Source organism: Zalophus californianus, chromosome 10 (assembly GCF_009762305.2).
Source record: "Zalophus californianus isolate mZalCal1 chromosome 10, mZalCal1.pri.v2, whole genome shotgun sequence".
Classification (NCBI taxonomy): domain Eukaryota; kingdom Metazoa; phylum Chordata; class Mammalia; order Carnivora; family Otariidae; genus Zalophus; species Zalophus californianus.
In genome coordinates this window covers 33,197,875-33,472,403 of record NC_045604.1, presented here as the reverse complement: position 1 = coordinate 33,472,403, position 274,529 = coordinate 33,197,875, and the positions used below count along the sequence as shown (strand labels likewise).

At 45.9% G+C, this 274,529-nt stretch overlaps 8 protein-coding genes, 1 non-coding gene and 1 pseudogene across 20 annotated transcripts; 6 read left to right on the top strand and 4 right to left on the bottom strand.

The window, feature by feature from the left end:
* Positions 1-10,899: 10,899 nt before the first annotated feature.
* Positions 10,900-23,304, top strand: C10H1orf116 (chromosome 10 C1orf116 homolog). Its single transcript, XM_027614106.2, is given in 5 exon segments — positions 10,900-11,025; positions 16,224-16,362; positions 16,364-16,414; positions 18,828-19,005; positions 20,471-23,304. Coding segments are annotated over 4 exon segments (1,812 nt in total). The 5' UTR covers positions 10,900-11,025; positions 16,224-16,305; the 3' UTR covers positions 21,997-23,304.
* Positions 23,305-70,649: 47,345 nt separating this feature from the next.
* FCAMR (Fc fragment of IgA and IgM receptor) lies at positions 70,650-83,432 on the top strand. The gene is made up of 6 exons (XM_027614107.1): positions 70,650-70,719; positions 73,766-73,826; positions 78,081-78,422; positions 79,573-80,329; positions 80,984-81,102; positions 81,740-83,432. Exons 1-6 carry the CDS (start codon positions 70,684-70,686, stop codon positions 81,922-81,924), a joined length of 1,500 nt encoding a protein of 499 aa, XP_027469908.1. The 5' UTR covers positions 70,650-70,683; the 3' UTR covers positions 81,925-83,432.
* Positions 83,433-92,388: 8,956 nt separating this feature from the next.
* PIGR (polymeric immunoglobulin receptor) lies at positions 92,389-110,733 on the top strand. Of its 7 annotated transcripts, none has more exons than XM_027613279.2 (13): positions 92,405-92,545; positions 92,633-92,809; positions 98,264-98,356; positions 99,705-99,800; positions 100,553-100,897; positions 102,275-102,928; positions 104,203-104,535; positions 105,108-105,425; positions 106,310-106,475; positions 106,845-106,966; positions 108,068-108,199; positions 108,325-108,383; positions 109,443-110,733. In XM_027613279.2, the coding sequence occupies exons 4-13, from the start codon at positions 99,758-99,760 to the stop codon at positions 109,536-109,538; spliced, it is 2,268 nt and encodes a 755-aa protein (XP_027469080.1). In that variant the 5' UTR covers positions 92,405-92,545; positions 92,633-92,809; positions 98,264-98,356; positions 99,705-99,757; the 3' UTR covers positions 109,539-110,733. The 7 variants fall into 7 exon arrangements, with proteins under 7 accessions (XP_027469079.1, XP_027469080.1, XP_027469078.1 ...); XM_027613277.2 differs by lacking the exon at positions 98,264-98,356 and adding an exon at positions 93,863-93,959; XM_027613281.2 differs by lacking the exon at positions 92,633-92,809 and adding an exon at positions 93,863-93,959 and having other exon boundaries at positions 92,408-92,545.
* Positions 110,734-116,427: 5,694 nt separating this feature from the next.
* FCMR (Fc fragment of IgM receptor) lies at positions 116,428-133,164 on the top strand. 2 transcript variants are annotated; one of them, XM_027613591.1, is made up of 9 exons: positions 116,428-116,611; positions 123,750-124,085; positions 124,817-124,948; positions 125,930-126,152; positions 127,968-128,098; positions 128,445-128,600; positions 128,884-128,942; positions 131,218-131,271; positions 133,036-133,164. In XM_027613591.1, exons 1-9 carry the CDS (start codon positions 116,575-116,577, stop codon positions 133,066-133,068), a joined length of 1,161 nt encoding a protein of 386 aa, XP_027469392.1. In that variant the 5' UTR covers positions 116,428-116,574; the 3' UTR covers positions 133,069-133,164. The 2 variants fall into 2 exon arrangements, with proteins under 2 accessions (XP_027469392.1, XP_027469391.1); XM_027613590.2 differs by lacking the exon at positions 133,036-133,164 and having other exon boundaries at positions 131,218-131,425.
* A 65-nt stretch (positions 133,165-133,229) lies between these two features.
* IL24 (interleukin 24) lies at positions 133,230-138,770 on the bottom strand. The gene is made up of 6 exons (XM_027613592.1): positions 138,634-138,770; positions 137,182-137,380; positions 135,972-136,034; positions 134,944-135,102; positions 134,412-134,486; positions 133,230-133,313 (listed from the first exon to the last, which is right to left on the bottom strand). Exons 2-6 carry the CDS (start codon positions 137,350-137,352, stop codon positions 133,230-133,232), a joined length of 552 nt encoding a protein of 183 aa, XP_027469393.1. The 5' UTR covers positions 137,353-137,380; positions 138,634-138,770.
* An 18,658-nt stretch (positions 138,771-157,428) lies between these two features.
* On the bottom strand, positions 157,429-159,985 carry IL20 (interleukin 20). Of its 2 annotated transcripts, XM_027609768.1 has the most exons (5): positions 159,827-159,985; positions 159,466-159,531; positions 159,198-159,350; positions 158,526-158,600; positions 157,429-157,506 (listed from the first exon to the last, which is right to left on the bottom strand). In XM_027609768.1, the coding sequence occupies exons 1-5, from the start codon at positions 159,983-159,985 to the stop codon at positions 157,429-157,431; spliced, it is 531 nt and encodes a 176-aa protein (XP_027465569.1). The 2 variants fall into 2 exon arrangements, with proteins under 2 accessions (XP_027465569.1, XP_035578480.1); XM_035722587.1 differs by lacking the exon at positions 158,526-158,600.
* Positions 159,986-171,871: 11,886 nt separating this feature from the next.
* On the bottom strand, positions 171,872-261,387 carry IL19 (interleukin 19). 4 transcript variants are annotated; one of them, XM_027613594.1, is made up of 6 exons: positions 177,223-177,290; positions 176,954-177,100; positions 176,752-176,817; positions 174,349-174,501; positions 173,321-173,395; positions 171,872-172,347 (listed from the first exon to the last, which is right to left on the bottom strand). In XM_027613594.1, the coding sequence occupies exons 2-6, from the start codon at positions 177,095-177,097 to the stop codon at positions 172,252-172,254; spliced, it is 534 nt and encodes a 177-aa protein (XP_027469395.1). In that variant the 5' UTR covers positions 177,098-177,100; positions 177,223-177,290; the 3' UTR covers positions 171,872-172,251. The 4 variants fall into 4 exon arrangements, 1 of the variants encoding a protein (XP_027469395.1); XR_003523350.2 differs by lacking the exons at positions 171,872-172,347; positions 173,321-173,395; positions 174,349-174,501; ... (1 more) ...; positions 176,954-177,100; positions 177,223-177,290 and adding exons at positions 237,789-237,918; positions 242,047-242,176; positions 261,299-261,387; XR_003523351.2 differs by lacking the exons at positions 171,872-172,347; positions 173,321-173,395; positions 174,349-174,501; ... (1 more) ...; positions 176,954-177,100; positions 177,223-177,290 and adding exons at positions 237,824-237,883; positions 242,047-242,176; positions 261,299-261,387.
* On the bottom strand, positions 196,108-196,212 carry LOC113933754. The gene has a single exon (XR_003523458.1). It is a non-coding gene; the product is annotated as a U6 spliceosomal RNA (small nuclear RNA).
* LOC113933461 lies at positions 217,151-218,952 on the top strand (annotated as a pseudogene).
* Positions 248,589-253,041, top strand: IL10 (interleukin 10). The gene is made up of 5 exons (XM_027613593.2): positions 248,589-248,806; positions 249,620-249,679; positions 249,945-250,097; positions 251,088-251,153; positions 252,221-253,041. The coding sequence occupies exons 1-5, from the start codon at positions 248,642-248,644 to the stop codon at positions 252,311-252,313; spliced, it is 537 nt and encodes a 178-aa protein (XP_027469394.1). The 5' UTR covers positions 248,589-248,641; the 3' UTR covers positions 252,314-253,041.
* Positions 261,388-274,529: the final 13,142 nt, after the last annotated feature.

The following is a 274,529-nucleotide window of genomic DNA, read 5'->3' as shown; positions in this document are numbered from 1 at the left end:
TATAATAGACTAAGATCTACATGATCTTAGATCTGTTTGGATACCCCAACATCTCTGTGGAAGAATTCTAATCTTACTTGAAACAACACTGGAGTTAGAATTGACCGGAATTTAGACTCTTAACTTGAACTACTTATCCTTTCCTTCTCATTGAAGCTTAAAAATTCTGGAAGTGGAACCATGATGTAATCTAATCAGTTTGTGCACCAGGACAAAATACATTTGGGGGAGGGAGGTGGTCAGCATAAATCTAACCTAAGAATAAGACAAGCCAAACCTCATTAAAAGGTGTGTAAGGAGTCTCATGGGCTGTGTGATGGCAGCTTGTTGAACAATTAGCTGTACCTGTAAAGCAGTGCTTCTTAAAGTGTGCTCATCATATTACCTGGGAACTTGTTAGAAATGCAAATTCTCAGAAATCCGAAATAAATGAGGCCAACAATCTGTTCTGATTCTGATGCAGGTTAAGTTTGAGAACTACCATTATAACCACGGTTTAAATGAGTCCATATCAACTTCCAGAGACCACTGATGGTTTAGGTCAGTCCCATGGCCTTGGCCTCATGCAATCCCTTTTAATCTACTACTTAAAGACAGTTATTAATTTTACAGATAATATATAAATTCTCTCATAAAGAAATAATGTAAAACTCATATATCCAGAAGAAACTGATAGTACGATGAATGACAATTCAAAACTCTCAACAGGCTGAAAAACCCCAGGATTGAATATTCATAAATGTGAAGCCCTGCCCTGAAGTTCTAAAATAGTCTATTATGTGAGTCCAACATAGGTAAAACCTGGCTCTGTAGCTGATTTGATGAAGAAATAGCAATGATATTTTAACTCAAAGTCTATCCCAACAGGGTGATGTGACTTGGGCCACAGAAACAGTGGCATTTTAATAGTTAAAAAATCTAGGGGGAAAAAAGGAAGCAATAGTATTAATGTAAACTGCTTTAGTCACATTGCATTGGGGGTTTAGATGAGGGTTTTACATGTAAAACAATGAAAAACTAAAGTTTGGCAGCTGTCATACGTGATAGCTGAAGGAACTGGAGAAGAGAAACGAGATAGGTCAATGTGACAACTTCACATTCTGGGAAGCATTGTGTGAAAGATGAAGTAGATTTATTCTCTAGAGGAAAGAACAGACCAATAAGGGGTGAATATTGCAAAATAAAATTTACCATGAAAACCTAATACAAATACTTGAAGCTCAAGTATTGTGATAAGCCCCCTGCGTTGTGAGAAATAGAGCTAAAAGTAATTAGGTCCCTGACATCTTGAAAATTTTGTTTTCAAGGGCTAGTTATGAAATAAATACTTACAAAAAGAACTTCTTCTCTAGGGGAAAAACAATTTTTCTCTGATTTGTTTTTTCCTCTCTACCATCCCATTAGCGTTTAGAAAGGAGTGCTTTGTGCTGATTTAGTAATCCAGCAGAGGCTACAGAGAGGACTTACATATTCGGCAGTAGTATACACTATCCTTGTCTTACTATATCTCTAAGTCAAAAATGAGAGGTTCAGGAATAGAAATATAGGCATCCCAAATACTTTTCCTATTTAAAAAATTGGTTCTAATGTGGATTGCCTTTATCTGTATTGTTTATAGATAATTTTGAGGGTATTTATCTGATGGAATCAAGTGCCAGAGTATCATGAACATACTTCCCTAAGCTCACTAAAGTTATGATTTCCCTATGTGTGAGTTTAAAAAAAAAAAAAAGTGAAGAATTCGTGAGCAACAAGCTCTGAACAAATCCTTTCTCTGCTTTTGTGACTGCCTCTTACCTGCTTCTCTGCCTTTCTGTCCTCTAAAATTCCTTCTGTACACCAAGAAGAGTTTTCTGATCTTATTGATGGCATTTCTCTGTATTCAATTGATGGGCTTCATTAGTGAATCTTTAGACATTAGAGCAGGTGTCACAGTGACTCAGCCATGTTCTAAAGCCCTGCAATTGAATAATTGCCGTGGGTTGAAAGCTATGAATTTGAAGTTTGAAGCTTACTGAAGCTTACTTCAGTCAATGCTGAAGTTAAATACAAAGTATGGACAAAATTATTCCTGATAATCCCTAAATTGGCTCATAAAGTAGAGCATATAGATATCAGCATAACAGTAATGACACAGCTTGTGTTGAAAGAGTTCATGCTCACTCCTCCAGGGCAGCTCTTTGAGTTCCCAACCTACAGCAAGGGCCGTTCACTAGATCCCATCCATTGGTGGATCCTGGACTCCAATCCCTGATCCCCTGCTTACATGAAGCTGTCAGAAGCACCCCTCAGGATCTCAGCCACCCATTCTGGAATAGAGAAGTATCTCCAGGGGAAAAGTCCCAAATATTGGGTGCCCCACACCTGACCTCTATCTTCACCCTGTTCCAAGACTGGAAATTCTTCAAATTCTGCACTATATTTTTAGATCCCCACTGCTTCAGCAAGGGAAGTTTGTTTGAATTACCTAGTACAATGTTACATGATATGGAAGTCCTCAGCAGCACCTTTCACGTGATAAACAAGAAACAGCTGCCATAAAATCTGTATTTAAAAAAAAAAAGAAGGAGGAGGAGAAATAATCTTGGAAATATCAGGTATGAAGCAAATGATGTGATAATATGATTTTTCTGTCATCAATGGTGGAGGGATATCGTAAGAATTTGTCTGTTTTTTTTTTTAAGTCCAGACTTTTTTCAAGTAACCATGAATATTTCTAGCACAATTCATTTCAATTCTGTTGGATATTTATATTGAATTAAGTAGAAAATATGTCCCTTATGGAATAAGAATAATTGTCTATAGCCATACCACCCTGAATGTGCCCGATCTCATCTGGGATAAGAATAGTTTTTTAGAGTCTATTATATAGGATATTTCACAAAATTATTCATCCTAATTGTGCATGGGACATTACACCTATTAGAATTCCAAACTTTCTTCTACTGTGACTTAACTCTTTTGCATTGGAATTGAGAAGTCTTTTTCTTAGGAATTTTATTGGCTTGAATTACTTCTCTTGGAGCTTGAATATTATGGAATAAACTGATCAAACCAAGGTTTTAAACCAACGAAACTATGGAACAGACTCTGAATTATGTTGACTTCTGCCAAAGTGACCCTTCCCATTAGATCCATCCTTTATGATCCAGCCTTATTTTTCTTACTCTTAATCTATAACAATGAAAACTGAGAAAATGATCTTGGATTTGGCTATAAGCAGCTAAAGTCATAGTTCATCTGTGATAAATTGTTAAGCAGTTTAATTTAACAAGCCCTTATTGAGCTATTTCTTGTACATTGTCAAATACCTTAGGATTTGAGAAGGGTAGTCATTTATTCAATAAGCATTTTTGAAAGCTAAGTTTCAGGAACTGCCCTAGGTGCTGGGTATACATGGGTTGGGGGGACACAAACAATGCTATAAAGAATTAGAAATACAGGTGTTATGAGGAGAATAATGGGGGGGAGATTATAATTAAAAGTGGTGAATCTGGGAAAGTCTTTTTGAGAAAGTGACTAAGTTGAAACCTGAAGCATGAATAGGAGTTAGTCATTTGAAGAGTAAGAAGAGCGTTCCAAGTAAGGCGTATAGCACTTGCAAACCCTATATTGCAGGAGAAAATGAAACATTTTCCAGGCCAGTCTGGCCATAGTGTGATACACAGGAAAAGAGGGACATTAGATGAAGTTTTTAGAAGCAAGCAAGGATCCAGATTTGCATCATCAATAAGCTATAATAAGTTTCATTGGTTTAAAACCTTGGTTTGATCAGTTTACTCCATAATATTCAAGCTCCAAGAATACTTGCCACATTTTACTTGCTTGTTCATTTTATATGTGTGTCCCCAAATAGTTTGTCCACAAGGGCAGGGACCAGTTCTCCCTTACTACGATTGTATTCTCAGTACCTAACAATGTACTGGCACATAGTAGATATTCATTACATATTTGGATGAATGAACATGTGAATGAATGGAATCAATGTATAACTTAAGATAAATTTATCCTAGGGTTCCTGGGTGGCACAGTTGTTTAAGCATCCAACTCTTGATTTCGGCTCAGGTCATGACCTCTGGATTGTGAGACTGAGCCCTGTGTCGGGCTCTGTGCTGGACATGGAGTCAGCTTAAGATTCTCTCCCTCTGTCCCTCCCCACCCAGCTCACGCTTTCTCTCTCTCTCTAAAAAATAAAAAATTAAATAAAAATAAAAAAATAAAGTTATCCTAAGATAACTGGGAGGACATTATAGCATATTAAGGAAAGCATCAGATTTATGTTTCTCCCAAGTTCTTTCAACTGCTCTATAGAGAATGGATTGAAGGGGGCAAGAATGGAAGTGGAGGACCAGTTAGGAGGAGGCTGTTGTAGTAACCTTTTTAAGTGATGATGGCAATAATTATAATAGCACTTGTTGAGTGCTTACAATGTTGTGAGCATTTTTCATGTATTATCTCATGTAATCTTCACAGTAACTCTATGAGATTTATTGAAAGGCATAAATTCTGAAGGACAAAGAGATGGCGGGATTAAAAAACAGCAACAAAATTTTGGAAGCTAGCCAGCAGTTAACTGACCTAGCAGATTTGAAAAAGCTGATCCTATGCCAGCAACCCTACTTTTTCCATGGAGATCCCCCTCAAAAATTCAAGAATTGGTGGCATTAGTACCCCTGAAAACAGAGGTGGGGGAAAAAATCAGGAAGATGGGTGAAGAGTCTGGTTAAGGAACACTAAGACCTCTCCGATCTTCTCTTCCACACAGAGCAACTGAGAGCTTGCTTGCTACATCCCCTTTCAGGGTAAGTAGGGTCTCTGTACTAAAACTAAGGGGATGAAGTGATGTTTTTATACGCTAGATGCTGAGAGCAATAACCTTCCTCTGCCACTAGGCTCCAAGAACGCGAGCTGCCAGAATTATGCCCTTCAAGAAGGATATTGGAAAACTCTTCTCTGAGGATTCCAAACAGGCCATTTTGATACTAAAGATATTGGCATCAAAGATTTTCCAACCAAATTGTCCTATGAGATCACTCTCTAGCAACGTCTACAGTCAACCAGCCCCAGCTGTGCCTCAAAATTTAATTAGCTTTTTGTTGGCAAATTCTTAAATTTGAGTGGATAGCCAAGAATCATAAGTACATCTGAATACATTCTTTGATAAGAAACACAGAAGCCAAAACAAACAGGAAAAAAAAAGTAACTTGGAGAAAATAGAGACTATAGAGGCAGAAAAACGCTAACATATTTACATATATGTTCTTAAAATAATAAGAGAAAATTTTGCATCAATGAAACTGGAGAAAATGTAATAAAAATTCAGAGAACAAACAATAATTCTTAGAAATTGAAAATGCAATAGAAAGTTTTAGATAAATTTTAAGAAATTGCTTAGTAGCAAAACAAAGAGGTTGAGGTCCAGGAGATTGTACAATAACATCCAAATAATAGAAGTTCCCAAAAGAAACAACAACAAAAAGAGACAGAGAGAGGGGAAATGGATAGTAGGAATTCATCAAAGAAATAATTCAAGAAAATACGGAATGTCATGAATTTCCAGACTGGATATACTGAGTATCCAGAATATAGACTTACTCCAAAACACATCATTATGAAAACTCATAATACTGAAAACAAAGAGAAAGTCTTAAACTTAGAATCATAGATACTTTGGGCTTTGCAATAACAGCCCCGAAAGCTAGCAGGTATTAATCTAAAATTCTGTATCCTGACAAGCTATCAGTCAAATGTGTGGCTAGAATATCAATACTTCAGACATGTACGATCTTATGCACTTTCTCGGGAAACTACCGGAAAATATGTTTTACCAAACTGAGAGAGCTAACTCAGGAAAGAGGGAGATATGAGATCCAGTTACTCCAACAAAAGAAAGAAGTGAAAGGATTTTTTCCAGTAGGATGATGAAGACAGATATGAAAATGACAGCCATGCAACAGGCTAGAGAAAAACCTATCCAGATGGAAGTAAATCAGAATGCTCTGGAAAATGTTTCTTCACGATGAAACTAATGGTATACTGCATTTGAAAGTATTGAGAGGAGACCTACACAGTGGGCAAGAATGGAAGGACAAAAAAGATAAATAGAAAAGGAAAAGTACACATAGTATCTCAGAGCCCACCTGTCATAGCATTTATTTACATGAAGAAGCAGAGAATCAAACCAGACAGTGGCTCCAGAAACACTACACCTAAGTGTTGTATATTTGAATGCTGATAGGCATTATTATTTTTTAAACTCTTTTTTAAAAGATTTTATTTATTTGATAGAGAGAGAGAGAGCACAAGCAAGGGAGAGGGGCAGAGGGAGAGGGAGAGGCAGGGTCCCTGCTGAGCAGGGGACCCAACAGAGGGCTTGATGATCCCAGGACCCTGAGATCATGACCTGAGCTGAAGACAGACACTTAACCGACTGAGCGACCTGGGCACCACCTGATGGGCATTACTTTAGTAGAAAGGTCAAAAAGATGATGTAAGAGAGAGGAATGCAAGGATAGAGTTTGTGAGATGAGATCCAGAGCACACATGGATGATGCGGTTTTATCGGAAAAACATTTTCTTTGTTGTACCAAAAGAGAAGAAGAAAATGGGTGCAAAGGAAAGCAGTTTTGTAAAAGTGATGGGAATGGGAAGGCACAGGGTAATAGTATGTCAAAAGACAAGATTTAGAAAAAAATAATAAGCAAATCTGTGGCAGTAGATGGCTTGTCTACCAACACGATCTCCAAAAATGAAGTTTTTAGGGCAATTTTCTTAAGTAAAGGATTTCAGTTGCTAAAATGTTCATCATCAGTTTTGGCATTAATATATAACTACTATAATACAATAGAGGAGTTATACTCAGAAATATCTGATGTTCTTCATGAATTCAAATTTTACAGGGAGAAAAAGAGGACAGTTGCATCCTAGTGGATTAAATTCAGAGATGTATATGCTGTGTTAGGAGATTACAGTGAAACAGCACCTAACATTCCTGTCCAAAAGAGGGTGGAACTTGAGTTGAAACTTGAAAGAAGGATAAGACTAAGCCAGGAGGGCATCATAGGAATGGGTGCAAGCAGAGGGTACGGCATGTGCAAAGGCCCAGAAACATGAAAGCATGGCAGTTTCAGAAATATTAGATGGGACGGTAATAAACAATATGGATGAATATGTGAGAGGAGAAGCATGTAAGGCCTGCTCATGAAGGTCTTTCTGTGTCACATGGGGACTTCGAATTTAGTCCTGAATGCTATGAAAATGCATCCAAGTATTGAGAGGATCAACAACTCAGATAATCTATAGATCCATCTATAAATGGAAGATGTGAAACAAGACCTTTGTGTAGTCTCTTCACATCTTCAGTGGTCCACGGCCAGATAACTAGTGCAATCCTGAAGCAGACTAGAAAGCACGAAGAGCTGGAATGATCTCACAGGAGATAGGGGAGGACTCTACGAAGCACGGAGTCTGGGTGAGAATACGGCGATGCAATTAGCTGGCATGGGGAAAGGGGACAAGTTTGGGGTCGGGGGCAGGGGGACAAGATCATCTCAATTTTGAACACATTAAGATTTGGCATTACTTACAAAACTCTCTGATCCTAATAGATGACCTCAGATCTCAAACTTTCATTAGCGCTAGAAGGTAAAGGATTACTGAATCCTCCAAATTTCCATGGTAGGAGGGCTGAAGAGATACTGACCTCAAAAAAGAAAGAAAAAAAAAAGCTACTCCCAAGAACTACTTAATGATTAATTTCAGAATTTCTTCATCCAAACCCACCTAATTACACCCATTAGTTCCCCTTTAATTATTTTAGGCTTAACACTAATACCACTTTGGTAAGAAAACTTGGTGATCTATTTGATGTCTTAATATGGCCAATCAATTCCATGGCTTATAGCCAAATTATAATCACCTTCATCTGAACCCTTCCCTCGTTGTCTTCTCTTTAAAGCCAGCTCTTAGTACTACTTGAGGAATAAAATCTCTTCTTCCCCTGATAGGTTGGAAAAACACTCAGACCCAGCATACAGTATCACTGTGAACTTGGTGGGCACCTTTGTTTCTTAAGGATGGTGATAAAACATGTTCAAAGTCCCTTCATTTTTCCTTTGGAGAGGAAAGGGAGAAGAAAGGCACTGATAGGATGTGACTATAATGTGAATGAATAAGTATCATGAATGGTTAGAATGGAGGTCTACAGCTATTTTGCAGAGAACTCAATTTTATAAGGGACCCAAAGAGGAAAGATTAACCAACGATTATGGTACATTTTGATTTTGAAGTTGTGTGTGTGTGTGTGTGTGTGAAATGCACTTGGGTAGGGGAAATGAGATGCCTCAGTAGGAGATCATACTGAGGAAGGAAACCATACACTAGCCTCTGTCTGTCAAGATGACCATACCACAACAACATACAGGATGGAGAAGGCAGGAGGACATAGGTGAGTCAGGTGAACTGGGCCATAATTAGTTTTCACAGAGTCAGGTCATCAAACAGGAATTCATATACAAAAAGCAATGACACTTTCCTCCTCAAATGATGACCTACATCAACTGTGGAGCCTTAGTCCTTCAAGCGTTTCTGATTTTGGAAGGCCTGTCTTTCCCCTGGTCCAGGTCTCCTTTCTAGTTCTCTTGGAACCTTTAGAGACTTGGTATTTTTCCAAGCAAAAACAAAAAAAGCAAAGCAAAAAAGATTCCAGGGTAAAACATCTAAAGATATGGAGAAGGAAGAACATTCAAATTCAGGATAGTGGTTCAATTCAGTGGGGCCATATGTGTGTTTTGAGGAGGTAGGAGGGAAGGGAGGGCAAAACTTGGAAGTAACTTCAGCTGTAATGTTCTATTTCTTGAACTGGGTGTTGGTACAGTGGTGTTTGTCATGCCAGGGCATCTGAAGTATTTCCTAATTTTCAATAAGAGATGTATGTCTAAAAGGAAAGAACAGAACAATCATTTTGTCTATGTCCCTCATTCTACCTGTGCAAAGAAAGGAGCCCTTCCTGATTATACTAATTTTATTATAAACTGAAAAACTGTGTTTGTTTGCAAATACGACTATGCTATCATCTTTGAAGTTAATGCTCATGAGTCAAATTCATTTTTCTAGCAAATGTTCAAATCGCACACCTGTGAAGCTAGATCAACTTCAGTGATTCCATCCATGGGTGTAACTCTAGTTGCACTGAACTCCTGCGGATGTGGATGGAGGCGCCTTTCCTGTTTTGTTACTACTATGACATCATACATGTTTGAGTGACACACCATGAAGAGAAGTCGCCACCCTTCAATGCTCAGTCAGCTCGTTACCCATATGCTGCTGATAGGGTACTTGGTTATCTCAGGCTTCCACCTTCCTCCTCACTAGTCCTTCCCCATTTCTTCTCTGTCTTGGCCCCAGCATCATTGCACTTCCTATTTCCTACCCAACCGTGATCACAGGAAAAGAAAAGATTGAAAGGCATGTGTCATCTTGTTAATAGAGATATGAATGACTACAAGACGGCAATGAGATGGGAAAGGATTAATCTAATCGTTAGAATTAGGCCTGCAAATTACATTTCCTACATTTGGAATTTACATTTGGAATTTCTCCAAAACAGAGGCGGACTGGCATCATACTGACGCACGGCAAGCTGGACATTGTACTGCCTGAATTGAAATCCCTGCTCTGCTACCTCCTAGCTAGTGATCTTATCCAAGTTATTTCATCACCCTGTAAAATTTGTATATTAATAGTGCCTGCCTTTTGAAGTTGAAATAAAGATTAAATGAAATGATGCATGAAAATGCTTAGCACAACATAATACCTGGTACATAGCAAGAGCTCAATAAATGTTGGCGATTATTATATGCTTTGATTTTAATTTTTCTTCCTGCCCTTTTGGTATCAAGGATAACCTCTATGTAGGAAAATCGAGCTTCCAGGCAAAAGTGCTACCTGGTAAAAGTGGCCTCCATACCTGGAGGGAGGTGTTTTCCTGAAAGCAGTGGTTTCTTCCACCTACTTCCTTCTCCCTACTCTCATCAGGTCGTTTTAACAACAGATGCAAAGAGTCTGCCTTTGGAAGGAGACAGGTCACTACACTGGTTGGAAGCTTATTTTGTTTTTAGGTCTTCAGATTCATTGCTACCTTCCAGGAACAGCTAAAAGAGACCAGAGACCCAAATGACAGCATGCATGTTCCCTCCTTTGAGGCTGTCCAGCCACTTTTTCATCAGCACAGGGGCCTCTTGGGGGAGAAAACAGTTTCATGACCCCCAGAACTAAATGAGGTTAAGAAGGTCATTGCCAAGCAGTGGGGGCAAGGGTGTCTCAGCTCCAGCAGGCTTACACCCCTTTTCCAGCAGTCCTGAGTGGAGGTGCTAGTAGTAAGAGCCGCTAAGAAGAGGCTTGACGGTGAAAGTGCTTCTGCACAGCTAGAAAAGCTACTGACAAAACTGGCCCTAGTGGATTTTAACTTGGAGAATTCCGGGGAAAACCTACCTCCAAGAAAAGGAAAGCAGTTCTAGATAGAAAATCCCGTTTCAAACAGACACAAAGAAAAGCATACTGCCTGTCTGTGTTTCTTCATATTAAAAATTTAAAATAATATCTTTTACCTGCTCCCTCCCTGCCAACTCTCCTCTTCCAGTCTGAGCCCAAACGTGTCTCTTCTCCTTCCAGCCTTCCTATTTCTTTTCTTTTTTTTTTTTTCTTTATTGGCTTTAACCAGGGGAAGGGGAGGGCAAGAGATGATTGGCTCCATGAGAGCAGCCTGGCCCTGCCCATCCCCCTCCCACGCCCTCCCCATGGAAACAGCTGGAATGAGAAGTAGGGAGGGAAGGCTGGGATTGGCTGTGAGTCAGTGGCAGGGTGGGGTGGGGCAGCACGGATGAAACATTTACCTGTCCAGGTAAGTCTGGAGGAGGTCAAAAGAAGAAAACAGTGGAAGGCAGGGGAAGCAGTCTCTGTCTCCGTCTCTGCCCTTGGCAATAAAAGGGTATTTCTCTCCTTTCTTCAGCTCCTCATCCAGTGAAGGTGAGTTAATCACTAACCAACTATTGCTTATTCTGCAACAAGAAGGGGTGCTTCGTGGGAAGTCAGAACCACAGGGTTGTGGGGAGCCCTGTGCACCCCAGCCAAGGGGCTTTCCTCTCTGTTCCTCAACTCTGTTAGGCCAGTCTGGGAGCAGAGTAGACTGATAGCTTCTTAAGTTTGGAATGTTTTTGTGAAGACCAGGGCTGAGATGCATATTTTTTTCATCTGCCTATTTCGGTTGGATAAGCATATTTTGCAGACAACAAGAAAAATAAAATAGGTTTGTTTTGGAAATTTCCATCTCTGAGCAATTGAAACTGAGTTGTGATTTTGAAAAGGAAGAGTTAGAGTACAGGGAGTTAAAAATGGGGGATCACCCAGGGGAGAAAATTGCCTTAGTTTCTCCATTGCATTTCCAAAAGGAAATTTTCCCCTGGCTTTATCAACTCAACGGCTATCTTTATTTAAATAAAGGGTGCAGTGTGTGTGTGTGTGTGTGTGTGTGTGTGTGTGTGTGTGTGTGTGTGTGTGTTCAACAATGGTACCGTGATAATGGAACTCTCTGTGGACAAGCGTGTAAGGTATGAGGTGTGCTAGGTTGTTGTAAGGGAATGTGAGGCTCAGAAAACTCCAACTCAGACTACCAGTTCATCTTTGGAAAACCCACGGATAATCTAGTTAAAAGGTTGAGTTTATTTGGATTCAACTCAGTTAATGTTCCAACTTTGCCTGCTATTAAACACAGAGACTGGCAAACAGAAAGCCGCTCACTGGGCTGTGCCAGGACCCCACCCACATTAACATTGCACGGTAGTACCTTGAAACTGATAGGAGTTCTCAGTGGGGCTCGGGCCAAAGTAGGGTGGCGGAGTCCACAGACAGAAGAACCAGACCACTGTGGTGGCTTGGCTTTGTCTTCCTCCAGGTGTCCCACCTGACAGAATGTGTGGCAGGTTTACCTGCACAAGGAAGCTGGATGTCAAAGTCAATTCAGAGTAGCAAGTCAGCTCTCCATTATCCACCTTGCGCAGGGAGGTGTTAACATTCTGGTCCCTAACTTCGCCTCTTTTCCTCCTGCTGCAGGAAAGAGCGAAGTGGGAAGACCCCCGTGCCAGGCTCCCAGGGCCTGGCACCTGCAAGCCCTGAGCAAATGTGGGTTTCCAGTCCTGGCGACTGGAGCTTTCAGTTTTAGCTGAGCCCACACCACAGAACCAGGCCACCAAACTTACTGACTAAGGGCTGCCATCAGGGGTGAACTTGTCAGTGATAAGATAACCTGCAGTGTCAAACAAAGCTCTTCTGTGCAGAAGATAGGTTGACCCACCCTTTGCCTCAAACCCACCTGTGAAATAGGAGATTATAACGTTGACTAAACACACTCAGAAACTTGGCCATGTGCTCATAGAGAAGCATACACACGCAGTGCAACTTTTAGTCCTCTTGGCATTTTGCTTAGGATGTTCCCCAGCCCGAGGCATATTTCTGGGTAGTCAGCAAGAAGGAGAGACACATGGTCTGAGAGAAATAGGAAATCTCTGATTAGTGGGGAGAGAAGTTGAGCTCTTGAAAGATGTGGGGGTGGGGTCACGGGAGGAGGGTGACAAGGGGGATTTGGGCCTGTTTAGAAGGTACAGAGAGGCCAAAGAGGAATGGGGCTGGAGCCCTGCGCACCCCCGCTCGCCCACCCATGCCAGGACTCCTCATGCTCTTTATTTACTTTCCTCCAAGACTTGGCTGGTTTCAGTGGAGTAGTTAATGTTTAATGTCTTTTGCACAGGTGGCCCTGACTATAGGCTGTGCGGATTTCATAACCCATTTCCTCCTCCCCTCAAATCCTCCAAAGAGGTCAAGGGTTAAAAGATACCAAACTCTCACCTTGAGAGTTTTGCTTGTTTCTCAGGCTTCTTATCAGGTAGGAATACCTCAGGTTTCGATGGCTGACCTGAAATAGTCCCCAAGTTTCAAGGTTGTAAAGTTGGTGGAAGGAAATGCAGCATCCAGGTCAGGCCAAAGTGGTGAAGGAGAGTGGAAGGGTGGGACAAAGAGAGGAGACTCTTTTTTTTTTTTTTTTTAGATTTTATTTATTTGAGAAAGAGAGAGTACAAGCAGGGGGAGCGGCAGAGGGAGAGGGAGAAGCAGGCTCCCTGAGGACTCCAGGATCATGACCTGAGCTGACGGCAGACGCTTAACCGACTGAGCCACCCAGGCGCCCCAAGAGAGGAGACTCTTAATGGTTCTGGCTCTTTGGATCAGAAAATGAGGCCTGGAGACAAGATGCAAGCGCCTTAGAGCTCATTTGGACTTGGTTTCGGGTTCAAATTCAGCTCTGCAAGGATTCCCTAGTGCCTGATGACACGATCTTCCGTGACATTTGGTGTCATTTGTTTACTCTGGAAATATCTGTCGTGGGGGCAAAAAGCTGGCCTGGAATCATAAAGCGGAATCAGATGATTTCGAGGGTTTAAGGTGTGAAGTAGAAGGAGAAGGGTGATCTTAGGGCTTTTAGTGTATAGTTAGGGGTGGCTGATGACCCTTCTTTAGGTCCATGGCCCTCTTGCTTCCCTGGAAGGGCTGCAATCCACATGCTTTTATAGGTCATCCCCTGTTTCCCTTTGGAAGGGGAAGTGGAAAGAGCCCCAGATTTCCCATCTGTCAAAGGAGAAAATATTGCATCTTGCCTTAATTATCAGGCTATTTTGAAGATCTCATTAGCATATCGAAAGCACTCTGTAAGCTATACAGTGCTATGTGGTTTTGAAGCAGTGCAATTCATACTGTTTCTCTCTCTTCCAGCTACTTTAGTTACTTCCAGCTACTTAGTTCCAAAATGGGAGTGTGGTAGGTTGCCCCGGGAGGAAGGAGAGGCTAGCTAGCTACCATACAGTCCGAAGAGTACTTAGAAGGACAAAGGTAGTAAATGTTTTTGAAAAGAAGAGGCAACATCTGGTCACCCATTCACAGAGAATATTATATTAACTACAGTGATTAATACAGTATTAATAATTACTGTATTAATTACAGTATTAATAATTAATAATTATGATTTTACAGAAATATTTTAAGAAAACTAGAGCCAAAAACTAGACCCTTGGATTTACAATGACTACTTGGAAACCATGCCTTTGCCTTATAAGTTTTGTTTGCACCATGCCTCTTAGGTGCTCATAAATGTTAGTTTAACTGAAGCATTGCCTCAATTCCATTGAGCCATATATCCTCAGGGAAATAAAATACGTAGGAAAGAGTTTATAGTAATAGGGTAAAAGCCAACAAAAAAGAGGTCTTCCAACAGCTTAACTCAATAGTTACTAGAACAGATGACAAGTTTATTTGTCCAGCATTTTTTGAGTGTCTTCTGTGTGCCTAGGCTTATGAGCAATGGATCTCTTTGACTGGAATGGCCTCAACCCTACAGAATGTTAAGAATGAGTTAGTACCTTCTGGATCTAAACAGTCATGAATGGAATGGATGGCTGAGGTGACTGATTTCCATCCATATGATTTCTCATGTTTCTGTTTCTTTGGAGTTCTGGGGATTGGGAAAGTAACCTCATGAAGAAACCTGAAGGACTACTTTACCCGATGTTGATTTATTGCTGGGCTTCTTTGGCGTCTCTGTCCCCTCTGGTCCTGTCTCTATCTCCTGAGAGGGTCTGGACACTTACGAACTCCGTGTGTCTGGCTCACTGGGATTTTTTCCTCTTCTTTCCCCATTGTTCTGCCCCTCCCTACCTGCCCCACTTGCAGGCCTCCCCCAAAGCAGGAGAGGAGCTCCATGAGGCCGCGTGGGTTATCGGCTCTGCAGGGTTGGCAGGCTGACTCACCCAGCACAGCCCAAACCTGACTTGGCTCTGGAAGGAGTTATTAGCAGAGGCCGAAGGGACAACCTCTCTGGGATCCAAACCCCAGGTCCCAGGATCTATTTCTATTTATAGAAAGTTTTCCTAGGACATTTTATCTAGTATTGGGAGGGTAGGAAAGGTGGTTAAAAATATAGCATGGTGTCACAGGAAAAAGAGGGATTCAGAACCGGACAAACTGGATTCTGATTTTACTCTCCCCAAATTCTCAATTTGACCTTGCAACTGTCTTTTAAACTAAATTCTTCCAGGATTTCATTTTAACATAAGAGTGTCACCTCTGGCCTTTTCAGACCTTGACTGAGATTTTCAGAAGGAAGATAGTACTGCCTTCCTTTGCTATAACTGTTGGTACAGTGAACTGGAAACTTTTTTTTTCCCTAAGAGTTGGAGGCCGGGGGGGAAGCTACGTAGGCGATTTCTCTTGTTCGTTTGACAAAGTTTAGGGAACTTCACTGGAAATAAACACAACATCGAGGGGTGGTGCTCAAGAGGGAAACTGGGTTTGTGTCAGCCTCTGGGCTCATGTGCGTGCCTCCCAGACTGGGGAGGTGATTGATGGTGGCTGTGGGGGTGGGCGTGGGGTGATGGTGATGGTGTTGGCTCGGCTGGCAGCTAACTGATACTGCACAATATGTTTTATGTGCAGTATATCAGTATTTGTTCCCGACAACCCTATGTGGTTGGTACTATTGAGGACCCTGTTCCTTCTCTCCCATTTAACCCAAACCCTTCTTTTCTAAACTCTTGTTGCCTTACTTCAGTTTGTTTTGATCCTAGATGGATCTTGCCTTTTTCTTATTACAAGAACAGTAGCAGTTCTTACCTTATTCATTAAGTATTTACTACCAACTAAGCTGTGCTAACTGTTCTCATTTAACACCACATTCACCCGATTTAATGAGAAAAACGGAGTCGAAGAGTAACTTGCCTCAAGTCACATAACTGGAAATGGTGGAAGTGGGATTTGAATCCAGATCTGACTGCCTCCAGAACCCCTGTACTGTTTGGAGTGATGGAAATGTAGGTTAAGCCCCCTGATTCAGAGAAAGAAGGCCACTAGGAGCGATGGAATCTCCTTTCTGACTAGACTGCTCCCGCCCCCACCCCCTGCCAGGCCCTCCCCACCTGCGCTAAGTCCACCCTTCTGCACGTGCCCGAGCCCGCTTCTGTGTCCTTCCACGCAGGCTGGGAGGTTTGGGTGACGGCTGTTCACGGCCCCGTCCAGCTCTCTGCTTGCTGGGCGTCCCTGCCGCCACGCTGCTCCAGGGCTTGGGCAGAGCCTTGCCAGAGAGCCTCAGCTCGGCTCACACGTGGCTTTGATTATTCTCTTTTCAGGCCGGCTTGGGACACTCTCCACCTCCCTCCACTTCCCCTCTGGGAGCCCTTTTCACCGTATCCCCGCACCTTGCTTCGGGCGATGCCCCAGAGGGAGCTGTGGCCAGCGGGGCCTGGCTCGGAACCCGTGACCCGCCTGCATCGGCAGCTGTGACAGCATCATGAGCACCACGTCCACCCGCTCTGGATCTGTACGTACTCCTGGTCCTGCCGCCTGGCCGGCTCTCTGCACGCCCACCCCGCCCCACCGCTGCCCGGCCGGGCCCACCACCGGCCCCACTGCTCCTCCGCTTTCATCTTCCTCCTCAGGGAGTGAATCACACCAGTTGGTATTTCTCCTCTGATTCACCCTGGTTTTCTAGAGAATAAGGTGGGACCGCCCCAAAGAGCAGGAGGACAGATGAGACTTGCTCCCGGTTTTCATTGATTGGGGACTAAGTTGAGGTGAGAGCGAGGGCCAGTGATCTGAGCTCCTGGTGGAAAGGATGGATGGTAGATCCCTGGAGCACAGGTATTCCCGAAGTCTCCTGCAGCAAGCTACATTCCTTTTAGGAAGATCAAAGAGAAAAGAGTGATTAGGAGCCTGGGTTCTGGAGCCAAGCAGGTCTGAATTCTCTACCTATAAGCCGAATGGCCTTGGGCAAATTACTTAATTTCTGTAAGCTTCAGCCTCCTCAATTTTTGGGTGGGGATAATGTAAACACTGAATTCATAAGGTCTTCTGGGAGAGTACAAGACATGCATATAAACCACTTAGCACATGCCTCTATGTAGAAAAGAAATAGTCTATCTCTATGAGCAGCGATTCAGAATCTTCCAAAGTCATTGTGTTTAACAGTGAGTGTGGCATGTAGTAAATTGTAATTTTTCTGGGAATGAATGTAAATCTCAGTTGCCGTAGGCTGATGTGAAAGAGTGAAGCCTGCCGTATGTCCAAATGTAAGCATGCCTTTGTTCTTGCTGTTCATCACGTACATAATAACCCTTGAGAATTTATACTTTATTGCTTTATATCCTATAGAGGTACTTGGAAATTTAAGGATTATAAGGATCTCTACCAAATGTCAAAGATGTTTAATATAGTCCGTGAGTTTTGATATGTAAAAATTGAGTAGAGAAAGCAGTGCACACACACACACACACACACACACACGCACTCCAAAGCGCCCACAATCTGCATATCATTTCTTTTTGATCTGAGATGATGGGACCCCAGAGACATCTTTCTGTTTCTGTTAGGCTGAGGCCAATATGAGCAGTTACATACTACTGGACACAGAATGTGGCAGGGATTAAAGGTTTTCAAAGTGCATCCTCCACAAAGGAGAAATTCAAAGTTAGATTATCTTTGGCAAGGCTATTTTAGGAAGAAAAGGGCAGTACAGAAGATTTTGTTCAGGGAACCCCTGGAATTGACTTCAGGACTTCCAAGGGCTATATGTGGGGCTTCCTTTGACATGTAAGCCTCACTTTTGTCAACTGACAGATGGCTCTTTAGGAGCCAGGGGAACTGGTAGGGTTATTCCGAAAACCATCTCCCAGGATATATTTAGGGCTGTCTCAAAATCTTCCCTGGCCATCTGAGCGGGTCTGGAGAATATATAACTCTGAAGTATCTCAAATATCAGGAAGAGGGTTGAGATACACGCCAGGAAGGGACTCAAGCCAAATTTCTTAGATTTCCATTTGCCCTTTTGGTTTTCCCTTCAACCTTCAATTTTAGAGAGTGACTATTCTCTGGATCTTGCTGGCCTTGTAGAACATAGGCAATAACCATTTAAAATGGCCATAACACTTTTTCCCAAATATCCCTATATGCTTTTTCATCATGACAATCATTTATCTAATATCTACTTGATATTTCACACGAAGTTGCTTTCTCCTCCTCCCACACCCATCCAGTTTCTCTCCCCTCCCCCCTTCAAGTTAATATTTGCTTAAGAAATGCACACTTATTTGAATGTTAGCCAGAGCCAAATGCCATCAAGAAAGTAAATACACAAAGGAAAAAATCCTGTATGGAATGCATTTCAAAGTCAAGTATAAATTATTTAGTAAATGTATCTGTGGCTAGTCATGCCACTGTTCCCATTGGCCTGACAGCCAGTGGTTGGCGGCAGTTTCTTGTTTGTCCTCATACTGTCCTTGACATAGCAGATTACGGATGCAAAAGTCCTTTGAAAAGTTAAAAACAATACCATTCAAGTTTAAGGTCAAATCATGATGTTGTCCATGTCACTTAGGGCTAAATCAGAGACACACAAAGTGAAGCGCTTGACACAGGTCACACAGAGGAACTGGAATTAGAACCTGGGACTGCTTCTGATCTGTTCCCCTAAGCCTTCCAGCCAGGACTGGGCAAAAAAGGTCAGTTGCCATCTGGCTGCCTGGCGCTGGGTGCTAGCGGGCCAACAGCCCGGCAGTGTCTGCCCTGTCCATGCCTGCAGTTTCAGGAGGCAATCCCTGCAGTGCACATTTGCAGAGAAGCCTCTCGGAAAGGTTTCCAGCTCTTCAGCATTCCTTCATGTTCTCAGCCCCACCAGTTTCTGTGGAGCTCCCTCTCACAGCTCCCTCTCCCTCTCTGTCCTCCACGCCTCATTCCAGAGTGATAGCAGCTACGACTTCCTGTCCGCTGAAGAGAAAGAGTGTCTGCTCTTCCTGGAGGAGACCATCGGCTCACTGGACACTGAGGCTGACAGTGGACTGTCCACTGACGAGTCTGAGCAAGACACAGCTCCGCAAGGCCCCCGAGCTCTGCCCATAACCCAGCCTGCTCCCCAGGGTAAGAGAGACTGTCTGGGGTGGCACCTCTCGCAAACCCAGGAAACCAGTACATCTTTATGGCGGCTTTGCACCTCGCTTGCCCTGTGCTCTAAGGGTCATGGGCAGAAGGAACAACAGCATTCCTCCCACGCTCCTGGCTAGAATTAAGGTCTTGTCCTGGAGAGGAGGAGGGACTGCTGACAAGCCAGCTTCCTCTGTCTTTCTATGAAGTATCAGAGAAGGCCTGGAGGGAAAAGCGTTTGACCAGCTCCCATTCTTTCACAGAGTGAGTCTGAAGAGACATGACCACAGAGGTGGGGGAGGCATTCGGGGAGCAGCGGGTGGTTGCTCTGGGGACACTGAGTGAGTCTGGAGAGCTAATCTGGATGATCCAGGAGGATCAGGTTGCAAGAGATAAGAGGGAAGCGCTCCTTTAACTTCAGTGGGTGGCAACTCGAGGCTCCTGTGAGAGAGTGTGGAAAGCCAGTAGTAGTGAGGCTCCATAGAAGGGGGACAGGGTGACACACAAGTGTGGCCATGACTGTGGGGCCATATATCCTAGAGTGAGAGGGCACTTGTCTCCCGAGGACAGCCCCACTGGTATCGGGACTGCAACCATGTATTCATTCATTTAGCGAATCTTAATTGACAATGTGTTAGACCCTCTGTGGAGATAGAGCAGTAAATGGGGGCAAGGACTGCACTGCTCCCTGAGACTGAGTCCGTGGCCCAGTGGGCCCGATACACCTGCCTAGCTTGCTGGAAGGAAGGAGCCCATGTCACTCTCTGGTGTGGGGACAGCTGGAGCATCAGGAATCATTCAGGTGCTTATAGAAAGTGAAGGTGGGGGGCACGTGGGTGGCTCAGACAGTTAAGTGTCTGCCTTCGGCTCAGGTCATGATCTCAGGTCCTGGATCAAGCCCTGCTCAGTGGGGACTCTGCTTCTCCCTCTCCTTCTGCCCCTCCCCCTGGCTCATGCTCTCCACCTCCTCTCAAATAAATAAATAAAATCTTAAAAAAAAAAGAGAGAGAGAGAGTGAAGGTGGAAGAAGGCAGAAGTCTGGTCAAATCAAGAGCACATCGGCTATTGATGCTATTCATGTTCAGTGCTTCCCTGGACTCCGTTACCTGGGCGCCCACCCCAGGGTAGCTGGAGGGCCTGTCCTGAATCTCTCCCCAATGCCAGTGTTTCTGTAGATGGTTAGGAAGAGCTCGAGGCAAGGACATGGAGTTATGTGAGGCTGCTCTTGCCCCAACCCTCATGAAAAATTAATCCTCGGCTGTCGGGAATCTGCTTAGTGTCCATCTGTCAGTCTAAATGATATCCAGGCTACAGTGTGGCCCCTTTAAGAGCAAATAATCAACAAAAAACAAAACCCATTGCTAGGTGGAGATCAGAGTTCAGGAATTATTTGCTTTGCCCTGGGCAGCAGGGTTCTCACCTCTGTCTACTCTTCTTTGCCTGTTCTCCGGGACCCTCACAGGATATCCAGGGGAGAAGATCGTTCAGCAAGGACCAGAGCCAAGGAGAGGGACTCAGCCCAGCTCAACCCATCTGCCTGAGCCCCAAGGCCTGGGCCTCAGGTCTGGCTCCTATAGCCTCCCCAGAAATATCCACATTGGCAACAACCAGAACCTCAGGAAAAGCACCACCCAGACTAATAGCCACCGCCCAGGGGAACCAGAGGGGCTCGTCTCCGAGCCTAAGAAAGAGCAGATCAGCCAAAGCTGTGAGGCCAACCAGGCTCCGGCCGGCCCCCAGCCGCCTGCCCGGCAGTTGGACACGGTGCCCATCCCTCCGCCAGAGGCCTTCCAGGACGGCCAGCACGAGCCACGTGAGCAAGACCACCTGCCCCTGGGGCCCCGGCAGCAGAGCCGCGCATCACTCCGCCCCCAGGAGAGAAAGGAGACTTCCTCAGAGGCCATGTCCCAGAGGGCCAATAAGAAAGGCTCGTCGGGGGAACTAGGGCAGCCTCGGCCTCCTCCCACCACGTCGTCTCAGAATGTGAGAGCCAAAGACGCTCCCGTCCCACCAGGGGGGGACCCCAGTGCCCGGCTTGCGCCCCTCACAGCCTCTAAGCCCCGGAAGCTGCCCCCCAACATCGTTCTAAAGAGCAGTAGAAGCAGTTTCCACAGCGAGCCCCAGAACTGGCTGTCCCGCCACTCAGAGGCCGGCCCCGGAGACTCGGGCCTGGCCTCGTCCTCGCTGCAGGAGCAGAAGAAGGCGCGCCGAGAAGCCCTGGAGAAGCTGGGGCTACCCCAGGACCAGGATGAGCCCAGCGCCCACTTAAGTAAACACGCCAGCTCCACCCGACTCCAGGGCCCCCTCCAGGCTCGGGCTCCGGTTCAGCCTGCAGTTCCAGCTCAGGGCACAGCCGCCGTGCCCACTGGAGGAAAGGCTCCAGCCCCAGCTCCAACACGGGGACCTTCTCCGGGGAAGGCCCCGACTCCCACTCCTGCTCAGGGGTCTTCTCCAGACAAGGGTTCAATTCCTGCCCAGGAACCCGCTCCAGGGAAGGCACCAGCTGCCAAATCCATGCCAATTCCTATCCCTATGGCCCCCGGGGTAAGTAGGCCCCTGACCCAGCCAAGGCCAGACCCAGGGCTGACTCTCCAGGAGAGCAACATCCCTGGCCTGAGACAGATGAACTTCAAGTCCAACACTCTGGAGCGCTCAGGCGTGGGGCTGAGCAGCTACCTCTCGGCTGAGAAAGACCCCAGCCCCAAAACCAGCACCTCTCTGGGCAAAGACAAGATGTCTCCTAATGTCTTGCGTAACTCGCGGCCCCGCCCTGCCTCCTTGGGCACGGGGAAGGACTTTGCAGGGATCCAGGGGGGCCAGTTGGCTGACCTGGAGCGGGAGCAGAGCACCAAGCGCCTGTCCTACCAAGGACAGAGCCGTGACAAGCTGCCTCGACCCCCCTTCGTCAGTGTCAAGATCTCCCCAAAAGGCATCCCTGATGAGCACAGAAGGGAAGCTCTGAAAAAGCTGGGACTGTTGAAGGAGTAGTCACTGGCCCCCAGCATAGCCCCACACAGCCCCTGCCTCAGCCCCTGCCATACAAGAGGAGGCTCGGGGTCTTTCCCACCCAACAGCTCACAGCTTGGGCACGAGCGCGCTTCTCTCCAGGGCTTTCCTCTCTCTGAGGCGAAGGGGAGGGAGAGGTAGGTCTCCAGGCATACGCATACGTTTATATTCAGAGTGGTTGTGTCAATGAGTGCCTCCCCAAATCATCCTGAAGGTGATTTCCACAAGACAGTGTGTGTGTGTGTGTGTGTGTGTGTGTGTGTGTGTGTGTGTGTGTGTGTTTACTATAGGCTGTATATTTCACTGAAGCTATTTATATGACGCAAGGAGTCATTGCTCAGAGTTCTGCTTGTGTTGGAGATTTTCTTACCCTGGGTAGAATTCAGCCCAGCCAGAACTGAGGGGACAGGGGTGGCTAAGCCTGAGAAAAAAAGTCAGATGAGACGATGGATGTGCCAGGGGCATTAGGCAGATGCCGGGTCGTATGAAATGTGGGCCTCCCAGAATCCCCGCATGGAAGGAGACTGGCTCCTACCTTGTAGGATCCCTCTCTCAGTTCTGAACTTCCGGACGGGGCCCAGGAGGAGTAGCTTTGTCATCTCCTCCCCCACTCTACCTTCTCACTGTCCCCAGCCCTGAGGACAGGACACATCCCTGTAACTAAAACTCTGTTAACTGGGGGTGGGAGGGCTCTGGGTGGCCTGAGGAGGCAGGGTAAGTGACCACCCAGCACGCTTCCACTGGGGAAGATCCCGGCCCGGGGGCCTGGCGAATTTATCATCGCAAACGGTGCAGTGATCCCTGACGCTGCTGTCCCTAACCTCCTGCTGCCTACCTCAGCCTGCACATGACTGACCCCAGGGCTGGGCCAACCCTGAGATGGAAGTCTAAGCCCTGAGGCTTTAGAAATACGGAAGAACTATTTGAGGCCTTTGTCTCGGCTACTGCATGTAGTTTTGTCTGTTTCTATGGGAAGGCAACCCAGTACATTCTCTGCTAGTTATTCACAGAATATCTGAGCTGGGAAGAATCTTAGACAGGAAGGAGACTCTCATGTCCCACACTGTTGGGGAAGGGAAGCGACTCATCCGTGGTCATTCTGCCATCCTGTAACAGAGCAGGGACCCTGGCTTCTCATTCCATGCTGTCTGCCGCGTCCCTCACACGGCACCCTCAGGATCAGCAGTCACAGTCAAAGGTTCAACCCTCAGGCCCTTCAAGATCCTAAGGTGTCTTCTGAAACATCAGAGATTAAATGTTGCTCAAGACCATATTGAGTGTTGTTTTTCCTACTATGTCTTTGGAAAGTAGCACTATAATAACTCATTGTGAACCCCAATTTCCTGACCATGTTGTGCAACTTGACGAAATGCCAAGAGAGGGTAATAGGAGTGGGGGGTATCGGTTTGTGGATACACGCTTGGAAATGAGGCACAGCTAGACATGACCCCTGTTTCCCCTAAGGAAATAAATATCGTTCACAGCCGTGGTTGGTGCAGAATCCCCAGATGTGAGGGGCAGATAAGGGGAACTGTAGTTGGAAAGGTGCTCGTGAGGTCGGCTGAGCATTTCTGGGCTGCATCCTTAGGGAACCAGCACTGTCAAAGCATAGTATTTCTGAAAATGTTGAAAAAATTAAGGTACGGACAACAAATGGCTGCACCCTGTCATGGTATGTGGGGTGTGGGTGTGACAGTTTCTGTATACACTCTCACACACACACCCAAAATCCTGTGGCCTTCCTCGCCCTGGGTCAGGACCTGGTCTGTCAGAGCTGATAGGGACTCGCACAGCTAGCCAAGCCATTCCTTAATACAGACTCCCCCAAAGAGAGAAGGCCCCCTCCTGGAGGACTGGTTTGACACATGCTGTGTTTGGTTGAACTGCTTCATGTGTGTATTTCAGGAGAACCTAGGAATGATCACTTAATTTTTTTTAATTGCCCTGATTAATAGGGAAACTTGGTGCTACCCATAAAGTAAGACTTGGGAGGAAACCAGGGCCCTCGCATCAACACAGGTGGGTGAGGAGTACCTCCTCTTAAATCCTCACTCCCAGGTAAAGGTAATTATTTCTCCAACAAAACATACTACATACAGCTTGCCTTCTCACTCTGCATCCTCAGCCGGTGACATGCCCATTCCCCCAGCAACTCCCTTCCTACTTCCCCAGGTCTTTGCCCTCCAGAGGGCATGTTTTACTCTTAGGATGGTCTTTGGGATTCAAGAATAGGATAATAAACCCAAACCCAGCTGTTCTCATTTTGAAGAGGGGCAAGGGAACCCAACTAGGGACATTTGCCATCCTGAAGGTGAGGCTAGACCGACAGAAGGAGTTTTATCTATCCTCTTTTAGCCATATAGGATTGCTCTTCATTGGATGGAGGCGAGAGTGGGGTCACTGCTGTGTTTGTCCCTTTTTGAAAGATTTTGGATGGAAGTTGTCAAGGCCATTCACTTGATTTTAAAAAACCCGTGTGACAACTCTACTTCCACTCGGCCTTGTAACTCGGCTCTAGCCTGCTATAGTCTTGCTGCTACTGGGAACAAACTATCTGCCAAACAGAGGAGCTGGCTTCTCCTCAGCCTGACACGGTGGGATCTGTGCCCTCAAGTGTGTTGACAGCTGCTTCTCTAAATCACCCCTCATGTGTTATCCTGGGAGTTCTGTACCCCTACTTGGTGTGGTAGGGCCAAGTGCTATCCTATACAGAAGTCGGGGGATGGGCCTGGTCACCTCTCAGGTGCCTCCCTCCATCATGGGAAGTATGGTCTGGCAGAGGCCATCCTGAAACCTGGCTTTGCACAGGCTTGCAAAAGTAAGTATTGATTCCATGGAAGAAAGGGCAGGTGGAGGAGTGGAGAGCAGGCCCTACTTGATGTTATGGGTTAAAGCTGGAGGTGAAGATTTAAGAGTCTACAATACGTATAAGCGTGCGAGATGAACCACTCCATCCCTGATTCGTGATCACATGTGTAGGAAGAGGAGGATCATACTGTCAAAACGTGAAACTCATAGGCTAGAGAAGGTGGAGACCAGTGGGATGGGCAGGAGAAATCATGTCCATCTCAGAATCTAAGGAGGAATGGGGCTGTAAGGTTCCCATGCTCTTTTCCTCATGTGAATGACTATAGAGCATATAGAGCTGGGCTCAATTTGACCTCCATCACTTACCAACATGGGAACCCTAGGGCTGTCACTCTAACTTTCCAGACCTTAGATAATAATACCATCCTTTCAATATCATTGAGGTGAACAAGTGATATAAAATATATAAAGCTCAGTGCTTGACATAGTGTAGATACTCAATACATGATAGTATTGTCTTCTGCATCTTATTTCTTTCTTCTCAAAGGGACCAAATGGAGACAGGGTTGGAAGCCAAGAGCTCACCCAATTCAGCTCTGAGAGGAAATAGGAGAGATCTTGCTGCAAGTAAAAGTCCAAAGTACCAACTAGGCTTTGCCACACCCTCCAGGTGACTCAACTTCACCCACGCCAGGATTCCTGGAATTGGAGAAGAAAGGGATCAGTGTGAATATGGTGTTTGTGTCTCAGTGAAGCCAGCTTCTCTATTTCTAAACCCGGCTTTTGATTTATCATCAATGTCTTGTTGCCCATGACCATGTAGTTTACTTTTTTTTGCTTCCTTCAACTTCCTTTTGCTGTGTGGTTCAGGAAACTATATGTTGTTCTATAGTTACTCATTTTTAAAATGGAGAAAAAGAATAAGCACACATAACAAGGGGGACTGATGGCTCAAATCAGGAAGAGATAGAGACTAGAAAAGTTTTCAAGCTTCCTGGGGCATTTTCTAAATAAGGTAGGCATCTTTCAGGAATGAATCAGGCGTTAGTTGGCAGGAAGCAAGAAGGTGTGTTGGATGACTCTGCACATCCCTTGGGATATCAGGGCCCGGGGAATCACGGGAGACATTGCCATCATCACTGCCACCATCTGCCACCACCATCATCATCATTGTCATCATTGACCCTTGGCATGTAAGTGAGGTAAGAACAGGTGACGTTCTAATTCCAGGCTGCCATTCCCTCTTGCTCATGGTCTATCTGGATCGTTGTCCTTATTTAGCACTTGCCATGTATCCAGGTTTCAAAATAATCTGAAACAGAATGGTATCCTGGCAAAGCTCTGGACCAGATGAGCTTTAGTGAGTCACTTCATCTCACTCATAAAATGGGGAACTTGGACTGGACTACCGCCTAGATCCATGCCAGCTCTGAAACCTATGTTAAAACGAGTACAAGCAACTTAATTAGAAACACAAACACTCTGCCAAAAATAATCACAATTTAGTCTAAGGTAAAATATACCTCATAGAACCTAAGACCTGGAAGAAAAGTTTTAGATTATCTAATTCAACCTCCCACTCAAAAAGGAATTACATCTATAAGTGGATAAGGATATAGTCAGAAAGATGTATGTCTGAATGGTTGGGTAGATGGATGGATGGATGAATGGACGGATGGATGGATGGATGGATGGATGGATGGATGGATGGATGGACGGACGGACGGATGGATGGATGGATGGATGGATGGATAGATGAGAGAGAGGAGGGGAGAGGATTGAGAACATGGCCAAGAGTGCAAGCTTAGGAGTCAAGCTGCCAGCTACTCTGCACCTCAGTTTCCTTTTCAGTTTATTTTTGACTCCTTTAACTTCCTTGGGAAGTTCAGGGAACTATATGCTATTTTACAGTTATTTAGTATGACCATGGAGTATAAAAAAAAAGGAACTTATAATAGGAATGAACCCTGTAGAAGCAGTAATAATACTTACAGTTGCAGTTGTTATGAAAACAGAATCCAAATGAGATAATACATATGAAAAACATATAGCACATTGCTCAATAAATGGAATCTATTGGGCACCTGGGTGGCTCAGTGGGTTAAGCATCTACCTTCAACTCAGATCATGATCTCAGGGTCCTGGGATCGAGTTCTACATTGAACTTCCTGCTCAATGGGGAGTCTGCTTCTCCCTCTACCCCTCCCCACTGCTTATGATCTCTCTCTCTCTAGAATAAATAAATAAAATATTAAAAAAATAAAATAAATGGAACCTATTAATATTAGTATCGTATACATATGTAAGTCAGATGCCAATGGGTGCCCTTGAGGACTGGATGAATATTAGCCCACCCTTGAATTCCTCAGCCTGGAATAGTCAAAAGCCCTCCTCCAATTTCCAGAACCTGCAGCCAACCTCCTCACGATGCTGTGTTCTCTGTGTCTGGGTGTGCTGTGCCAGGGCCTCCCCACCCTGCCTGCCCTCCTGCTCCATGCACTGCTGCCCCATTTCACTCTCACTGTCCCCACTCCCAGCAAGTTCATCAGACCCACGCCAGGCCAGACTCAAAGCCCAGGCCTTTCATTGACTGGCATGGGAAATCAAGTTACTTTAAGGGGGTTTATTGTTTTCTGAGTTTTTAGCTAAAGACTGGGGTAGGAGATATCGAGAGAACCAACGCAAGGCACACACCTGCCACCACCTCCCAAGCCACCTTTTCCATCTTCTTTTTCCCTCCTGCCGTGCTCCTGGTGGAAGTTCTCCCCATCACCCACCCACCCTCAGAGCCCCTCATGATCTGAGCTTCTGCCCCTAGAGACTTTTCAAAAAATGTCTTATCCATGAGTGGGGCTATCTTCTTGAAATGAGCTCTGGAATGTTCTCTACCTCCTTACCTTCAGGCCTGAAAACAGGGAGGAGGAAACCCCATAAGATCACTTTTGGCATCTATACCTCCAACTGATACCGACCGCCACTACACTCTTCCTAAGGAATTCAAAGGGGCTCCTTTCAATTCCTCCCTGCTGTGTCCATCTGCTTGGATATGGGGAGAAGTCTGGTCCCCTTCTCCTCCAACCCCAATCCCTCGGCAGGGGCTCTATAATAGCCAAGGTCCCATGGAGGTCTTGTGAGCTGCGGGGATATGGTTTAGTTGAAGTTAGCTCAAATACAGCATCATTAGCATTTTAGGGTGACTTGAAATCGGGCACAATTGCAGCCCTGATCTTCTGTCATTCCACTTCCACCTAGAGGGGCAGGGACAGCCCTGTGCCTCTGACCTCACCCACTGGGAAGGCACAGTCTTCTGATAGGCACACTGCCCTGAGCAGCCAGCCTCCTGTAAGAAGAGATTGGGGCGACTACCAAGGCTTTGGTTTGGGTTTTGTTCTTCTGCATGGGACTGGAATATCTTCCTGCAATATTCTGATTTGTAATAAGAAATACACATCTGGTCTTCATTTCTGTCCCTATTTCTGGCACTGAGCTCTTAAAAACCCTTGGGATTTCCTGTGATGAGAGAGATAAGGGTATCTTTTGTTATATTAATGAGGTGACTTTGGGAAAGCCCCTAGAGGGGTACCTGGGTGGCTCAGTTGGTTAAGCGTCTGCCTTCAGCTCAGCTCATGATCCCAGGGTCCTGGGATTGAGGCTTTGTCGGGCTCCCTGCTCCATGCGGAGTCTCCTTCTCCCTCTCCCTCTTCCCCTCTCCCAGCCCATGGCCCTCTCTCTCTCTCCCTCACCTGTGCTCTCTCTCTCACTCACTCTCGTTCTATCTCAAATAAATAAATAAAACCCTAAAAAAAAAAAAAAGGGAAAACCCCTAGATCACCTAAAGTGGGGGCTGGTTCCCAGGGGAACGAACCAATCCAGAGATTAGAGTTTGGAACTTTCAGTCCCACCCCCACCCTATCCCCCAGCTCTGGGGAGGGGAGAGCGGCGAGAGGGTAAGTTCAATTGCCATTGGCCAATGATTTAATTAGTCATACCTATGTAATGAAACCACCTTAAAACCCCGAAGGACAGGGTTTGGAAAGCGTCCAGGTTGGTGAACCAGAGCACATCCACCACAAGGATAAAGCCTCCTTGTTTGGGACCTTGCCCTGTGTATCTCTTCATCAGGTTGTTGATTCGTATCCTTTAATATCTTCTGTAATAAACTGGTAATCTCGGGAGTAAAAAGGCTTCCTGAGTTCTGTGAGCCACTCTAGCAAATTAGTCAGACCCAAGGAGGGGCCGTGGAAGCCTCTAATGTGCAGCCAGATGCTCGGGAACACCAAGGACGAGCTGGACTTGACACTGGCGTCTGCAGTGGGGAGCCGTCTTGTGGGACTGGGCCCTCCATCCGACTGGAGTCTGCTGGTGACCCTGGGTAGTAGTGTCAGAGTTAGATTGAATTATAGTTCACCCAGCTGATGTCGCAGATTTGCTTGGTGGTGTGGGAAGCCCCCCTTACTGGAACTGGGTGCAGATCATACTCACTACGCTGCTGCCCTCTTATTTTCTGACCTAAGTGTCCGGAAAACCAGGGCAGAATCTGTGCAGCTTGGGACATTTCTCTTCAGACCTCCCCTCCCCTCTGTGCTGTGTGCCTCAAGGGCCTAACTCTGCTTCCACTTCAAATTCAACACATCCAAACAGACACAGGTGGGGGACCCCTCCAACCAAATCTGATCCTTTTACAGTGTCCTATATCTCAGTGAGCGGCACTAGCATCCATCCAATCCGTAAGCCAGAAACTAAAACCTCATCTGACAGGGCCGTCTCCCTGACCCTCAGTAATCAGTTACCAAATCAGGGCAATGTCACCTCCAAACACTCAAACCTGTCCTCCTTTCCTCTTTTCCGCTACCACCACAGCTGCGCTGGGGCCCCAGCATCCCTCTCTTGGACCTGGGTGGCAGCTTTCTAGTTGTTCCTTTACATCCATTCAAGCCCCCTCCAGCCCCCTCTCTACCCAGGAGCCACACTTTTCGTCTGTCATGCACTACTTCTCATGTAAAGAATAAAGTTCTAAGAAAATGCGCATGTATCTGCACATTCGTGCAAGAAGAAATACAGCAGGGTTAAACCAAAAACGAATGGGATTGATTACCTACTGGGAGGAGGTGGGAAAGCTGTGAAAAGGGGCAATGGGAACAGGGTAGGAGGGAGGAGGAGGACGGTCCTTCTCTGAGTATACCTTTTCGCATAGCTCAGATTTTAGAACTGTGGTAATGTCTCACATATCCAGGAAATAAATATGTAAATGATAAATAAATAAGCAGGATGTGTGTGTTTGGAGGAGGAGGGTGGAAGGATCCCAAATGAAATACAAACAACATCAAATAAGCCTAATCATATTAAAGATGAATGTCCCACCACACTAAAGGGAACGAAGAAGAAAAGAACTGGTCTAACTTTGAAAAAAAAAAGTACTTTGACTATGTGATTGCTTCATGAAAGGGACGTACATGCAAAACCACCTCCAAAGACCAAAGGAGCTCTAAGACCTGCTGACATGCCCAGCTTGACGAGAAATGGTTCAGTAAGGGGACTGAGGGGCAGAAGCATGTCTTGGACAGCTGCAAGACCCAAGACACGTAGGTCTCTGCAACCTCGACTCCGTAAGACCTGCTTTTATTACTCTAGAGCTGGGAAGTATGTGCTGGTAGACCACCAGACAGGAAATGTTGTATCTTCAGAGCAGATAAAGGCTATAATACCCCAAGGGTGCACGTAAGGGTGTGGTTAGACAAAAATGGAAGAATGTGGAAGCGGGGGCTGTACTGGAGAAGGCTTCAGGTCACAAAGCAGTCATCATGGCACATTGGTCCAAGACGGTGCGAGTCCGGTTCACACAATGATGTCAAAGGCTGAAGACAGGTTCTCGTTGATGAAGGTGTGTTTCACATTTATGGGTTAGCTTTCTGAATTTACTTTATGTGTATTATAGGATCGGGCAAATAAGTAACTTTATTATGGATGAAAGCACTGGGTTTCTCACTGTTGGAGAAGAGAGATAAAAATAAGAAAACGAGGAAGACTAGAATAAACCTTGTGATTTTGGATTAGATTTGGATTAGATTCTCTTCTGGAGAATCTCCAAGAAGAAAGCAAGGTGGGAGGCTGGGTTGGTGTGCTGCCCTGTCCTTTCCCGGTGCTGACCTCTCCCCATCTCGGCCTGACGGCAGACAAGGATGAGGGTGACCACCCCAACAACAGCTTCAGTCCCTGCAGTGCCCATGACCGTAGGTGCCTGCAGAAGCACTTCGCCAAAATTCGAGACCACAGCACCAGCGGAGGTATCAATAAGAATTCATAAGTTTTTAATATATATATACAGACAGGGGCGCCTGGGTGCTATGGTTAGTTAAGCATCCAACTCTTGGTTTTGGCTCAGGTCATGCTCTTGGGGTCATGGATAGAGCCCCAGGACGGGCTCCCCACTCAGCACAGAGTCCACCTGGAACTCTCCCTCCCTCTCCCTCTGCCCCTCCCCCCTTCCTCCACCCCCACATACTCTCTCTCTCTCAAATAAAATAAATAGATCTTAATATATATATACAGACAGACAGGTAAGTATAGACAAAGATATAGATGTGTGTGTATATTTGCACATATATTTCCTGGTTCTGTTCATTGAAAGGGCTTAGAAACAATGATACCCCAGTCCCAATGAACATGTCTAGCACCCTGATCTCAGCTTCTTAATATAATTCCAAAAAAGGATCCAGGGGTCCTTAAAAAACTCCAGGGTGTGGGACACCTGGGTGGCTCAGTTGTTAGGCGTCTGCCTTCAGCTCAGGTCATGATCCCAGGGTCCTGGGATTGAGCCCCACATCGGGCTCCCTGCTCGGCGAGAAGCCTGTTTCCCCCTCTCCCACTCCCCCTGCTTGTGTTCCCTCTCTCACTGTCTCTCTCTCTCTGTCAAATAAATAAATAATATCTCAAAAAAAAAAGAATTGAAAAAAATTTTTAAAAGCCCAAAAAACTCCAGGGTGAGAACATAGAAAGAGCAAGAGGGGCCCCAACCATCTTGTGATGTCAAAAGTAAGGAAGTACTCAAACAATGGTGGGAGCTTGTCAGGACAGAATAGCCAATGTAAAGGGTCCTTCTGTAGCCAAATATGGAATAAGTTGAGCAACAAAAGAAATGATAATCATGAGCTATAACTCACAGAATAAAATAAATATACATGATTCCATACTGATATAAATAAATCATTGGATAAATAATTAAATGGGAGTTAAGAAACAACTCTTTGTTTTAGTAGCTTTCCAATCAATATGTTGAAGGAATGATGGAAATAGAAAAATTACAGTTTGGCAGACACCATAGTAATAATTGTTGCAGGCAAAAATCATTGATATATGTTAAAATTAGTGGAAGAAAGTATGATGGGAAATAGGATTTTTGCGTAGTCGCAAGGTATCCTCCTGCAACTTATGTATTAATTGAAAAGGGAAAAACAGTAACTTTGCAATGAAAACACTTGGTAGACACAAGATGAATCAGTGATCAAAGCTAACATCACCAATTATGATGCATATTGATACCAAAGGCCTCCTATTACACCGCACGGAGAAGGACACAATGTCACGGTATTCTTGCCAGCAATGCACAACCTGAACTTAAACGTGAGAAAGCATCAAATACCAATTGAGAGACATTCTACAAAAATAATCGGCCAGGATTCTTGAAGAGCACCCTGATGTTGAAAGACAGACTGAGGAACTGTCACACATTGGAGAAGATAAAAAGACATGACAAATGCATGCCATCTAAGATTCTGGGTTGGATCTTGCATTAGAAAAGGACATCCTGATTCACTTTTAATAAGTGTACTTATGTAACATGCTCACATTTGGGGAAGCTGAGTGAAGAGTATGTGGGAACTCTCTGAACTATTTTTGGAAATTTTCTAAAGTTGGAAAGTATTTAAAATTAAAAAGTTTTGAGAAAGATTTTTTTTTTTTTTTTTAATAAAAACCTGAAGCAGTCATGACCTGGCTTCCCCACTGCTCTTAGGACAAGTCCAAAATTTTAAACATGGACTCCAGCCCCAGGCCATCCCTCCAGCCTCCCCTTTCCCCTCTCTGAGCTCCAGTCACTCCTGTAGTTCACGGAAATAGTCATTCTCTTCCCCAAGAGCATTTGCTAATAACTGTTTCATTAATGTCCACTCCTTCATTAGCCTAAGCCCCGTAAGACCAAAGACCACTTCTCTTTTTGGTCATCATTGTATACCCAGCACACAGTATGTACTCAATGAATATTTATTGAATGGATAAAGGAATATGTGGTGGAATTGGGTGCAGGGTGCCACAAAGGCACATCGTTCCTACAGGTTAAAACAAAGATGAGACAATTCTGATTTACTATGTCTCAGGTGAACCGTTTAAATTTTTCTGGCTCTGCCCCATTCATATTGGGACTTGCAGGGTGGTAGGTAACCAGGTGTTTCGTCCTCTTGGTAGTCAGCCTTGAGAAGCAAATGTGTGGACATTGTCTTCACCGAGAGCCTGGGAATTTACTGAGGAACCCCCTAACCAAAGATGAAGAACTTCATCCTAATTTCCCAGGAACACACTCATGTCCCTGAAAGGTAGTAGAGAACAGGGTAAAAGGGTAGACTCTGGAGTCAGATCCCAGAGCTCATCTTGAGAATTGTAAGGATCGGCAACTTCTACTGAAGTTAAATATATACAAGACACAGAGGTAGGCACTTCACCCACACTATCCTGTTCAATCCGTACAACAGCCCTAGTAGAGGTGGAAACTGAGGCATAAACAGGTTAAGAGACTTGCCCCAAGTCACACAGCTAACAAGTGGTGTCAGGTCTTGAAGTCTGGCTGTTATACAAACTTCCTAAAATTGTCTTTTCTTTGCCATCTTCTCAAGGAGGTGAAAACTGTCCAGCCTCAGGAGATGTTCCAGTGCGAAAGGTCTCTTAAGAGCCCACTCCTGTGGCCTCTCTGCTCTGCTCGCCTGTCACATCAGGATAGGATCCTGCCCTTTTAACAGCATCTGGAGGGATCATCTCCACTGTTGAGCTTAACTGGTGAGTGACTACATCCAGGAATTTGGGCCCAGGAAGATTGGGCACATGGTCAATAAAGAACCTTCTGGGTGGGCACCTGAGTTGCTTAGGAGGCAGGCAGACAGTCCACCCCATCTCTGGGTCTAGTTCCTTTCCTGGGGTTCATCTCAAAGAAGCGACTATCAGCTTATAGAAGGCTTGGGGCTGGTTTTGGCTTCCTGCTCATCCATGTTAGTGATCCTTTTCATGAGCATCCAATGACCTGTCTTCCTCCCTTCATCCCCCTTCTCATGCTCCTGGTAGCATAGGTTGACCATGAACAAGTCTTCCTCATTCCTCAGCTCAAACCTTTGGTTTCTTCTCCTTCAGCCTTGAAGAGGGGAAGCAGGGAAAGGTTCCAGCATATGGAGTGGAAGACCTGATTCTTCCATCACGTGGCTGCTGTGTGCTCTTGAGCAAGTCACGTCACATCTCTCCTACCTTCTTGATTCACAGAGTTGTTGTGAGACTTACATGAGATACATATTAGGGAAGCACCAGGAGGTCTTTTCAAGGCTGTGCAGATGTTAGTAACTCTCCTTACCCCTCCGTGCTAGAACAGAGACCCAGAGTACTTCTGCACAGAGTTGCTGGCATAGCAGCTGCAGCCTGCCCAGTGAGAGGAAGCAGAGTTCTGTGGCTTCGGCTACCCAGCAGCATTTAGACTACAGCTTGTCTCCAGGCCGCTGGCATCCCTGCTGGATCCCACCGAGGCTGAAGACCTCCTTCCCTCCCATCCACTTCAACTAACATTTCAGATCTTCAGAGAGGCCTTTGTTGATGCTCCATCTAAAAATGACCCTCAATCTTTTCCTTCGTCATACCACACTTTAGTGCTCTGCCTAGTTCTCACCACTATCTCCTATTTTCTTACTCATTTGCTTTCTCTTTCCCTCACCCTCAACCAAAATTAAACTCTGTGAAAGCAGGGGCTTTGCCCATCTTGTAGAATAATTCTTGGCCCATAATAAGCATTTGACATTATGCCCCAAAACAAGCATTTAATAAACATATGGAAGGTGTACTCTGAAAGACAGGAGAGAGAGAGAGCGGGAGAGAGAGAGAGAGAGATTCTGGAAGCTAAAATAAAAAAAAGAGTTTTTAGAAGGAGACATGGTCAACAGTATCAAATGCCCCAGATACATCAAATATGACAATAACTAAAACATTTCTATTGGATTTGGAAATTTGGAGGTCACCAACAATCTCAGCAAAAGCAATTCTGGTGGAGAGTTGAGTACGGAAAGCTAACTTGAGAGTTGAGTAAATGGAAGTGAGACAGTGAGCGTAGATTTAAGCTTAGCTTTAAAGGTGGAAGAAAGCTAGGGAAATTGACAGGTCATCAGGCTCAAGGAGGGTTGTTTTGTTTTGTTTTGCTTTTGCTTTGAGATGAAATAAATTGAGCATGATCATACGCTAGGAGGAAAAATTCAACAGAGGAAAAAATTAACTATGTAGGAAAGGTGATCATTATAGAACAAGGTTCTTGAAAGAAAGGGGGGTTGCAATCTAGTGAACAAGAATGAATTCTTCTTGGGGAGAAAGGTCAGCACCTTCTCCTCCAGGTCAGGGGAGGAGAAGGAAAGCATGGAGAGATGTAAAAAAAAAAAACAAAAACACCGAACTTTATGGGCAGAGGCTGAGAAATGGAAGGAGTTCCCTCTTCATGGATTATATTTTCCCTTTTAATGTCAGTCGGTGATAGCAAGAGAAGTAGGGGAAGGGTAAGACACTTGATAAGAGAAAAGGTATAGAATGGCCATTGTAAGTAAGGATGAGAAATACAGTGCATTTGGAACGAAGACAGACAAGAATGTGTGGTGACACTGAGGTCTCAAATGAGGTCAGAGACTACCCATGTACTCTTCAGGAAAGTGTGAGTGTGCAGAGAAAGGAAGGTGGTGTGGGGTCAATCCAGGCTGGAGGGAGTACATGGTTGTCCTCAACCCTGGTGCTTTGACTGAGGCCCCCTGCCTCACCATTACACAGCTACCACATAAAAACACCCTAACAAAACACAACTGTTGTGCAGAAACAACTGCCCCAGTTTTCCACTCGGTTAAACTACATCCCCAGCTCTTCTCCCACCCTTGCCCATTCCCAGAACTTGTGCGGACCACTCCAGCATCCCGACAGTACCTGAAGTTGCTGTCAGTACCTGCAGGCTGCTGAAAGGGAACTTTAAGATATACCCTCGAAGCACTGAGGAGTTGGTACTATACTTCAGAGGGCAGAGAAGGCACATTCTGGAAATGGTCTGGGGTAAGCAGAACACTAACGCTGCCTTCCAGGGTCATCTCAGCCCCTTGACATAAGTGGGGGAGGGATGAAAAGTGGGGAAGCATGTTTCAACTGGGGCAGGAAGTAGGAGTGCTCTGTGAAATACTGAGAGTTTTACAGCTCATAGAAGATGCAGGGGCATGGAACAAGGAACTGACTGGAATGCTCGCATCCAGGGCCTCCGTTTGGGCACAGGCTGAGGGCCTTCCTAGGTGGTGTTCGTGTTCAAGGAGTTGGGATCTGCACATCATAACACAGGCTGGGGGGAAATTCTTCCCTCTCAAGTTTTCACTTCTCATTCCAGGTGGAGAGGAGGTGATTAACCCCTTCCTGAGACACGCAATTGCCTTCAAGGCTTGGAAGAATCTAACAAAACTCATTTTGTATCGTTTACTGTAGTCAATGCCTTAACTTGTTGATGGGTGGATGGTTGATCTACATGAAATAACATGCAGTTTATGTCCAAACCTGAGAGAGAGAAAGAGACTTTCCACACAGACCTTTCAAACACTGTCTATGGGAGAGCTGAGGCTAGAATCAATATTTAACAAACATCTAAAGAACTTGACTTCTCATATTCAGGCTTTGAGTTGCAAGGAAGGGAGTTCCCAGTCTAATGGGGGAGACATAGATTGTGCCCTCAGAAAGCATTCCAATGTGAGAGCCATGCATGCAGATGAAAAGCACCACAGAAAGAGGGCAAATGAGCTCGATTTGGGTGAGGTACATAACCACTGAGGGAATGGGGAAGAGTGTTGATAGACGAAAGGGAGCTAACCGGAAGCAAAGGATGTTGAGCTCCATCTTTAAAGGATAAAGTACTTCATCTGAGAAGCAAGCAGAAAAGAATTCTTTAACAGGCTTGAGTTTAGAAGGCGGGAAGGAAAAGATGTAAGAATCCTTTGTCCCGAAGAAAGGTAACTGTGTGTAGTCATTCATCGAATCCGTGTCATCCCTGGACGGGAAGCCCTGAGCAAAGACGTCATCATGTCAGCCCGTCCTCGGGTGTTCTCCCTCCCAGAGCAGGGCTGCTCTCTTTCTCCTGCACCATTGCATTCAGAGCCACCCACAGACCGGAGGCTCTGGGCCGCCTCCCACCTCCGGAAGGGGCCAGAAAGAAAGGTAACAATGAGCCAATGTTTAGCTCAGGAGACAAAAGGCCCTTTGATAAGACCCTGGCCTTGGCGGACTCCTCAGCTCTGCAAATAAGCTTGGACTGCGTTCAGGAAAAACAGGAGCAGGAAGCCGTGGTCAGTGAGCAACCCCCTGTCCCTTCAGAGGCTCTGGCTGTGGTATGGACCCTACCGTTTCGGCCCTGGCCTGGAAGTCCTACTGTTCATCCCCTCTGATCAGGCCCTCCTCACACCCAGAAATTCCGTACTTGCTCTGATAATGATGGGAGCGGGGCCAGGTAGCCATGTGGAGAGAACCGGGACTTGCATCCACTCTGGACGGCCTGATGCTTGATGCTGGGATCAAGACCTGTCCTCGAGTTAGTCCCTGAGCCTGCATTTCTAGAGGCCCATCTCCTTGGCGAATCTGGTATTTCAGCTAATCACCTTTCCAAGGCAAAACGTGGAAAAGAAAACTAAGCAGATGTGCAGTTCTGCAGGGAAACAGAGGTCCTGAGCAGGGGCAGTTGGCTTGAGAGGCCAGTGGGCTGGGGGCCATGAGGAGCCCCTCAGGGGGGGTTGGTGGGGAGGGCAGCCAGGCAAGGGCTCTTGGCCCAGACCCCAGGAGTGGTGCTGGCTACACCTGCCTCACTATTCCCCAATCATCCTTTCTGACACATGCTTTCAAGTCCCTCCTCAAGCTGCGAGATGATCCTCCCTTCCTCCCCCGCCATGTTGCTTATCCTTCCAGACTTTTCTTGGGATAAATAGAAGACCCTCTCCCAGATTGGGCCATTTTATCCCAAGGAGTGCATTGTGAAATCAAATCTTCCAGCGCACCATTAGCATAAGCCTTTCTTCCCTTCTAAGTTGGGAAAGAGAGTGGAATGTTTTATAAGGCTTTAGGAGGAGAGGGGAGAGCCGAAGTTCATCTGGTTTCAGGAATAGTTGGTCAGGACTGGACTGTGCTTACACATTAGCAACCATTGTTTGGGCCATATGAGTTTTTTCAAGGACATGGAGAGAAAGAGCTAGGGGCTTGTGATATTGTGATATGTAAGAAATATATATTTGGTCTTCACACAGAGCTCCTAAAGCCCTTGGAATTTCCTAAATGGTGAGAATAATAAAGGGGTTTTTGTTATGTTAATGAGGTGAGACTGGGGAGGTGAGGGGACTGTGGCCTGCTCAGAGAGGACAAGGAAACTCCCTGCCCTTCCCCATACCTTGCCTTCCACATCTCTTGCACTTGACTGCTCCTGATTTATATAGCCTTTGATAATAAACTGGTAATCTAGGAAGTAAAGTGCTCCTCTGAGTTCTGTGGGCTGTTCTAGCATATTTATGGAACCCAGAGAGGAGGTTGTTAGAACCTCTGATTTACAGTTGATTGGTCAGAAGCACAGGTGACAAACTGGCCTAGTGATTAGCCTTGGACGTGGAGGAGCCTTGGGGACTGAGCCCTTAACCTGTGGGATCAGATGCTATTGATGTAGAAATGTTGGGGTTCAGAGCCGATGGCCAAGAAAGAATTCTTGAGATGTCTTCGGTGCAAAAAGGTGGTTTTATTAGGCACGGGGACAGGACCTGTAGGCAGAAAGAGCCGCACTGGAGTTGTGAGGAGTGACTGGTTATATACTTTCAAGTTGGGATGGGGTTAGGGATAGAATAAGTCTCTAAGGAATTTGGAAGCAAGGTTTCCAGGACCTCAAGGGGCTAGCTATTGTTAGGAAAAAGTCATTTACTACAGTCTAGTAAAACCTGAATCATGAGACCCTTCAGATGTAGATCAGTGGGTCATATGCTTGGAGGTTGATTGCTAACATGTATCTTGAGGGGTAGAGATAAAGGAAGTTTCCAGAGGAATTTTTATATGTCAAAGAAGACTTACAAGATCCTGGAGGTCAGGATAATGTCAAGCTAAGGTTGCCTTTTGCCCTTAGCCAAGTATTAACATGGAGGCATCTGAGTTCCTAAGAGGAAGTTCACCCTGCCTGTTTCAAGAACTTGTCAATAGACTCTAGGCAGTAAGGAAATATAATCTTTCCCTTTTGCCTTTGTTCCCCACAATACTATCTCCAGGGAGTCAGTGTCAGAATTGAGTTGAATTGTAGGACAGCCAGCAGGTGTCCACAAATTGCTTGGTAGTGGGGGACCTCGCCCCCCCAAAATTGGAATTGGATCTAGAAAAAGAGGGTTAAAGTCATGTGTGTGCAGGAGGGGCTGGGGGGGACAAGCTGCGGGGGACAAGCACAGGAGAGAGCCAGCATGGAAAATTCAGTCTGCTAAATGTGAAGTCTTTTCTGAACAAATAAATGCATACCCCTCTTTGTCCTTTAGCATCAGTGCCTGCCCTCCTTTGCTCCAGCCTGCCCTATGCACCCACCCCTCCTCACTGCCCCCCCTTCCCCTCCCCCGCCCAACACACAGACGGAAGAATCAGGGATTAATGAGACCTGGGCTCTGGGGAGGGGAGAAGAAAGTAGAGAAACCGGCTTAACAAGGACAAAGGATTCTTGCCATTCTCTTCCCAGGCTGAGGGGGGAAAGGAGTAGGGGAGCAAGTGAGGTGAGCTAGTGGAAGAAGAAGGCAGGGCCTCCAGAGGCTGGGTGCTCTCCCATCAAGAGCAGAAATGGGGGCTGTGTTGTCTCCTCCATGCTTGCAGTGGGATCTGAAGAAGGCAGGCTGCTGACCGGCCCCGTCTTGCAGGTCCAGGCAGGAGGAGAGGGCATGGTAAGTTGCCTGAAGGAGGATGGAATTGGGTGGGGAGGGGAGAAAAAGCAGAGCGTAGACAGATTGAGCTGGGTGCCATGCAGAGCCATGCTGATCCCAGATGCAAGATGGGAGCACCCGGTGCCGCCTGCACGAGGGCTGGCTTCTCTGAAGGCTGAGAGGGTCTGAGGGTCTTGGATGTCCTTGAGCATTCTCTCCTGCCCAGTTCCACGCCTCTGGGCGGCTCTCAGCCATTGAACAAAGCATCCGCCAATCACTCAGAGGTACAAAACCCAGGAGAAAGGAAGATCCCCAGGCTAACGAGGGCCAGCAGTGCCATCCCCTCATTTGACCCCTGTCCCAGCCTGATTGGATGGCCACCACACCCCCATGCCTGGCTTCTGCCCCTCCTGCCCTCCAGGGGCCCCCCGGCCAGATGGAGACTCTCCTCATTTCCTGCTTGGTTTAGCTGAACCAAGGCTGGAATTGTTTCCAAAGAATTTGATAGGAAAGTGTAAGAAAGGCAAACCCCTTAAATAAGAAAATCCGAGAGCCGTCACAGCTCAGACCCCTTACTGAAGTGTGACCACATGCTGATGTGGCTGGCGGGGGTCCTGGTTCTGGGGCTTCATCACAGAACACTGGGGGACCAGGTGCCGTTCTTGTCTTTCCCCCCAGCTCCCGGCACGGAGCCTGCCATCTTACAGGGATTGGGCGAGTGTGCATTGGGTGAATCAATGAATGGATTCCCAGCATACAGGAGTAAAGTGTGGCTTTACTCAAAGGCCACTTGCCCAAACACCTGGGGGCCCCCAACCTCTCTGCAGCCCTGTCCTAGGAAAGCAGAGCATATCCCAAACCAATTGACCACACAGATGAGGCTAGTGTGGTGGGACAAAGTCCAGGGTGTCTAGGATGCTTCCCTGTAGCAGGCTTCATTCTCAGTAAAGCAAAACACTCCTCGTTGGGCTCTGGGTAATGCCCCTCTTGATCTTCCTTTGGGCCTGTCTTTCTGTGGGTGCTGCTGTTCCCCTGTCTCTCTATACCTGCTCCGTGTTTCAGCCTCTCTGCCTCCCTTCTCTGTGTCTCTCTGGATTGGAGGCCTGAGTCTGAAACTGGGATCCTCCCAGGCTGGCCTCTCCGACCCTGATCTTCAAAGGAGCCCACCGCACCTTCGGGGTGTTCGGGGCTGAGCAGATATGCACAGACAAAAAGATAGCAAGCATGCCTGTCAACACATACAGCCCCAAAGACACACGACATTTCCTTAGGCTACGGGGACGGGTGCATCCAGATATTTTACAGTCGTCTTGTTTTGTAAGAATTATGCACACTTGAGTAAGACGTTGGCATTTTATTTTTCTTTGGAGGTTCTGGCACAAATAAATGAAAATACCTATCCCCACTGCAGTGTATTTTCTGTGAAAAATAAATTTGCAAGGCATTGTGTCAGCCAGTCCTAGGCTCCCTCATCCACACATGTAAAGTGTCTCATGTTTTACAGTTAACCAGCAATAAAAACAAGTAAGCATTTTTCCCCCTTTTTCTTCATTCTCTGACTGAAGCTCGTGAGCTATACCTGTAATTTATAACACAAATGTGTCACAGATGGTGGATTTACTGGAGTAGGGAGACAGGCTGAGGAAAAAGCGAGAAAAGCACTTCACTAGGTCTTGATAGTAGGGTGTAGGTAACTCGCTACGTGCCAACAGTGCAATGGATTTATCTGACTACCTCCTTTGATAAACAGCAAGAGGAAAAGTAAAAGATGGATGTGCAAGAGGGCTGAACAATACTTGCCCCGCACAGTGATGTCGATAGGGTGCATGCTTGATAAACGAGCAATGGCTGGATTGGAAGCGGTAAGTCAGAGGGAGAAGTGGTTCGTGACAAACCAGTTCAGAGCACCAGCTCTGAGATGGTCCTCGGAGCCCCGGGTCAGCCTGCCCGTCGCCCCTGATCTCTGACACTAGCGATCTCTCCCACCAGCCCGGCATTCCTCCGGGGACAGAACATGCCCACAGTTACAAGATCATTTGGATCTCAAAACACAGAAGAGGAAGCTGAGATTTGTAATGCTATTTTACAGATGAGGAAGCTCGTCTGTTGGAGAAAAAGATTATGTCACTGACCCAGAGTCCCAAGGGGCTGCTTCCACGGACCAGAACCCCAGGCAGTTAACCCTGACTCCCGGGCCAGGTGGACTGTCAGGCTCTAACTGCATCCCCCCGAGACTTTACTTTGGATTCAACTGGCCACGTGGCTCCACCCCGGATGCTTCCCCGGGGACTGACCTCGTGCTGCTCCTACCCCGGGACTGATGTGGCAGGGCACACCTGCCATGAGGCTTTTAGAGCCAGGTCCCTGCCATCGTTGTGCTCATGTTAGCTCGGGAAAGTTTCTCTATACCCAAAACCACCGGCCTGTGACATCCCCGGCGGAACGGTCTCCTCGACTCTTAAATGGGCTGGCAGATCACATCCACTGGCCTGCCATGCGATGCGGAGGAAAGGTTGCTTGCCTGGGAGGCAAACACCCAAGCATTAGTTCTGGGACCTCTCTGGCTAAGTAACGCTAGGCTGGTTATTTCACCTCTTTATCTGCAAAACACAAGAGAGCAATACACAGCATTCGGGGCTGTCCACAGGATTAAAAGAGGGCTCTTTTATGAAGGGCCTACTAGGTGCTCAGCAAAGGCTACCTCTTTCCCTCCTCCTCCATCTGTCCATCCCTCCTCCCTGCCTTTTCTTCTTTCCCCTTTGCTGAAGTTCAGCTTACATAACACTCCCAGATGATCTTTCTGGAACTCCACTAGCATCAGGCTGCCCTCTGCATCACAAATCTCAAATGCCTTCCCATTGCCTGTGCCGCCAGCCGCCTCTCTGTCTGCCATGCAGGACCCTCAGCTCCAGACACGACCTGTCCTCTCCACGCTTCCTGTCTTACTACTCGGGGAACGTGCGCTGTCTGGTTGTGGGGCAGGCATTCGTGCCGACTTGTTCCTCTCTGCCCTTCCTTCTGCTGCCTCACCCTCCTGGAATGCTCTTTCCCGCCTCTCCATCGCTGCAGGCATCCCTCGTGACCATGTGGATCTCTCCCTTCTCTGATTTCCAATTTCATTTACTTTCGTATCAGTTTCTTCGGTACCAAATCACGGAGGCAAATATGTCTTCAGGTTGTTTCCTGTGTCTGTACCTTTTTCTTAACAACTTTACTATCTGTTTCTCCAGGGCAGACCGAGGTCATGTACCTCTCGGATTCCACACTGGCCAGCAGAGCCAAGTGGGGACATGGGATGAGCTCTGGACTTGTGCCTCCAGGCCTGGGTCCAAATCCTGTCTAGCACTTACTAGCGATGTGATTTAGGGAAACTTGTTTTTGTTTTGTTTTGTTTTCAGCTGTAAAATGTGTAACTTATCTTCATCAAAAGGTTGCTTTATTTCAAATGTATTTGTCCATTGAATAATATTTATTGAGCATCTACTATGTGCCAGGCCTGTGCTTTCAACACACATAAGCTCGTCTAACACTCATTATTTCAGTGTGGTAACCTCAGCTCTGGAACCCCAAATCTTAGCATAGAGTTCCTAGGGATTAAATAAATTAAAATTGTAAATGAATTTGCATGATGTTTGATACAGAGTAGATGCTCAGCCAGTCTTTGCTGAATCTGTTAGGTCCTCAATAAATTGAATGTAACTGACTCACTCAAAGACAGTGCTGAAGATACAGTAGTGAGTAGGACAGGTTCCCTGTCCTCATGGAATGTTCAAGTCAGTCTAGCAAAGGATGAGATGGACATTAAATAAACAGCGACAACTGTCATAAGGAGTATTTTTGGAGCATTTAATGGGACCGACTGTACTGTAAGGGGTAGAGTATTGGGGTAGACGTCTCTGAAGAAGATGATCAACTCACATCTGAGGGATCTGAAGTAAATAAGTGGGAAGAGAAAGAGAAAAGAGTTAAGAGGTGGAGACGGTGGGCCTTCCAGGCAGCGGAAATAGCAGGTGCAAAGAAAAGAAACCACAGAGCCTTCTCCAGGAACTTGGGCTTAGCTTGGGGAGCAGTGAGGAGAGAGGGGCAAGGGGGGGCTGAAGGTGGGCTCTTCTAGAGCAGAGCCTGGCTGGCCATGCTGAGGAGTCTGGACTCGATGCACGAGATGGAGGACCCCCGGGGGGAGTCTTAGGCCAGGGGGAGTCACATGGTTAGGTCTGCGTTTCGAAAGCTCACTCTGGTGCTGTGTGAAGAATGCGTAAAAGGGTGACAGTAGGATTCAGGAGAGCAGAACTGAGTGAAAGAGACACCAATGCCTGGAACTCTCCCAGTAAAGACTCCAGAGTGTCTGTGGGTCTAATATCTGACTTCAGGGGCCAGTGCGCAGAAGAGCAGAAGTGGCCTCCAGTCCTGAGCACTGTCATCTTCCTGAAGCACATTTGTCCCAACCCCACCACCTCTTGCCTTGTCCACACTCTTTCTGGATGGACTGCTTTAGGGTAGGGGTTAAACTCCCCCCCCCAAAAAAAACCAGCACCACCCCATTCTGAAGTGTGGGCTAAGCCACAAACTGGTTTGAACCTGTCAGTTCAGGGCTGGCTGCAAGGCAAAGACCTAGCTGGCCTGGCTCTGGGCCGCCTGTCTGCATTCCTGTGCCCACACTCGCCCTTGGGAGGTCAGGGCAGAGGCAGGGCCCTCCTGCACCCGTCCCTAGCCTGGCGGCTGGCAGTAGCCCAGCCTCCGATTACATAATCTGGGCCCAGGGCGTGGCTCCACCCTCTCGTCTGGGCTGGGTGGCTTCTGAAGGTGGGGTTAATAGGTAGGTTCTGGGTCAGAGATGGGGAAATAGAAACGAATTTCTGGTCTCCGTAGTTCTGCCCACTAAGAAATGACGGTCTAGGCTTTGGGCATAGCCACAGCTCCCACACCCCAGGCTCAGGTGCTTCTCCCAACCCCCACTGTTTAGCGTTCTTCTGTTCTGTTGAGAGAAATCGGAGTGACCTTTGACTGGGTCAGGGGAATGTGGTCTTCGACCTCTCCTCTGTCACCAACCCGGTCAAAGAGCCTTGACTTCCCTGGGCTTTGGTTTCTTCAACCGTAAAATGCGGGATTGATCACTTGTGCAGTGTATGCTTGACTGGGAGAAAGAAGACCAATGTGAAGGTACTCAGAACAATACAGTGCAATGCAATACCAATTAAAAATCCAATACCGGTGTAAAAAGTATCAATAATAACAACAACAATAATGATAACCTTATGTCCACGGGCACTCATCCATGGCCATCAAAGTCCTGAGTACCCTTTAACTGGATCTCCAAAAGTAGTGATGTTTCCCATCCCCATTTCCCTCCTGGCCCTCAGCCTATCGTGGTCAAGGCTGCGACGGGACGCTCCGCCCTTCTCAAAAGTTACGCTGCCCTGGATCCCGGATTAGGGAAGCTTCATCAGGGCACTGGGCTTGAGTGCTAGACATGCCATCTCTCAGCTAAGACTCTTATCATGAAGCTCCATCTGACTAAAGTAGGTACTTCCTAGGGAAGGGGTGGATCTGAAGGGGCAGTTGCAAGGTGCCCCAGGCAGGATTGAAATTGACAGGGAGAACAGGATTCCTGGAAGGAGTCAGTGCCAGAGGCCAGGAAAGACAGGAGTACTAAGCCAACCAGAGGGCAAACTACAAAGTAGCTAATGTGCCTTCCAAGTCCCAACCTCTCTTCTCCCAAGGGCGCTCCTCTTTCCCCAGGTTTTCATGAGGTTTTCCATGTCTGACCTCCCCTGGGACTCTGACACTGTAGAAAGCTGGTGCATTTAAGCCAAAAGAATGAATCCCTACGCACATACCTGTATTGAAACCTAATCAGCCAAGGCCACCAGGCACAAATCTGTCATCTGACAAAATCACATTTATTGACTCAATGCCATGAGGGAGGGTATTTCAGAGGAACTGTAGAATGAAGCTCAATAAGAGGAAAGAGGGGAAGCATCTTTGTACGGTTTGGGTTCCTGCTGAAGAATTTTGAGGGGAGTTTCAAGGAAGTGAGGTTCAGTTCTGAACCGATTACTGTTTCCAACGCAGGATTAGGATATGCGGAAATGACTTAGGGATTGGATACTGTCATGAGTTGAGGGCCATTTAGCAACTGGGTATCCCCAGCAAAGTGAGTCTGTGAGCATCTCTGGGTAAGAGAATAGTGGTCACTCAGATGGGGGGGTAGGGGACTCTATTCTTTATGCCATTTCACATCTGCTGCATGACTTTGGGAGAAACAATGTTTCTTGTTAACTTTGTAGCTAGTTTTTTATCTATGTCTGTCCTGCAAACGTGATTAAGGGAGGGTTGCTTTTTATTTTTCATTCACTCTTTCAGTTTAGGACATGGATTTTACCCTTTCACCTACCACCCCTGATTATAGGACCTTCAGGTTGGATGACTATCTACATATCAACCTATCTATCTATCTACCTATCATCTATCATCATCTATCTAAAGTCATGACGATTTGGGACAGTGCTCCGGGAGTCAGACTGTCTGCGTTTATATCCTGCTTCCACTACTGGCTTATCCCCAAGATCTTTGACAGTGATTTATTGTCTCCATCTCTCAGCCTTCTCATCTGTAAAGTAGGAAAAAAATAAGAGCACTTACCTCATAAGGTTGTTGTGAAGATTAGCAAAATAGTACATGTGAAGTTCTTAGACCAGTGTCTGGCCCTTAGTTAGGGCTCAATAAACATTAGTGCTCTTCTTCTTATTATTTTTATTTTATTTATTTTTTAAAATATTCAATTAATTAATTTATTTAGAGACACAGCAAGAGAGGGAACACAAGCAGGGGGAGTGGGAGAGGGAGAAGCAGGCTTCCTGCAGAGCAGGGAGCCCGATGCGGGGCTCGATCCCAGGACCCTGGGATCATGGCCTGAGCCGAAGGCAGACGCTTAACTGACTGAGCCACCCAGGAGTCCTGGTTAGGGAGTATTTTGTTTTGGCGGCTACATTATAATCACAGAAAATGACCAGACCTCAAAGAGGTAAGCCATTAAGGATGGTATCAGTATTCCGTCCTCAAACCAAGACAGCATGAAAATTTCAAGGCCACAAGCTTTCCAGTCGGTTCTCAATAAAAGACTGCCATACAACAACCAACAACCACACACAAACAAAACTCCCAAACAAAAACCAACAGAGGGCTTTTTCTCTTGAGACACTGAATGGTTCCAGAGAAAAAATACCCCCCAAATGGCATTTAGATGTCGGGGTAACTGCTGGCTCGCACCCCACCTGTGTGAAGCAATGCACGTACATGGACACGGAACTCCCAATCTGATGTTTTATAAAACACGAATAGACAACCAAGGATAACCAGATATCTTAAGAGAGGCTTTACTGAGAAAGAGGGAGAAACAATTGTAAACAAGTGGATAATTTAAAGAAGGGAATTTTAAAAATATTCAAGTTAATATTCTCAGAGATACTTATCACATCATAAAGAAGGGCAGACCACAAACTTAACATCCAGGGTAAGGATAGAAAATAAGGATTTAATTTTTAGAAGTCAGGAAATAGACACATGAGTATGCATATATCTAGATAGATAAATAGATGTAAACTTAATGAACAGATACATAGAGATAGTTGAACCTCACTTTAAAGGATAATCTATACTATTCAGATAATACCACCCACCACCTCAGGTATACCTACCACCTCACTTCAGAAAGAGAATATTACCGGTTCCTTTGACATCTCTGTGGCCCTCCCTGATCAGATCTTTCCCTCCCTCTGCCCCAATTTTATGGTGATCATTCCCTTGCTTTTCTTTATAGTTATTCACATCAGTATCTATTCCTAAGCAGTGCATTGCTTAGTTTTCCTTATTTTTGATCTTTATATAAATGAAACACACTTACTGTGTTCTTCTGGTTTTTTTTCACTCAACCTTATATTTACTTTTAAATAAGTTTTATTAAGATATAATTGACATAATGTAGAATTTACCCTTTTAAAGTGTACAACTCAATGGTATCTAGTATGTTTAGTATTGTATTCACAAAGCTATGCAACCACCTCCACTATTTGACTCCAGAACATTTCCATCGCCCCCAGAAAGAAACCCTACACTCCTCAGAAGTCACTCTCCATCCTGCCTCCCCCCGTCCCGGGAACCACTGACCTACTTTCTGTATCTACGGACTTACCAATTCTGTACATTTCGTGTAAATGGAATCATATAATATGTAATCTTTTGCAACTGGCTTCTTTCACTTAGCATAATGTCTCCAAGGTTCCTCCATCCATGTGGTAGCACGTTATCAGTACTTCCTTCCTTCTAAGACTGAGTAATGCTCCGTGGTGTGGATGTGCTACATTTTTGTTTATCCATCCATTGCTGATGGGCAATTTGGGTTTTTTCCACTTTTGAACTATTATGGATAATGCTGCTGTGAATATTTGTGCAGTTTTTTGGGGGGGTTAGTTTGTTTTGTCTGCATCTGGGGTTTTATTTTGTTTTTTGCTTTTGTTTTTCATGGATCTATGTTTCGATTTTCTTTGAGAACACTAAGAGTGGAATTGCTGGTCATATGGGTAAGGCTCTCCTTAACTTTTTGAGGAATTGACACACTGTTTTCCAAAGTGGCTACACCATTTTACATTCCTACCAGCAATGTATGATGGTTAAGATGATGTTTTGAGATGCATTCACGATGCCTGTGACTATAGTTCATCCACTTTATGTCCTTACCACCTTTATGCATTCTATTGTTGAAGTCATTTGGGTTATTTCCAGTTTCTTGCTGTTACACACAACACTTGGATGAATGCTCTCCTACAGGCCACCTGGTGGACATGTGCAAGAGCTTCTTCAGAGTCTATGCCCAGCAGTGGAATTGCTGGATCATACTGTATGCACATTTTCAACCTTCTTAGACAATTCTGAATTGTTTTCCAGTCTCATTCTAATAAGCACTTAATCCACACTGTTTAAGAGCTTCTGTTTCTTTCTCTACATCACCTCCAACTCTTTTTTTTTTTAAGATTTTATTTATTTATTTGACAGAGAGAGAGAGAGACACAGAGGGAGAGGGAGAAGCAGGCTTCCCGCCGAGCAAGGAGCCTGATGTGGGGCTCAATCTCAGGACCCCGGAATCATGACCTGAGCCAAAAGCAGACTCTTAACGACTGAGCCACCCAGGCGCCCCAATCATCTTCAACTCTTGACATCACATTTTTAAAATCTTAGCTAACCTGTTGAGTATGCAATGTTGTTTCATTGTGGTTTTTTTAATTGGCATTTTCCTGATTGCTCATCTTACTGAACATCTTTTTGTACGTTTTTGGACCATTTTACGTCTCTGCTCCAGTGAAAAGTGAGATGTCTTTTGTCAGCCTTCCCCCTGATTTATTTTTATTTTTCTTATGATTTGTGGGTTTTTTTCCTATATTCTAGATACAAATTCCTTTGTCACTTAGGTGTGTGTTGCAATTATATTCTCTGACCTTGTGGTTTTTCTTCTCTTTCTCTTTAGCACCATAAACAGTATCAAAGTCAACTATATACAGTATATTAATGTATTCAAGCATATCCACTTTTCGTTTGGTTTGTGATTTATATCTTGTTACAAAATAAAACCCTTCTTTTCCTTGAAGTCATGATATTCTTCTGCTATATTCTTCTAAACCTGTCATTAATTTGTCTTTTACATTTAAATTTTTAATCCATCTGGAATTTAGTTTTGTATATGGTGTAACGAGCAATTTGATTTGCTTTTCCCAGACTCTGAAATCATGACCTGAGCCAAAAGCAGACCCTCAACTGACTGAGCCACCCAGGTGCCCCCAAATTAATTAATTTTTGTATATTTATTTTAAACTTGGAAATTTTGCTAACCTGCCAGTAATTCTAATAATAAATCTAGATTATTTGGAGTTTCCCATGTGAGTATTCATATCATTGGCAAATAATAAGAATCTTATTTTATCCTTTGCTCATTCTTATATTTTTTTCTCTTTTTTTCCTTGCCTTTACCAGCTGACTAAAATCTTTACTGCCATCTTAATTTTGTCCCTGAATTTAAAAGCACTACTTTTAATGTTTCACTAATGATTTACCATGTTAATCCTGTAGTTGTTTTTTTTTAAATAGATTTCTTTGATCAGGTCAAGAAAATTACTGTTTCTAGTTTACTAAGAGGTTGGTTTTGATTTTTTTTAATGGATAAATGTTGAATGTCATCTCATATTTTTTCTACACCTATTGGGATGACTATCTCTTTAAATCTCTAATGGGATGAATTATATTAAGATATTTTCCAATATAACTTCTTGGAATATACTTATATTATTTGGGAAAAAAACATAGTTAGATCATGTTTGGAATATTTAACTTAGGTTTTTAAAAAAATCTGTATTCATAAGTATGACTGATCTTTTTTTCCTTTTTCATACTTTCTCTGTACAGCTTGGGGATCCAGCTTCCAATAATCTCATAAAATAAATTTGGGACGATTGCCTCTCCCATTACCTTCTTTAAGAGTTTAGTAAATTTGGGTTATCTACCTCTATCTCTTGAATATATGACAGAACTCACCTTTATAATTGTTTGGGCCCAGCGTTTTCTTTGAGATTCAATTTCTTTAAGAGTTATAAATCTGTTAGAGGCAGTTGCTACCAGTTACATTTTTCATGCAGAAGTGATTGTTACCAGTTATGTTTTTCTAGGAGTTTGTCCATTTCACCTAAGAATACAAGTTTATTGATTTAAAGTTATGTATAACATTCCTCTATTATCTTGAATGTTGTTAGTTACTCTTTTTTCATTCCTGGTGTTGTTTGTGAGTGTCTTTGCTTTCCTTACTTGAATCATCTTTCCAGAGCTTGGTTAATCCCTTTGATCTTGTTGTCTCTCTGTATTTTATATTTCTATTTCAAGTGTTGCTCTTGTCTTACATTTTCCCTCTTCACCTTTACTTGGTTTTCTTCTGTGGGTCTTTTTCTGACATCTCTAGTTGGATTTTTGATCCAGTTTAATTATTTAGTGTTCAGCCATTCTTCTCTTCTAATACAATAGAAGTTTATAAATTTCCCTCAAATGGTTATTTTAGTTTTGAAATTTAGTCTTTTTTATCATTTATATTGAAATATTTTTCTAATTCATATTATTTCTATTTTAATACTTCCAATATTTAGAGATCTGTTTTAAAATTTCCAAATACATGGCTCCTAAAACATGGTATGTTTTTGTTACTGAATTTTAATGTAATTCTTTTGTCATCAGATGATAAGATCTGTTTATACTAACTCTTTGAAATTTGTTGAAAACTGATTTACGGTTTACCATGGTGGTCAATTTTTGAAATTTTTTTAAAGTCTAATTTTAAAAGAGCATGTTTTCTTTCATTAGTACATTTAATATGTGTCCATTAGATCAACCTCGTGGTCTTATTCATAATGATATTTTTAGAAATGCAAAGACTGGAGAAATTTACCTGTTGAACTTCCTTTGTTAATAAATGATTAGCAACATGCTTCAGCAAATAAAGGAGTCTGCTAAGATTGAGGAAAACAAGGGACCCAAGAAACAGTGGCTCTCAGGAATGCAGTGACACCCCAGAATGCCAACTACGCAGCGAGTCTCCAAGCTCTAGGAGGAAGGTGTTCTGCAAGCAGAGGCTTGTATCCCCCTCCCCCATTCCAAGCAAAGAATTGAGAAATTGTAAATATTTTGGATGGCAATTTTTCAATATGCTATCAAAATCTTTAGAGGTTTCATTTGATAAAATCACTGGAAGGTGTACAAAGATGAATGAATAAGGATATTCACTGAATCATTATTTATGTTAAAAAAGTGATTATTAACCAATAAAGGATTGGTTGATGAACTTATAGTCTCTGTATATGATGTAATGCTCTGTAACCATCTGAAATGATGTTATAGAAGATGAAATGACATCAGTAAATAAGTCTGGGTATACTGGCAAATGAAAAAACATGACTCGTAAAAAAAGTGTTTACAGAATAGTTTAATTTTGTGGGAAAATACACATGAGAGATAAGCACTCAGATGTTAAAATTGGTTATCTTTATCTGGTGGAGTTATGGGTAAATTTTAATTTTCTTCTTTAGCTTCCTGTATTTTTTTAGTATAAAACTATGAAACTGTATTATAACTATTATAATAAAATCCATTTTTTTAAAAGATTTTATTCATTCATTTGACAGAAAGGGAGAGCACAAGCAGGGGAGGCAGCAGGCAGAGGGAGAAGGAGAAGCAGGCTCCTGGCCGAAGGCAGACACTCAACCGACTGAGCCACCCAGGAGGCCATAAAATCCATTTTTGAAATAGTAAATAGTTTGTTCCTGTCTCCTCAGCACAACTGTCTTTGGGAACTGGTTTTGATGTAAGTCAAGCCTGTTGGGAGTGGTCTTGGGAGGCTCTCTTACTGTAAAAGGGAAGCAGGAACATGGAAAATGGACCAGCAAGGACAGGGTGAGAGAGACTTTGCACATCAGGACTCGTAAGGGCGGGGAGAGCAGCCGGACCACACAAGTGTCTCTAGCCTGTGCGCTATTAATCCATGGTACACCTGCCCCTCGGGGGGCCCCAGTCAGCGAACACTGGTTGTTCTGTGCCGTGAAGGAGGAGAGAGAGCATAGTCTCTTTGAGCCTCAAAGGGCTGGTTAAAGGGGAGGCAGGGAGTGAAACAACTACAGAGGTATGCAGTAGAAAATTCAAAATAATCTAGTATTATTTTGATATACTGGCTGAATCATGTAAGAGATAGTGGTACAGAGTAAATAATCAGAGTTCTGAGAATTTGTGAAGGAAAGGTAGGTGAAATGCATGGAATATAGACTGGTTCTAGCCAAAAAAATCTTTTTAAAGAGTGCGTCATGCCTACTATGCATGTTAGTTTCTCATTAAGTGTTTGGGGAAGGAAAGAAGGTAGAAAGGGAGGAAGAAATGGAAGGGAAGGGAAGGAGGGAGGGATGAAAAAAGAGACTTTTCAGGAGGAGGGTGTGGCTAAGGCAGTGTTTCTCAAAGTGTGGTCCTGGGGCACCTGGGTGGCTCAGCCCATCAAGTATCTGACTCTTGGTTTCAGCTCAGGTGACGATCTCAGGGTCTTGAGATTGAGCCCTGCATTGGGCTCCATGCTGAGCGTGGAGCCTGCTTAAAATTCTCTTTCTCCCTCACCCTCCCCCCCTCCCCCCCACTTGCACGCCCTCTCTCTAAAATAAATAGATAAATAAATAAATAAAAAGTGTGGTCCCTAGACCACCACGATCAACACCAACTGGGAATTTGTTAAAAATGCAAATTCTCAGGCTCCAGCCCCTAGCCCTGTGGTACTGAATCAGAAACCCTAGGGTGGGGCACGGCAATGTGTGTTTTAACAAGTCCTCCAGGTGATTCTGATATAACTAAAGTTTGAGAACCACTGGGCTAAGGAAAATCGTTGAAGCTGGCGGGAGCCCGTGGTATGGAGATTCGCTTTGCCCGAGCAATGAAGCCATGTCAGGGGTTGATGGGAGACCAGCAGGGAAATATACAGGAACTCTGTATTATTGGAGGTAAAACGAATTGATTTTTTTCACAAACAACATGGCTGATATTTATATCCAACTGATATGAAGGAAATGTGTTAAAGAAAAATAATCACCCCTACTCTCTCCTCGCCAGCATATCAATTAGCTTAATATTTTCCCTGTTCCTTTATAGTGTTTGGACATATGCGTAGATAATGTTTACACAATTATAATGAAGTCCTACAGGCAATTTTGGGGATGTGTTTGCTTGTTTTAGTATTTTGTAGAGGACCAGCGTTTTGATACATTCATCAATGAGTTTAAACTTTATTCTGGTTTATGCTGTTGTATTTTATATCTTTGCTCTTCCCAGGCCATCTCTGGAAGGTTGTTAGGACAGGAACAAAGAATAAAATAACCAATTATTGGGTTTAAAATTTCAAAAGCTGAGTTCCAGGCCAAAGACAAAAGCATTTGGAAGTACATAAACCGCCCAAGTCAGTTTTTCTCACCTCGGAGACGTGATGAAGTCCACTGGGCTCGGGCAGGGCTGCGGAGAATCCGGAGGAACATGTGTGTCTTGGGCCCGTTCCCCACACTGTCCGCTCCCCCAGGACCTCGTGGATGAGACCTGAACCACCTTCCTGAAAAGAGCCTGGAGAAGTGCTAAGTGTGGCAGAGGTCCTTCCACTTAGCGCCCCGTAAGAGCGGCAATGGCTCTATGACCCAGAGAAGACGTGAGGACCCTACACAGCCTCTCAGGACTCAGGAACCCAGAGTCATCTGATGAAACAGACCGAATGTGGCTAAAACGGAGGCTGGCCTGAGGAACCTCCGCATTAGGAACACAGAACAATCCAAGTCCGGCACGGATCCGTGACCAGAGAAGACAGAAGTTGGTGAACATCCTGGTGGGTGCCAGCAAGGGCAGGTAATGACAAAGTACCAGGTACAACTCCAGGGGAAACAAACAGTTGGGAGGAAAGGTGGTAACAGGACAGAATTGCCCAAGAGTCTCCAGATGCAGCCAACCAGAAACATAACCCTTCGCACAATGGGGGCTTGAAGGAGAAAGTAAGTCTTCCTATAGAAAATTAAACAAAGGTACATTTTTGGCACAACTGAGCATGTAGTCTAAGATTTGTACTCGCTGTGATGACGTAAGATTTTTTTTCATGTCTTGTAACAATAGTTATGAAATTGACTATATCCACATCAAGTATACTGTATTTTATTTAATCATTTCCCTATTATTGAAAATTAAGATTGTTTCCATTTCTAATATGATAAAAATACAATAAAATAGTTATTCTGCACCATTTATTTGCCACCTACAATGTGCTAGACCCTGGTGTCCAGAGGGGAGAGGAACACAATCTCCTTAGTGTCTGGTGGGAAAGTCCAATGTATAAAATGATCATCGGTATAACATAAATAGGATTATAAAAAGCGTGCGTAACTTGAGTCTTCTTTTCCTTAAGGTAGATTCCAAATAGTGAGATTCCTGGGTTATACAGTATTGACAAGTTGCTTTCTAAAAGGCATCAATTTACACTGCAATGAAGCAATGATTGTTCCTATTATACTCCCCATTCCCTTGATTCTTATGTGTTCTAGAAATGTTTTCCAAATTTTGTTTACCTTTTTGACTTATTTAAATTGCTGTTGGGGGGCAGGGCAGATTTTTAAAAGTATTTTAATTTCTCTTTTCCTATTTTATTTCTTCCATGACTTTAAAGCTTAGAAAATTACTCCTTAAGAGATAGGATACTCGTTTCTATTTTCTGTGAGTTTTAAAACATGATTTGATTTTTCTTCAGTTGTTCAATTAATTAATCCATCTAGAATTTATTTCAACAATTAATTGGAACAATCTCTCTAAACTGCTAGCTAAGACTATTCTTCCTGTACTTATTATTTGAAGACACTTATCAAATGCAAAATTCTCACTGTTCTAGGACAATATTTTTTGAGATATTATGCCTGGTACTGCCTAGAGTCTGATTAGCCTGTGGCTCCCGTATGTTGGATTAATGGCGTCTGCAGCTTCATGGGGAGGGAAGAACCATCAGGAATGGGAGAGCTACTGTTCCAGGCTCGGTTGAGAAAGTTTTTTTTTTAAAAAAAGAAAAGCTGGAGGAGTTTCAGAGAGCCCAAGCTTAGCGAGATGATCCCAGGACAGATCACTGATGAGAGAGGAACACGGAATAAGATGGTAGTGAAGTTCCCACCACAGAGGAAGGGCAAAGGTCTCCCTGGTGCTGAAAGTGGGAGCAGGGTGTGAGAGGGAGGAGAGAGGGTGAAGGGTTGCCTGAAATGCTTGACTCCCTTCCTCACTCCAGGATGGAGCAGTGACAAAAGGTGGGGTTGGAGGAGGTGGGGAGACAAAATGACAACCAGATAGATTTGGAGAATCTGAGAATTTCAGGAGGCTGGTGTTCTGTACAAGCTGGGTGGAGCGTGGGGAAACTACAGGCCGCGCAGAGAAAGGCTTCGCTGGTGGGATGCCTCACTGACGTGATCCAAGATGGGGGACGTAGTAGTGGCTGAGCCAAGCTCCCTCCCCGCCCCCGCCCCCCCCCCCCACAGCTTGTTGGAGAGAACACAATCTACAGGTTTCTGGCACTCATGAAGAGTGGGATAGCTGACAGACCAGAAGAGACCTAGTCACCAGAGGCAATAGCAAGGGCCAGGGTGTGAGTGGCAGATGCCACTATGTGGCCTATGGACCAGATCAGGCCGGCTGCACCTTTGGCATCAAGCGGGATGAGGCTCTCAGTGGAAGCTGTTGGGGAGTAGGGGATAGCTGAGCAAGAATCACTGCACCCAATATCACTTCCCAGCAACCCGGGAAGGGGTGACCCTTCTAAGCTGTTAGGACTTGACTGCTTTACCCACAGAAGGTCTGAAGATGAGAGAGGTTGAGCTACCATTAGTCACTGGTTGAAGTATCTTGCCAGGGTCACCTGGTCCCTGCTATCAACAGAAGATAGCACCCACTGTGGAGAAAGGGGACCCCTCCTACAGTGTTGGTGGGAATGCAAGCTGGTGCAGCCACTCTGGAAAACAGTGTGGAGGTGCCTCAAACAGTTGAAAATAGAGCTACTCTACGACCCAGCAATTGCACTACTAGGTATTTATCCAAAGGATACAAACATAGTGATTCGAAGGTACACGTGCACCCCAATGTTCATAGCAGCAATGTCCACAATAGCCAAACTGTGGAAAGAGTGCAGATGTTCATTGACAGATGAATGGATAAAGAAGATGTGGTCCATATTTACAATGGAATTGTATTACTCAGGCATCAAAAAGAATGGAATCTTGTCATTTGCAACGATGGAACAAGAGGGTGTTATGCGAAGCAAAATGAGTCAGTCAGAGAAAGACAAATACTGTATGATTTCATTTATATGTGGAATTTAAGAAACAAAACAGATGAACATAGGGTAAGGAAAGGAAAAATAAAATAAGATGAAAACGGAGAAAGAGACAAACCATAAGAGACTTTTAACTATAGGAAATAAACTGGGGGCTGCTGGAGGGCAGGTGGGTGGGGGGAAGGAGTAACTGGGTGATGGGCATTAAGGAGGGCACGTGATGTAATGAGCACTGGGTGTTATGTGCAACTGATAAATCACTAAATTCTACCCCTGAAACTAATAATACACCATATGTTAACTAAATTGAATTTAAATAAAACATTTTTAAAAAAGAAGTTAGCATCCAGAATAGAATGCAATTGTAAAACAAATATTTCACTTCTATGTTTCTGAATAATATATATATATTTTGAAATTACCTCCACCACCACACACACATACACACAGGAGGCCTTTCCTGGGCTTTTTGTTCCTTTATTGATTTAAAACATTTATTTATTTATTTGTTTGTTTGACAGAGAGAAACACAGCGAGAGAGGGGACATAAGAGGGGGAGTGGGAGAGGGAGAAGCAGGCTTCCCCGCGGAGCAGGGAGCCCGATACAGGACTCGATCCCAGGACCTTGGGATCATGACCTGAGCCGAAGGCAGACGCTTAACGACTGAACCACCCAGGCATCCCTAAAACGTATCTTTAAAGTCAGAACAGAACGTTAAGTGTGTTTGGGGCATGTTGTGTCCATAGGCAATGGAGAAGGAGATTTCTTTTCTTTTTTTTTTTTTCCTTTTAATAGGTACAGTTGGGAATTCTTTATACTTTGTGTCAGAGGAACTCAAAACTCTTTCGTGTATCGTCAGCCTTGTATGCGGTGAGTGGTACCCAGCGTGGGTAGTAGAGGAAGCTTCGTGGGGGGAGTCAATGCTGGAAAGCGGGACATTTGGGAAACTCTGCCAGATTTGCCTCTAGAGAACCCCGCACGGCCTCTCGTTCCCTCGCATTCCATATGTCCCGGGTTGCCTGGGACAGTCCCCACTTACACTGCTGTCCCAACGCAATAACTAAAAATGCCCCCTTTCACTTTCCAAAGTGTCCTTGTCGGAGTAGTAAATCACACGGCCATCCCGGCCGTGGAGCCTTCCTGCCACAAGGGGGCAGCATCTGCCCAGACTTGGCAAAGTACTGCAGCTTGCGGGCAGTTCCAGTGGCTGAGGCAAAGAAAACGGCCCCTTCCTTCACCCTGTACAGGGCTGGAGATACAGCACCGAACCCTGAAATGAGGGCACCGTAGAAGGACATGTAAGTCCTTGTCCATCCCCTGCCACGGGGCAGACGGCACAGGCATAGCTGGTAGCGGGGAGAGAAGTGGTCCTGGGGCTGGGGCGCTCTGAGCATGTGGGATTGACCTTGCTCCAAGCATTTCCGGTGAGAAGCTCAGGGGAGGGTCCTCTCCACCAGCACTTTCTGAGATCCTCACCTACAGAGACACTAGTCTTTGCGTGGAAGGTGCAGACGCTTTGATAGGTCTAACAGGCTCATGAAGAAGATGTTGGCTTTCCAGATGATATGTCCATTAGTTGTCAACCCTTTTCTTTTTTTCTGCCTGTGAATGGGTTGAATTTTGCAAAAAAAAAAAAAAAAAGATAGGTTGAAGCCCTAACTCCCAGTACCTCAGAATGGCCTTATTTGAACATAGGGTCATTAAAGATGCATTTAGTTGAGATGAAGCCAGACAAGTAGAGGGAGCCCTCCGTCCAACAATGCCGCCCTAGAAGAGAAGAGGTATAGATTGGAGGCATGCTACCACAGGTCGAGGGACTCCTGGGGATACCAGTAGCTGAGAAAAGCAAGGCTGAATTCTCGCTTAAAGGCTTCGAAGGCATCGTGGCCCAGCCCGCACCTGGATCTTGGACTTCCAGCCTCCAGAACTGTGAGACAGTGTATTTCGGCTATTTTCAGCCGCACAGTCTGTGGTGCTTTGTAACAGCTGCCCTAGGAAACTGATGCTCCCCTCTAACACTTTCGCTGATCCCAAAGTAGTATTAGTATCTACTGCTGCGTAGCAATCTTGTCATACACTTAGCAGTCTAAAACAGCACATATTTATTATCTCATGGTTTCCTTGGGTCAAGTGTTCCAGCAGGACTTAGCTGAGTTCTCTGCAAGGGTGCAGTCGAGGTGTTGGCCATGGCTGGGTTCTCACTGAGAGCTTGATTGGGGAAGCATCCACTTTCAAGTTCATACGATTATTGGTAGGATTCAGGTCCTTGTGGGTTGCTGGATTGAGAGCCTCAGTTTCTTGCTGGCCGTAGGTTGGAGGCTTGCCACATGTCTCTCTCCACAGAGCAGCTCACAACATGGCATCTGGCCTCAGCAGAGCCAGCAAGGAAAAGAGTGTCCTTGTAAGACGGTGTTATGATCTGATGCATCTTCATCGTGGAAGTGACCCCTCATCACCTTTGCTGTGTTCTGTGGGTTAAAAGTAAGTCACAGCTCACCTCACACTTGAGGGAAAGGCATGAACATCCTGAGGTAGGAGTCTGGGGGGCCATGTTCTATAAGGAGGATGGACAACACATTCCTGTGTTGGGTTTCCAGACTGAACTTTCAGGGGCTCAAGTTTCTGTGGTTCTCCCTGGTCAATGCCTCCCCATACACCCAAAAAATAAAGAAATATTTTTTCCTCCCCATTCCCAAATGGGGAGCAATTTCCCACTGGGCTGTGGGGTGACCCCCTTCCCAATTTTCCCCGTTTCTCCCTGCTGCCAGTTGGACCATGACGTAGAAGGAAGCCCCTAACACCTGGGGCAGGAGCAGAGCATGAAAGCTGAAAACAGGCTGGTCCGAGGCAAGGACAGGCCGTGTTTGTCCAGAATTTGATGGGTATTATCTTCCTTTGGGGATGAAATGAGCCACTGCTCATGCTCATCACCTTTTCCCTTGACTCTGCTTCTGGGTTCAGGGTCATTCCACTTTATGGCAGGGACAAGGGACAGTGTTGTCCTGATTGTCCATGTCTTTACATTTTCCCCACCCTCCTTTACAGTTAGGCTGGAGCCTAACTTAGCCTAAACAGAGCAGTTTAGGCTAAGTACATTTGGTGTGGTGCTCCTGGGATGACTAAACGAAAAGCCAGTGTGTCTTGTCCATCCCTTTTTCCCCTGAGTCAGCAGGCATGGAGGCGAAGTGCTGAGAGGGCAATGCCACCAGATGGAGGGAGCTTGGTTCCTGAGAGGGGGCTGTCCTGGAGAGAGAGCCCTCTGCCAACCTACATGGGATGTCACTTCCATGACAAATAAAGTTTGGGTTGCTTTATCAGCCCTCAGGCAAAACATTGCAAAGAGCAGCTCAGCCAAGCACATTTGAAACATCCAGAACCTGCCTTGGGATCAAGAGACCTACTGGGGCCCCTCAGATAATAACATGGACTATTGATCCTGCTCTATGCGATTTATAAGCCTTGTGACCTTGGGCAAGTTATTTCACCTCCTTGCCTCAGTTGCCATACCTGTAAAATAGGGTCCTCCCAGGACCTTCTCATATGGCTTTTGTGAAGCATAAATGAGTAAAACATACAGAGCAGAGGAAGTTTCCAGCCCACTATCTTTGTTATTGGCTGACAAGCACGCATATACTCTGGACACCAAGGGGGTGCTCCCTTTAACCTTTTCCCCAACCTGTCAGCACAGGTCCCTGGGGGCTTTTCCTTGACCCAGGTAAAGGACTTGGCCACCCACCTCCAAAACAAGTCCATACTTAACATTCTTCCTTGTTACCCAATTCCCTTCCTTGCAGGCATTCCCTTCCTTTGCTTAACGCTAGAGGGCACTTCATGCCTGGCACCATCCAGCACTCCAGCTAGGGTTCTCACTCCCTCCACTTGGCAGCCACAGGGGCCCAGCAGGTGGTTGAACTTGAACCTGGAACATATCTGAAGGAGATGGGCTTTTCACCCATCACAACCGCCAACCAACCAGCTCACACACTCTCCAGACCTGGCCTGGACCACTTTCATACAGCCCTATTCTTTTCCTTCTGAATAGTTACCAACATTTGTAATTATGTACTTGTTTCTATGCTGATCAGGTTAATATCCTTCTCCCCCACCACACTGGAAGCTCCGTGAAGGGAGGCACATATCTGTTTTGTTCACTATCCATTTCTGACACCTAGCATTGTGTCTGGTGTATTTCTTCTTCTTCTTCTTCTTCTTTTTTAAGATTTATTTATTTATTTGAGAGAGAGAGAGAGAGAGTGCATGAGCAGGAGGAGGGGCAGAGGGAAAGGGAGAGAGAGAGAATCCTTGAGCAGACTCCCCGCTGAGCAAGGAGCCCAATGGGGCTTGATCCCAGGCCCCTAAGATCATGACCTGAATTGAAATCAAGAGTCGGCCATTCAACCAACTGAGCCACCCAGGCACCCCTGGTGTATTTATTCTTGATAAATACTTGAGGACTCATTAAAATCATCCCTCTATCTCTTCTCATGCCCCCCTCCACCCACCAACCCCCATACCCCCAGACTACTCATCACTACCATCCCAACCTCATCACCTTTGGTAATAGTCACATTTTCCTAACAGGTTTTCATTTTTTCCAAATGTTTACGCTCCAATACATTTTGTCCACTCCACTGCCCTGCTCAAAAAACAACTGTTTTAAAGACATTCTGACACACAAAAATTTATCTAGAAGGGAGAAACTTAGGAGGAGAGGGTGAACTTCCTTGAGGCCCCAAGATTCTTATTTATGCAGTGAGGATAGTAATACTGGCTTGAGGGGTCGTTGCAATGCTTAAATGAGATCATGGCAGGCATGGAGACTGCGAGAGATAAACATTCAATAAAGGATAAATATTTGCATCAGTAATATTCTATGATTTTAACCCAAAGAAATGGGGACTATTTAGATAAGCAAACAGAAGACCTCAGTGGACTAGTTCAAAGGCTCATGAAAGAAGTAGATTTAATTTTATATTTTTCTTTCTAGAAGGCTTAAGTATTACCAATAGGTAGGTATTAAAAGTAGTTAGATTTTTCTCAGCGAGGATTTCCTAAAAATTGGAAATATGTGAAAATGGAATTGGCTTTGTGTGAGCTCCCAGGCACTGGAGGTAATACCACCTTAGTTATGCCTCTCTTTTAAAGATGTCTTTGAAGATTTTGCACATCAAGTAGAGACTTGAGTTAGGTCATTTCTAAGTTTCCCTTACACTTTATAATCCTATTATGATTTATGATTCTATGAGAATCCATTCCTAACTTTTCTGGTCCATCGAATTCTCTCACTTTTTTGAGGTTTCATTTTTTGGAATATATGTTTATATTGATATTTGAGTTTTCAAGTTCCTTCCACAATGAGGTAGTAAGTTTCTGGAGGATGTAACTTATATTTGTGCCTTTCTGCCCTCTCCCTAATGCACACAGCATTATGCTGGATAGTCACTGAATGCTCAATAAAGAGAGGTCAGAGGGGAATGGGGGATCCAGACAGGTCTTGCTTTTAGAGAGAAAAGCTCCCATGCTGAAGTAGGTGGGGCTGCGGGATTCCATCCCCTTCTCTCCTTCAAGATAAACCTCTGCTGCATAAATGGAACATTTAGGAAGGAGATAACCCCAGGAATATTGGGGATCCTATACATCACTTTTTGAAATGCAAAGTGAGGCTTCATCATTTCTTTAGGTATCTTTCGTGTAGAAGTTATTTAAAAAAAACCTCATGTGAATAAAAGATTAAGGTTAATGATCTCTGAAGAAAATTTACCTTCTCAAATTAAGTAATTTTTTCACTGTAGAGCTTGAAAGATGATAGTGTGAACAAACAGGCTTTATTTAGAATTTAAATAGGAATGAAATCCCCCATCATTATGGAGCTTGTCCCGTTGTCGTAAATCTGGAGGCTAAATACATCCATTTATTTCAATATAAATTGCCCTTGAAAACCCCCTTGTTATCAATTCCTGTGGGATTTCAGGCAGGTTGGGCACGTCCCATAATCTCTCTGTAGAGGAAAGCTGAACCTGTCCTTTCTATTTCATACACACGAACAGGCTTGAGTCCAAGGGGAATGGAGACATTTGTAGAGGAGATGGAGCCCCAGAACTTGGGATGGGACATCTACGTGGATGATTCCCCCCAAATGTTTAACTCCCAGATTCTTCTAAACTCCCTGAGCCTGCAGAATTAGGCTGCCTTTCTCTCTATTAAGAGCTAACTCTACTGTTTCTCTTCCTACTCCCACCTTGCTCGAAGATACTTCAAAACCTCTCCTCTCCATCTCCCCTCCTAGTAAATAGGCTTATAACTAGGGTTAAGTCACAGCATAACCCAGCTGGGATGTTTTGGCCCTGGTATTGGAAGAAGGGTGTTAAAAAGCAAAAATCAACTGAGTAAATTGAAAGATCTAATTGGCTTTATTTAATGATCTATGAAGCAGGCAGCATCCTATCCTAGCACATAGAAAGGCACGCTGAAGAGTTGTACAAAATGGAAGACTTTATAGGCAGGAGGCAGGGCAATGAAGTTATTCTAGCAAAGAGTGAATTGTTTCAGGCAAGGTCACCTTCCTTTGGGGGAAGGCAGGGGTCTATCCGGCAGGTTACCTCACTAGTGCTAACCAAGTAATTCTAGATTAACTGATTAAAGGTTGCATTCCTGGGAGAGACTGAAACTACATTTGTTAGGTATTAAGTCTTGGTTTGTTGATGTGGGGTTTAGCACAAGTGACTCCATGTTAGGCCTTTTTTTTTTTTTTTTTTTTTTTTTAATAAAAGGACTAGACCTCACATGAGCTGTAAGTCCTACTCAGCAGGTACAAGCAAGAGTCAGAGGAGTTCATATGGTACTGGATTCTGAAAATGCTAGATCAAGGGAGCTGAAGCACAAGATAAGATGGGGAAGAGTATATTGATTTGGAGGGAAATCCAGGGATACAAGTTTTAATGCCTGGCAGGGACTTCAGGAGGTATATGACCATGCTATTCAAATGGCTCCTAGAAGTATGGAAAAAGTGATGACCCAAGCTGTATGAACTTGAAATGCCAGGACTGCCCCAGGAGGCAGTGGAGGAAGAAATAAGGGGGCTCAGGAAGTGAGCATGCTAGAGTGGATATACTGGAAGACTGGAAGACCTACCAGATGATTCTGTTCTATGGGAAGGCCTAGGCAATACATCATTCACAAAGCTAGAAGAAATAAGCTAGTGAGAAGGACACCAGCATCATCAAAAACTCAGTCAAGACTCTCTTCTGTGAGCCAGGGCTGAAGGTAGAAGTAGGTAGAGAATTTGGCTTAGTGATACTAATGGTGACGATAAGTCCAGAGCCAAAAAGGCCAGATGGATGCAGTTATTATGATGAGCATTAGGGTTGGTGTGGTGGCCAAAGGGGCCCGACTCACAGACAGTAATGGAGATGATTAAAAGAACATGATATTCCTAGAGGCAAAATAGACACTCAGCTAACAAAGCTATTTCTTAGCTTGTACCATTAGAAGAAGTTAAGGATGGATGACAAGGAGTCTAAAAGGCAGTGGCCCCAATAACATGTCATGATCTCTTTCCCATTTTCTGGACCTGAGCTAATTTTCAGACTCAGACTCAGCTAGATTCTCAGGAGACAAAACCCTGCAACACCACAGCAAACATACACAGTAATGATTCCATAAGTCCTTTCCAAAGGGACGTGCAGTCATTTATTTGGGGAAATGTATACTGGGGAAGAGGGATTCCCAAATGTTTGATCTTAGAACATAAAGTCCAAGCTGACGTGATACCCAGAGAACCAAAGCATCATCATGGCCCCCTATTCTAAGTAGTGGGGCATATAGGGGCCACGTAATAAATAAAATCCTGGCCATGGTCTGGCTTACAGTGTGCCCACTGGGTCTGCAGATACATCTAATGGTCTAAAGGTAATCTCTCCAGTCCCTGAGTGAATAATTGGGGTTGACATCCTTGTTAGTTGGATCATTAGATCTTAGGCTTGTGCAGTAAGAACTGTTGTAGTGAGGAAGGTCAAGTGGAAGCCTCTGAAATGGCCCCACCCGCCAACCAAGATAACAAATCAGAAACAATATCACATGATGGGGGGATTGTTGATATTAGCATCACACTTAAGGATCTAAGGGATGCAGAATAGTAGTTCCCATGATGTCTCATTCAATTCAATAGTTGGCCTCTGCAGAAACCTAGCGGACTCTGGAGGATGACTATAACTTACTGCAAACCCAATCAGATATTGGCCCCAATTCCAGCCACTGTGTCCATTTATCTATTACAGCAGAATTGACATGGCCTTGGGCCCATAGTATGTAGCCTTGATTTGGTGAATGCATCCTTTGCTATTCCCTTCAGAGAAGAGGATGAAAGACCATTTGCATTTATATGGGTAAATAACCCATATATTGACAATTTCCCAAGGCTATGTTAAGTCCCTTGCCCTCTGTCATAATATAGTCCAAAGGAATCTGGACCATCTGGGCATCCTGAAGGATGTCAGCTCAATCCATTATTTATTGATGATATTACGCTAATTAGGCCATGTAAGCAAGAAGTGGCTAACATGTTGGAGGCCTTAGGCGCACATGCCTCAGGGGATGGGAGGTAAAACTTATGAAGATCAGGGGACTGTCACATTGGTAATATTTTTAGGGGTCTAATGATCAGGGTCCTGCCAGGAAACCTCCTCCCAAGTAAAAGACAAGATTCCATCTTGCACCTCCCACCACAAGGAAGGAAGCCCATACTTGGTGGGCATCTTTGGTTCTGGAGGCAGCATATACCACACCCACAGATACTGCTCTAGCCCATACACTAAGTGGCAGGAAATGCTTGGTCAACCTTAAAAAGAAAATGGCACGTTATTTTACCAGCAAAATCAGTTTATTTGGAAATAGGAGAGAAATTGCAATTCAGGACAAGCAAACTCTGGTGAACCATAGGCAAGTTCAGAGACAAAGGGCAGGTCAGCTTTTATTAGGTCTTAGGAGGAAACTGGGGAGGGTTGTTTTAAACCGAAGTTCACTGGAGAAGAAGTGTTGGAGGTTGTGGCAGGTTCTCATTGCCATACGGGGTGGTTGGTGCATTGTTGCTGGGGCGGGGAGAGATCTTCCTTCTTTTTCTTAAAAGTAAGAGAGAAATTCCTATGTGAAACATGCCCTCTCTTGTACAGATAATTCTTACCACCCCCCACCCCCGCAAGCAGGCTGCAGTGTAGTTCGTGCACAACAGCGCCCCCTTCAGGGCTTCCTGGCCCCATTTCAAATGAGTATTTCACAGTTTCTACCTTTGAGTGGGGTCCGGAGCAGGGAAGGCCTCTGCCGCAGGTCCAGGCTGACGTGTCAGCAGCCCTGCCTTTTCATATCAGAGGTATAGGTGTTGGGGAAAGATGCTGTATGGCACTTATGGCAAGTCCCAGGGGGTGGGAGAATCGCAGTGTAGAGTCACATAGTCCCCGGGGGTCCTTTGGCAAAGCCATGCTGTGTGCAAGGGAGATTAATGTGTCTTTTGAAAAATGACTCCTGGTGTGATACTGAGTCCCGGCAGAGACGTAATCCCTGAACACAGGACCCCAGATGAGCATGCATCTGCAACTGTCCATCATGAGCTGAGAGCTGTTACCTGCATGAAGTCTTAAGGTCAGGCAGGCCAGCAGTGGTTCATCGTAAATTGGAAGTGGTACAGCTGGGTCTGGGCAGTGGAAGGCACGAGCAAGCAGCATGAGTAAGTAGCCCAGCCCCTCGCTTCAGCTACACCGTTGTATGAGTGTCCCCCCTCCCTCCGAAGGAAGGGCCACATAGGCGCATCCCTGATAAACCACATGGCAGCGGAAGACACAACCCAAGCTTCAGTTATAGATGAGTTTGTTCGGTATGTGGGTTCAAGGTGAAGTGAACAGTAAGTGTGTTATAAGGAGTGGCCTTGAGAAACAGCGGCAAGAGAAAGTCCTTCCAATAGGCAGAAATTTGAGTTGATGTTCTACTTTGTGTGGAAGGAAAAACGGATGTTAGAACAGATACAGAGGCCTGGATGGAGGGAGATTGAAAGAACGGTTGGAGACACATGGGTGGACGTGGGAGTGGCGTGAAATGTGAAACTCTTTGCATCACATGCTAATGCCCAGCAGAGAGCACCCACCTTGGAAGAAGCCGTAGATTACCGAGCAGACAGAATGACTTGGCCACCTGACAGATCAGCCAACTGCAGGCACTGGCCCCCGAGGTGCTGGCACGAGGGACACGTGAGGGATGCAGGCCCAGTCAGAGGCATGGGGCTGTGCACGGGCTCCCACAGGCAGCATAGCCTCCTATGAACCCAGGCTGAGTTCAGCCTTGTTGCTCATGACCATCCAACCTGCCAGCAATAGAGCAGAACACCCAGCCCCCCCATCTAACACCATCCCTCGGTGGCAAGTTAATTACTGGGGGCCCCTTCCATCCTGCAAGGACTCAGGATTCATTATCACAGGACAATGTCTATTCCAAATAGCATCATCATGAAATGATTCCAACCAGTAAGAAATGTATTTGTTTCAGTCTCCAAACTTGTCACTCCAGAAAGATTGTGCTGAAAGCTGTTGATCATGATTTCCTGCAGCCATCTATGCCAAGGCCTTAGGCGATACTCCTATGAACTAGGAAATGATCTCCCGGGATTCTTTCCTCTGTGCTTTTACCAGTGGTCTGTCGATTAACTTAAACCATCTCAGCGCTTGCCCAACTGCCTTTGGGATGTCTTCTGTATTTGGAGGGCTGTGAATGTCGCTGGATTGCAATCTTTGCTATCAGCTAAATGATGTGGAGGTTGTAAAAGCCTGCTAAATGTCATTATAGAATGATTACTTGTGCTATACAAATACTTTCTTCTCTCTTATCCTTTGGAGGAGTGACAAGTCTCATAGTTCACCTTCCTCTATGAATTTCTAAGTGATCAAGGCTTTGTAGTGGTAATCCAGGTGTTTCTAAGCAATGCTTTCTTCAGCATCCGGTATTCTCACCAGAACTTGAGTTAGGGAGGGGGAGAAGGGCTGTGTCTCTCTTGCTAATAACTAGGATAGAATAAAGCTTGCAGGGGTGCCTGGGCGGCTCAGTGAGTTAAGCCTCCAACTCTTGGTTTCGGCTCAGGTTGTGATCTCAGGGTTGTGAGATCCAGCCCCAAGTTGGGCTCCATGCTCAGCATGGAGTCTGCCTGAGATTCCCCCTCTCCCCCTGCCCCTCCTCCCACTCTCTCTTTCTCTCTCTCTCAAATAAATAAATAAGATCTTTAAAAAGAAGAAAAAAGCTTGCATACATAGGTAGAGCAGCAGAAAACTTTGCAGTGATGTATAAGGAGGAATGTAGGCTTTGACTATGGCCATGTGGGTGCATAAAACATCTCTATATATTGCTCTTAATTTATTCATTAGAAAACATGTTTTGGAGAGGGAAGAGATCAATAGAGATTGTGTTGTAGCACAAAAGGCTTTCCTTGCCTTGGTTAGCTGGTTTCTGATTTTTACTTCATTGTGTCTGTTTAGCAAATAAAGTCCTTTGCTAAAATTGGGATTGGGGGATTGGAGGTGGGGGGCAGGGAGTGGGCAAAACTCTTCCCAGATCTGACATTTGGTCTCAGTATTATTTAGTTTTTCCTGGAGTCTGGGACCTGGAATCAGAAGGTCACAGTGTCATAAACCTACGTAAAGATGCTTCCCATGGCTTTGCATTAAGCAAAGCAATTCAGTTACACTCTCAAGAGGAGTAGCCAGGACAGAGTTTTCTCCCCCATAAAGCTTTGGAGAGGGAGCCACCGTGGCTCCAGGTCAGTGCTCTGAAAACTGGCCCAGGACTTTACAACTAATTGAACTTTACTATGGCTTATGTCTTTAGTAATCAAGAAGTCTCCAAAATGTTCAAAAAGTGATAAACTAGAAAAAATATCCTTAAGGATGTAAAATAGCTGCGTGGTTTATACAATACAATTTGACAAATATTTATTTTAAGATACAAAATCAATCCAGACATGTCCTTAGACAAATTGATTTATTTTTAATCTTTCAAATGCCAAAATGATCAAACGGCAAAAGAAAAAAAAAAGGGAAAGAAAGAAAAAAGAACGAAGGAAGGAAAAAAGAAAGTAACAGACCACTGAATAGATGAAAACCTTCAAAAAGGACACTTTTTGAGGCTTTGATCATTAAAAGACACCTGCTTTCTGTTGCTGTAAGCCAAACTATTAATATTATCGGCTGACGTTTACTGAGAATTTGCAACATGCAGGGAACTTAAGTTATATGGATTGTCACACTTAATCCACAAAATAACTTTATGAGATAGGTGCTATTATTTCCCGTTTTCAGATGAGGAGAACAAGGAGTAAAGCGGTTAAGTAATCTGACTCATATCACTTTTCCAGTAAAAAGTAGGGCTGGGATATTAACTTGGAAGGAGTCTTAACTCCAAAGTCTATGTGATCAAACCACAATGCTGTACTGCTCCCAGAGGAGCTGGGAATGGAGAATGTAGCCAGGCATTAACCCTCTCTACCACCATTCAGTTCTGGGGATAAGCAGGGCCACCATGTACAGTTCTTCAGGTTGTGCACTGCTTAAGCATGCCACAGCTAAGGGAATGCATTTCCATTGTAGATGTCTTCGAACTTATATGAGAGGCTGCAGGTGTTTGTGAAGATCTGGACCTTCTAACCAAGTCCTGGGATAGTGACACACACTACTGTGCACTCAGAAACTGGCACACACACGAGACCACCTTGTCCCAGCCACACTCCAGGCAGCCCATGGTATTGTTTCTTTTCCTCTTTTATTGCTTTCAGTGACACAGTTCCTACCCACAGCCTGTCTTCAGACCTGGAAGGGGGAATGCATAGACAGTACGTGTTGCTATCTATGGTTATTGTACAACAATACATCAACTGCCTTGATTTTTCTAAAGAAGAAGTGCCCTTTCTAATTGGCCCAAGGGTGCTACAGTGTCCCTCAGGGGCCTGGTGAGCATCCTTCACTAGAGTCTGCAGTACCTCCGCCCCTTGGAGCTCCTTAATTGTCATTTTGATGTCAGTTTAAAACCAACAGAGGTAGGCATTACATCTTTTACAAGGAAGAGAACCCACCCATGATATATTTTCCAAAGCAAAATGTTGGGGTATTTTTAAGCATGTTGTTATCCTCCGGGATGAGCCATGCTGGTCAGTGCTCTCTTTCCATGGAAATCATCTCATTTCCTGTATTGTGCTTTGTCTGGAGCATGAATTAGGGACTACCAGACGTGCAGTTGACCTGGAGTCTGTGACCCAAACTGGCTCTCCTGGGAGCCGATGGGGCCAGGCCAGCAGAAGGCACCAGCTGCCCAGCCAGACTACTGGGGAATTCCTCTCCTGAATTTTCTCTCCTCCCCAGATTGCTGCATCACTTATCCTGAAAGGGCAAGCTAAACTGGGGCATCCTGAAAAATCTGGGGCCCTGGACTGGAGGGGAAATGAGAGATGGAAGGATGTGGATCCTTGACGTCACTGTCACCACCCCTGGAAAAGTTCTGCAAGAGTAAGTGACAGTGAGGACCACAAGGAACCAGGACCAGCTCCTTCCTAGAACCAGTAGGCAGGGTGCAGTGACTTGCTGCAGCCGTGGAGAGGCGAGGTGCAGAGCTCCATCTTGTACTTGGAGCTTCTTGGAGCTCCAGCTGTTTCCAGCTCTCCAGGGCTGATTCTCAGTCTCAAGGTTAAAGAAAAGAAGCTAGAAGGTGTTCAGCAGCTCAAAAAGAGAGAGAGTAAAAAGAAAAGTCCGGGTGGATTTTATCTCTGGACTGAGATGGCCGGAGAAGCCTCAGCTAAGCCAGGAGGACAGGTGAGACTCGGCTTTCTCCCCAGCGGCTGGGGTCTTGTCTCTCCCCCAGGGGGAGGGGTGGTGGTGGTGACTTGCAGCAGCAACTCTCAAGTGTGCATTCAGGGGCCTTTCCTGGAGCAGGCTGGGCTCATGCCCAGGAGGCCAGGGAAGGACCATGGGGTTCAGCCCACAGCATCTCCCTCCTGCCTCCCCACTCTCCTGCGCACCCTGACTCTCCCTCCCACCAGAGTGCATGATTCCTTTGAGGCCCTGAGTCATGTGGAACCAACAAATGTCAGAAAGAGAAGGAGACATGGAGATCACACAAAGTTCTTCTGCTGTAGTGGAGACAAGGATGCATTTGCTCTAGGTTATTCTATAAGCCGTGAGCAAAGCGAAGGCTCCAGAGTCCTGGTTCTATGCACTTCCCTCTACATCACATGGGCTCTTTTGCTTTCTTGTCTGCTGCCCCAGGGGTAGGGAATAGGAGGGAAGTGTGTGGGGGGAGGCAGTAGGGATTTGGGGAGTCATACACCAGCCTGTGCTGGAGATGTAGATGCCCTTCCCAGCAGGACAGAGGGATGAGAGCCCCCCACCACGTGGCCCTCATCCCCTAAAATGCTGTGCATTATTACAGAGGACTGTAGCCCCAGGCTGCTGAGTTGGGGCTCTCTGTATCCTGGAGAAAGGTTTTCTGAAGGTCACTGGCAGGGTGGTTGGCTTGGAGACATTTCCTCAAATATAGTCCTTTCAGCCTCCAATCAAGGCTGATAACTCCCCAGAGACCTTTTATCTCACACTCCGAGCTTCCTCATTGCCCCTCAGGGGCGAGGTGGCTTTTGCTCCCAAGCCTAGAGATTGCTGCGCGGGTGGACTTGGGAGGAACTAGGTGGTGTGGTGCGGAGACTTTGACCTCAACCTGTGCCATGTCAGCACCTAGTGTGTTAGAAAAACAAGCCCCGAGGAACCTGGGCTTGGTGGACATTAATCAAACAACAGATTAGGCGCAGGCACACCTGGGAGAGCCTCCAGGTGAAGGCAGGCAGCCAGAAGCTCTGGACGGCGAGTAGGGCCTAGGCTGCCATGGCGGCGCCCAAGGCAGGGGCATCGCTAAGAGGGCACGAAGGGGGCGCGAGGAGCCTGAGGACCCTTGTAGCTTCCTCCGCTCTCAGGGCTCTACCTGGATAGAGCAGGCCAAGGCTTTAGGGGAGACGGCTGGGCAGAGCCAAGCTGAGGTGACAGTTTGCAGCTGCAGTGCCAACCTATGGGTCCTACCATTCTCCTGCCCCCTACTCTCTTCCTTTGCCCTTCCTTTCCTCTCCCGCTTCTCCTTGCCTCCCGCGTTCCCTTTCCTCCTCCTTTAGCCTATGTCCCAGCCTGGCCACTGGCCTTGTGTGGCTTAGTCTCATTGGGCAAGGGTGGGCGGTAAGGGTCTCCTGCGCTCGGGCCAGACCGCGATGGTCTGCACCTGTTCTCAACATTAGTGAGGCAGGGATTAGAGGGGAGAGGAGACTGTGATCGCTAACTTAACGTTCTTTCTTTCTTTCTTTCTTTCTTTCTTTCTTTCTTTCTTTCTTTCTTTCTTTCTTTCTCTCTTTCTTTCTTTCTTTCTTTCTTTCTTTCCTTTCTCTTTGTTTCTTTCTCTTTGTTTCTTTCTTTCTTTTCTTTCTTTTCTTTCTTTCTTTTCTTTCTTTCTTTCTTTCTTTCTTTTCCTTTCCTTTCCTTTCCTTTCCTTTCCTTTCCTTTCCTTTCCTTTCCTTTCCTTTCCTTTCCTTTCCTTTCCTTTCCTTTCCTTTCCTTTCCTTTTCTTTTCTTTTCTTTCTTTCTAAATGTATAGGTCCTAAGAACTGCAGGCAGTAGATAGATTTAAAGCACAGATTTTGAATCAACCCAAAAGCATCCATGAAAACCCTGGCGGGGGGGGCGCCTGGGTGGCTCAGTCGTTAAGCATCTGCCTTCGGCTCAGATCATGATCCCAGGGTCCTGGGATCGAGCCCCACATCGGGTTCCCTGCTCGGCGGGAAGCCTGCTTCTCCCTCTCCCACTCCCGCTGCTTGTGTTCCCTCTCTCGCTGTCTCTCTCTGTCAAATAAATAAAATCTTAAAAAAAAAAAAAAGAAAACCCTAGGGGGAATACAAATGAAGTATAATGTACAATCTCTGTCTTTATAATCAGCAAGCAATAAAAGACTACTGAGTGGGGATCAGTATGGTGTCTCTTCCGAGAGTGGTCCATTCTTGCTCCTGCGCCATGCTACATCCAGCCCAGAGCCTGGGGTAGAGTGATGGCACATAGAGTCCCACCTGGCCAGCAGGAGAGACCAGAGTAAGGGGAGAGCAGTGTGGACCGGAGGACAGGGAGGGCTTTCTAGAAGTTGTGGAGAAGAAAGAGAATAGGACCCTTGTGCCGACAATTTCACGTCCTGAGAGCTAATTTCTAAGTCCTTGTTACCACCCGGTGGCACCCCACCAGCAAAACAGAAAGCTTCTCTTGAAGGAACCAATTCTCTTTCTGCAAAAAAGAAGGGGTGAGAAGGGAAGGGGGAGGGAGCTACTCTGTACCCAGCACACTGCCAGCACTTCTAACACAATCTAGTTTCAGTTGTGCAACAACTCCCTGACGCATGTGCTCATTCTCCCGGGGAGGAAGCTGACCCCTGAAGGCCCCACAACTCCCGCCTACGTTTCAACTTCAAGGGTGTCATCTTTCCACGACACAAGGCTCCCCCACATTCAGAGCTCCGCGCTGGCAAGTGGGTGCGGGGGCTGGGATCCTACAGGGGGAGTTCCAACTCTTCTGAACACAGAAACCCCAAGGGTGGGGACCTTTTAGCCTTGGTAGTGGTGACTGGGCCAAACACACATGCTTAGGAGTGGGTGATGGAGTCATGCTTCTCTCAGGGAGGGCAGTTCCCGTCCTGCCCTTGGTGACATATACCCCATCCAGCCACAACACTGAGCACACTGAGGTCCTCCAGTGAGAAAGGGCCCGCCCAGGTCTCCCTGCTGCTCACCCTAGCTTCTCACCTGCCCCCCTCAGGCTTCTTCAACTACAGTGTTTTTTGCAGGTTGCCAACCAGAGGGCAGGTTGGAAAATGCCCGTCCTCCTCACGTTGTGCCTCTTGCAAGGTGAGTCCCAAACACAGCCCAGAATCGGAGCTTGCAAAACCAGCCCTGTGCCTTCCAGGCTGCGGAGATTCCTGGCAGGCGTTTCGGTGGTGGCGTTGACCGCTGCCCCGGCACTTTGGCCATACCCTTGGCTCTCTCTCCCGGCATCCCAGACCATGCAGTGCATCCAGGGAGGGGTCAGGTCTGGGCCTGGAGGGAGTGAGAGGCGCAAGAGCTCACAAGAGAGAGCCGATGCCTGCTTTGCTCATTTCTAGAATATTCACTGTTAGGATATTCCCAATGTTTCTGCTCTCTTCCCTTCAAGTTGATGACTGAAAGTTGGCGGCATTTGCAAGATGAGGGTTCCAGAGCATACACACAAGAGACAGAAGGGGTACTGCTCATTCCCACTCATTCCAAAAACACTCAGTGCCAGGCCCAGGACTAGGGACTTAAAGATGCAGACCTGCCCTCCTCAAAAGTGTTCAGAGTCTACGAGAAACTGGTGGGTAAATAAAATTTGCATCTCTGCATCTACTGATTTAGTCAGCACACATTTATGGAGGGCCAAGCACGTGCCAGTCACAAGGGACAGCTGGATGGAGGACAGAGTCTTTGCCCCAGTAGGTCCTGGCAGGCTGGTATGGTGAGGCTGGCCAGGTATGGATCAGGCTCAAATGATGCATGGCCCTGTCTCCGTGCTGTGGTGTCTAGATTTTATTTTGATGGAAATGGGGAACCATTGAGAAATGTGGTGAATATGTGCCCAGAGTGTCTGGTACCTAGAACTTAGTCCCGTGTAGATACTGAACAAATAATCATTAAATGAATGAATGAAAATGCTCTGGTAATACCAAAAAAAAAGGATGAATAATTGGGTTTGGCTTATAAACAAATCAGAATTTTAGTGAACCAAACGTTCATTTTGAGCAAGAGCTCTCTGTCATATAATCACACCATCTCTTGATTTGAATCTCCCACTAGCTGCCTTTGAAAAATTTTCAGTAGAAGCAGGTGTCCCCTGCCCCCAGATGAAAACTCAGGCAGGCCCATGATTTTTCTGCTAACATATTAATGTAGGTAAGAGTCCTGACTCAATTCCCTTAAGTCTCAAATGCTGAATTTGATACTTTTAAGGGTGCAGTTAAGTATTTTGGACAGCATTTCAGTCTTCCTTCAAAGAAATGCCCCCTCAGCCCCCCAAGGCCTGCGGTCAAGAAGGCAGCACAGGGGATGGGGTGGCCCCTCTCCGCTGTCCGTCTCCTCCTTCTCCTCCCCATGTTGGCAGCTGACACGTGGGACTCCAGCAGTGTCACAGGAGCCAAAGGGAGGCAAGGCAGAAGGCAGGGAACTCTTACTTGATGGGGTGGCAAGGAGTTTACAGCCGGCTCTTCCTCTCATGGCTGCATTTGTGAGCTTAGAGGGTCCCCTGATGGTTCATCTCCTCCCTTTGTCCCAGGTTCTGCTTTGACCCATCCACACAGAAGACCCCATCTCAGATGCCAGTGGAAGGGCTCTCTGCCCTCCGGGCCCCACCTCTGGGCCAAGGAAACACTCACTCCTTTCCCACCCCCATGCCGGATGGAGGAGACAGCCACTGCAGGTGCAACCATTCTCCCCCTGTCCTGCCTCAGACCTCTTGTGCTCTCTCAGACCGAGTTGGTCTCTAGTCCCTGGGCTCCCTCCATCCACAGGACCCCCCCTCACTCCTCCCCGGGGGAAGCCAGAGCCACAGACAACTGCAGGGAAGTGATGGTGGAATGAGTGCAGGGCCCCTGCCTCCACCAAAGGGCTGAGAATCTGCAGCAGGGAGCCCAGGCGGGCACCACATGGATCCTAAAATGCTAGCCCACAGGTGACCAATAAAACATTCCAAAGTATTTATAATACATACCAAATATATTCCCAATTATATAATATATATACACCTTAATTATATATAACTAAGAGCTACTGATCAGTAATTCACCAAACGAGTTCTCAAGGGCAAGTAAAACTTGGTATTAACAAAAGAAAAAATGTTCACTGCAAGAGCTCATTAAGGGTTCTTAATCAGCCTTCTCCTGCGAGGTCAGACTGCCCCCATCCTGCTGATGAATGGGGCAGAGAGCCTCTTGTATGTGCCATGTGTAGATTGCAAGAATTCATGAGAACTAGGGTATGAACACTTTATCAGGGCACCCCATCACTGTTGTCCCGAGACGGTCCTTGTTTGTAGTTGTGAATATTCTTGACTTTTAAAGATAAGTTGCCATTTAGCTTTACTAATAATGGCATAGTTGGTGGCATGTCATTTAATTAAACTTACGGTGAGTACTGCCACAGTCATAGCACCGTGGCCTCGAGTCTTCCTATAATTAGACCTCAAGACATATGTAGCAGGCAGGCCGGCTTCATGAGCATGGGCCCTGGGCAGTCATAGGGCCCCAGACTCAGAAGGTGCTTGGTTTAATGCTCTGCTATCACCATAGTGAACAGGGGTTAATAAACTCCGAACAAGGGGTTCTGCATTTTCATTTTGCACTGGGCTTTGCAATTCTGTAGCCAGTTCTGGCAACAGGATATTAAACTGAACCTTCTTGGGGCTCCTGGGTGACTCGGTACATTGAGTGTCTGCCTTCGGCTCAGGTCATGATCTTGGGGTCCTGGGATCGAGTCCTGCATCAGGCTCCTTGCTCAGCGAGAGCCTGCTTCTCCCTCTCCCTCTGCAGCTCCCCCTGCTTGTGCTCTCTCTCTCTCTTTCTCAAATAAATAAATATCTTTAAAAACAAGCAAAAAAACCTGAGCCTTCTTGGCTTCAGAGGGCCCTAAAGACATAGAACAAATTGATAGATGCCAGGCACCCACATCCTAAAGCAGGATGTTGAAGCGCCTGCGCCGGACTGTGGCGAGGACCACAGAGGGGGTTGTGCCAGCCACAGCCCCCCATGTAGCCATCTGAAGAATCAGCAGAGGGTAGCCGAGCTCACCGGAAGAGCTGTTTTGGAGAGAGATGCCGGGGTGTTGGGCTCGCCTTCACCTGCGCCCTCACGTTCAGTCAAGTAAGAGAAGGAACTTGTAGAAAGCCACTCACCAAGCTGTCCCATGTCCCAGCTTCTCCTGATGGCAGGGCCAAAGTGTGCTTCCCGTGACCAAATGTGGGACCTACAGAAAGGAGCTGGCCTGGGGGCTCCACCACAAAGGCCACCCAGAAAGGATGGGGACCACCCAAAGAAGGGCAGGTGGCCCGAAGTCATAGGTGTGGTGGTGTTGGAGGAGGGGCAAGAGGCCAGCAGGAGAGGCGGTTCTTACAAGGAAGGAGCTGCGGCCAGAGGGCCGGTCTGGGAGGCAAAAGTTCTAGGAAGATCTCTGGCCATCCCTTGTTGCCCCTCATCTTCCCCTCTGTCCCTCCAGATACAATCCCCGAGGGGCCTAAACAGCAGTTTGGAATAGAGGGAAGAGAACAAAGAGACAAGAGTTGCAACCAGTCACCGGACGGGACTGGATAGATATATTGCTCTTGACCAGATTGGACTTTTTCCTCCCCATGTAAGACTATGAAAGTTACTGTACCTGAAGTTATGCCTGAGATTTATCAAGGAGCAGAGCCAGTATGAAGAGACAGTGTAAGAACAAGCTTTGTTTCTGTTCGCACCAGGTCAAGTTCATGTCACTCAGTGAACAGGCCATAGACGTGTTCGAGCATGATTTATGCCTATGGCCAAAGCAGGCATATTTACAGTATTGTTCATCTGTGCTTGGATGGTGGTACGTGTTTCTATTTCTACAGAAAAGCACGGTGTGAACCGGTGTGAACATTTTTCAACCACCGGTCTGGGGATGGACCCACTGAGTGGGCCAGGATTCTTGTGTTCAGGGCCCCCTTCCCTCTCAAGGGAAAGCACACTAATCTGTCCTCACCTCCTTACCATCTCTCTTGGGTTTTCCATCAAACAAACCATAGTCCTCCCATCAGATGTTGACCCAGGCTCTGGACGGACTTGTATGAGAACGTCCGGCACATGATAGGCGCTAGCTAAATAGTTGGTAAGAGTACTCTTGCATTTCTGTCTCTCAGATGGGGCCTTAGACACAGCTCCATTCCACGGCTGGGGTACTCCTGATCCAGGGCACTGAGCTCCGACGTGCCCATATTGATTCTTCTTCGCTTCACTTTCATGAAGGCATTTTCTGACCTGTTCCCTAAATCTGGCAGAGTTTGGAGCTTGTAACTCCCCACACAGTGACTCTACCCAACACTCCCTTTCCTTTGACTCTCCCCCCTCACCCCTCCAGCAGCTGCAAATGCACTGAAGGGCCCGAGGCTGGTGTCTGGGGAACCTGGGGGAGCTGTCACCATCCGGTGCCATTACACCCCCTTGTCCATCAACAAGCATGTGAGGAAGTACTGGTGCCGCCTAAGCCCCGTGACGTGGATCTGCCACACCATCGTGTCCACCACCAACTACACTCACCTCGGCTACCGCGGCCGTGTGGCTCTAGCAGACTTCCCGCAGAGAGGCTTGTTTGTGGTGAGGCTGTCCCAGCTCTCCCCGAATGACGTGGGGCGCTATCGCTGTGGCATTGGAAACACAAACAGCATGTTCTTCTTCAGCATGAAGCTGACCGTCTCTGCAGGTATGGGCTGATGGCTGCTGGGTCAAGTCTGGTGACGTGAATGCTGGGAAGGAGAAGGGGCAGGCGCTGACCGACAGGTCCAAGAGGGCTTCAAGCCTGAGGGGGGTGGGGAGTGATGAGGAAAACCTGGGGGTAAAGCAAGGACTTTAGGAAGTAGCCTTTCATTTCAGAAAGAAATTACCTTCAGAAGGAAGGTAGATATTTGGAAAAACTGCCTAAATGGATGCATGCAAGCTGTCCCACCCACATTTCCCCAAATTTTGTGGCCTGAATATTTGGTTTTCTTTTGTTTTTTTTTTTAATTTTTTAAAAGATTTTATTTATTTATTTGAGAGAGAGAATGAGATAGAGAGAGAGCATGAGACGGGGGAGGGTCCGAGGGAGAAGCAGACTCCCTGCCGAGCAGGGAGCCTGATGCGGGACTCGATCCCGGGACTCCAGGATCATGACCTGAGCCGAAGGCAGTCGCTTAACCAACTGAGCCACTCAGGCTCCCCTGTGGCCTGAATATTTGAGAGGACTCCAAGAAGGGAGTGAATTGAAAAATGTGGCTTCTTCGGCTCACGATGTCTCTTTGTTCAGATAAGCAGAGCAGGTAAGATACTCAGGACAGAAGAGGCTTTTCCTGAGACCGAGCCCCTCAGCAGACATCTGAGAAGCTGCCAGGTCCATGCTCTGCATGGTAGGTTCCAGAGACGCGACCTGGAGGTGGGCACCCAGAGTCCATGGAAGGGGGCCCAGGCAGTGGCTGGCCAGGAGAAGTGGCATGTCAGAGGACAGGCAGAGCCTGGCATTGCACTTGTCCAGTTAGATGTTGCCCTGACCATCTGCGGAGATTGCCTGCTCCGTCTGAGGAGCAGTATGTGGTGGGCTGTGGGAAAGGGGCCAGCATGGGAGTGCAGGACAGCTCTCAGAGTGTACGTGGGCATTAAACAAGGAGAAAGGACCACAGAATGTCAATATTTGCGACAGGCTAGAGAATACACCTGGTTTTCCCTCATTTTTATTTTATCCATCATACTGACTGAAGACTGTGTTGCTTAGTGAGGTCGCATTCCTTGGAGCAAGCACCTTAAGCCTGGCATCCTTTGCTAAATGCTGCAGGCAGCTGGGGTAGCCTTTCCACATGGTCTCCCTCTGCCGTTCACAGATCCTTCCAGAACCATCCCCATGGCCACTCCAGCTGCCGGTGAGCTCGTCATGGGATCCTTCGGAGCAGTGTCACCAGCGGCCAGCAGACGGACCTTAGGAACGGCTCAGACTGTAGAAAGCCAGGGGACAGGATGGGATAGAGTTGCTCTGACTCCAGGGACCAACAGAACAACAGCGTCAGCTGAGGGAAGGCAGACTCCAGGAACAACTGAGGCAGTGGCTCTAGGGACGGCCAGCCAGGTAGAGGGTTCTGTCTGGGCAACAGTCCCCACTCCAGAGAGTCCGGCTTCAACAACTGGAGGCGTGTCTAGTACGACAAAAGGTGTTTGGGTGTGGGACACCAGAAGCTCAGTAGCGAATAGGGCGAGGCCCCGCCAGGAAGGGAGGGAGACAACGACAGAGGCCGATGGGCCACCTGAAGAAACAGAGGGAGTCGGAACAGCTCCGGATGTCACTGGGAAGGTCATAGGGACCAGTAGGCCATCAACTCTGGTCTCAGAAAAATGGGTGCAGGAAATCCTGCAAGAAGCAACAACCGTTTCTAAGCCATATGACCTGGGCTCCATTGAAGGAACTACCCCAGCTGCAGGTGTGTGGATCCTGGGGCCCACCAGCATAGAGATGGCGTCTGAGGAGGGAGCCACCGAAGAGGACCTAGACATGCCTGTTGGAGACAGTGATCCCCAAGCCACACAGAGCCAGGCCCCAGCTGCTGGGTCCGTGAGCCTCTTGGGCAAGGTGTCCTCCATGATGAGGTAAACTCCCAGACCTTCACCTTGGCCCGGGCTCCATATCTGCCCCACTCCCGGCATGCTCCTCCGTGGGCTGACCACTGTACCCCACTCCATCTGCTCACTTCTCTCTTTATAACCCCACGACAGCGAAGGGCAAGGACCATAAAAATCGCAGACCCTCCCTTGTTCAAGAGTCCTTGCTAAGGAGCCCTGAGTATTTTCATGTGGTTTTCAAGTAAAAATCTAAACATTAGGAAAAGAGAATATTTAGGTGGAAACTTTGGGACTTTTTTTTAAAAGATGAGGAACAAAAGCTTTAGAGAGGGAGAGGTACTTGCTGAAGCCACAGGGAAAGATTGTGGCAGAGCCAAATGGCCAGGGTAGATTCCCTGACTCGCTCCGTCCTGTTTCCCACTGTGCCACGCAGTGGGGCCCACACACACGGGCAGTGCAGGAGGGACTGGGATTCAGGGCATGGGAACCTGCAGACAGGGCTCCTGGTCCCAGCTCCGCTACTCACCCGCCGGGGGAATGAAGGCAGCCAACTTCCCTCACCTCAGCTTCTCACCTGTAAAGTGAGGGGCGAGGGCCAAATGCCCTTCAGCCTCCTGTCCAGCTCCAACCTTCCCTCCCCTGTGCTCTTCCTCCTCCCCCCACCGGCTCCTTCCTCTCCAGCGTTTCTCCAGGAGAGAAAAACATCTCTCGGATCCTGATTCTCGCCTCCACGGTGCTGTGCCCCCTTACACTTGTGGTTCTTGGCCTGTTGCAAAAGAAGCTCTGGAGAAACAAGATGAGTGAGTTCAGTTGAAGTAGTCCCAAGGCTGGGGAGGGAGTTTTCGTTCCAATCAGACACCCTCAGGACTGGGTGGCGTCAGAGTTGGTGCCAGGACCTGGGATATAGAAATGCTAAGTTCTCGTCGGAGCCATTTAACCACTCCTGGCCTTGGTTTATCAATGAAATGGGAGAATCATCTCTATACTTAGGCCTTGGTGACATCCCAGAACTGAAGGAGAAGCTCCTCAGAGGATGGTAAGACAGATGCTAACTGTAGGCATGTGAACCACAGGAGCAATCCCAGACGTGGATGGCAGGAGTGCTGGGACCAGATGTGGGGGCAAACTACACTTGCACCCTCTGCATGCCCTGGCTGAAAGTCTCTTCCAGCCCAGGTTTAAATACTCCTAAAATGAGTGCTCCGTGGTGGTTAGCTCTGATGAAGAGAGGGTGAGATTTGTGGGAGCAAGTGGAAGAGGCTAAGATGATCACCCCAGAACCCCAAAGGCCTGGCCCAATCCTTTTCAATCAAAGGGGTCAATTGCAATTCTTCTGTGTCAGGAAGTTCCCAATGTCTTGTGGGGGTTGGGGTTGGGGTCCTCAGGGAATCAAATTCAGTTCCCAGTCCCTTCACAGCATCCTCTGTGTCTGTGCAGCTCAGGAGGCAAAAAGAACAGCAGCAGTCACCTTGATTCAGATGACATATTTCCTGGAACTGAGCCTCCAGCCAGACCAGCTGCCCCCCCACATGGAAAGGAATATGCTCCGGGATGACTGTCGTCCCCAGGCCAGTCTGACTGTCCCGGAGATGCACCCTGGACCCCGAGAAATGGAAGCATAAGCTGCTCAGTCACCATGGAAAGAGAACCAGGACCAAACACCACAACTTCAGTCTTTTCTCATCCTCCCTCCACCTGTACGAAGGGGAGCTAATGGAGCTGGGGCTCCATCTGGGAAAGCAGAGGTTGGCCATCCTTGGACCCAGGAAGGTCAAACATTTCCCACAGCCAAAGGTGATGCATGACTCAAAGAAGGCTTCAAGAAAGGATTGATTGAACCCTGATGGAGGTCACCTAGGAAAGTGTGGAATTTCCCTTCCTGGGGGTTTGAAAAGCTAAGAGGCTTCCAATTACTATAACTTCTTAGCCATCATTCCTAGCCCTTGCTAGCTGCCCCCCTTTCTGAAGTCTGTTAGCACTCAGCCTGCTGCACACATTTCATCGTATTCACGTATACGAGGCTTGCCTTCTCAAGTACATTCTAAGCTCCTTTAGGGCAGTTATCATGTTGGATCCACCTCACTAAGTCCCCAGAGACCTTCCAACTCAGTGGGGCCCCAGTAAATATTTGTGACCGAAAGGCTGACTGGAGGGCATGGGTTCAGTGGCCTCTGAGATGCTCTGAGTCCCCTTCACTTGGGAGTTCCCCTGGTTGACTCCACCGGCAGGTGCTTTCTCCATAGAAACCAAAAAGAACAACCCCCATCCCTCAAATCATCCCTCCCCATTTGAGCCCACACTCATCATGCCATAGACTTTTTGACCCAGGCAAGATTTTCTGGGATTTTCCTAAACTCATGGATGAGGAGGGTATTTTTCAGTAGATTCTCACCTTCTTCATAAAGCTCCTCTTGTTCAACTGCTTATAAGTCCTTGATATCAAGGACTGTTGATGAAGCTGGGAAATGGTCATTTTAAGGGGAGGGCGGTGTTAACAGACAAGGTGGCCAGAAGGAATTTTATGTGGACTCTGCTTTATGAACACTTCATTCCATGCCTATCGGGGAACTTTCACACCACCCTTGGTCCCACTGTCTTTTCAGGGGTCACATCTGCTCTTTTATTTTGCCAAATCTGTTAACCAGCTGTCTGAACTTCATGTTTGGGCAAAGCAGCCTTTGAGCAATGGGAGAGAAAGAAAGGAAACACTCCGATATCAAGTTGAGAATTGTCAGGTTGACAATTCCAGAAGGGTCAGCCCTGCCTCCTTATGCAGTCAGCAACACTAGAAACCCTCCATTAATACCTCCTCACAGCTGGTGCTGAGCACAGACACTGTCTCCAGAAAATCATGGTGAGTTAGTGGTCAAAGTTGGTGAGAGAGACCCCATTGTTTTGGATAAGTAGGGAAGTTGAATGGATCTAGCCAAATGGAATCATAGACTTTCAGAGCTAATAGATCTTTAGAGTCTAGGGTGAAGTAACTGAGGCCCTGTGGGGAGAAGTTATTTGGTTAAACCCAGTTAGTAATAGAGTAAGGATCACAAAAGGGAACTCCCAACCTTGATCTAGTGCTTTCTCCACTTCGCCATTGCTAAATAATCAATATATCAAAGCAAAACTAATAAAAAAAATCAATAACACCGCAGTCATCTTGCTCCAGACCATTTTTGTGAACACTCTCTCAAGTGTGAGTGACCAGCCTGAAAAGCTTTTAAGAGTGATAGAGGAGGTAGGACAGCCATATTTCCCCATTCTACCAATGAGGAAGCAGGCCCCGGGGGTGGGGGTGGGGGTCGGCCCAAGTGTAATACAGCCAAGGTCACTTGGCCCATTAGACGAGAGCTCAGGCAGTAGAGGAGAATTCCACCTGACTAGTGTTTACGGGGCATCCACAGAACGTGAGCTTTTTTACGAGGTGTTCTGAGGGGGAAAAAAAAGTTGCGGTAGATCAAACAAGTTGGGAAATGTCGGTTAAACAATAAACGGGTTCTTATGCGTACAATATTTTGGAGCCTTTGATACAATAAGGGGCATTGTGAATAGCCTTAGGGTGTGGGGATATGTTTCCCCTGCGTTTTGGACTCTAGTGTCTTGGTGAAGCAATCTGGCTGGCCTGGGTTCCTCAGATCGCTCTTTGTTGGGGAAAGCTGGAGGCACAAAAGCAAGGGCTTGTGAACCCTTTCATGGCAAAGGCCTGCTAGTAAATACTTTAGACTTTGTAGGACACATAGCCTCTGTCGCAACTACACAGCGCTGCCGTTGTAGCACCAGATTGACCAAGGACAATACGTAAACGAATGATGCTGGCTGTGAGCCAACACAATTTTATTTTACAGAAACAGGTGTCAAGCTGGATCTGGCTCTAGAGCCATGATTTGCCAATCCCTGAGCTAAGCCATAAAAGCACACAAGACTCTGATGTCAAGGACCAGACCCCACTCTTCCTCATGAGTTTCCCTGCCTCCCCCTGCCTCCCCCTGACTACCCCTCTCAGGGACCTCTCCTTCCTCCGAACTCCTGTAACACTTTCTGCTTGGGGTTCAGCAAGGAGGATGCCCAGCCTGACGACTCCATCTTGGGGAAAGAGGGGCCCAGCCTGGTAAGGGTGTTGGCCAAGTGGCTGGAGGCAGGAGTGACTTCTGGAAGTAGAACCGGCTGCCATGTCAGGGTGCATGAGGGGAAGCTGAGGTCTGCCAAGGGGAGGGGCCAGTACAAGTTCAAAGGGTCAGAGCAGAGTCAAGATTAGAGTCTCGGGGCCTACACTTTGGAGCTGGGCAGAGATAAGATCTGAGGGAAACTCTCACCGGGAAGGAAATGGGGCAGCCCCAAATCTTTACAGCTCTCCTTTATGGGCTAACCGATGCCTGGAGTGGGGCAGAAGTCAGACACCGCAGGCCAACTCCACCACTTGGGATGCGTCAGTGATTCGTTTTTCATCTTCTATCCCCAGCTAGCATGGTAGTCACATCACTGGGACGAGGGGCAGGGAAAGATCCATCACCAGGCTGGAATCGGGGAAGTCTCCCTGGAGATTTGAATGCAAGATGCAGTGAGCCCAGACTTTCCCATGATGGACAGGTCCTCCCCGAGAGCGCACAGCTCTTAATGCAGCTGCTCCTTGCTTTAGTATCTCTATGTAGCAGGCACCACCCTCGGGTCTCACATTGCATTTGATGCAATGCTCCTGTAAGGCAGACATGAGAATTCTCACTTTCCAGACGCAAAAGCTGAGGTCAGAGAAATGAAGTAGTTAGACTCTTAGGGAAAGGGCAAGCGGAGAATTGAACACAAGCAGTCTACCTCCAAGGTTAAATCCTCGATCGGTACCCCACGCTGCCTTCCTCCACACTTGGGTTTATGCCCTGGCATCTGATCAGGTCTTTTCTTGTTTAACCTTTGAGAGCCTTCTTTGTTTTCCTCTTTAAGCCCATGCATAGAAGGTTTTATAATCATTTCCAGTAATTTGTTTTCTTTGGTCACCTATCAGGCTGATTCCAACCTGGCTAAGCAAAGTATACAAGTTCACAGAGCTGGAACGGAGAGCTAAAAAACCAGTCACTCTGTCGAGGTCCTTACTGGCATCATAGAGCTCAGATCTTTCATTCCCTGCAGGGTTGTCCGTCCATCTCAGGTAACCTAGGGCAAAGGCTTGACTCCCACCCCCCAGCAACTTGTCATTATTCTCCACTAAGATTTTGGGGGTTTCTTCCTCTCTTCCAGCAGCAGGTGTGGTCTGGGAAATATAGAATCAGCTTAAACACAGCTTCAGTCAGACACAAAAACGAAGGTATTTCCATGGAATGATCTGTAATGCACTTAAGCCAAGTAGACATGAATTGTGTGACTATTTTCCACGGGTACAGATCCTCTAAGGCTAAGAACTTGACAGATGTTGAATGGAAATGGAGATTCTACACAAAAGGCAACGGACCCTCTGGCAGGGTCCAGCACCACCAAGCTCTCCACTTCCCATTAAGGGATGCCACTTGGCTCGTGGGCATTGACCACCCCCCCCCACCCTGGGCCAGCCTGCTCCCTTCACTATAAGCAGGAGGATGAATTGTCACCACCCCCACCTGCTCCCCAAGGGGTCAGCAGAAACCAGAAAGGCAGCAGAGAGGCAGGGGAGGACACTATGCCACCCTTCTGGAGGCACATAGAAATCATGAACGCTGGGGCACTGGGCCAGTAAGCCACTATTTGTCCCCTGGTCCCATTTTGTTGAAGACGCACATTCCCTTGTTAGCATCCAGAGTCTTCTCTGTTCCTCCTTTTCCAACCTCTGGCCGAGTTCCCAACTTTTGCTTATTTGCTGACTTGGTCTAGATCTACCAGTTCTGCTCTGAGAATAAAAGGTCAAAGAAGGGCCACTTCTTTCCCTAATGTTACAAATCCCTGACTCCCCCGAGTATCTTAGCTAAGAGGGGAAGAGCTAGGACTACCATGACCAAAGATGTTTTCCACGTTGCCCCGCAAGTGCAGATGTTGCACTTGAAACAAGAGTTCAGGAAAAGGCCATCAGCGAGTTTTGCTTCTGTAGAGCCTGGCATGGTAAAGGGCAGACTGGTTAGTGAATGCAACTGGCCTAAACTCTTCATTTTGCCAACACATGACACCACCCGTGTAGTGCAGACAACTAAAAATTAATTACAGTATATGTCACCAGAAAAAAAAGTGGATTGTACACCATTGCACTGATGGGAATGTTGAAGCTCAGAGGGGCATGGGTTGCAGGGGATCACAGAGGATATTTTTCCAGTGGCTGTCTGACAGGTGAACCGTGGGCTGAAGGCCAGGCTCAGACCAGGAACAAGGAAATGGCACATCTGCAGAAGGACCCCAGTGGCTTATGAGAGGGGCTGGGCCCTGTTACCTGACACTCTGCCTATTGACTTTGGATGTCTGCTCTAAAAATCTTCCTCCTTCCGCCCCTCCCTGGCCAGAGTATGGAGGTAGGAGAGGGCAAGAGAGCAGTTTGGTAACCTCAGAAAAGGCTGGTTCATTTGTTCTTGCCTCTCAGAATGAAAGAATAAAAGTCTCTGGGGCTCCTTGATTGGCCCCGGGAAATTGAAAGAGCCTTTGGACCAAGACCAATTTTCCGATCCAGCTTCACTATTCCTTGTTCTTTGCAACAGGCTCCTCGGGGCTCCCACCGCAGTCTCTGCCTTCACTGCTCCACCACCCAAATGACGAAGACAAACTCCCTTACCCCAGGAGCCCCCGAGGAAATGTTGTTTTCACTCCCTGATTGAGAGTGAATAGAACTAGGAAAACAGGTGAGGGGTGGGCCATGTGGGCAGTGACACAAGGAGGCAGGTAATCAGGGAGAAGGAGGAGGCTCAGCGAGTTCATGTGGAGAAAGGAGAGTCCTTAGGCTCTCATGTGTACTTGGTGGGGTAAGCTGCCCTCCCTGACACTCTCCGGTGACCAGAACCAACTTCTTCCCCACCCTCCACGCATCTACCACCCAGCTGGCCAGCCTCCGATTTCTCCCTCATTCAGGTTGTTCTTGACATTGACGTGATGCCAGTCCCAGTCCCAGATGTCAGGCTCCGAGCTCCTTAAGAAGGGCCTGGGGAGCCAGGCAAATGCAGAGTATTTATAGCTAATCCCCCCCCCACCCTACTCCCTAACAGGGAGGCTCACCTGGGAAAAGGCTCAGGCCTCCAAATATATGTCTGGGCTCAGGAGCTCCCCAAAAGCCTCCCTGAGCTCAGCCAACTAGACTATTGCAGGGTCCACTTTCATGGTGGGATTCCAGGCAGCGGCCCACGAGGGACTGTCTTCCAGCCCGCAGCACCCAGCTGGGCACCAATGGCAGTAGTCCCCATCCCGTGGCCTCTCTCCAGCCCAGGACGGAGAGAGCACATGCTGTGTTCCTTCCAGTGGAAGACAGCTAGGGGCAGGAATTACTAGAATATTACCTACTGATGGCGAGGGTAGGGCTGCTTGGACATGATAATCCCACATAGTCAATATCCTTAAAAGGGGGTGGGGAGGGGCTTGATATTTAGCATCGGTAGATTCACGGTCATAATTCTATTTTCCAGTGATTGACACTGACATGACCATATGGTTGCTTTGCTGAGGAATGCTGGATTTCGGGGCTGGCTGGCCTGGGATTAAACATTGACTCTACATGGGGTTAAACATTGACTCAGCCAAAGATCTGCCCATGGGAGCCGAGAACTGGCAGTAAACAGCAGCAATAGCCTGTTTCATCTGTCCGCTGTTATCTCCCTTGGCTGGGGAAAGCCGCATTTATAAGCACCATCTGCAGGGAGGGATGCCAGAATGTCAGAAGGGCAGGGGCGGTCTGGGGAAGGACCCTCCAGCTAAGGCCTCCCCTTCTCTATGGGTGGCTGGGTCAACCCATGGTCTTGGAGCATCCACCTGACAATGCCAGCCTGTAGCGTCAGACCTGCATAGGCCTGCATGTTTGGTCCTCTCCAGTCTTCCCTGAATCAGTTGAAGGTGCAAATTGCAGTCTGTTGCTGCCCAGAGAAGTCATTCCACTTCTCTGCCCTTGGTTCCTCATCGATCAGTGGAAATCACTCTTTGTTCTGAAAGCCTGTGTTGCCCCATTCATTTGAAGCTGAATCATAAGCTCCTGTAAGATACCAGCCACTGCACATATTATACTTAATATTTGTAACAAACACACAAGCTAAGTATAATTAGCCCCATATTATAAATGAGAAAATTGAGGTCCAGAGACCCTAAGAAACTTGTCAAGGGTCCCCTGGGCCAGCAGATGACAGGGTTTGGATGTGAACCGGGTATTCTGGGTCTGGAGCCTGTGAGCTTTCCCCAAGACTGCACTGCCTCACTGCGAGGGCTACCGCCCAGCTGGGGTTGCTCCTTGGCAGTGGTGTATGGGGTGATGGCTCCTCAATTAGACCAGATGCCCTTGGGGAACAGAGAGGCACACTGGTGATATCTGTAATCTCCCTGGACCTCATTCAAACTGATCATGGGCATAGTAGATGCTTGCAATAGGCTAGAAAGTGGCCTCCCTTCCCCAAAGACATGTTCACCTCCTGATCCCTGGAATCTGTAATGTTACCTTATTTGGGAAAAGGGTCTTTGCAGATGTGATTCAGCCCAGGCACTTGAGATGAAGACATCATCCTGGATTACTCGAATGGACCCTAAAGGCCATCACAAATGTCTTTGTAAGAGAGAGCCGAGAAACATTTGAGGCACACACGGAAGGCAATATGAGCACAGGGGCAAGACGGGCATGATGTAGCCACAAGCCAAAGAATGCCCAGGGATCCAGCAGCAGCTGGAAGCCAGGAGAGATGACGAACGGATTCCCCCCCCTAGAGCCTCCAGCAGGAGCATGACTCTGTCCACTCCTGATTCAGACTCTTGGCCTCCAGAACTGAGAACACATTTCTGTTGTTTCAAGCCAGCAAAATTACAGTAATGTGTTACATCAGCAAACGCAGCGCTCACTCAAAACACAGAATCCTAGGACTGGAAAAGCCTTAGACACCGCATGGCCCAGTCCTCCCATTTAACAGAAGAAATAATCGCAGCCCTAAAGGAGGAATCGATTTGGCAAAGGTCACTCAGCAAGTTAGAGACAGAGCCAGGACCAGGGCACGTGTCCCGAGTCCAGACTGGTGCTCATGTTGAGTCCCAGGGTCATGAAAGTCAAATGAGAAGCCCTAGTTCTTATTATTAGTATATTCTTCTCATATAATTATTTCAAGAGGGAGGGGGGAACTTGAAAGCCTAAGATGGGACGTAAGTTTCAGAAGGTATGATTATTGCTGACTTGGGCAGTTGGACCCTCTTGGCCAGTCCCTCCCCACTCAGGACAGGGAGGCAGGGGTTATGCTTCAGGGCCACTGAGTTCGCAATGGGGAAGCCACAGTGAGAGAGGTGAAGTTGGGTGGCTCCAATCTCACCACTAGCATGTGGCTGAGCCCAAAATAAGATGCAGGGTTTTGACTTCCCCACTCTTCCCTACATTCTGCTTCCCGTTTTCCCTTTCCCCTAGGCTCGGTCAGTAGGCCCGGCGGGCTGTGCCTATGTGCGTGTCTGCTAAGATAGTTTTGAGGACTCCTGGGAGCACACACCAGGATGGAATCTAGGAAATTCTCCCCAGTACAGAATAAGGAAACGGAGTGGGAGATTTCGGGCCCCTGAGGCAGCCTGAGAAGCAACCATTTCGTGGATGTGCTTTCCTCCCTCCCTGCAAACGTTTATCAAGTTTCTGGCCTAGTAGTCAGTGGGCCTCCCTTAAGCCCTCCTCTAGCCCAGACAATTGGATCCAAGTTATCCCCTGCCATGGGGCAAACGAGTTAACACAAAACAAGAGAACAAAACCGACAGATATCTGGCGATTGTGTCTGAAAGGAGAGAAGCGTAAGAAGGAAAACCTTTGAAAGGAGCTGTAACCTGGCAGAACCAGGCTTGTCCTATCCCCGTCCGCATGCCGTCTTCACCTCCCATGGATAGCCACCCTGAACCCGGGCAGGAGAACGACTGCTTAGCTACTGATGCACCCATTGCCCTCCCACTCACCACAGTGGGGCTTATTCTTTTTTTTTTTTTTTAAAGATTTTATTTATTTGACAGTGAGAGACACAGCGAGAGAGGGAACACAAGCAAGGGGAGAGGGAGAGGGAGAAGCAGACTCCCCGCGGAGCAGGGAGCCTGATGTGGGGCTCGATCCCAGGACCCTGGGATCATGACCTGAGCCGAAGGCAGACGCTTAACGACTGAGCCACCCAGGTGCCCCAGTGGGGCTTATTCTAGGGTTAGAGGTGGGGAGAGGAGATGGACAATGATGGAGCTGTCCAGAGCGGTTTGGGGGTGCCAGAGCCAGGGGCAACTGCACCTTGCTTGTCCTGTACAGCCCTTCAGTGGTCCACAGTCTTGTTGACATTCACTGCAACTCCAGTTACACAGGAACGATGGGGCCCAGAAGGCTACAAGGGGCGTTAGGAGAGAATGAGGCTCTGCCGCACAGGCTCTCCCAAAGGCATCGGGAGGATGCAAACGAGCCCGACTTACCCTGCCTCCATAAGAAAGGCAACGCAGGGCTAATAGATTGCAAAAGTCCTACCTGAAGGAGCCCAGAAGTAGGGACAAGGAGAACATAGAGTGGGCCATAGATAGTCTCCAGATGAGCAGAGACAAGGGCCACCGACCAGCAGGACAAGTCACATCTCAGAAGACAAGGCTATTTCCTGCCCCGGGATGAAGCCAACATAGAACCACGACAAAGCAAGGTCAAAAAAGTAGGGCATTCCTTCTTACTGCCTCGACAGTAAGGTTGACATAAGCCACCCCCTTGTCCATGCCCCACTTCCCCCAGATTTAACATAAAACCAGAGGAGAGAAGGGAGACAAAAAGGAAAGAAGTCCCAAATAAGACTGAGTTTTAAATCGGGAGTGAAGTGACGGAGAGCTCGTTGAATTGCACCGAGCTTGCCCGGAAGCGACTAGGTAATTTTATTTTCTAATATTAATCAGATTGTGCATTTAGGGTCTGAAATTAAGTTCCATGCTAGAAAATACAATTTCTTTTCTTGCCATCCAAACCAATAGTTGCAGGCTGATATCCACTCCTGAGTGAGTGGTGAGCTAAAATAAGACTTGGGGCTTTGACCGCCTTGCGTTTTCTGGGATTCTATTTCTCCTTTCCTCCTTCCCCTTCTGGGCTTGGCCGGCAGGATGCCGTAGGGAGAGCCTGGGTCAGTCCCGCACAGGTAGGATGGGGCAGGATTCTGTGGGAGGGGTGTGTGTTGAGGGGTAGGGGGACATATGAGTGTGTGTTGGGGAGTGGGCTTCACTTGTGTGACACGGGACTACTAAGATCATTTGGGGCACCTCTGGGAGTCCTAACGGGATCATCTCCAGGAGACCACCAAGGACGACCTGAGGTAGGGAAGGATGTTCCCCACCCAGCTCGGCAGATAAGCGCCGACTTTGCTCTGGTGCAGAGCCCGGGTCCCAACATGGCTCCGAGGTCCGCCATTTTCCGGGGAGCCCAGAAGCAGCCCGTCTTTAATCCTTGTAGGGAGTAAAATCGAATGAGCCACGGTTCCCCAAGTTCCTGGAAGCACTGGGGCTGGTAAAAGGGGACTCTTCAGAAGATGTGTAAAGAGCGGACTTCATCCAGGCTAAGTATCCTAGAAAGTGGGGGGTTCTCGAGAGAGTGGGGAGATGAGGCCAAAGGAGCGTGAGCCGTTCCTGCCACCTGTGCTCCATCAAATGCATATGAACCTCATACCATACCTGGACCAGGGTTTTACGTCTAATATCTGTTATACCCTCAACCTGTAGGTTTGGGATTACTAGCCCTATTTGTCAGATGAAAAGAAATATAAAGATGACTTGCCTAGGATCTTGCAGCTAGAAAAAGGCAGAGTTGGCTCTTCATGCTTGTACTCTGTCTCTCATCCTGCTGCTGTAATGATGGAGGGTTCCCTGGTAACAGTCTCCCCAAGGTCAAGGGGAGCAAATGGAACCAGTCAGAAAAGCTGAAAGGAAAGGAAAGCAAGGGATCTGTGAGAGTCACGTGCCCCTGGCTGGCCGCCAGGCCTATGGGAAAGTGTCCCTTTAAGAGCCCAGGTGTGGGTCAAGCACTGCACACAGTTTCAGTTTTGGCAGCACCATCCAGTGTCCTGCTGGCAACTTTTGGAAAGCCCCAGGCTGTGGACCAGCCAGCAGGCTGTGCCCCCGAATCTGAGTTGCCGGGAGAGAAGAAAGTGGCTTAAAGTAAGTGTGGCTGCTCTGGGAGCTGCAACGGGATGCCATCTGGGAAGGGCCTGGGATGGTGGCTCAGGCAACCTTCTATATTCACAGCTCCCAGCCTGCAGACGGTGGGGTGAGGAGGACAAGGGCCACAGCCTGCGAGGCTGCGTATGTGGTCGGGGAGCAGAGGTCCATGGCCCAGAGAGATGAGCAAGGGTGCACGTGTGTGTGGAAACCCCCACCCCTTTTCTGTGAAATATCAGCCGGTGGGAAGAAGGAATGTCTGTGGTCAGCATATGTACTTTTTCTATAAGTTCGTCCCCTGAATTCCCGACTAACTCCTCCATAGTTTAACTGTGTGACCTTAGGCAAGTCATCTCATGGCTCTCTGAGCCTCCGTTTCTTAATCTGTATAATGGGGATCCAAATAATACCTATCACTCAGGTATGTGGGGTTCAAATGAGAAAATAGGTGTGAAGTTGCTTTGTAACCTCCAGAGGAACATGAAGATCGTTTGGTGAGTCTCAATTTCGTTCAGTTACTCAAGGAGTTAACTGAATACCAGACAGACCTGGGTAAGATAATGCATAGCAAGTCCTCTAGTCTTGGAAGCTTTCCACTTCTGGCTTTCTGGTGAGGGCACCTACAGCCCCTTTTCAGGGCTTCAGAGAGGCTCTGGGATCCTTTCCTGTTTGAACCTAGTTTTGATCCAGTTGATTCCTGCCGTGCAGAGGCATAATATGTGTGATCTTATCACCCTGCCCTCACTAAGGTGGGGAAAATGAGGTCCTCCCCGGGTGAGTAAGTAGGGCAGAGCCCCCTCCCAGGCACAGACAGCATTCTGAGTCCTGATGCTCCCCCTGGCTCTGCAGCCAGGAGGCCCCCTTCCCTCCATGCTCTCCCTTTGCCCATCCTGACAGCATCGCTAGCCAGCCACGGGACCCTCGTCCATAAGCACAGCGGCTGCACAAGCTCCATTCCTGGGCCCCCAGCTCCGTTTGCGCAACTGTCCCAGGCCTGGGGCCAGCCGACCTGCTGGTGGCTTTGCACCAAAGCCTCCACCACTGCTCTCCCCCTTCACTAGGGGGATTACAGTTTCCTGAACATCTCGGGTGGGGAATACACCCGTTCATGGGTTAGGGTAGAAGGCAGTTATCTGCCCCCACCCCCGCCCAGAGCCAGCTCTGGAAGTCTTCATCCAACCATGCTTCTCCTTGGCCTTGGATGTAGTGATGTAGCAGAAAGAACAGGGCAGCAGAAGTCAGGAGAGCCACTAGCTCTCTGGTCATTAGCTGTCTCTTAGCGCCTCTAGAACCTCTGTGGCTTTATTTTATCAATAGTGTGAAGACAGCAAATTCCATGTCGTGAATTCACTTACCCTGGGCTTTCACAGCATCATCGCATTCCCGCCTGAACTAAATCTAGGAAGTAGGCAAGGTAGGTATCATAATCCCATCTATAGGTGAGGAAATGACTCCTCCGTGAGTTCCTGTGAGTGGTATAAAGTCACCCAGCAAGTGTGAACGATGACATTTTGGTACAGCCATTTTGACAAGGTCATGGGGACCTTTCGACATCGCCTAAAAAACAAACTACCCAACTTAAAAAAAAGGTAACTTTATCCATGCTTGTGCTCGGCAGGGGCCCTCCTCAACTGTGTCTTGCCCTCTGTCTGGGTGGGCTGTGGCTGGGATCCCAAAGTCCCTGGCATTGACCATGTAGAAAGAAGCTTTGGAGGCAATGTGTCCAGTTACAGGAATCAAACATAATATGCCTTACACATGGTATGGGCTACATAAATAGCAGCTATTATTATTTTTCAGGAAGAAATTTCTCTGTTGGCACCTACCTGTGGGTTCAGGTGTCTCTTTACAGGAACTATCTTTCCTGTGAAAAGTGAAGAGGAGGAAACTGGAGTAACTTCTCTAAGAGTGGCTTTCCTGCTCCCTCCTCTACTGACCGCTTCCTCGCCATTTCAAGACCCACCTAGTACAGCGTAGCCTCTGCTCTTGGTCCTGAGTACCTGAATTTGAATCCCATAGCAGTCACTTACCAGCTTTGTAACCCTGGGCAGATTTCTTATTCCTCTGTGCCTCAATTGTCTCATCAGTGAAATGAGTTTGCCCATTTTATTCTCTCTTAGGGTGGCTGCGAAGATTAAGTGAGGTAAACACATGCAAAGCACTTGAAAATAATTCCATATGTGCTAGCTATAATTATGTCTCCCACTTCCAACCTACTCTTTTCTTCCAGACCATGCTGGTCTAATCTGAGTAGCTCACCCCCAGTCCTCAAAGGATGCCCAGTAAACAGACTTCTATTCTCCTCTCACTATAGGACAGGAAAAAGAGAAGACTGTGCTCATTTTAGAAAGGAGATGGGAAAGGAACTAACATTTTTTAAGCCGCCAACATACTAAGGACTTTACATACGTTGTTTCATTTAATCGTTTATAGCAATTCTCTATACTAGGTACAATTGACGACTTGAGGCTCAAAGAGTTTAAATATCCTGCCCCCAAATGACACAGCCCCCAAGTGAGAGACCTGATAACCAAGCGGTGGAGCCCACACTCTGTGCCACTCTCCAAGTGCACGGCAACCATGAAAGTCAAGTGCACAGAACCCCACTCCCTTGTGCTTAAGAGTGATTGTAACCTCCTACATTGGAAGGGCACTTTATACTATTTAAGTACTTCCATATGCATACCCCATTTCCCCCTCCATAGTCCCCATCCCACAGAAGCCCTTCTCTCTAGAAGACTCAGGGACTATGATGCCCATTTTACAGATGAAGTTGTTGAGCCAGTGTATTTTGCCCAAGTGATAGAGCTCTTCTGCTAGCCTGTAGCAGAGAAGGACTCAGGACCTCTGGGTTCTCTTCCATCCTCTGGGCTCCTCTTCATGCAACTGTCCCTGGCATGCCCAAAACCGAGAAGGCATTTGGCAAAGTGAAAGGAATCAGCCCTGACTTTGCCCTTCCCACAGAGAGGGTAGAGATAGAACCATTTCCAATCCCATTTGACTTTGCTGAGCAGCTGGTCCTTGCCAGATGCTCTCATGCAAGCCCCTCTGGGCTGTAGAGACTGATCTCAGTTGGCCTCTGCCTTCCAGGAGCGAGCCATTTGGTTGAGTGGACGAGATAAGTATCTACATATCAAGGTAGAATGGGATGGAATCAATAACAAGGTTCTAAGTTTTTGCAGAAAGGTCATCTGGAAATCCACGAAGCTTATTCCCAGAGCTTCATGGAGCTGGTATTTCAAATGCATACTTTCTACTTAAATTTTGCATTAATGCAGGCCATTTTTGACAGGGATAGGATTAGAAAGTCTTGGATCTTTTTAAGTCATGCATTCTTCAGACCCCTTGACTGTTCTTTCTCCATCTTCTTGCCCTCTAGAATTCTTAATCCCTTGCTCCAACATTGCCTTTACTTGGAGACTCTCCCACACTCCAGGACTTACATAAATTACATAAACCCTCCTAAGCTTCCACTTGTCATTTCAAGTCTGCGGCCCTTCCAAACCACACAGCCTGCTCTCCCTCCCTTAGTGATAATGCAATTTCCAGGATCACTCTAGTACGTGCTCTGCTCCTGTGGACTCGGGCGGTGCCTTTCTCTCAGGAGAAAGCCCCGACCCCAGCCAGGCAAGTTGCTTCCCACTCCTCTGAGCTCCAAACTTCTTTCTCCTCCAAGTTCACACTCACAGGAAGATGTCAGAAACTGCCAACTTGGCTTCAAGTCCCCGTAGTGCGTGCTCTCTGTCCTCTCTGAAGCCCCTGGGGCTGTGAGGCCCTGACCGACCCTCTGCTAGGTACCAAACATATGACGAGCTTAGAGGGGCTAAAGGCCACATGGTTCACCAGCAGCCATGCTAGGACCTGGTCCAGGAGATCCCTCTCCCTCTGAATAAAAAAGGAAACTATAGATTCGATGGACAAAGGTTTGGATTCCACCCTAGTAGAGCTGAAGTTCAGTCACTCTAACCGAAGGGGAGCCAGGTGGATAAATTTTATAAGGTGATAAACTCTATTCTCCAGCACAGCCTAAACCTGTCCCAATCCTCAATTGTGTGGACATGCTGTGAATGTGTCAGAGACAGTAACTTGGTAACATGAGAGTGATTTAGAATATCCCAGCCTAGCTGGAAAAAAGAACAAGTCCTGTTTTAAGGACAAGAAAAAGTGCCTTCATGCATGTTATCTTAGCCTATGTAGATTCCAAAAAGACAGGTTCCTCTGCTCTTCTAAGGAGTGATAATAAGGTAGTGCTCTGATTCTGCTGTGGATTCTTGGGGCCAAGAATTTCTCTAACCTTTAGCTCTCTCATCTACAACATGAAGATAATTATATCTACCTCTCCGGGTTGCTGTGATGATGGATGAAGTCATGTAAGAAAAGCATTTAGCAAAGCATCTGGTGCCCTGGTAGGTGCCCAATAAATATTATGTTCTTTCCTTAAGCAAATTGTTTAAACCAGCTCCAACCACCATGGACTGGGTCCTCCCTGAGACCTGAATTTCCCAGGTTTGGGAGAAAAGTCTGGTTTTGAGAGGAAAGATCTCTATTGATTTTCAAAGCCCAGCGTTCTTTCAGCTGCTAGCAGAGAAATTGTGCTTCAAGTTTAGCTTTGGACAAAGAAGATTTCCTGCTTCCGAGAGTGGTGGTGCTCTTGCCCTCCCACCATCTCCCTTGTGATTAGAGTCTGTGCTCCTCACCAAGGTCACTCCCTACCAGGTTTGCCTTCCAGCTGTGCACGCCTGATGCTCTCATTCCTGGCCCGAGGCTGTGCCAAGGCTAACAGGTCCATGTGCATGTCTTCTCCCCAGGTGGACACTCACGGCCATGTAAGCATGTCACAAATGAGAGGAAGCCTGAGCCAGAAGTTGGGACCCCCACTTGGGAAAAGCAGGCATCTGCTTCTCTGTAACCCAGAGCAAATCACTTTTATCAATCCCGAGGAGGCACCCATTCCTGTCACACAGAAATATTAGGGAGCTTGTCTATCTAAAGGTGAGAATAGGAACCAGAACTGCTGGCTTGGTTCTTAAAAGCATGTGGCATTTTGTCCCTGCCCCCAAGGCCCAATTTACCCAGGGTAATTTCCTTGGGACTCTGCAGCCAGCCCATCCCAAGTCTTCCGGAGGAGACAGACTTCCCAGCCTTCTGATGCCTAGTCCCACCTGGAAGTCTCTCTCATGGTGACCCGTAGTGACCACTCAGGTGGTTCCTCTAGCCAGCATCTCCTAACTGCATCCAGTTTGGGGCTGATGTTGGCATTTGGCTAAGAACCTACCCCAGAAGTTAATCATTGGCCTGGTGTGAATGGTCTGGGGCAATTAACTGGAATCAAGAGAACCTCAAGCTGCCACCGAACACCCATATCTGTCCTCCCCTTTCCTAACCCACTTCCCTTACTCTTCCAAAGAACTGAAGAAACAGAATACCTTTATCTGCACAAGGAAATGAAAAGGTTCCTTGCTGGGGAATTCCCCCCGCCCCCCACCCCGGAAAAGAAATAACCAAGATAAACAGCTCTATTGCCTTTGGCTCAAGCTAATGAAGGGAGTCTCTGGGAGCAGAAACAGGGGCCAAGGTGGTTAAGAGGAGCCTGGGAGATCCCTCTCTGGTCTCCCTAGTGCTTAGAGCTTCCTTATCTTTATAGGTGCTCATTACTGCCTTGTGCTTATTGACATGGTTTTCTCCCTTAACGCTCTCATTGTCAAATCCACTCCAAAGGTTAAAGCCTACAGAAGTTCGTGGGAAAGTGGGGCTCCTCTGTCCACCTCTTTCATCCTCTGGGCTGCAGTTTGGATCTTAAGGACAGCAGTGGTAAGGCTGAGCCCTGGGACCCTCAAACTTCAACACCCCCCACCCCACCCCAGCCTAGGACTATATCCACAGGTGTGACAAGGTTTACCAGCAGCGGACCCTCCAAGGGACCTTATTTTAGATTCTCCAGCTTCCTCTGCCCTGAATCATAAGGCAGGATAATAAGTCACAATACCTACATTTTATTTTATTTTTTTAAAGATTTTATTTATTTGACAGAGAGAGACACAGCGAGAGAGGGAACACAAGCAAGGGGGAGTGGGAGAGGGAGAAGCAGGTTTCCCGCGGAGCAGGGAGCCCGATGTGGGGCTCGATCCCAGGGTCCTGAGACCATGACCTGAACCAAAGGCAGACGCTTAACGACTGAGCCACCCAGGCACCCCGTCACAATACCTGCATTTTAAACCCTGACCCCATAACCAAGTCTCTGGGAAATCTTGGGCCTATCACTCAGCATCTCAAGATCTTGATTTTCTTAACCATAAGATGGTTGTAATTATATCCACTTTGTCTTAGTTAAAGGGAAGTTATAAAGCTCCAGTAAAGCATAAATGACAATGCTTTGCTAAGCAGTGACAAGAATGAGCGCAGGGCTAAGCCTGCGGCTGGGTGTGAGGTGTGACCCAGTGCATTGGGAGAAGGCAAAGAGCTTGGACTGTGGAGTCAGACAAGTTTGGGTTCCAGTCTTGCCCATCTCCCGCACCTCACCCTGCTCACCGAGACACTTCATTCCTATATGACCTTGAAGAAAGCACTTAGCTTTAAGCTTTTGTTTATTCCTATGTAAAATGTGGGGAAGAACAACCACTTCAGAGGGGGATATTAAGTTTAAATAATACATGTACATTATTTAACACAGTGCCTGGAAGGAGATCATGGTAAGAGATTATCATTGTGACATTTACAACTTTAATCCTTATCAGACCTTCTCTATGGGTCTCAGTTTGCTCATATGAACAAACCATAAAGTATGCCAGGGATATAGGGAGGGCAGCTGAAACAGAGATGGGGCCACTTGTTGGTATAACCCGTCATCCAGTAAGCTGTTCCTGAGATCTTACAGACCATGCCGCCCAGAGGGGACACAGGAAAAATGGCACCCGTGTCCTTACCCCAAGGAATGTGCAGCTTAGTTGAGAAGACAAATATCTACTTACAACTATTAAGGAATAAAAAGCACTGTGAAATAGTGGGACTTTGAACTATAATGGGAAAGGTGGAGCCATTCATTCTTTCAACAGACTTTTTGTCAGTTACTGGAGCTACAAAACCAAACAGGTGGTACAGGAACTCTAAGGCCAGCTAGCCTTGGAAAACACAAAGCTTCATCCTTTCTATTGTCTTTCAGCCTCCTGCAAAGAAGTTGGCCTGGGTGGAACAGCCCCTCGAGAGCTACTAGCGATGGGGCTCCTCTTCCTCACCTACCTGCTGGCTGTCTTTCCAGGTGCGTCTGTCAGGACCCAGCCCACCCCTCCAGGACCCAGTTCCTTGGGAACACTGAAATCAGGCCTATCCCCAGGGATGCCACTCTCAAAACTTGCACTGCCTCAAGGAGGAGTCACAAAGATGATGCTGAAAGGTCACATCTGAAAAAAAAACAAAACAAAACATGGTGACCTAGTGTTGGGGGTCAGGAACAGGAATGGCAATTCCTCTTTTCAAGACCAGGAGTCTGGTTAAAGGTCTTCACCAGGAAGAAAAAAAAAAAAAGACCTTGACCTCAAACCAGACATCCCTATGAGTTGCTATGGGGTTTTGGGGAAATGACTTATCCTTCCTGGCTCTCAATATTTTTATCTGGAAAAAAAACAAACAAAAGAATCTACAAAGAGTTTTTAAAAATATAAGAAAATACTAGATAACAAATGCAATGGTGTAGCACTCCACAAAGTGACTTTTTTTTAATGGACAAGGATATCATGAAATAAGTTTGACGTTCCATTGTCCTTAAAATGGTGATCTTTAATGAGTCACAGTTAGAATGTAATAATGATTAATCAATCATTTTACCCAATCGCAGCAAATCATGCAGCATTGTCCAGCAGCAATTGTCCCGCTGTAGTACATAACAAATAATCCACAGAAGGCACATGTGTCAGGCGCAAGATTTCATCTCCTCGGGGGAGGCCCTCGGGATCCTTTCAGCAGGCTTTACCTGCCAGGGCCTCCGAAAACCTCTGTCTTTTGTCCCCACAGTGGTCTCCATGAAGAGTCCCATATTCGGTCCCCAGGAAGTGAGCAGTGTGGAAGGTGGCTCAACATCCATCACATGCTACTATCCAGACTCCTCCGTCAACCGGCATACCCGGAAGTACTGGTGCCGGCAGGATGCCAAGGGCCGCTGCACGACACTCATCTCTTCGGAGGGCTACGTCTCCAAGGATTATGAGGGCAGAGCCAACCTCACCAACTTCCCAGAGAACAACACATTTGTGGTGAACATTGGCCGTCTCACCCAGGCTGACTCTGGGCGCTACAAGTGTGGTCTGGGCATTAGTAGCCGAGGCCTGTCCTTTGATGTGAGCCTGGTGGTCAGCCGTGGTAAGAATCCAGGCTCCCTGGGCTCCTTTGGGAAAGTGAGAGGGACTCATCACAGCTGTCATGGGAGGGCCTGAGGAAGAATTTCCTGAGAGGGAAGAGTGTTTGGGCATGGGGTGGGGAAGGCTGTGAGTTCTCTTTCCAGAGGCAAGGACTTTTCATAATAGAATGTGGAAGTGAGACAGATGGGACCCCCTTGGGGGTGGTGGGCACTCTTTCTAGGTCTTCAGGGCCTATGACATTTGAAGGTTTTACTAAGGCAGTAGCTTAGAAGAGCATCAGGAGGAGGAGTTCTCTCACTGTGTGTGTGTTGCTGGTGAGGAGAGAAGTCTTTGAGCTGAGAGAGACAGAAAAGGCAAGGAGAGATTTATAGGGACCCTTAAATCCCTTCAGATCAAGACCTTAAGGTCACCAGAAGGCTTCTTTCAAAATGCATTTTTGACCTGGGATCCATTAGTCCTCAACATAAATGAAATGATCAGTTCTTGCCCCAAGACCAGGGCCCTGGAAGAGTAGGCCACTGAATAAGCCTGTTCTAGTTAAGAGAAGAGAAAAATAGGAAAGATCTTTCTGACAAGGGTTCAACAACAAAGGGCATTTCAGTTAATCAAAGGAAATTAAGAGAGAAAGAGGTCTTCAGGGAGGAAAACCGGAGGGGTTCTCAAAGATATGTCTCAAAAACATTCCCTTGGGATATGCCTGGGTGCTATCTATGGACTGAATAAAGAGTTCATTTGGGTGGTCATGGAGAGTCAGAAAAGGGAAGAACTTTAAGAGCGGAGGAGAACTTGGAGTTGACCCTATACGGGATGTCTGAAAGAACACTGGCAACATTGGGTATACAGCCTCTGATTAAACACTTGAAATGGCAGAAATTTGTTGCTTTACAAAGCAGGTCCTTCCATATTTGGACTGTTGTAAATTTTAGAAACTTCTATCACAATGCACTGAAATCCATCACCCTATACTTATATTCATTCTGCTTATTTCGACACACATTAATTTGGGTGCCTACTATGTGTAGGCCTCGTGCTAGGCACAACATGGGGGGTCAAACATGTGTAAAGCATGTCTTTGCTCTCAAGGGACTTCCAGGCTGTGGGGAACATAATTAACTCTAGGCAAGATCAGATATAATAAGAGATACAGATGTAAGTGTCAAGAGAGCAGAGGAGGAAGAGATTAGTGCCGGCTGGGGGAGAGCTTCACGGAGGAGACAGCAGTAAGACTGGTCCTTGGAAGACATATTCTGACAGTGTCCTTTTTGGAAGGAGGGCAATGAAGGTGATAGGCACAGCCAGACCCTCACTGGGAATACTGAACATCCCTCTGTTGCAAGAAAGTGAAATCACAACTTGCCACCTGCCCATTATCCTGCAGGTCCTGGGCTCCAAAACGACACTAAAGTCTACGTTGCTGACTTGGGCGGAAGAGTGACCATGAATTGCCCCTTCAAGCTTGAGAATTCTGAGAAGAAGAAGTCTGTGTGCAAGAAGGAAGGCCAGAACTGTGTTCTAGTCATTGACTCCACAGAGAATGTGAACCCCAACTATAAGGACAGGGCAGAGATCGTTATTCAGGATACCATCCAATCAGAATTCAGTTTCATTATCACGCGACTCCAGCTCAGCGATGCTGGGATGTACATCTGCCAGATCGGGGATGATTCCAGTGGTGAGAAGAGCAACATGGACCTCCAAGTGCTGAAGCCTGAGCCTGAACTGCTTTATGGAGATCTGAGGGGCTCTGTGACCTTTGATTGTGCCCTGGGCGCCGAGGTGAAAGATACAGCCAAATTTCTGTGCCGGATAAGCAATGGGAAAGACTGTGATGTGGTCATCAACACCCTGGGGAAGAAGGCTCAGGCTTTTGAGGGCAGAATCCTGCTCACTCCCATGAATAAGGGCTTCTTCAGTGTGCATATCACCAACCTGAGGAAAGAGGATTCAGGGTACTACCTGTGTGGAGCCGACTCTGATGGCCAGCCTCAGAAAGGCTGGCCCATCCAGGCCTGGCAACTCTTTGTCAATGAAGGTGAGACCTGAGATGGGGAGGGGAAGAGGTGTGTCAGCCCAGCAGGTGGGTGACTGGCTCATACCCTACGAGCCTATCCAATATCCATCAGTCAGTCAGCGTCATCTGCTCCCCATCGAGCCCTGAGCTGCCTGCTATGTGGGCAGCTGGACAGGAGAGCTAGAAAACACAGCCTCAGCCTTGTGTTATCTACTAATTCTTCTCTGTCAAAGGCCTTTTGATGGCTGTCCCTGTTTAATAAGAAGGAGAGTGAAGCTCCTCATTGAGGCAAGACCCGCAGATTGTTTGGGTCTCAGAGAGCCATGGTGAAGACTTAGCATGGAATCCCAGTGCCATGGCGGGGCTTGCAAGGGCCATCTGTCCCTTCTCCCTGTCTTTCAAGCAGGATGGCACTTCATCCCTCATACTGAAATGGGAGAAATGTTGACTTATCTTGGTGTCAGCACTCTCCCAGGAAAACAATGCCCCAGCCTCTAACTTTCCCCCTCAACATCTCGTAGGGTTATTTGTTATTCTGCCATCTGGCCTACTCAACTCTAGTTTGGCAAGTCAGCAAGGTGATGAAATCATTAAATCCCCGCCCCCCCCCAACCTGGGAGCACCCTGCAGAGAGTTACCCTCATGAGAAACAGCAAACCAGTACTTGCAGTTCAATGTCACCTGTGACGTTTCCTTAAGGGGCTCACATTCCCTGCGCATCACTTTTATATCCCGCTCAGTCCTCACCACATTCCTTAGCATCTTCAGTCGTCCAGTGTTCCCAGTGGACGTCAGCTTTAGTTTTTTGGAGAATGGCCATCTTTTTTTTTTTTTTCCTGAGATGGCCCTCAGAGTTGTCAACAAGTAAACCTTCTGTGCTACATAGTTCATATTTTAAATCATACCATCTATACCAAATATATTTTCTTAATTTGGAGAAAAACTATCTGGCCATTTTTATGAGATGAGCTAATAAATAGACAAAAACTTTTTATAGAGAGATTTTATAAGAAGCCCAAGGAGAAGAACTGATAGTGTCTCCTTAAACTCCTTCCATTCTCTGCCCAGAATAAGATGTGGAAAGGAAACAAGATGCCCAGACTAGCGGTGAGGGTCACTGGAGTCTGGTTGGACGTCTCCAGCTACAGGCTCTGTGACATTAGGAAAGTCTTTCTCATTCTCTAAGGGGAATGAGGTAAATAGTCTAAACCTCACTCTCTGCCCTAGCTGAGACCATGGGTAAGAGGTTGCCCAGACCATGTTGCTGAAGTTCCATTCCATCTCTGTACTTCTAGAGACCATAATTCCCAAGAGTCCCTCTGTGGTGAAAGGTGTGGTTGGTGGCTCTGTGGCAGTGTTCTGCCCCTACAACCCTAAGGAAGCAAACAGCCTAAAGTACTGGTGTCGCTGGGAAGACACTCAAAATGGACACTGCCAACCACTGGTGGAGAGTGACAGGCTGGTTAAGGAGCAGTACAAAGGGAGGCTCACACTGCACGAAGAGCCAGGCAATGGCACCTACACGGTAATACTCAACCAGCTCACCACCGAGGATGCTGGCTTCTACTGGTGTGTGACCAATGGTGATCATCGCTGGAGGTCCATGGTGGAGCTCAAGATTGTCGAAGGTAAGAGCTGAACTGGGACAAGAGGGAGGGGAGGCAGCCCCAGGACCCATCAGTCAGCAGTGACATCCCCCTCAGGCCCTCTTCCTCTTATCTCATCCCATGCTGATGGGACAAACCTCAGGAGAGAGCCGACCTACCGAGACATCATGTTTTCATAACTGTAACAAGCACCCTTTCGTGTGCATACCCCACACTCTCCAAACTACCACGTGTAGCACCTTTTATTATCAAGAATATTGGCCTCTTTTACAGTATATATGCCATCAGCTGAAGTAGAGTGCAGCTCTTTGTATTGCATCTAGAAGAGAAGAGAAGATCAAGGAAAGCAAACTGAGGTCAATGTGTAAGAGTCTATGTTTTATGATAGACTAGATTAATGCAGGAGGATCATCAATAATAATTATTACATAGGCATGTAATTACATTCTTTATGTATTCAGTATAATGTATTTACTTATAATGCTATCCAGAGAGGAAATGCGCCATGGATAAAGGTCCCCACCACAGTCACTTCCCCGCAGTATCACCAATGTCAACTTCTGTGCCCATCTCTCCCTCCCTCCCTGCTCTAGGAGAACCAGGCCTCAAGGCACCCAAGAATGCCACTGCTTGGGTGGGAAAGACCTTCAATCTCTCCTGCCAATTCCCATGCAAATACTACTCCTATGAGAAATACTGGTGCAAGTGGAGTAACAAAGGTTGCAAAACTCTGCCCAGCCAAGGGTCCAGCCAGGCCGTCGTGAACTGTGACCAGAAGAGCCAGATCATTTCCATGACCCTGAACCCAGTCTCCAAGGCGGATGAAGGCTGGTACTGGTGCGGGGTGAAGAATGGCCTCCGATACGGAGAGACCACAGCTGTCTATGTGGCAGTCGAGGAGAGGGTAAAAGGTAAGTCTCTGAGGTCTATGTCCCCCGGGGACACCAGAGAAGGATCCTGCATACCAGCTCCTCCATCAGAGGTGGCCCCCAGGTTTGGCTCTAAGAGACTGGAGGCAGGGGAGATTTAGCCTCTATCTAGTCTCATTGAGCCCTCTACAAGGAACATCTGAAATAAACATGCAAACCGGAAAAAAAAAAAAAAAGTGAGTTTGCCATATAACCATAGCTTCAAGACAAGTCCTATAGTTGCCCCTTCAGGCTATTTTGAAGCCCTTTCTGTAAGTGAGATCTTCTACATAGTGAAATTTCAAAATCACTATCCCATGCAATATACTCTGCCAAAGCCTGCTCTCAAAAGAGGGCCAGATATCTTCATGTATAAGATCTGATAAAGAAAATTAAGGCAAATTCTTCTAGCTTGTTTGCATTTTAAGTCTCTCTTTAAAATGTCACAGGAAGTGTTTTATCCCTAGTAAGGGTATTATTAGTCCCTTTAGAAATCCTACTGTGCCATGGTCCCACTTGGTCTGGTTCACTGAGGGACCCATTGCCAAGCTACCACCAGGGCGCAGCATGATTGCACCCAGCCCTTCGGTCAGGAGACCTGGGGCAGGGTTTCAAAAGCTGAGAAAAATCCCCCTATCTCCAAATGATGCGTCAGCCCCTATGCAGAGCTGGATCTATGCCATGGAGCCTTGTAGGTGGAAATGAATTTGGTATGAACGGGACAGAGATCATCTATTCCTAGTGTTATCCTGGACTGTCCTCCAACAGCCTTGAGATCTCACCCTGACCCTATGATTGCTAATGAAGTCCCACTCTTCTAATTCCCTAATCTCAAGGGGTGAAAACATAGAAAGAACAATAATCCAGACCCACTTGTCTTTCTCCAGGGTCCCAAGATGTCAGCCAAGTGGATGCTGCTCCTGCTGAAGAGTCAAGTGTCAGGGAGGTTGAGAGCAAAGTTGTTCAGAATCCCAGGCTTTTTGTGGCTGACAATCCAGTGAAGGATACCGGAGACCCCGCAGATGGGAGCAGAGCATCCGCAGACACCAGCAGGTGAGGGAAAATATCCCAGAGGACAAGGACCTGAGCTTGGGCGGTGGGGAGCCCAGAGGAAAGCCCGTCCTCCTCTCGCTAGTGGGGCAGCCCTCACTGCCTTGGCTTGTGCTCAGGAGGGGCCAGTGGCGCTCTCGGCCCTTCTCCTGCGGCTGGGGTGGTGTCCACCATTCAGTTCAATTTCCCAGGCCTGGGATGCAGAAACGGCCCAGTCTTTGCCTTTGCCATGTCTGGGAAGTCTCCTCAGAAGAGTAGAGCTAGGGGCCTGTATCAAGAAGAGGGAAAGAAAGAACTAATAGGAGCCAGCCTGCTGGCACATCCTGGGGCCCCAGGCTTCCCTTCCAGTGACTAACTCAGTCCTTCTTCCAGCTCTGAGGGACCAAGTGGGAGCTCCAATGTGCTTGTCTCCACCCTGGTGCCCCTGGGCCTGGTGCTGGCAGTGGGGGCCGTGGTCGTGGCAGTGCTTAGAGCACGGCACAGGAAGAATGTTGGTGAGTGCCTGGGATGCCCCTGCCCCCCCAACCCTGAGCCCTTGGACCTCAGTGGGGGGCTTAGCTGCCCTTAGTGTGGGGTTGCCATGGTCCCTTCTCTTTCATAGGCTCTTTGAGAAAGGGTTCTGGGAAACCCAAAACTCATATTAAGTGCTCCTGTCTCTGGAAGGCCACCTGTGATGGCTCAGGGTCCACGTCCAGAGGCAGGACTGCCTGGACGAGGAGCTCAGGATGCAAGCCTACTTTGAGAACTGGCTGGCTGTGTGACTTTGGGTGTCCCCATTTCATGCCTCAGGTTCCTCAGGGCTCAAGGCTGGGATAATAATAAACGCCTCACAGGGCTGATGTGAGAAGAGAATGAGGCGCTGTGCCTTGAAAGGTCAGAGGTTGTTGGGGCGCCTGGGTGGCACAGTCGGTTGAGCATCTGACTCTTGGTTTTGGCTCAGGTCATGATCTCAGGGTCGTGAGATTGAGCCCCGTATCGGGCTCTGCTCTCAGTGGGGAATCGGCTTCTCTCCCTCTCTCTCCCTCTCCCTGTGTCCCTTCCCCTGCTCTCTCTCTCTCTGTCAAATAAATAAATCAAAAGAAAGAAAGAAGAAAGAAAGAAAGAAAGAAAGAAAGAAAGAAAGAAAGAACGAGAGAGAGAGAGAGAGAGAAAGAAAGAAAGAAAGAAAGAAAGAAAGAAAGAAAGAAAGAAAGAAAGAAAGAAAGAAAGAAAGAAAGAAAGAAAGAAAGAAAGAAAGAAAGAAAGAAAGAAAGAAGAAAGAAAGAAAGAAAGAAAGAAAGAAAGAAAGAAAGAAAGAAAGAAAGAAAGAAAGAAAGAAAGAAAAAGAAAGAAAGAAAGAAAGAGAGAGAGAGAGAAAGAGAAAGAAAGAAAAGAAAAGAAAAGAAAGAAATCAGGGGTTGTTGAGTATTGATTCCCTGCAAGAAGGGACAGGAAAGGAGACTCTGATCATTTCCATTCTGCTCTGGGTCAGAGTCAGAGATGAGCGACATGCCATGCTGCCCCCTCCAGCTCTCCTGAGGGGTTCCCTCAGAGGCAGCATGTCCTGCTTGCATGTGTCCTCTGTCCCTACACCAACTCGCCTTTCTCCTGGACAGACCGGATTTCGATTAGAAGCTACAGGACAGACATTAGCATGTCAGACTTTGAGAACTCCAGAGATTTTGGTGCCAATGACAACATGGGAGTCTCGCCAGTCACTCAGGAGACAACTCTCGGAGGAAAAGATGGTATGTCCCTCACTCAAGGGAATGCCCAATGCCCCTGGGAGAGCAAGAATTAGACCTGCCTCTGCCTCTGGGGTGGGAATATAAGGCCAGTGAAGGCTAATCCCCCCATCTTGCTCCTCCCACAGAGTGCAGCACCACCACCGAGAACACCGTGGAGACTGAGGAACCCAAGAAGGCAAAACGGGTAAGAGTGAGGAGGGAGAGGGAGGCCTCACTCGTGTGACAGGAAGTGCAGCACGAGGGACTGCAGTTAAACCTCAGGAGAAACCACCTCGGTGTGGGAGCTGATGTCAGAATAGGGAAGTAATGAAAATAGTATTCAGAACTTTTTGAGGGCAAGGTGTGTTTTACTGGTTGTGGCGTTGATGTGGCTGAGGCAGAGGCAGGAGGTAAGCTGAGAACATGCCAGAGGGAGGGAGGCCGAGAGATGAGAAGGAAGTGCATAAAAGCTGCAGACACAGTGTGGGAAAGGTCAAATGTCAAATGCCAGTGATTAGGTGGATCCTTTTCCTGGGCTGTGGAACCTGTGGACATCAGGCCACCCAGCCTCCCCGGAGAGTTGGCTCAGGACCAGCCTTCTGCTTGGGTCTGAAAGACATTTGCTGACAGTGGGCACTTTGGTAGTCACCAGAAGCCAATCCCCACCCCAACCAAGTGCCACATTGCTTACAATCCTACCAGAGGTGACTCCTGACTCTGCGTCACATATTACCCTTCTCCCATGCCCTGTGCCTCCTTAAGCCAGGGTTTTAATGCTTGCTATCCTATCTACTCTCCCCGGAAGCAGCAGAGACCCCGAATCTGGAACAAGTAGGGGAGGAAGCTTGTTCTGGAGACGGCCTTCCCCTCTAGCTCTGTGTCGTGGCTGAGCTCCATCTCTGAGCAGGTAGCGAAAGAAAAATGTGAACCACTGTGCCTGACACCAGTCTAGACCACCTTGCCCTTGGACTGTGTGGGCAGCTCTTCCGGGGACGGGCCCAAGCAACAGAGCTGGTTCCACTCCACCTGTCAGAAGGCGGTAGTGAGACAGAGGGAGATATTTTTAGAAACTGCAACTTTCCGCTTCTCAAAATTAGTCCTTGGTGAGAGCATGGGGAGCTAGAATAAGAGCAGCAGGTCAACACAGGCTTGGGTTGCTTAGGCCAAGATTATGAATTCAGGATATTAGTGCCTACCCTCCCTCCACCCCCCACCCGCTGAGCCAGTGCCCCAAACACTGATTCCTGTCGTATTGCCCCCTTAGTCCTCCAAGGAGGAAGCCGACATGGCCTACACCGCCTTCTTGCTCCAGACCAACAACATGGCTGCCGAAGTCCAGGAGGGCCCTGGGGAAGCCTAGGTGCCAGGCGCTCTCTCCTCTCCCACCACTCATGACAATCGCCTTCAGAATCATATTGATCCTCAGGGGACCTCAGCTCCAGGGGGCTTTACTGCGTGCACTCACACCCCACTTTCCTACCTGTGCTCAGAGGGTTTATTGGTCCCTCCTCGGTGGTATCCAAGCCCGGCCTAACTGTTCCTGGTGGGGTTGAGGGGCCAAGAGGTGTTCTGTCTGCAGCTTATTTTAATGAGAGAGCCCAACATGTAGAAGGAGAATTAAAATCTTGGAGGCACCTCTCAGAAAGAAGAGAGATCACGTGGGTGGGAAGATAATTTCAGAAAGAAGGCTTTTCCACACCCTTCTAATGGGACCCTCACTGGGGTTCTCCCCTCCACTCCACCCTTCCTTCTCTGCATCCCTCCCTTACATCTCCTCTTCTTTCCTTCATTGAAAATACGTATTTGGATACTCACTAGCACCAAGGCATTCTTCTAGACACAGACAGAGAGGCTGCAGACCCAGCCAGCAGCCTTTTTGTAAACATCCCTCAATCCTTGGAAGCTGCAGCTCCTCTCGGTATAGTTACACTCGCCAAGACCTGAAATCCTCATCAGGGACACTTACCTCCACCCACAGTGGGAGAAATCATAAACTGTCTGGAGTCCTAGGGCCTGAGGGATCATGTAACATGGGCATATATACAAGGAATCATAAACACACATGCTAACCATTTCGCAGGAGAGAAAATTGAGGTCCTGAGAGGCAAAGAGGTTTGCTCAAGGGTACCACGTAGCATAAACTAGTGTCAAGATGAGGGGTGGCCAGGAATCTCTCTATAAAAGCCCCTGCACTCCTGATGGAGGCAGAGTTCTAGAATAAGGAGGAGGAGGAAGAAGAGAAAAACATAATGGGGACCGGTCTTTCACAAGTCCCACCTCAGGGAAGAGGACTCTTTCCCTTTCTGTCACTCAGAGGGACACAAGGGGATAAAAGAGTGGTCAAACACTGGTAAGCCATTTACTTGAAGAGTTCCCAACCAAAGGGAAGTAAAGATGGTGTTTGATGATGCCAGGGAGGGGCTGATCTCCAAAGAGCTAAGGTTTAAGGTCATTTTCCCTCTGAGCTCTACTTCAACCAGCACCTACCAGCTGACACTCGCTTACAAATCAAAAATGTGACTTCATTAATAATTAAAGACCGTGATTGCCACCAACGAGGCTCAGACTGCATTTGTACCCATACCTTCTGTTTCCCAGACAGCCCTTTCAGAGTGTTTTGCTTTGGTCCCACTCTCAGGTACTCCAGGCTGTGGGCCCAAGCCAAAGTACCCCCGCCCCCACCTCCAATGCTGGGCTGAGAGGGGGCTAGCAGACTGCCTACAAGTGAGACCAAGGTGATCTTCAGTAAAAGAATAGTTAGAGGTCTACACCAATGGTCAAGATCCCAAAGCTCTCTGTTACAGAACATAATTAGGACTATTTGTAATGGAATAAACTGAAAGCAAGTATAACTGCAATCCTCTTTGGCATTAAAAAAAAATCTTGGTTATGCATCCTTGGAATACTTGACCTTGAATCTCATACCTTCCTGGGGCATCCTCCCAGATGGAGAGGCTATTAATCAAAAATCAAGTAAGGAAATGAGTAAACTCCCTCCATAGAAATATCAACCAGAAGCTCATTAAATGATAACTTAGCTTTTAGAATAGTTGACCCAAAGTGTCCTGGGGGACAGCAATTAGATAAAGGACCTCCTTGTCTGCCAAGGCCATTTCAAGGTTCTGGCACTAAACCTTGTCATGGCCTATAAGCCCCCAGCCCACGCCAGACTCATCCTCGCGGCCTCTGTCTATGAGAGTTCTCTCTGGGAGAAAGTTCTTCCCAGGTTTCTATCCTGCCTGATATGGGGCAGAACCTTTGCTTCCATATGGACCTTGAACATACAGCTTCCGTTACTTCGTGCTTCTAAGTCTGCCCCTGACAAGACTTAGATTTCAGTCCTCCTTGATCTCCCCTCCTGCTTTACCAACTGCAGTGTCCAGGCTTGATTCCCAGACCATGAACTAGGTCAGAGCCTTGGGCTTCACCCTGGTCCAGAGAGGTGGTCATCAGGAATGTTTATTTCCCTGTTCTCTGTAATGGGGATGCATATCTAGCTTCTTCTGGAATGATGGCCCATCATTCCAGAAGAACCCAAACTACAAGATCCATCACAACCTGTCACTGTTTTCCCCCTGGAAGCTGATCCCTGACCTCCAAAGCATTATTTGTAGGTCAGAAGGATTAAGATGCAGCTTCTATATTAATGCCAATAACCCACAAGCCAATCCTGACCTCAGACAGCCTGTCTTGGTCCCTAGAATCAAAGGCCAAGAAATGCCACTAAACAATTGCCATAGACAACCTTACATTATTCTTAATTGATATTATAAATAAGTGATACCAGGTATAATAATGTACTACCCAAAGTCCACCTTAAATCTTTATATGAGTAAGGAAGCTGGGCTGTAGCTGAAATGGGATATCTAATAAGTTAAAGACTCACCAGTTTGGGGGAGTATATTAATTTCCTAGGGCCACTGTAACAAAAGTACCATAAACTGCGTGGCTTAAAATAACCATAATTTAGTCTCTCACCATTCTGGAGGTTTGAAGTCTGAAATCAAGATGTCCACAGGGTTGGTTCCTTGGGGAGGCTGTGAGGGGGAATCTCTGAGGGGGTTGTGCCTCTCCCCTCGCTGCCAGGGGCTGCCAGTAATCCTCGGTGGTCTCTGGCTCATAGCTGCACCACTCCAACCTCTGCGCTATCCCCCCTTGACCTTCTCCCGCTGTGTCTCTCTGTCTTCACATGGCCTTCCTACAAGGACACTTACCATTGGATTTAGGGTCCACCCAGATCCAGTGTGGCCTCATCTTAATGAATTCCATACAGCAAAGTGCTCGTTTCTAAATAAGGTCATATTCTGAGGTTTCAGGTGGACATAAATTTTGGAGGGACACTAGTCAGCCCAGTACTGGGGAGTAACAATCAACTGTGGGGTTAATGATAAACCAAATAGCAATGATCAGTGTCCAGCAGTCACTCAGAGAACTACTTAAATATTTCCAATGACAAAAGAATCTTGTCAAGTCCTTGAATTATCTTGATTTTTTTCTTTTAAACAATCTATTATGTAATAACGATTACATATTACTAAGGCCCAATAGTAGCTGAGAATCTGCTTATAGCAGTTGATTTTGGTGTGTAAAGATATATATCTATATTTATATCATCTATTCTCTATCTATCTATCATTTATAGATATACAGTTTGTCCAAGACTTTCCCAAGAGTCAGGACAGAACATTTCTCCTAAGAACAGTAGACCCCAGAGAGGAGCTGACTGTGGTAAGGTCTTGAAGCTGGTCCCCAAGGCAGAGAAACAAGGACTGTCCCCCTGACCCCACAAGCTTCTCTGAAATGATGAACTCTACCAGGGAGTCTATACAATAAAAATAATAAGAGATCACCTCAGAAAGACCACATATCTAAGTAGACAGGGGGTACACCATGAGAGGAGATGTAAAACTGAGACTGATGGCCCCCAGTTGGCCAGGGAGCTGAAACAGGAGGGGAAGGAAGATGGTCTTGTAAGACTCCAGGAGTTTCATGGGCTTGGTAAGCCCCTCCTAACTCTGATAAAGAAATGGGCAGCCAATCCAACCTCTCTAGAGTCAAAGTGTGTGGAGGTGAATACTCTAAATTCCAGATTTTTGCTCATAAGCTATATTAAAATTCGTGAAAAATTCTACGTATTCGGGTTCTAATCTTAGAATGCCAATAAAAGTATAGCCCTATTCAGGTAAGACGTCTTACCATTTCTTGTAGCAGAAAGCCACGAGTAGGCTTATAGTAAAGGTTGACCTTCCCAAAGCCCCGTTCCTGTGGAGTGGCTCACTCCAGGATAGGCAAGCCTGTGGCCCAAGTTCTTAGAAAGTCGGAACCTCAGGATACCTGAGCCAGGTATCTCTACCTGAAGTGGGCTCCCCAGTGAGTCCAGCAGGTGGGGGGATTCTCATGGTCTGTCTTTGGGGAGAGCAGTGCTGGGTCATGGGGAGGGCCACCTAGGATCTTAGCTCTTGGTCTGGAAAGGCCCAGGAGATGGCTGTTTGGAGACGGGTGACATGGGAGGTCAAAGTAGGGTGATGGATGCTATAACCAAGCACAACCCATAAGGACTTCCACCTTAATGGCAAAGGCTAATCTCCACTGCCCTTATATTATATTCCAGGCATCTTGCTAAATCCTTTGTAATGCTTACCTCGGGCAATCCTCAAAATCACCTTATGAGAAATATCTCTCTTATCACATCTGTAATTTAGGGAGGATAATATAAACCTAAGTTATTATGGGGACTAAGTGAATTTTCCCGAAGACTTAGAGCAGTTCCCGGTGTACTTGGTATTATTTATTCTGTCCACCTGCCTGTCATGAGACTCAGAATTTTTTCCTGGGGTTCATCCCTCTGGTCAAGCACTGGCGCCAGAGGATGTTAGGCCATGGAGTCCCCTGCACATCAAGTGGGCTTCAGCTTCTCACCCTTGCTCCCAGGAGTGGGAGCTCCAGGACACTGCGCTGCCCTTAGAGGCAGAAAGGAGAGAGAAAATGTAGATGGGGAAAACAAGAGAGGGAGAAGAGCATGAAGACAGTAAACTTCTCCCACTTTGAGTTTAGCCAGGGTTCGGCCTTCCCCCGCGACCCTGGGGCAACATCTGGAAGTAGAGACCTGATGGCCCAGGTCTGGGAGCTTTGATTTCTCAGGCTCCAAACATTCCCTTCCTGCCCGGCCGTCGTGAGACACCTAGTTCTTGCTCTTAACAACCCCAACGTGATGTCTCTAAGGGTTTTATCTGGGCCACACATGATGTGAAAATCTCTCATCCCACACATGCCCAGGCCTTGGGCCCCAGCACAGCACATCCAACCTGCATCTTCCTAGACACATACATTCACACAGGCAGCATGTTCACACCCACCCACCACACACCCTGCACTCATTTGCACACTCACAGCCATATGCCACACATTCACACATCACATCACACACATTCACACACTCAGCCACACATCACATAATCGCACCTCACATGCCACACACATCCTACACTCACACACTAACATGTCACACATGACACGTTCCCGTGCCATTCCTCACACTGTCCCACATGGCGCGTACTTCACACACAGTCACGCATCACAGTCATCTATCACTCATCACTCATACGCTGCACACCCACATTTACACACTCACCACCACTCACACACTACACATTCACACACACACACTCTCATGCCCACTGTCACACACACATGTCACATTCACTCATTTATTCTCTCTCTCGCCAAGCCAGTCCCAGGCGTTGAGCCCAGCAAATGGCCGAGCCCCAGAGTGGGACAGCTGTGGGGAATTGGGAAGAGCCCTCCAAGTAGGGAAGGGTGGCAGCTGGCCAGAACCAAGACCTCTGGTGGTCACTCACTCTAACCACAGGCCTCAGGCCTGTCCTCTGCCACCTTGGCCCAGTTCGCGGTTGGAGGAAATCAGAACCACAGCAGTTCGGTGCTGGTGGAAACCCAGGCAGGGGTGGGGAGGGCAGGCTGCCCGCCCACACACATTTCCCCTGCACCTGCTCTGGGCCTGCGTGCGACTTCCAGTGCGGATGTTGTCTTTTTGTGTTTTGCAGAGCATGTGACAAACCTGGTGTGTGGGGGCCAGGGGGAGCAGTGTGCACAGGATCACTGACAAGCCTTCCCAGGAAGGGGGTGGACGTAGCCTCAGGCCTCTGTGGGCTCAAGAGCCTGCAGTGCCTGGAGGTGGGGATGCTGGGAAGCCACCTAAAATGTAACCATCAGGAATGAAGCCCTGGGGATCCCCTCCTAAGGAACAGCCCCTGGCATCTCCACAACAAAATGCTCTTCAACCACCTCTATGACCATGGCTTCTGCTGGGCCTCATGAAAAACCTGTGACGCACACAGGGCAGGAACTATTCCTATTTATCAATGAGAAAACTGAGGCCCTAGGCAAGCACCAAGCCAGGACCAGAACCCACATCTTCTGACTGGATCCCAAAGCTCTTTCTGTGATACCTCGTGACTGAGGGCCTCAGGCATTTCTCTATTCTCCATCAGTCACTGGACCTCCCCCCATGGTCCCTTGGGGGCTTGAAGGCTAGCTCTGCCAGGCTGTGTGACTTAGACACTGTCATATCTTCTTCTGGCATGCACCTGTGGTCACTGGGTGGTGGCCTGGGCCTCCGCCAGAAGGCAACACCTTTAGGGGCATAGCTGGGGGATATGAGGAATGGTGGATATGAGGTGCTGGGTAAACTGGGGTTAATTAAGACTCCAGGAACAATGACCTGCAGGAGGGAATGCCAGGCTCATCTAGTCCCACCTTCATTTTCTAGATAAAGAGATCTAGGCTTAGAGAAAGGGAGTGAATTCCTCAAAACCCGTAGTTAGTAGTCCCACATAGTAGGTGCTCAAAATTATTTGTCAAATAAATTCAAGGGCTACAACCAGCATCTTCTGACTTCAGGCCTAAGCTTCTGTCCATATGGTCTTCCCCAGATGGAGAAAATTGGCGGTAAGTCTCTTTTGTCCTGAAGGCAGGGATAAAGCAAGTGACTCTGGCTCAGAAGTTAACGAACATACATAAAGCATGGAGGACCCTCCAAGAAAAGGTGCCTAAGGCAAAGAAATATCATGCCTGAGAGTTTCTAATAGTTTTTAGGAGCTGCCTAGAAGCCCTTTGAACCCTGGTGACCCATTCATACTCAACATAACATGTTTTCTTAATTCCTAACTTCCGCTGTGGTTTGCTGGTATTTTCTTTTTTCGTCTAAGACTAGTTAGCAAACAAGACAAGTTGTCATTTCCTCATTTTCAAGCCTTGCTCCCTGTGGGGCCAGAAATCTCTTTCAAGCTCCAGATTGTGAAGGTTTCCTGGGTGAGCAGTGGGTCTCTCTGCTCCCGTCTCCAGGGGCTCGTGGATGGGACCTTGCTCTGGAAGGAAACATGGACCTCTGGCTTTGGTCACTTTGCTTCCTGCCAGGTAAGTGCCATAAGAAAACACCCCGCACATCTTACGAGGTTCGAAATGGCCACAGGTAGGGGAGTTGCGGACCATCTCTAGGTCTGCTGTTCCTGGATGGATTTAGTTGCAGACCGGTACCTAGGGCAGGATAAGGATGGAGACCATGTGAGGTTTGGGAGGCCCTCCCCACTCTCTGCTAGTGCCCCTCTCTCCACTCCAGACACATCTCCTATGGGGGGCTCAGGTGGTGACTCATGAGGGCTGAAGGTGTCACCTCTCCTAGACATATTAGCCTGGTAATGGGGGAATCTTAAAGCAAGTGCCTCCAAATTCCTTTCTTCCTACCTCTACATTCTCTTCTCTTTCTTTGGGTCTCTTTCACTGCTGATTTTCAACTTCAATTTTAAATGAAGACTCCCTCATCCATTCAGTAACCCCAATCCATTTCCCAAGTTCCACATCTCAATTTACAGCTGTCTTCTGGGAACCCCCGCTTCAATATCCCACCAAGATCTGAAGTGCAACATGCCTAATACCTTACTTCAATGTCCTCATTGGTTCCCATCAAATCAGGTACTCCATCCATCTTAACTATCTCTGATATCAGCTGCAGAATGCAGAATGTTTTCTTTTTTTTTTTACCACCTCTTCCCATTTATCCCCATCCAGACTTTCACCCAATCAATGGCCAATTCTTGTAGTTTCTGGGTTAGTATTACCAGAACGAACAACAGTGGCAGTCTCTGCTAGAGAGGCTAACAGAGGGAATGGAAAGGAAGAGAACACACAGTCATCCCATAACTATCGTTCCCGCTTCCTCCAACCTGACCCACCTGCAGCTCCAGATTACTCTTTCTAAGGCTTGACTCTCACCATAGGATCGCCCTTCCCAGCAAACTTCAAAGGCTCCCACTGCCTACCAACTCGTCCCTTGTGCTCCCCTTTTATTCTCTGAGCTTACGACACTCCCCTGAACTTCCCTAACCTCCAGCCAAAGAGGACTCCTGCTTGAACATGTGCTACACCTTTTTGCCACCATGTTCTCCCTCATGCCATTCTTTCTGCTAGGATCATCCTTCCTCTCACCTCCACCTTTTATCCTTCAAAGTCCACCTCGGCCTCCACCTCCTTCTTATAACACTTTCCAGAGCCCATCTTCTGCATCCCCATAGGTGACCTCATTCTGCTTTATATTGTGACTTGGCATATATTCCCTTCATTTTGTTGATTAAATGATAAGCTCCTTGAGGGTCAAAATTATTTTTTAATTCATATTTGCTTTCTTCCTGATAGCCTGAATACGGAAGAAAGTCAAATATTTGTTGAGTTGAAGATTAAAAAGTCATAAAAGTCCAAGGAAATGCAGCTTTAATGAAATGTCAGACTCTGTAAGAGGTAACTGAAATGTCAGACTCGGTGAGAGGTAGTAGGACTTATGTGAACACAGTGGATGGGTAACTAAACTTAGGCCTGAGAGGAGAGAGGGGTTAGGTGGGGGTAGAAGATCTCTAGGAGTGAGGGGTACTTAAATTGTACCGCTGAAGTCTGTCCTGAGCAATACCACCCTTCCAGCTGGGCCAGAGGAATCCCTGCTCTGGGTCCCATCCTTCTCCGTTTGTGACCTTCCCCACAGGGTGAGGAGTTCACAGACCCAAGGAGATTGTCCACCTCAAGCCCCCACACAAGTCCCCTCTTCTAGACCTCAAGTTCCCTGTCCAAATGACTCTGGGCCCACTTTTAATGACTGTGTGAACCTCTATCCTGGGTCTTGTATCCTAGTATTGTAATTCTATAGAAGAGTGGCCACAGGTGACCGTCTGGAATGATATGAGCGGAGCTAATACATAGAAGCTGGGTTATCTGTCATGGACATACCAGGACTCTTGTGGTGTGGGCAGGAGACAGGGATGAGGAAAGAAGGGAGATGGGACAGAGACTAGGGATGTGGGGAACATTCTTTCCACATAGAAATGATTTAGAGTGGACATCTAAGGAGTATGTGAATTTGCCAAGACAGTTCATTCGTTTGATTTATAACTTTAAAATACTTAGACATATGATATTTGGGCCTTTATTTGTATTTCTGCCTCAGGTTGTAAAAATGTTGGGGTGGTCCTGGTTCCCAGTAACCAGTGCATGGGGCGCCAGCCATAGACCACGTTGCCTGGAGCCCTAGATGAAGTTCCATAATAAAGCAAGGCAGTATTACATGGTATAGGCTTTCAAATCTTTTTTTTATCTTGACCCCCAAAATAATAATACATACACTTGTTGTTGTGACCCAGCCCATGCATGCGCGTGCACGCACACACACGCGCACACACACACTTAAAATTTATTCTTGATTTTTTAATATAATATGGGAGTGAGTTTTGGACTTCAGCAGTTGGATAGATGCTGGTGTAATCTGAAGCAGGAAGAGCTTAGAAGGAATAAGTTTTGGAAGAGAAATCAAGAATTCTTTTGTTGTTGTTGTTTGTCTATTTTTTTTTTGCTATTGTAAGTTTGAAATACATCTTAGACATTCAAGTAGAGTCCAAGTGGAGATAGCAGAAAGGCGATTCTAGAGCTCAGAGGTACAGACAAGACTGGCGATAAAAGTCCTGGTGAAATCTACATAGAGTTGGCATTACAAGCCATGGGCGTAAATGAGCTAGTGTGGGGAGAGTAAGGGAAGACCAAGAAGAGAACCGGTCCAAGTTCCAGGCCCTGGGGCAGCCCAACATTGCGAGTTGGACAGAGAAGGAGAAGAAAGTAAGGAAATTGAAAAGAAGCAGTCATTGAGAGTGTGGTGTCAGGGAAAACCACAGGACATTAGCGTTTCAAGGTGGGAGGGCTCAGTTCCCTCAAATGCTGCCAAGAGGCAAATAAATGAAGACAAAGACACCAAATGTAAGGAAGATTTGGGGAAAAAAGGAAATTTGGGGAAAAAAAAGGAAACTTTTGCTGACCTGGACCAACAGTTCTAGTTGAATGTTGGAGACAAAATTCTGACAGGTGTAGGTGGAAGAGGAAGTGGGAGGTGTGGAAGTGGATTCCATGATCATGATGACTCCTTTGAGAAAGAGAACGGAAGAGGGGTGGCAGCTGAAGGGGAGGCAAAAAGTAAACAGAGGGCTTTTTCAACACGGGCAATATCAGAGCAGGTGTGTAAAACCACGGCAATGCCAGCAAGGAAGAGACCAATTGCACAGGGAGGAGAAAGGGACAGCTGTACCAGGACGGACTCGGGACACAGGAGGAGGGACTGGCTTTTGGGAGGAGAAGGGACTCTCCATTCCTTTTTTTTTTTTTTTTTTAATTATGTTATGTTAGTCACCATACATTACATCATTAGTTTTTGATGTGGTGTTCCATGATTCATTGTTTGGGTATAACACCCAGTGCTCATGACAACACGTGCCCTCCTTAATACCCATCACCAGGCTAACCCATCCCCCTACCCACCTCCCCTCCGAAACCCTCAGTGTGTTTCCCAGAGTCCACAGTCTGTCATGGTTCGTCTCCCCCTCCGATTCCCCCCTTCAGCTTTCCCTTCCTTCCCCTAGTGTCCTCTGTGCTCTTCCTTATGGTCCACATATGGGGACACTCCATTCCTTGTGACAGGACAAAGAGCAGATGGCCAGCCCACACACACCTGTTGGCATATGTGGGGGTGGGAAGTTGAGTTGGACGTTTCTCATCCTTTTTTAAAAAGTCACACTCCATCTGACAAACATAAAAATCTCAGGCCAACTTCCTCTTCCAGACATAATTCTGCTGCAACTTGAGTTGACAGGGCTCTCATCACCTGGAAAACCATGGCTACACAAAATCCAAAGTCTATCTCCAGAGCACGGCTCCAGCCAAGGCCTTGTGGGCATTTACCATATTTTTCATCATGGAAATTATGTGTTTTTTTCCCCCATGCTGCAAAAATATATTTTTATATTTATTTATAATTTATATATATAATTTATATCTATTTCTAATATTATATGCTTGTATCCAATTATATGTTGAGAGTGACTTTTTAAAGCACATATATCCCTGTCCCCTACTATCACCACTAACAAGCAAGTCACCAACTTAGAGATCAATGTCGCTTACTGAGTAGTCTCTCTAAAATACCAATTTTAAGCAGGGGGGGGTCCTTTAGTCACCTCTTCCACCCCTCCCGTTAGTTCCCAGAATCATTTGGAAATATAGCTATATAGTTCAGAATTGCAAAAATTCAAGGGCACCTAGGATGTTTATTTTAAAATCCAACTCCACAGGCCCCACCCTAGATAGATGTAACCACCATGACAAAAGGGAAGATCGGGTCATCTGCAGCCGAGTAAGTTCCTCCAAAATGAATCTTATGCACACTGTGCATAAGCTCTATTTTTTTAAAGATTTTATTGACTGATTGATTCATTCATTCATTCATTCATTTATGAGAGAGGAAGAGAGAGAACGAGCGGGGGGGGGGGTGCGGTGTAGGTGCAGAGGGAGAAGCAGACTCCCCACTGAGCAGGGAGCCTGATGCAGGGCTCAATCCCAGGACCCTGAGATGATGACCCAAGCCGAAGGCAGATGCTTAATCGACTGAGCCACCCAGGTGCCCCTGTGCATAAGTTCGAAACCAGGAGATTATGTCTGTCTTTTCTCTCTTTGGGAAATCTGCTTTTCTAGGCTTTGGGTGTGGGTTAGAAGCTACTATGAACTCCAAGGAGAGCTGGGGTCTGGTCATTTCACATCTCACCAACTCGTGCTTCCCTGGGACCAGCGCTCAGTGTATCCAGCAGTTTTTCTTGCGTTTCATCCATTCAGAGTTTGCACAGTAAGGATGCCTTAGTCTGTTCTGGCTGTTTCAATAAAAAACCATAGACAGTGTGACTTAAACAATAGATATTCATTTTTCACAGTCCTGGAAACTAGAAGCCCAAGATCAAGGTGCCAGCAAATATTGCCCTTGGTCAAGGTCCTCTTCCTGGCAGACAGACAGCTGCCATCTCCTTGGGTGCTCACACGGCCTCTTCTTGTGTCCACGGAGGGAATGAGGACACTGATCCCATTATGAGAGCTCCACTAACCTCATCTAACCCTGATTACTTCCCAAAGGCCCCACCTCCTACTACCATCACATTAAAGGTTAGGGCTTCAAACCATGAATTCTAGCGGGACACAAACATGCAGCCCATAACAGAGGATCTGGGTAAGCCAAGGCTTTTCCAGAAGCTCATCCCTGAGCAGAGTGAGGTCACTGGAGGTGTCTGAATAGGTGATGGCCCCCCTCTGCTCTTTCTTGCCGCCGCCCACATTGTAGCATCTCGCTCTTGGGAAAGCAGCATTCGCTCTCCTTTCTGGCTGGGTTGGTCCAAAAATACATGTTCACTGGCAGGTGCTGGGCCTCACACACAGGTGTGGGATGTCTGGTCACACAGGGTAATTCCCCCACCCCCTTGATCAGGTCTTTCTCTTTGGAATGGGTCGCCCTTCCATTGCCATGTTCTAGTCATGAGGCTGTCTCACACACCTCAGTTTCCAACAGCTTAGATTACTTGTGTGAGGGTCCTCATGGCAGATATTATGGGTCTGGCTGGCCCCCCTGCTTCTCCTTGCCATTTAACACCAGCTACGCTCTTAGATTCGAACACACTCCTGTAACTGCTTCCGTTCCTGCCCCTCTTCCCCACCTCACACTCCAGGGTTGCTTCAACCTCTTCACTGTTATCCACACTCCCCCCTCTCTCCGGAATGTCCTCCCCAGCTCTCTCTGCTCATCCAGAAACCTCAAGCCCTGCTTCTTTCCTTGACTCTCCTCATCCTACTAAACTCTTTGGAGCTATTCTTAATGTGTGGCCAGTGAATGAATTTCAAGAAATTCGTCAACTCCTCTCTGCCCCACGAACATTCCATGTTCTCTCTCCTCTGCTGGCCTCTTTGGGGGCTGTACTCACTGCCTGGAAGAGTCTTTCCTCCGGCATCCAAGTGCCCTGGCCCCACTCCAACACACACATTTCACCCTATGCCCCTCTTCCCAGAAAAAGTGGACACTTATTGGGACCCACTTAGTTGATATTTAATCTTACTTAGACTTACCCTCTCTTCCAGCTGACTCAACTGCATTAGACCTGTCTTCTCTCAGCCAAAACATAAGCTTTTTGATTTCAGGGACTCATGAACGATGTATTCCCCCATGCTTCACACCCTCCCCCACATACACACAATGTGCACACACCTGTGCATACATGTACGCACACTCACACACACCCTTGGCTTCCATCTGTGTTCCCTACTCCAGTGAAGACGATCATCATTCTCTCAGCTGCCTTCCACGCCCAGTCTTTCAGGTCACAACTGAGACATCATTTCTTCCAGAAACCCTTCTTCAAACTACACCATCCCTCTGCAACAACATGGACCTGGTGTCTCCGCTCACTGCTTCCAAGGAACGCTGTGTATCTCCGTGGTGGGGCTCATTACACTGTGCTGGGGCTATAGTGACTGGCCATTTGTACAGCCCACTAAATGATTCACTCTGTGCATGGAGGGATGCCAGCTACCTTCCTGCCACATGAAAGGCATTCAATAGATGCTTGAGTTTTGCTGTTGTTGTTGTTGTTTAATGATTTAGCAAATGAAACCAAGGGTGAACAGTCGATTTGGCTGAGTGGATCTGAGGAAAACAAAGCTAGACAGAAAACCTCTTGCAGCAGAATCGCACTGTGCCTCCCAACACCACACTGAAGTCACTTGGGCGGCATGTGCTGTTTGGAGTCACTATGGCATAACATCTCTCCTTGGCATGGGGCAGTAGTTTGGCTATATTCTTAGGGGGTTGGTGTCTGGGATCTTATAGGTTTGGGTTTGAATGAGGTTGAAGGTTATGTTAAGGCTTAGGCTGGGAGAGGTCTGGCTGGGAGCCAGGCTCCGGCCAAAGGGACCAGGGCATAGAGTGGGCTGAGGACATATATAGGGTTAGGGATGAGAACAGGCGGAGGATGAGGCCAGCTCTAGAGAGCAGGAGAGAGAAGCTGAGGGCCGGCTGAGGCTTGGTCTGATGATGGAGATGGGTCTGGAGCTAGGAATGGGTGTGAGGCTGGGCTGGGGCCTGGGCTGGAAATAGGGCTGGAGTGGGGGATGTGGTTGGGAATGGGGCTTCCTCTATATTAACTCCCTCTCCCTGCAGTGGCTGGGGCTCTGAGGATCCTCCCCGAAGTAAAGATGGAGGGAATGCTGGGTGGATCCGTTACCATTGAGTGTCCGCTTCCTCAAATGCATATGAGGCTCTATCTGTGCCGGGAAATGGCCGAATCTGGAGGATGTGCCACCGTGGTGTCCAACAAGAACTTTGTCAGGGAAGAATACAAGCACCGCGTCACCCTGAAGCCTTGTCCAGATAAGAATTTGTTCCTAGTAGAGGTGACAGAGCTGGCCAAGGGTGACAGTGGAGTCTATGCCTGTGGGAGAGGCATGAAGACAGACCGAGGCAAGACCCGGCTAGTCACGCTGACTGTCTACAATGGTAGGTGCCCCAAGCTCAGTGCACCCAGCAAATGTCTCCACCCCAGAAGGCTGGGACAACCACTGAACTATAGCAGTCCTGCAGACTCTCATGCCATTGCCATGTTAGCCAGTCCAAAGATCAGTGGGATTTACATAGTTGAAACCTCACAGTCCCCCAAATTTCCTGTCCAAACCATTTGAAAGGAACAAGATAAGCACTCTTCTTGTGTTGTACTGTGTCCATCCTACCCAAGGCCTGAGGGGAGTGGGGGTTTAAGATTGAGGAGAGGCTCTGAGACAGGCGGAAATTAGAAGCAAAGGGACATAATTGTCCTACATAGTTGTCCCATGAGAAATAGCAGGGATAACTTTAAAGGAAAGACAGTCATTTTTCAAGCCACGTCTGTAGGCCAAACTTGGTACTTTATAATCAGATCCTTTCCGTATGTCTTCTCCCGAATCCCACCTTTCTCCATTCCTCCACTGACTTCCTAACTCAAATGCAGCACTAATCCCACAGCCTAGAATCCCAGTGGTGGCTGGTGCAAAGGTTGGCTGAGTGAAGGTGAAAGAATATTTATTTCGGGGAAGCCTCAGCCCATTTCTTGTTCTGCTCTTCCTGGTGGACCCCGTTCTCATCCCCTGGCTGCCATCCACCCTGGCTAGGTCAATTTAACTCCTACCAACATCCCTTCCCCTGGTCTCAGTCTGCTCTTAGCGTCCACCAGTGTATTCCCCTTGCCTCCATAGAGTATGAGCCATTCTGGGAAGAGGAGCCTGTGCCCGAGCCTCCACCTTGGCTTCATCAATTTCCACACACGCCGATGCCCCCTTGGCTCCAGATGCCTGTGCATGACAGTTCTTTTGAATTCATACCTAAAGGTCAGTTCACCAAAGCTAGGGCAGGGCAGGAGGTGGGAGAGATGATGTGGCATTGTGACAGTGGAGGAGGGGGGATGTGTTCAGTTCATTGAATGGTTGGCAGAGCACAGCTGAGTCTCAGATGTGTATTTCCGTGTGTTGGGAGAGGGTACCTCCCTGAGATTAGCATCCTTTGTCCTTCAAGCCCATCCTAAAGCCTTGTTGACTTGGCACTAATTGCAGCACTTACATATCACCACCAGGTGGCACCACAAGCAATGAGGTTTGTGCTCCATTCACAAAGAAATCTTAAGCTTTTTTATGAATGACTTGTGGAAACCAAGACTGGGCAGACCTTTTCCAGCCAGAGGTCCTTATGCCTGCTTTTCCCCATAAGGCTGTCTACATTTGCTGGAATACAGTGATTTTAACAATTCTATTTTGCAATAAAAAGACTGATGATTATACTTATGGTACCTTTACTTTCCTATATCCTTTTCCTGTTTTAAATGCATTTTGACATGCAATATTTCCATCACATCCTCACATCTATCTTGTGAGGTAGATACATTAATCGAACAATTGTTACACCACAGGACATTGCTGGGTGCCAAGAAGGATAGTGTAACTGAGTGTACCATATACCCAAAGTTGTGACTGATGGGTGTGGGCTAGAGGAGAATAGACAAGCACAGAAATACAGCATAAAGCAGCATGGGGATGGAATTATAAACAGGGTTTTCTCCATGCTCAGAGGAGGGCAAGCTCTTCTGCCCAGGAAATCAGAGAAGGCTTCCTGGAGGAAATGGCATTTTTGAAGCAAATATATAGAGAATTCACTAGGTGTAGAGGACATGCTAAGAAAGCATTTCAGGCCATGAGGACTGCAAGTACAGAGTCTAGGTAAAGGGAAAGAGTGTGTTCAGGAAAGAGAGGGTGACCCAATCCTGCTAGAGACTAGAGTGTATAGAAAAATTCACTTTTTTCTGTTATCTCCTGCAGTTACCACACCAGCTGAAAGGACGGAGGTCCCTCCAGAAGTCCACTCCTCCCCCACCACCCCAATCTCTCATCACCTTCGAGTTTCCAGGGCATCTTCAGTAGCAGCTGCCAAGCCCCCAACCTTCCTGCCATCCACCACAGCCTCAAAGACCTCAGCTCCGGAGAGGCTGCTTAGGCCCCAGACAGCCAGCTACAACTACCACACCAGGCTTCATAGGCAGAGGTAAGGGGTCTCCACCATCCAGGATGGGCTAGAGGTCAGGCAATTAGACTAAAGTTAGAGGTTCCACTGAACTCTTCCCGCAACATTTGCCAACAGAGACGCTTCTTGTCTCTAGGCCACTGTGTACTATACTACCTATGAGTGTAGCACATTAGCTCATTAGTCCAATGACAAGATTACACTTGGCAATGTCCCAGCAGGAGATCCTGTAGAAATGAGACCCAAATCTTTAAGTCACTCAGCATTCACTCAGATCTGCTTTGATGGGGAACTAAATAAGAATAAAACTAATGATGAAACTATTAACTATTCAAGTTAGTTTCACCTATTTTCTTTTGCTTTTTCAGTGTGGCTACCAGGAATTTTAAAATTACATGTGTAACATTGTATTTCTACTGGACAGCACTGCTCTAAAGGGTGGGGGAACACCCAGAAAAGTGCTGCAGTGGACCACTAGGGGATTAGAGCAGCCTTCCAAAGAAAACCTTTAAGAATTGGAATGAATTTTGCCTAAGCAAAGACAAGTATGTTGATGAAGAAAGGGACCTCCAACATCATTTGGATTTTATAGATGAGGAACTGAGGTCATGAGAACTATGTGTTTTCAAATAGAACCAGGACTCCTGATTCCTAGTTCAGTAGACTACACAAGCCTTCCAGTGGAGAAGAATTCAAGTCAATTCAACCAACATTTTTTTTTAAGATTTCATTTATTTATTTGACAGAGAGAGAGGTAGCAAGAGCAGGAACACAAGCAGGGGGAGTGGGGGAGGGAGAAGCAGGCTCCCCGCAGAGCAGGGAGCCCGATGCTTGGCTTGATCCCAGGACCCTGGGATCATGACCTGAGCTGAAGGCAGATGCTTAAGGACTGAGCCACCCAGGCGCCCCTCTTTTTCTTTTAAAAGATTTATTTATTTTAGAGAGAGCACAAACGGGAGGGGCAGAGAGAGGGAGAAATAATCTCAAGCCGACTCCATGCTGAAGCCGTCTGGGGGCTCACTCATGAAACCCTGAGATCATGACCCAAGCTGAAACCAAGAGTCAAAAGTTTAACTGTGCCACCCAGGTGTCCCTCAACCAACATTTTCTGTTTCCATTATCTGCCAGGCATTGTGCTCTGTCCTGAAAAATTAAGAAAGATGAAAACATGAAATATCCAAGTCTTCTCTTACTAATGCAAGTCTGACTGTGATAAGGGTTGTAAACTGTATAAACACAAGAACTGAGGACAGTGAGAAAAAATTGATTCTAGTTTGCCATGATTGCAGAAGAAAAGAGAACTGATGTACTGACCCTTTAAGGAAAGTAAAATTTTAATCTGTAGAGAAAATGGAGGGAAGACCTAAGCAGAGGGCACCTCATGAGAGAAACATCTTTTCCATAGTTAAAAGAAAGTGAACTTGTTTCGTATTTGCACTCATCTTGTAGAGAAGCTGAGATGCAAACAGTCAGAAGGGGAACTGACATTTACTGATTGCTGCTTGGACTAGGTACTTTCACTTCTTTATACCTACAATTTTGTTTCATCCTTGAACAGTTCTGTGAAGTAGGCTTTACTATACTCATTTCCTCAGAAATGAGGCTCAGCGAGGTTCAGAGACTGATTCAAGATCACACAGCCAGTAGAAAGCTGAATCTGAATTTGAATACAGGTTTCCTTACTCCATAGACAAGGCTCTTTGGGGGCGGGGGGCGGGGGATTTTGTTAACAAAGGGACAAACCTCAGCCTTCTCCAAAATGTTGGCTACTCAGGAGTGCTGCCTTAAACCTCCCTCCCTCACAGACCTCTCCCTTCCCTCTCCTTCCTTCCTCAGAGCCTTTCACCAGGATCCCGTGCCTGGGTTGGAAGACCAAGGATTTCACATCCTGGTGCCCACCACCCTGGCCCTCATCCTGCTGGCACTGCTGGGACTGCTGATGAAAAGGGTCATTCAAAGGAGGAAAGGTGAGCGGCTGGGGGCTCAGGGCGAGGTGAGCATTCAGACTCCGCTGGAACCTCCTTCCTCCCACCCCTCAAGGGAAACCCTGGAGCTTCAGATAAGCAGCCTGGGGCATGAGCACCTTGGGAGAGGGGTCAACGGTCTGGAAATGGGGACGAGGAGGGCGGCCCTTTGGTCTTCACTGTTGGGCAAGGCTGTGCCTCATACATTCAGAACACCTCCACTGCAGCCCCGGCCAAGCCCCCGAGGAAGGAGAGAGCCTGTAGTTTCCCTACAGGGACCCGAGGGCGGGGACGGTGGCCACAGGTCCCTGATGCCTTTCTCCTCTTTACCCGCGGCTGTGCGCGGCAGCCCTCTCCAGGCGGGTCCGCCGAGCAGCCCTGAGGATGCGCGCCCTGGAGGCATCCCAGCGGCCTCCGCTGCATCGGCCCCGCGCGTCGCAGCCGCCGCGCTCCCAGAACATCTACAGCGCCTGCCCGCGGCGCGATCCGGCGGCGGACGCGAAGGGTGAGCCGGACACCTGGGACGCCGGGCGGGGCGGGGACAGCCGGAGGGGCGGGGCACGCCGGGGACCGCCGGCGGGGCGGGGCGGGGGCAGGGCCGAGAGGGACTGTGGGCGGGCTGCAGCCGCAGAAACTGCGCGGACGCCGAGGCAGCGTACGAGCCCTGCGCCTCCAGGAACGCCCCGCGCCTCGGCGCCTGCTCCGCCTCCTTAGGGCTTCCGGCGGGGCGGGGCGGGGGCGGACCGGACCGCGGTCAGGCCCTCACCTCCGTCTCCTTGTCTCCTTAGGTGACGGGGAGGTACCTCTCCCACGCCCGCCAGCGTCGGCGCCCCTTGCCGCTCCTCAGGTAGGCTCCGCCCCGCCCCTGATTGGCAGCCGCGGCCCGAAGGGCGGCCCTACACCTGGGCTTGGCCCGGGGGTGGGTGCGTGGGGGGCGTTCCTGGAGCTTCCCGTTGGCCGGAGGGCACAGCTTTCCCAGCAGTTCCTGGGCCCCGAGTCTGGGAAGAGGTTGTGTCAGTTTCCTCCTTTGAGGGTGTAGGTGGACTGAGTGCCCAACAATTGTGGTAGACTTCGTTACCTGGCTTCTAGCCAAGCATTACTGTGGGATAAATGGGCGCTCAGTAGAGGCGATGGATGGCAACTCTACCGCACGGAAGGACTTTCATGTGAAAGAGCTGCGATTTCCAGGAGGTCTTAAGGGATTGGAATCTACCCAGTTTTACCTTAATATGAGGGAGAACTTTCTAGTAAACTCTGTAGGATCAGAGGAGGTACTTTGCCCAACGCTGGAGGTAGTAAGACTGGCCTAGAGGATGACTTGGCAGACAGATGTGAAGATGTAGAGAGGATTCAACCCTTGGGTGAGGAGGATTCCTCTGGAAATCTATGAATGGACATAGGGAGCTCCTGTGTCTATGGATGGCCATTGGCAGATGGGTAAAAAGTATTTAAACTGTCCATTCATTTTTGTTTATCCTAATTAAGAAGAGAAACTTTTATTCTCTAGATTAGCTCACAGTAGTTAAAAAACTACTACTATTGCCTCGGGAACCAGGAAAAAACTATGTGTGGTGAATGTTCTTGTTTTAATTAGGGTGTAAACGGAGCTAATGCAACAGACCCTAAACCACAGGGTTCACAAGATGGAAGCCTGTTTTCCTCCCAAGTTAAAGCAGGGGGCCAGGAAGAGGTGGCCAAAGCCACTAGGTCATCCAGGGACTCAGACACCTTCTGTCTTGTTGCTCTACTATCCTCTGGAGTCCTGCCTGGTCCACCGTCAATGCTAAGTCACCAGCACCATGTCTCCATTCCAGCCCTTAAGAGAAAGTGAAAGGTGCTTCTTTAAGACCATGACGCTGAGGTTTCACACATCCCTTCCAGTCACATCCCACTGGCCATAACTTAGTCATGTAACCACACCTATCTTCAAGGGAGACTGAGAAATGGAGTCCCTAACTGAACAATTGTGTGCCTTGCTAAAAAGGGACGGTGATACCCAGTAACAAGTAACAGCTCTGCCACAGTCACCTCCAGCTTCCTGGCCTTGCCCTTACCCACGCTTGCTAGAGAAGTTTCACAGTGGCGTAGGTATGGTCCAGCAGCACCATCTACCTTTCCACCAGCCCTTTCCTCTTGAACTTCCCTGCTGCCACACACACCCTCAGCTGAGCCTGTACCTTGCTCAAATCTTACTGTTCCTCCCTGCTTGAAACTCTCATTCCCCCTATTAGGGACAAAAATCTTGACTGAACCAGTCCACCACAAGGTGTCTATGGTTAATAGCTCAATATTTTAGCTTTCATAGGGAGCATCTTGATTTTTCAAGCAGAATAAATTACTCTTAACTGATGAACTGTAACAAGCAGTAGGAGATATATTTTTGAAACAAATTGCAGCTCATTCCCTCTGTGGTAAAGTTCACAAAGTAATAGTTCCTTTCCATGAGTGAGCCTTCCTGAGTGCCTACTATGTTCATGGGGTTGGACTTGTAGTTCTTGGCACTTGTATTTCAATAGGTGACTCTCCCTACTGAAGCCTTCTTGGGTGGATGTTATACTAATTGTGCAGTGTTGGAATCGTGGCACAGCCCTGTCCTCCCAAGAACTGACCCATCCTGAAGGCAGGTGATCCTGAAGTTTCCTTCCGGGGAAGAGGCCAAGTGGCCTACTGCCTTCCTCCTCTTCCCTACCCCTTCCTGGAATGTACTGTTATGCCACACCATAGCCTCTCTGAGTCCTTACAGAGGTGCAGGGGATGACTCACCCTGCTTCTGAATAACTCCCTAAGAAGATGCATATTTATTCCACAAGTCATACCAACTAATCCCAGAGGGGAAACTCCTCTGGCAGCTGAGTCCCCTTCAGACCCATGCTTAGCCATGTGACTTTAGCCCGAGCCCCATTTAAGGCACTTCCTGCCCACGTTAGATTGAAGTGGTTTCCAGTTATCTGCGGTGAGACACCACCCTGAAACTGCCCGAGGCTGAGCCACTTATGTGTCTTTGCCTTCTAGAAATCAGCAACCATGCACATACCCCCTATTGCCCACTGTGGAAATCTATCTGGAGAGATAACTAAAATCACCCTCCCCAGATCCAGTGATGCTTCTTTGGTTGTTTCCAGGTGTCTGAAGCTCTCTGGCTCCATGCCCCATCTCTGAAGACCAGCTGTGAATATGTGAGTCTCTACCACAAACCTGCTGCCAAAGTGGAGGACACTGATTCAGATGACTATGTCAATATTCCCTGCCTGACTCACCTATCCAGCTGTCCCCCTGGGCCCAGACCTTGGTCCCAATGAGTCCTGTCTAGCTGCTGGTTTCCAATACTTGCTCTGTTTTCAGAGTCCTCATTACCTCCCACGCCAACCTCAAGTCTCGTTCCTGTCTCTCCTGAGAATAGCTCAGTAACCCCTCGCAGCTCTTCTTGCACACCTCTGCAGCCCCCTGTGGTTTTCAAGTGGGCTCTGGGCATGCAGAGCATTTGTCCCAGCACCACCTGCTTCTCCTCCAAGCCATGGGATTTGCAGAGTGTCTTTGATCACAGGGTCTTCGCTGCCCTGGCTCTAGACTCATGGCATCAAGCTGGAGCATAGGCATAGGTGTTGCTTCGGGACACTTTCTCAGCCATGGGCGTCACACCAATAGAAGGCCCCTGGACCTTCTGACGAAGATATGAAATGCCCCTGGCAACATCTTTGCCCTGATATTGAGGCTGGCTCTCACTAGTGAGCTTCTATTCATCTTGAGTCCTATGGTAAGGACATTTTTTTTTTTTTTTTTGATGAAAGGTGGTAAATTTTCAGAACCATGCTTGTTAGTGTTAGTGATTATATGTATATATTCCTGAATCTTCTATACTGTCTCCCTCCCTTGATGTACATAAGTACCTTGACCCCAGTGTCTCCCCTCTTTTAAAAATAGGATGGTCTGTATCATCTCTTTATCTTCCTTCCGTGGCTTAGCACTGATATTTGTGCACTTAATGTTGTTCTGTTTTGACCACCCCAAACCGTTACATATATCTGCATTCAGAAATGCCCCCTCATGTCTGCCAGGTAACTTCTGGCAATGTAGGGGAGGAAAGTGGCTTCTTGGAGGGCCAGGTGTTCTGCAATGGCACTTATGTCATGAAAGGAGAGCTATCCCCCCTCCTACGTATACCTTCTCTTAAGTTTTCTGGGCAAGGGCATAGACAGACATTACATCTTTGGACTAAAGTCAACTACAAAGTTCAGCCAGAGCTTGAGACTAAAGAACACCCAGTCTTGCTCTTCAGAAGAAGACCTTTCCTGGATGCATAACTCAGCCTTCCTGGGCACTTGCCCACACTTCGGGAGAAGAGGCTGCCAGAATTGAGTTCCCTGCTTCTTATCAGCAGGGAGTGTCACTGAAGATTGGACAGCAGTGTGATGACACCATTGGCCGTGTCAGCTTGACAATGGCACCCTCTCCAGGGGCACATAAGAATGAGTAGTATAAGAAAGGAGGGCCCCCAAGGAAAAGGGATGGTAAGGATAAGATGGGGAGAAATGAAATGTGTAGTAAGCCTGCTTTGTGCTGGGCACTTAGCCTGCGTTGTATCTCCTGTCACTTACATTCTAAACTGATGCCCCTCGCCTCCACCGAACACCATGCTGTGTTCCTGCAGGTCTCATGGCAATATGGTTTCTACGCCCTGAAGTGCAACTTCATATCCCAACACCCCTCATTGTTCCTCAATCATTCAAAGACAGACAAAAAATCCCGTTTATGAAGCATTTACTGAGCACTCATCCATTGCCCCGCACCAGGTGCAAGCATTGTGGAGGATAAAAAAGAAGCATGGGCACTGTCCCTGCTGCCTGCACAGAACTTACAGTCTGACAAATAAATATGGCATCAGTTAAAACACTGACAGGAATTAAATAGAGTTGTAATAAATACAGAAATCTACTTTGTAGATTATTCACAGCATCCAAGAGAACCTTCCATGACTGTCTTTGGGGCCGCTTAAAGAATGAAGTCTTTGAGGATAAGCCTAGCCAAGAATGAAATCCATCGTCAACGGTGTGAAGTGCCCAGAGAACATCACATGAAGGGATACGGCACGTTTGAAATGACATGGAGGACAAGAAGTGTATCCTGGTCTCGGCATTCAGAACTGGTAGAATCTCTCCATCCAGGTCAAGAGAATGTCCACTTCTCCAAAGGCTTTGGTTTGGGCCGCTTGTATGTCCAACTAAAGAGAGAGGAGAGTTGATGATCTACCATATTAGCTACAAGAATCGGTTTCCTTCCCACCCACCGCTCCTGGAGCTGGCTGTACCAGCTCTGGGAGGGCCTCTGATGAGCGCACCCACCCATCACTTGTTCCTTCACAGGGGTGGGGGAGGCAGTGAGGACTAATGGACCAGTGGGTAGCAGTGGGTAAGGAGCAAGGGAAAAGCATCTGGAGTTCCTGATAACAAGAACTATAGAATCCCAATGCAGGGTGGATTTTGCCACCTCCTGAATCTACTATGCAGATGAAGAATCTGAGATCCAGTTGCCCCCCTTCCTCTGTATATGATTACTCTTCACCATTTATTTTTAGGATGATATATCTGTTCCTCAAAAAAGTGATCAAAATCATATATTTTTTGTAGGGGGTCTGCGGATTAAATTTGGATTTTCTTTGTTGTCTTTATTTGGGAGACAGTAATGTATTTTCCCATACTTTTTTCCTCACAAACTAGACCATTTGAACATTATGGAAAATACTGCAGATAGGTAGCTTGTGTTTGGGGTAGGGGGCGCACCTCAGACTCCAACTGCCTAGCTCAAATAGTCATAAAACTTTCACAGGGTTAAGTCCTTAAAATGAAATCCTCTTGTAGGGAAATAGAAAAACATTTTAATATGAAAACTGGCATGGGGCGCCTGGGTGGCTCAGTTGGTTAAGCGACTGCCTTCGGCTCAGGTCATGATCCTGGAGTCCCGGGATCGAGTCCCGCATCAGGTTCCCTGCTTGGCGGGGAGTCTGCTTCTCCCTCTGACCCTCCCCTCTCTCATGTGCTCTCTCTCTCTCTCCTTCTCTCTCTCAAATAAATAAATAAAATCTTTAAAAAAATATGAAAACTGGCACAAAAATGGACCATGTATTTTGTGGAGCTTGTGCAAAGTAGATGATAATTGATGCAAATATCCCTGTGCTTGTGCAAAATTAGGTGGCTTTGGGGCATGCCTGGTGGAGTCACCTGCAGTGGGTTCTGCATGAGGTCTCCAAGGCACCCTCGTGTAATGTTTCAGGCTAGTCTACTGGTGGATAGGCAAGCTCTCGAATCCTGGCCTTGATTACCTGCTTAAATGCTCTCTGGAACAGCAGAAACCGCCGGCGTGCACTCTCACTGATAGAAAACATCTCCTTTTCCTGCTGGATAATAGAAAAAAAATTGTGCCAAGGGTTGGGTAGCAGCAGAGGCAAGCCCCCTCCACTCCTTCCTAGTGATGCCAGAGGGGTTCCCCCAGGCCAGCTCTGAATCCCACATTCTCAAGGTAGCCACTGCTGAACTCCCACTGGCTGTGGGGGCTGACTCCTTTCATTTTCACAGCAATCTGGCCACGTAGGGGTGATTATCTACATTTTATAGGTAAGAAAAACGAAGCTCAGAGAGGCTGACTGCTTTGCAAAGGGTTATCCAGCTGGTTAGAAGCAGACCTGAACTTGAATCCAGAACTACAAGTTCCAGATTCCAGAGCCTGTCCTCTTTCCCATGACAACATCGAATCCCTGTCATGAATAAAAGCCAGGACTGGAGAAGGAGAGGGAAGATGTCTTCTCAAAACACATCATTTCCCGTGGGCCCCAGTCACAGCGTTGTTCGACTCACACTGGGTTGTAGTTTTGACGCAATGACAAAAAAGTTGTTGGCCAGAGTAGAGAATGACTTCCGGATCCTGGAGTCAGCTGCCTTATCCAGATAGTTCTTGAAAACAGTATTCAGGTAGAACTTCAGCAGGGCACGGAGGAGGTAGCAGCTCTCAGTGTCCTGGGGAGGGTCTGGGTTACCGCAGAGCCGAGCCCTCTGCCCCCACCCTGACCCAGGATGAACAACCCACATGCCACACGAGGCAAGATAAGCACATAGAGAAAGAAATCTTCTAGGAGATGCTGATAAACATTAGATCTGAAGGAGCCTTCAGGGGCACGCAGAGCAGCACCTTTGGTTGACTGGAGGAACAGCAGACCCAGAGAGGACAGACACAGAGCCAGTGGCAGACACAGACCTAGGTCCCAGGAATCCTGATTCCCTATCTGTTTAATGTTCTTTCCTCTACACCCCATGGCCTCTCTAATAAGGGTGTGTGGGGGGGGGCAGGGGTGGGTGATGGACCCTGGAAAGCACCCGACACTTGGTGGTCCAGAGTTGAGAGTCCAGGGAAAGAACTGGAAAGAGAAATGAGGAAAGGAAACTACACTCTGGAACACAGGGATTGCACTCGAGCTCCCTTGAGCACCAGAGTGAAGGTCAGTGCCTTGCAGGGATCAGGGCTCAGTACATGTGCTCGCTGACTGCCTAGCTGGGTGAGGGGACAACAGTAATGGGTGAGAAAGAGGAATGTGAACCCATGAGACCTAAGCAGATGTGGAATCCTGGCAACTCTGGCTAAATGGAGAAAGATGCTTGTGAGCCTCAATCTGCACCACCCTCCATGCCACCACACACACATACCCACATAACCTGGACGCAAGGGTGATGACCCAGATGTTGACTTCTCTGGCTCACTGCCCAGCCATGTCCTGTGTAGGCTCAGTCTGGGCAGAAGTGGTCTCTATCAGCCTCCCCTAGACCACCCATAGAAGACAAGCCAATATGGCACCAGACAGAGGCATAGTCCTTCCCCAGTGTCTGATTACCGAGACGTTCTGCAGAACCTCCTTCCGTAGCAGCCGGACGCTGGTGATGTTATCCTTAGCTTGCTTTGGGAATAGAAAGAAAAGATGTGTCCAGCTTGATGGGCAGCAGAGAAACCAACCTTGCAAATACATGCGTGCCCCCAAATCTATCCAGTCTGAGATCTCAGAGGCCAGAGGAACCAAGGGAGGACCCAGGAAGGGCTGAGCTGAGGTGGCCCCTCGGGTGAGGGTACAAGTTTCCAGCCACAGAAATCACTAAGCTCAACCCCCAGAGGCAGATGGAATTCCAGGAACTCTCTAAGACTTGATGGGGGACCCGTTTGATTCCTTTGGTCAGGAGGAAATAAGCCTATTTGGTTTAAGAACGACTAGGGGCAGGGTTTTGCCTCTGTATTCTGTGGGGGTTGGTGTGGGGTGGGAGTTGCACCTCCGAGTTGCCTCTTGCCCTTGGAGCTTCCCCTGCAAGCAGCCATATCCTCCAATTCTCAGACTGTATTCAAAGCATCTTTGTGAGAAAAGAGCTTTAGAGCTCATTTTCCCACCTCCTCAATGTGCAAACAAGGAAACTGATGGGGGAGGGGTTTTGTGCCTGGTTTCGAGGTCAAGATCACACCCAGGTGTCCTGTCCCCAGTCCAGCACTCTCTTCTGCCCCAGGCCACCTCACTAAGCTCCCTCTTTCTGCCCCAAATCCGAATCATTGTTTAAGGAGTGCATTTGCCAGTGTGAGTACTGGGTCACATTCAGGATCCGGAGAAATTCTCGGTCACATTTCACCAGCTGCCTCCTCCCACTTCGGCATTAGCCATTCTTTTTACCATTAACTAAAGCCTTTGCAGGTGGGAACAGACTAGCAGGAGCCTGGCAAAGCAGTTGGTGAAAACTCCAGTGGGTCGGTCTCAAAGCAGTTCCCACGACTTCTTGGTGGAGTCCCATGTCCTGCCCCCCCTGCACGTAGTTGAAACCCAGATGAATCAGGCCCCCTTCTTTATTCCCGTTAGGCTAATTTATTTTCCTAGAGATTGACCACATCTTTCTGAGCCTCTGTTTCCTCATGTGCAAGAGGGAATGTGCACTTGTGATGCCTCTGATTTCATAAAGTTATCATATAGGAAAATAATTAGCAAGTTGCAAAGGGCTCCATAATCATAAAATAGTCTCCTGCGCTCACAGGAAGCCCCGCAGCTGGGTCCAGAACAACATTTCACTCACCACAATGTCCTTCATGGCCCGGAAGGCCTCCCACAGTTCCTGGAGAGCTACGCCCTCCACTCGGCACGGTCCAAACTGGAACTCTTGGCCCTGGACCCCTGGCACCCGGCTCCTGAGAAGTAGGACCAGACTAAGGCAGAGGAGGGCAGTTGTCTGCCCTGGAAAGCCCATCTGCAGCAAAGGAAGGACCAGGAGGATCCTGCTGGAAGAAAGGGAGGCATCCCACTGAGGTAGGTCTTCTGCCCCACCAGTAGCATACCCAGAATAATGCTCCTTGGCTCTCCCTCGGCCATCTTCAGGGACACACAGATGTGAAGTCAGAGACCAGGGTAAGTTCCCAGTTTAGAATATTGCAAACATGTGGCCTTGCTGGGGTGGGGCGCAGGTCTTTCTGCCCCTCCATCTCGTACCCGCTGGTCTCGTGTCTCTCTGAGCTTCCCCACCTTGCCTACCCACGTCCCCCACACGCAACACCTCCATACTTGCTCCATGACAGTTCTCTCCAGCCAACAACTGGCCAGTCAGAATTTAAGCAGGAAGGGTGAAGAAATGGGGGGGGGGGGCGTTTAAAGTGCCAAAGAACATCTGTAGAACATCCTCCAAACTTGGGAGGGTAGGGACCTTAATTAGGCATTTGCTTCTCTGAGCTCCGCCCTTGGGCAGGTCTTTTCTCCTCCCCCAGGAGAAGACCATCCTGACTCCTCATCATGAGGGAGCCCAGGGATTAGTCCTGACCCACTGGGAGGGGCCCAGACAGTACTCTGCCACCTCAACTGACCAACTCACCCCTGACTCGAAGAATTAACTTTTCAGGTAACTGAACAAGAGGGAGGAATCAGATTTCCAGGTGAATCACCTTTAAAACCTCCCACTAAAGCACCAGTGGATGACTGTCTGAAGGGGCCCCAAGCTTGGGGACCGTAACCCATTACCTGTTTGTCACACCCACGTGCAGAGAGTTCCTTCTCCCTGCTTTCTTTGCCCTTTGCTTTCCTTCCTTGCTTCCTTCCTTCCTTCCTCCCTCCCTCCGGTCCACAAACATTTAAGACCTGTCTCACTCTGGGCACTGGTCTCACACCCGAAGCCACTCATTTCCAGCCCTAGCCTGGGCAGGAAGGTGGGAGAAGACCCGTCCCCGGAATGACTGCCAACACATAGGCCAGAGGGTGCAGGATGAGAACCCAATAGCCTCAGTCACGTAGCTCAGTGCCTCACTGTCTCCCTCAGAGCCTTTTCATTCTGTTCCTTCAAACGCCACAGCCTTTGCAGCCTCTCTTGAAAATGCATCCCTGGGCCTCATAATCCTTCCAGCCTTCCTTCTGTCCAGCCCAGATCCTTCTTGGTGTTAAAGTGGAGAATGCAGCTCCTCATCCATCCCCCTGGCTCCAGTTCCCGATGAGGAAGCGGGCCAGTGCTTCGAAGCAAAGTACTCCTGCATCTCCCATCACTCACCTCAGGTCCTGCAAGGGATGCTTGAGGGCTTGCTGTTCAGGGGTGGCTGGCTCCTGTTTATGGAGGGGCAAGTTGGACAGGCACCTTCACCATTCACTGATCAGGGGTGTAACCATGGGTGCAAGGTTCTTCTCCCAGCAATGAAAGCTGTTTCAAAAGTAAAGATGTGCAGGCTAGCAAGGCTTTGTGGAGATCATATATATATGGGGACTGGGGGGAGGGGCAGAGGGAGAGGGGGAGGTGGAGAAAGGGAAATTGGTCATGCTTTCCTAGAGAATTACTTCACTGCCTACTCACCCTTCGCTTGAAGACAATGGGGCAATGGTGAGCTGAGGTGAGCTGAGGCCTTGAGCTGAGTTCTGGCTATGCCACCAGCTCTCTGACCAGAGGCAAGTCTCCCAGCTACCCTGAGGCTCAGCTTCTGCATCTATAAAATGAAAACAAACAAACAGAAAACCGCCCCACTTCCCCCAAAGGGCAGGTGCAAGGAGCAAATGGGAAAATGACACAGTGCTTTGTAAACTCTATACACATGTGAATACATTTTTGCTGTACAGAGTACCCCAGTCTCCTTGCTCCAAAATCATTCAATAATTATGCCCTATTAATGACGGGACAGTGACCTGGAGACTCAGGATAGCCCACCCATACTTCTATGATGGCTCAGGGCCAGGGATTTTTGAGTATTTCCTCACATGCAGCCATCAAACGCCCTGTCTCAGGTTCAGGAAGAATAAGGCAGTGTGTGCATGACCAGGCCTGGAAAGCTGAGGGGCCCTGGTGTCCTGGCAGGCAGGCTAGCCTCAGCCTGTGCTGTTTGGCCCAGGATCACCCAGGGGATGCAGCATGTCAGCAGCCAAGGTGAAGACACCCACCCATATGCCCAGCTAGCAAGCTGCTCAGGCTTCGGTTGCCCTGTGTATAAAATGAAGGGTAGGCCTGAACCATGCTCCCAAAGCACGTTGTACAGAACCTGATCCTGAGGGACAAGAGACTTCCCAGTCAGTAGATTCCAGAAGGCTGGCTCATGCCAGCCCCTCTTGGGAACGTGTAACACTCCTGAGAATAATGAAGACTGAGAAGTCCCATGAGGGCCAGGGGTGGGGACATGTGTTTGACTTTGTTTAATGCAGCATTTCCCATGAGTATTTGACCATGTCCCCAGGACACATAGTGGGAAACGCCAGATCCTGAATCAGGGATTGACGAACTACAGGCCAAGAATAAGCTAAGAATGGTTTACCCTGTGACCTAAGAATGGTTTTTACATTTGTTAATGACTAAAAAAAAAAAAACCAAAAAAATGAAAAAAAAAATCAAAAAATGAGAAGTACATGAAATTCAAATTTCAGTGTCCATGAATAAAATTTTATTGGGACACAGCCGCACCCAGTTTGTTTACATATTGTCTATGGCTGCTTTTATGCTACAATGATGGAGACCAGTAGTTATGGCTGAGACCGTATGGCCCACAAAGCCCAAAATATTTACTCTCTGCCCTTTGCAGAGAGAGGCTGCTGAGCCCTGCTCTGAATTACCTTCCTGCACAAACATCTGGGTTCAGGCAAGAGACATGGGAGTAGAATGTGATGTGAGGAGTGGGATCATTTTCCCCAGCTCAGTGGAGAAGGAAGAACAGGGGACCTTGGAAGGAATTGGCCCTTCCCAATCTCTCCGACTGGCAGACCCTTCCCAGTCTCTCTGGCACCAGCACCCCTTCCCCTCATCACACATTCGATGGCCTTTATTTCCTTAAACAGACAAAATACTTGCTGCAGTCCCCGGCCAGAAGCCTGGTCTGCGGCCGCCGCCTGTATGAGGGCCAAGCTTGAGTCCTTCGCTCCTGGAGGACCTACATCTTGCTCTCCAGTCCCCGGCAGGAGCCCACACCACACCCTTTCCTCCCCCTTCAGGATCCAGGGCATTACTAAAAGTCCCTAACTAATACGGGAAGAAGGTGCCCAGAGGCATTCATGAGATAAAAAGAACACAAAGTAAGAATGTAGCAGCAGTAGACAAGGGGGAGGCAGGAGAGGACTGGAAAGACAGACAGCTGAGGCAGGAAGCTGAGAGAGAAAGTGAGCCCCAGGGCAGCTGCAGTGCTAGACAACTTGTCTACTGACAGGCAAGGGGGCAGGAGGGATGAGCTGTTGCAGGGCAGGCTAGAACAGAGGCATGAGGTCATGGATAGAGCTCGTTGGTTCCAGGATACCCACCCGGGGTCACGAGCAGCTCATTCTGTCTAAGGAAGGCATAATATAATATGGATATTCCAGGCAAACATGTGCCTGAGCTTAACACAGCACGATTACCTGGGAAGAGAGGGCAAGGAGAGAACTCAAGGACCTTGGCCCAACGTCAGCTGAGCTTGCCGGTTAGAAGCACAAGCCTTGCGCCCAGGCAGACTTGGGTTCAAAACGTGATTGAGTCGCCTATGAGCTGTCTGTGTCTCAGCTTTCTTACCTATAAAGTCAAGTCCCAAAGTCTCACAAGGACACAATGACATAGAGCCTGTTACTCAAAGTGTGGTCTGTGGACCAGCAGCAACAGCAATATCTGGGAGCTCATTAGAAATGCAGAATCTCAAACCCTTCCCCCCAAACTACTGAACCAGAATGTGCATTTGAAGAAACTCCAAGGTGATTCTTAAGTATATTAAAATTTGAGTTCTGCATAAAACACGTGAAGGACAACCCAGTGTCTTCCACGTGGTGAATGCATAACAAATAAGCGCTTCAAGTCAAAGTGGTTGGACTAGAGCAGTGATTCTCAATGGGGCAATTTTGTCCCCAGGGGACATTTGACAGTGTCTGGAGACATTTTGGGGCATCTTAACTGGGGAGTGTGGGAGGTGCTTCGGACATGGAGTGGAATGGGCCAGGGCTGTGGCTGAACATCCTACAGTGCACAGGACAGCCCCTCACCACAAAGGATGATGGGACCCCAAATGCCAACAGTGCTGAGGCTAAGAAATCCTGGGCTAGAGGAAAGTAGTGGCTGTGGGGGAAAGAGCTGAGATAGCACCAAAGATGGATAAGAAGGGAGCCCTTACTGGGAAGGGGGCAGTGGACAGATCACATGGTCAGGGAAGTGGAAAAAGCAAGATGGCAGCTTGGGAGGGAGCAGATGGGCAAGGCCCAGCCCACTCCACTGGCTCACCCCTGGGCAAGCTCTGAGTCTCTGACTTTGAAAGGTTGGAGAAATTGCAGCTGGTCCTTCGGCCTCTATCCACGTATTTTTACCCAAACTCCATCCTAGACTAGACTAAGGCCAGAGGCTCTTCTAATCTCTCTCACCCAGAACTTGGGGGAATTTCCTTTACAAAAATATTGGGTGGGAGAAAAATCTCTGAGAATAAACTTTGATTTACAAGGCTACTTCCCCCCCCCCCCAAAAAAAATATTCTTTATTAGATTTGGGAGGTTTACTCTGTTAATCTCATACCACCTGCCATGTATATCTCTCTACAGAGTTTCAGTTTTATGTTTCAGAAGTAAATCTACTTCTACCCCACATCTCCTGTAAATCCCCCTAAATCTATAGGGAGAGAAAGGAACTGAATCAGGATGGAGAAGGGTCCCATCTGCACTCTCGGTGAAGCAATAAAGAACTCACTCTTAGAACTGAATACTCCCTCTTTCTGACGGATGGAAACACCCTGCAGGAGAGAAGCAATAACCCATTAACTAGGATTTCCTGATAGCCAGGAGAGAAAATAAAGTTACATCATTTTTTTCTTCCAGCGAACTGACTTTAATCTTCACCCTAAAAATGATTGTTATCGTGATGAACATAACATAATAAAAAAAATGATTTTTATCTCTCTATTTGGCTAAGGAACTTACGCAGTAATAGATGTGGGTTACCTGGGTATTTTGTCAGCCTTTCCCTGTCTTAGCTCCTTCCAGGAGCAGAGATGAAACATGTGTGTCTACTGGTTGGCCCCCTTAGACTGGCACTCTGCCATCCTACCGTCTCTTCTGTTGTTGTTGTAACAAGTAATTTATTATTACAGGCATTTCAAAAGATGAAAGTAAAAACAAATTCTTCTTACATTTGTACAGCATTCTTAGATATAAAAACCACTTCCAAATAAATGTTCCCATTTGATATACACCATAACCTTTTTGAGGTAAGGGGGACAGATATTATTTCTTTGCAGATTAGAAAGCTGAGAGTCAGAAGAGTCAAATGATTTTCCCTCGGACACATAAATAATTGACAGAACCAGAACTGGAGTGCAGGTCTTCTGGTTTTTAGCCTAGTATTCTTTGCCCAGTACCACCCTTTCTGTGCCACTTTCCAATCGTGCAGATGTGCATTCATTTACTGAACAAACATTTCCTAAGCACTACTGAGTGCCAGAAGAAGCTATACCAAAAAATGAATCACTATAATAACATTTATGTAAAAATGTCCAGAAAAGACAAATCTATACAGACAGAAAATAGAATTGTGGTTGCCTAGGGCTTGGAGTTAGGGGTCTGGGTGGGTAGGAGGAATGGGTATGACTGCTAATGAGTTCAAGTTTTCTTTTGGGGCATTAAGAAAATGTTCTAAAATTAGATTACAGTGATGCACTCTATGAACATTCTAAAAGCCATTAAATTGTACACTTTAAACAGGTGAACTCTATGGTGTGTAAATTATTATCTCAATAAAGCTGTCAAAAAATAAATTAAGATGCAGTCTTCTGGGCTCTAATGCGTCAGTAAAGTGGAGATACACTTGCAAACAGATAAATTGTCACACTGTGTCTTGGGTGCCCTTAACAGAAGATAGAGTTCATGGGAACATGGAGGTAAGACAGAATCTCCCCCCATCTTGGGACAGTGCTGAAAGGGGTAAAGAGGCTTTGCAGTAGAGATGATGTTTGATCTGAGGCTTGAAGCCTGAGCTGGAGTTTATAAGCAAAAACAAAGGGAGGACACCTGCTTGAGACCGCTGTGACCCTCACAAATACCATGGCCATACAACTACTGTAGGGGACTGAGGGAAAGAAGGATCTGGAAGCTGCTAGAAGAGGGACCACCACTGATTGTTCTTTTGCTTAATGATTCATGGAAACCAACGGGGAATAGCAATTCAAATACAACTTAAGAGCATGTCAAGGGACCTAGGGTGCTGCTGATCCCTCAGAGCTGCAGGCAGGAATGGAGAAGTGAGGGGAAGAGCCATGGTCCTCACCTTCTAAGCAAAGGCTTTTGGCCGATCACAGGAAACAGAACCACACGAGACATCCAGTTCTGAGAACTGCCCCTGCTCCCCAGAATCAGGCTCCTGTACCCTCCCACAACCTGCAAGGCACCAGCTTTGAGTCCCAAAGACATGAATATTTTAAATACCTGACAGTATACAGGCTGGGGAAAATGATAGTTATAGTCTCCTGAGTAGATCCAAGTCAGGACTGTGGTCCTTTTTCCTGCGTCACTCTGTCTCTCACATATCCCAGATTGCTTTTCCTAATGGAGATTTTCCTTTTTTAATGGAAGGAAGGAAAGGAGGGAGAAAGAACAGAGGCATGAAAAGAAGGGGGGAAAGAAAGGGAAGAAAGAGGAAGGAGTCTTACGGATTCTTCTTGTCTCATCCCTTTTTAAAACAGAATGCACACTACTCTAGAAGAAACTTCTAAATGCACAACTCGATTGTACTGCTTCTCACCCACCAAATCATCTTTGGTTTCTGGTGAGAACCCTCTCCCTTCCCCACTCCCACCCATCACTCTTCTTTTCCGTTTCTGTATCCCAGCGGTGCCTAGCACAGAGCCGTCTACTTATCGGGTGTTCAGTAAACGTGGTTGTTCTCTAATCAATTGTTAATTTCAAAATTGCGTAAATGGAATGCACTTAAAGGGGAGATAAAGTAAATTAACCTGAGTTTTACTTTTGTGTGATTCTTAATTGATTATTTATGGGTAAAAGCTACATAATGGAATGCTGTCCAGCTACTAATAATTTATATTTAAATTCTTAAAAAATTATAACATTTTAGGCATAAAAACAGTTACAGAATGATATATGCAGTATGATCCAATTTTTATAGCAAAAACAGTGGGCATATATGTTGAAAATGATCAAGAACTATAAATACCAAGATGTTAACAGAATTATCTTTAAGTGGTAAGATAATGGATGTTTTCCTCCTCTATAGTTTTTCTTCATTTATACAAATGAAGAAATTTATACATCATTTATACATCTTCAAATTTATACAAGTTGAGTATAAATGCAAGTTTCTTTAAAAGCTATTTTTAATTTGGGGCATCTGGGTGGCTCAGTCCGATTCTTGATTTTGGCTCAGGTGAAGATCTCACGGTCGTGGGAGCAAGCCCTGTGTCAGGCTCTGCGCTTAGCATGGAGTCTATTTTGGATTCTCGCTCTCTCCCAATCATGTTCAAATAAATAAATCATGCTCAAATAAATAAATAAATAGAATCTCTCTTAAAGTTGTTTTTAATTTGAATAAATCACCATTGCTCACTGAAAATTGTTGAAATTCCCTGACCTAGAAATAAATGCACCGTCTCTGAGACTAGGTCCGTTCATTTTCCCAGCTTTATCTCTTCCCCACACCTCTGCACATTGTGCTCCCAGCCCAGCTGAGCTGCTCATCTCCACCTCCTGCCTCTGCCCCTCTGTGCATAATCTGTGATGTCCTTACCACCTGCGAAACACTAACCACCACCTGTTGCCTTGACATAGAAAGATGGTCATGATGTATTGTTGACTGTCAAAAGCGGATTGCATACATATGCATATACATGTGCACAAACACACACACACACACACACAAACACACCCTGTTAAGGATACTTATTTTGAAGGAGTAAGAGCACAGGCTGAGTAGAATTTTATTTTTATCTTTAAACTATTTGGCATAATTGGCATAACCAACAAACACCTACAACCTTTTCATTAAAAATTTTACCTGCTCTTCTCTTCCTTGAAACCATTTCCAAAAGCTGCAAAGAATTTCTATCACCCTTGAGCACTGTAGCAATTTGAACCTTTTTTTGCAGTACTGAATCCCCTCCTCTTCCCTTCCCTCCCCTTCCCTTCCCCTCCCTTCCCTCCCCCTCCCTCTCCTGGACTAAGATCTTGGGAGGGCAAAGGGATAGATATTATAACCTTCTCTTTTCCTTACACTGTTCAGCATAGAATATGTTATTGAATAAATAAATAGTGAGTAAGATACTCAATATGAAAGTATTCAGAGTGATTTGAAATCTGCATTTTGTTGAGTTAATCTTAGCACGTGAGTCAAGATTTTAAATCTCTGAATGTACTCTAGGTTGGACACCCACTTTAATGTATGGCAGACATTGCAGTTGCTCCTTACATTTGCAGTTTACCTCTTCCCACGACATGGGAAAATCACACTCCCCTGTCCCATTGAAGTTAAATGGGCCATGTGACTATTTTGAAGTGGAAGAAACATGTCATTTTGGGGGGAAGAATTAGAAGCCATGCATACTTCTCCATGCTCTCTCGTGTCCCACTCGTGTTGAGGTGGCAGCATTATAGGAGAGAAGTAGTTCCTTCAGCCTGGGCCCCTGAGTATCCATGACGGGCAGAGCCTCTTGTTAACGTGTCTTGGATATGTGAAATAAGTGAGAAATCACTTCTGTTTTATTAAGCCACTGAGGGAGATGAAGGTTTTGTTTACTTCTGCAACATAACTTAGCCTAACCTGGTTAGTGTTAGAGGGAAGAAGAATTTAAATGTCTTTAAAGATCCTTTCAACCTTCAGGAAATGAATTTAGACCCTAATTTAGGAAGAACTGTTAGTCTAGATGCTATTTAGACAACTCATTATAAGTCAGAGATTCCCAAAAATCCTTCTTTGATGGAAAGCACTGCTTTCTCCTGAAGTACAATGCAAGCAATGCACTCAGCAGGTCTGGCATGATGCTCACCACTTTGGGATCCAGCAACTGGTTGCTCAGTCATGTAGGAGTCACACAACGGGAGAGCAGCTCCAGAATGCAAGATGGATGGAGTCCGAAAGCCTGCCTGCAAGAGAGAGCCTTGTGCTCCTGGCAGCAGTGATGGAGAGGACCCTTCTGCTGGTAGGCGCCAGTAAAAATCTTTGGACAAGCCAACAACACACACACACACATACACACACACACACACACACACACACGCACACACTTCTCCCACATACTTACTTACTTACCACATGGATTTTAAAACAGACAAAGAAAGGCAAGTCTGAGCTTGCCCCAGAATATGAGAAACTAGAGATTGTGTCCCTGAAAAGCCTTGTGTATGATGCTTGAAATGCAAAATGACTTGTGTTCTTAAACCCAAATTTTTGTGTGTGTGGTTCCTTATCTCCAGACTTTACCCACAGATACATGATCAAATCCAGGGAGTCATCAAAAGTCAAAGGACTGGTGATGAGGAGTCGCTGCTTCCAGCAACAGTGGGTGGGGCTCATTGTCCATTCTGCCTTCAACTTCCGAAAAATATCCTCTTAGAAAATGTATTACTCATGGAAATGAAGAGAGGGTATTTCCCTCTGTGGAGTATTTCCTGCCTTGAAAAGTCACCATGCCTTTTCCCAGGTCAAAGAGAGAGCCCTCCAAGAATGGAGATGTAATGGATCTAATTGCTTAATCCTGGTTGAGTGAATTCCTCTTTCCCACAATAAAATAGTAATAAAAATAACCTGGAATGGCATAATCTGGATGTTCATGTTTCATTAACCTCTGATTAAAAATGAGAAATTAAATATCTCAAAGTGCTGTGGTCCCAAAGACTCATGCAAACATAGCAGGTTCTTACAGAGTCCCACTCTCCAGAGCGTTTTGAGAATTCTCAAAGGCGTGTCTTTCATAGGCACGTCCATGAACCAGCCTGTACCATCAGGGCTGGCCGAGCCAGCTACCATAAGCTCGAGCTGCTGCCCCAGGGATGGTGAGAATGGGGTTCTCCTCACCAGGTTCTCAGAGCCAGTTTGCTCCAGCCAAAAAAATGTTGCAAGGTCTCATTCACCCCTAATAGGATGTTGGGCCCAAAGTGTTACAGAGTTCAGAGAAACAGCTTTCCCAGTTTATATTGCAAGCCCTTCTTGGCCACATACTGAGACACCTACCAGGATAATTGGTCTGGGGACAACTTCTGGTAGCATGGGACTGGAATTCATCATTTCTTTGGCGAGGTGGGGGTTGGAGGGAGGTCTCAGCTCTAATCCAATAAACCAGCCTGTCGTGTTGTACCTTACAAAGTACTTCTGCAATTTGATATTCTTGAAAACCATGTGGGAGAGAGCAAATATCATCTCCATTTCATGGATTAGAAAGCCAAGGCAAAGAGAAGTTTTGTGATTTGCCCAAGCTTATAGGGCCAGCAAATGGAGCTACCTAGACTTGACCCTGGGATTCTGACTCCAAGCCTGAGTGCACAAAGGGCAGTGAGCACAGTAACCGGAAAACATGCAGCCATGGAGTCACACTTCGTGTTTGGGTTCCTTGCTCTGCAATTTACTAGCTGTGTGACCTTGGATAAGTCTCTTAATTCCTCTGTTCTTCAGTTTCCCGCCTCTATGAGTGAGAAGAACAATGCACCTCATAGGTATTTGTGAAGGTTAAACAAGAAAGTACATGCAAAACACTTTAGAAAAGAGAGCCTGACACATTAGTAAGCACAGGAAAGAGTTAGCTGCTACTACAATATTACTTTTATATTTATTTAAATATTATTTTTATATATTACCATGACACACTTAATGCCTTTTATTAATAAAAAGAGTTTGAGATGGCTATAAATAACTTCCTACCCTTTAACTATATGCTCTTCCATTTAGGAAGAATAAAAGTAGCGCTTCTAATAGTACTCCATAGAAAAACAGTAGAATAGACTGTGGCTAATCCCAGTTTCTTAGGATGTCTGCAAAGTTGCTTTAAAATGATAATAGTTCAGGGGCGCCTGGGTGGCTCAGTCATTGGGCGTCTGCCTTCGGCTCAGGTCATGTTCCTGGGGTCCTGGGATCGAGGCCCGCATCGGGCTCTCTGCTCAGTGGGAAGCCTGCTTCTCCCTTTCCCACTCCCCCTGCTTGTGTTCCCTCTCTCGCTGTGTCTCTCTCTGTCAAATAAATAAATAAAATCTTTTTTAAAAATGGTAATAGTTCAGCCCCAAGAAAAGTCATATGAGAATATTATATGAAAACCTCAAGACCAGAATTTGTGGAGTGAGCTCTTTTTTAACATTTATAATGAAAGCAAATGAAAACTGAGTCATTTCCTAATAAGCCAGATCACCTTGTCCTGGAATCATCACGCCTTAAATAACTATTCGTACTTTCTGCTAAGGTTTGTTGATCTGAAAATGTTTTTATTTCATGTTTATTTTTAAAACAATAGCTTTATTGATATATAATTCACATACCATAAAGTTCACCCTTTAAAAGTGGTTTTGGGTATATTCCCAGAGTTGTGCAACCAGCACTGTTATCTAATTCCAGAACATTTTCATCACCCCAAAAAGCAACCTCCTACCCATTCTCAGTCACTCCCCATTCCCCTTGTCTTTAGTCCCTGGAAACCACTGGTTTATTTTCTGTCTCTATGCGTTTGCCTATTCTGAACATTTCCAGACAATGTATTTGAAAAATTATAAAGATAATTTCAAACTTAGAATATAATTTTCCTCTGAGGTGGATTTATATTTGCTTCTGAAAGGGAGTAGGGGATTAGTTATCTCAGATTACTTTAATTACTCAGATTACTTTAATAAACTGAGATGATTCAAAACTGATTTTTCTGTCCCTGTTAGGGCCAGTCTATGGAATACGATGACTCCTAGGGGCGGCTCTTTGGGGTCTCAACCCCAAGCTTGGCAGGGAGTTAGTAGGGCCCCTCTTCAGCAGGCTCTGAGCACCTAGTGTTGTTGCCCCAATCCTGTAAATTTGTGTTAAATTCTACACATCTTCTCAGTCTCCCAAACTTTCCTTAACTTTTCCAAACCTAGATGACTTCCCTGAGGGAAAAGCCATCCCCAGTGCCGAGCCCAGCACTGACTGGATTTCCATCTCCCACGTCTTGACTCTGTATTTCTTCCTGTCTTTTTACCTCTCCAGTATCTTCAGTTTTTATTTCCATGTTTCCCGATTTTTCCAATTTTTCTTGGACTCTTCTCAGTGAGAAGTTTCACTTAAAATCCAACAGCTATTTCCTCCTTTATGCAGAACAGATGAAGAGGAAAATACTTCCACATATTCAAGAGCTCCCAACAGCTTCAGAAAAATCTCTGTGCTCTGCCATTGGGAGGACAGACACCCCCACTGTGCAGGGTCTGGGTTCAATGAGGTAACCTAGACCAAGTGCTTAGTGAGGTTGTAATAATCATTTCCCTATTTGTTCCAGTCTGTATAAAGCACAGAGCCAAATTTTGATCCTTCTAGCAATTTATGATTCAGAATCTTATGATACATCCTTTGTAGAAAAATCTTAGCCCAACTTCATTGTATTGTCTGCATTCCAAGTGTTTCATCCATTTTCCTTACATCTTAGATTGCATGTATCTTTATAAGCCACTCTAAATCACTTTAGTAGGAGGTGGGACATAAATAAGTAAATAAAATAAGTTAAATAAAGGTATTTTTAACTGCTATATGATATACATGCAGAAGGAGATATTGATATTAGCACAAGATTGAACAAGTTGTCGGAGGTAGCAGAACTTTGAGGTCCTTTGTCTTCTCATGCCACTTGCTGACATCCTTGCTCATCCTTCAAGGCCTAATCCAAGGATCTTTCCTTTGGAAAGACTCCACTGGTCACACCTCCACGCAAGTTTCTTTCTTTAATCATATTGGGCCATCTATTGCTGGACGGTGACTTGCCCTGCCAACCTCACTCTCTTTATATGCCTATAATCTCCACAATATCTAGAAAGAGAAACTGCCTTAAATTGAATTATTTTTGTAACAGCTTTACTGATATATTATTGTCATGCAATAAACTGCACATATTTAAAACGTGCCATTTGATAAGTTTTGGCGTATGTATACATCTGTAAAACCATCACCACCATCAAGACAATAAACATATCCACCACATTAACCATTCATTTATTGGTGGACATTTAGGTTGTTTCAAAATTTTATTTAAAAGAAAGCTGCTCCAAGGATTCATGTACAAGTCTTCATATGGGCATATGCTTTCTTTTCTCGTGGATAAATGCATAAGAATGGAATGGCTAGGTCATTTGGCAGATGTTTACTTACCTTTTGACAAACCGCTAAGCTGTTTTCAAAGTGGTTTTATCATTTTACATCCCCAGTAGCAGTTTTTTAGCATTTTATCATTTTACATCCCCAGTAGCAGTTTCTGTTCCCCCACATCCTCCCAACACCTGGTATGGCCACTCTTTATACTTTTAGCCATTCTAATTTGTATGATTCGGTATCTCATTATGGTCTTAATTTACATTTACTTAATGACAAATGATGTTGAGCATCTTTTCATGTGCTTTTTGTTTTGTTTTGTTTATCTTCTTTGGTGTCTACTCAAGTCTTTTGCATATTTTTTAGTAGATTGTATGCTTGGATCTATGGTCCATTTTGAGTTAATTTTTATGTATGGAGTAAGGTATGGAGTCCAAGTTCATTTTTTTCCATACACTATCCAATTACTTTAGCACCATTTCCTAAAAAGGCTATTCTGTCTCTACTGAACTGCCTCTATAACTTTGTTAAAAATCAATTGCCCATGGGGAGCCTGGGTGGCTCAGTCGTTAGGCGTCTGCTTTCGGCTCGGGTCATGATCCCGGGGTCCTGGGTTCGAGCCCCACATTGGGCTCCCCGCTCGGCGGGAAGCCTGCTTCTCCCTCTCTCACTCTCCAAGCTTGTGTTCTCTCTCTCGCTGTGTCTCTGTCTGTCAAATAAATAAAATCTTAAAAAAAAAAAAATCAATTGCCCATGAATGTGTGGGTCTTTTTCTAGACTCTCTCTTCTGTTCCATTATTCTATATTTACAGCAATACCACACTGTCTTAAAGGCCATAGCTTTATGTAAGTCTTGAGATTAGATAATATTAATTCTCCAATTTTGTTCTTCTCTTTCAGAAGGCTATTTTTGGTCTGTTGTATTTTAGTAGGAATTTTAAAGTGAATTTATCTATTTCTACCTTTAAAAAAAGGCTGCTGAAAATTTTATAGTGATTGCATTGAATTTATAGATTAATTTGGGGAGAATTGACATTTTAGTAATATTGAGACTTCCAATGCTTGAATATGATATATCTTCCCATTATTTAGATCATCTTTTATTTCTCCCAGCAGTGGTTTGTAGTTTTTAATGCAGAAATCTCTGTTTAAAGATATATTTATTTGAGAGAGAAAGAACAAGTGCGAGTGGGGGAAGGGGTAGAGGGAGAGACTCTTTAAGCAGACTCCCTGCTCAGCGCAAGTCCTGATGCAGGTCTCCATCTAACGACCCTGAGACCATGACCTGAGTCAAAACCAAGAATCAGATGCTTAACAAACTAAGACACCCAGGTGCCCCAATGAAGAAATCTTTTACATCTTTAGCTTGATTTATCCCCAAGCATTTCAAAATTTTTCATGCTGTTGTCAATAGTGTGTGTGTGTGTGTCATATATACACATATATTTATGTATATTATTTAATATATATTTAATATATATTATTATGTGTATTATAATAATATATATTATATATGTGTGTATTATAATAATATATATATATTATTATTTCAACTTCCAATTGTGTGTTGTATATGGAAATACAGTTGATCTTTGTATGTTGATCTTATATTCTGCTACCAGAATATAAGAATATATTCTGAAACTTTCTTCTTAGTTCTAGGAACTTTTTGCGGATTCCATCAGATATTTCTACCCAGACAAGCATGTCATCTACGTATAAAGACAGTTTTACTTCATTTCTACTATGGATGACTTATTTCTTCTTGAATTGAGGCTTAGTAATGTTGGAAGTCCAGGAACCTGAGTTTTAATGCCAATTCTGCTATAACGACTGTGCAACCTTTGGCAAGTTGCTTTCCCTCTCTGAACCCCAGTCGCCCTGTAAAGTGATCCATGTTCTCTCCCACTTCTAACATTCAGGGAGACAAAGAATGCTTTCTGGAAGGTATTAGCACTCTAGTTGTAATCCACGGCTTCTTGCCTCCAGGCCTCTGAGTCCTACTTCCTCCCGTTAAGCTGTTGACTCATCCTGCTCAAGACAGTTGAGTTGAAGGGGAGGGTGTCACCTCTTCTCCTCCCAACATTCCAGTGAAATAGGGGAGTGGCTGTATTCAGTCATCCTTTTAACGTTTGCTCTGCTGCCTCCTATTGGCAAAGCCCAGTCTCAGGAAAAATTCAGGTGAGAGACACATACATAGAAAAAGCAATTTCATTTGGTATTTTAAAAAATTTTGTCATTACACACATTCCATCCTTTTGCTTTAGAATTCAGTCCTTATCAATAATGTAATGTACAAAGATGGGATAGGCTAAGAAGCTGAAAAGACACAGTCCTGTCCTTCAGGAACTTGAGTCCAACAAGAAAATGGTCCATTCTCTATCTTTTTAAGAGGGGGTAGGCAGACAAAGCTACGCTGGACTATGTTGGAGAAGGCCTGGATCCTTAAAAATAAGGAATTTGGGCAAACCCAAGCTATGATGGAAATGAGAGATAGAGTGGATGTTTTTATTCTTTTGAGTTATCCTGCATCTAGGTCTCATTTCTAGGTTTGGGAGCTATCTCTCATTCTGAGAAGGAGCCCACCTCCCATCATAGGGAAGACTTGTCCATTCTTCCCAGCATCCGGGGCACCCTCTAGGCCTGCCCAACCAGATGTGTTCACCCCAAATTCTGAATCCAGACCTGGTGATAGAGGAACCATTCAAACTCCTTCTGGCGATGGAAGACAGCAGCAGCTACATCTGATCCCCTGAGTCAGTTGTAGCACATCTCGTTTCTAGAATTCAGAATCATCTGTTTCAACTCTTTCATTTTACAAATGCAGTGTGGACTAAATTAAGACCAACCAAATGAGAACAGGCAGAGACTATTTATTCAGAGCTTGTTATAGCAAAGAAGTCAGCTATTATCACTTGTGTTTTAACACAGACTTAAAGGTCTGCAGGAGTGGGAAAGCTTTACGGTAGGAAACAAGGAAACCTTTGGGTATGCCTTGACTGGCATGGGGAAGCTGTCAGCAGGCTAACTAGAAGAAGGACATTCTATGTGATTGGTTAGGAGTGCATATTTGGCTTTCCTGGTTCATGCTAAGTTGGGAGTGGGAACAAAATATAGGGAATCTGTCAGTTACCAATCAAATCATGGCCATCAAGGGACCAATTGTTACAGGAGCTATGGTTTGGCTTCCTGGGCTGGGCGCTGTAGGCAGTGGGTTGGTTTCCTACGCGGCAGATTGTAGATCAGAATTCTATCTCTACATATGGTCTCACCACTGTCCGTTTGTATATTCCATCTCTCAGCAGAAACTGAGACCTGGAGAGGTAGAGTAACCAGAACTGATAGGTCAAAGTGAGGTTCGGCATATTTATCTTGTGACCTCCAAAGGAACTTACATTCTGCTTGTTGAGGAGACCAGGTTTAGACCATGGAAACATGAAGGTCCACACAGATGTCACAGAGAGTAGTTGCCCCAGGAAGTTCGAGTTAGCACTACGGCTTGGTAGAAAGGCTCATCACCTTCCTCTCAAAGCAGATATAGACAGCGCTTCTGTTGATCAAGGGCTCTCTATAGACTGGACATTCTGTCCAGTTGGTGAGGTGAAGTGGTCAGATGAGTGGTTCTCCAGTCTTCCTACTGTATTCATAGTTCACCTCCACCAACGTAAGCTGTGTGAACTTAAACAAGATACTTTACCTTTCTGGCCTTCAGCTTCATCATATGTAAAATGGCAATAATCAGAGCTATCTCATCATGCTTGTATACAAATTAAATGAGTGGGCACTTACAACACACTTAGAACAGTACCTAATATGTAATAAGTGTTTGTTCAAGTTAGCTATGGCAATCCCATTTAGTATTCACATCAACCCAGCGTGGTAAGTAGTATAACCTGCACTTTGCAGATGAAGAAACTAAGGATACTTATGTCATTTGCCCAAGATAGTGGTTGTCAAAGTCAGGATTTTTATTCATGTCTCTATGAAGTCATCACACATTTTTCCTTCCTACTGTACCTCTGAACTCAAGATGCCATTGTTGGAAAAGCGAGCGGTACAATGGGAAGCATATAGGGCTGTGGTATCAGGGTGCACACATTCAACTCTTGGTTCTGCCCCCTTGCACAAGTTACTTACCATCTCTGAGCACTTTATCCTTTGCAAACTGGTAACATTACTATCTACCTCACAGGGTTGTCTTAAGGATTGAATAATATGATGTATGTGAAGTTCCCAATACAGTGCCTGACACATGATGAGTACTTAATAAAGGACAATAATCATTTTAATTGTTGGAGTCGGAAGTGACAATCATAAACCATTCTTTAGAGACTGTCCCTCACTGGCCCCATCTTTATGAAGTTTTCCCTTTGCCCATAACTCATAACCTGACTTCTTCCCTGCTGAATTCCCTGTTGTTGGTACTATGATAGGTCAAGCAATGACTTGGAGGAAGAAATGGGTCTTGCTGGGGAGAGGACTAGATAGGCAAAGAGGTAACAAGTCATTGCTAACATGGTAATGTATAGTCCCAAAAGACCCAAGCTTCCCATGGCCCAGACTTCCAGAAGAGTCAGAAACGTTTCCCAGGAAACAAACGGAGGAATTTCATCCTTGGCTGTGGGGTGAAACTGTGACGCACCCATCTGGAAGACTCACACCCTTGGCAGGTAAAACCAGCTTCCTCCTTGCTATCCAATGTCTCTTGGAGGTGGTTGTTCCAATTTTAACACCGAGTTCAGTGAAGTTGCCTCCTCAACTATTCCTTGAGAGTTGAAGCTAAGTTATTTGTCAGATTGGTCATAGAAAACCAGGATACATGCAACTGGAAAGTGTGATAGGAGACAGGTGAGATGGAGTAAAAACCCAATAGCAAATAGGTGATAATTATGTGCAGTATGAAAGCAGAAGGTGTCTTGTTTTCAAAGGAACATAAAAAACCATGTCTTCCATCACCCCGAAAGGTAGATATTATCATCCTGTTTTCCAGAGGGAGAAACTGAATTCCAAGAAGGTTAAGTTTTACAGCCCAAATCACTCAGGTAATGAGGGTTGAGTCATGATTTGGATCCAAGAAAAAAGATCTGGGAAAAATACACCTAAATGTTTAAGAGTGGATAATAGGTGATCTAAATTTTCTTCCTTATGTTTCTCTGTATTTTCCAAACTTTCTCTCTTGGGCAGTTGTTACTTGTATAATGAGAAGAGAAATTAATAAAGTTATTTAAACTTCATCAAGGCCCAAGCTGAGGGCTGAGAGCAGAAGCCAGAGGCCGTGAGGGGAGCTGGCTTTGGGAGCCGGGACATCAGCGTTAGTCTGCTATTCATGAAATTGGGAAAACTAAACTGCTAAGCTGAGGGGCAGTTCAGAGTGAGGTGGGGAGGAAGGAGGCAAACGGCCAGTGCCAGAAGAGCTCAGAGAAGCTCAACATGTAAGGGGTCTGATTAGAGAACACTGACTTAGTAGTTGGTCACAAAGACAAAGACTTGATCCAGAAACAACCTAGACCCTGGGGCTGGCCAGAATACAAAGCAGAAGAGCCTCAAGATAGTGTTCATGCACTAACATGGACAGGGCTCAGTAACTACACTTTACATCTGTGTGTTCTTAACCCTTATAATAGAGCCTTCTGCCCACTGTAATTTGTGTTGCAATCAAGACTCTGATTGCAAAATATGAGAACCTAAAATGAGAAAGAAAACCAGGCACAGAGAGGACAGTGCTCAAAGCCAACAAGGTGAAAGCAGACTGAAGCCCTTCACTTGGTCACAGCCCCTTTATGTAGAGGGCAGAGTTGTGGGATCAGAGATGCGAGACAATTAAGACATAGAGCTGGGAATACATTCAGTAAGAGAAAGAAGGCCCACGTTCCCACTGGCTTCTTTCTTCCCCAAAAGAGCAAGAAGTCCCCAGGTAATAAGAGATTCAAGGTCTCCTTACCATTGTTTTTGCTCCTGAAGCATTTCCAAACTCCACGAAGACATTATGCAAAGAAAACTTTATTTGTAGAAATACATTTTGGCCATACAGGATTCCATAGCAAGTATGGGGTTGGGGAGTTGAGTGGGGGTGGTCAATAATTGTAAGATAAGTCTGCAATTTCACATCAGAACTCCTTTCACAACCCACACTTAGTAGCCATTAGTTCACTTTTAAATATCTCACAGAGTCTTGGCAGTCAGTAAATGTGTCCTTAATTTAATAAAATGAATAACACCCCTAGCCACCCCTCTAGAATTTAGAGGGTTTGTTTATTTTATGAAAACCTGCATGAAAACCTGTAGTTGGGTTATAAATATCATCTGTGAATTTTTTAATAAGTCTTGTCTTCACAAACAAAAATAAATAAGTTAAATAGCAAAAATAAATAAATATATTAACCAATAAATACACCCAACAGTAGAAAAGATATTACCAAAATCTTATAAAACCATGGGCTAGATTAAGAGTGGGAACACATGGAGACAACCACAATAAGGAAGCAAATAATAAATAAATAATATACATGGTGACCAGCACTAAATTATATAGCAGCGAGATGGTGGTTTGGGGTCATGCCTCCGCCGGTACCAAGGATGGGACTCTCGGCCAGCACTACTGCCAGTAAGGTCATCACTCTCCTCCTATTTCATCTCCTCCATCCATTGCAGGAGGATGTCGAGCTCTCCCAAAGCCTTCACCACTGCTGCCTGAGGTGTAAGCTGAAAGACACAACTTCTGTGGTGAGCACCTCATAAAGAGACAATATGCACTCCCAGGTTAATTCTCTCCTTTCATTGGGAGGTCTGCAGGGGATTGTAAGCATAGTATTCTTTTCAAGGTGGAGAGCTTGAAAGAAGTTGTGGAATCTCGAGATCTCACAAGAGGATGGAAAATCATGGAGTCCATTACATAGGGAAACTGAAGCCTAGGGGGGTGGCAGAATTTGGACTACAACCCAATCCTCTTGAATCACAGAGATCAAAGTAATTAGGCTGTTTTGTTTTGTTTTGTTTTGTTTTGTTTTTAAGAAAGGTGTGTGTGTGTGTGTGTGTGTGTGTGTGTGTGTGTGTGTGTAAGGGTTGCCTACTGTGCAACTTCAACTGAACGAATATTTATTGTGTTAAGCATTGGGCTGCCTAGGGATGCAGAGATGAATGGCACAATCCTTGCTGAGAGGGAATTCAGGCAAGTGAGGGAGACAGAAGCAGACAACTAAAATGTAGTGTGGTGGATAGAGGATGGAGCCCCCATGGGAATCACAGGAGAGGCACCTAACTTTGGTAGAGTAGTCAGTACCTTCCTGGAGGTGATGCCTAGGATGAGTCTCAAAGGAGGAGTAGGAATTAGTCAGTGAGGAGTAGACTCCAGGCCTTCCTGGCAGATGTGCAAAGGCACCAAGATGAGAAACAACATGGCATGTTTTTGAGGGTATGTATAAGTGTGTGAATGTTGGAAAACTATTGCCTCTTATTTGTACAGCTGGAAGATCCAGATATCTCTGGAGTGACTTGGAATTAGGGCCATTTCCTCTTGAATCCCAGAGCATCTTCCAGAGACAGCACCCGTCTAGAGCCTGGATGGGTGTCCCCTGGGTTAAAGCAGAGGGGTGGTCCACATGACTTCAGAGGGTTAACTGAGGGCTACAGGATTTCTACCAGTGTGAATATCCATCCCATCCATCTGTGATCTCCGTTCTAAAAAACACACCCATCCCAACCAAGGCCAAAATTGCATATACCTCTTCAAAGTGACTCAGAATCTGGCTGTATTTCTCCATTGCTTCCTCTCCACAAGGGCATGTCATATGGGCATGCTGAAAAGAATGCCACAGAATAATAGATTTTATTAAAGATTCTGATTTTCTGCCCTTGCCACTACTGTGAAATAAAGGGAATTCTACTCTTTCACCTACATTCTTGCACATACTCCGTTCTTATAGAAAAGTCTTTTCAGACCTCATCATTGGGGATCAGAAAACTAATCATCAGCTAGAAGAAGAGGCCAGCATTATAAGCTCAAGTATGGAGCTCTTTGTTTGATCCCCAAGTCCTATTCAGACCTTATCTTGATATTGAGTCCAATGGCTTGCTGAGTGGCTGCATGGACACAGGATACACTAATATATTGTAGGATCTTTCACCTACAGAAAAAGTGTAATTTCATGGATAATAGATAATTTTCCTGAATATTAAATAGCATTTTGTAGCTATTTAGACTTTTTGTATGGAGCATATACCCAAAAGTCAGTAAAACTGAGTTCTTACTACCTAGTCACATGGCACAACACAGATTTTGAGAAATTTTGGACTCAGTTTTTCTATCCATTAAAGGGGAGTAAGAAAGAGCTTGGTTGCTAAGTCATTGAAGTTATGTGCAGCAATGGATCCTTTTACCCAAGACCTTTACTCACACAGAGCCGGAGGTCCTTCTTGATGGTAAGAAAAGAGTTGGCAAGACTGCTGGTCTTCCGGAGGATATGCTGGTCAGGAGTCTGATAGTTTTTGAATACCTTGTCCAGGTAGAGTCTCAGTACATGGCGGAGCAGGCAGCACTGATCTGCAGGCTACAAAGAAGACTAGTATGTTGGCGGGGGAAGAGCATCCCGGGACAAGACCCAGGGTGATGGAGATGCCTCCAATTTATATTTCCTTTCAGGACTTTATGGACCAAGCACATACCTTTGTGTCTTGCAAAGACTCAGTCTTCCTCAAGATTCTGATATCAATGATTTCATCTTTGGCTTGCTAAATGGAAGAAGACAAGACAAGAAAGGACAGGTCACTGATGACTGCCAGGTCTTGGACATCAAGACCTCTCATCCTCTCCCTGCCACACAGCCCAGCAGACAGTGTCCCTTTCCAAAACACTCTTAAATTGTGAACTACAGCTGTTTCTTAGGAACACGTCCTCCCTGGTAAGGAGTCCCCAGCCTATCTCTTTTTGTGATCGCACTGCAGGGCTGCCAGAGGACAGAGAAAGACAAGTAGAGAAGAAGAGAGACAGCTACTAGAACAGGGAGGGGTTGCCTCCCTCACTTACCACACTGTCTCGTATCTCAGAAAATCCACTTCGCATTTCCTGAAGGTTTGTGTTGATCACACAGCTTCCCAAATGGAGTGTCTTCAGCCCAGCAGAAGGTGTCCAGAAGAGATAAAATGCAGCAGAGAGAAGGCAGATGGGAAGACCAGAGGCTTTCATCTTGTGCCAGAATCTGAAGACCAAAGGAGCTAGGAATTCAAAGGAAAGAGAACTACTTACTGGTTTTCCCAACATCATGTCTTAAGAAGCCAATTCAGTCACCAGGGACATGCCTTCCCCAGGTGTCCCCTGGTGAAACTCAATAGCTTTGTCTGGCTTTGGACAGTCTGGCCCTTTCATCTAACTTACTAAGAAAAGCTGCTGAGCCTCTGGAAGAAAAGACTCTGGGTGTTTGTTCAGGGTCTGAGTGTGAGTTGGTGCTACAGGTCCTGACTCCTTTATTCTGTCCCCATCCCAGCCCCATCGTCATTGCCCAGCAGGTAAGGCCTGGAGCAGCAGGCCCTTGCAGTGAGTAGACAGAGGATTACATTTCAGGGAAAATGTTAAAACTTGTTTTGGCGAATTGACGTATACAGTCTTCCCTTCCAGAATGCCGTTGTAGCTCACTCTTCTGGTCCTTTTAAGCCTGAAGGGGACCTGCAGGAAAACAGAATCTCACAGAAGCTGTTGCTGAGCCACCAAAAACACGTGGGGAAAATTGTCTGTGGATTTTATGGCCACCCCCCAGGGCAGAAGAGGTTAGCTCTTTGGTATTTGTCTGGGATCAGGTTGGTTATTTGGGGATAACAGATTTATTTCAGGCTCAAAGGCAAATAGAAAGTCAATGATTTCATAACAGTCCTACTGCCAGGGAAAGTCAAGATCTGATGGGCAATTAGCCCAGTTACACCTAACACTTCTCCCTCCTGAGGCGTCTGAGCTCCACAGCACCCTCTACAGGAAGACTATAGTCAGGCACATCTGAGAGGAATGCAGGAGGGTGCTCTTTCCTGACTCTGCACCTCCTGGCTCTGCCCAGGCCCCCCCAGAAAGGAGAAGAAAGGCAGGAAGGGAACTCATTTCTTCTTGGGATAGGCTCCTCCTATTCCCAAACTGCTGAGTTTTAAGATAAATTATAACGGGCTGGGATTAGGGTGAGGAGAACAAAACACTCACCTCGAGCACAAAATTTAAGGGGGCACCAAAAGTCTCAATAATCAAGATAAGTAATAATTTAATGCAACATCAGAATTAATGAAAAAAAATCCATGATGAACAACATAGCAACATTTTAAACAAAGACAGAATCTGACAGTGCCATGCTGAGACATACTGGCTACAAGTTCCCATCAAAGTAGGTGGTCCCAGTTTGCCCAGGACTGAGGGGTAGCCCAGGACACAAGACTTTCAGTCTCAAAACTGGGGAAGTCACAGGTAGACCTGAATGCTTTAGTCACCCTACAGCTACGTGACCCTGGGCCTCTTTTAGTTTTGTTTTCTTAGCCCCCCCAAATGGTGGTAATAATTCTTACCCCAGAAACTTGCTTTGACATTTACAGAAACCGATACATGGTTTATACATCTAAAATATAGTGAGTAATCAATTCATTAAAAAAAAAAGAATGTTGTTAGTTGCCTTGAGCATAGGGGGTGTATAGTAAATATAGGTTAAATTCAACAATTTGATTAGCATTTATTGAACACCGTCTTAAATATTGTGCAAGTACTGGCATGAGAAGATAAACATGACAATTCTCTATCCTTAGGATATTTTGTCCTATTGGAAAGGGCTCCTTTAGATGTGGCCCTGAACATACTTGGATAAATGATTGGGAGAACCAGCCTGATCCCCAGAACTGTGTGAATGGTGTAGGGAAAGGGAGTTCTCTTACCTGAGTTCAGGAAAGGCTGTTGCTTATGGTCTCCTAGGAGTCTGCCTCAAGCCAAGAGGCTTCCAGTTACTTATATATGTCACATAAAGGTGAGCTCCTGCAGGTGAGGTCTGAAACTCCCTTGGAATTTCTCTGGTGGCATTGCACTTCCTCCCACCCTAAGGCAGATTAAGTGCTGGCTGTGTTACCTCAACACCTTCCTCCTAAAGAAGTCTTCTTGGGAGACGACTGGGTATAGTTTTTAGATAAAAGATGTGCCTCTTTTTCCCCCTCCCTTCCAGAAGGAAGGTAAAATGGTAATCAGGACCGGAAAGATCGCTGAATTACAGAACTGGGAGAGAATTCCAAGAGGTGATTTTGTCCCCTTCTTTATTCTTCTAATTTTTATTTTTTAAGCTTTTAAGTAATCTGCACACCCAACATGGTGCTGGTGAAGCAGGAGAGCAAGGTTCTTGTCTCCCAGAGTGGAAGAATGAATCTCGAGGACAAAGGAGAATGAGTAAAGCAATAGAGTTTTATTAAGTGAAGATACAGAAAAAGCTCTCAAGAGTGAGAGGGGTTCCAAAAGGGTTGCCAGCAAGGGCCTCCCCTGACAGTCTTTAATTTAGAACTGACCAGGGAGCTTGTGGCCTTACCATTCTTGTGATGTCTTGGCTTGAGTAAGGACTGGTGATAACATTTTTAATGGCTTACTTCTTTTTAGGGTCTCGTTATTCTTTCTTGGTCACAGGTGACTGTTATAAAAAAAAGACACTCACCCCACACACTTAGGGCAGGATGGTCCGTTTTGTTTCCTTATCACTGGTTTTCCCAAACCTCCACATTTTGGGGACTTCTGTGAGCCTGATCACATAGCCCCATATCTATCTCTCCCTCCCTAGCCCCACCTGTCCGTTACTCACTGGGACTCACAGCCCTGAGATAAAGAGTCTCTTGCACTACCAACTGAGCCAGCCAGGCGTCCCACCCCCTCCTTTAAGTCCAGTTCTCTTTAACCAGGTTTCTCTCCAACCCAGACACTGAGCTAGCTCCTGCTGTTTCTCCTTGGCTTTTGTTATTTCCAACATTTCTCTCCAGCAATAGCCACCCTGCTTTCCCTCCATTCATCATTAAAGAATGGACCCCAATTCTTTCTTCTTGAGCTATTCTGGGCCACTCGAATCCCTCGCTTCTCTGACTTCCAACTGCAGATTTTTCTTTGGCATGTAAGAGAGTCTAATGTTGCCCTCTGTTTCATAAGCCTTAGCCTTTTCTCCCTAATGACACTGAAAAATTTTCTTAGACAGGGACTAATCCAACAAGTGGGACACTTCCGCGTAAGATTAAATCAAAACACCCGGAATTAACTATGTACAATGCTTTGAAAACTCTCAAGATGGTAGAGATTATAATATATTCCTTTTCAGCTCTTAATACCTAAGACTTTGGGGTCCTGTATTTGAGTTCAGGGATTCCATGGTTTACAGGATGACTTTCCCATATGATTTCATTTTTCTGGATTTCAGTTTATGTATCTGTTAACATATCAGTTTACATACAAATGAGAGCAATAGAATAGGTAATGTATAAGAACCATCTCAATTCTGATATTTAATGTCACTATGATTCCTTGCTCTTCTACCTTTTGGGTCAGAGTGTTCTTTTTAATGTCTTTTAATGTCTCCCTAAAGTGAAGACCATAACTTTTCATTGTAATGCTTGATAAATGTTGAGAATATGTGTGAATATCTAATCTAAATATCTCTTGAGCTCATGCTGTTTTTTCATTATTGCTGCTAGGTAGATCATTTCTCATGATCATCCAGAACTGTGATTAAAGTAATGAGAAACATGGTTTGACAAGAATACTTAAAGTCACAACCTTCAGATAGTATAGGCTGTTCTCTTGCCGGTGAGTTCCTTTCCTTTAAGCAAGAAGAATGCCATTGCTTTGTTTGAAGGTACGTGTAGTGATTAACTAAACTTATTCATGTGCAATCCTGATTCTACTTTAATAATTGAGTCTCTCCTTTTTCTACATTGAAGTACTTTCTTCTCTTAAAATCCATTGAATACATCCCATTCCACTCTCTGTACAGATACCAATTCAACTCTCCTCCTCTATAAAACTGCCCCTGCCTCACCCTAACCTCTCTCTCTTTCTCTCTCTCTCTCTCTCTCTCTCTCCATCCCCATTTCCCAGGGCAAAATTGGTCCCTCCCAACTGTGGACCTCCACTCTACCTTGCAAATACTTCTTTTTTACTTATCACAGTTAACTGTCGTTTTTTTGGTCGCATATCTAGATATCTCACTAGCCTGAGAGCTCCGTGTTCACCTTTGTGGTCCCAACACTCAATGACTCCTGGTAGGTGCTCAGGTAATATTTGATAACTATTGAATGAACATACTTATTTAAAATCATGTCTTCTTTATGTTATATCCTGCCACAGGATCTCAGGCTTGGCTGAACCTAAAAATAGAGACATATAAAGCAATTAGTCATTATCAAATGGCCTGAAATCAGAGAGAGATAGGAGGATGGGGAGGTGAGGGTAAAAGATAGGCTGGTTTGAGGTCAGAAGTTATATTGGTCATATTAAGGAATTTGGATTTTATCCAAAAGCAAGGAGTTATGAAGGCTTTCAGCAAGGAGCAATGTGATTGGATAAGCGAACTAGAAAATCTACTTGAAGCAGTTAAGACAGGGAGGAGTGGAGTCCAACGGAGGGCTTTCAGGACAGAGATGACTAGGGCAACAAAGCTCACAACGTATGTGAGGACTAGCAAATGGCCTAGCTGGCTGGAGCTGGATTTTGTGTAGAGGGGCAATGGGAGATCAAGTTGGAAATATGGCTTTATCTTCAAGGTTATCATGCCAAGGAATGTGATCTTGGACTAGGAGTCTAGAAAGAGAGTGTCTAGCTCTAGCTTTACCTGCAGCTCGCTGTGTGGTCTTGGGGAAATCACTTCCCTTCTCTGGATCTCAGTTTCCTCATCTGTAAATTTTGGGGAAATTAATTAAATGATTCAAGTCCTTTTCATTTCTGGCCTTTGTTTCTGTGATTCTTTGTCCTTACCCCCTGCCCTCCCCAAAGCAGTAAGGAGCCATGGAGGGTCTTAGAGTGGGAAAAGAGATGTGTTAGTAACTGTACTAACCATGAGATCCTCGAGGGCAGCAGAGTGCTTGGCACATTGTTAGTGATCAAATAAAACACTTGGCAGATGATGAGGCTGTGGTGAAGAAATGGGGGGCACATTTCATGAGCACATCAAGCTAACTCTAGGAAATAGGGTTTTAAAACTGAGAGTCAGCAAATAATCAGTGCCAGTGTAATTGTAAAGGTGAGTTGGGCAGAGGAGATAAAAGAAGAATCCCTTCTTATGAAATAAATTCAGCTTCCTAACCAAGCCATTTTGGGGCAGGAAACAATTTTCTAGAAACCAAGAACAAAACCCAGCCACTCCTTTTTTCCCAAGGCAAGTCCTGAGTTTGCAGCTCAGGGTTTTTCCTGTCTACACCAACGTCACAGTTAGCTGGCACGTGGGCTTCTTGCCCAGTTGCATCACCTTGGGGGGAAACACTTGGGTGTTCAGGTTCTGCTGAAGGAAGATCTTCAGCTCCCTGGGTGGGCAAGTAGAGACTGTTCTTACTCCCAGGCCTACAGTGTGGAGCTTTGCCCAGCCTGCAGCCTCTGGTACCTCCCCTGCTACCCCTCTGCAGGGTGGGGGTGGGCAGAGCAGCTGACGTTATCTGAAGCATACATTTTCAGTTCCCTGTCCTCAAAGCCTATAAAAAGGGTGACATCATTTCCTTTTCCTGCGTCTTTCTATCATGCTCTGTTTAACCAACTTGACTTGCTGCCACCCTTTCTCTTGAGATTTCCTCTGACATAGCTGAACCCAGAGCTGGTTAATTCCTCCCAACCTCTGCCTGCAAAGTGGAACCACTGGGAAAACCCTCCCCTGGACGTGGAATCTGGGAACAAAAATCCAGACATGGCCTTGAATTAAGTTTCCTCAACTAGAAGAATAGGGATGAACTTAATTCTTTGCCTTTTAATTCCACAAACAAGCATGGAGACTCCCATGTGTGGGCACTGAGTTGGATGACCCCAGAGCATCCAAGTGAAAAGATTGGTTTCTTGGGACCTCTTGTGGGATTCAGAGCATTGTAGGGAAACAGAGCCTCTAATGTGGGAGATCTTAACCTGGGAGAAGGTGGGTGGAAAAATAACACATCTTTTCCCTAACCTCTAATCAAAATTTAGTATTTTCTTTGATTATGAGAATAGGAAACAAATACAAACCACAAAAGTATTAGCAATACCTGTGACTTTGTCACTGATAGAAATCACAAATGTTTTTGTATCACATTACAGTTGTTTCAGACACTTCAAAATATCATTTATACTCATCATTACTTAGAACTGTTAGTAGTTTGTAGGTCTGTCTGCTGCTAGATCTTGTTAATGCATTAATAAAGAAGCACATTCATTATATATAACCTACTGTTATTCTATATTTTGATAGTTGTATTTTAATATAATTGATTTCTTTTGTAATCCTTTATATTTTATTTTATGTATTTAGAAACATTATTCTGAGTAGGGTCCGTAGGCTTTGCTCTGTGCCAAGGAGGTCCAGAGCACACAGAAGGTTGAGATCCCTGGCTCTAATGGCAGGCACAAAGACTCATAGGTATGCCAATCACACTTTCCCAATTGTGACAGGAAGTGGGAGAGGAAGGGGGTTATTTGTAAAGATGGTGGGAGAGATTGTTATCAGGACATTCCTAGAAAAATCAGAGTCTGTGCTCATCATGGGCACTGAGGGTTGGGGGGTGTGTGGAGATTATTTCTTATCTAAGTTGGTTTCTTGGAGAGAGTCCGGTTTGAGCAAGGCTTTGAAGAACTAATGATTTTCTGAGGTTTGGGGATGGAGAGGCTGTGGCAGGAGCAGAAGGGCCCTTGCTCCTTTCAGTGGGATGGCTAGAACAAAGTTCCTGATGCAGAAGGTGCTTCTGTACCTGAGGGAGGATGCCCCTGTGGGTGTTGGGTGGAGTAGGGGGTCAGGTATTGAAGAAGGTTGAAAAGGGTCAATGCCATGAATGGTAAACATCCGTCTGAGGAAGCGGCCCTCTGAAATCTTCCATTTCTAAGAACCAATGACCAGTTTCCTTTGGTGATGCTTAGGTCAACATTGCACACATCACACAGGAGCTCAGCTGACTTGCTTACCGATTCATTTCCCTAACTAGATTCAAAGCCCTTTTTCAGGCACCGGTTCCCCACAGAGACTAAGCTCTCTGACATCCAACCACCGTCTCCTCAGACATCATTTCTAGCTCTCCAGGCATAATCCCATTGTCTCAGCACCGTCCTCCAAGAGGTCACCGCGAGGGAGCGTCATCTGCACTCTGCCTCAGGGGCACCTCCTCTAGAGTTGCACTGCACCCTTCCTGGGCTAGGTGTGGATGTGTTAGAGACACTGAGGAGGTGAGGAAGAAGTCAAGCCAGTACTTCTTGAGTTCTTTCTCCCCACTCACAGAGCTGCTGGCCCGAAAAAACTGAGAACTCCCTGCCCAAGACGGAAGGGGCTGCTGCTGGCCTTGTCAGAGCAGACAACGTGCCTTAGCGGGCATACTCGGGACCATGCTGCTCCCAAGTAAGCAGGGACCTAGGTTAGCTTGGCCCAAAGGGCCGGCTGGCCCAGGAGAGGGATGGGAGGCACTGGCCTTCAGGCTTCAGGATGTGGACTTGAAGACCATAAGACAACAACCGGGGGCAAAATCAAAACCAAAGCCAGGGAGGCCAGACAGAGGGGAAAACTGATTCCTTGTTCTAGGCTAGAAACAGGGATACAAAACAGATGTATCCATGGAGGACAACGCATGTCAGACAGCCAAAAAACCAAGCTACAGGTTTCCTGCGAGAGGGAGCTGCTCACACAGCTGGGATTGGCTTTGCTTCACGTACGTATTAATTTATTCGAGGCCTATTTATATACTGAGCGCAGCCATTCACAATGTCGCCATCCCCGAGGAGCACAGTCTGGGAAAGAGGAGATGGACACTAATGGATCTCTGACTTGTCAAACACTGGAAAACTGCTCTAGGTCCCAGGGAACACAAATGGGGGTAGCGTGGGGGTGGAGAGGAAGGAGCAAGAGGAAGACTGCTTTCTGTCCCTGGGGTGGAGCTATGGTTCTTAGCAAGTTCAGCCTAGGCTAGGGCAGAGATGGGACAGCAACGGAGGGTGACCAGAGGCTCTTTTGTTGTTTGGAGCACTTACTGAATGCGAGGCACTGAATACTTCATAAAATATTAACTCATTTTATCTTCAGGCAACCCATGAGGTAGGTATGACGATTCTTTTCATTTTCCAAGTAAGGAAACTGAGGCACAGAGTCTTCTTAGTACCTAAGAAAGTGACCAGAGGTATCCAGACTTGGGGCATGCTGGGGCAAACGGACCTCATGGTAAGTGCTGGATTCTGAACCCTCTCTGGGGCCCCGTGCCTGGATCAAGCCTTGTTCCTGCAATAGAGGAGGCCTCTTTTACGACACTCTAATCTACGGATGGGGGCTCCATGGCAGAGGTCTGAGACTGGACTAACCAAGTGGCTCTCAGAAACAGAACTGGAAGTAGAGACTATCTCTAGAATGCTCTAGAGCTCACTCATAGCAGCTTTTTAAGAAGTTATCCTCCCCCAAACTCCTTGGCCAAATGGGATATGCTGGTCCCCGAACCTACCTCCAGAAATGAGTTTGTTCTGCCCCTGGTCAGGCATTCATTCCCAGCTGCCTGGGAGACAGCCTGTGATCTGCAGGTACCGGGGATTGTGCTGGGCATGAATGAAGTAAGGTCCAACCAGGTCGAGGGAGGGACCCCGCACTGGGATGAGTCTGTGACTGAGGAAGGATGAGTGTAGCAGGGTGTCTGAGTAACAGAGAGATTCAGGAAGACAGCCAGAGCCTGGCTGGTTGCACTGAAACTCCAAGTTCCCTCTCAGCTGACAGCCTCCTGGGGTGCAGAAGGCCAGTGCCTTTTGCCTTATCTCACTTGCCAGTGTAAAAAGCATGTTTGAGGAAGCCTTTCCTGAAACGGTGGTGTTTTTTGGGAAATAAGATTAGAAAAGGTGAGAATCAGTAGGAGCAACCATCATTTTTAATGGGCACCTACTATACATCTACTATACACATCTACTATAGATGATGTCCTGAATCCTCATAAAGATTCCACGAGGCAGCTCTCTCCTGCATTTGTACTGATAGGGAAACTGAGGCTCAGATTAAGTAGATTGCCCGAGGTTATACAGTAAGGGCAGGAGCAGGATTTCACACAAAAGCCTATTCTTTTATCCTCTCGGCCAATCTTTCGGGCAAGACTACAGTTCTAAAAGACAGTTGCCCTAAGCATGCCTGGCTGTCAGTGATTTGCTCTGGAAGATGGGAGGAGGAGAGAGTGTTCTCCAGGAGGAGCCCAGACTGCCAGTTGGACCAGGAACATCATGTGACACATTCAGAAGTTGGCTTCTGCTTCTTTGCTCTGTGTTGGCCCATTAATTAGTGTGCAACTTTGCAGGATTGTTGCTAGTAACCCCAGGTCCTTTTTTGTGCATCTGGGTTTAATGATCTGCATTGCTTTCATCCAGCATAGTAATCTAGGCCCTGGATTATATAGTCTTGGCCAAAATAAAGTGAACTCCCGCAGCAGCAAGGGGAGGGAACGCTGGAGCCGGGAAGATGGGACCTGGATTTACTGTCTACATCTGCCCTCCCTTAGCCATGTGATTTGGGGCAAGTCTCCCACCTTCCTGAGCCTCAGCCGCTTTCACTGCTCACTTAGGGTAAGACCTCCGACCTCGGCTCCTCTGGGACTCGAGCGAGATCATATATGTAAGGTGCCTGCCGTGGTCCTGCCACCTGCTGTGAGGTCCCTCCCTTGACACCTTAGCAGTGGAAGGCCAACCCTAGGTTTGCAAGCGTGTCTAGGGGCTTGTACAGGACTCAGAAGGGATGGTTTGGGGGAGAATTTTATACTTGGTTCCTCGGCAGGCATGTATTAAGCACCAGCTCTGTGAAAGCAGAAAACAAACAGACAAGCAAACGAACAAAAAACAATAACAAGGCCAAAACCAAAAACGTAACTCTGTTCCAGGCTCCCTGTGGGCTACAAAAGAGGTCAGGAGACATTCTTCAAGTCTGGAAGAAAAGAAAGTACAGGTGCACAATTGAAAGGGACAAATGAAACACGCAGACAAGAGATATAGAAGGAAAGAGAGGGAGAGACATCTTCTCCTTCCCTAGTTCTTTCTCCCCCTCCTACCCCATCTCCTCCTCCTCCTGTACCACTTCTTCCGCTAGGCAGATACAGCTCATGACTCTGGGAAAGCGCCTTCCCTGCCTCCCGCCACGCGTGCACAATCTGAAGGCAGCGTTCCGTCGTGACTGAGGGTCCTGGTTTTGGAGTAGGACGCCCTGAGTTTGAATCCCAGTTCCACAACCAGTTCCATGACCCTAGGTATGTGTGGAACCTCGCCAAGCTTTAGATCTCTTCATCTGTAGAATTGGGTTGGTCAATCATCTTTACCTCACAGGAGTATCATGAGGAAGACTCTTAATAGTCTATTAATCCCGTCAGAACGTAACATGGGATTTTTTTTTTAACCCTACCTCTGTTTACCCATACATGTGCCCACAATGTGCAAAGGCTCTAAGATGAGAGCATGCCCGGGGTGTTTGAGGAACACAGATGATAGGCCAGGATGGCTGGGTCGAAGTGAGCCCCGACACGCAGTCTGGCTACGGTTAGAGGAAACAGAGCTGGGGAGGTCATGTGGGCAGATCACAGGGCTCTCTAGGCCGTCTTGATGACTCTGGCTTTTAAATGAGCACACACACGGGTGGCTCAGCTGGTTGGGTGTCTGCCTTTGGCTCAGGTCATGATCCTGGGGTTCTGGGATGGAGCCCCACATTGGGCTCCCTGCTTAGCGGGAAGCCTGCTCTCCTTCTCCCTCTGCCTGCCACTCCCCTTGCTTCTGCTCTCTCTCTCTCTGTCAAATAAATGAATAAAATCTTAAAAAATAAAATAAATGAGTTCACACAGGAGATTGTACAGGGGTCATTATCCACATTCCAGACAACTAAGGACCAAAGAAAGTCAGTGATGTGCTGCAGGCAGTTCATGGCAGGAGAGGACTTGAAGCCAGACCCTGGCTCCTGGTTGGCACTCTTTCTACCAGCGGGGCAGCCCCCACCCTGCTGGGCTCCTGGGCAGGGGGTGGGGGGCTTCACCATGCCTGATGCTCTCTCACAGCAACATTTTGAGATTGGGGTCACTGTCTCCCCTTTACAGAAGAGGACACTGAGACAGAGACATTAAGTAGCTTGTGCCAAGTCACACGGGCTGGGAGCCAACGGGTCTGATTTCTGAGATCCTGCTCTGTCCACAAAAACGCACTCTGTGGGATCTCTTCCTTGGGTAGCAGTGAAGAAAGGATGCTTCAGGCAGCCGCTTACAGCCCAGATGTTGACGCAGGCTGGTGCCGAGAAAGGCTCGTCTCAGCACCCAGCACGTGGCAGGTGCTCAGTAAGTGTCAGTTGTTATTGCTGCTAACCATGTGAGGAGAGCCCTTCTAGAAGATGGTGCCCATTTTGGCCTCTCTCCACTGTAGCCCAGCTACTTCTCTGTCCAGCACAGCCCATGCCTTGAGCTGCACCTGTTCCGCTCTGTACCTGGACAACCATCCCTCTGTCAGAAACCCCCTCTCTCTAGCGCAAACTATATGCCCATGGAGGGCGACTTTAGGGTCGGAGATGTATCTAGATTGGGAGCAGTAAGACAGAGAAAGTCACAAAGACAGAGAGAAGAGGAGTGATGTCGAGAAGCCGGCGGTCAGAAGCCCTGCGTCCATCTTCTGGATCATTAGGTGGAGGACAGTGTGCTGAGTGGAGGCTTTGGGGACCCCGTGTGGAGCCCTGCTCTGCTCTGACTTGCTTTGGGACTCAGTGATTCTTATCCCTTTCGAGCCTCGGTTTCCCTACCTTTGTGCATTCTTTAAGGCCCCTTTCACTTCTAATGGTCACCACTTAGGACATCTTGACTGGCCCTTGCTGAATGAGACACTTCCACTAACTGGCAGAGAACTGAGTTTATTCAGGAAAATCAGTCCGTACAATATGCACTACAGGACATCGCTCAGCTCGCATCACAGACACGGGATAAACAAGTGCACAATAAATTAGGGGGGAGCCCACCCATTCCCGCCACGATGGCCCTCAGGAAACTTTCCACAGACCCATTTATTATAAAATGATGGCAGACTATTTGGCTGCTTTCAGGTGGGATCAGGCAGCCTGGGCCCAGCCAGTGGGCCTTGCAGCCCCACACGGAGATCTGTTCAAATCTAGATTTTTCCCTGCAATACCCCAGCCCCAGAAGAGAGAATTCCAAAATGGAGAGAGGTCTCTTCAAAACACCCTCAACTGCATATAAACGGGGACTTCCCCGTCTTCCTCCCCTCAGGCAGCCCAACCGGGGCTGTTGCTCCCTGGGGTGTGAGCTTCCTGGTCGTCAGGCTGCAGAAGTTCCTTGATTATTCTTGTCAATCCAGGCTAGAAAGATGTCAAGCTCTCCCAGAGACTTAATGGCAGCAGCCCGGACCTCCAGCTGAAACCAGGCACATCGTCATAAGAACCTGCCTTTCTAGACTACACAATCGTTTTCAATTCTCTCCCCTTGTTCCAGTCATCATGAGCTTTCCCTTTTATCCATCAGTTCTATTGGCAGAGCATACATACCCCAAAATTATTTTTCTAACAGGCAACCCAAATTGTTTTTCCCTCAGTTTCCTAATTTATCAAATGCAGATAATGGCTCATAACATCGTTATGAGGAAGACATGTGTTAATATTTGCAGTGTGCTTGGGATAGTAGCTGGTTCGTGGCAAGAACAATACAAGTCTTAGCCAGTTATAACATTACCCTATGGAGCCTCTCCACAATGCAGCAGAGCTGTGAACAGACTCCTGCCTCCTGACTTGTCAAAGCGTTGGTATCTGTTGGGAATGTGGTTGAAATGCAGAATCTCAGGCCTCCTTCCATACCTACTAAGCCAGAATCTGCATTTAATTTTGGCTAAGTCTCCAAAGGATGTATGTGAGAAGCACTGCTTCTGCTCTACCTCTATATGAGATGTGCGTTCTACATGTGCGTATCTGTGAGAAACACTGTTCTTGGTCACCCCACAGAACACTGGTGGCACTTACCGACCACAGTGACACCTAGCAGGTAACATGTTTGGTGCACAACAACTTACAGTTCACTGGGGATCTTGGCTCCCTCTGTGTCACACCCATCTGAAATGGTGCGTGCTTTCCCCCAAAATCTAACACAGGTTAGTTCTGACATGTGAGGGCAGGAGAAAATGGTGGAGGCATGAGAGGGGGAGCCCAGGAAATTAGCCAAGGGGCTAAGACCTACACACTCCTTGCTGACACATAGAATTGGGAAGACCAGCAATAAACACTTGTTGAAGGAACGAGCGACTCTGAGTGGAGAGGAGGCAGAAGGGCTGGCACACTCTCCATCAGGGTCCCACATCCGATCTCCATCTTCCACGTCTCCCCTTGCTTACAGTTACCTGATCATAGTTGTCATGGATGATTCTGGTGGCGTTGGTGGCTTCATCCCTGCAGTGACACTGCATCTGCTCCTGCTGTGATCAAGTGGAGGAAGCACCCATCAGAGAACCTTTCCACCCGGCCCGTATTTTTCCACCCGAGGAGGGACATTCCTCCTTCTCCCCAAGGGTGGAGCTATAGTTCAGCTAAGGTGGGTCAGGTGGGTCAACTCGGGTCAGAGCAGCGAGGGGGAGAAGAGTCTGTTGATAGAATCGCCCTGTGTTTGACCAGGTTTTGCTCTCTGGGTTTGTAGCTCACCCGCCTGGAATGGCCAGGAAAGTAGGGGCCAAGTCTGCCTTGTCACCACTCGGTGAATGCAGGACCCCTCAGGGAAGGCACTAAATACTTATTGGATTAGTGAATTAAATGATTGATTAAATGAATCTTAATGTAAGTATGGCAGGGGTCATGACTTCTAACAATTTTAGAACCAGAGGCACAGAAAGGAGAGAGAATTCGCCACAAAGTCACATGGGTAATCATTGGCAGGGTTGGGGCAAGAACCCAGGGTTTCTCCTGGTCTAAGTTTTTGTGGGTTTGTTCGGGTTTGGTTCCGTTGCTGGTGTTTGTTTTTAATAGCGTACAATGAATTTATAGGCAACCCTTAGGTATAGACTATAGGTTGGAATAACCCAGAGGTCAATGGGTATGGAAACCCCAAAGGGCCACGAACAAAGAAACTAGAGAGATACATCTGACGAGCCTTGACTCCCGGGCATGCCTCTGTTACAGGCCAGCACTGAGATCACTGAAGGAATACTTTGATATCAGGTCACCCCAGGAGGATGATCCATGAGGAAATGGGGTCTGCTGGGGTATCAGCTGGGAGGAAGCCCTGAGGAGTAGGTTCTGGACAGTTCTCCCAATGGATGACAGGGCGGGGGATTTCCCTTGAGTCTAGGAACCACTACAGAAAGCCGCGTGAGATCAGCATGTCCTGGGCCCTCCCTGGGGTTGGGAAACAGAGAGTCCTGATATGACCACTCACACATTGTTGCAGAGCCTTTTGCATGTAGAGGAAAGAGTTGGCAATGCTGCTGATTTTTCTCAAGATTTGAGGGTTCAGCTCCCGATGGTCCTTGAATACCTTGTCCACGTAAAATGCCAGGAGGTTCTTGGTCATGCAGCATACGTCTAAGGGCTACAGACACAAGTTAGAGAAAGCCCCAGGGACCCTCTTCTCTTACCATCTCAGAGACCAAAGAAGCCTATTTGAGTAGGGGCATCAAGGAACAAAATAGCTACAAGTCGATTTTTTAAAATTCATGTTGTTCTCAGAGTATCCATGTCCTCTCACCACATCAAAGCTACTTATGAGGAGAAATTGCGATTCCTCTTTTTTTATGGCCAGGAAATATAACAGCAAGCGATGGAGCCCAGTCACAGACTAGAATTCTCTCTACAGCATCCCAACATGTCATCACTAACTTCAGCTTAAACCCTTCCAGGAATTCAGTGTCTCCCTTTTGAAAAGATCCATGTCTGAGCAGCTTTCTGGAAAAGTACTTCCTTATGTTGTGCTGTGGTCCGCCCCTCCGTACCCTCTCCCACCCATCAACCTGTATATAAATACATGTGTATAAATATCAGGAGCTCTTGCATACCAGGTGTGTGCTGGGCATTATTCCTTCCATTGTAATTACATTGTATTTATCCTGACCGTCCTGCTCTGCTCCCCCCACCACCCCAATCTGTCCTTTTTAAACTGCAGGGATCATTTGAATGGAGCTAAGATTTGCAAGAATGGAAACTGACAGCGGCAGAAATTCGAACCTCTGGGCTTGTCGGGTGCTGGCAGTGTCTTTGTCTCCAAGCGGGGAGGGGGAGGACTTGAATTCCCAGGACACAGCTCAGAGCAGTTGTCTAGGCTGAGTTTCCTTCTAGCAATTTACACCCTTCCCTGAGACCCAGTGAGTTGCTTGGCAGGAGATTTATAGCCCAGTCTGAGAAGGGAGGGGTGTGAAGCATTTAGGGGGACAGTGCATCCATCTTCATTAGCATTAAAGCAGCAAAGCCTCCTTGGACGCACAAGCAGCTTTTCCTAGATGGCAAACTCTACTTGTGAAGCAAAACCCTTCCCCTCCTTCGCTCCTGCTGGTTCCCTTAACCAAAGGAGCAAAAAGTGGCACACCTTTGTTTAATCAGGGAGGGAGGGACAAATAGATAAAGACCTGCATCCTCATTGACTCTTATGCCACATCAGCTGTTTCTGGGCCTAGAGAGGAGAAAGAATCTGGAGACAGAGGGGGCTTGGGGGTTCAACCACTGGCTCAACCGCTGACTAGTCATTTTCTCTCCCAAGCTATCTCTTTGCTCATTTGAAAATGATGGCTTTGGAATAGGTAGCCTTCTGGGTCCCTTCCAACTGCATTATCCTATGAGTCTCTCATACAGTTGGCTGGAATAGTATTTAGTAAGTGGCTACATCTATATACTACAAATGGATCAGGCCCAATACTGCCTAAAAGAATTATCTCACTCAGAGAATCCAAAGGAAAAAAAAAAAAAAAGAGTAACTCATTGCAACTATTCTTTGCACTCTGGCAGATAAATCTCTGAAAAAAAAAAGATATTTCTAGAATGCTTACAAGGACTGGCGGAGCTCATTTTTAAGGGTACTTCTCAGTGACCCCTTCTGTAAAGTGAATTCTCACCTTGTAGCCAACTGTTTTGTAACATACTCAACACCTCTCATCTGGAGAGTTTGGATGGATCTCTTTACTGGCTTTCCTGCCTCACATTTTCCACTGTAAAGAACATCACCAGAGAGTCTTTCTGAAAGATTCTGTGGTCATACAGTCTTTGGCTCAAGAACCTACACTGATGCCTTATTGCTGTATTATAAAGTCAAGGCTCAGCCTAGCTTTGAAGGTTCTTGGTATGATGACTCCTGTGTATTTCTCCACCTCAGCCTCTTCCACTCACCTCACTCAGCAGCACGACCCTCATGCCACAAGAGTGGTTGCCTCACTGTCCCCTGACCCACATTCATTGATCTCACACACATTCTCCCTGATCTCCAGATTCCTTCCTCCTTCATCCACTGACCCGTAGCCAACTCAACTTTTAAGTCACTGCTCATTTTCTCTGCTCCCCCATGAAAACTTCCAGAATCGCCCTGAGCCACAGACAACCTGCCCCCTTTGAGCGTGTGGCACCCCCAATCCCTCTCTAGGTAAGTGCTGTTTCTTTGATCCCTCCTAGGGGTTTCCAAGTCCCTGAGACACAAGTGTGCCCTAACACATCAGCTGGCAAATGAGAAACTGGGAATATTTCGAGAGTACACTGGAAATTGGGAAGGAGAAGAAGACAGAGTAGGGATTTCTTTCTCAGCCCAGGGCCACTTCACCATAAAAATAACAACACAGAAAGAGCCGATACAAGCCAATACCTTAATGCTATGCAGCGTCTCCGATGTGGACAAAATGGTGACATTTTGGAAGGTGTCCTTAGCTTGCTATGGAGGGAAACATAAGGACAGACACAAGCCTTGAGTACTCCATGTCCCCCTGAGACACAAAGGATAATGAAAAGGAACTTGCTCTTCAAGGTAAGATGGAAAGCCCACACCTTCACCCTGAACCCACACTCACAATGGTTTTTTTGATTTCTTGGAAAGCCTCTTCTATATGGTGTATGTCCATGGAAATCAGACACCTCCTCAGACCTCGGGTGCGCATTGAGCCCAGGAAGAACATAGCAGCCACGAGCCAAAGGGAAACACGCTGTGCCTTCATGTCCTGCAGGAAGAGATGGAAGTCAGCTGTCCAGCTGAGAGGGGAAAGCAATGGGACCCCTGACCAAGCTCACCTCTGGACCTCAAGGCAGGCCAGGCAGCAGCCAAGAAAACAAGACTCAGTACCTCAGCCTTGTGGAGTTCATGGTCATGTGTCTCCTCCTCTGGTTTTCTTGAATCAATTGAATGAGCCCTCTCCCTCCCCCGGTGTCCCCACCTTCACCCCAGAAAGCACAATACAGTGCTCTCTCAAGTCCCAGGGAGTCTGTTTGTGTGGATATCACTCCATTATGACTCAACAGGGCTCCTTTTGTCAACAGTGATGAAAAACATTGTTTTTAATAAATTAAATAGGAAAAACAGGGTTGGTAATACGCCCTAGGAATTAGGCAACAGATCTGAAAAACCCTAAAAGCACATTTTTTTAATGTTTGCTCCCGAAATAGACGACACCCTTTTATTATAAACCCCCGATGTGTATCTGCTTAAAATCATTTGTTTGAAGCCAACTATGAAGATGTCACCTTCTGGAGAAGATGAGAAAGGGAGGAACAATACACCTCCAAACAGCTAATTAGCCACAGTGAAGCGAGAGAGGGGGGCAAGTTGGCAGCTTCCCCTCTGTCACCCACTGAGCCAGGGTCTGTGAGGGACAAGTTTGCAGCTCATTAGTCCTAGGCTGGGCCAGACTTTTCCTAATCCCATCACCCAACCTGCCTCTGTCCTCTCTGCCTCTCCCGTGTAACCACTCTATGGTGTCATTCAGACACATGGAGAAAAGTCTCTTCCCCTGACTTTCCCAAGCACTACCCCAGGGCTTAGCCTTAAAGAGGTCTTAGGACAGCACGTGTGATGAGACCAGCCCTCTGCCCAGCATCCTCCATGGTGCACGCCCAGAGCTCTCGCTTCCAGCCGTGTGTGCGTGTGTGCGCGGCTGCAGTGGGTGTGGCCCGTGGCAGTGCACAAGATAGGAAGCCAGCTGCGGGGGCTGCAGAGCCCCCCACCCACTCCTTACTGTAGCTCCCAGTGCCGGAACTATAAAGGACATGCGTGTGAGAGTGTGAGCCTCAGCGGGCCCCACTCCCCATCACCGTTCCCCAATCTTCCTTGGAATTCCCAAACTCTTCTCCAGAAAACCAAGAAATAGCAAATCCTATTTCGAAAACCATTTTGCCTCATGTCTTAGTAACTCAGTATCATTCCCCATGAGCACACAGTTGTAGAATGAGACCTTACCATGTAGCAGGCATCATGCCAAAGGACTTGATTCCTCTTTTCCCATGGTAGGGAAGACTGTAGAGTCCCCCACAGCTCTATCCCCCCTCAAGGCAACAAAGACACTTCTAGAAAGTCAAGTGAGTGGGAAAAGAGCACAGTTTTTCCTCTGATAAAACGATTTTCAGAAGCAATGGGCCATCCTCTGATCACCCCGTGCCTGGACCCTCAGACATTGTGCAGAGGAGAAAGATGCCTCCCTTAGCTTGGTTAGGCAAGCCCAGACATCTTGGCCGATTCAGAAACAGTAGTAGCTAATGTTCATCATACATGCCACATGTGAGGGGTATTGTGCCGAGCATTTCCCACAATTATCTTATTGAATGCTCACAACCACCCTGTGAGGTGAGTTGTTTCTGTCCCCATTCTACCCAAGAGGAAACTGACACAGAGAAGTGAAGACACCTGCCCAAGGTAGGCGGCCAGCAAGTGGCAGAGCCAGCCCTGGAAGACAGGCGCGTTGGCCCTCGAGCCCGCTGTCCTTACCACCACACCATCCCGCGGACTGCAGCATTCCCTCCGGGGCTCAACTGGATATCCCAGCAGCTCCCCTCCCACCAGACAGACAGGAGCACCTTTCTGAACTGGTCCCCCTGAACCAGCGATGCTCCTTATATTTAAAGAGCTATTTAATACTGCAAAGCCTTATTTTAAAAAAAGAAAAGATATCAAATGCCCAGCACAGTTCCTAGAACAAAAAGGTTATAGTAAACATTAGATTCCTTCCTCTTCCCTTCCCTCCTGCCCTCCTTCTTCCCCATTCTCCATCTTTTCTTATTGAGAACAAGGTACCAGGAGGTTCATCCTCTATATGGAGTACCCTTCCCCATCCTACAAAATACCCAGGCCATACACAATGTCGACAGGTCACCTATCTACAGCAGTGAGGGACGAGGGCTAGGACGGTGTGCCCAAAAGCCTCCAGCGAAGGCCCACGTGAGCCTCACCTCTCACCAGGTGCTTCCAGGCCGCTTCTGTGTCTCCTCTGTCTGCTCTTCGCCACTCAGAAAGGGCTGGTCACTTTTATGCAGGTGGATAAGAGGAAATGTTGTCAAATTTTACTGGGTGGGTCCGCCTTTGGGAGATTATTTTTCTCCTCTGTTTCCTTAGTATCTCATTTCCTTAATTGTTTTCTTTTCTTGCTTCTTTGAGATATAGCTGATTAATCATTATTAAGAAATGCCTCTTTCTTCTGGGTCTTGACATGCAGCTTCTAGGAAGAATAAACTCCCCATCTCCATGCAAATGAGAATTTCTTGCAATTCTGTGTCCATACAGAAAAATCCAAGTTAGGTCACTGTGGCATGCCACCAACAGTACCCCGCAGGCAAACTCAGGAAAGTATTCTCCTGACAGCCCCACCCTGACAGCAGCCAGCCCCATGAGACGCTGCAGGTGTCCTTGGTCTCGGCACACTCCATCTGCCCGAAGCCTCATACAGCTGTTGAGCACCTTTTTTTATTTTTTTATTTTTTTATTTTTTTAAATTTTATTATGTTATGTTAGTCACCATACAATATATCATTAGTTTTTGATGTGGTGATCCACGATCCACTGTTTTTGTATAACACCCAGTGCTCCATGCAGTACGTGCCCTCCTTGATACCTATCACCGGGTTAACCAATCCCCCCCTCCCCTCTAAAACCCTGTTTGTTTCTCAGAGTCCATAGTCTCTCATGGTTCATCTCTCCCTCCAATTCCCCAACCCCCTCATTTTTCCCTTCTTTCTCCTAATGTCCTCCATGCTATTCATGTTGAGCACCTTTTAGTGCCAGGCATTAGCGAAATGCTCTACGTGCATTATTTTGTTTAACCTTATGGGAAACCTCTTTTCTCCCTCTCAGAAATATATCAATTTGGACATCATCTCTTTCCTCTTTCTCGTGTCCCTTGGAGGGCCCTTTCATCTCGATTAATGCAGGAAGAGAAAATGAGAAGTAGAAAGTGGGAAAATGAGGATGTCTAGGGGCTTGGCAGACTCAGGAACAGAGCCTAGAGTCCTTGTTCTTGGAACAGAAGACCCTCCATCTAAATTACTCTTTGTATATAAACTCTACATCATGACTTCTCCAAGGATCAGGGTTTGGGGTGATGGTAAGGGAAAGATAGGTTGTAAAAAGTTTCCTCCCCAAATAATCAGAGCTTGTTTTTACCAAATGAAGCACTCTCAATGAAGATGGGCTGTAATTACAAGAGACCCACCAGGCCCTTTGGACAACGGGCTGGAGCAGACCTTGCAGGCAGCTAGATTGGGGAGTGATGGGCAGGACACCGGCAGAGAAGAAAGAGGGACAGGGAAGTCTGGGGACTTTTTGTAGGGGTAGGTGCAAGGGAAAGAAGTTATGAGAGCTAAAAACCTTGTCCAGCATCTTGGACTTAATGATATAATACATGTCCTAAGAAGCAGTCGATTGTAATGACCATGGTGTAGCTCTAGATTTATACCCTGCCTTTCCCTCTTCTCTGTGAGACACTAGACAAGCTGTTTATGACTTTTCTGAAGCTCAATAAAATAAGTAAAATAAACTATGAGGATTTGAATGAGCTAATGGACTTGATCCACGATAATTACTCAATAAATATTATTTATTCCGATGCCGTGTGCCAGGCACCTGGAAAAAGAGAAGACACCTTTGTTAGGAGTTAATAGGTGTCTCTCTCTTCCTTCTAGCAGGGAGAAAGGAGCTCTCTTGAGTCCAAAGATCTCCCACCCACCCAGTCCTGCTTCCCCGCAGAGGGGGTGGGCAGGAAGGTGGTTGCTGTGTTCCCAGCACGGCCTGAGCCTTCTGGCTTGTAGCTCACAGATGGTGACCCAGCCCCACATGCTACATGATTGCAAAACTGTCCCTTCTGGCTCTCACCCTGTATTCAACCCCTTGTACTCAGACTGTATGTTCTGACCCAGCTTTTATTTCAGGGCAGAGATGTCATATCGGGGAACTTGCAGAGGAAGGAAAAATGTGTGATGTGTTTATAGATCCTTTCTAGCATGCAGTATATCATAGCAGCTGGGCCTATAGCTCTGGAAGCAGCCTGGCTTAGGCTGCCTGCCTCTGATCCTTGTGGCTGTCAGACTGAAGGCAAGCCAGTTCATCTTTGAATGATGCCTGCCTCTATTTCTTCATCTGTAAAATGGTGTTAATTGTGCCTACTGAATACTTGCCATGTGGACAGGGTATGTAGATTTAAATGACCTGGCACATAATAGGAGCTTAAAAAATAGTAACCTTTGGGGCGGCTGTGTGGCTCAGTCGGTTAAGCATCTGACTCTTGATCTCAGCCCAGGTCATGATGTCAGGGTTATGATCTCAGGGTTGTGAGTTCAAGCATGTTGGGCTTCATGCTGGCTGTGGAGCTTACTTAAAAAAGCTTTTTTAAATTTAAAAAATGGTAACCTTTGTTAATAATTTTACAGTCCCCTTTTGAGGCCCTAAATTGGGAGGAAGGAGAGATAATAAGAAATGATTTCCCTCCATCCTAAGCCTTGATGCCTAACAATATAACTTAAAGTAAGAATATAGATTGCGATGGAATGGCATTCCTTCCAGGATTGCAGTCAAACCATGGATTTGATCCACAAATATAGGGCTCTGTCTAACCTTAGTATTGGATCTTCTAGTACCAGTTGACCCATCATTGGAAACCAGAGCTCAATTTTCCATCTGGTACATGGGGAAGCAAAAAGAATGTGAAGGAAGACTTTTGAGCCAGAATGGAGAATGCTCTGAGCTTGATGTGTGCTGGACACAGCTCTTTCCAATCCCCTGTCCCCACCCACGAGCCACTCCAACTTCATGAACTGTTCATGGTGGTGCCAAGGTAATTTCCTCTCCATAAAAGAGTGCAGCTGACCCACTCCTCTAAGTGCTAAATCCTGGCCTCAGACAAAAAGTGAGGCAGGCATTACACAACTCCAGAGGGCACCATGCCCATTGCCTTTTATGGGAATGAAGCTCCATGGAGTTGAGTGGTGTGGTCCTACTGAGTGATCTGAACAAAATGGATAAGGTCTGTATGAATGATTTTGTGCGTATCATTGCAAGGACTGTACCGCACTAGAAAGAATGATAGAGAAAGCGTTTGTAAAAGAAAGAAATGTTGGTACTGATGAATGGATATTCCATCTGGGAAGTAAATAGAAACATAAAAAGAATATAAATGTTTAAATGTCTTGATAAATACATTTGCATTGTAATGATATGTTTAGAATTTGTATATAGCTGTGAAAATAAAGCAAAAAAAGATAAATTTCCCAGTCCTTGGGGACTTTAAACTTAAAAAGTTTCTCCTTTGTTTGGGATTTAGAAATGAGGGTCAGAAAGGCTAGCAGAGAACACCCAGTTCAGCATTCCCATTACAGCAATGAACAAATGGAGGCATGAACCAGCCCTCTGGCCACACAGTGAGGAAGTGGCACCCTGTTCTCAAATCTCCATCTCTTGACTTCTAGCTCAGTGTCCTTCCTAACCCCATGCTGCTTTCTTATCTTAGGATCACATGGAGTAGAACAGAACACAAAGCTATGGGGAACCTCAAGCCTGTTTAGCAGGGAATGTGATGTAACTCTCCCAAGCCAAGCTGTTCTGACTTGCCTTCACCCAGGAAGTCCATGATCTAAGGAAATCTGAACTGGCCAACCCTGCCTAGCAGGAGAGGGAAGGACAAATTGGGCATCTATGCTACAAACACTTGGCCATGCCTTCTCCTTTCTTACCCACAGGACTCCCAGTCAAGTCTTGCTGATCTAGAGCCTCAGATCCTGTTTGAAACCTTATGCCAATGGATTACAGGTCAAATGGCATGAAATAACCCCTATGGAGACTGGGGAGGGGGAGCCAGGGATGGGTAATAGAAAGAATCCAAGCATTGCCTCCCCATTCCTTTCCTGAATCACTGACCTGGTCTCACTCCCAACAACACATCTTCTCCTAGGAAGTGAGACTTTCTAAAGAGCAAACCCAGTCTTGGTGCTCCCCAGCCTAAAACTCCCAGCATGGCTCCCAGGGGCTACTAGGATAAAGGGCTAGCCTGTCCCCATAGAACTTCGGAACCATCACAATCAGACTTTGTCCACATCTTCAACTTCATCTCTCGATGAGCCCCAAACACCTCACTGCCCCTTCTCACCTAGAAAGCCCTCCTGTTGCTTTTTCTGCTTTGCAAATGCTATCCAGCTTTCAAGACTTAGCTCTGGTGTGACTTCCTGTGTGAAGTCTCTCCCCTCTTCCTTTCCCTCTGCCCTCTCCTTCCTCCTCCCTACCTCCACCCTGGTTGAGTTGACTCCTCTTTCCTTCATATTCCCACTGGATGGATACCAGAGGGTCAATTAACTGTGAATTTCAGATAAGCACATTTCAGTGCTCATCCATCTAAAATTCACAGTTAACTGGGCTCCTGTATTTTCTAAAGATTTTTTTTTTTAATTTGACAGAGAGAGACACAGCGAGAGAGGGAACACAAGCAGGGGGAGTGGGAGAGGGAGAAGCAGGCTTCCCGCAGAGCAGGGAGCCCGAAGCGGGGCTCGATCCCAGGACCCCGGGACCACGACCTGAGCCGAAGGCAGACGCTTAACGACTGAGCCACCCAGGCGCCCCTGGGTTCCTGTATTTTCATTAGTGGAATCTGGCAACCTTACACCGAACCATCTATAAAATTCAACCCCAGCAAGGGGCAGACCCCGCTTGTATGAGGCCTGTAGCTCATTTAATCAGGGAGGGAGGGTACTTTTTAAGAAAAGAAATTTTAAAATAAAAGTACAAAATTAGAGACCAAAGTGAATCTTTATTTAGAATGATAAAAGAAATCATAACAAATTACAAATTTTAAAAGCTGACAAATATCACACACCCAAAATCCAGGAAGATAACTGAACACTTTTATCAATTAACTACCTAACATCTCTTTGTTTGTTTCTTCTTTGACAATGATTTTGAAATGTTATTTTCTATGAAGAGAATAAAAAGATAAGTCTGTCTTTCCTCTGGTATAGTTGTCCAAAATTAGGTTTTTGTTGTTGATAGTTGGAATGCATGACATACGTGACAGGTTTACACCCTACACAGATGGAAATTCTGATAATTTCTGCTTCACGAAGTTCCCATCAGAAAAGAAAAAGTATCTGATTCATTTCTAATCATATATATTGCATTATTGAATAAATATTTCTATGCTGACTAGATTTTAATGAAAACCAAATCTTTGGCTTACAGTTGTATATGCCTGGAAGAATTTTCAACATACTTCCTTCTCTCTCCATACATCTCAAACCTTGCTTCTCTTCTGCTCACACACTTCCAGTAACAAGAATTAGCACTGTGGGTGGAAGGAGTGTTCCTGGTGCTATTCTCACACCAGAATGGCTAGCAATATTTTAACCACATGCAGATGTGATTATAAGCCATGAAAATATATCCAATAAAGGTCAAATGCATCCCCAAGTCAACTACTCCAGATCCCCTAGGTATTGTGGCTTCTCTAATATCAGCTGCCATGAGGAGAAGTCAGAGTGAGAAAGGGCACTGATCTTAACTGATTAAGGCTAAAATACCTTCATCTTGTGAATTTTACAAGAATATATGACATGTGAACATTGCTAAGACCCCTCCACAGACTTGAAAGGAGCCCATGCAAGTGAGGAACCTGAAGCTTAAACTTCCTTAGCTAAACAGTAAATCCCTACCGACCACAGACTCTAGGATAGTACATTGCATTTATTTGTATTTTGTAATTTAATTTTTATTTTTTTAATTTTTTAACATGGCTTATGAATTTCTGCATTTTTTAAGATTATTTATTTATTTATTTGAGAGACAGAGAGAATGAGAGAGAGAGAGAGAGAGCATGAGAGGGCGGAGGGTCAGAGGGAGCAGACTCCCCGCTGAGCAGGGAGCCCAATGTGGGACCCGATCCTGGGACTCCAGGATCATGACCTGAGCCGAAGGCAGTCGCTTAACCAACTGAGCCACCTAGGCGCCCTTAATTTTTATTTTTAATCAAAGGTGACCACGTACATGATTTTAGAAGGCATATATGTGATGCAAACTGCGTTCAGTTGCCCCAGCCCTCCCTACCTCTTGTTCCTATGCCCTGTAGGCAACAGCTGACAATATTCAAGTTCCTCTTCTGTTACCTAGCTCCATAATTCTAAAGAACATGCATTTATTGCTATCTCAAAATCTTTGTTTTAGAAGTGATCTATCAGCTTATTACAAAGGAAGATAAAAATTTAGTTCTTGAATAACACCCCATGCCAACAATGCTCACTTCCCTCCCCCGTCTTGCAAGTATAAACATATCTCAGTTACACTTCTTTCAAGGCAACATGTCACAAAAGTCCACCTACAGAGGAATGAGCCTTTGGGAGAAGGCGAAGTCCTGCTCTCGGGCCCTTGTGTCTCGACTTGCTCCAAGGAGAACCAGAAGAATAGTATCAAATCCAAATGTTCCATGTGTTTTTCATTCCATTAGCTTACATTTCTCATGGTCACGAAGTCAGAATTCACAGACGAAAGGAGCTAGATTAACAGGAATAGCTAACAACTATTAAGCATGTTTATGAGCCCAGGCACAGTATGAAGCATCTATATACATTATCTCTTTTGATCTTCCTACCTGCTCTATGAGGTAGAGGCTGTGTTTGTGTCTATTGTTTTAGCTGTGGAAGCTGACACCTGTCAAATGCTTCAGCCCAGGGCACTGGGGAGCAAGTGGCAAAGCTGAATGCAACCTAGGTAGCCTGGCTCCAGCACCCCCACTCTTAACCACTTCATTCTACCAGACATGAAGAAGCATCTGGTCCAGGCTTCTCATTTACAGATGAGGAAAGAGCTGGCTGTATAATTTTGGACAAGTGAACCTCTGTGCCTCAGTTTCCTCGTCAGGAGAAGTGGGGTTGATAATTCCTGCCCTGCCCTCCTCTGTTGCAAATCATGTGTCACATCCATGTGTAAGGGGTGATAAGGAGCATAGTGAGGGCATTTGTCTGGAAAGAAAGAATTGCCTTTTCTCTCTACCTATTTATCTAAGAGTGCCAGATTAACTAGCTATCCCTAAAGCTTTTCTTGTAGCACAATCATGGTTTAAGCACAGAAAAAGTTAATGATGCCCAAACTACAGATCCAAGATGTCTGTTTTGTTCCTTTGAGAAGTTTGTGAAATATATGGGATGACCCACCCCCAAAATGTGCAGAACATACAAACTTTCTTGTCTTGTCCAAAGCCACACAGCTGAATAGTGGTGGACTGGGGACCCATATCTCTGAACTCAAACCAGTGCTCTTTTCATTCACTTGACCTTTGTCACTTCTTCTGGCTTCTTCCTACCAATATAGAAACCTTCGTACAATTAAAAAAAAAAAAAAAAAAAGACATCTCTTCCTTCTAAGCAAAGAAAAAGCAAAGCAGCAAATGGTATAGAGAATATGGCTTGAGAGCACCCTTCCCAACCAACAAATCCAGGCATGTCAGCAGAAACTGAAATTCTGTAGAAATCGGATATGGTTTTTCCCTTATTGGTAAAATGAACTGTGTCAGTTAAAAAGAGCTGTTCCCACAGGCACTGGGAATCAGAGAGTTCCTGAGGAACATTTCATCTCAAGAGACCTAGGGGGAGGAGAAGGTTGAACTGGAGGCTGTTGACTGACTGCATGGTTATAGTTAGCGGGCAGCAGATCAAGGGTTCATGGATCTGAAATACTTGAGGTGGGAGAGCAGGCAGGCAGGAAGACTACATCCTGTGTCAAAACCTGGACGAAACCCTAACCAGCAGCACCCCATCACTGAATTATCCCAACCCTTAGGATCCTGTCTATACAGAAAGCCAGAGGTTTTGCTTAGACTTCCAATCCTAAAGGATGGTCTCCACTGGTTGGGTTAAACCTCCACCATATTCCAAGTACAGATTCATTCCATCGGGCATGCTTAGTGGAAGCCAGCTGTCGGCATCTCTTAGAAGTGAGCTAGGAGGGGCACCTGGGTGGCTCAGTCTGTTGAGCATAAGACTTGATTTCAGCTCAGGTCATGATCTCAGGGGTGTGAGATTGAGCTCCACATTGGGCTCCAGACTCAGCATGGAGTCGACTTGAGTTTCTCGCCCTCTGCCCCTCCCCCTGCTCATGTTCTCTCTCTCTCAAATAAATAAATAAATCTTAAAAAAAATGTGAGCTGGGATTTTTGCTTAAGGCTCAAACTTAAAACATGTTGCAATTCCTCCAGGAATCCTCTTGCTCCTCTCTTTTTTTGTCCACTTGGTCTCCTCTCAGCACTTGTGAACTTACTCTGTGCTCTGTTCATCTTCACTTTGAGTTATTTGAGCCACTCTGAAATCTCCTAACCATCAGACTGACTTGAGGAGGACTGAGACTGTGTCTCCTCCGTCAGAGAGTGCGTTCTAGCTAGCAACTAGATGGCTCCTTGCCTAAATCAACCTTTAAGTTGGAAAACATAAGGTCAAGTTCTTGCTTGGATATAAACTCCATGATGGCAGGGACCTTTTCTCTCTTGTTCCTTATTTTGTCTCCAAAATGTAGCACGTAGTAGATATTCCATAAATGTCTGTTGAGTGAATGCAGGAATAAATGGCAGATGATGGAAACTTCCAAAAGCATAGAAAATTGCAGACTTTTTTGATGTTTCCCCACAGCCACCTATAAGTTCTGGTGAGTTCAACATGAAGAGTTTGCCCACTAAGCTGGTTGCCCAGTAGGGAAGGGTCCCCGGATTTGTACCATAGAAATACTTTCTTTCTGTGCCCCTTAAGTGAAGCCCTACCATAGAAAAATCAGAGAGGTCAGGTGCAAAGGGTTTGCATGCTTCTCTCCCAGCGTCCACAACCATCAGCCCCCAGGAATAAGTGGAGGAAAGCAACTCTGGCTGTTGGAGTAGAATTGTATAGGTCTTTTTCTTTCCGTATATGCACCTATGCTAGAGATTTAAACAAAATGTGGTACCAGAAGGAAAAATTTTGAACGTGACATTTTCTAGATATTAAAGAATTATCAAACAGGAAAAGAAAAAAACTCAATTTAGCCAGTTATATCAAAGCAAAATTCATCATTTTGTCTAATGCACTTGAAGCACAATAACACAAGCACATTTTAAGTGCCAGATTAACTTGCCATCCCTAAAGCTTTCCTTGTAGCACGATCATGGTTTAAGCACAGAAAAAGTTAATGATGCCCAAACTACAGATCCAAGATGTCTGCTTTGTTCCTTTGAGAAGTTTGTGAAATATATATGGGATGACCCCCCCAAAATGTGCAGAACATACAAACTTTCTCTCTGATGTCCATCCATGAACACTCAGGAGTCCATACGCTCTAAATTTAAAACCTTAAAAGACTTGGATTTGGGTCTAATTTTGACACTTGCTGGCTGTATAATTTTGGACAAGTGAACCTCTGTGCCTCAGTTTCCTCATCAGGAGAAGTAGGGTTGATAATTCCTGCCCTGCCTTCCTCTGTTGCAAGTCATGTGCTGCATCCATGTGTAAGGGGTGATAAGGAGCATAGTGAAAGCATTCATCTGGAAAGAAAGAATTGCCTTTTCTCTACCTGTTTATCTAAGAGTAGTTCACAATATGCTCAGTGATGAAAGTCACAGAAAGAGAAAAATCTGATGCTCAAAGTGACCTGACACTGGGCCTTTCAGTTGAGTTTCTTCATGTTAGTCCTGCCTATAGAAGGGTCTTTCCAGGGCAGGAGGCTTGCACAATCTCTCCCTTAGGAGAAAGCAGGAGAATAATTTCAGACCCCCATAGGTCTATGACCCCAATGACATTGGCAAAGCCAAATGATGCTGAGTTATGGAATAAGCCCGGACTTAGGGTGACCAACCATCCCAGGTTGCCCAGGACTGAAGGGTTTCCTGGGACACAGAACCTTCAGTCCTGAAGATGGAAAAGTCCCAGGCAAACCAAGATAAGCTGGTCACTACAAGTTTGACTGAGAAAGAAGGGCCAGATTTGAGATGGTGCTGCTTAGTAGCTGTGCAACCTTGGGCAAGTCCCATAAGGCTAACCTCTATTAGCCTCGGTGTTCTCATCTAGAACATGGAGTAAATAAGGACAAAACAATATAACATATAGGTCCACTCCTAGCTAAAGGGGGGAACTCAATAATTTTTTTTTTTTTAGTAGACTCCACACCCAGAGTGGAGCCCAACACAGGGTTTTAACTCATAACCCTGAGATCAAAACCTGAGCTGACATCAAGAGTTGGATGTCCAACCTACTGAGCCATCCAGGCGCCCCAGTAAATGGTTTTTAATTTGAAAATGCAAGCAACAGGAATGTAACTCACTGAGGGGAGTCTGTGCCTTCCACTTCTCCACCAACAGTCTTACCAACACAGGTAGGATCTGTCATCATTTCATACTCTCCAAAGTATTTTCACAGATGGTCTTGCTTTATATTCTAAATTCCTTGTATGTAGGGAAAATGTTCCTATCGTCTTTTTCCAGACAGAAAACTGAGGCTTAGTGATTAGAGCATCATGCACCAAGGCAGAGCTAGCCCTCCAACCTGAGCACCTCAACGTCTGACTCAGGTGCCTTCCCTCCAGACCATTCTCCTTCCCTCTCCCACGGGCAGCTGCTAGTGCTTTCCCCCAGCTGGGGGCCAGGCATCTGGAGACTAACATTCCACTGTTACCAAGAGTGGCAGTGCCAGAATGGGCATGAGGAGACGTTTCACCCCCCCACCACACAAGCTCATGATCATTGCTGGGCACCACAAGATTTAGGGCTCAAAATGTTCTTTCCCTCTGAACACGTGGAGATCCTTTGACCAAGCTCAAATGTGCTTTGGTCATATCCTTCTTAAGAAAAGCAGGAACCTCATCCCCATGGCTTTGTGCTTCGAGAATTCCCTTGGCAGGAAGCAGCCAGAAAGGCCTCCAAGGGGCACTGAAGGTTGAGAAGGTGATGGGCAGGAGAGCAGGAACAGAAACCATTCCCTGCATTACCACTCACGATTATCCTTCAGTCACGGCTCTTCCCTTCCAGACCTTGCATAGAGTTAGGTTTGTTTAACAACATTGGCTCTCTCTTCAATCGCTCTCCTTTTTTTTCCCCAGCTTCTAGGATTTTGTTAACATGAGTTTTTAAAAGCAAACGTCCCTACCAGTGTGGTGGTGAGGGTTGGGGAAGAGGGGAGGGGAGAAGAGGGGAAAGGAATTCTTCTCTACTAATAACAAAGTTGTACTAGCATGTTCTCCTTTTAAACCATTAGGAAAGTAATCCTTGTGGGGACATCAATTGGTTGAACGTTGGACTCTTGATTTCAGCTCAGGTCAGGATCTCAGAGTCCTGAGATCCAGCCCCCAGTCAGGTTAAGCAGGGAGTCTGCTGGAGATTCTCTCTCTCCTCCCCCTCTGCCACCCACCAACCCCCCACTATCATTCTCTTTCTCTCAAAAAAAAATTTTTTAAAAAGAAAAAAATTAATCCTTGATTTGCTAGGGAAAATTTGTGGAGACTACAGAAAAAAGGAAGGAAAGAAAAGTGGTTACTCACAGGCATTCTCTCCAGGAATAACCCTGCTGTCTTTTTTTTTTCAACTTGGATCATCAAGAGAAAAATGTTTAGAAGGTGCACACCGTGACCCATATCCCTATGCCCCAACCCCCACAAGGGCCCTAACCTGAGCCCACTTTAGTCACTTTTACATTCATTCAACAAACATATCACCCTGTGATGTGCCAGGCACTGAGTTAGGTTCTGAGAATACAGAGGCAGACAACACGAACAGCGCTGGTCCCCCACAGACCTCTCAGTGGTAGAAGAGACAGGTCATTAGCCAGTCACGGCCACCACATCGCCCTTACCACCCAAGAGCTGACCTCTGTGCTAAGCACTTTTTTTTTTAAGATTTACTTATTTATTTATTTGAGAGAGAGAGAGAGAGAGAGAGAGAGAGAGCACGCATTGGGGGAGGGGCAGAGGGAGAGACGCTCAAACAGACTCCCTGCTGAGCGAGGAGCCACACTTGGAGCTCAATCCCACAACTCTGAGATTATGACCTAAGCCAAAACCAAGAGTCCAACACTTAAACAACTGAGCCACCCACGCACCCTTGTGCTAAACACTTTTAAGTATCATTATATTTGCTCTTTATAACCCTGTGAGGAGGTACTATTTTCAACCACATCACACAGATTGAGGGAACTTAGGTAAGAAGAGCTTGAATATTTGGACAAGGGCCATAGCATTAGTGAGGGAGAAGCTGGGGTCTGGACCCACAGAGTCTGACTCTGGAGTGGGGTGAGGATTAAGACAGTGCTGCCCTGGGAGACCCTGTGTGGTCAGAGAAGAGCTCCTGAGGAAGTGAGGTTTACCTGGAAACACAAGACAGAAGTACCGAATTCCATTCTTTCTTTCAGATCATCCACCAGACTCCAGCATCCCCCCTCAGGAGTCCCACCCTATCTTTGCCCCTAGCGTGGTTCTTCAAGACCCTACATCTGCCATTTCCACATCCCTTCTATCCTGGGGCAGTTCCCCATCAACCCTTCTCAAACTCCCTCAGCACTCAAGCTTCTTACCCAGGACCCTGCCCTGTCTCGTTCTCTCAGGGGCATCTTGGGAATTCCCCTTCTCCCCTCACCCCCAAAATTTTCAAGCTTAGCCCAGAACTCTGGTTTTCCCAGCACCAAATATTAATCACAGTTCAGGCCAAAACTGCCATGCTCAGGTTTCCCCAAATTCCTGGGAGGGTGGGGCAGGGACGTGATGAGGAAGAATCTGGGACTTTTTAACTCCTGGCCACCCCAGAAAGGCAGGGCAGGAATCAGGCCTGAGGAAACTTGAAGAACCTGGCATCTCCTCCAAATTAAGGTGCACACCAAGCCTTCTCCCTAAGTGTAATTGGCTTTCATTCCAGAGGGTCTGCTTTCCCTCCAGCCCAAATGACTCCGGGTTCAAAGGGCAAAGGGAAGGTGGATGCTGATCCCAGGGTGGCAGATACCAGAGAAGTCTGTCACTGCTCATGTCTGCCTTTCCTTAGCTCTGCCAGGCCTGGGAAAGCTCAGAAACACCTGGCAGGTGGCAAGCTTGCATCCACCTGCTGCAGTGGAAGCCAGTAGGACAGAGAGAAGCTGATGGCACTGGAGCAGGAACTGAGCTTTTGCCAAGAGAAAGACACACCCAGACTGTTAACCTTGAATACTTCCTCTTCCAGAGGATTCCTCTTTCGGGAATTCTAACCTCAGGGAACTCCCAGAGCCTGAGGAGGAGGAGGAGGAGCATGTGGGAAGGTACTGAAGTCACTCAAGGTCTCCTTCTAGGGGAAAGCCTAATGGCGGAGCAGAAAGAACTTTTGACAAGGTCAGCTCTTCCTCTGAAAGCTGCAGAAGTCATCAGAGTCGTGGCAGCAAACACTTACACAGTGCTTACTGTGTGTGAGGCGCTTCTCAGAAGAATGCTTGATAGACTTGAACTCATTTAATCTTGGGTCCAGGAGAACGTGCTCCACTGAGGCCTTTTACAGGTGCTGGGTCCTGCTGCTAATCTGGTATTTGGATAGCATTTTAATTTACAAAATCTGTTTTATCATCGCATCATTCATTGATTCAGCATACTGAGCATCTATGATATCCCACTGAGAACACAAGCTTCTTCTCTGAAAGCATGAAGAGTCTAGTGGGAAAGACAGGGAAATAAAAAGCACAATCCATTATAGAGGGATAAGTGCCTTAAGGGAGGGAAACACATGCTGTGGGAATATCGTGGAGAGTTACTTAATGTGAACTGAAGTGTGTGGGGGTGGGGGTTCTCAAAGGAGGCTTCCAGGTGTCAGGGACTCCTTGACTGAGTCTTCAAGGAAAAGGAAGAAAAGCCATGCTAGACAGAGGCCTGGAGATGCCTGAGAATGGCAAGTCTGGGAAACACATGTTGGCGGACATGGGCAGAGTTTGGAAGTGAGGGGGAGAGGGGGGGCAGGAAAGCATGAGGCAAGACCATGAGATCCTCAGAGTTTACACTTCATGAGCTGTGTCAGGGGAGACTCGCTGTGCCCATCCCCAGTTGTCCTTCAAGCCACCCCAGCTAATGCCGTATAGAGTAACAGCAAAATGCTCTTGCCAAGCCATGCCCAAAATTGCAGATTCACGAGGAAGTAAATGATTATTGTTGTTTAACCACTGTTTTGAGATAGTCTGGTTTTTTGGACAACGGATACTTAAAACAATCACTTCAGAGTTGGGGCATCAGAGGAGGAAGAGGAAACCTATGTGGGAAATGGCAAACATCAATACTAGGGGCTGATACCTTTTTTTTTTTTGAAGATTTATTTATCTGGGGCGCCTGGGTGGCTCAGTCGGTTAAGCGTCTGCCTTCGGCTCAGGTCATGATCCCAGGGTCCAGGGATTGAGTCCCGCATCAGGCTCCCTGCTCAGCAGAAAGCCTGCTTCTCCCTCTCCCACTCCCCCTGCTTGTGTTCCCTCTCTTGCTGTGTCTCTCTCTGTCAAGTAAATAAGTAAAATCTTTTAAAAAAAGATTTTATTTATTTAGTTTAGAGAGAGAGTGCACATGTGAGCAGGGTGAGGAGCAGAGGGAGAGAGAGAGAGAGGATCTCAAGCAGACTCCCAACTGAGCAGTGAGCTCGATACGGGGCTCGATCTCATGACCTCGAGAGGTGACCTGAGCCAAAATCAAGAGAGGGACGTTTAACCCACTGAGCGACCCGTATGGCCCATATAACCCATGGGCCCTAACCCATGAAGTATTAGGGCCCATATCTTGATCCTCCCAGGTACCATGTTTGGTTAGAAGCATATATTGTTTGAATGACATCTGCAAGCTAATCATATCAGCTAATTAATATTAGTATATGATTCTAGATGATGCTAAAGGGGCGTTAGGCTTGAACGACAGGGATATCCTCAGAATCTTGATATAAGAACAGGGACAGGGCAGGATGTTGGTACTTCAAAGAGTATAGACTGGTAAACTGAGGTCAGCCTAAAGGGGGATTTCTAATAGCTGGCCACAGTCTTCTACCTGGTCCCTTGACCTATTGATTTTTATCAATCACTTGGATAAAGTTTAGAAAGCCATGTTTATCAAAGTTGCTAAGGACATGGACCTTGGGAAGTTAGTGGGCATATGGAATGACAGAATGAGGATCGTAAAATATTTTGACAATCTGGAGTGATAAGTTTAATCCAACAAGATAAAATTTAGGAGGGATAAATGTAAGACTTTGTGGTTGGATCTAAAAAGAAAATCTTCACAGGTATAGAATGAAAAAGATGTGGTCTAGCCACAGGATATATGAGAATAACCTAAGAGTTCAGTCTTCAGGTTTAGATAGATGTACACTTACATTTCAGCCACACTGCTTAGTAACCATGAGCTTTGGGAAATTATTTTCACCTCTCTGAGCTTTAGTCTTTCCTTGTAAGAACTGGAGGTAATTCATCTAAAGGGTAGTTTCTGGCACAAAGTAACTTCTCACTAAATGGCCAGCAAAAGATCTCAGTTATTTGTAAAGGTACTGATGAGACTGTGACAATCCCCAGTTCTCGACAGAATCTAGGAAAGAGGGGCGCCTGGGTGGCTCAGTTGTTAAGTGTCTGCCTTCAGCTCAGGTCATGATCCCAGGGTCCTGAGATCAAGCCCCATATTGGGCTCCCTGCTCAGCGGGGAGCCTCCTTCACCCTCTCCTGCTTCCCCGCTTGTGCTCTCTCTCTCTGCCAAATAAATAAATAAATAAATAACTATCTTTAAAAAAAAGGATCTAGGAAAGACCTGTCCAAGATAACTTTCTCTGATGGAAGAAATATTCTATAATCCATGCTGTCCAATATGATGGCCACTAGCCATATATGGCTACTAAGCACCTTAATGTGCCTATTGCAATGAGAAATGGAATTTTTACTTGTAATTATAATCAATTTAAATTTGACTGGCCACATGTGGCCAGTGGTTACCATATTGGACAGCCCTGGTCTAGATAATGTTAAGAAATGCTAACCTCTAAACCTAACTAGGATCTGGAAGGGACCATTTTCACTTGATTTCTTTGTCAACTTCTGAATTGATTGACTTTTTAAATTATAACTGAAGTGTACAACTTGGTAAGCTTTGCCATATGTATACACCCATGAAATCATCACCTCAGTCAAGATTGTGAACATATCCAGCACCCGCAACAGTTTTCTCCTGCTCCATCATAATCCTTCTCTCCTGCCCCTCTCACTCATGACCCCACTCCCCCCACTGCCCAGGCAACCACTAACCTGCTTTCTGACAGTATGAATTAGTTCGGGTTTCCCAATATATTATATAAATAGCATCACATAGTATATAATCTTTTTTTTTTTGTCTGGCTTCTTTAACTCAATATAAGTCATCCACGAGATTCATTCATGGTGTTACACGTATGAAAAGTTCATTTCTTGTTATGGCTGAGCAGTATCCACTGTGGTTATACCACAATTTCTTTAGTCACTCACCTTCTAATGGACATTTGGGCTGTTTCCAATTTCAAACTATTGCAAATAAAGCTGCTGTGAACATTTGTGTAAAGTTTTTGTATGGACATAGACTTTCTTTTCTCTTGGGTAAATGACGTATGGTGAACTGGTTGGATCATGTTGTAGATATCAGTTTAGTTTTTAAAGAATTTTTGGGGAAGTATCTGTTCAAATCTTATGCTGTTTTTAAATTGAATTGTTTGTTTCTGTTCTTTTTTTTTTTTTTAATGTGAATCCTTTATTGTCCTGTAAGGTCATGGCATAAAACAAGATGGGATGCTTTACGAATTTGCATGTCATCCTTGCACAAGGGCCATGCTAATCTTCTTTGCATCATTCCAATTTTAGTGTAGATTCTGCTGAAGTGAGTGCAAGTTGTTTCTTAATATCAAGTTTAATACAGAGTTTATATTTGCTGGATACAAGTCTTTTATTAGATATATGGTTTGCAAATATCTTCTTCCATTCTGTGACTGGTCTTTACATCCTCTTATTAACAGTGGCTTCTGAGAAGCAGAAGTTTTTAATTTTGGCAAAAATCCTATTTATCAACTTGTTCTTTTAATGGATGTGCTCTTGTCATTGTACCTATGGAATCTGCTTAAGCCAAAATCACCAAGACTTTCTCCCATGTTTTCTTCTAGAAGTTTTATAACTTTAAGTTGTATACTCAAATCTATGATCCATTTTTCTGTGTGATGTGCAGTAAGGATCAAAATTTATTTTTTAAAAATATGGACATCTAATTGTTGCAGCACCATTTACTGAAAAGACTATCCTTTCTTCACTAAATGCCTTTACATCTTTGTCAAAAATCAGTTATCCACATGTGTGCAGGCCTATTTCTAGACTCCCTATTATTTTTCCCTGACTTATTTATCTTTCCACACTGTCTTGATGACTATAGCTTTGTGATATGTCTTGAAATCAGAACACATTAGCCCTCCAAATTTATTCTTCTTTTTCAAAGCTCTTTTGGTTCTTCTCAGTTCTTTGAGTTTCTACATAAGTTTTAAAGATTTTTTTTTTTTTATTTGAGAGAGAATGAGAGATAGAGAGCACGAGAGGGAAGAGGGTCAGAGGGAGAAGCAGACTCCCTGCTGAGCAGGGAGCCCGATGTGGGACTCGATCCCGGGACTCCAGGATCATGACCTGAGCCGAAGGCAGTCGCTTAACCAACTGAGCCACCCAGGAGCCCTCTACATAAGTTTTAGAATAAGCTTGTCAATTTTTACAAAAAGTGTCTATTGGAATTTTTATTAATATTTATTGAATCTATAGGTCAATTTGGGGAAAATTGCTATATTGACAACACCGAGTCTTCTGAAGCACAAACAAGGTGCATCTCTCCATTTACTTGGGTCTTCTTTAATCTCTCAGCAATGTTTCCTAATTTTCACTGCACAGTTTTTCATATCCTTTATCAAAATTAAACTTACAGGGCCACCTGGGTTGCTCAGTTGGTTAAGCGACTGCCTTCGGCTCAGGTCATGATCCTGGAGTCCCATGATCAAGTCCCACATTGGACCCCCTGCTCGGTGGGGAGTCTGCTTCTCCCTCTGACCCTCCCCCCTCTCATGCTCTCTCTCTCTCAAATAAATAAATAAAATCCTTAAAAATAAATAAATAAATAAAATTTTAAAAGGTTAAACATATATTTCACATTTTTTATGCTATTGTAAATTGTAATTTTCAGCTTCAATTTCTGATTCTTCATTGCTGATATATAGAAACACAAATGATTTTTGTACATTTAGAAATGCAATTGTTTGTATATTAATCTTGTATTCTGTAGTGTTGCTTGACTCACTTACTAGTTCCAGGAGCCTTTTTGTAGATTCTATAAAATTGCCTATGTAGGAGGCAGAGCAAGATGGCGGAGGAGTAGGAGACCTGGATTTCGTCTGGTCTCAGGAGTTCAGCTGAATAGGGATCAAACCATTCTGAACACCTATGAACTCAACAGGAGATCGAAGAAGAGAGTAGCAACAACTCTCTGAACAGAGAAGCGACCACTTACTGGAAGGTAGGATGTGCGGAGAAGTGAATCCGAGGCGATATTCGGTAGGAGAGACGGCGGGGGAGGGGGCCTCTGTCGGCCGCTTCTGGCAAGTGATAGAGCCGCAGAGCACAATATCGGAACTTTAGAAGTTGGCTCCGCTGAGGGATGTCGCTCCAGTCGCTAAGCGGGACGTGGAAACCTTGCGGGACAGTGTGGTCTCAGGACCCTCGGGGTCACAGAAAGACCGGGGGTGCCTGAGTGCAGCAGAGCTCCCAGGGATTGGAGCGGGGAAGCCGGCTGCAGAGATGGAGCCGAGGCGTGGGCTCTCAGCTCGGGGTGGCCATAAACTGTGATCCGCGGCCCAGTTGGGCCACTGCTCCTCCAGCAGGGACCCAACAAGCAGCAGAGCTGGGGAGACTCCCCTTCCTCCCCTGTGAGGAGCGGCGCAGGAGCGCACTGCAGGGATCTGCTGGGTTTGGAGACTCCACACGGGGTTGGGTGCCAGAGATAGAAACGCTGGGTCACAGGCCGGGTGAGCACGGAGTGCGGAGGGAGACCGGGGAGACAGGAGTGATTGACTGCTTTTCTCTGGGGGCTCACTGAGGAGCGGGGCTCCGAGTTCTCGGCTCCTCCTGGCGGAGATTGGGAGGCCACCGTTTTCACTCTCATCCTCCAAAGCTGTACCAAGAGCTTGCAGGGAACAAAAGCTCGCGAGAGCAAACCCGAGCAGCTTGCTTAGCCCGGACTCACAAGGGCGGGGCAATTCTGCCTCGGGCAAAGACATTTGGGAACCATAGCAACAGGCCCCTCCCCCAGAGGATCAGCACGAACAGCCAGCAAGCCAAGACCAAGTTTACCGATCAAGGAGAACGGGAGAACTCCAGCACTAGGGGAATACTCACATAGAATTCATGGCTTTTTTACGATGATTCATTAGTTTTTCAAAGTTAATTTTTTTAACTGGTTATTTTTTTTGGAATTTTTCTTTTTCCCTTTTTCAACCAACATCTTATCAATCCCTTTTTTAAAAAAAAATTTTCTTTTTCATTTTTAGAGTCATATTCTATCCCTTCATAGTAGCTACCCTTATTTTTGGCATATATATATAAGTTGTTCTCTCTTTAAAATTTTGAGATACAGTTTCTTCTAACAGATCAAAATATACCCTAAATCTCTAGTATATGGCTTTGTTCTAGTCTCCGGCCTGATCACATTCTCTCCTTTTTTTTTTTTTTTAAATCTTCTTATTTCTTTTTTCAAACAACTTCTTATCAATTCCTTTTATGAAATCTTTTATAATTTTCATCTTTACAGTCATCTCTCATCCCTTCATTGTATCAACCCTTATTTTGTACATATATAAGTCTTTCTTTCTTTACAATTTTAGGAGGCACTATCTTCTAACAGACCAAAATACACCCAAAATCTAGTGTGTGGCACTGATCTATGCACCAGCCTGATCATATTTGATCAAATTCTGTTTTTCTTTTTTGTTTTGTTCTGTTTTTGTTTGTTTTTATCTTTTTCTTTTTCTTTTTTTTTTTAATCTTTCCTTTTTCTTTCTTTCCCTTTCTTTTCCCCTGGTTTCAGGTCTTTTCTGATTTGTTTAGAGTATATTTTCTGGGGACGTTGTTAACCTGTTAGCATTTTGTTCTCTCATTCATCTATTCTCCTCTGGACAAAATGACAAGATGAAAGAAATCACCTCAGCAAAAAGAACAAGAGGTAGTACCGTCTGCCAGGGACCTACTCAATACGGACATTAGTACGATGTCGGACCTAGAGTTCAGAATCATGATTTTAAAGATACTAGCTGGGCTTGAAAAAAGCATGGAAGTTATTAGAGACACCCTTCCTGGAGAAATAAAAGAACAAAAATCTAACCAAATCAAAATCAAAAAGGCTATTAATGAGGTGCAATCAAAAATGGGGGCACTAGCTGCTAGGATAAATGAGGCAGAAGAGAGAATCGGTGATGTAGAAGACCAAATGATGGAAAATAAAGAAGCTGAGAAAAAGAGAGATAAAAAACTACTGGATCACGAGGGCAGAATTCGAGAGATAAGCAATACGATAAGATGAAACAACATTAGAATAATTGGGATCCCAGAAGAAGAAGAAAGAGAGAGAGGGGCAGAGGCCTATTGGAGCAAATTATAGCAGAGAACTTCCCTAATGTGAGGAAGGAAACAGGCATCAAAATCCAGGAGGCACAGAGAACCCCTCTCAAAATCAATAAAAATAGGTCAACACCCCGACATCTAATAGTAAAACTTACGAGTCTCAGAGACAAAGAGAAAATCTTGAAAGCAGCTCAGGAGAAGAGATATGTAACCTATAAAGGTAGAAACATTAGATTGGCAACAGACCTATCCACAGAGACCTGGCAGGCCAGAAAGGACTGGCATGATATCTTCAGAGCACTAAACGAGAAAACTATGCAGCCAAGAATACTATATCCAGCTAGGCTGTCATTGAAAATTGAAGGAGAGATAAAAAGCTTCCAGGAGAAACAAAAACTAAAGGAATTTGCAAACATGAAACCAGCCCTCCAAGAAATATTGAAAGGGGTCCTCTAAGCAAAGAGAGAGCCTAAAAGCAGGATAGAGCAGAAAGGAACACAGACAATATACAGTCACAGTCACCTTACAGGCAATACAATGGCACTAAATTCATATCTTTCAGTCACCTTACAGGCAATACAATGGCACTAAATTCATATCTTTCAATAGTTACTCTGAATGTAAATGGGCTAAATGCCCCAATCAAAAGACACAGGCTATCAGATTGGATTAAAAAAACAAGACCCATCGATATGCAGTCTGCAAGAGACTCATTTTAGACCCAAAGACAGCCCCACATTGAAAGTGAAGGAGTGGAAAACCATTTACCATGCTAATGGACACCAAAAGAAAGCTGGGGTGGCAATCCTTATATCAGACAAATTAGATTTTAAACCAAAGACTGTAATAAGAGATGAGGAAGGACACTATATCCTACTTAAAGGGTCTATCCACCAAGAAGATCTAACAATTGTAAATATCTATGCCCCTAACATGAGAGCAACCAATTATATAAGGCAATTAATAACAAAACCAAAGAAACACATTGACAACAATACAATAATAGTGGGGGACTTTAACACTCCCCTGACTGAAATGGACAGATCATCTAAGCAAAAGATCAACAAGGAAATAAAGACTTTAAATGACACACTGGACCAAATGGACTTCACAGACATATTCAGAACATTCCATCCCAAAGCAACGGAATACACATTCTTCTCTAGTGCCTATGGAACATTCTCCAGAATAGATCACATCCTAGGTCACAAATCAGGTCTCAACCACTACCAAAAGATTGGGATTATTCCCTGCATATTTTCAGACCAAAATGCTTTGAAACTAGAACTTAATCACAAGAGGAAAGTCGGAAAGAACTCAAATACATGGAGGCTAAAGAACATCCTACTAAAGAATGAATGGGTCAATGAGGAAATTAAAAAAGAATTAAAAAAATTCATGGAAACCAATGAAAATGAAAACACAACTGTTCAAAATCTTTGGGATGCAGCAAAGGCAATCCTGAGAGGAAAGTCTATAGCAATACAAGCCTTTCTCAAGAAACAAGACAGGTCTCAAATACACAACCTAACCCTACACCAAAGGAGCTAGAGAAAAAACAGCAGATAAAGCCTAAACCCAGCAGGAGAAGATAAATAATAAAGATCAGTGCAGAAATCAATGAAATAGAAACCAAAAGAACAGTAGAACAGATCAACAAAACTAGGAGCTGGTTCTTTGAAAGAATTAACAAGATTGATAAACCCCTGGCCAGACTTATCAAAAAGAAAAGAGAAATGACCCAAATCAATAAAATCGTGAATGAAAGAGGAGAGATCACAATCAACACCAAAGACATACAAACAATTATAAGAACATATTATGAGCAACTCTATGCCAGAAAATTAGATAACCTGGAAGAAATGGATGCATTCCTAGAGATGTATCAACTACCAAAATTGAACCAGGAAGAAATAGAAAACCTAAACAGGCCTATAACCACTAAGGAAATTGAAGCAGTCATCAAAAATCTCCCAACAAACAAAAGCCCAGGGCCAGATGGCTTCCCAGGGGAATTCTACCAAACATTTAAAGAAGAATTAATACCTATTCTCCTGAAACTGTTCCAAAAAATAGAAATGGAAGGAAAATTTCCAAACTCATTTTATGAGGCCAGCATTACCTTGATCCCAAAATCAGACAAAGACCCCATCAAAAAGGAGAATTACAGACCAATATCCTTGATGAACATGGATGCAAAATTCTCACCAAAATACTAGTCAATAGGATCCAACAGTACATTAAAAGGATTATTCCCCATGACCAAGTAGGATTTATCCCTGGGCTGCAAGGTTGGTTCAACATCCACAAATCAATCAATGTGGTACACTACATTAACAAAAGAAAGAACAAGAATCATATGATCCTCTCAATAGAAGCAGAAAAAGCATTTGACAAAGTACAGCATCCTTTCTTGATCAAAACTCTTCAGAGTATAGGGATAGAGGGTACATACCTCAATATCATCAAAGCCATCTATGAAAAACCTACAGCAAATATCATTCTCAATGGGGAAAAGCTGAGAGCTTTCCCCCTACGGTCAGGAATGCAGCAGGGATGTCCACTATCACCACTGCTATTCAACATAGTATTAGAAGTCCTAGCCACAGCCATCAGACAACAAAAAGAAATCAAAGGCATCCAAATCGGCAAAGGGGAGGTCAAACTCTCACTCTTTGCAGAGGATATGATACTTTATGTGGAAAACCCAAAAGACTCCACCCCAAAACTGCTAGAACTCGTACAGGAATTCAGTCAAGTAGCAGGATATAAAATCAATGCACAGAAATCAGTGGCATTCCTATACACCAACAACAAGACAGAAGAGAGACAAATCAAGGAGTCGATCCCATTTACAATTGCACCCAAAACCGTAAGATACCTAGGAATAAATTTAACCAAAGAGGCAAAGGATCTGTACTCAGAAAACTATAAAATACTCATGAAAGAAATTGAGGAAGACACAAAGAAATGGAAAAATGTTCCATGCTCATGGATTGGAAGAACAAACATTGGGAAGATGTCTATGCTACCTAGAGCAATCTACACATTCAATGCAATCCCCATCAAAATACCAACAGCTTTTTTCAAAGAAATGGAACAAATAATCCTAAAATTTGTATGGAACCAGAAGAGACCCCGAATAGCCAGAGGAATGTTGAAAAAGAAAAGCAAAGCTGGCGGCATCAGAATTCCGGACTTCCAGCTCTATTACAAAGCTGTCATCATCAAGACAGTATGGTACTGGCACAAAAACAGACACATAGATCAGTGGAACAGAATCGAGGGCCCAGAAATGGACCCTCAACTCTATGGTCAACTCATCTTTGACAAAGCAGGAAAGAATGTCCAATGGGAAAAAGACAGTCTCTTCAACAAATGGCGTTGGGAAAATTGGACAGCCACATGCAGAAGAATGAAACTGGACCATTTCCTTACACCACACACAAAAATAGACTCCAAATGGTTGAAAGACCTAAACGTGAGACAGGAGTCCATCCAAATCCTAAAGGAGAACACAGGCAGCAACCTCTTCGACCTCAGCCGCAGCAACTTCTTCCTAGAAACATTGCCAAAGGCAAGGGAAGCAAGGGCAAAAATGAACTATTGGGATTTCCTCAAGATAAAAAGCTTTTGCATAGCAAAAGAAACAGTCCACAAAACCAAAAGACAACCGACAGAATGGGAGAAAATATTTGCAAATGACATATCAGATAAAGGGCTAGTATCCAAAATCTATAAAGAGCTTATCAAACTTAACACCCAAAGAACAAATAATCCAATCAAGAAATGGGCAGAAGACATGAACAGACATTTTTCCAAAGAAGACATCCAAATGGCCAACAGACACATGAAAAAGTGCTCAACATCGCTCAGCATCAGGGAAATCCAAATCAAAACCTCAATGAGATACCACCTCACACCAGTCAGAATGGCTAAAATTAACAAGTCAGGAAACGACAGATGTTGGCGGGGATCTGGAGAAAGGGGAACCCTCCTACACTGTTGGTGGCAATGCAAGCTGGTGCAGTCCCTCTGGAAAACAGTATGGAGGTTCCTCAAAAAGTTCAAAATAAAGCTACCATATGATCCAGCAATTGTACTACTGGGTATTTACTACAAAGATACAAATGTAGGGATCCGACGGGGTACGTGCACCCCGATGTTTATAGCAACAATGTCCACAATAGCCAAACTGTGGAAAGAGCCAAGATGTCCACTGACAGATGAATGGATAAAGAAGAAGTGGTATATATACACAATGGAATATTATGCAGCCATCAAAAGGAATGTGATCTTGCCATTTGCAAAGACATGGATGGAATTGGAAGGTATTATGCTGAGTGAAATAAGTCAATCAGAGAAAGACATGTATCATATGACCTCACTGATATGAGGAATTCTTAATCTCAGGAAACAAACTGAGGGTTGCTGGAATAGTGGGGGTGTGGGAGGGATGGGGTGGCTGGGTGATAGACATTGGGGAGGGTATGTGCTATGGTGAGTGCTGTGAATTGTGCAAGACTGTGGAATCACAGATCTGTACCTCTGAGACAAATAATGCAATATATGTTAAGAAAAAAAAGAAGAAGAAGAAGATAGCAGGTGGGGAAGAATGAAGGGGAGTAAATCGGAGGGGGAGACGAACCATGAGAGACGATGGACTCTGAAAAACAAACTGAGGGTTCTAGAGGGGAGGGGGGTGGGTGGATGGGTTAGCCTGGTGATAGGTATTAAAGAGGGTACGTTCTGCGTGGAGCACTGGGTGTTATGCACAAACAATGAATCATGGAACACTACATCAAAAACTAATGATGTAATGTATGGTGATTAACATAACAATAAAAAATTTTAAAAAACAGAATTGCCTATGTAGACTATGAATAAAGATAGTTTTACTTCTCCCTTTCCAATCTGGATGACTTTTATTTTATTTATTTTTTAATTTTTATTGTTATGTTAATCACCATACATTACACCATTAGTTTTTGATGTAGTGTTTCATGATTCATTGTTTGTGCATAAAACCCAGTGCTCCACGCAGAACGTGCCCTCCTTAATACCCATCACCAGGCTAACCCATCCTCCTACCCCCCTCCCCTCTAGAACCCTCAGTTTGTTTTTCAGAGTCCATCGTCTCTCATGGTTCGTCTCCCCCTCCTATTCCCCCCCTTCATTCTTCCCCTCCTGCTATCTTCTTCTTCTTTTTTTTTTCTGAACATATATTGCATTATTTGTTTCAGAGGTACAGACCTGTGATTCCACAGTCTTGCACAATTCACAGCACTCACCATAGCACATACCCTCCCCAATGTCTATCACCTGGCCACCCCATCCCTCCCACCCACCCCCTACCACTCCAGCAACCCTCAGTTTGTTTCCTGAGATTAAGAATTCCTCATATCAGTGAGGTCATATGATACATGTCTTTCTCTGATTGACTTATTTCACTCAGCATAATACCCTCCAGCTCCATCCATGTCGTTGCAAATGGCAAGATCTCATTCCTTTTGATGGCTGCATAATATTCCATTGTGTGTGTGTGTGTGTGTGTGTGTGTGTGTGTGTGTGTGTGTGTGTATCACATCTTCTTTATCCGTTCACCTGTCGATGGACATCTTGGCTCTTTCCACAGTTTGGCTATTGTGGACATTGCTGCTATAAACATCGGGGTCCATGTACCCCTTCGGATCCCTACATTTGTATCTTTGTGGTAAATACCCAGTAATGCAATTGCTGGATCATATGGTAGCTCTATTTTGAACTTTTTGAGGAACCTCCATACTGTTTTCCAGAGTGGTTGCACCAGCTTGCATTCCCACCGACAGTGTAAGAGGGTTTCCCTTTCTCCACTGGATGCCTTTTATTTTATTTATGTTTTTGCCTTATTGCAGTGGCTAGAATCTCAAATACAATGATAAATACAGGTGGTATTAATGAATATCCTTCTATTGTTTTTGACACTAGGGAGAAAGTATTCAGTCTTTTTTCATTAAGTATGATGTTCGCTATAGTTTTTTCATAGATGCCCGTAGCAGATTGAGGAAATTCTTTTCTAATATAGGCATTTAGCGCTATAAATTTCACCCTAAGTGTTGCTTTAGTAGTATTCTGCAAAGTCTGACATGTGGTGTTTCTATATTCATTCAGTTCAAAATACTTTCTAATTTCTCGTTTGATTTATTCTTTGATCCAAGGGTTTTTCTTTAGAGAAGTACATTATTTAGTTCCCAAATATTTAGGGATTCTTCAGATATCTTTTTCCTATTGAGTTCTAATTTAATTCCATTGTGGTCAGAAAACACATTTGGGTGTGTATGTGTGTGTATGTTTGTGTGTAATCTTCAACTTGCTTTTGACTAGTGTTAGCATGGTATATCTGTAGGCATTTTCTGCATTTTTTTTTTACATGTAACCTATTTGTGTATTTTAAGTATGTTCCCTGTGGACAGCATATACTTGGATCTCGTGTTTTGTTGTTTTTTATTTTTTTAATCCAAGCTGATGAGTTCTGCTTTTTAACTGGGGTGATTTACATTTCATGTGATTACTGATGGTTAGGCTAAGTCTATCTTCCAGCTATTTATTTTTTATTTGTACCATCTGTTTGTTAATGCTTTTCCCCTCTTTTCTGCCTTCTTCTTATTTCATTGAGTTTATTACTTTTATTCCATTGTATCCTCTTTGTTGCCTTACATGTAACTCTTTGTTTTGTTCTGTTGCATTAATGGTTGCCCTAATGTTTAGTATACATCTTTGAGTCATTACAGTCTTCCTTCAAATCTGGTATTTGGTATCAGATACCACTTCCTTCAAATCTGGTATCTAGTATCAGATACCACTTCATGTAAAGTATAGAACTGTATAATAGCATATTTCCATTTCTCCCCTCCAAGTCCTTATGCTATTATTGCCATATTTTTCTTGCACTTATGTTATGAACTCCAAAATACATTATTGCTATTTTTATGGCAATAGATTTTATTTATTTATTTATTTGAGAGAGAGAGATGAGCAGAGGGAGGGACAGAGGCAGAGGCAGAAGCAGACTCCCTGCTGAGCAGGGAGCCAGACACAGGGCTTGATCCTAGGACCCCAGGATCATGACCTGAGCTGAAGGCAGACACTTAACTGACTGAGCCACCCAGGCTCCCCACATTTTTGTTATTTTTAAATAGTTAGTGTTTAAAGAGATTCTTTTTTTTAAAGATTTTATTTATTTATTTGAGAGAGAGAGAATGAGAGATAGAGAGCACGAGAGGGAAGAGGGTCAGAGGGAGAAGCAGACTCCCTGCTGTGCAGGGAGCCCGATGTGGGACTCGATCCCAGGACTCCAGCATCATGACCTGAGCCGAAGGCAGTCGCTTAACCAACTGAGCCACCCAGGTGCCCTAAAGAGATTCTTAAAAGAAATAATCTGATACATTTATTTATGTAGTACCATTTCCAGTGCTCTTTGTTTCTTTGTATACATTCAGATTTTCACCTGGTATCATTTTTCTCCTGCCTAAAGGACTTTAACAGTTCTTGTAATGCAGGTCTTCTGCCAATGAATTCTTTCAACTTTTGTATGTCTGAAAACCTTCATTTTTGAGAGATATTTTCAGTGACTATAGAATTCTAGATTGACACATTTTTTTTCTTTTAGTACTTTAGAGATAATGCTCCACTGTCTTCTTACTTGCATTCTTTCCTATCTGTTATCATCTTTATCCTTGTTCCTCTGTACCTAACATGTTTTTTGTCACCTGGCTGCTTCTAAGATAATATTTGATTATGATTTGCCTGGTGTCATTTTCTTGCTAAGACTATGTGTTCCATAGGATTATGCTATTCCAATTTTGTGGTCTAATCTCCCAAATCATGTTGATAATCAGGTAGGACTGACCTAACCAAGAAAGCCACGTATATAACAATAAAAAAGGGGATATACTTCAACTCAGGATTTCAAAAGGACTTGTGTGACTGAACTACCCAGCAGAAAGAGAACTATATGCACTTTACCAGTTAACTTGGCCAGGTAAGCATTCTCAATAGTCAAATTTTGATTGCTTCTTCTACTATTTTCTCTGTGGCAGTTTTAAAACATACCTCTGCCCGAGATTCTTTGACATTCTTCCCACTGAGAAGTGAGATCTGTATCTCCTGTCCTTGAACCTGGGTTCTGTGACCACTTGACTAGTGGATTACAGCAGAAACAACACTGCAAATTTCTGGGCTGAGAGTTGAAGACCCTGTCAGTTTCTTTTTCTTTCTGAGGATGCTTGTTTTTGATCCCAGCCACTCTGCCATAAGTAACCCCAAACTGCCTGGACAGGGGCCCACATGGAGAGAATGCTCACAACCCATCACCTTGGCTGAGGTCCCAGAGAGTCAGCACCAGCCATATGAGTAACACATTTCAAAAGTTGATCTGCCAGCCTCAGTCTAGCTGTTATAGCTAGTATGGTGTGGAACAGAAATGATCTGTCTGCAGTGAGCCCTGCCCAAACTGCAGATTTGTGAGCAAAATTAATGCTTGTTGTTTTAAACTTCTATGTTCTTACATGATTTGTTACATACGGATAGATAAACAGAATGTCCTCCCTAAAGAACTGGATTCCTAAACCTGTGTGTCTCAGACAAGTAGCTTCTGCTCTGATCTACTGTGGTTTCCTCTTTTCCAACTTCTAATCTTTTATCTGACCCAAGGTGTTTCTGCTCTATTTTCCTTCTGTACCAGGATAATCCTGTCCTTCTAGAGGACTTACACTGCTATTTGTAGAAAGCACTTGTTCTTCAAGTTTGTATGTGTTCAAAGTGTATTCTAATTACAGCTTTATTAACTGGTTTCTTATGAAGCTCTGATTCCCTGTGTTACACTCTGTGTGTTAATCATTGTCTCTTGCTAGTCTTCTAACCTACACACTCTGCTTTGGCATCTATTTTCTCTTCCTAAGCAGTGTTCTATTTCCTGGCTGCAATCTCTACCCACGTTAGCTTTTAAAAATTAAAATTTAGTATAGGAGTCTTTACTAAAATCTTCTACCACTGAATCAGTTAGGGTTCACTCACAAAATCAAAACCACACCAGTTATTTGAATACAGAGAGTTTAATATATGTTAATACATGCAAAGATCCTAACTAGATACCTGTATGAGTCAGGTCTCTCCAGAGAAACAGAATCCAAACCTCTTAATATGCATAAATAGATTTATTTCAAGGAACTGACTTACACAGCTGTGGGGGCCAGCAGATCTGAATTCTGTAGAGCAGATCAGCAGGCTGGAAATTCTACAGCAAGAGCTAATGTTACAGTCTTGAAGCAGGATGTCTTCTTCCTCCAGGAAACCTGGTTTTGTTCCTACAGTCTTTCACCTGAGTGGATAAGGACCACCCCCACTATTGAAGGTAATCTCCTTTGTCTAAAATGAACTGATTATGGATGTTTACCACATCTACAACATATCCTGACAACAACAACTGGGTTAGTGTACATATAATAATAACTGGGTACTATAGACTAGTCCAGTTGACACATAAAACTAATCATCACAGTAACAAAAGGTTAAAAGAGAATTATAAAATATAGTGGAAGTTGCAACTACTGAGATCTGAGGAAGCAAAACGAAGATTGAAGTTATTAAAACTTAGAGACTTAGTAGACCATGAGGAACTGAAACTCAGACCTCTGAGTAGGAGGTATTGCTCAGCCAGTGTTAGTTGTCTGAGTTCAGAAGAGGGGACTTAGGAGACTGCGCAAAGACCCAGATCTTTGCGGAAAGGCACTGGCTAGCTGTTGTTGGTGTCTCCAAGGAGACATAATGAAGCTGATTCTGCAGGTGTTAGAGAAACTGCAAACTGGATTCAGCTGCTGCTACAACACGAAAGCGCTTATGCTATGATGAAGTTTTGCTGGGGTAATACTCACAGGAACGGCAAGCAGACAAAAAACCCTCAGGAAAATATACAGCAAGGAGCAAACCCCTTGTTCCTCCTCCAGCCTCACAGTCTCCATCTAGTGACCCAAATGGCAGAGCCATTTGGAAAAGCAAAATTGTGGCTTTCAGAATCCTGGTTCTAGGATTCTTGGTGCTCAAGATCACCAAGGCTGCCAGCATCAAGAAGTAATCCCAGAAGTTCTGGGACTAGATGCCTGCCCACTCCCCCAGACAAAATAAAGTTATTTTCCCATTTAAAAAAAAAATGGTAAGTTTGAAACTGAGAGGCATTAAGGTAACTGATACAGTCCATTCCTTTGGCTATTCAGCATCCATAACACTACTCTACAAATTATGAACTTTGCTATTATCACAAAAACCTTTGTTTTCTCCCCCAAATGCAACTTTTCTGCATAGAAACAAAGACAGTGTTGTCTTCCCAAACTCAGATCTGCAGAGTCTCAACTATCATTGTAACCATCCCTGAGCAGCATTGGTTATTTCTCAAATTCAATTTCATCTGAACATATGTTTCCAAAAAAAACAAATTATAAAGTTAACTTCCAATAAAACTTGCAAAAATAATAAGGATAAGAAGGAAAGAGAATAACAAAAGAATTAATATATACAATTATATATCTACACACATATGCATAATAAGCAAGTAACTGGTCATGAGGCCATAATTGATGTTTACAACTTCCTTCTTTCACTACCCATTTCATATTTCCTTTGTCTTCATACAGCATCTCCGATGGTTGGGTTTTTTTTTTATGGTGGGGTAATTCATCTTGCCTAAAGGGACTGAATCATCATTGGATATGCTTTTGCAGGGGTGGGTGGAAAAATTGTCATCTTCTATTTACTTCTACTATCAGCATGAAAATTCAGTCCAGAGAACACACAGGTTCCAAATATAGTCCCCCATCCCCAGTGAGTTGCTAATAAATATCAATCACCCCAGCCAATAGAATAACTCTCTTCTTTGCCTGTTGGTTTAGTAGCCTGAGGAACACAAAATGATCAGGTGGCAGTCTCATCTTTCAAATCAATGCAATATTGGTGTATGCTCTGGAAGAAGCATTCATTTTTTGGGAATCAAGACTCCAAATGAGCAGAGCTCAAAGTCACAGGGATCAGAAGCAAAACATCTGTGGGCAGGCTATGAGTTTTAGTAATGAGAAGAGCTAGTCCACTTCTACCTCTGATTCCCAGGCCCATGTAGACAGGGTATGGGAAATATATATATAATCCCAAGTATAATCTACATCTTTTGAGGAAGAACTGTCCTTTCAATATATAATCTCTCAACTGGTACCATACCTTCAGTAATCCATTAAATCTTTCTACTAGGCCTGCGGCTTCTGGGTGGTGGGGTATATGGCTATACCAGTTAATTGCATGGGCATGAATCCATTGCTGCACTTTTTTTGAAATGACTGTCTTGATCAGAAGCAATGTTGTTTGCAGTATGCCATATTTTGTAATCACAGACGATGCTGGCAGAAGATTCTTGGGCAGAAAAGCAGGTATGTACTCGGAGGGAAAAAATGTTGCTCTTCTCCACGGTAGAAGGGAACAATTGAATCAACCTGCCCCTGAGGGCTGGCTGGGCCCATTAGGGAATGGTGCCATATCAGGGCCTTTGTATAGTTCGCAAGTTAGGCATTCAGCAGCATTGCTGGCCAGAAAAACCCTGATTAAGGCAAGTCTCTGTTGTTGAGTCCACACATAACCCCATCTTTATCATTATGGCTATGTCATATATAGGTCCATTAAGCAAGTACTGGAATAGCTGGGGAAAGTTGTTAATTGAAGTCCACAAGATTGGTCATTTCATCCCCCTCCAATCAAGAGACTCCTAGTCTATAAGTGACTTGGTCGAGAAATTAGATGAGAAGTCACTCAAGCCAATTTTTTGGCCACCAGACTTTTTATTACAGGTCATTCTAGTAGTCTATCATTTTTTTTTCATTCCTAGGTACACCATGATCAATTGCCCAACTAAAGATCCCTAGTCTCACAACAGTTTGATTAGCACTATGTTCATGCTGTCTTTTATGGTAAATGTCCCCTTGTCTTTGGTGGTTAAGTTCTGTCATTTGACCTCTGCTATATGGGAATCCCTTCATTCCCATTGGCATCAGTGAGCTCAACTCAACAGAGGTGTCTCCACCACTATATCTGGCTTACAGAAAACAGCATTTTTCAGAGTTTTTCAGAGATGCAAGTGCTCACATCAATAATGTATTTCTCAATGTTTTGTCTTCTCTGGTTTATGTATTTGGGGGGTAGGTGTGCAGATTTTGTGTGATAAAGTCACGTGATCATTCCTTTCTCCCTATCTTGAATGCCTTCCTCTATATCCTGTCAGAGAAGTTCTAGCATTCCAGCCTTATTAAACACATACCACTACTGAGTCCAAGGTTCTGTCAGCCAACCAAGAAAGTTTTAGAGACGCTTACAGTTGCAAAAACTAACACTTTAAACCCAGAATATCTAATAAATGCACCCAATAAATTTGATCTCATCCAGTGCTATATTCCATCATCCTTTGTCTAGCACCCATAGAACATGCTTCTGCATATATTTCCCAAGTTTTTGCCAATGTGTATTATACAATCTTGCAATTCTTTTAGCATTTAAATGATTTCCTCTGAGTTAGATTTTGTATTAGTCCCCCCTAAAGAAAGTTGATATTTGACTCTACTTGTAAGTCTAGTGGCAACAAAGAGTGGTGGTGATGGGTCTTGAGAAGACTGTGCTTCCCCCAGGTGAAGTTGCTATAAGGTTTTCAAAAACATAGATGGGGTGGTTGATTCCATACCTGGCAATTGCTGAGCTGGAACCCACCATCCTCTGATTGATCGGAGGAAATTTTTCAATATCCTTGGAAATGAAGGAAAGTATCTTGCAAGTCATTCAGTGGAAATATATCCTTTCATCAACTCACTCCTATAGTTACTATATATTTTTTTACTGAGGTATAGTTGGCATATAATGTTACATTAGTTCCAGGTGTGCAGTGTAGTGATTCGACAAGTCTATGCATTATGCTCTGCTCACCACAAGTGTAAGCATACAAGTGTCACCATACAATGCTATGACAATACCATTGACTATATTCCCTATGCTGTACGTTTTATCACCGTGACTTATTTATTTCATAACTGGAAGCCTACACCTCCCACTCCCCTTCACCATTTTACCCATCCCCCGACCTCTCTCCCCTCTGGCAACCATCAGTTTGTTCTCTGTATTTATGGGTCTATTTCTGCTTTTTCTTTGTTTATTTATTCATTTTTTTAGATTCCATATATAAATGAAATCATATGGTATTTGTCTTTCTCTTTCTGACTTACTTTACTTAGCATAATACCCTCAAGTTCCATCCATGAGATATCAACCTTTTTATGGCTGAGTAATATTCCATTGTGTATATCTAGCACAACTTCTTTATCTGTTCATCTATGGATGGACACTTGGGTTGCTTCCATGTAGCTACTGTATTTCTTGTCTGAAGCAGCTCTCATGTGATGCACCGAGACTACTATGGTGCCATCTAGTGGCAATTGTTCATTAAACCTTATTTTCTCACATGCTACTCTTAACAGATGATAAAGCACAGATTCACCTTTTCTAGTGAGTCTTCTAAAACTAGATAGATGCCCAGAGGTTGCGATGAGTATGTTGTAGACTTTCTCAGAGACAGGGTAAAGAATAAAATCATCTTTTAAAGTCCCTGCCAAAGCTGAGAACTGGGCAGAGGAGTGTTCTACTCAGCCGGCCAGTAGTCTTTCTTTGAGGCTGAGCAAACAGTGAAGACGTGGCAGAACAAGCCAGTGGAGGTCAGGCCCACAGACAGCATTTCCAGAGGGTCACACCCTTCCCACTATGCCCACATTCTCCAGGACTAAGTACAAACGACATTACAGATCACAGAGCCTGTGGGGATCACACATAAGGTTGTGGAATCATTCATCAACCGTCCTTTCAGTGAGAGCAGTCTTAAGATACTGAGCTAGCTTGAGGTTAAATAGATACAAAATGGCGGAGACAGGTAAGCCAGCCCAGATCTTCTACCTGAGAATGCCATATCTGCCTCTCTTCATTGTTCTTAAGGTGCCCCTGTCTGCAGACAGCAACACCCATGGGGCCATCTTGAGGGACATCTCTATAAACATACATAAAGATGGTACAGCTCTTGATCTTAGGATCATGAGTTCAAGCCCCACACTGGGGGTAGAGTTTACTTTAAAAAATGTCGGTTAAGCGACTGCCTTCGTCTCAGGTCATGATCCTGGAGTCCTGGGATCGAGTCCCACATCGGGCTCCCTGCTCAGCGGGGACTCTGCTTCTCCCTCTGACCCTCTTCCCTCTCGTGCTCTCTATCTCTCATTCTCTCTCTCTCAAATAAAGAAATAAAATCTTTTAAAAAAAAGTCACACATAAAGTTTGTTTTCCAGGAATAGAGAGCTGCTTTGCTTGCTCCCCCTAAACAAGACCTACTCCTGGGTTCATGGGGGAGTCATGCAAGTTTGTCTCCAGAGCCTTTTGCCTTCCTTTTCTGTCATCCAAAATCTTCATGCACCCCTTCACTCATGATACCCACGCCCCTGGCCTTCCTTTCTTGGGCAGCACCTCTAGCACCTGTAGCCTCTTTGTTACATATTTCTCACCCCTTCCTTGTGCCACAAGGTGTCCTTGTTGTCCACAGACTAAAAGTCCTAGGGCAGATGCAGGTACAGCACACCAAGCCCCTCTAGGGAGAAAGCTTTGTCCTCATGGCAGCAATTTCTGGATTTCCTCTGAATGTTAAGCCCCTGTGAGTCCTGTGGTACATAGCAGCCTTGCTGTGTTCCTCACATCCTTAGTTCACTACTCTTAATCCATCTCAGTTCTAGACCTCTACTTATTAGTCTTTTTCTGCCTTTCCCTACATCACCACCAACACACACACACACACACACACACACACACACATACACACACGTGCGTGCATGCACATGCACACATACACACATGAAATGTCCTCCTACCTCTCCCTGATCCACTGAATTGCATCTTTCTTTCAAGGTCACAATCACTCAGCATGCATTGTTAATTCTGCTTTCAGAGATTCTACATCACATCAGTTTCTATCAATCTCTATGGCACTAAATCAGAAACCGAAAAAACTATATTCTGGATCTGCGCATTTAATCTAGAACTTTAATATTTTTTAAAGATTTTATTCATTTATTTGACAGAGAGAGAGAGACAGCGAGAGCAGGAACACAAGCAGGGGGAGTGGGAGAGGGAGAAGCAGGCATCCTGCTGAGCAGGGAGCCCGATGCATGGCTCGATCCCAGGACCCTGGGACCATGACCTGAGCCGAAGGGAGATGCTTAACTGACTGAGCCACCCAGACACCCCTAATTTAGAACTTTCAAATCTGTCCCCTACTCCATTGCTTTAACATTGTAGGCCAGTGCTTAGACCTGGTGAACAAAATAGATATGGGTCCTGCCTTCATGGGATTCACACTCCAGGGCAAGACAGACATAACACAGGTGAACACGAGTAAACATACAATTACAGGCTTGATGATGGTTTGAGATAAGAGTGCCAAGAAAAATAGAAGGAAGTCTATTTTTAGATTGTGAGATCAGAGACCATCTGAGGAAGAGGTGTAAATAAGCACATGTAATGAAAGAGAAGGAACCAAAGAAAGGATCAAGAGAAGACAGTTCCAAGTAGAGGGAACAGCATGCATGAAGGCCGACAGAAGGGGCTTGGCACACTCACAGAAAGAACTGACTACATGACTGCAGTGCAGTAAGCAAAAGACAATGTAGTTGGGAATAATGTGCAGAGGCTGAAGCAGGCAAGGTCTCAAAGGCTATGGTAAGGAGCTTGAATTTATTCTACGTGCCCTACAAAGCTATAAATCTTTTAAGCAAGGAAGGGACATGATTTGGTTTATTAGGAGACCATTGGATGATATGAGGAGAATGGCTTAGAGGAGTGGAGAGTGGAAGGGAAAGTCAAGTTAAGAGGCTGTGGCAGTGGTCCACATGAACGATGATGGTGACAGGAAGAGAGATGGTGGAAAGGAACCAATTTCAGAGGTAGAATCATGGGAAGTAGTGATGTTTTATACTTACTTTTAATTTATCCTTATTGTTCTAGAACACATTTTTTACTAGTTTGTTCAAGGATAGTCCCAGGAATTATATTTTTTGAGTGCATATATTATGAATGACCATTTGCCCAGGTAATGAATTCTTAGGTCACACAACCTCTTTCCTTCATGATGCAAAAGACTTTGTACCCTTGTCTTCCAAGCATGTAGAATTTTGGAGGAGAAATCTGAGGTACATGTGACTTTTTTTTTTCTTGCTGCATATTTATTTATAGGGTTTTGGTAACCTTTTAGAGTTAAAAATTCTGCACTAATAGGTCTGGGAGTAGTTCTTTTATTAATCTGTCCAACAGGATCTTATTTAGCCTAGCCACATCCACTCCCCTTTCTTCTAGGGCCAGCAGCCCCGTCATCCTCTGGGAAACCATCTCTCCCTTACTTGCAGTCCATGTGGACACTGGATAGAGCAGACAGCTGCTCATTCCAGGAGTGGGAGTGTCCTGCCAACAAAACCAATGCCACCACCCTTCTCAGCTGCCTAAACTGAGTCAATGATGAGCTCCTGACACAAGCTCAGCCAATCAGAGTCTGAGGATTAAACCAAGGTTAATGCCACACAAGTATTAGAAAGGAAGAATTTTTTCCTCTCCTTGGGCTTGGAAAGCTGGAAGAATATCAGCCTAGAGCGACTGGGAACAACCTACCCAAGAACGAAGCCAACCCAGAAGAAAGCCAGAGCTGGAGAGATGGATTCCTAGTAAACCTTTGAACTTCATTAGGTGAGCCAATAAAATCCCTCTTTTACTTAAGCCAGTTTGAGCTGGGACCCTGACACAACCCAAAGATTCCTGATAAGCATATTTAATTTTAAAAATAAAATTTTACTTGGGTGCCTGGATCGCTCAGTTGGTTAAGCGTCTGCCTTCAGCTCAGGTCATGATCGCACGGTCTTGGGATCAATTCCTGCATCGGGCTCCTTGCTCAGCGGGGAGCCTATTCTTCTCCCTCTCCCTCTGCCACTCCCCCTTACTTGTGCTCTCTCTCTCTCTCTCTTTCTCTGTCAAATAAATAAATAAAATCTTTTAAAAAATAGTGTTTTAGCTTTCCAGCCCCGGGCCCAAATGTAGCAGCCGCGGAGATGTTGATGCCCAAGAAGAACTGAATTGCCATTTACGAACTCCTTCTCAAGGAGGGAGTGATGGTGGCCAAGAAGGATGTCCACATGCCCAAACACCCTGAGCTGGCAGACAAGAATGTGCCCAACCCTCACGTCATGAAGGCCATGGAGTCTCTCAAATCACGAGGCTACATAAAGGAACAGTTTGCCTGGAGACATTTCTACTGGTAACTTATCAACGAGGGCATCCAGTATCTCCGTGATTACTTCCACCTGCCCCCCGAGATTGTGCTGCCACTTTGCGCTGCAGCCTCCCTGAGGCTGGCTGACCACGGCCCAAAGGTCTGGAGGGAGAGCGACCTGCAAGACTCACATGAGGGGAAGCTGACAGAGACACCTACAGATGAAGCACTGTGCCCCCTGGTGTCAAGAAAGCTGAGGCTGGGTGGGACTGGGTCAGCAATTGAGTTCCAGTTTAGAGGCGGATTTGGTCGTGGACGTGGTCAGCCACCTCAGTAAAGTTGGAGATGTTTTGTGTTGAATAAATTTGTAGCCAGAAAAAAATTTAAAAAAATAGTTTTACTTAAAGCTAATAAATGTTCTATCTATGGCTTCTTCTACAAATGATTTTGTTAATTATTTTAGGAACTCTTGTTATTTGTGAGTTAGCTCTTTGATATCTGTCTTTCACAATTATTCTCTTCTTTCATTTTCATTTCTTTGTCTTTTGCTTTTGTGTTCTAGGAAATTTATCTTCATCTTATCCGTTACTAATTTTGTTCCCTGCAGTGTCCATTTGCATGTCATGGCTTCCATTTTAGAGTTTAATGCAACAACTATGTTTTCTAGCCTAATAACATTTTTCTTCCACTTGGATTGTTTCCTTTTTATAATAGCTTGTTCTAGTCACTACAGGTGTAATTTTTTTAGCATCTAGCATATGGTGTTCTTTGATAAATAAATTCAAAAATTGAATGGAACTGTCATTTATTTTGTTGATCAATGATTTCCTTTATTTTATTATTTAACTCCCCTTAGCCTACTTAGTCTTTGTTGCATCTACCACCTGAGATAGATGATAGATAGATGATAGATGGGAGAGAGAGAGGGAGAGAGAATTTTCCAGGACCTAGAACAATGCCTGGCACAAGTTGGCCCTCAAGAACTATTTGCTGGACATGTAAATGAGTAATGTAAATGCATTAATTTGCTTAGAGTATCCTTGAGAAAGTAAACTTGCACAAAAAGATAAATAACAATCCAGGGAAGCTAATGGAGAGTTATCAGAAATACATACATGATTAAAAGCCAAATAAATTATACAGATACAGGTGTACTCTGGAATGAGAGCCAGATGTAGGCAGAGGGCCTCACTTAATGCTTTGAATGATCAGAATAGTGTCCAGGGAGAAGCCAAAGATTGAGTGGAATGTTGAAAAAGGGGTATGATCTGGGAAGGAAGGGGGCTGGTGGAATTTTCTTCCAAAAAGCCTTCCTCTGGGATTGGGACAAATCTGCCCACTGCAGTCAGCAACCATTCAGTCCTTCAAAGCCACAACTATTTTTCCTATCATGTGATGAAATTTCAGGACCCAAACAAATAGAGATTTTTAGATTGAAAAATCCCAGTCCATCTTCTTCTCTTTCACCCCTAAATGAAGGTGGAGAAACCAGTCAAGGAGACTGGTTGAGGGAGGTTTGTTTGGCAGGTTTCTTCTCTCTTGAATCTTTGATTCTTGGGTCATTCTGGCAGGCATCTCTGGTCAGGAACACTTCTAGGCACCAAATCTTCTCTTTATTGGGCTGTACTATGCCTGGAAAGATGCTGACATCAATAAAAGATTATTGAGAGTAAAGATACTGCCTCTGACTCAAATGATGCATACTTGTAGTAGTAAATGTGCCTATCATCATTAGCTACAATTTGAATGGTGCCCCTAGAATTGTGCAATGTACGACTGAACAGCTGCCCTGGGCACTCCAATTATGACTAAAACCTGCCCTAATTCCTTCTATCTCTAATCACTTTCAGCTTCTCACTACCTATATGATTCAAGGCACTCAACCTGGTAGGAACTCTAAGGAGGTATAGAAAACAGATGAAAATCAAGAAAAGAACAAGTTGAAATGGTTAACACCAAAGCCAGGGTATGTCTGTGTTGGGAGGGACTTTAGAGTTCATTGGCCCCAACTCTCCCAGTGCAGGGGTTTTCTATTGCCATGACTTGGACAGATGTCATCTGACTCATCTCCATGTCTTCCAGGGTCTGGGAGCCCACATCCTGCAATTGTCATTTGCAAACTCAATGGGCATGTATAAATGGCAAGCAACTCATATTTAAATATAAGGAAAATAAAATATGTAATACATTTAAATTTATAAAGCCCTTCTGGATTTCACACAGCTAGATAAGTTCCTGTGTTGTTCTACAAGAGAGCTGAGAGGTAAACCTTTCTGAAGCTCCTGCCATGTTATGGTGGGAAGGGAAGGGAATGGCAGGGAAGACAAAGATGAAGCAAGGAGAGAAAAGATGGCTTGATATTATAGTGCTCAGGCTGGAGTGATTTTCCCTCTCACCTTAGTGGAGTGGCTTCCAAATGGTAACCCCTGGAGCAACACCAGACTTGCTGCTCCAGAATCCCCAAGGAGCTTTATATAGATTCCCAGGTCCAACCACTGACAGCCTGGATTTAGCAGATGAGGGGGTGAGGCCTGGGCATCTCTATTTTTTTAAAGCTTCTAATTATTTTGAAGTACATCCAGGCTGAAATTCACTTCCTTAGAGAGTCCGGATCACCCCATTCTTGGTGATAAAAAACAAAAACAAAAAATGCCATAATCCCCAAAACTCATGCAAGTAGATAGCTCTATGTCCTTTGGCAGTGTTTTTCTGAAATCATGGTGTGTGTTTTTTTGTTTTTTGTTTTTTGTTTTTTTTACTACTGAAGGCAGTTTGAGTAAAGTTTTCCTGCTCTCCCCAACCCAACCATGCCCTCAAAGCATCACCTGAAGGCTGTGACTGGGCTTCTCCATCTCAGCTTGCCCTCTTTGTTGCAGGCCAACCAAGATGCTGACAGGAACAAAACTGACTTGTTTTTGAGAATAAAGATATAAGCGATGACTGAGATGACGCACGCACGTTCACGGAGGGAGGCTCTCACATCCGACCTACCTTCTTCCGTCCACAGAGAGTCACGTTGCTACTCTAACCACATCACTAATTCCGAAAGACGGGGACTCCTACACACAGCCCCCAGGTCAATTCTCCTGGTTGGGGCAGGCACCTGGATGGCATCTTGTCCCAAGTTCCTGGCACCTCAAATTCTCTTGGCACTAATAGCTAAAGCCCATGGGTGTACCTGCAAAAAGGCAGTATTCTCAATTTGTAGAATCTCTGGGGGTGCTTGTTGAAAAAAAGCAAACTCTGTGGCCCCACAAAAAACCTCCTGAATATCTGGTGTGGGGCCAGGAAATCTGCCTTCTGAACAAGCAAACCCAGGTAATTCTGAACAAGGCTGATTTTGAACTTCACTCATTCAGGATAAATGAAGGAAAAAGGAAAGGAAAAGTATATGGGAAAAGGGAACAACTTCTTCCCTGCCCTTTTAGGGCCATTTCTCCATCTCGTCTTGAGATCTTAGCCAGGCATTTCCCTCATCTTCCTATCCATTCTCTTCCTTAAGAAAAGTTCTTATCTATCAGAAGATTCATCTTTTTTTTTTTAAGGCTAGCAGTTAAGTATGCATGGGGTCCAGTTCTATCCATTTGGGCAGAGGGGACAGAAGAAGGAGACAGGACAGTGGGCAGAAATGTACAGGGAGAAAAGAACAGTGCTGGAAGAAAAGCCTAGGCTTGGGACTTTCCTATGTCAAAAAAAAAAAAATAAATAAAAGAGGGAGGAAGAGGAGAAGGAGAAGTGGGGGGGGGGGGGAGGGGGAGAAGGAGAAATCCGTACTCCTGTTATGTCATTTAGAATCAAATTATTACATGATGATTCATCCTTTAAGTTCTTACCCAATGAGCCCAGGTTGTGGAAAATCAAAAGTCAAAAAAGTCATGACTCCGTCACTTATTGGTTTGGTGACTTTGGGCAGATTATCAAATCTCTCTGAGATTTAGTTCCCTTATCTGTAAAATGGGGGTAATCACCTAATAGGGTTGCCATTCATTTTAATGAGGTGACATATTTAAAGTACCTAGCACAGGTTTTAATCCATGTTAGGCAATCAAAAAGCCCTAGATATTATCAATAATATAACTCTGTAATACACGTCTTTCTGCACTTCCCTCCTCTTATTTCTTTCCACTTATTCTAGGCACCAACTTGAATTACAATTCTCTAAAGCCCTGATAAGCCATGGGCTTTAGAGTCTAACAGAATTGGTCTAATCCTGTCTCTAACACCAATTCGAGCTGTATGACCTTTGTGGAAATAGTAGCACCTCACCAAGTTTCTGTAAAGGCTAGTGCAACAGTGCATATAAGGAGCCCAGCTCCATGCTTGGCACTTAGTGTGCTCTGTCTTTCCTTCTTTCTCCTTCCCTCCAGGCTCCCATATTGGTCCATGGTCTCCACCTTGGTGTCTTTACTCATACTATTTCTTCCACCTGGAATGCCCTTTTCCCATTTTCTGCCTGTTGGAAACCTTCCCAAAGCCATCTTCATACTACCCAAACTCATCTTCATACTACCCAAACCCAACAGACAAGATGCCCAGATAAACCACTCTATATTAACAAATATGGTACTCACTGAGAATCTATTATAGGTCAGGCACTGTTGCCAAGTTCCTAGGGATGTAGAGATGATTGAGGTCTAGTCCCTGAACTCAGCAAATTCAGTTGACTTAACATAAGAATAAATAACTGTAATATTATGGGGGTGAAAGTAGTGACAGAAGTTAAGTCTACAGTGCTGGGAGAATACAGAAGAACAGGCTCTTGGGTCAAATGGATTGGGGATGCCTTTACTGAGACAGGACCTTTGGGTTTGACGTGGAGGATGAGTGATATTTGACAGGCACAGAAGAGGGAAAAGGTTGTCTAATACTATCCTGCACACCTGAATATCTGAGAGAGGCAGGAGGGCCAGCTTGGCTAGGGGTTCATCTAGAGTAGGGAGAGGATGGGCACAGAGCTGGGGAAGTAGGATGGGACCAGGGTATGAACAGTGTTGACTTTCCCAGGTCAAAACCTGGGAAAGCTCCCAAGAATTTGGCTCTATTCTACCTCTGCTTGGCATATCGGGACAGCAGAGAACAGACCAATAGTCCCATGAGGAACAGCATCCCAGGACAGGAGCAGTCTCTGGAAATCACTTATCTCTAACCCCCATCATATCATTGGCTAAGAAGCCATGGGTAATAAGACTGTAATTCAAAAGACATGTAGATATAGAAGCCCTTTTCTGCTGGCGTTTTTTTTTTTTTTTTTTCCTTTTTAGCTACAAATGGATTTTCTTTTGATTTCTTAAATTCAATTGCAAAATATAGAAAATCCCACTCTACTCACGAGGGAGTGAAAGTTGGAAGATTCGGTGCTTTCTGAAGAAGATTGCAATTTGGGAGTGAAAATTTCATCTCACCATACAGCCATCTCTCTTTATGAGCCAGAGGTCAATGACCGCAGCACTGGTGCAATGCTTTATCATAGGGACTTCTAGAATATGTTGTTGGCCAAGTATTTTTGTTGGTCTCCAGGCTCTGCCTGGCCCCATGCCTGAAGCAGCAATCATTGCCCTCCAGATGCTGACTGTTGATACTTAACTGATCACCTCTGGGGCTTAGCACACAAAGCCAGGCAAGATCCCTGGCCAACTTTACCATTCTTTCCCCCCACATTCCTTATGCTCCAGACACACTGAATCCCTCACCATGCTCCAGACACAGTAGCCCTTTCACAGTGCTAGAAATCTGCTTTGCCTGTGCCTATCTGAAAGGCCTCTCATCATCATCACTCCCAGCAACCTTCCCCTGCCCCCAAACCCCCAAACATACTCACCACATACCTAACTCACATTCTCTCTAACAAACTCATACTCACACTTCAAGTTCAGTCATGTGTCACTGATCTCAGTGAAACCTCCCTCGGCTACCTCTTTCTCCCCTAATGGTAAATCACTCTCTCTTGGATCTCTTACAACCCTTCTCCAACCTTAAACAGCACTGCCCTATTGTGCAGTAACATATCTGATGATTTCTCTGTGATTCCCAGGGAAACTGGGCTCCCTTGAGGCAGTGCTGGGGACTATACATCTATAGCCTAGCACCCAGCATAAATTCTAGTTCACAGTAAACTGTTTGTTGATGGTCTCCACCGTTAACCTCAGTGGGGTAAGGACTCCCTGTGTCTTGTGTAGTGTAGCTTCTGCACAACCAAGATAGTGCCTTGTGTGTAGAAATTAAATTGGTTCAATTAATTAATTGGTTGAATTAATTATATTTAATCAACTCAAGACAGTGAGAAGAAATGAAAGACTTGACCAAGTTAAATTTCCTGAAAATTGATTTATTTGGAGATAATCATGATTTCAAATATTTATTGAGCACATGTCCTTTGTTTGTTGTTGTTCACACAAGCTATAAGAGATACGAAGATAAATGAACAAGAAGCTTATGGATACGTGGGATGGTGGATAGGATTTTTATAACAGCAATATTAACACATGGTAAGAAGCAATAAGTACTGTGGGAGAGGGGCAGATAAAGTGCCATGGGAACTCAGGGGAAAGGGCACCTCTCCCACAGGATTAGTTGGGGGTCTTCATGGAGGACAAGCCATTTGACTTGGGGCACTATTTATGATGTTTTTCCAGTGTGACCCTGGTCTACTGGATGTGGCTGATTGGAGATGGACACCTGACCTGAGCTGAGTCATTAGTCTCTCTCCCAGAAACTGGAATTAGAGACTTTAGAGCACTAATCAATTTTTGCTTGTCCTTTGAATTAAAAACAAGTAGCCTCTGGAGCTGTGTAGTTGCAGCTTTTTACAAACTGCTCAGAGTTGCAGAAAAATCAAGCCTGGGGAGAAAGCAGAATGCAGGGGCACCAAGGAAAGCAGAAAGGAGTGGCCATGTGGCCTCAGTCAGTGTGAGACTGAGGCCTGGCTTTCTGATGATTCCCATTCCTAGTTCCAGCCCCTCAGTGACCTGCAGCATCTCAGTCCATGGATATTCTAGAACACTCCAAGATCCTTGTAGTATATACTCCCTTTCTGCTTCAGCTAGCTGGACTGTATCACCACAATCAGCAACCCTTGATGAAGCATGGGTAGGTATGAAGAAGTGGGCCACATCCAGGATGGGGGCTAATGAGGAAGAGGTATGAAGGTCTAGTTTATTGTTCTTCATTTCCATTTCACATTCCCTCCCTTCAGGATCTCAGTCCAGAGGCCCTTCCATCTCCTCTAAACCTGCCCTGCAACCTAGTAGTGAAGAACCTACATGGCTCAGGCTAAAGCAGTCCTGAGACACCCTTCGTGGGTGTCTTCTAGACCCCTGGAATAAACTAGGTATCCTTGGTCCCAGGGAATGACTCTATATCCAAGGTCCCTGTAGCAAAAGTGACTCACTCAATAGAACAAATCTAAGAAGTGTTTATACACTTGCATGCTTACATACATCCACACAAGTGGATAGTGAGGAACACATGGATTCATATGTAAATTATCCCTCTCTATATCTTTGTGGAAACATATCAGTGCATACTTGTTTCTATCTATGGAGAAAAATCATAGAGAGTCATCATTACAAAGAAATACACTAAGCTCCAACCTTCTGGTGGCTTTGAGGTCTACTAAAGTGCACACACGGCAACCTCTTTACAAAAACTTAACCCAGCTACTCTGAGCTGAATCACACCTCAATCAAGGCTCATACTGTGTGGGAGGGCTCCAGGAGGAGAGGGGCATCGCTGGTGTTTCTCAGGGGGTTGTGGGATTCTGACATTTAGCTAATCAGGTGGGGGACGGACACAGTGAGTTTTAATGGAGCCCTGAGTCATATATAATTAGAAGGAGTGCTCTCTAAGAAAAAAAAATATGTGTGTGTGTGTGTGTGTGTGTGTGTGTGTGTGTGTGTGTGTGTGTAATTACTAATGTAATAGTAGGTCCAGGGCTTTGGGAAAATCTGGGGCAAGTGAGAGACTCCAAAGCTTTAGTTTTATTAGGTTCATAGGAAATTGACTCAGGAGTGGGGCAATGGGAGCTTGAACTTTAACTTCACTTTCCTTTTTCTGTCCTTGTCATTTCCATGCAAATTGAAGTCCCTAGAGGATTCTAGTTCCACAAGAGTAGCACCTTGCTCACAGCGGTGATGCCAGGGCTCTCGTGTGGGCTTGTACAAGCCTCCTGCAGGCTAGAGAGGGCACACCTAGATGAAACACCTGGCCAGGTGAAGAACAGGAGCTGGGCGCTCAAGAGGGAGAGAAATGAGCAGTTGCCACCCCTCTTGTCCAGCAGCTCCTAAACCCTTTCATCTCAATCTTTTTACTTCTACCTCTCACAGATCTTCCCTCTTTCTCAACCTCCAGGTCACATAATCCCTGCCTTTGGGGAATGGGGAAGACTCCGTTCATCTTGCGATGTCGCTTCAACCCAGGCTCTAGGGAAGCAACGTAGCTAAGAACGTGAACTTGAGGCGATGCTGCCTGAGCTTGAAGCCCAGTTCTGCCACTTAGCTGAGTGACCTTGGGCAAGTTATTTCAGCTTTCTCTCTGACTTCCAGTTTCTTCTCAGTAAAATTAGACCCCACCTCTTAGGGCTATTGTGTAAATAATTCAAGAGAAATATCTCACACAGTAAATGCTTGTAAGGTTGACTCCCTTGCATTCTAAATGACCAGCACTGCAGTCCAACTGTTGGGTTTTAACACTCTGGTCTCCTCCCACCCTTCATAAAAACCATGTCCCTTGTTGGAGCAGTCTCTTCCCTTGCCCCTCCTCTCTCTCTGAGGAACTCGAAGCATTTCTCAGATGTACTGCCTTGGAACAGTAGACAAGGAACTTGGGATGATTCTCCTCATTTTATAGCTGACCAAAGTAAGGCCCAGAGCTGGAAAGGGCAGGGCCAAAGCTTCAGAAAAAGCAAAGCCATATCTACAAATGAAACCAAAGCCCCATGGCACCTTGATGCAAGACTCCAGATTGGGAAACAGAGTAAGACTGTGCCTAGGTAAGATTTGACTCTGCCTGGGACCCTGTGGGGAGGAAGGAGTAAGCAGCAAGTTGTTCAGGGGAAGTCACCTGCCCCACAACTTACAGCAAGTATGTTCTGCTTCCTCCTTCAAGTCCAACTCAGCACAACCAAACATAGAAAGTTCTGGGTTCCCTGAGCAGTCAAGAGGTCTGTGGCCCTGATCAGTCCTTAGCTATGCCACAAGCTAGCTCTGAGATTCCATTCTTTTGTTTCTAAAATCAGAGATTGGGCATAATGACATCCAAGTTTCTTACCTTGGTGCTTATTTTAAACCTCTTCAGAAATTGCTTTATCTTAAAGTCACTTGGAAAAAGAGCCAGAACCAAAATCCCAGAATGTTGCACTTCCTATAAACCACTACATCTTCTCTAGGTTTCTATCATGTCCCAGAAAGCCCTGGTCCCTGAAGGGTCATGGCCCAAAATGGCCAGCTGCTGTCATCCTTTGGCTATGGGACCACTAGAACTCGTGAGTGATAGGAATAGATGGGTCTGGAGGTGGCAGCAGGAAGCTTGACTGGGCCTGGGGCAAGGGAATAAATCAAGAAACCATGGTGTTTCAGTTTGAAGAGTAATTTTTCAAGTAATTTTTTTTTAGACAAATGAGCATAGATGCCTGCCCATTCCCATAGGGGCAAGGGAAACAGGATAAGAGGCTCAGAATCAAATTAAATGGGCAGAAATTTAGACATTTGCAAGAATAGCTGAACTGTCTGAGGTATGGAATGCTGAAATGGGTGACCACAGGTAAATGTACAAATCCTTTGATGTCTCTGACTTCATGTGTTCTGCCTAGGAGAATGTATCACATGACGCCCATCCCACCTACCCGTAACTGTGGATTCCCTCCCTGCCTGAGAATTCTAGAGTTCTGCATGGGTTGAGCAAGAAAACACATAGGAGGACTGACTTGGCAAAAGGAACAGGTTTGGCAATGAATGTGTCACAGTGTGGCCCCAGACAAGTTACTTAATTTGACCATGCAAAAACCAAGGATGTTCACATCCTGTCCAGCAATAAAGCCTCTACACTGGAGGGTGTAAGCCCTGACCCTTAGAGACTGATCCCAACATAGGAGTCACAGAAGGTTCTTCTTCCCTGAAGTCTTATCCCAGCCATACCCTTGGCAGAAAAAGACTTTGTGACCTAGGTCATCAGGCAGTGCTACCCACCTCCTGCACTAAGTATCCTTGAGTTTATGGCCATGCTGGACAAAGGGTGATGATCCAGAAGAAAAAGATGATGGCCTTCAAGTACTCCTAGAGTGGACTCGACCCCCAGGAGCTGCCAGACTAATGGGGATGACAATGAACATATTGAAATTATCCTACAGGAACTCATGGAGAAAAAAAATACTAAGTGAAAATTAACATAGTCCAAGCCACCCACTGGTAAAGATGAACAGAGAGCTGAATTAATCAAGAGAAGGCTTCATAGAGAAGGTGATTTTTAAGACTCGTAGTAGAAGAAATAAGAAGAAGAAGGGAGTCACTGATTCAGACACAAAGAATCTAAAAATGGGCTATGGGGAATAATCTGAGGGTAGGCTCTGATTCCAGGATAGGCAAGCACAGAGCTATTCATGTGCAGATGCTATATGAGCACACAAATTACTCCCATGCCCTGGGTCTATCTCCTCCTCCACAGAGAGAGAAACAAGGTAATCTAGGTAGTCCTTCCAGCTCCTTCCAGCTCTAGTATTCTACACTTTACAGTCCTGAAGTATAGGGAAGAGTCCAAGAGTTGGCTTGGGTAAAGTGGAAAACAGGTGGTAAGTAGGAAGGGATAGGCCAGGCTGTTGGGGCATCTAATCTGAGCTTAATGCAGGTATATCAGCTTGGGCTGAGCAAACTCAAAGCCTACCCCTGACCAAGCATCATCCAAGACTGGTGCTAGTAAAGCAGCCCCAGAGCAGAAGGCAAGATATGTGACAGAATAAACCCAGATGGATGAAAAGAGAGTAAAATGTGTCAAGAAAATGGGGCTGGGTCTAGAAAGGTTCTAAAACTTTAGAATGACTCACCCATCCCCTCTAACAACAGACCACAGCTCGCGGACTGCTGCTGGCTGAACAGTCCCAGGCCTGGCTGCCAGGTGTTCTCAGATACTTCAGCTGGCCCATGTATCTGGATCTACACTGGCCCCTATGCCTGAGCTGTTTGCAGAGAGAAAAGAGACTTCTTCCCCACATCCCTGCTCCCTGCAAGAGAGAGGCCTAGTCTAGAGCAGGAGCTCCAGGTGTGGGGTTTGGGAGGCATTGAGTGGTCTGTAGAGCACAAGGCTTTAGGGTCCCTCATCCTGCCCTGAAGGATGCACTCACTGGCCTATACCTTGAGATCTCCAACATTCTGCATCCCACAGTGCCTTTGCCAATTCAAATGGGTACCAAGGAAAGAAATAAGTATAGAAAACAAAGGGTATGGCAGGATTACAAAGCAAGGGGCTTGGTACAGGTCATGGTCCAGGGAAATCCCCAAACAGAAGTGCCCCAGCTGGTTTCCCCATCACTTTGGGTAACTTTCCATTGCCACACACCCACCCGCACCCCCAGGTCTCTTCTAAAAAACCTGTTGCTCACTTAGTGACCTGTTGGGTATGGGAATCAAATGAAGCAATGAGCCCAGTTCCTGAACTTGAGAAACTATAGTCTACATGGAAAGATGAAAGTTACACCCATGTCCCAAGTAGGGAGGATATACCAAGAGGGTATACAGTGATCAAGGGGCAAACTGAAATACAACCGCCCAGAGACGGGTGTATCAGTGAGAACTGAAGCAGTAGGAGGAGGCTTCCACAGGGCGGGGCGTGGGGTGGAGTGATGGCACATAGAGGGCACAATCACATGGAAATCAGTGAATGTATAGGAGACAGGAAGGAAGGAGGAGTGGTCTAGGGAGCAGGGAACAGAACATTGGCATATTTGAGGAGACAAACCATAGAGAGAAACTGGAGTGAAATAAAACACTATTTGCTGAGTGCCTACTGTATACCACTTGCTGTGCCAGGCACTTTCCATCTGTTATCTCATTTTATCTTCCCAACAAAAGTGGTAGTGTCTTTATTTCCATTTGGCGGATGGGGAAACCGAGGCACTTCTACGAATTTAGACTTGACCTGGTGGTCCATGAGAAGTCTCTGCCAGTGGCCAAACTGGGGAGTAGCTTGATGGTAATGATGACAGAGTAAGACCGGCCTGGCTGTGGTCCCCAGGGTGCTGGAAACATTGTCTACCTATCACCTGAAGGGTCAAGAGGAGACATGACCAGGAAGCCCTCTAGATGGCTTTGAGGCATTGAATGATGATCTCAGACCTGGGGATTCACCCTCATGACTCAGGTGCACTAAAATTAGCCTCTGCCCCAAGGGCCTTTACCCACACCTGGTGTCAGCTGTGTCCCATTCTCTTTCCCCTGGTGCTCAGCTTCTCCGTCTTGTTAACAAGCACACTCCTCTCTGGCCCAGCAATTGGATGAGGTAATTAATCATCACTAACTGTTAATGAGGCCAACGAGGTGTTATCATCACAGCCACCAAACTGCGGCTATGACTAACTGACTAGTGTCAAAGATTCAGAAAGCATTGATAATTATTATAATTATTTTTTTCCAGTCTTCATGTTTTTCCGATTTTTGAGGTTCCAGGTGCGAGCTGGAGAGTGAAAGGAAGACCCAACCTTTCCCAGAACTGAAAAAGACACACCATTTTGTTCAGCCTCCCCGCCCCCCTGGCCCCCGGGTTGTGGTGGGTGAGGGGAATGCCTGCTGGGGTCCTATTTGACTCTCCGAGCAGCACCTTGACGAAGGTCAGCGTCACTGAGCAATCTGGGGGCTGGGGTGAGTCAGGCCAGATGGGGGAATCAGAAGCATTCTACCCGAGCGTGGCCGCCCAGGCATACCGTCGGGGAATCCCTCAAGGGAACCGTGGACCCGTGCTGACCAAATCCGGCCTGAAGGAAAACCCTGTCTTGCTACATGACTCCTGATTCATGGCTTTCCCCTCCTGGAACTTGGCTCACGTGCTGCCCCCGAAGCAGCCATCACCAGCTGCCTCACGTTCTTTTAAAAATCGCCACCATCCCCCACCCCACCCCACCCTCAAATTCCTCAGAGAGCAAACTCGACTGAAGTATCAGCAACTATAAAAGTCATCTGCAGGAGGCAACCCCAGGACCTCCCCAGCTGATTGTCAGCCGCCTGCTTGGGTCTCCTACAAACACTATCCACAAATGCTTCCCATCTACTGGCCCTGAACGCCATTCACTCCAGTGTTGATAAAATGCAAACCATTTCCCACGGAGGGACAGGAAAAGGGACGAGGGAACCAACGTTTACTGGGTATTGGTGAACCTTAAATAACTTCATTGCAGCTCATTTTCACACAACCCTGTGAAATGGGTAGTTATGACTCTTTGATTGGAAAGAGGCTCCCTAGCTCATTTGCCCAAGGCCACTCAGCAGAAGTTGGCAGAGCTGGAATTAGGACTGAAACGTCTTTGATTCCAAAGCCTATGGTTTTCCTAATATGCTGCTGGCTGCCCCATAACTCTGTTAAGGGACAACAGAGTGTGTGGCCTCTGCAGTCACACTGCTCAGGTTCAAATCCTGCTTCTGATACTTAACTGGCTGTGTGAGGTTGGATTGAGCACATCACCCCTCTGACACTCAGTTCGCCCCGCCAAAACTGTAAGATGGGCCGATGGAGGTACCGCCATCAATTACACAGATCTATAGTCGGATTGTTGTAAATATTAAAGGACTTAACACATGCACACCTTTTAGAACAGTGTCTGATACATTCCAATGGTTAGCCCTTGTTCTGTTTCTATTGTTTAAAGAATACATGATATTTATATCATGCTCTGTCCTGAAAATAGCTCTTAAAAAGGGAAGGAACATGAATGTGCTGAACCCCAAAGGGGCAACCAGGGCAATCATGTTTTGTCATTACTCATTTTTTCCTAGGGTGACCCTGCCTGAGAGCATAAACCACTACTAACAAAATGCAGCCCTTAATGTGATGGGGAGGGGGTGGAGGCCATGCCCAGTGTGGGACTGGGGAAGGAGAAGATGGCATGAGGAATTCAGACCCGCCCCCAGGCTCAGGAATACCTGACCACGTTTATTCAGGAAGTGGGTAGGCAGTTGGCAGACTTATATATTTTTTCCAGTGTGGACTTTTTCTGTTCCTCCCCAGGCTCCTCAGTAGCTTAGGACAAAGAGAAGGCATCTCAAACTCAGCACTTTGAAGTCACAGATATTGCCAGGATACGGTAAGTCCAGAGAAGTGGACATCTGCCCATGACTGGCACTATTCATCTTTCAGCTTGGGAAGGCCAAGTGAGATGATCAATCCAACCAGCCTGGGAAGGCCCAGGGCCTGCCCCCACTCTGCCCTCGAATGCACGCATGCACGCACCCGCAACTTACCTAGACACCCTATCTGCAATACTACAGTGAAAACTAGACAAGTTTTCTTGAGAGGAGGGGAAATTGCAGTTATGACCTGCATTTTAGTATTCAGTTGGCCGGTTACCTTTAAGAAAATGGTGTTTTCCAGGGGGTAGGGAAGAGAGCACCTGGTAAGGGTGAAGCTGTTGGTGAAGGAAACCACAAGGAGGCTTTAGAAGCCAAACAGCTGATGACAGGGCCCTGGAGAGCTGACCCTGGGGGACAGGAAGAGATAGGGCTGGGCACGGTATGCAGAGAGCAAAACTCAAATCCTGGGGACTCTCTGGACTCAGCCAGGAGCAAGGCCTCTGGGAATTTTCCCAGCCTTGCTCTCATAATGAACAAATTGTGTTCCTTGACTAGTTCTCTCTATCCAGTCCTACAGCCATCCCCAGAAATGATGTCCTTCCCAAAGAGGAAGTGGAAGAGGTGACTCTGGCCCTCTGATTGGAATATGATTATTAGTGGGTGTGACAGCTATCATCTATCCTTCATATGGTGATCAGCAGATGAGATGGTAAATCTGACCAGCCCTGGGAAAGCCCTACTCTCCACAAATGTATCACACACACATGAGCTACACAGTAGAGAGTAACTTAACAAGAAGGAATGAAGGAAGATACCAGATGTCATCTATCAAGTCATCCTAAACTTTCTGGAATGTGTTCTAAGAAAAACCCCTATAAAATCCAAGATCTCGCCTTGTGTCCTGCCTGCTTTCCCTTCAGGCTACAGGCCCGTGGTAAAGGGGATTTTGGGGATGGCAGAGCCCTAAGTCCCTACCTGCACCTGCTTCTGCCCCAGCTGGTCTGGTCATGTCAGGAAGGGAAGGGAGGGGGAGTGAGGAGATGAGGTGTCGGAGGCCAGGGATAGGCTTGTAAAGCCCCAGACACCTGCCAGAGCCCTAAACCTGCGTCAGAGTCTGCACCATCAAAAGGAAAGAAAGCAAGGGTGCCACAACCAAATCATAGTAGCCAAAGTGGAAAATATAGCTCTGACACAGGCCGTTGGCTCTGGGGAAAATTCTGCCGATGAACCGTATTGAGACTCAGTGTTGTTTACCTTCTATGGTTGCCAACCTTGGAGGGTGGGGGTTGCTCCTCTTTTTCCATCTGGGAAGTGGTGGGTATTTTTCTCTAATTGTGTGCCCTTAGGGAGGCTACAGACAGGAAAAGGGGCTGTGGATCAGCAATGATGGGACCTCAGGGGCCTCGGGTTTTCTTCTGGGATACTGAGAGGATGGGGGGAGGACCACGCACTTGCAGCGTCTTTCTTTTTTTTTTTTATTGAGGTGTAATTGACATATAACATTACGTTAGTGCCAGGTGTAATGCCAATTTTTAACATTTTAAAAATAATCAAAGCCGTGTTGTTCATCTCGGTATGGCGATGTGGGGAAAGAGATGAACTGATTAGCAGGAGACCAAAGTTCTATCTCTGACTCTGCCACTCGGGCGAGTTCTTTAAAGGCTCTGGACTGCGATTTCCTCATAGGTAAAAAGAGAGGGTTAATATAGAAATTACCTGAAAATATGGAATTACCTAAAAAAAAAAAAAAACTCCCAAATCCCTCCCATCTCCAAGACCTGTAAGTACTTGGATTCCACCCTTAACCCCACACATCCCGGCTACCCGACTTTGGGCAAGTCGGCTAACCTCTCTCTGTTCAGTTTCTTCATCACAAAACCAACAGTGAGGTGGGCCTTGCCTACCTCCCGGGGCGGCTGAGGGAACCGAATGACATGGTGCATGTAAGTATGTCACTCAAGACACGCAGAAACTATTTGTATAATTTCCCTTTACCAGGGCAAATGGTAACGGAAGGAGGTTTTGACCATCTGGAACTCTGGGTGCTCCCTGAAGCTAGCAGCAGGTTTAGAGGAAAGCGGGACAGGGCTTTGGTTGCAGAAAATGTCCTGACCGCCAGGATCATTAGATGTTAGGACCCTTCTCTGAAAGGCTTCAGGACAAAGCTTGGCGCCAGGATGTGTACTCAATGTCTGGAAAGCAAGGACTTGAACCAGATGACTCCGACTTCTCTTCTAGTTTAGAAAGAAGTCTTTTAGGTCTCCCATGGAAGAGCTAGACCGGGTAAATGATCTGCATGGACGATAGCCCTTTGGATTTAAACTGGACCATTTCCGATCTCTAAAGGCTTCCTAGAATCTGGGGGTGGCTTCTTGGGAGATGCTTCTGGAGGCTGAGTGCATGGCAGTGTGCTCTGAAGCAGTGGAGTGGGAGGAGGGTGGAATTCTGAGCGAATGCAGTGTAGAAGGAATATAGAGGAGTAGTCTAGCAGTTTCCAAGAAGGAAAGTTTAGTGAACAGGGATGGCTACTTTGAGAAAAGTCTTGCTCTTATAGGAAGCTACATGGCATAGTTTCTTGAAAGGTCTAAGTTTGGGGGGTCCAGTGTGGCATATAATAAGAAATCAAAGGGGCGCCTGGATGGCTCAATCAGTTGAGGGTCTGCCTTCTGCTCAAGTTGCGATCTCAGGGTCCTGGCATCGAGCCCCGCATCGGGCTCCCTGCTCAGAGGGGAGTCTTCCTTTCCCTCTCCCTCTGCCCCTCCCCACTGCTCATGCTCTCTCTCAAATAAATAAATAAAATAGCAGAAAAAAAGAAATCAAAGAGTGATCAAGGTAAACCCTCTAAGCCAGGCAGCAGTCAAATGTGGGCATCAGCAGGGGCCTGGGGGCCTCGGCCTTGTGTCGGGCGGTGTCACGTGCATGGCACACAGTAGATACACATTACGTAGAAGCAGACAGATAGCAGGAGCTATTCATAGGAGAGCTGCAGAGTCACATACCCACGCGCACACACAAGCACACACTTACACTCGCACCAGATCTGATTGCTTAAGCTCACCATCTCTGGATTGAGAGGATGAATAATAGATCTGCAGACCAGTGTGTTTCCCCAGACATGTCACAGGAAGGAAGGTCTGCAGGCTCCCTGTGAACCCTGAGCAGAGGGGAATTTTAGAAGGAAGCTTTCTGAAAAGCTCAGATTCCCATGGCTGTGATGCGGTTGGTAGGAAGGAAAGTGAGGCCTGACAGACAGCACCACATGGACCAGTGGGAAGGAAGAGCCTAGGGAAAGCCTGCGTGGCTTGGGGGTTCGTGGCATGGTGAGGCATGAGAAATTCCTAGAGCTTCCTCCTGCTGCTGGTTCTGGGAAAAGCCACCAAGTCCTTCTTCCTTGAGTCAAGGATAAGACCACAAGGGAACTCTTTTATGTCTTGAGCTATTTTGTGGCCTTCGGGTGTTTCAACCTCTCCGCAAGCCTCTTTGATCCTCTGCAAGAGAGGAAAAACACTGAAGAGTCTCCCCCATTTCACAGAGACAGAAACCGAGGCTCGCTGAAGTTGGGAGGCATCTCCACAGCCACACGGAGGAAAGACACAACTTCCACAGCTCTCCTTTTTCGGGGTGTAGGTCTTTGCCATTTGAGAATCTTAAACTCCTGTTAGCCAAAATGAACAAAATATTCCCACGGGGCTACGTTGTGTCTCCCCCATCGCTGGCATCCGTGGAACATAGGCCCAGGTTCCGAGGACAAAATACACACATACGCACATAGACAACATGTGCGTGCATACACACATGCGAACAAACACAGGAAAGATGCTTCACAGCTCTAGGTGGTGCGCACCGAGTACGGCCACGCACGGTCATAAGCACTGGAGGGTCTTTTAAAATAGCAAGAAAGCTCAGTGGGCTGAGATTGGTAAAGAAAAGCTCACAGAGGAGGTGGCGCTGAAGGACTCTGCTGGATGGAAGGGGAGCAGGTGGGTCCGGCCACTGCAGGTCCATAAAGCCATGAGCTATGGAGGCAGAGGAGTTGTGACAGAACACGGTGTCTTCTGACCACAGGCTGAGAGCCCTCTTGATTGGGCCAGAGACCCTGGGCAGAAAATCTTCGGGCCAGAAGGCTGCAAAGACGTTCGGGACTGTGAATGCCAGGCTCGGAAGGTGGGATTCCGTTCTAAGCGTTCGTATAAACAGGAGTTCGGTGATGACATGGGTGCATTAGGAAGACGGGCCTACAGGCTGGAGAAATCCAAAACGGCTTAAGGAACGCATTCTGTTCTCTGGTGGGCCGGGGTTGAAGGGAACCATGCATTTAAAGAGTTAACTCTGTTGTTTTTAGAATGGTAATGCCAGTAAACTTTCTCATGGCCTTTAGCTTGGCTAGAGGGGAAGTACAGGGGACCAAGGGTGGGGTCCATGTGAAGCATCCCTCACACCATTTCTGCAACCCCAGACCTCGGTGCACTGCCCTAGCACCTCAACCCCAACTTTCCTGCCGCTGTGGCCTCTACAGGAGCAACCTCTGGCTCTATGCGGCCTCCTGTGTGCAACCCAGGCCCTCCTCCTCACCTCCAGTTTACCCAAAAGCCCTCTGATTTTACATGAAATGAAACGGAAGCCCCAGCTGTGGTTACTGACCAGAAGCTCCCGTGTCCTGCTCCCCCCATCATCTGCCCCCTCCAAGGGCCCTGCCTCTGTTGTCCCCGGCACCCCCCTAACTCCCCCCATTAGGAAGGGCTCAGAGAGGAAACCAACTCTACCTCCCCTTGCACCCCCCTTTGGATGTTCGAAGTCATTTCAGGAGGCCCCGAAGGGAAAGGGAAATTGTGGTGGCATCGACAGTCAGAGCTGTGCTGACTCGAGTGACCATGGTGGTTGTCGGAGCGGTGGAGTCGTGACGGAGCCATTCTACGGGAGGCAGTGGATGGCCAGGTGAGCGTCCCCGAGTAGAGCTCTGTGCCAGGTACCGTGACAAGCACTGGTCCCATTTGCTTCTCATATCCAGGAGATGGCTATTATTTTGACAGATATGATAGGACTTGGTGGAAGCCCCTGTGGGATCCTGGACGCCAATGACAGAGCTACGTCAAGGCCAGTTGGCCAGTGACACCCCACTGAGGATGTCTTGTTATCCCCCTCCTTCCCCACCCCCAGGCCCAAGCCCCAGCAGCACCCCTCCCCCGCACAGGGGACCCTCGCAGCTCCCCTGAGCAGGCACATGTTTGCCCACTGCCGTGCAGGTAGCTTTCAGCTTCTCTACAGATGTTTGAGTCACTTTTTTGGAACCTGGAACAATGTCTTCAGAGAAACTCATTGTAAAAAATGTGGCTTTGTTGTAGCCTACGATGCAACTGGGTTATTCTGTATAAATAGCACCAACTTCAGTTCAGGTTTTTGGGAGCTAGGGTCTACAAGATTTACAAAAGATAATTTCTCCTTTTTCAATTGAAGTATAATTGACATATAATAGTAGATTAGTTTCATGTTTACCACATAGGAAATCAACATTTGTATACACTGAGAAATGGTCACCACAATAAATCCAATTACCATGTGTAACCATAAAGGTTAATACAATATTATTGACCGTATGCCCCATGCTGTGCATTATGTGTATATATGACTTATTTATTTTATAATTTGAAGTTTGTACATTTTGACCCCCTTACCCATTTCACCCGCCTCCCCACTCCCCCATCATTGGCAACCACCAGTCTATTCTCTGTATCTACAAGCTTGGGCTTGGGGGTTTTGTTTTTGTTTTTATTCCACATATAAGTGAGACTGTAAGGTATTTGTCTTTCTCTGTCTGACTTATTTCACTTAGGAAAATGTCCTCAAAGTCCATCCACGGTGTCACAAATGGTGAGATTTCATTTTTTAAAGCCCAAATAATATATATATACCACATTTTCTTCATCCATTCATTGATGGACACTGGACACTTGGGTTGTTTCCGTATCTTGGCTATTTAATGCCGCAGTGAACCTTGGAGTGCAGAAATCTTTTCAAGTTGGTTCTGTTTTCTTCTGATTAACACCCAGAAACAGAACGGCTGGATCAAATGCTAGTCCTATTTTTAGTTTTTTGAGGAACCTCCATACTGTTCTCCAGAGTGGCTGCACCAGTCTGCATTCCCACCAACAGTGCAGGGTGGTTCTTTTTCTCAGCCAACACCTGTTATCTCTTGTCTTTCTGATACTAGCTATTCTGACAGGTGTGAGGTGTCAGTTCATGGTGATTCTGATTTGCATTTCCTTTATGTTGAGTGATGTGGAGCATCTTTTCTTGTGCCTGTTGGCCATCTAAGGAGGATTTCATTCTCTTACATTTAACCAGCCTTAGGCAACATTCAAAATGGACAAAATGATCTCAGGTCACCTTCTATCACACTGTACTCCCTCTCCCTGGGACCTCTCTCTGGGGGTATCTGTCCACTTCCCCCCCCCCCGAGGGGACCCTCACTTGACACCCCAGATGTAAACCCCTCTATTGAAACCCCTGCCTTCTGGCCTGCTTGACCAAGAGCTCCCAGATGACCTATTCACCTTCTTCCCTGTCTCAGATCACCCCCCAGCCCTACACAGAACTCAGCCTCTGGGGTCAGCACACCTAAGGGGTTCTTGCCTTTTTTTTTTTTTTTTTTTTTAATAGCTTCTTCCCTGCTTCTCTAAATCTGATCCACTCCTTGCCTTTTCTCCTTTTCCCCGTGGGATACCACTGAGGGGCTGAAGGACTCCACTCCTTGCTTCAAAGCCTATGGCAGCTGGCCCCCACCTCCCCACCCCCCACCCCCGGGACAGAAGCAGGTCTCCAACAGGCTTCACTGTGCTCTGCCATGGACATCCGGCACCACACGGTCACCTCCACCGCGGAGATCTGTTACCTGAGACTCATGGCACAAGCCAACGACACTAAGAGCACTTCCTCCCCAGCACTGGCCTGCCTTGCAACAGATACCAGAATGACACAGACATTCTACTGCAAGGTACAAATAATTTCTTGAGAACCTGAAGGCCCTCCTGAAAGAGATGTCAAGTGATCTCGAGGGCTTTCCAGTAATATTCTTTCCTCCCAGAGACAGTCAATGTGAAAATCCACTTCCTGAAGGTGATCACCTCCCTCCCACGCCCCCGCCACCACTCCCCGCCCCCCAGGCAGCGCTCTTGAGGAAAAGGCAGCATCACGTCCTCCCCGCCAAGCAGAGGCCCCTCTGCTTTCCACTGCTCTCAGCAGACCTGACTCACAATGAAACTGCAACCTCAAGAACGCTGGGGGCCAGGATTGCGAGAAGGAAATACAGGTGAACACACGCAAAAGCTGCCCGAGGAAAAGGTTTTGTTTCTCTTACAGAACGGTGCTTCCAGGGCTGGGTAGAGGCTATGAGCCAGAAGAAGGGGCCTGGCATCGAGCTGACCTAGTGGATTTGGCAGATAGGCATTAGAAGCTCATGTTGCCAACTAGCTCCTACCAGGAAGGACACAGAGGGGAGAGAAGAGTACCACAAAATTCTAGGATATTAGGTTTGGAAAGCACCTTTGGGAAACAACTCTGTCAAGCCCCCCACTTATCAATGCAAGGGATGGAAAGGAATGGGTCCGGGATCTCATGGGGGAGGGCCAGGGCTGGAAGCGGTTCTCCTGGACACCGGAGCCAGAGCTTTTTCTACTGGGACTGACATTTCTTCACCGTCCTCAGAATACTGGGGTGGAGAACCTGTCCTGTTCGGAGGCGTTGGGGCCACCTGGCTCTAGCAGCCGAACATGCCCATGGAAAAGCATCAATAGCCACAACTCAGATGCATTGGCTGCTTGTTAGGTGCCAGGCACTCCGGAAGCATTTATGCACATACACCATTCTGTTCAAGGCTCACGACACCCCTGCAGTGCAGGCTTCCATCACCAGCTGTAGATACTGCAGCACAAGAAAGTGTAGCAGCCTGCCCGAGGTCACACCGACAGTAGGGGCAGAGCTGGGTGGCAAATTTAGTCTGACTCTAGGACCCACACACTTAACCAACCACACTCTCCTGCAAAGACCAGCCCAAAGGCAGGGCGCGTCGTGTGGTTTCCAGTAACCGACCACTTGGACCCACGGGTGTGGGGCATGGTAAGGTGGGGAGTTCTGCTGCCAAAGCAAAGCCTTTGCTGTCAGAGGAGGTACATGAGAGCATATACCATGTAAGAGAGGCATGAGTGCGCAATCCCCAGCCCATCGGGGAATCTTGAAACCTATCAGTCAACGACTTGATCCCAATTTATATCCAATCTCCTGCTTGAAACTCTTGATCTTACTCCTCGGAACAGTCCGAGATCACCACAAAGCCAAGGCACAAACAGATTCTCTTTAATTTTTTGAAAGAACAGTATTTTTTTTTACAAGTATGGATATACTTGCAACAGCACTGATACATCAAAAGTATTGGGACCTTGTGGGACTCCCTTAAATACATTTTATAGTTTAGTGATATGTTATTTAGAACTATTTTTGGATGTTGAAGCATCTTAGGGCCTTGGGAGTTCTTAGTCTGGCTCCATAAAAAAAGAAATTCTGCTTCTGCTCATTCTATAGAGTCTCCCAGTCAGCACGGCTAGGGATCAAACTTTAATGTGAACCCACCACGTCTGACCCAGTTGCTAAAAAGGTGCCCCCCTTACCAAAGTGATTGCTAAAGTAGGCAGATCAGTAAAAGCCCACTGACCGTGTGTGCCGCTCAACTTTGCAGGGAGTGAGAAGGGAGGGGAAAGCGACTTGTGTTGTTTTGATTGGATAAATCCTGGCCACCAGACTGGAAAACATCTGATGTTATTTTCAGTTTGTTCTGAAAACTGAGAAAGCACAAGCTAACCAAAGAGAAAGCAGAAAGAGCAAGAAAGAGAGAAAAGAACTAAAAGTGGAAATGGAAAGTAGAACCCCACATAAGCCTGCAGTGGAGTCCCTCTACTAGCCCTGTGCCCCCTGACCGCACCCAGCCCCTACGACCTGGTCCTAAGCCCGAGGCCCCTTGGAAGGGGATTTACAGTAATCGGTAGGGCACTGCAAATCAGCCCCAAAACTCCCATGCATTCTGACTTGAAACCACAAACACCGCGTGTGAGGCCCTTCAGCTTCCATGACATACGTTGATGCTCACAGCAGCGGCTGTGCTGAAGGACCACACACTGGCTATTTGGAAACTCTGAATTGGGAAGACAAGCATGAAGCAGTGGGTGTCTCCCTTCTCCCTCCAGATCAGTTGTCCTGTTGGTATCCCCCTCACGCCTTCCTCTGAGGCCAAACTTTGACCACCCTCCTCCCAATCATTCATCCTCACCCAGAGATGTTTGTTAAACACTCAAGCCAGTGGTTCTCAAAGGGTGCCCCAAGAACCCCTGAGGGGTCCTCCTCTTTCCAACTATGTATCTATGTGAGGCTGGATTTTCTTCATACACTTCAAACTAAACAATAGATTGCAACAGATTCAATGTAGAAACAGAGGTAAGAATACAAACTCTTCTATTAAACCAGGTATTTGAAAAGATTTGGAACAAATGTCAAACAAGGCCACTCTGCTCACCAAATGTGTTCTGATTTGGAAAATAGAGTTATTTCTCACAAAAATATGTTATTGATGTTAACATGTAATTTTTATTATTACTTTAAAAGTCATACATGGACTTTTTTAATATCTCAGTTTTGGTTACTAATACAATAAAGATTGATAGATAGAATCCACCTAAATAAAAGCTCCTTGGGATCATCAACAATTTTGAAGAATGCAAAGGGGTCCTGCATCCGAGCAGCTTGAGGACAGCTGACTTACGGAATCCAGATCACACTGGACACGGTGGCACCGTCTTGCTCCCTTCCCGAAAGGGTTCATGACATAAGGCTTCATGTAAATGACACAGTCACAGCAGAAGTAGCATGAAACCAGGATGGAGGAAACATTTGGCTCTTCACACATGTGATACAGATGTGCATCTAAAGCATACATCAAAATATGTGGAGTGTGGTTGAGGATTCAGAGTGGGGGGCATGTTTTGGAGATAAAAATCAGAATAGGCAAAATCAGAATAGGCAGGAAACACTCAATTGTCTGCTCTCTTGAATAAGGTTTCTGGAGAGAGATGGTGCTTGAGGGGCTCCTTGGTGGGAGGACATGCCAAACTATGCCTTTTAACACGACTGCAGTCATGTCTCAGAGATAAAATACAGTAGAAACCCTCTTCTGTTGGCAAAGATTCTAAAGCTTCAAGTATTTCCCTAGGACAAAAATATCTAAGCAACCCTTACCCCCATCTCTACTTCCCAAGCACAGAGCTACACACCTCACAAGCACATAATAGATTCACAATCGTTTTATAAATGGAAACTTATTTCCACAACTTTCAACTTCTCACCATTATAACGCCACACACTGCTCACATCTTAGCGCCCTCTAGTTGTTGGTGTTGGCCATGAGAATTCAGAGTGATTTAATACTCACCTGAGTCAAGGAATTAGGTGCTGATTTGAGAAGAATAACAGAGAGAATTGACTTCAGATTCCACCTTTGCCATTAACTATTTCATGTGCCTTGGAAAATCACTTTCTCCTCTGGGCCTCAGTTTGCCCATCTGTAAAATGAGAGGTATGGATTACATATTGGTTAAAATCTTTCTTCTTCTGATACCCTGTGACAGAGGACATTTTAAATACTCCAAGAGCCATGGGGGATTTGGTTCACACTTGCCTGGAAGAGTGTTGATTGGTAGTGAGATTGATTTTTAATAAATGGAAAAGCTAAATGCGAACAGGCATATAGTTTGTGAGGGTAGCTCTTCCCCTAAGTGAATTCATCCTCTACTTTCTATGGGATGGAAGACAAATGAAGCCAGTTATAGCTACAAAAAGTTTAGGAAGCACATACTCAATCACTCAATCAACAAATACTTAACAAGGACTTTGGACGTGCCCAGAATCATGCTAAGTACTAGGCAAACAATGATGATCAAAAACAGAGAGGGCCCTGCCCTGTGGAGGACTGTCTAATGGCAAAAGGCTGGAGCTCAATCAAATGGCTGCAAAGCCACAAGTATAATTATAAACTGGCATAAGTACCATAAAGGAAAGGAGCAAGGTGTTTGGAGAAGATATACCCAGAAGATCTAACCGGGAATAAGGAGGAAGGAATTTGTGGAAGTAACCTCAGAGCTGAGATCTGAAGGATGAAGAGAAGGGGAAGAACAATCCAGAAAGGGGGAACTGCATGTGCAAAGGCCCTGTAGTAAGAGAGAAAGCCTGGATTATTTGAAAACAAAAAGAGGAAAGCCAATGAGGCTGGAGGGGCAGAGGGAAGTGAGGAGTGCTGAAAGTGGAGGCAGAAGAAGGGTCAGATGAAAAAGGAGTCACAGACAGTGTGAAGAATATGGACCTTTGCTTTACCAAGAAAGAGAAAGTGGGAAGCCACTGAAGGGTTTAAACAGAAGAGTCATGATCAGATTGTTGTTTGCAAATAATCATGCTACCTACAAAGTGGAGAACAGTTTGGAAAATGGATATTAGAATATCAATTAGGGGGCGCCTGGGTGGCTCAGTCATTAAGCATCTGCCTTCGGCTCGGGTCATGATCCCAGCATCCTGGGATCGAGCCCCACATCAGGCTCCCTGCTCAGTGGGAAGGCTGCTTCTCCCTCTCCCATTCCCCCTGCTTGTGTTCCCTCTTTCGCGCGTCTCTCTCTGTCAAATAAATAAATAAAATATTTAAAAAAAAGAATATCAATTAGGCCTTTATCTTAGAGCCCAGTAGAGATAAGATGGTAGTTTGAATCAGATGGTTGTTGCTGATGATGAAGGAATTGGAGAAAAGTAAGCAGATTAGGAAGATGTTTGTGAAGAAAAATCAGGAGCACCCAGGGGATGCCTGGATGGCTCAGTCGGTTAAGCGTCTGCTTTTGGCTCAGGTCATGATCCTAAAGTCCCAGGATTGAGGCCGGGATCGAGCCCCGTGTTGGGACCCCTGCTCAGGGAGAGTCTGCTTCTCCCCCTTCCTCTGTTTCTCCCTCTCCCTCTGATCCTCCCCCTGCTTGTGCTCTCTCTCACTCACTCTCTCAAATAAATACAATCTCAAAAAAAAAAGAAGAAGAAGAAGAAGAAGAAGAAGAAGAAGAAGAAGAAGAAGAAGAAGAAGAAGAAGAAGAAGAAGAAGAAGAAGAAGAGAGAAAAATCAGGAGCACCTGGTAATAGATTGGTCACGGTTGGCAAGGGAGAGGGAGGAACCAGCAAGTTACTTTTAGGTTTCTGGCTTGTATGTTGGGTTAGATGGTCACATCATTTACTGCATTAGGGAACACTAGGTGAAGGTGAGACCCAGAGAATGGAGATGACTTCAGCCTCCTCTACAGAACCAACTACATAAATTGGGGGCCAGTGCAAAATGAAAATGTGGGGGCCATTTGTTCAACAATTACTAAGAAACTCAAGGCAGGAACAGCTGAGCAAGAGCCCTTCTAAGTATGGGACCCTGTGCAACTGCACAGCTATTCCACACTAGTACTGATAATAACTACGCTAGTACTCTATTAACTACACTAGTTATTCTAGGTAGTCACGCAGGCAGAGCAGAAACAGCTGTGTCCTCTGGGTGGCAAAGGCTCCAACACCTGGTCTGTCCTGGCCCCTATACGCCAAATTTCTCATGTGAGAAGTCACAGATCACAGTGTCTGTCCCCTAAGGAAAATCCAAATTGCTTGATTTGGCACCCCAGTTGCATAAAGGGGAATTCCACGTTGGCTGTCCAAAGATCAGCCCTTCCGCTGTGGTTTGCAATGTCTGCCGGCCACGATCCTAGGACAGGCGCCCAATCCAGTTTGCATAACTCTTGCTTGATTTGCCCTAGGGTGGCCCCTACTTGGGCTCTTTGAAACTTCTGATCCACCTGGCCCATATTCTGAAGCAATGCGGCCACAAGGCCAAAGTCAGAGAAGCCCAGAGGCGGACGGAGCCACAGAACCCTGTGCCCCAAAGCCCCCACCTAGCCACACTTGGGGTTGTGCTGTCTGCCTCTGTGCTGTTGACCAGGCCTGTTGCAGCATAGCAGCTGAGGAAGCTTCTGTCCAGGATGCTAAGGAAGGTTATTCAAGGGAATACTAGAAATTTCAAGCTGGGGAAACCATTGTACATACTAGATGTTCCAAGCAAGAAGAAATGAAACACCCGTTATCAGCCCTAAAATAATAACAACTAATGGGTGAGTAGAAGCCAAGGCCCAAGGGGATTCTCCGTCAGGCTATCATTTGTCTGTCCCAGGTGGGCACCATCCCACCTTCTCTGCCTGTTCCCTCCTGAGTGGCCCTTGTTGCCAAGCAAGCTAGTTGAACCCTGAGTCCAGCAAGCCCCCATTCCTTAGCCTTCCATTTGTGGCTCCAATGGAGCCCTCTTGGGTCTGAACTGTAGAACTTTGGCCAGGTGCAGAACAATGACGCCAGGAAGGCTGCCATTTTTCTGAGCGCAGGGGTAGCTGGAAGAAGATTCCTTATGAGTTCGTGTGCCCTTAGATGGGACCCGCAAAATGTATTTACACAGCGCTCACGCTCACACATGTGCGCACACACACACACTGGCAGTGCTGGACCCCTCTGCATCTAAAGTAGTGAAACTCACAGAGGGAGCTTTCTGGAAAGATTGTTAGGATCTCCTGGGTTGACATGACTTTGGACTTTACCCCACATCCCTTCTCCCTGGAATCTTGCAACCACAGAGAGGAGAGCAGGAAGGCAAGAAAAAAGCAGGCTCTAGAGGACCTGAGTGTTGTACATGACATGAGCCTCAGGCTTAAGTGAGACCAAAAACATAATATCCTTCCTTTTTTCAAGCCATGATTAGTCAGATTTTCTTTCATTTGCAGCTGAATATAGAAATTCGGGAATATTCTGAAGCAGGGGTGGAAAGGGGGAGGTATTTCCTCTCCCACAACCTTCCTCTGATTCCCCAGAGAGTCCTTACTGGAAAAAGTCATTTAGATTCAATTTAATGATCATTTTTTAGACCCTGCTATGCATCTGAACTTGAGGGAATATTGGACTCAGGCTATTTGCCCTCAGGGAGCTTACAGTGGTCAGTGGCATTTGAGTCTTCTTGAAATCCACAGAACCAAACAGCGCCCAGACTGACACTCCATCATCCATAGATGCCCATTCTCTCACTTCCTCCCTGACAAGGGCTCTTCCCTTGTACTAAAACCCAAACTCAAACTTCCTATAACATGCAGACTGTTGACATTTATGTCTCAGATGTGACTATGAGTTTAGGACTTTTCCCAGTGGATTCCACCTTTGCCATTAACTATTTCATGTGCCTTGGAAAATCACTTTCTCCTCTGGGCCTCAGTTTGCCCATCTGTAAAATGAGAGGTATGGATTACATAATGGTTAAAGTCCTTCTTCTTCCAATACCCTGTGACAGAGGACATTTTAAAATACTCCAAGAGCCATGGAGGCCTGACTCGGCTCTGCAGAAAGGATTGTAATGACTTTTCAAATGAACTTGAGAAATAGATGATGCTTATTTTTCTTATTCTTGTTGTTTTGTCAATATAATAGCAGAGGCTCTTAGCTTTTCCCAAGACAGTCATCCCTATTTTCTTCTATCATCTTGATGTCAATCCTATATGTTGATAGGAAAGATACTGGTATCTCCATTTGTTACTTAAGGAGGTACATCAGAAATTTTGTATGGGTTATCTTTGATCCTTTAGATTCTGAAATTTTGAGATGAGAGAGGACAGTTGATTTCAAATCCATGGTGGAAAAATCTGTTATTCAACAAATGGCTTGAGGTCATTGGCTTCACGTTCCAAAACAAAGAAGTCAGAACCCATACCTAACCCTACCTAATGGCTTATGGATTAAAGAAAGAAATGGCTTTTGCCCACCTCCCCCCTGTCATCTTGCTCATGTGTATATGTGTATGTGCATGTGTGCATTTGCACATATATCTCACATTATAAGAAGAAATTGTGAAAATGCTGGCCTGCCTCCCTGAGTTGCTTCCCTATCCTTCTGCATGCCTGCCTGTGCTCAGACCAGCCTCCTTCAGGTTACTTCCTCCAGCCCTGGTACACGCTCATCATGCACTGTGCTATGCCCACCCCAACATAGAAAAGAGAAAGTTGCATAGCTGGCACCTTCTTCCATGGACCAGGTACACAAAGGATAATAAAATAACATCCTACTTCAGGGGCCTCCCAGCTGACTGGGGGAGGCAAGGTGTGCATATAGATGACAACAATGTCAGATTGTGGGTTTAGTAGTGGAGGCAACTACAGGGCATGGTGGCAGAGAAATATAGGAGGGGTCTGTGCTGCCTGGGTCAGGAGAGAGGGCCTCAGAGCTTTACCTGGCCTGACTCCTCCATGCAGAGTCTACACCCAGAACACCCAACTCAGAAAGGCAGTCAGCTCTATGAGCTAAAGCAGGCACAGCTCAGGAAACCCAGGAGACAAAAGGAAATGAGAAGGGTACAAGTGGTGAAAACTCAGCTCCTCGGCTCTTTTCTCTGCTTCCTGGCAGCAAAATTCAGTCCTCCTAAGCCCAGTGTGAATCAGCAGGAGCAAAAATTTCTGCCTTATCTTCACTCTTGTTTTGAAAATGTTCTTTTCTCCCTTCACTATTCTTAGGTTTTTGCATTGACACTCCCCAAATTATTAGAAAGGGAGGCCACAGCTCCCTGATCCTGACCCACAAGGTACATCCACAGGTTGGGGCTGGACCCTGTCATTTCTTTCCCCTCAGACTCATTCCAGACTGGCCTTATTGGAGGTGGAGCAGCCTTCCTCCCTACATCTGGCTCCCCTACCTGCCCACCCTCAAACACACATACATCCACATGTGCAAGTCCAAGACAAGGGCTAAGGCTTCTTTGGAAGGGGGAAGGGGCAGGTAAGAGCAAAGAAAGGGGCCTGCTGTCCAGACTTCTTGGAATCCTGACATAATTTTCTTGTTATTTCTATTTCCCCCCACCCCCCACCTTTCAAGTGTAAGTGTCCAACCATAGAAGCTCACAACTAAAAGAAACCATAAGGACTCTTCAATCCAACCTTATCATTCCACACACTGGAAACAGTGTAGAGTAGTAGAGTAAGGAGCATGGCCTTGGTGTCAGGTAGGCCTGGGTGCAAAGTCTGACTCTCTCACTTAGCGCCCAAGTAACCTTATGCAGGTTACTTAACATCTCTGTGCCTCAGTTTACTCGCTATAAAATGGAGATGATAAGGGTCACAGTGACTGGCAGGTGCCAAGCTATCAGTAGGTGTGGATTACTCTTACTAACTTCCCCCAAGTACTGGGACAGCCGAGGAGGTAATGACATGGATCTGAGAGTTGAAATGAACTCAGGGTTAGAGAAGGAGCCTGGAGTACTTCCTATGGCCTTGCTTGTCCTGTGGGAAGCTGGCCTCTGCAAGAGGACATCCTGGAACATAAAATGAAAGAACCAGAGGGATCTTTGAGGATAAGCTCATCCTGGTTCTCACTTGGGGAAACTGAGGCTCTTCCCAATTCAGCAAGGAAAAGCCTTGGGTATGCAACCCAGGTTGGGGAGGGGATCCAATTATTTCTCAACTCCAGTACATTCTGGAATGGCCAATTTGTCCACGTCACTGTGACCTAGGAACACGCGTATGGAACCCACAACTATGGGCCTCTGTGCACAGAACAGCTGTTCACCCCAGGAAATCAACTTTTTTTTTTTTATTAAGAAAAGCTGGAAAGTTATTTTAAAACAGAGAGAGAGGTAGCTCTTCCTAAAATAGCTGTAATGCAAAAGTTCATTGTTCAACAATCCCTTTTGCTTACAACGCAAAAAATTAACAACTTTAAGAAGTTCAACGAATGCAAAGTTGGAGAGGTCTAGGGAAGGGAGGGGCGTTAATCAGAAGAAAACACTTGCCAGGAAATCTGACTCTGTGGCTTTTTATGAATGGGGAGGCCTCACTGCACCCACAATATAAAAGGGGGACACAGTAGGTGAAGGTCTACACATCAGGGGCTTGCTCTTGCAACACCAAACCACAAGGCCTGCTCTCAGAAGGCAGAGCTTCAGCATGCCCAGCCCATCGCTGCTGTGTTGCCTGGTCCTCCTGGTCGGGGTAGGAGCCAGCCGACACCAGAGCGCCCTGTCTGAGGACAACTGCACCCACTTCCCAGCCAGCCTGCCCCACATGCTCCGAGAGCTCCGAGCTGCCTTCGGCAGGGTGAAGACTTTTTTTGTGAGTATGATGCCTTCCTGTCTTTCCTTCCATGCTGGCACTGCCTCCACCAGGCATTCTGCTAGACCTCTAAGAGTCCTCCCTCTTGTTCACTTCCATCCCCAGCATCCATTTCCTTCAAAGTGAAGTTATTTAAGAGTCCCAGGTCAAGCCAGAGGCTCAGTGAGTTAAGCTAAGCCCAGTGATGCAGCAAAGGTGCAGAAAAAGCCACCTAACAGGTCAATGCACTAGGACTCCTACGCTTAGAAACTTTTTATAAAGATTCCACTGGAGCTCAGTTGGCTGGGGAAATCACAAAGGGTCTGACTGAAGATGAAGATGTGTTGTTCCCCATCCCTTGTGGCAGGAAAACATAAACTGGAAACCTGCTGGTTGGGGAAAGCGCTGTGGGGGGGGGCGAAGGGGTGGGCGAAGCCTGCTTTAGGAGATGCTTCCCATCTCCAAACAGCTTTCAAAGCTCCAACTGGATGTTCGCAGTGGGGAGAAAGACAAGCAAGGAGCCCCGAAGGGTTGGGTAGGCAAGGGTGGACCCTTCGACCCTGGCTCGGCTCTGCAGAAAGGAGACCAGGACCGAGTCAAGCATCTGCTGTGGCTTCAAAACCTGGCCGAATTTTTTAAAATAACTTGATCCTGAGGAAAAGGACCTGATTGAACTAAGGGTTCCAGCACTGCCGAATGTCCTGTTTTGAAAATCTCCTTTCCGTTTTGGGGCCAGGCTTCACTGATTAAAAATCAGAAGCTCTATAAATAAGAGGGCATCAGAGAGACATTTCCTCAAACGTCAGGTTCATTCTCCCTTTGTTCTTCTTGCAGCAAATGAAGGACAAGCTGGACAACATGTTGTTGACTGGGTCCTTGCTAGAGGACTTTAAGGTGAGAGCCTGAGGAGGTATGTGGGAGGAGAGGGTGCAGCGTGACTCAGAGAAGGGAGGCCTCCGGGAGCAATTCTGCTTCTTTGCTTTGAAAAGGAGAAGTGGAAAGATCTTAACTCAGCACACAGCCAAAGGGCTGTCCTGGGGGGTAGGGGGAGAGAGGTGGCTGGTTAAGAAAGGTCCCTGGTACAAAGCTGTCCTCTCAAGCTAGGGCAGCAGCTCTTCCTCCCAGTCACTGTCCCCCCAACCCTGGCTCCTGCCCTTAGGGTTACCTGGGTTGCCAAGCCTTGTCGGAGATGATCCAGTTCTACCTGGAGGAGGTGATGCCCCAGGCTGAGAACCACGACCCAGACATCAAGGAGCACGTGAACTCCCTGGGGGAAAAGCTGAAGACCCTCAGGCTGAGGCTGCGGCGTTGTGTGAGTGCACTGAGTTCTTTCCCTTGTGGCTCTCAGGGTCTTCCTGAAACCCCTGCCCAGATGCAGAGACAGACTGGCAGGAGACTCTCGGAAAGGCACTAGAGTTCCATCTCTTGCTCATTTCTCTCTGAGCAAGGAGTGGGGGAGGCTGCTAGGCATTTACATGTTTGCAAACAGCTTTCCTGTTATTTGTGAGTCATTTGTGGGTTATTAACTACTCCCCTCTCTCTTTATGAAAGGGGCCCAGAGCTTCAGTCTGGGCTCCCTCGTCCCTTTGGACCTCGACCCCGGGCCCAGCCAAACGGGCCAGGAGGCAGAGTCCCTCGGAGAAGAAACTCCACTTACCTCTCATTCTCTACCTTTTGAAAGCAGAGCTCTTAAGTGGGGCCCAACTGACTGACAGGGCTTTCCTTGGCATTTTAGAAGAGCCAGGGAGCTAGTCACCCCCAGGCTAGTGTCTCTAAACAATTCCCCAGGAGAAAAAATTTCTCTGACTGCCCTCACCACTGGTTTCCTCAGGGCATCAGTCAGTTGGTCTCTGTTTGTAGGATGGGACTCTGCAAAGCTTTTGGTCTGCATGACTGAGACTGCATCTCTACTCCTCGGGGACTTAGAAATGGTCCCTGTGGCTGAACCTGAAGAAGAGAGACAGGACAGGGAAGCAGGGAAGGACAGAATGGCTGGCTCAGCACTTGTCAGCACTGTGGTGTTCAGAGAGGAAGCTCCAAGCTCCAGCTCCTGGGTTTTCACGCAAGCTTTGCAAACGCCTCGGAGTGGCTCCTAGAGAAGCACTTTTCATTTCCCTGGGCTGTTTCGTCCCTGTCTAGTGGGCAAGGGTGAGGTGGGGCTCAGTTTTCCTGAAGGAGCTACGGGGCTTAGGTATCCAAGATGAGTCTGGCCCCTTCTTCATGCTACTGGCTTGTCCCCCAAGTGCTGTGGACACAGGAGCTGGGAGCCCATGGCATTAATACTTTCTCTTGTCCTCCACAGCATCGCTTTCTGCCCTGTGAGAATAAGAGCAAGGCGGTGGAGCAGGTGAAGAATGCCTTTAGTAAGGTGAGTGGATGGTGGTAGAAGGGGCTTGGGATCCATGACCTCTACCCACTCCCCAAGTTGGCAGGTGCCAAGCAGGCCCCGTCATTCTCTTGAAGGGGGTGTGGGAACCCGACAGATGGTGTGACCTCCTCAGCCAGTGAGGAGCTGCTGCCTCGCTTATATTTGTTTTCTGTTAAGTGTCTTTGGGGGTTTCTAAATGACTGTTCCCCGCCTTTGCAGGCCTGTGGGTTGAGCCAGTCAGCCAGCCTCTGAACGCAGTGAGCTAGATGCTGGGGAGAGTGACAAAGGAAACAGAAAGTAGCTTGTTGGGAATCTAGACTAAAGCCACACGTGCAGGAAGCCAACACGTGAATGCGCACACACAAACACACCCAGGGGTTCAGCCGGAACTCCCCAGAACTCTGAGCAGGAAGCAGAATTCTCATTAATCTAGAGTCAGTCCATACTCACTTTCTAGCTGCCATTCACACCTGCCAAGTGCCTCAGAATGTCAGCTCTCAGATCCAGTGGGGTTTCATGCTTCCAACTGCCCGTGAACTGCTCGACCCCATTTCCCAGAAGCCATGCGGTCTATGTCCTCTTCGTGGGCTGCAGACAGACCCTGGGCAGGTTTCCAATGTCAGGAGCCATAAACCCCCTGACAGTAGTCCTGAGGAGCAGGGCAGGGCCTGTTCCATCCATTGGTGGGAGGGCATCCACATAAAAGGGCTCCCTTTTCTCCTCTTACTGACTTGCTTTCAAAGCAGTTCCTCTAACATCTTCTCTCCAAATTCTGAATAAGCGTCATGTGAGCACATGACCTTTAAAATTGTTAAGGCATCATTTTGTAGACTGTGCTTTAAAAAAGCGAATGTTCCTCTTGTTACTTGCTAGTCATGCTTTAGACCAATGCATAGCCCTTCCCAAGGCACCGGGCATACCCTAAGCTTCCTAGAGCCTACCTTCACCTCCTGACTTACGAGAGCAAGTATGGCACCTGGGCCCCAGAGTCATACCCATCCATGCCAGGGACCCATTTACTCACTTAGATGGGGCTTTCACTAAACATTTCTTATCTCCCTACACAGCTCCAAGAGAGAGGTGTCTACAAAGCCATGAGTGAGTTTGACATCTTCATCAACTACATAGAAACCTACATGACAATGAGGATGAAAATCTGAAACAGGCTGGGGAACAAAACATCCAGGATGGCAACTCTTCTCAACTCTAGGACATAAATTGGAGATCTGCAAAATCCCATCCAGGGATGTAGGAGAGCTGAACAACTCCGTGGAGAACCCTGCTGTACCTCTCTCTTAGAATATTTATTACCTCTGATACCTCAAATCCCATTTGTATTTATTTACTGAGCTTCTCTGTGAACTATTTAGAAAGAAGCCCAATATTATAATCTTTTTCAATATTTATTATTTTCACCTGTGTGTAAGCTGTTTTCATAGGGTGATACCCTGTGGTATTTGAGTATTTTAAGAGAAATTGTAAGTTATATAAGGAAAAAAATGTTTCTTGGGGGGGACTACTGAAGCTTCCATTCCAAGCCTGACTGTACTGGATAGCTGTTGAGCTGTTTCCCTGACCTCCCTATAATTTCTCTTGTCCCTGGGCCTGGGCTCCTAGAGTGTTAAAAAACTCTTACCCTCTTAGGAAGAGAAACTAGGGAGCCCCTTTGATACTTAGTATTCCAGTGGCTCAGAGGAATTCCCTTGACCTCGTTCCCCAACCACTTCATTCTTGAAAGCTGTGGCCTGCTTGTTATTTATAACAACCTAAAGTTGGTTCTAATAGAACTTAGTTTTAACTAGAAGCAATTCAATTCCTCTGGGAATGTTACATTGTTTGTCTGTTTTCATAGCAGATTTTAATTTTTAATAAATATGTGAATCATTAAAATCATGTTATGGTGTCAGTTGACTTCTGTTTGACTAAAATTATTCCCTCAGGGACACCTGGGTGGCTCAGTCAGTTAAGTGTCTCCCTTCAACTCAGGTCATGTTCCCAGGGTCCGGGGCTTGAGTCCCACTTCGGGCTCTTTCCTCAGCATGGAGCCTGCTTCTTCCTCTGCCTCTCCCCCCACTCATGCTCTCTCTATCTCAATATCTCTTTCTCTCTCTCTGACAAATAAATAAATAAAATATTTAATAAAATAAGATAAAATAAAATAAAATGATTCCCTCAACATTTCCAAGATAGACGAGAGTAGATAAATGAATTCTGCATTCCAGAGAAAGCAAGCCAGCTATCCTTTCCCAAAGAGGAGGTAAGTTCCAAATCTGATCAGAGGAAAAAAACCAATAGCAAAAACTGCCGTTGTCTTCCTATAAACTCAGTCCTTTAAGAAATTATCCTTAAACTCTTAAAGATCATGCTGATTTTCAAGACTAAGGATGACATTCTATAGATACCAAAATTAGAAAGATAAGCAGATGACTTTTTTAGTGTTTTTTGTCTTTGTTTTCTAGGGGTTTGGTTTTGTTTTGGGTTTTTTGTTTGTTTGCTTGCTTGTTTGCTTGTTTTGTTCTGTTCCACTTGGTTTTGCTTCTTCAAAGGCCCAAAGGTCTGGGTGAATACTAACCTACCCGGGTTGTTGTGAAAATTTGGACAAAGAGCTAACATGGCTCCTGGCACTAAGAGATGGTCCCTATACACGTTTGGTTGTTATTGGTATGCACAACCTACCAAGTCCTCCTTGAGTTAAGATCAGAGGCCCACAAACAGAGTAGAATATAAGCAGATCAGCCCACTTGATAGAATACCCAAGGATTCAAGGCACTACCGTCCCTTCTGTTCCCTCCTTCAACCACCAGACTAATGTGAGATTGGCTTCTGACTGCGGTCTGTTGGGAGGGGCACGGTGGCTGGGGAAGCCCTATTCAAAGCCCCGTGACTTGGAGAAGAGAGAGGGAAACAGTGGTCTGAGTAACACTGATCACCCTCACAGTCTGCCCAGGCAGCCCTGGTCCGGGGGAGGAGGGGGGCTAACTGGCTGTGGGCAGTTTTTCAGTAAGACCTGACTCACTTCAGTTAAAGTAACCATAGGAAGGAAGTGGGAAGCATCAAAGCTGAAATTCTGAGATGAAAGGTTAAGGTTAAGAATGGAGGCTAGCAGAAAACCAAGAGAGAGGAGTGAGGCTCTACGCCAAGGCCGTCTGTCTATACTGAACTGGAGAAGCCGTGAGGTTTAGGCAGCTAGGGCTCTCTGCTAGGCAATGCTCACTAACTTAAGGTTGAGGTTGGCACCTCATGTGAGGGAAGTGGGCATCTGAAACCCAGACACAGCAACTCACCTAGAGAAGCCACACAGCTGATGAGATATTGACAACAGTCACAATTCATCGAGCACTTATTTTGAGCCAGTTGGTGCTAGTTATGTACGTATCGGGCATGTGTGTGGGATTATTATTGCAATCTTCTGTAAGAGGAAACAGATGCTCAGACATGTTGGTATGGCCTGGCCACATGGGTTATACAGAGACTGGAGAACTGAGAAAAGTATAAAATGCCTTTCCTTTTGTATTAATTATCTATTGATGTCTCCAAAATTTAGCAGCTTAAAGCAAAACACATTTTTTTTTTTTGTCTTTTTGTGTAGGTCCAGAATCTGAGAGTGGCAACCAGGGGTCCTGGTTCAGGGTCTCTGAGGGGGTTGCAGGCAAAATGACAACCAGGGCTGCAGTCATCTGAAGCCTGGCTGGGGTTGGACAAATCACATCCAAGATGTCACACTTAACATGGCTGTTGGCAGGTGGCCTTGGTTCCACACTGGCTATTGGTAGGTGGCCTTGGTTCCTTGCTACATGGGCCTTTCTGTAGGCCTTCTTGAATGTCTTCACCACACAGTGGCTGTCTTCCCCAGAGTCAATGATCTGGGAGAGAGCAAGGAGGAAGTCACGGTGTCTTTTCTACCTAATCTCGGAAATCTCACACCACACTCCTGGCACATTCTGTTTGTTAGAAGTGAGTTGGCAAGTATAGCCCATATTGAAAGGGAAACAAATTAGATTCCACCTTTTGAAAGGAGGCATCTCAAAGAATTTGTGGACATGTTTTTAAACTACTACACCCTTCTAAGAATTTAGAAAAAATAGCTCTGTGCTCGAATGGCACATCAGGCTCCTGGGTTGGGGGGGACAAGGAGATGAGTTGGGTAAGTATTAGGGTGCATGGAGAGGCCATCACCATGGACACTACCCTCCTCCAGTTCTCTCCCCTGTGGACTCACTCTAATATATTTACCTCTATGAGCCTCAGTTTCGCATCTGGAAAACTAGCAAAAACTTTTTTCCCAGGTGTTATCTACTGAATGTTTGTGTTTCCTCAAAATGCATTGTTGAAGTCCCAACACTCACTGTGATGATATTTGGAGATGGGGCCTTTGGGAGATAATTTGGGTTGGATGATGTCATGAGGATGGGGCCATCATGATAGGATTAGTGCCTTTATAAGAAGAGACACCAAAGAGCTCTCACTCTCTCTCTTTCCACATGTGCATAATAAAAAGATCTTATTGAGCACACACAGAAAGATGGCAGTTGCTACAAGCCAAGGGAAGAGGCCTCAGAATGAAACCTACCATGTTGGCACCTTGATCTTGGACTTCCAGCCTCCAGAACTATGAGAAATAGATTTCTTTTGTTTAAGCCATGCAATTTATGGTAATTTGTTATGGCAGCCTGAGCTGACTGATAGACCAGACTTGATATAAGGGTCAAATATAATGTCAGGTGTGAAGGTACATATGTGTTTTGGATTGGAAATATAGAGATGAGGTTTAGATAAGGATGGATTGATTGATTGATTGATTGATTTTGGCAACAAGCCTTTATTCTGTAAGAAGATCAACCACCTCATCTCCCATGTTCCTCTCCTCCTCACACCACAATTTAGATAGCAGTGAAGAATGAGAGTCTCTGTTTGTCGTCCTAGCTGCTGAGAGGAGGGTGGGACCAGTGAGAGAAGCTCCTAAAATCTGTGATGATAATGTGGTCACCCTACCTAGCCACTGACGGAAATCAGACGGATCAAAAGGTTCGGGAAGGCACCAACTGGAAGGAAGGGATGATATCAAAGATGGAAAAAAAGAGGAAAGAGAATTGGCTTGAGAGCAGAAGCTACCCACTCTATAGCATGTTGACCCCTCAAAACACTTATAGGAGTGGATTTAATTGTGGAACATGAAGACCAGCTTTAGGCCTGGGGTGATTTAGGGAGAAGCAGACACAACACTCCAAGGAAATAGGAACTGGATCATAAGAACAAATGCTCAGAATTTAAAATGGCAGAACAATCTTTGAACTTCCATAAGTTGCAGAACTGGCTACAAAATGAACCAGTCAACTTCACCTTGGAGTGGTTAGTGGGTCCAGGTGACATGTGTGTTCCATTATTTAATCCTCCTTTTACACACTAACTCACTTGGTGACTTTGGAAATTTTACTTACCCTGTCTGGGCCTTAGTTTCTTTGATGATAAAACAAAGAAATACATCTAGACCCATGGTTTCCAACTGGGAGCACTAGATGCATGCACATTCCCAAAAGCACTCATCGTGGAGAGACTGTCTTTGAACAATTTCCAAAACTTGAAAAAGCCTAACGAAATTGTACATTTGCCACCCCCGCCTCCCCTAAGTGTGTGCAGGCTCACTAAAAAGCACTTCTATGTCCTTGGCTGGAGTAATAGCCACTTTGTATGGAAAGACTGGTCGCCTCCTGATGGCCAGAAGCTCTGTTTGCTAGTCATCTATGATATTTTTGACCAATGAAAACAGAAAATGGAATTATTTCTTGAATTTTTTTTTTAACCAGCTGAAATATTTTAAAACAGAGAGTCTCTGGGGAAAATTAATAGCAGCAGTCCTTTATGGTCAAAAGCTTCAAAACCACTAAATGAGATGACCTTGAAGTGCCCATTGAGCCCATACGTCCTAATTCCAGCATCTGATTCCTCCGTCAGCCAGGCCTGTTCCCATTTGAACCCTCTTCTGGGACACATTCCTGTCCACAGAGTCTGCACTGGGAATTTTCCAGATGGATTCCCAGTCATTGGTAACTATCAACAGCCCCCATCTCCCAGCAGGGCTGAGCAGCCACAGAGCCCTGAGCTTCCAGAAGCCTCCTTGACCCTCTGTCTGGAGAGGATATGGAGGAGATAAAAGACCCAAGGAAAAGTAACACAGCTTGTTTCTTACTCCACAGCACAGAGATGATGTGCACAGCCACTGGAGTCTGCCAAACTTTGGATCCAAGCTTCATGACTTTGAAACAACGCCTACCTCAGTATCCTCTGTAACATGGAGAGAATAATTCTTCCTTCAAGGTGTTGTTGTCATAAGAAATAAAGGCGTGGATACATGTAAAGCACAGAGGAAATGCTTAGTAAAAGTGGCTCTTCCCTTAGACATTTGGAAAATGCTCACATGAGACCACATGGTAAGATCAGTGCTAACACCATAAAAAACAGCTGGACACTCTTTGTGTGTCCATCACTAAACCTGGACCTTTCCTTATACTATTTTCTGCTCTCAACCCACCATTTCTGGATGGAAAGAGAAAATGGGCCATCCCTACATTTGGGAAAGACAGAAAGGAAATGACATTTTTTTGAGTGCCTGAAGGAATACTTGGCTTGATGAAGTAAATATATATATTTATGAATTATATAATTCATATATATATGAATTGTAGCTATTAAAGTTGCATTAGTTCACTGAACAGAAGCTTAACAGAGGTGACTAACTATCATCCCGAGCAATAATAGTTACACATACCATTAAATAAATATTAGGTTAACTATGTAGGAAGTTTTTATTGATTACAACACTGGGCTTTGTTCATATATGCTCATTTTCTATCATTGTTACTACCTGTTAGCAACCCAGAAAATGAGACAGTCTACCACACTGCTTCTTCCCTTACCATTATTCAAAAAAAAAAAAAATACATTTTTTTCCCCAAAGTCAAGAAGTCATCGTATAATGGAGCCCATAGTTTGTCCAATATGCAACTCAGAATCTCATGCCTATTTGAAGTCTTTCTGGATTATTTAGAAGAAGCAGGTGTTATTTCCCCAGCTGAACCCTATCATACTTCTACCAGAGCCAAATTAGTAACTATGACTAGTATGCAGCATAAATAACTAATCATGTCTCCTCTCAGTATAATCTCTACATTCATATCTAACAAGGATGGGACTCAAATCAAAACAGAGGCAAATTGCCTTCTCCCTGGCCTCTGCCCCAAATCGGAATTTTTATGAGATGTGCGTTTATTCACTCAGAGCCTATTATGCTCTAGGTACTATGTTGGATGCTGGAGAGAAAACAGTGAATAAAGCAAACATAGCACCTGCCTTCATAGATTTAACAGCTAAATCCATAGGGGCAAAAAAACATTACAAAGTTACCTACACAATATTATTATAATTGTGAAACTACTAAATGAGAAGTGAGAGGTTTTAATGGAGCAACTAACCTAGACTCCGGAGTAGGGATGGGGGGCCTTCCACAAGAAGGTGACATTCAGCTGGGCATGAAGAATGAGTGGGAGTTGGACAAATGAAGAGGGAGATGATGAGAACCTTAGGCAGAAAGAGCCACATATTTAAAGACCTCTTAGAATGGCAAAGCATGAGGGGAGGGAACGTCTCTGAAGCAAGGGTAGATTTGTACTGATGCTCAACATAGGTGGACCCTGGGCCCTATTCAGGACCCTCTGGCTTCTCCATCTCCTCTTGTATCCTGAGTATCTGAAGTAGGAAGGGACTTAAACTGTTTAAGGAACTAAAAGATGACGCATGACAAGTGAGGCATATTATACATGAGGGAGAGAAGTTTAACATGAACTGGAAAAAATGGGCAGAGGCAAAATGTTTAGACTTTAAGGGCAAAGAGAAGTAATCGAAGGTTATTAAGAGGAGAATCTACATCTTCTGAATGAGACCTTATAGGGTCCATTTGCTTCTAATTCAGGTAAGAGGAAATTGTAGTATGGACTAAGGTGGTAATAAATAGGATTTGAGAGAAGTGCAAGTTTTCAAATATTCAGCAACTACTTAGATGAGTGTGGTTACAGCAGGCGATGGCCAAAAAGCCCTCTGATCTAGCCTGAACTGGGTAGAGAAGAAGGTTTGGAAGGGAAGGTGATATATTCTACATTGGCCCTACTGAGTCGGAGGTGCCTCTGAGACTTGGAGTGAGTTTTTCTATAATGGTCAGCTGGACTTAAGAGATGTAGTCTGAAGATAAATATGTGGGTGTCATTGCTATAGCGATGGTGAGTGAAATCATGGGAGTGGAGAAAATCACCAAGGGTAAGAGTGTTGAATGAGAAAAGAGCCCAGAACCAAGCCCTGGAGAACCCAGATATTTATAAGTCAGAGCAAGAGAACCTGACAAAGGAACTTGTAAAGAATGGCCTGAGTGGTAGGAAGAAATACCAGGAGAGAGTGGCATCCCTGAGAACAAGGAAAGCCACCATTTCCAGAAAGAGGGAATGGTCAACTAAATCAAACACTATTGGGAGGTCAAGTAAGATCAAGACAAAAGAGCTTCTACGGGATGTAGCAAGTGGGGGCACTGGTGACTTTATCAAGAAGAGTGCAGGGGGAAAAGAAAAGAAGAGTGCAGGGGATTTGCAGGGGATGGAGATTGGTGAGATTGCACAGTAAAAGGGAAGTGAAAAAGTGGAGGACAAGTGGAGATGACAGGACATTGGGCCAACAGAGGAGAGAAAGAAGTTAAGATAGATGAATGAGCTAGAACTGATGAAGACAGTTCCTCAGAAGGCAGGAGGGGGTAGGATGCAGGTAGAGGAAAGGATGACCTTTGAGATGAGGAGGAACACCTTCATTGAATAATAACAGGAAGGAAGTAGAGACAGTGGGTACAAAAGCATGTTGGTTTGAAGATTTGTTGGCAGGAAGTTGAGGTCGTTTCATCAGATGGTTTCTATTTTCTCTGAAAAGAGTGAATAAGAGAGAGAATGCAAGAAGGTTTGAGGAGAGAAAGAAAGATTTGAAGTGGTACTTGCAGATGTGTGGAAAGCAAATGACTCTAAAGAAACATGGCAGAATTCCAGGCAGGGTTGAGCCCAGTTGAGACAGGTAATCATGAATTGAAGTTTGCCAGATTGCACGCTTTTTCTCAGGATTCTCCTGGCAGCCTGGAGTAAACACACCAGAATTGTTTTTGCCCCATGAATATAACAAAAGGACAAGAAGGAGAGGAAGTTGAGAGTATAAGTAAGAGCTTGACTGGGGAAAAATGCACCCAGGATTCAACGTTGAATAATGAAGGAAATGCAGACAAGAGGGAGCTGATGAAAAGGGGTAGTGTCGTTAAGCCAATGGACTGGAGGTTCTGATGTAGTTGAGGAACAGTTGTGGTGGTAAGACCTGAATCACCAAGGAGAGGAGGTGGTGACCAGAGAGAGAAAAGACTGAATGAAGATATTTTGGAGGTGAGCAGTTTTGAAGGACGATGAATTCCAAGCTATAACCATTGGAGCAGATGGCTGAGCAAAGGCAGAGGGAAAAGTCATCAGCAATGTGGAGGTCACGAAATTGAAAAGCCACACTTTGGAGAAGTCACCCACGAGGGCAATGAAGTCCATCAGGCTTGTGGCAGTAGAAGGAAGGCCAGTGGAAGGTAGGGTTAAAAAGGGTATGGGGTAGGTGCTCAAATAATTTGTGAATGAAAAGGAGAGGTAGATGTTTGAGCATCCTGGAGCTTCTGGTGTATTCTAATTCCCATACATGTGGAGTTCTCAAAGTTTCATACACTTGACAACTTATCATTTTAAATTTCCTAAATCTTAGAGGAGTGCAGATCTAGATTTCTTGGAGGATTCCCTAACATAGACTGCTTGGAATTGCATAATAAATAGAAGGACTTATATAGTTGTAAATATATCTTAAAAGATTGAAGTCATTTTTACATCAGGAAAATAACAAATGTCCAAACATTAACCACACATAACCCTAGAGTCACTCAATTCAAGAAGTTTGTAATTTTTGCCAACATGAATCATCATCCAATGACACATCCAACTGGCAACCTCCAGCAAATTTCCAAACAGATCTTTCCTATGATATGCAGGTTCTTTATCCCCTGAGTCTCTTCTATTCTGCATACAGCCATTCCCACTTACCCACTGTTGTGCTTTCCAGTTTCGGTTACAAATGGTCAACCATAGAACTGGAGCAGATGATCCTCCTTCTGACATATTGCAGCAGAGTGCACATCGCAAGACCCATGTCATTCCCCTCACTTCATTTCATCACGTCGGCATTTCATCATCCCACATCATTACGAGAAGAACGGTACAACAAGATATTTTGAGAGAGACCACATTCATATAACTTTTATCACAGTATATTGTTATCCTTGTTCTATTCTATTATTGTTGTTGTTAATCTTTTACTGTGCCTAATTTATAAATTACATTTCTTGGGGTGCCTGGGTGGCTCAGCTGGTTAAGGGTCCAACTCTTGATTTCAGTTCAGGTCATGGTCTCAGGGTCCTGGGATCAAGCCCCACATCAGGCTCCACACTCAGCAGGGAGTCTGCTTAAGGATTCTCTACCTCTCTCTGCCACTCCCCCTGCTCATGCTCTCTCTCCCAAATAAATAAATAAATCTTTAAAAAATATATAGTCTTTTTCAAAGGTATGTATATATATATGTGTGTATTAATATATATATATGAAAAAACATAGTATACATAGGGCTTGGGACTACCCACCATTTCAGGCACTCACTGGGACTCTTGGAATGTAACCCCCATAGATAAGAGGGGACTACTGCATTACTGTTGTCCTCAATCTCTTTCTTACAAAGCGGGAAGATAGAAAATCACCATCAAGAAAGTGTTACCCCGAGTATAATAGACATCTGTTGGTGACACTAGAGGTCCCCGGGGAAACAGCAGTGCCACCTGAACTTTTCCTATGATAGCTGCCTCAATAATTATAATGAGTAATTCTCTTACCCTCCTTTCTGCTGAGACATCCAAGCATCAAGTATCCTGAGTTGTAGTCTAGGGAGGAGGATGGGGGCAGAAAATCATCTAAATCAGTGCCACTCAGTGTGGCCTAAAGACCAGTGCTGGTCCACGAACTGTTCGTTCCCAGTCTGTGACGAGAGCAGCACAGAAACGAAGTTTAAAAAACTTTATAGCAATTTGATAGAGTATTTTTTGGTTAGATCGAGTCATTGAAAACAAGGGCTTGTATTCTGTATATTTTTACTTTTTTTCATTTTATTTTCCTAGCAATTATTTTTATTATATTTTATGAAAATGTTCATCCACCACGATTGGAATTCTTTTTTTTAAATCTGGTTCTTCACCAAAAATATTTGAGAACACAGGTTTAAATCACACTCCTAGGCTTTATTCTTAGATTCATGGAAACTCGAAGCTGGAAGAAAGAGGTAGTGAGATACCACTGGTAGAAACATGTAGCCTTAGACTTACCTGGTTTCAAATCCCCACTCTACCAGTCACCGTTGACCTTGGATAAGTTACTTAGTCTCAATTCTTCATATGAAGGTAGAGATAATAGTCCTGGAGTTGCAGATTTGAGATGAGGATTACAGGAGATACCACGCTGCTACTAGCCTAGCACAATACCAGGCCCATAATGAGGACTGTGAGTTGTGTTAAAGATCATTTGGTTGAACCCACAACCTACTGTTCCAGTGAGAATCTCAGGCCCCATTGATGAACCAACCACAGGTACCCTAGCCCAGGCAACACATCCTGACAAGGACCCCAGCTCAGGCAAGGCAGGTGGGATGGACCAAGTCATCTCTCCTCTGTCTCCATCATACCTAAAGAATTTAGGATCCTCCCCAGGAAGGAAATGTTGCAGCCACTCTTGGCTGCCATTCTCCGTTTCTCTCATGAGAAAGAACCTTGATTTTCTTTAGATATCCCACATCCATGCCCCTCATGGGAGCTGGGCCCCTCCCAAGGTAATTCTGTTTCCCCTCTCCAGCAAGTGACTTAGGAATGGGTTCGTGATGTAACCTGGCCAATGAGATTGAGGAGAGGTTGGCCGAAGGACTACCCAGAAATACCCTTCTTCTTCTTCTTCTTCTTCTTTTTTTAATGTTCTTATTTTATTTATTTTTAAAGATTTTATTTATTTATTTATTTATTTATTTATTTATTTATTTACTTGACAGAATGAGAGAGAGGGAGCACAAGAAGGGGGAGCAGCAGGCTGAGGGAGAGGGAGAAGCAGACTCGATCCCAGGGCCCTGGGATCATGACCTGAGCTGAAGGCAGCCGCTTAACTGACTGAGCCACCCAGGTGCCCCTCTTCTTATTCTTAAAAGCAAGGAAACTGGGCTTTTTTTCTGTCTCTGGATGTTCTCCACATTTGAAGCCTGGCATTACTGAAGCCTTCTTGAGACCCTGAGGGGACTCAGCCTGAGAGGATAAATCAACAAATGGAAAATAACAAGCAGAAAAATAGAAAGAAGACCTTGATAACTTTGTCAAACCCATGAGTTAACCGATCCTAGATGAGAATTATTTTAGAATTTCCAATATATAAGATAATAATTTTCGTTTTGACTAAGTCACTGTTCATTGGGTTTCAGGTTACTTGCAGCCAAAAGTATGTACCAAAAATATGCCTGAGCCTCGGTCCATAAACAGTCAAACAACTTCAATCCTGGGGCTTCCCCTACTCCCTTCATCCTTCCGAGTGACTGAGTCATCTCTGACTCATCCACTGAGCCCCAAATATTTGAGGGAGCTCAGGATAGTCAAGGAGTTCATATCCCTTCACCACAGGACATGACTCCGGAGTTTCGGCCAATTCTCAGGCCGGCCGCCATGCCGTCTTCCTCACTGGTTTCATCTAAGGAAACCAGAGTTCTGTAGAGCTGTGTGCACACTGGGTCGCTGAAGGAAATGTGTGAGGAACACTTGCTTATGCATCCGGTCCACATCTGCCTTCCTCACAGGGCTCTACCTTCTCACCCCCTTCTCCTGAGGTGGACATTCCTTTGCATCTTCTACTTCCCTTTTCAAATGCCTCCTCTCCTGTGAAGCCTTCCACCACCGTGGGAGACCAGACAGACAGTTATCTCCACTCAGTGACCAAACCACTGGGCCACACATTTAGACAATTGATATTCTGGAAGGTCTACCTTCTAATCAATGTCAACGAGCTTGACATTGTCCCTCAGACCTGACTGCACCTCTGAGTGCGGGAGGAGTCTTGCCATCCAATAGCACTAATAGTGTCAAGTACAGAGAAGGTATTATATAAATGCTTGAGTTCAATTACAAAGAGAACTTTCCTTACAGTAATAAAATCACAGGTGTTTCATTTCATTTCTGGATAGCTCTCATGATTGGAAAGTTCTTCTGGTTTTCTTATCAGGCCCAAATTTGCTTTGCTCAAACTTGCCTTCAATTATTTTAGTTACACTTTCTGGGATAGAAAAAATATATTCCATTTTCATATAGATACCCCTTCAAATATTGAAGGCAGTTATCTATTCTAAGTCTTAATTTCTTCAAGCCAGCTACCGTCAGTTACTTAAATTATCATTTAAAATGTATGGTTTCCAGGGATGCCTGGGTGGCTCAGTCGATTAAGCGTCTGCCTTCAGCTCAGGTCATGATCCCGGGGTCCAGGGATCGAACCCCTCATCGGGCTCCCTGCTGACTGTCACTTCCCCTGCTTGTGCGCTCTCTCTCTTCTCTCTCTGACAAATAAATAAATAAAATCTTTTTAAAAATAAAATAAAATATATGGTTTCCAGAATCTTTTCCATTCCTGCATTTTTTCCCTATATGCGTTCATTAAGAGAGTCATTTCTCTCTTAAATTTCACTTCTCAACTCAATATCGATTGAGTTCCTACTGTGTGCCCGGTGTACAGCCGAGAATCAGATGTGGAGCTTTCAGCCCCAGAAAGGAAGACAATTAAACCAGTGACTATGAGGAACAAAGGGTGCCTGGTCACTGCATTGCACAATTTCAGGGGCACTATTCACACTCTGTGTGCTACAAATGTCACCCCTTGGAGTTGTGCAACATGGTAAACTGGTAACTGATGGGAGCAAGCACACTGGGTCAGGAGAGGCCTCCCTAGAAGAAAAGAACATTTAAACTGAGACCTAGGGCGTCTGGGTGGCTCAGTCGTTAAGCGTCTGCCTTCAGCTCAGGTCATGATCTCAGGGTTCTGGGATCGAGTCCCACATCGGACTCCCCGCTCTGCGGGAAGCCTGCTTCTCCCTCTCCCACTCCCCCTGCTTGTGTTCCTGCTCTCACTATCTCTCTCTCTGTCAAATAAATAAATAAAATCCTTAAAAATAAATAAATAAATAAATAAATAAATAAATAAATAAATAAATAAACTGAGACCTAAAATATGAATATCCATAAAGTAGGCAAAGAGAGAAAGGAACGGTGTGCTGGGCTGAGGGAACAGCAGGCATAAAGATGTGGAGGAGAAGGGGGAAGGTATGAGAGTAAGAAGAGGGAATAGACAGAATGTGGCGTGAGAAGCAAGCAGAGGTCAGGCCACCCAGTTTCTATCAGGCCATATTAGGGAGGTTGACTCATATCCTAAAGAGGGTGGGAATCCATCAAAGGGTTTCTTTCTTTTTTTTTATTAACATTCAATGTATTATTTGTTTCAGGGGTACAGGTTTGTGAGTCATTAGTCTTACAAAACACACAGCACTCACCACAACCCTCCCCACTGTCCATCACCCAGCCACACCATCCCCCCACCCCCCCCATCGAAGGGTTTTAAGCAGGGAAATAACATGATTGTATTTGCATTCTGGCTGCTGTGTGGAAAGTGGATTAGCAGAGGCTACAACCAGAGACTGGAAGACCAAGTCAGAACCTGTTACAGTCATCTAGGCAAATAAAATAAAGTAAAATAAAATAAAATAAAATAAAAATCAGATAGTGGCTAGCACAAGGGTAGCAGCAGTGGAAATAAAAAGAAAATTATATAGACATATTTGTGGAGTAGTTCACATGTAGTGTCAATTAGATGTGATGGCTGCCAGGACATGGAGAGTGAAGCAAGGGACAAATCAAGGATATTAGACAAGTGGGCAGATGGGGTGGTAATATGAACTGAGACTGGACCTTAGACGAGACCCGGATTTTAGCCAAGGAGGAAAATGAAGAGCCCAACATTGGACATCTTCAGTTGAGGTACTTGGAGCTATCTAAATGGAGATGTCTAATTAGATTTTAGGAGATGCCTCCACCAGATTCTGGAGTCATCAGTATATAAATGGTAACTGAAGTCATGAGAAAGGATGCCAACTCATTCAGAAAAAAATATGGAGGAGAAAAGAAGGTTTAAAGCCAGAGGAATACAGTCATTTAATGGGTGAGTTGAGGAAGAGGTCTCCGCAATGGAGAGCAAGGAGAAGCTGTCAGAAAAATAAAAGGGAAAACAGAGTGTGGTGCATGGAAGCCAAGGGGAGCTAGGGGGAGCCAGGTACTGCTGAGAGTCCACTAGATGTGCCTCCCTGGGCAGGTTAGTACTACTCACGTGCCTTGCCCAACATCATTCATCATGATGCAGCCTCACCATCATCATGCAGATGCTTTAGCAGTAACCATACCACACTGCTTTAGCAGTAACGGTACCACACCATACTGGGTGCTATGTGATGAATTGTGTCTCCCAAAAAGATATGTTCAAGTCCTGACCCTCTGGTATCTGTGAATGTGATCCTATTTGGAAATAGAGTCTTTGCAAATGTAGTCACGTTAAGGTAAGGTTCTACTGAGGTAGGGTAGGCCCTAATCCAGTGACAGGTGTCCTTCTAACAAAAGGGAAATTTGGAAGCAAGGACATAGACACGCAGGGAAGATGGCCATGTGAAGACAGAGGCAGAATTATAGCTACACTGCCACAAAGCAACAAACACCAAAGATGGCTGACAACCACCAGAAACTCGAAAAAGCAAGACAGATGCTTCCCTTAAAGCCTTCGGAATGAGCATGGTACTATTGACACCTCGATTTTGGATTTGTAGCCTCTGAACCATGAGAGAATACATTTCCACTGTTTGAAGCCCCCCAGTTTGGGGTGGTTTTTACAGCAGTTCTGGGAAACTAGTACCCTGGGCTCAGCAAAAATTCTGAGTCCTTTTGATTTTAATAATTATCAAGTTACTTCATTCTCATTCTGTGTTGTACATTGAACTTTTTGAAATTAAATGTGTGACTTATGCTTAGCTCTCTGTCTAATTACTCTTAGATATTTGGGGCAATTAATCTAGCTTTCAATAAACTTGGCTTCTGTATCTTTGTCCAGGATGATAGAACATTAAATATGGCGGGTCAAGGCCATAACACGGTAGATATCAATCAAGGTCCTCCTCCTAGCTAGAAATAATAGACAATTATATCTTTTCCACAGATCGATCACATGAGACTTTATCAGATGCCTCGATGAAATCCAGACACGCCAAGTCTACCAGATGTCTGAATCTACCAGTGCAGTGACCACACAAAACAAGTAGTTTGTTTAGATTAGAATGACTTCCCCACTCAAGGCATGCACTGTTTAAAAACTTCAGTTAGTTTTGTTGAGTGAACTTGAATTTCTCTACCGTAGGCAATCTAACTCACTGACTATGCTCCTTGTTCTTTTCTTACCTCTGCCTTCAGATTCAAGGTGCTTTGTCTCCCAGGCATGACGCTGAGAGTCCTCTAAAACCTGACTCTGCACCCCCATTGACAGACTTTTCCTGACTCATGTGTCTTCTTAAACTCAATCCCGACAAGTGGCTTCCAGAGTTTTGAAGGTGGGACCCGAACAGTGAATCTTTACTGGATCCTAGCAACTATCGCTTTCTTTTCTACTTGCTCACACATCATAGGTTTCATAATCTGCCATTCTTTCCACTCCTAAAGTAAAGGGGAGTAGTGGGGAGCCTTTCACAGAGAAACTGAGAGTGAGAAAAAAACTGAGAAAAGAAAGATGCACACATTTCAGGGTCAGCATGTGTCATAGAGGCTGAAGCTTGGTAAGTAGGAGATAGGACAAACGCAACTCCATGTTTATTGCCAGAAACCAAAGCTTTGGGTGAAATCTTAAGTGCCTAGAAAGGAGGAAGGGTGAGGAAGTGCCTGACCTACATGTCCCTTGGACTTTGGTGACCCCATGACTGGAATATGTTTATTTGATGGCTGATTTTGCTGTACTAGGTTCCTTCTTTCCTCCCATTCTCCTTTTGTTTCATAACACATGATAACACTCTCCTCCCTCCCCTCTTTTTTCCATGGAAAAATACTAAGAATGAATAAAGCCCATTCTCCTTTTGTTTCATAACACATGATAACACTCTCCTCCCTCCCCTCTTTTTTCCATGGAAAAATACTAAGAATGAATAAAGTCGTATTAATATTATGAAGCATATAAGTAATCCATCATTCTAGAATCACATCTTTATTCCTGTATTCTGAATCAAATGGCCTTACGATCCTATCCACAATCTTTTGTTAGATAAAGAGTTGGCATCTTCTCTTGAGCCAGAAAGGAAAATAACCAGTCTTTTTTTTTTTTTTGAGAGGAGAGGGGGTGGAGAGGTGGGAGGGGCAGAGGCAGAGAGAGAATCTTAAGCAGGCTCCACACCCAGCATGGAGTCCAATGTGGACTCAATCTCAAGACCCTGAGATCATGACCCAAAATCATGAGTTGGACACTTAACTGACTGAGCCACCCAAGCGCCCCCAGTTTTGTTCTTTTTTTAGATTTCCACAAATCTACTTAGGATATTGGAATTAATTAGAATTATTAGAACTAAACAGCTTTATCATTGGGTATATTAGTTAAGAGAACACTAGCTGCTGTAACAGAGAAATCCTGAAATCTCAGTGACTTACCAGAAATTTATATCTCAACTCATGGAAAGAATGTGTATGGAGGGGCGGCAGTGAGCTGCAACAGGCAAGAAGTCTATCCCATTGTCATTCGTGCTGATGGGAGTTCTGTGTTATCATCACCCCTAAAACAGGATGGATTTCCCTCACAGCAGAATGTGGTTTGGATGTCAAGACTAATGATGTCACGTGCGCGCACACACACCAGGAAGGCATGGAAAGGTTTGTTACTCACATAACGAGACTTTCTTGGAAGGAGGAGGGTTGGTTCCAAAAATGGCTTGAGAGTGCCTGGTGGCTCAGTTGGTTAAGCGACTGCCTTTGGCTCTGGTCATGATCCCAGAGTCCCGGGATCAAGTCCCTCATCGGGCTCCCTGCTCGGCGGGGAGTCTGCTTCTGCCTCTGACCCTACCCCCCCTTGCGCGCTCTCTCTCTCTCTTTCTTTCAAATAAATAAATTAATTAAATTAAAAAGCAAAAATGGCTTGAGAGAAAGCAGAGAGGGGCTACTGGCTTGGGGTTCATGATAGTTGGGTGATGGAGCTTGGGTAAGGATTCCCAGGCACAGGCTGAGACTTTCATGGTTTGAACTTCTGACCACTGTATTTTGGGGGGCAGAAAGGGAAAGGGGAGTAGTGGGCTCGAAGGCTGTAAGCAAACATCAAAAATGGAGTCAAACTCTTAATTATACTTTGCTGCCCTCCGCACATGGCTTCCATTGTTGTCCTGGATGCAGCCAGATGACAAGGGAAGGGGGAAAGGATTGTAGGTTTTAACAGGTTTTTATAGGTTTTAATAGGCTTAATAGGTTTTAATAGGTCAGGCCAGGGAATGATGGGCATATCCCTTCGGCCACGTTCCATTGATTAGAACCAAGTCACGGAGGACCTGGAAGTGTCGTCCCTGGTGGATGGCCACTTCCCAGCAACAACGATGGAAAGTGAAAGAATCTTTAGTGTATGGCTTGCCTTTTCTGCCACAGTGGAACACAAGCAGCAATGGATCTAGGTTTTGGGGGCTCAAACTTGAATGATTTAAAGACTTTCAGAAAAAATAAATTAGAGCTTACAGATCCCAGATTAGAAAAGTGGTTCATGCCAAGTCAGGACTCAGAAGCTGAAGCTTCACCAGCTTCACTGTGTCAAGTTCTCTCATTGCAAGTCACTCTGGTGCAATTGCAGGGAGGCCATCACTTGCCATTCTCCAGGGTCATCCGGACCAGCCAAAAGGAAGGGGCGTGGTTTCTGGCCTAGGGCTGACGTTTAGTGTTACACAGTTACAGAACTCCTTCCTGGGAGGGAGTACACCCCTGGACTGGCGACTCCAGAGTTCACAGAACTCCAGTCCAGAGACTGTGAAAACAATGCAAACGTGCCCTGAGAACCAGGGAAGAGAATAATGTGATAAATTTGCTGTTAGTGAAAACAGGTATTACCTCTTTGTAACTACAATACCTTAAGAAATTTCATCTCCTTGGGTTTTGCTCTGTATGTAGCTATTCAGTGGTTTGGGGCAGGGATACCTTTTTTTTTTTTTTTTTTTAAGATTTATTGATTTCTGTGACAGAGAGAGAGCACAAGAGCAGGGGGAGGAGCAATGGAGAGGGAGACAGAATCTTAAGCAGGGTCCACACCCAGCAGGGAGCCCGATGTGGGGTGGATCTCACGACCCTGAGACCATGACCTGAGCTAAAATCAAGAGACGCACAACCGACTGAGCCACCCAGGCACCCCTGGGGCAGGCATATTTTTTAAGCAAAAGATTTATAGGGGTGAAGCATGAAATATATGATTTGGTGTTCTATGATTCAGCAAGTTTGAGAAAGAGCAGTATCCCTTTGCAGGCCTCCAGCCTGGAGGATCTGATTCAGAGATGCCCCCCAAACGTCCCTCACTCAGCCTGCTTTCTGGTTTGCCTGGGTGAGGGCATTGGATATAAACCAGAGAAGAGCTAGGACCCCATAAAAATCCTGACATACCACTTCCCCCAGAGGCCCCAGGCGCCAGGGACATGCCCCGCATGCCCATGATAAGACTGGGGCCCAGCACCGCACTCAGAATGACTCCCTACAGGCCAGTCACACAAGCACATACAGACAACAAAGTCTGGGTGACATCTCCACTCAGCTCCACCGTGTAAGAGCTCTTGGGGGCATACATTCCTCTCCTTACTTTCTCATTTTTCTTTTCTTCTTTTTTTGATTTTTCTCATTATTTTGATTCAGCTCTATTGTATCACACTGAAAACAATTTCAGAAGCTTCTATTTGGAGAAAAGTGGCTAAAAACAAACAGAAATAAATAATAAAGTGAAATAACAAAAATTTGTTTAAATGATGTCTACACAGAAGCTGGGTCATTAAAAGGACTTCTCAGGGCATCCTGTAGTCCTCGGCTTCATCCACCCACTCAGCCATACTTCCTGAAGATCCTCTGTGTGTCAACTTTCCGACAGGGGCTGCGGAGCGGGCCTCCGTGGGCTCCCCCTGCTCCAAGGGCACAGCGCCGTCAGCCTGCCCCTCCGGGCTGCACAGGGTTGTGGGCAATTGGTCTGCGGCAGGCCCCGCTCAGCCTGCTGGGACACTGGGTTGAGGAATGAGACGGGTTGGAATGGTTAGTGCGGTTACTGCCACAGGACCCACTGAGGGCAGAACAAGAGGAAATGGGTTGAAACAGCAACAGGAGGGATTGGGGTTTAACCGAGGGAAGGCTTCTCCTCTATCAGGGAAAGAGGAGCTGTCTCAGGAGACAGGCGAGCTCCAAGCATCAGGGTGTCCGTTCCTGCCCTCCAGGAGGCCTTCCATGGCTCTCTGACTTCTGGGGACTGCTCCTGACCCGGACACATGCTGCCTGTCTGCCACGCCCTCTGGCTCTTACTCATCTGCCACCCACCGGCAGCTGTTCTGCACAAAACCCTCAAGTCAGGGGAGGGGGGGCTCAGTCCCGTGCCTCTTGGTCTTCTGCAAGCCGCACGGGATGCTTCGAGGCTCCTGCGGGCCAGGCGTGGGGTGGGGGGGGGGTGGGGATGGGGGTGGGGGTGGGGGTGGGGTTCAAACGCAGACACAAATCCCTGCCCTTGTGGAGCTTAGATTCCTCTCGTGATAAATATGTAAGCTGTGCAGATTTTTAGAAGGTGATCAGATCTTTGGGGAAAACATTAAGGAGGGTCGCTTTGGGGATGTACATTATAGTTCATTAAAAACGATTTTTTTTAAAATAAAGCCTTGGAGGGGAGGAGAGAGTGCCCAGAGTGAGGAGTCGGGGGTGGGAGGAGGGAAGACTGCAGTTTTAAAAGAGAGCAGTAAGGGTAGGCATCGCTGAAAACGTGACACGTGACCAAAGAGGAAATGAATTTTGCCCATAGCTGAAGGAGGAGTGTTCCACCTTGGGGGCCTGGGGGCAGGGGAGGGAAAGGGCCTATGCTGTGTCCTTCCAGCCCTTCGGGTCCACGAACACTGTTGGCCTCTAAATGTGGCCTCGGTTGTGTTCACTCCCTCCTCTTCGCCTCTGGGAAATGTTCCAACAGGCTATATCAGGGTCCTGTACCACAAGAGGTTGTTTACTAGCCTCAGTTTACAAATCTATAAAATGGGGATAACGAGACCTCTACCATATAGGGTTGTTGGCGGTCAGAATTCAAAAGAAAAGAGGGGGGACAGTCACAAAGGGGACCAGGGGTCTCTGAACAGGGCTGGACAGTGTCTTCACCGGGCTTACAGTCACTGGGTGCAAGGAACTGGGCTGGGGCTTTACACTGATTAGCCGTTTAATTCTCCCCAAAAACGCAACGAGAAGATGCTCTCCTGTCACCACGTTTAAGAGGAGATGGAGGCTTACAGAAGTTGGATGTCTTCAGCGGGCACGTGGAAGAGGCAGAACGTGGTGTGGACCCGCAAGAGCCCAGGGCTCCAGCCTACCCCGCACCCTGTGCCTGGCCTGCCTCACCTGAGCCGGTTTTCTCCACAGGTGTGAGCAGGGAGAACCACATTCTGAAACCCAAGCTAGAGATTAACAGCTCTCACGTTTCCTCCCAGTCTGCCCTGATCTCTGCAGCCTCCTGTGCAGGGATATAACCCAGTTTTCTTTGCCAAATTCTTACAAGAGAAGAGAGAAATACTGCTGAAATCAGGGGCCTGATTAATTTTGACAACTGTGGGAGGGGAGGGGAGGAACGCATTCTTAGAACCGAGGCGAGGCTGGGCTGGCGGGCCCCACACTCAGCACATTCTAGATGCCATGGGCTCGGGGGTTTTGAGAGAAACCCTGTGACTCACCCTAGCTTCCCATAGCGCCTGTTTTACTTGCAGGCACACTGTCTTCCCATCATTCTCCCCTGGCCCCCCAACTCTGCCGGGCACTGATGCCCCACGCCCCCTCCGCCCCCAGGGGGTGCCCAGTCGCTCCACGTCCCAGCGTGAGTGGGGAGTCCGCTATGCTGGGCTACGGGGCCATGAAACCAGTGGCCCGAACATGCCATAGACACCATGGCGCCCTCCTCTCTGAGCCAAAGCCATGCAGCGTTCATCCCCTTTATTCTCCTTCTTACTGGAATCAATCTGCTCGCACTGATACAGTAACAGGACTACTGCCTGTGATACAGGACAATAAGGAGCGCTAACCATGGGCCAGGAATCGTGCTCAAGCTTTTACTTTTTACATTTGTTCCTTGCAACAACCCTATGAGGAAAACAATATCATCGTTCGTCTGCGTCCTCTGAGAAGCAGATGCCAAAACGGGACTGGACACGCCAGGGTTTAGTTAGGGGAAATGTCTTTAGGAGAGAAAAGAGGGAGAGAGGCTGGTCAAGCTGAGGGAGCCATCAGACTATGTCTGACCCCACTGAGGAGCAAAGGGGAGAAGGTTGGGCACGAGTGTCCTATACTATTGTGCAGTATGCAGAAGCGGCCGCAGAGTTGCCAAGGAACCCTCGAACCAAAATCGGCCATCACTAGACGCCTTGTTCCCCCAGGAACTGGTGTACTTAGCATCCCTACCAAGCCCAGTCACGGCCTGGGGGCGGTTGGAGGGAAGCATGGCCTCAGCACAGATACAACGGTGGATTTCAGAGAACAGCCCCTGGGGCTTTAGCATGATGCTGTAATTGGAAGTCTAGGCAACACATTCTCATAGTTAATACTTATAATTCCAAATTTTGTTAATAATTTTTGTGGGGGGCGCCTGGGTGACTCAGTTGAGCCCCCAACTCTTGATTTTGGCTCAGGTCGTGATCTCAGGGTCCTGGGATCGAGTCCCACATCGAGCTCCCCACAGTCTGCTTGTCCCCCTCTCCCTCTGCCCCTCCCCTGCTTGCACGCGCGTGTGTACACTCTCTCTGAAATAAATCAATCTTAAAAGAAATTTTTGTGGAGTGTCACAATTATTATCCCCATTGTACTAGTTGACAAACTGAGGCTCTGTAAAGTCACCTGCACATACTTGGAACCCAGTCTAGTGTAACTCCAAAGCTTTCTCCTGTGCAGTGTCCATCTGAGCTATT

What these genes read in the sequence shown, in the direction of transcription:
- FCAMR (XM_027614107.1), top strand. Translation starts at nt 70,684, where the DNA reads ATGGCCGGAGAAGCCTCAGCTAAGCCAGGAGGACAG. An exon ending in CAGCTAAGCCAGGAGGACAG is followed by an intron (nt 70,720 to 73,765) that starts GTGAGACTCGGC and finishes TGTTTTTTGCAG; the next exon opens with GTTGCCAACCAGAGGGCAGG. An exon ending in GAAGCTGACCGTCTCTGCAG is followed by an intron (nt 78,423 to 79,572) that starts GTATGGGCTGAT and finishes TGCCGTTCACAG; the next exon opens with ATCCTTCCAGAACCATCCCC.
- IL19 (XM_027613594.1), bottom strand. Translation starts at nt 177,097, where the DNA reads ATGAAGGCACAGCGTGTTTCCCTTTGGCTCGTGGCTGCTATGTTCTTC. An exon ending in AAGAAATCAAAAAAACCATT is followed by an intron (nt 176,818 to 176,953) that starts GTGAGTGTGGGT and finishes TTCCCTCCATAG; the next exon opens with CAAGCTAAGGACACCTTCCA. An exon ending in AGACGCTGCATAGCATTAAG is followed by an intron (nt 174,502 to 176,751) that starts GTATTGGCTTGT and finishes TTGTGTCTGTAG; the next exon opens with CCCTTAGACGTATGCTGCAT.
- IL24 (XM_027613592.1), bottom strand. Translation starts at nt 137,352, where the DNA reads ATGGGCTTTCCAGGGCAGACAACTGCCCTCCTCTGCCTTAGTCTGGTC. An exon ending in AGGTTCTGCAGAACGTCTCG is followed by an intron (nt 135,103 to 135,971) that starts GTAATCAGACAC and finishes GACCCTCCCCAG; the next exon opens with GACACTGAGAGCTGCTACCT. An exon ending in CGTCAAAACTACAACCCAGT is followed by an intron (nt 134,487 to 134,943) that starts GTGAGTCGAACA and finishes TCTATTATCCAG; the next exon opens with CAGGAAAAGGAGATGTTTTC.
- PIGR (XM_027613275.2), top strand. Translation starts at nt 92,692, where the DNA reads ATGTGGTCGGGGAGCAGAGGTCCATGGCCCAGAGAGATGAGCAAGGGT. An exon ending in GCAACTCTTTGTCAATGAAG is followed by an intron (nt 102,929 to 104,202) that starts GTGAGACCTGAG and finishes CTGTACTTCTAG; the next exon opens with AGACCATAATTCCCAAGAGT. An exon ending in AACCCAAGAAGGCAAAACGG is followed by an intron (nt 108,384 to 109,442) that starts GTAAGAGTGAGG and finishes TTGCCCCCTTAG; the next exon opens with TCCTCCAAGGAGGAAGCCGA.
- FCMR (XM_027613590.2), top strand. Translation starts at nt 116,575, where the DNA reads ATGGACCTCTGGCTTTGGTCACTTTGCTTCCTGCCAG. An exon ending in CACGCTGACTGTCTACAATG is followed by an intron (nt 124,086 to 124,816) that starts GTAGGTGCCCCA and finishes TTGCCTCCATAG; the next exon opens with AGTATGAGCCATTCTGGGAA. An exon ending in ACCAGGCTTCATAGGCAGAG is followed by an intron (nt 126,153 to 127,967) that starts GTAAGGGGTCTC and finishes TTCCTTCCTCAG; the next exon opens with AGCCTTTCACCAGGATCCCG.
- IL20 (XM_027609768.1), bottom strand. Translation starts at nt 159,985, where the DNA reads ATGAAAGCCTCTGGTCTTCCCATCTGCCTTCTCTCTGCTGCATTTTAT. An exon ending in AGTCTTTGCAAGACACAAAG is followed by an intron (nt 159,351 to 159,465) that starts GTATGTGCTTGG and finishes TCTTCTTTGTAG; the next exon opens with CCTGCAGATCAGTGCTGCCT. An exon ending in AGAAGGACCTCCGGCTCTGT is followed by an intron (nt 158,601 to 159,197) that starts GTGAGTAAAGGT and finishes CATTCTTTTCAG; the next exon opens with CATGCCCATATGACATGCCC.
- IL10 (XM_027613593.2), top strand. Translation starts at nt 248,642, where the DNA reads ATGCCCAGCCCATCGCTGCTGTGTTGCCTGGTCCTCCTGGTCGGGGTA. An exon ending in GGCTGAGGCTGCGGCGTTGT is followed by an intron (nt 250,098 to 251,087) that starts GTGAGTGCACTG and finishes TGTCCTCCACAG; the next exon opens with CATCGCTTTCTGCCCTGTGA. An exon ending in TGAAGAATGCCTTTAGTAAG is followed by an intron (nt 251,154 to 252,220) that starts GTGAGTGGATGG and finishes CTCCCTACACAG; the next exon opens with CTCCAAGAGAGAGGTGTCTA.